This window comes from Lycorma delicatula, chromosome 3, assembly GCF_047948215.1.
Source record: "Lycorma delicatula isolate Av1 chromosome 3, ASM4794821v1, whole genome shotgun sequence".
NCBI lineage: Eukaryota > Metazoa > Arthropoda > Insecta > Hemiptera > Fulgoridae > Lycorma > Lycorma delicatula.
In genome coordinates, this window is record NC_134457.1 from 110,274,503 (window position 1) to 110,517,263 (window position 242,761).

Below are 242,761 nucleotides of genomic sequence, written 5' to 3' on the forward strand. Positions count from 1 at the left end.
GTTTTAATTTTTTCCATTTTTATAATTGATTAACGTATATAAAGAAGTTGAACCTTGGTTTCCTTTGAAACTGATCTATATACCACTGAAAATTGCCTTTTGTCACGTCAGTGTAATATACACGTGGCAGCTCTAAACTGTCTTGGGACTTGGTGGAACGGAACGCGGCCGCATTCCTGAGATAGTATGGTGTCTTTTCTTCGGAAAGTAGTTTGTATTTGTAAGCAGTTTCTGATAAACTATTGATGGACTTCGATATTATTTTTATGGAGATTTTATTTTTTATTAGTTTTTCCATATCCTAAAATTATACATTTCTAGTTTTTATCAGATTTTATATTGCATTCTCTGCATTCATCTTGTAAAAACATTCTTACCTAAACACTTCTTACTAAAAATTTAAAAAAGTTATTTTATTACGAAATATTGTTATTTTATTTTTACTAGTTTATCAGTTTAATGTGGTTGGTACAAGCTTTATAATTTGGTTTTTTATTTTGTAAATTTTAGCATTAAAAATATGATTAAAATATATAACACACATAAAACTAAATATGCACTATATTTTTATAATTATAGGTTTAGTAAAACTAATTAATTTATTCATGTATAGTACTGTAATAAAAAACGTTTGCTCATAAAACATATTTTGAATAGTTTGCTTCATTTCTGAAAAAAAAGATAAGTAATAAGGTTTACCAAAAAAAGATCCAGAAGAAATGAATAAACTGAGATATTTAAATAAGCTTTTTCATTATCTAGTGCTTAGTTCTATAGAGAGGTAGCGTCCAAACATTAACGAAACGATGAACGAAGCAAACAAAATACTGAGTAAAGTAAAAAAAGAAATACCTTTTATAAAGTTCTTTTCATTACGTAGAATTCTAACTTTTTTGTGTGTATTTTAGTAAACTCGTTTGTTATAAAATTCATCAAGATATGATGAAATTAAAAATGGTAAATTCTTATTTTCGTTAATACAGTACATAAACATTACTCAAATAAAAAATATACATGCAGATTAAGTTATTTAAGTTTTAAGTAAGACTGAACTTTTATTTTCAGCGTAAAAATGGATTTAAAGCAATAATAATTTATTTTATATCATATTTAAAAATGAGTAAATAAATAAAAATAAACGGGTCACAGTAATATTGTAGAAATATATTTATTATATATTATTTAATTTTGTTATGTTATTACATAAGTCCTGGTGTATTATCGAATTATGATCAGGAAAGTAACGATCATTAAACTTTAAACCTTGATATTATATAATTACCTAGTGCAACCTTGATTTTCATTAGAATCTAATAGTAAAAAAAAAAAAAAAAAAAAAAAAAAAAAACCTGGTTTAACATCACCAGTGAGATTTAAATACATAATGTATCCATTGGAAATGTGTAACTATGCCATTAAATATTATTTAAAAATATAATTAATCAGATTTATTTATATAATACTATCTCCTAAGTTTTTTTATAATATACGAGTTAATTGAATGAAACCAATCTAAAGAATAATTAAACATTTAACTGTCATCATATAATATGCAAAATCACTAAAATAAAATCTCTAAGAAATTATATTTTTAATTTTTTATCATAACCAAGGTTTGATTATTTATCTGGATTTTTTCAACTACAGGCTATTTTTACATAATTTTATTTTCCTTTAAGGTTTTATCAAAGATTTCCCACAATGAAACAGTATGGTATCGTATCAAAAACCCCATAAAGGTTGTTCCTTCTAAACAAAAAAAGCTTCCTCATGACAACTCACTTTGTTTTTTCTTCTTCATATTATTTGTTAATTAATTAATTTTTTATTTACAAATTTATATCACCGTATATCCTCCGTTTATTTAAAACTAGTATCAATTTATTTCAGCCAAAATATCTACTACCGGTATTTTAAATAAATCTAATTTTCTGCTATTTTTATAATCACCTTTATAATTCAGTAACTTTCTTTAAAATTTAAGGAAATTCATACTTAAGGAAAATTTGTTAAATGCAGATGTTAATAATATTCAGTTTAGTATTATATTTCTTGACAGAATTTATTTTATTTTATTTAAATTAAATTTTATATAAAAATATACCATGGAACAATCATTATTTTTCAACAATCAATATTAAAAGAATGTGAAAAAAACGATTTATATTCATGATAATAAAAAAAAGTATAGTTAAATATTTGAATGGAAAAAATTGCAGTATTTAATGAAGTTTCACAAAGGGAGCGATTTAAATAATTTTGTAACTCACCAAATAATTGTTTTCGGATCCATTCAATTAAAGAAAAAAGATCGCAATACGTAAAACAAATAATTGGCAGTTGGAAATGTTAGCAATGTATTTTAGTAGTTACTATAATTCCAATATTTGAGGACTAGTCTTCAGTTTCAGTCTTCTCTGAAATCAACTACTGGGATTAAATGGTTTAATTTACTTAACAACGTAAAGTTCTTAAACGATACTGTTAGGGTAGAAGTTGATATTGATTTGTTTGATATTCGGTAAGTAGATTGATGTATAGGTCAAATACATTTTCAATTAGTATGTAACAGTAGGGAATTAAACTCCCCTCCTCCACCTCATTCCTCTCCTTCTACATTCATATATACTAAGGTGTACTTTATTTAACTCCTTTATACTCGTAATAACGTGAACAAAATTATTAAACATCTGTTTTTTTTTTGTCTCACCAGACTAATATGATATATATTAGAGCTCAGAAAAATAGTAGTCATCCTATTTCAATACACAGAATTCTTAAAAGACATAACAATGAAAAAAATGCTGTCTTTTTTTTAATTCATATTAATTTATTCAAAGTAGACCTCTTCTGACATAACAAACTTATCCATTGTTGAAAGCATTTTTCGAAGTCAGTTTTAGTTTTTACAAAAAGTCTTCTTAAGATATTGTTTTTTTAATCTTTCCTTGAAGGAGAATTTTAAGCTTAGGAAAGCGCTAAACGTCACAGAGAGCCACATCTGGTGAATAAGGAACCTACTGAAGTTGTTCGATCTCGTGTTTTGACAAGAATCCCTGGATAAGTTGTGATGCGTAGGTTGGAGCGTTGTCATGATGAATTTTAATATCGCCATTTTTCCAAAGCTGTGATCTTTTGCAAGGAACAACATCTCATAGTCGACAAAGTACAGTTATGGTGTACTCTTTATTGTAACTTGTACTTGAGGACTCGTGCTGGACCGTAAATTGATAATCATAAAAGCGTATCATGATGACATATGAGCGTTATCCTGCTTTACCGAGCATCATACTTTGTGATTGCCGGGTTTCTTTTACCGCAAAGAGCTTGGAGTTTTCCGATTGAATGACTGTGCCTTTGTCTCAGGGGCACAGCCATAGATCCATGTTTCAGCTCCAGTTATTATTTTTTCATAAAATCAAGATCACATCCCAGCATGTTTTGCGTAATTTACAGCCGGTTTCCTTTTGTTCACGAGTGAAAAGTTTTGAAAAAATCTTGCTGCTACGCACCACATCCCAATATTTTCTGTTAAAATTGATTGCACTGAGCAAAATTGAACTCCTACTTTGTTTTCAAGCTCTCTAATAGTTTTTCGACGATCATTCATCACCATCTGTTTTACTACCTTGATTTTTCGGGATTTTTGGTGATGGAAGTCTGCTAGAGAGTTTATTACCTTCCACATAAGTTCGGTCATCTTGGAAACTGTGATACTTCTCTTTAATCTGGGTAGCATCAGTAGCTTGATCACAAACTCAGGTCGACTACTCCTGAGACGTGTGATTAATTGAAACCCAAGCACCAAACAACACCGGTAGCTATGATCTAGTATTCAAATCCGGATAAAAGTAACTTACCTTTATTAGGATTTTAACCTGAGCACTTCAACTTCGAAATCAGCTGATTTACGATTGACTAGTCATTAGACCAGCCAAGTGCGTTAATAATTATACAGTTTAATTTAATTAAAAACAACAAAAACGAAGTAACTAATAAATTGTTTTAAATGTTTATTACGTTATGAGATATATCATAAATAATTTATCTTAAAGTACGTGACTGACTTCAAAAAAATTAAATAAAATATTTTTAATTAAACATCAATTATTTCTATGATATAACCAAACGTTTTGGGCGCAAACAAATAAACAATAAATCATATGGTAAGGTGATTTTAATCGAGAGTAAACAATGGACAAAAATAATCAGGATTGATAAGGATTGGCGAAGTGAAAAATGTGAGGCAAACACCGATTATTTTCAAAAGTACCATAGTTGCCAAACCCTGAGTAGTTGATGATAATAATAATATATAATATTACTGTTATTGTTTGGCTGTTATTCCTTTTAAAGTTTATTTATTATTATTTTTATTAAAACAATTATAAAACGTACAATATAATGTGAATAAATAAATAATGTATATTTAATTGTTTTGCAATGCCAGTACAATTATTTTACAGTTTTAGCTAATGTGTGTTTTTTTTTTGTTTTTTTTTCCTAAATTTTTACGGGCATCGACTGCTAGGGTCATTAGCCCTCGTCACATTCTTTAAAAGAAATTAGTATCACCATCAGGATCGTCATATGTAAGGGTGTAAAGGGCCCTTACATTTTATTTAAAAGCAAAATCAACGTAAAAAAACATTAAGACACAACAACAAGACAAAACAACAATTACGGTGTTACGATCAATACCACTTCTTTCTTCTATCTGTCTCGTTTATAGTTTGTTTAAGCACCCTCGAGGCGACAAGAACCGCCGTGAAGCAATATATTAGTCGTGCCAGGATGCCGTGGCAGTTGGCTCCTTATAAACAGGCTATTGGCATCCATTGCGCTTACCCATAGCCTCGCGCCCTCAGTTTACCCTTGAGGGTCCCCCATGCCATCATTGGACACACCCCGACTCACTGCTCTTGAATGCAGACGAGCCAGGATGGCCTAGGCAAGAAGGCTACCTTCCGTCACTACACGTGGTACGCTTCGAGACTCCCATATACATAAAGAATTCCACTTAGAGACTCTTTAACACAGCTTTAAAAATTTTTCAATTTTTACAGATTTCTAAGAAGTCCACTGGCGTGTAAAAATGCAACTATCTTTTCTTCATTTCCATTATCCAGATCAGCAGTAATGTCACTTCTTAGACGCAACCTTTTTCTGAGGTCCTCATATATTGTACACTCTTCTATTAGATGCTTAATTGTAAGTGTTTTATTGCAAACACCGCACATTGGTCTCTGTTCGCTGGTTAACAAATATGAATTTGTCAATCGCGTGTGACCGATTCTAAGTCTGGTCACAGCTACTTGTTCACGGCGAGTCAACTTAAAGTCGCTTTTCCATTTATATGGAGAAGTTTTTATTGAGTTTAATTTTGTATTTAAACTCTTACAGGAAATGCATCCAAATCATCGCAGACTGTTGCCTTTCTGGCAGCTTCGTCTGCGCTTTCATTACCTGTAATACCAGCATGCCCTGGAGTTCATATAAAAATACACATCGCTGTCCTCGTTGCTTTAAAACGTATAAAATGGGCAGGATGTTTGAGTTTTATAAGTAAATTATTAAAATAATAGGAATATTAGAATTTTTCAAATTCTTATATATCCTATGAATCTTGTAAGTTTATCCTTTCCATATTTATTGATGATTAAACATTTAATTCAAATTACTTTACTTAAAATTTATATTTTTTATTTATAAATGGTAAATAATTATTCAATTTGAGATTACTGTAAAAATCTATTTTCTACAATTACCTACTTAAATTCTAACTTCTCTAATTAATACTCTGTTGTGCTATTACTTGGAGAAAGAATAACAATTTTTTTTAGATTTTTATAAAAACAATGTATTTGATATAATAATGCGACTGCGGATATAACCTAACATCTGCAAATTCTCCGAGATTTCAGATGAATCAGCTTACCCTAGGTTTCGTGTATTGTCTAAACTTTTAATTTCGTTTCACCGCTTACTTTTGTTGGTTCTTTGATTTGTTTCACTATTTCACTGTTTCTTTGCTTGATTAGTTATTTGTTGTGTGATTAATAAGACTGTTTTCTAATGTTTTATTTGCTTTTTACGTTCTTAACTTTGCATTGTTTCTTGGACGCATTTTGTATATACTTATTAATGTTTATTGTTATTTTTGTATACTGTATAAAATATGGAAACCCTTCTCTGCATGTCATTCTCTTGTATTCACATTTACTTATGGCTTTGATAAATTGAAACCGATTGTAAATTAAACATCGTGTCAAAAAAAGATTGATATGATATTGTATAATTAGATATGTTATGGTGTTAGGATGTTTAAATCTATTCTCGGCTCATAAAACAATTGAAAATTGGCATTAACTAAGTAATATGAATAATGCTAACTGAAAACTGGCTAAAGTGTAACTAAAACTTTAAATTTCATATTCAACCAAAAATTAAAAATATAAACGTCTTATCAAAAATAATACATCAAATAATAAATATATTTCTAAAATATAGAAGTTTATAGATTATTTTCAGTACGTGGAATAAATAGTACTCACATGAAATATTTTAAATAGTTATATTGTACCGAGTATTCAAAACTTGTTACACAAATTGATGTACAGGTAGATATGTCTAAATGAGACCCTGACCTTTAATTCAATTCTATACAATATGTAGTCTAGGAGTTGCAGCTAATCACAAACACAGATCAATTAATATTTTATCGTAACTTCTACCTGTTATTTACCCATGTATTATTTACTAACAATAAATAATCTGATTCATTGTCATTCATTAAAACTTAATGGTAAAAACACATCAGAAACGTAAGACTATAAATAATATTAAAAACCTAAGCTATTGCCTAGATTGGAATTTGTATCCAATAGTATTACAATGAAGCTGTTCTATTAAATAGTTAGAAAACACAAACAACTAATAATCAGATCGGTGGATTACCAACCAATTTAAAAAAGATTTTACTGCATTGTATATAAAAGAAAGAGATCGAAAAAACCACGACCTTTTAATTATTAAAACCGTTTTTTTACCATATTTTCTGGAATATTAAAAGAAAATGGAACTAGATAAAAGAAAATTTTTAAATAATAAAAGATAAAATGTACGAAGCAATAAATTAATATAATAATTGCTAATAATAGTAGTAATAAAGTAAAACGTAATAACTTATAAAAAAAAAGTTTTAAAAGGGTATCATTATTAGCTATGTACGTAATATTCAGGTACTAGTCTAATAAAATAGTACCTGGTTGCCTGCCAACTTCGCACTAAATTTGTGTTTAATTAGTTTAAAGTTATAATTCAGATACGCATATTTTTAAATTTATTAATTCTAAGTTAATGTCTACGTGATTCGAAAAAAAATATTAATATAATAAATTACAATCTTAAATTTCTATTATAAAATTTTAAGTTTGAATATTTTTTTTTATGGAAGTAATTTTTTTTTTAATAAAATAAACAGCTCATCGAGCTTTTTGTTTAGGGATAAACTAGGTTTACTAATAAACTCGGCGCAAATCACTTGTTTAACAGCTGATTTTTGAAGTCGATGGTTCTGATGTTTAACTCCTAATAAACGTTAGTTAGTTTTATACGGATTTAAATAATAGAATGTTTGGATATCGGTGTAATTTGATGGTTGGGGTTCAATTAACCACACCTTTCAGGAATGGTCGGTCTGAGTCTGTGCAAGATTACGCCTCATTTAGATGACAACATATCATCTTCATCTCATTGGATATGAGAGGGGGTTGCTTATTGTTCAATACTTGAACAAATTTTAATGTATACATTAGAAATAATAAAAAATACAAATAAAAGTTTAGGGTAATTAAAAATATATTTTAATTTAAAATACTGAAGGAGAATATATTTGTAGTGTAAAATAATTAACGATTAAAAATTTTCTTCTTATATTAAAAAAAACATCTTTCATATACATAACTCTTTTATGTATTTATGTTATTGTTTATATCCGTACAATACTGTAAAATATACAGTTAATAGAAAGAGTGGTATAATGTGAGCTCATTGTCTGGATAATATGTCAAGTTATATACTGAAAATACAATGCGAATGTATTACAAAATTTTAGTCACGTATAGACGTCTTTATGTAACACATTCATCCAATGTAAATGAACTATTCTCGCCGTAATTAGCTCAGTTTCAATGAAATTCTACGTGACAACTTTCGTCCATCTGTTCAACACAATCCAGATCCATTTACTCAACTTCTAATCATATACAGAATGAATATAATGCAGTTTGTGTTAAGACAGATGCCCTATTAATTATTATATAGGTTTTCTTAAGTCATACTCATATATTCGAATATATAATATTTACTTATCTTTAAAACATTAAACGCGTATTTTCTTTAAAATACGCATACATTCTCACTGTTTTTTTCTTCTACTTCAGATAACTGAAAAACCTTTGAAAGCATTTCATCAAAAATAATTTCGAAATATTAATGCGATTTACATTGAAAGTGAATAAGAATTTCATAAAATTTAACATTTATAATTTCCTTATTTATTTTTTCTGTTTTGAACATTTTTCCAGTGCATTACTCTTTCATCAGAGATAGCTTAAAACTTTAAAAGTCAAAGTATTAAAAATGTTACGAATTTAAAAAAAAAATTAGAATGTCCATCATCAACCTGCAATAAGAGTATGCTACGAGTGCTGTTCGCATTAAAAAATCGCGTCAACGCCGCGATCAGTATGCCACCAAGCAAACTGCTCATTGGGAGACAGCTAAAGAGCCCCGGAGACTGGCAGCACTTAAAAGCGCAGGAATCGCCTCAACCCGTTGAATTAGTATTTTACAGATTAAGAGAAGGACAGATCGCAGTAAAAAATTTTAGTACAGATGTAGCATTGTATTAAATTTAAACAGAGATAAAGTCTTGCCAGTTTGGTTAAAATTGTGAAATTATTTCAGTGCCTATTTGAAAGAAATAACTGGCAAGAAGGCAAGATATTATTTTACTTTTTGTTAAAAAATTCAATTTAAACTGATTTGATGTAAAAGCGATTTGACATAGAATTTTTTTTTATCTAGGCAACAAAGCTGAAAAATCTCCAATACATTGTAATACACCTACTGCCATTGAATTCATAATTTATTTAGCATTTTTCATAATTTATTCGGAATAATCGTAATATTTGTATGGTTCAAATGAAGAATAGAAATTTTTTAACGGAATTTGTTCATGATTTATTAAATTACAAAATGAAACCCTATATTTTTGATGAGATTTTAACGTTTGCAATGATTTTACTACCGATTAGGCTACTGAGTTTACCATAATACGAAACATAATAATAAATAACCGTTTACTCTTTTACTGTTTATTGTTCGAAAGCAATTAAAAACTAAAATCTCGTCTTACTTTTTTTTAATCGTTATAGGTTACGATTTTGAATCGTAACTGAAATGAAAAAAATTCAGTATAAACAACAACAAAATAAAAATAAACGAAATCTCCAGATTCTCGGAAGAATTGAGTACTTTAGTTTTTACTAGCAACCTGAAAGCTCTCAGTATTTGATATGATATTCAGACATTCATAATATTTTATTGGCTTACATGAATGGTTCAATAGTACTTGTCATTAAAAATAAATTATCTTATTTTTATCAATATCTTTGAAATTTTTAGAGAAAGAGAAAGCAGTCATCCAAATAATTTTTTCAAAACGTGAAAAACCATTTCTTCCTATATTTACAACATATTAACATTGCGATAACTTTTTATTTTAATATTTTATTATTTATATTATACAGGATCTTTATAATAAGAAATTTTCATAATTTTATTAATCCAGTTAGCTCGCATTAGTACGTTTTCAAAAATAAAAAAAAATTGCTTTAACCTAATTAATCTGCGACTCGTTTTTGAGACTCAAATAATTAAGCCGCTTAAAAATTAATTTTATTGAATAACTACCATGCACTTTCTGAATAAGTATTTTTAAATTTACTCAATATAAAGAAAATTTATTTATACATATATATAAATTTATATAACAACATATACAAAACGCAGTAAAGAATTTAAATATTACTTAAATTTTTGTAATTTTATGGTTATTTAATTAAATTTACATTTCACTTTTAATAAGTCATATTTTACATTTTGATTATATACCAACGAGTTGAAAATATAATGGAAAATTTTAACTATGCTATTACAGTTGTAGATTTGATCACGGTCGCCATGTTGTTTTCAGTTTATGGTGCAATAGAAGTCGATGTACTATGCCCGGTTCTAGTTTATAACTGTAGTTATTTGTTTACTAAAGCGAGTGAAGCTAATTGCGGTAAAAACATGGCCGTGTTTTATCTACGTGAATGGTATCACAAACGGCTCCAAGAAGAAACAGCAGGGAGCCAGGAGAGGAAATTGTTTAAAGTTAATAATCTGAACAGCTTATCACTGGTTACAGCCGTGTGAGCGATGAACTGGTCTGCCGTTACAATGCTCCAACTTTGACGTTCCCTCTCCTCGGTAATTCGCGCTTTTCATAGTTTCTCTCTCTGTCTCCACGAACTCTTTTTCTACACTTTTTCAACATTACAGCAAACTCATTAAAGTTTTCGCTTCCTTTATCATTTTAGCATACTTTTAATGCATCATGTAAATCTTGTTTTAATGTTATTATTACTATTATTATTGTTAGTTATAAAAAATACGAAGACACAGTTAATAATTTTTATTACAAACGATTTAAAAGTATATAATTATAAGCTTTTCCTTGAGGAAAATTAATGAAGAAGCAGTGATGTTGGTCCCCTTTTTCCTACTTCTATATGTTTTTAGCAAATTGGTTATTACTTTGAAGAAAATTAAAAAAAAATAAACATTTAAATTAAAATTTTTGAACAATAATTTTGAGCACAAATTTATTTTAAAGAATACAAGCTTTATTGTCTTCACATTTTTAAGATTGTGTGTTAGCGTATATACGTATATCGTACTCAAATTTATATCACTAAAAAAAATCTGTCACCAATGTTTTAAGAAATATATATTTTAAGACAGTTAGTATTAACGTTATGGTTTAATTATCTCTGTATTTATATATTGTTCATACCCTATTTGAAGAAAGGTTTCATATTTCCACTTCATAAAAGTACCAGATCTTCTTGGTTAGAATTTCCACTTCCACTTTTCCAGTTTTAATCATATTGCTTCAACTGCTTATAAGACCTTCCTCTTTCGGATTATACAATGTAGTCATTGGTCATGGTTATTCTAGTTGTCATTTACTTCCCACATTCTTTTTTTTTCTGACGCTTTCTTCATTTGATTACCACCACATACATGTGCGTCTTAGATTTGCTATCAATTACTTTTTTTTTAATTGTTATTAAATAAATGAAGTAAAAATACAGGTGACTTAAATAAATTTAACGATAAATGAAATGATATTTAAAGTTTAAAAAAATTCAGATGTTTGGTTCTACAATTAAATACATTCAGTTATTTTATTCAAAGAATCAAGTCTTTCAAATTTCAAGTTTTAGGTATTTCATTATATTCCTTTTTTTACAAGAAAAGGCAATTCGGAAGAGAAAGATAGAAAGGAATAATTAAGTATACAAAGGCTAAAGAATGTAAATGGTTTTTACGCTTATGTAAATTTTTCTAGCGGAAGAGCTCATACGTACTGTTACAGTACGCGATTGTGTGTGTATGTGTGTGTGTGTGTGTGTGTGTGTGTGTGTGTGTGTGTGTGTGTGTGTGTAGGTGATTTTTTTTATTTTATCGTGTTTGTATAAAGAAGAATTTAAAACAATTTGTTCTCCTACTACAGTCGTTACAATCATCACAGATAAAAATAAAAAAAGGGTTATTAAATGTAATTTTTAATAAATCTTGTTTCCGTAGAAAAAAGAAATTAAGAAAATATTGGGTCGATATTTTGTTTTACCCAGTTTTGTTATTTTATTAATTCTACGAAATTTCATATATAATAATTCAGAAATTTTTAAGATTCTTTAAATCCAAAAGATCTAATTTTAATTACGAATATTTTAATTTTAATTACGAATCTTTTTTATAATTATTATTCTTACCTTAGCTAAACTAACTCTCTGTAATAATGGTTTCTGTCCATAAATAAAATAAGAGTAAATAATTTATATGCAAAATCAATATAAACGGATTATAAGCGCGCATGTATGTGCATGGTCAAACACTGGTTACATGTTACTTTGAATCTTTATAACATCCTTTTGTATCCATAGATTATTTTTCTCGTAAAGATACTGTCAATCAAAATTACTGAACAAAAAAAGAAATATATTTTATTTTAATTTAACGTTTATTCTCTAGTAGAGAGAATAAACGTTCGAAAATAGAAACAATGATTTCCTGTACATGCCGTCATATACGATAGCAATCAACCCTTCTGTCATATGCAAACATATGTGAGATCCTAAATGAAGAATATTTGCTTTTTTTAGCAAGAGTTTCAAATTTGACATTGCATTTTGATGAACTTCAAAAAACAATTTTGAATTAAATAAGCTACTACTACTATAAATGCGGTAAAACATCAGTCCCTATTTTTTTAGTTATTACTTTCTATATGTAATGGAAATAGTTCAGGGGAAATACATGTAAGTATTACGCTTTTACGTGATATTTCATTACAGTATCTATTTTATCGAAAATGTCACCAAACTTTATCCAGGTATACTTGCTTATAGTATTAATTATTTTATTCTGTATTTACAACCACAAACAATACACTTTATAGTAGTAGATAATTAGAAAATAAATAATATGAAGGCAGTAAATGACAGTATTCTAACAGAAAAATCTTTTTATCCATACAATTGAATTAAGACTTGAATGAAGCACATATCAATACAAATAGAATGAAAATACTATTGTATGTGCATCCTTGAAGCGAATAAGAGTTTGGACGTAGTAAAGGTCTATAACAAGTACCTTTTTTCTTCTCTGTTTAAAAAAGTAGTGGTAAATAATTTTAATATAGCGGTAGTCTTTCTTTAGCCTTACTTGTTACATTATAGTAATATTTTCTGTAATCGAGGAGAGGAGTATAAATCACCATACGGATTTGAACAAAATTTAACACATAAATTTTGAACATTTCCATCTCTTTCCTACATTTAAAATTAAGTTTTTGTTTATCTCTGTAAAATCAATATCAAATTGGAGTAAAAATAAATTTGGTACAAAATTGTTTATTTTAAACTAAATTAATTTTTTTCATTTCGGAATGTATGTTTCTACTCGTTTTAAAATATTTTTGTTGAAATCATAATTAACAAATGAAAAATATTACTTTTATAATAGGAAATTTTATTAAAATATTTAAATCCTTTAGTAAAAAATGTATTTATTTTAATAAAAATTAATAAATCAATTAAAACAAAATTAGAAACAAACGGATGGTTGGAGTATTATACGTTACAGATTAATATTATCCGAACTTTATTATTATTGTTATAAGAAAAATATTCTATCTAAATAATGAAAACCTGTAGCAAAGACTTGATTTTTGTATCAAACCGAAGTTTGTTATATTGTACAATCATTTCCATGCAAAAATCGTTTTTCAGTATTTGGCATTTTTTGATTTCTAGTGCAGCGTTACTGCTCATTATTTTCATTTCTTGAAAAAATAAAAATAATGATTTTACCTTGGATATTTAAATTTTTTTTTTCATTTCTATTACTTTTTAAATGAAATTCCTTTTTTAACTATAATTTTTTGCTATTCATTCTTCTTCTGAAATATTTTTACTTTTAAACAAAAAAATTCATTATTATTATTTTCATATTTTTTATTCTAGTTTGCCATTTTCTTGTTGTTTCCTTTAAAAAATAAAACATAATAATAATGTCTGTACATACAAATGAATAATAATTTCACGTATGAAAAGCAATCAATATCTTCTACCCGTTTAAATTAAAATGTTGTGATAAAATCTTGCATCTCGCTTTTATCCTTAGAAGTGCGTGAATTTTTCTTATATATTCTTTAATTTTAAATACATGATAAATAATATTAATGAAAATTTTATCTTTATTTACTTTCATCTGTTTGTTTTTACTTCCTTCTGTTTGTCAAAGGAACATCTCAAAACATATTATAAAGCTTATAGTCAGTGTAAAAATAAGTGAAATACACTCATGAAAAAACTAAAAGTAAGATAAAAAATTTCATTACTTATGATCCTAATACATAAAGAAAAATTATACCCTGATGTTTTGCCTATTTGTAGGTACAGGGAAGGGTCCGTTAGTAAAAAATGAATGTGAGTTTATTAATGGAATAAATTTTTCTCGTATACATTATAATTATAATGTATACCCCTTGGTATTATTATTCAGTTAACTGATGTTTATTCTCTCTGATTCGTCTAACAATATAGACATTTCTTAGAAACTCAATCTAATAATAACGAGCTTCTTTTTTTAATTATTAAAGCCTTTTTTAACCACTCAGGGGCAACCGGTAATCGCCTAAAAGAAGTTGCCTTGGTTTACCTCAAGTGACGCGGTAGCGACTAGCCAACCACACTGTCTTGTTTGTCCTTTGGACTTCCCAACGGGGTGCCCCCTGGTTTACTGAGGCAACACGATTTCCGCTTCTGAATACCATGATGCCTCTCCCCAGGGCTACCCTCCCCAATAATAATGAACTAGTGGTCATTTTCTTTTAAAAATTAAAACACTGAAACAAACTTAAAATTTAATGTTATAGTGTAAATATATAAAGTTGTAGTATAATTTTTTAAGAGGGTAAATTTGGAGACAAATTTTTATTTATAATAACATACCAATTATTTCAATTATTTAGATCTTTGTATTTTAAAATAATCGCTATAAAAAAAAGTGGAAGAAGATATTTTCTAACACAAATATCCTAACAAAATTGTTTCTATAAAATGTAATGTGCTTAAAATTATTCCAAAAATTCCATATTATTCAACTAAAAGAATAGTTCAACAAGTGTTATTGAGGTAGGCATAAAGCGTTTGACACTACTCTAAGCACGACTTCCACAACCATAACATAAGAGAATCTGTGGTATTATAAAATCGTAGTAAAAGATTACCATCTTACGTGTTAGATAAATCAGTTGAATATAAAAAAAATATTCTATCAAATTTTTAATTATTAAACTGCGATATTTGAGACTTTAACTGATAAACTTCATTTTCAGTCAGATTCCTAGTTTTTATTTACTTTTCTTATGAATGTCTTTCTCAAACTTGAATTACTTTTCTAGAAATATCAATTTATTGTTTTCCTTATCCAAGTTTAGTAGTAGGTGATTTTAATAGACTTTTATCTCCGGAGATATGTTGTATTTTCCTCTAAATGAAATATTGTAGAAAACATAAGAGTACCTTCTCAATAATGATTCATCTTTGTTTCTTTCAATTACCGCTTCATATAGAAAACATTATTATCTCCTTTTGTTTTAAAATTGTTTGTCCGTTCCTTATTATTCCTTGATATTTTCCCTGCCATCATTCTGTTGTTTGATTCTAATTAATCCTGGCCTAGGCCAATTGGATATAAGAAGCTACTGGTATTGCTCGCTGTAAGGACAAGGGATGCAGCCGTGTAAGAAAGTTTGCTCTGATCTGTGTAAAATTGTTACAAACCTCATATATCATGATGTTCCTTTGAAACAACCAAAGCGAAAGATTACAGAGAATGTGAACGAGATAATTATTACAAAATATTTGACCACGTATATGTGAGAAAGAGTATGTAAGGATTAATGTAACTTAGTTTTCTGAACATCACTCGAGGTTGCCAATAACCCTATCCAGATATTTAAGAAAACTATGAGTATATCCTACTTTGGTGACTGATGTGTGAATTCCTGAGTATTTTGGAACTTGATTTAATCCCAGATTTAGGCATTTATCTAGGAGGAATTGTGTTGAATCATTCTATAAAAGTAAATTTCTTTTAATTGTTTGAAGGTAATTTATAGCGAGTAATCTGGGAATGTTAGACAACATTAGTACATACAAGACCCAGATAATAATATCAATTTAAGGTATTTTTTTTTCAATTTCATTCGGTCCTAAGTGCAGAATTTTAAAGGTATAGAATATGCAATAAATTAACATACTGTACGTTTCGGTTGTAGAATCGTTAAACGCATAGAATATTCTGTTTAATTTTAGAAATTTACCGTACGCGATAAAAATACCTGCATTTTTCAAAAATCAGTATTCTTCTACATTATTATTTTAAACAACGTTTTTGAATACATTTTCTTCATACATCGTTTGATGTTTTAGTGAATCGCGTATTAAGTCTGGATGAGTCAGGTAATGTAATCTATTTACACCAATGTAAATCTTACGATTTCTTTTGGAAGCTAATAAAGAGAACAATAAGCTGCATCTCGGGGTGATATCTTGAAAACATATTCCTTATCTCTTCGAAAAAAAAGCGATTTCCAACAACCAAGATGATTTACCGATAACATAATAACCCTAAAATTGCTGTAAAGAATGCTGATTCTAAAACCATTCCCTGTTGTTATCTCACTCGACTTGGGAAAGACATACACACGACTTAATTATGATCTATATTATCTAGGTATTTAAATATTCATATTTTTTACGGATTAATTTAAATTATTGTAATAATTTACTTATCCCTACATCAGGAAATCATGTACCTCAACGCAGAATGTTACATTACTGATAAAGTGATAAATAAAATTTTGATTTTAGATCTATTAGTACCCATAATATTTTATTAATTTTTTTTTTTTAGTTTATCTATCATAAACCTCCTATGTGATTGCCGAGCGATAAGTCTTATTTAAAATCTCAAATAAAATAGCCAAAACTGCTGTTTGTACATTCACAAAGATTCACATTTACTTTTGGAAAGAATAGTTGGATGATAATACTTATCCAGATCAAGTGATGTCTTTTAACTTGATAAATTGGTTATGTCTCCTATAGTTCTGGCATCTTCCAAATAACTCAAGAAATTTATAAAATTTTAAATTCCTTTCTCAATAATTAACTTTTCTTTTAAAATCCGTATGTGGTATTCTATAAATAACGTTTTTATAACGGGCTAAACAGTAACAGTTAAGCAATCTGACAAGAACCATTAGTTTCCCCCTACAACTACGCGGTTATTTTTATGAAGTAACCTTTTTAAAAGATAATGAGTAAGAACGTCGTTTTCCATTACCTTCTTCACAGACTAAAAGTATTGTTGAACGTTATACTACAAAGCCCCCCAACACAACGCTCGACATTTAGCCCTATAAGTGATGCCTTTACTTTTTCTTCCACAGAGATTAGCTACATAGTAAATATCATTATTCTCAGACCAATCGATAAAATCAGCTTTCACTAGTATCATTTATACTTCAAATCTTTTATATGCCCTAGGGCAGTAGGAAATATCTCCCAGTCCTAGGACTGGGAAATATCGTTTAAAACAGAAAATATTACTCTAATTCAGCTGCAAGAAAATGTACGAATATTACAACCATTATACCATAGGGGAATATTTGATTGCGTAATTTGAGGATTTATTACATCAGTTTCATTAAAATGTTACATCAAAAATAATATTTTACTTTTTAATTTTTAGTAGAAGCGATTGTAAGATAATAATTAATTATGGTGTTGAAAATTAGAGTGATTGATAATATTGAAATAATGAGATCTTAAGTTGGTAAAGAAAGAACAAAAATTTGAAACAAAATCTTCTAAAGATGAACGATAGGCTGTAATTAAGACATCCAGGTTAAGATAATTTTGTAATAAAGAATTTTCAGCAAACAACATGTAAAGGGAGGCAAAGATCGGATTATATAAAAGATATAACTAAGAATATAGGATGTATCAAATATGTTGAGGTTAAATATTAGCTCAAAAACAATTGAGGATAGCATCGATACAGTTAAAGAAATAATACAACAAACATTTTCAATATTAGATGTTTCAGTTTTATTGATGTACTTCGTTTAATTAGAAAAGAGAGATCTTTCATAATTTGTTTTCTATTTTATATACTAAATTCAATTTTATTTGTATTAAATAATAACTTACGACTGAAATATTTTGTAGTTGTTTTCTAAAGAATAGGTCTACTCTATCTAGATCTTTGAGTTAGAATTGTTTCCACTAAAAGTGACTTTACATTAAAGGGGATAGAAATCCGTGTCCAGGGTTCAAGTGCTTTTTAATCCCTTAGTAAATTGAATGGGACGGAGCGTAGCAAAGTTAGTACGTAGTAGTAGCAAGATACACTATAGTTACGCGCATGCCTGAACTTTTATCAAGGAGGAATTAATACGGAAGAAGCATCTCAGCATTTACTGAAGATATTTCCTTAAAACTTCTTGTAACAAAACAAAAAAAGATAAATAAAATTTGTGGGGTAACATTTTTTTCTCTTAAGTAATATTTTAAAACAATTATTTCCTAATTATTTTCCCTTTAGAGTTTTATCTTAATAGGGTATATAAAATAAACTGATTACTTTATACACCAACTAATTTCATTCCTTATAAATTAATTTTCTAAAGAATATTTCAGTTTATGACATAAAAAATCCTCATTAATATTTCACCATTAACTATGTTTTTCGAATAATATTAGTTTAAACTGGGAATGTAGCTGTCTTTTGAATATTTAATTAAAAATTTCACTTTTGCAATTATTTTAATTTTTCCTACACCTATGTGAGTGATCAGTACTTCGTTTGTATTTTTTTTTTAAATATTATAATTTTAATTAAGAAATTTTTGATAATTTCCGTTTTCTAGGATTCAACCTTTTTCACCTAGATACGATCTTTTCATCGGTTTAACGTAATGTAAATTCAGTGGTCAGTTTAAATATAAAATTAAGGGTGTAGAAAAATGTAAATATATAAGAAATTTTCATTCTACAGCAGAATATAATTAATAAATATTTTTGTTCAAAATTTAATTTAATTAATAAAATTAAATTCATTTATTCACGTACTGATTTGTCTTTTTCTCTATCTTTAGTACTTTTAGAGAGATGTACGATTCATCATAATTTGATATGGAATTAAATTAAAAACATAATTTAAATTTTAAAATTACAGAGAAATAGGTTTACAATTTCGAATCCGTTGAAAAAATGAATTAGTTGATCGGTAAAGATTTGGAAGCTACAAAGGGATAAGGAGGGGATTAGGACATTAATTGAGGAAACTGCGGTTGTGTAAGAGAACTATCACCACCAGATGATTATGATGAAGTATGAATAATGTTATTGATCAAGATAGATATTGTTTCCTAATTATGTTTCTAATGAGAATATATTAACGTTTAGCATGCTAAGATCATTTACAGTTAATAAAAAGGAACAGACATAAAATGTTTAAAATATTGAACTAGAGATAAGTTATAAGGTTATATGTCACTTCAGTTACTAGTTTATGCTTTCGTTCCGTTTTTGTGTTTAATTTTTCGTTTTAATACGCCACCATTAGTTTTAGTTTGGTTGGGTGGCTTTTAATTTTGTTGAGCGCGAGCGTGGTTGAATTACACTTTTTTGGTGTTTTGACATTGTCTTCTACAATTATTTGATGCTTTGTTACTTATTTTAATTTATTCTAAGTCAAAAACCGGTTAATTTTTATTGCGGCTAACGGTTGGTTGCCAAGCGTTGTTTATTTTGGTCGCCGTTGTTTGATTTTGAACGGAGGGAAATTTCGAATTATAAATTCCCTCCTGTAGGGTGAAACTTTTTGTTTGACAATTTATTTTTGGGAATTCGGCGTCAGCTGAATGAAAGTCTGGTGGTGGCTGGTGATTTTAATGCAAAATCGACTGAATTTTCTAAAGACCCCTAATATCAGGATATTAGGGGATATTCACCTCCGAAGTAGGATAGCAACCGTGGGCATGGTGTGCCTCAATGCACAGATGGCGACATTCTTGAGGGGATCTTCTTTGACCGCCATAGACCGCCTTTGTATCCAGCGAGCAAGTGGCTTGCTATGTGGATTGAGGGGTACTCGAGGAGGAGTCGCTCTCAAATCGTCTTTTTGTCGAATACGCTTCGAGGATTCCCACGGGCATCTTTTGCCCGGAACGGAAAATCATCTCCAAGCGAGGCTGTATCCGGTTTGAAGAAATGATCCTGGCTCGGCTGACTGGTGGGTTTTCACCAGTGGAACTGGTGGCTGTGATTCAAGATTACTATGCCACAGCGGGTGTTTTAATTTTTTTGTAACCCTTTCCGCAATGCTTACTTATGGACGGACCACATCACTCGCCTCAGGGCGGCAGCATGGGAAGCCAGAAGATCCCTCCAACAGACCATGAAACGAGATATTCTGGATGATCAATTGATGGCTCGTCGTCTTTTTGTGGCTTTCAGAGGAGCGTGCAAGGCGGCAATTAGAAAAATCAAGGACTGCTGGCGGCAACTTTGTGCTGCATTGATAAGTACCCATGGGGTACCCATACACCCCATACTGTACCCATAAGTACCCATGGGGGACTTTGGAATGGTTACCGGCAATTTTGGTAGACGGGATCCGGTTCTAACAGAGGAACAAGTCTTGGGGGCTGTTCGAAGCCTGTTTCTTAGACGGGATGATCCCCCAAAGGAGGATACTGTTATTGATAATCATCATTATTTAGGATGGAGTAACTGCTGCAGGCCGGAAAGCAGCTGAAACTTCATACGAGTCTGGGGCCAGATGGTAACCCCACGGAAGTTGTACGGATACTTGTGGAGAAGTCCCCAGTCGAGCTGCTAGATCTTTTGAGTGGTCTGGTGCTCTTGATTGTATTCCTCATACGTGGAAGAAATCCCGTTTGGTACTCCTGCCGAAGCCGGGCCAACGAGATGTTTATCGCCCGATTTGTGTGACTAGCTCGATTTGTAAACTTCTGGAGAAGGTGGTTGATGCTCGTTTGAAACGGGTCATTGAACTTCATAGAGGATTGTCTGAGCTTCAGTATGGTTTCCGAAGAGGCAGGTTGGCCTCCAATGCTGTGAGACATGTGAGTTGCTTGATCGAAGAGACAACAGTCGGGACCTGCCACATTCCGCTTGTTATCCTTCTTGATATTCAGAATTCCTTTAATTCTGTACGTTGAGGAGCGGTGTTGCAACTCTACCGGGCTAAGCGGATTAGTAGTGGCACGAAAAAGCTTATAATACGAGGTGATTGCAATTGCCAATGACGCCATTTGTTGTGCGCATGGCTGGTTGCAGGATAGAGGGCTGACAATCTCCCGACAGGATATCATTCCTATGTCCAGCAGGTAGACGGTCCTTACCTCCACTACCAATTAAGATTGGTGACATTCTTATATTTCAGGTGAGGACAGCGAAATATTTAGGCGTGTAATTGGATCACCGCCCCTCCTTCACCGTGTATGACCGTGAGGTATCAGAGAAGGCAGAAGCGATGTTGACTGCCGTGAGGAGGTTATTAGGATATTGCCGTGCTATATCTGATTAATTTACATGGGTCATTCAACAGAAGGATAGGGCTGCTGGGGCAACGAGGGGATGAGGGACAGCTCTCTGATGAGCTGCTATTCGTTTTTGCATGCACAGATGGGTAGCAGTGATGAGGCACGGGAACTCTCTCATCCTCTTGAAGAAAAGGCCATAGACAGGGTGAGAATGCTCTTTTGGGTGTTCTCGTTTAAGGCAAACAAGGCATAAAGACCGAGTCCCGGCTCCTAGGGTGGGGAACAGGAACGACATAGTCGGACTTGGTAACCCTACCTGGGAATTAGAGGCAGGCATTAATAGTTAAGATCCAGCCGGCTAGTTAGAGTAAAAGGACACTTCTCCGGATTGTGTCGTCTCCCTCCGATTCGAGGGAGAGGGGAGAAAAAAAAGGTTTTATCTAATCTCCAGTGATTGTATTATAATTGTTTTTTTCTCTTTCTTTTACTTCTAAAATCATAAAAAACAAACTACTCTTTTATAATGTTGTGACTTTCTATTCAACTACTATTTGCAGTAATTTCTGACCGACACATCTTTTAATCGACATTCTGTGGTTTATATCGATGTGTTATATAATATTACTTAATATTTATTAGTATATTTTATTAATTTGAATAAAACAATACATAAAGAAACAAAGCTAAGTTCCTTTAATTGACTTTAATTTTTTTCTGGGGGTTACGCATAATATATACACAGTACAGCATAATTAATTTTTATTTAATTTTATCACTAAAAATTATAAATGATACATTCTTGTGGTATTCCTTATTACTGTACTAAACTAGTGAACAATGATTATTATACCTTTACATAGAAGTGTATACATACACAGTACTGCATATATTTTATTGAGTTTCCAGATTCACATATACTTACTCTCGCAAAAAAGAGAAACATGTTAATCTCATTTGAAATATTCGCTTTTTAAAAAGTTTCTCTGGCTTCAGGGTAAAATTTTTATGAAAAACTGAAAGTGAATGCAGATTTCCAGTGAAACAAAGCATTCTGGTAGGCGATGGAATGTTAGAAAATATTACAAATACACAGAAAGTTTAATCCATCCCTCTCGGTTCTAATCTTTTTATTAGAATTATAGTAATTAACTTGCGCCTAAAAAGAATGATTGTCTTCATTGCAGGCAATTTATTCCTAATAATTTTATAAAAGTGCTTGGTCATTCAAAATAAATCTTATTTCGTTTCTTACGAAATTTGTGAAAAAAATTCAATAATTTAATACTTTAAATAAAAGCTAAATCACTGAAGTGTTTCATATTAAAATAAAATCGTAATCATTAAAATTATTTATAATCCCCTATGAAAATTATGTATACGTTTTGTGTGTGAGATAGACCATAAAACTGTGTTCATGTTGTTAATACAACCAAATAATTTCTTCATTAATCTAAGCCTATTACAAAAACATAATTAATGTCATATACTTCCATAAAAATGGCAGTAAACTGAACAAAAAACAAAAAAGATTTCTAAAATAAATCGCATTTGCTCTGTTTGTTCATTATTAAATTATGTACATTATACTTTGACAATCTGAAACCAAGTTAACAGATAAATTGTACAATTAATTTTATTAAACATACATTTATTATTAATTTATTATTGACGTACAATAAATTTTTACTTTTTTGCATCAAGCATGGTTGTCATGACATTCAGAGAAATTTTCTGTCAGCAACACCTTAGATCATAAAATATAAATTTTTTTGGGTCAAATATTTTTATTAATAACATTTTATTTAAGCTAATAAAGAATTATCTTCATAACGATTTATTCCTTGCACAATGTAGGACCTCATTAATCATCATTATATGATTCGATTGATACGTATTAAAAGGTAAAATTAACAAAGTTTGGTTCTTTTTTTATCATTAATTTGTAGGTATGCTTGTACTTCCTCTAAATCTTCTTCCCAGTAATTCTTGTAATTAATTGTAATTTTAATTCTTGTACCTGAATTTTTAGTAATTCATTTCTTAAATTATTTTTTGAATTGCTAGAAAAGCAAAGTGGTGTTTGGTAGATAAAAGTTGAAAAAAAAAACTTGTTGAGGAATAAGTAAATTTTATACTTAATTTTTAAATTTTAATGTAAATTTTAAACGTTTCCTCAAGGTTGGGAGAACTAAAACTTAAATATGTTTTCAAAAAAAAATCTCTCCTAGAAAAATTTTCCCAAAAAATACTATTTGCTAATAAAATAATATTCCTAAAATAGCAAAAATCTTTATAAATATTTTAATTGATATTCAAAATAAGTTCCATGGAATAAAATGGAAATAATCTTTATATTTTTTTTAATTTCTCGATTCATTCAGAGCGAAAAAAAGTCATTAGATTACATTTACCAGTAATATTATTGATGAAATTTTCGCCCAAAAGTTATAGTTTTTTCAAATATTATGGACTTTAATATATGCTAGTTTAAATTTTTGTTAAATAAATCCTTGTAGCAAAATATTGTACTTATTATTTTAGAAGAACCGGATTTCAGAATGAAAACTGTCGATTAAAATATTCTGAAGGATGTTTGCTACATCTAACAATATAAAAACGTTGTAAAGCCTACTGTGGTAGATGTATGAGAAGGATTTTTATTTTTTGTTTTATTAATACATATTTTTCAATCATTTTTTTTTTTTTTTTTTTTTTGTAGAATAAGATTAATTACTATGCTTGTTTTATTTTCACTGTTTAATGATGAAAAAATTGTTAATAAATTAATTTTTATTTTCTATAAACGGCCGACGTGGATGTTAAATTACAGGACTAGCTCGAATATTCATCAAGGTTTCAGCCCGACACACAAGCACAAGTTTAAATCGTGGATTAAGACAAGACAAGAGACTTTTACGAGTTCTCATCCTAGCCTAATACCCGTGATAGTTAAGTCAATAGAAGCCAAAGCCCAGACTAACTTCACGCCGTATTTAACTGGGGGTAGCTAATTCAAACACTGGCGTAATATTCGTTCCCGTTGATTATTTGTTTGCATCATTAAACGTGTTATATGGATGAATTTCCTCACAAATTTAGTAGGAGGGGATAATTGTGTGAAGCGACAAATATATGTGTATGGTTTAATCTGAATTCTGTTACTCTATTTTAATATTTTAATTATCTAATTAAATTAAAAGAAAAATACATCTAAATTTTTGGGAACTTAAATAGAAATTAATTTTAATTATTTATCGAAAAAATATGTTCGTAGACACAAGTACTTACTCAAGTAAATATTTTTAAGTTAATTGTATCCGAACCTATTCAACTGCTACAGTTGTTTAATATTTCATTTCACCGAAGTCTTAAGGTCAGCTCAAACCGATCCGATTGTTCTTACAGACAGTTAACAATAAATTTGAAAATTTCTGTTGATTATTTCAGTCCGAATTAACAGCAATCAATAAATTGCCTTGCAAAAATTTACTTTTGCTTTTTTTTGTTTTAGAAAACTGAAAAAATAAGAAAATATTACAGAAAGTAAATAATTTGCCTCAGTTTTGCATATATTTGATTAAATATCTGTGCTTTTAAATTCGATACAACAAAACAGCCCACATATGAACCAAAAATTGCCTAAGAAGAAGAGCGAATCAGTTTAACGATAATTATTAAATTGTTTCTGCTTTCAACTCCATCCATTAAATACTCGCTAATGTAAATAAAATATTTCTCAACTGTTGATAAAAGTGGAATTAATAATAAAAAATTTGTTTTCTTTTCCGATTAATGAAATCAGTTCCTGAATTGCAGACGGTTCAATTTTTTAATTTATTTTCTTAAGCAATGGTAAACCGATATCCGATTACAATCACTAAAAATTATTAGGAATGGTTTCGTACCGCAATGAAATATATCAGTACTGGATTTTAATTCAAATCCAGAACTTCCGGATAAAACGTTAAGACGCTACACCCAAACCACCACGGAGTTTGGAAAATGGTATTTAGAAGAAATTTACATTGATATTTGATTAAATACAATATAAAGTAAATTATATTGATGGAAATGAAGCCAGAAGTTGCTCAAATTTTGTCAACAAGATTGACATTTGAGGGGTTTTCCAGTAGCATACTAATTCATATATAACTTATCAATTAGCGTATACAACTATAACTGCAGTTATCCAAAGATTAAAAGAATGATTGTTCTTATGTACATAGTAAATTACATATGAAAAAGGTAAACTACATATGATAAACTTCATATGGTAAATTACATATGAAAAAGGTATCTAAATTCTATTTATTTTTATTTTATTTTTTCATTTGTACTTATTAAATATCCATTTATTTATGCAATAACTACCGGTATACGCCCACTTCCAATTATTTTTTATTATGAAATAATATGTATAGCGTATAAAAAATGAAAATGAGTGTAAACACCATTGAAAAACAGTATTAAACAATATAACGTATTCATTATATGCGGGAATGTTATATACATTTATGTTTTAAATATTTTTTTCATTATTATTTTGTTTCCCAATATTTATTTTATTTCAAATGTATAGCACATTTTCGTTATCATTTATTGTAAAAAATGATTTCTCTATTCTTCACTATACATAGAAAAAGCAAATTCGTTAAGTAGCTTACCCTCTTTGAAAGCATAAGCCTCAAAAGGGAGGCGCCTAAAGGGGTTTTACAATAGCACATTTTGAACTGAACCATTCGTATCGGATTTGTGCAGAATCTCACGAACATGGCTTACGTGATGCCACGTTTTGAATATTAATTTAAAACAAAAAGACATCAACGGTCTGGGTCATAATAAAAAAATCTAATCCCTGACTAAAAACACTCAGAATGACAGTTGATAACGATTATTCATTTCAAATTAAAATTTGCATCGGAATAATATTTTATATTATATTTCCATGTGTATTTATGAAAGTATCAATGAATGCGTGCGCATGTATATGAACACTATGCTATTAGATTAAAAATATATTCGTATAATACACAACTAGTGTATATTTTTATAAATGAATAATATTATAAACATTTTTTAATTTTATTTTATTTTACTGACCTTTGCTTTAAATAAGATTTGGTTTTGACCTTTCTATCAGAGTACACAGCAGTACTTTGGCTTTTTTTTCCCAATATTAAAAGAAGTAATGCATTCGTTATTCTCCTTCATTTACTTTTATCATTATAATGTTTACAATATACTGGTATGTGGTTTATAGTCTTTTAAATATCCTTAATATTTTTTTCCAAGGGATGAATATAACAACACATCATGAGTACGATATGTGATGTATGATATATAATAACACATTTATTTAAGTTTTTTCAAATGAAGATACTAGCATTATAAATGTAAAGCAAGCGTATTCTAAATGATGATTCACCTCTATCTTATTTATAAACACCTACAGGCTAATTTAAACTGTCGTAACAACTTTTTAAAATTGAACTAGTGTATCGTTTGGTGACTTACAAACGTAATTATTTGAAAATTATTTTAAATATAGAGGCATAAAAACAAATGTCTGATGAACGCTTAGATTATCATTTATAGAAGATAATTTAAAACCAACTGAAAGTATCTTAGAACGGAAATATCTGAATTTGATCATTGTGTTTATTAACTCGTTTCTCTCTACAACGTCGGGTTAGCTTAACCTTACTTACTGTAACTTCTTTTTTTTTGCCAGATAACAAGTTTTACGGTAAAGTGAAACAATGAATTATAGCTATTCTCAAAATGTTTTATGTTTTTAAAAAACAGCAACGGTAAAATAAATTATTAAATTTTTATGTTATATATTTTTTAGATAAATATACTATAAGTGTATAATAATTATATGTACTTTAATATAGAATAATGTTATCTATATTACTACAGTCAACGCTCGATTATCCGCGTTGCAGCTTAACCGCGATGCCGGTAGGAAAAAAATAAAGTTTTCAAAATTTATAAAGAAGCCAAAAATGTTAAGTTCTTTCATCGTTCTGTGATAGGTTTAACTCCTTTATTCATTTGTTACTTGAATGTATGCTATTTTGAATATGATAATGCTGTACTATAGTTCATTGTGGATATGATAGATTGATAGTTCATTTTGCGATATTATTATGCTACTCAAACTACGAAGTTCAATTAAAAGAAAGTCTTTGCAGTTACTAAAACAGCAATCAATCGCGACTCATTAAAAAAATAATAATCTGGAAGAGTAAGATGCACATTTTATTTTTATTTTTTAAGGTACTTAAAAATAAAAGGTTTAGGTATTTTTTTCTTGTTAGTTACTTTTTACTCCGTTACTTCAGAGGATGAATGAGGATGATATGTGAGAATGGAATGAAGTGTAGTTTTGTACGGTCTCGTCGACCACTCCCGAGAAGTGTTGTTAATTGTAACCCAATTACTAAAGAACACCGGTATCCACAGGTTCTTTAGTATCTACTAAAGAACACCGGTAAACAACACTACTACTAACTCTGGTATCCCTCTAGTATTCAAATCCGTATAAAAGTAACTGCCTTTATTAGGATTTGAACATTAAAACTCGCCACTTCGAAATCAACTGATTTGCGATGACGAGTTAACCACTAGACCAGCCCTGTGGGCTCTCGTTAGCTAATGTACTTTTAATAAGTGTTTATTTGTAGTACATACACTACAGTATGTACAATTTATTTACGTACAGTATTATTGATATGTTAGTATTTTGAATGAACTTCTGGATATTACTTTTACCTGGTACACAATAGTAAAACATAGTGTACTATTATATTTTATTATTTACCGTCACACATTAACATAATAGAGCATCTAAATACTGTACTGCAATACAGTATTAGGTCATTTTAACACGTATTACGTTACTAAATATTAGTTTTGGATCAACCGCGATTGTGCTATGATTTAGGACTACCCGCGATCCTCTTTCCGGTTATTATCGCGGATAATCGGGAGTCGTCTCTATTACTGTCTATATATAATTAGGCCGGCGGAGAGTGGTTTATCTTCTCTCGTTTATCTTTCTAATGTTTAAGTACCTTTTCATTTATTATCTTTTAAATATTCGAAATTTTTCTTTGTTATCATTTATTGATAATTTTCGATTTTTGATTTTTCTCTATCATTCTTTTTGAATACGTATTTAATGGAACAGCGTGTTTTGGGGTATTTGCGGAATCGTAGTTTTATAAAAATGTGAACGAATGTAGTTTTCCAGATGTAGAAAATTTAATTTTTTTTAATGTTTCACAAAAAATACTTACTAAATTTCACTAAATATTAATAGTTATAGCAACAGTTATAATGAATTACTTATTTAAATGAGTTAAAAAGTTTTATCATTCTCCGCAAAATTTGTATTGCAATTTTGATAACGAAGAATCATTGTCTCGTTGTAAAATATTATAACAATAATCTTTATAATAATAAAAACTAGAAATAATAGAAACAGAATTGATATTTATCATCTACATGGATGAGAAACTTTCAATAAACCTAAAGAAATAACATTAGGGGAAGTCAATGGCTTGAATATTAATGTACGTTTAGATAATAGGTCCTATAACTTATTGACTACGTACAGAATTTATGATTCCAATGTTGATAATTTCGTTAATGCTGTAGAAATATATTACGAAAGTATTGATAGAAGTAAAGCTTAAATTTTTCTTGGATATCTGAACATTAATATATTTTGAAACGTGACTACTGAGATGGACACGAAATCAGAAAGATATCTAAGAGTACTTGCGATGGCAGGTTTTGTTAGTTGTACAAATATTTCTACTAGTGTGCAAGGAGATAGTGCCACATGTTTGTACCACATTTTTGTTAGACATCCAAACATAAAGGAAATAAAATCTGGTATTGTTAAAACGAGATTTATGGATCACTATAGTGTAGCTCTACCTACACTATACACTATAAACTGTTTGGAAACGTTTTTCCAACAAATTTTAGTACAACCGCAAAGCAAAGTAAATTCCATACGGGCAATAATTTATTATTTAAACACTTCCAGATGCAGAATTGGGGCAGTAGTTCATGAGCCGGACATAACGTAAGTATGGATGAGTATTATGGACTTATTAGCGATTGCGAAAATAAATTTAAAAAACAAATTAGGACTGAAAGAGTAGGATATACGAACTTAAAATCCTGGATAACAAAGGATTATTAATTAAATCACCTAGGAAGGGTGATAAACTGAGTAAACTTGTTTTAAAACAAGTTTAACCTTTAACCTTGAATTATGTAATTATTTTAAAAAATACACGAATATTGTAGTTTAATTAGAATCACTAAGAGGATTTATTTTAGGAAAAAATTAAACAAAGCAGGTTCAAATTCAATAATTACCTGGAAATTTACTCACCACGTAATCAGAATATTCATAACGTAATTTATCACGTAATCGGGATGACTAACCGTAGTTAGTAAAAATGATAGAGATATAACCTACAAATTTAGGGAAACATTTGTTTTGCTGACGATATCTGTGAATGATCTTATTTTTCTGTGTGAAAAAATTACGCCGTGGGTCGGTCCCTGGATACGATCAAATACTGTATTCCTTTGTAAAAGAACATATAAATGTTTTTCTCAAACCCTTTCTACATATTTGTGATCTAAGTTTGTTATACGGTATTTTCCCTAAAGCCTTTAAATTAGCAAAAGTTTTACCACTGTAGAAAGATAACGAATACACTAGCAGGTCCAACTATCGTTCCATCTCCTTACTAAATGTATTCACTGAAACTTTGAAGAATGTAGTAAAAGATCAATTTTCCAGACACTTAAAAAGATACAATATACTAAAAAACATTCAATATGGGTTTAGAGAAAGTAAAAATATTAATGATGTGCTATTTGAATTAATACAATTATTAATACAATAAATACAATTATCATATTTGCAATATACACAAATATAAGGCAATTAATAACTGAAAAAAATGATTAATTATGTTTTTTAACATCGCTGTGGTATTTGACACTGTATACAGGGAAACATTAATGAATAAACCACACGTAATTGGCGTTAGAAATAGGGAACTATCTGGATTCAAACCTATTTTGAGAACAGGAAATAAATAGTAACATTTTTTGGCGCCTGTAGTCATATTAAGCATTTTACAAATAAGTAGCCTGGGGCCTTTACTATTTCTTATATACATATAAAATATATCTCAAAAACTGATATCAGTGGTAAAATGTTTCAATTTACCGATGACACTGCTATATTTTCTGAATGCGATAACTGGATTCGGTTTATCTTCCACTCAACGGAATCTTCAAAGTTGAAACAGTGGTTTGATCATAATTTGCTTTCTTTAATATATAATATTCTAATGAAAATAAAATTCGTACCTCTTTCCGTAAGAAACAAAAACGATTCAAGACATTACAGAGTAAAAGTGCAAGTTTGTAGTTACGTTGTGAATCAGAATTGTAGTTGGGAAGAGATCGAAAAAGTAAACACGTATGAATATATGAGTTTAAGATGGGCTAACATGAGTTCCTCATATACAGCGTATTACAGTAAAATTGCGTAAATAAATGTTCGTGTTCCGACAAATAAATTAATATTAAATACATATGGATTTGAGATTATTGTATTGCACTCATGTCCAATCACTAATTTTTGGGGGTATTACTGTGTATAGAGGAGCCTAAAAATCTATAATAGAACCGTTGAATGGCAAAGGTTTGTAATGAAAGCCGCCCTTAATAAGAACCATTTATATCCCAGTCTTTTCAACAAATTTAATGTTTTAATAACAAACAGCTATTTATTAAGATGTTGCTCATCTTTGCTTATAGGAATCAACAACTAATTTTCGAGACTACTGTTGGCGAACACAGTACACGCAGTATTGCAAGGAATGCAATCCACGGGAAAAATGTTTTAAAGATTGTACATTAAAACAAATTGATAGTATAAATTTTCATAGTTGCCAAAATTTTGCTTAGAAATATCCCAAATAATCTAAAAGTATCTGATGCAGTTGTCATTTTATTAACCTATAAAAAGTAGATTAATGAGTGGCTTTTAGAAATTATACTGCAAGAATCAGATAGCATCATCCATTCCGCGTTTAGGCAATTGAAAATAAAATTGTAATCTTTAATATTGAAACTTATAAAAACAAAATTAATTAGTTTATATTAATGAAAATTATGATGTCAAGCTCTGCTTAATTTAATGGAATAAATTTAATTTGATTTAATCGAGGGGAATGAAATATTTTTCAATAAGCGTCTTTTTAAGAATACATTTTTCCTTAACAAAATGTTTTTTTTCTAAACTCTCAAGTCATTCTAAATGATAGAATGATTTTATTTATACTGTGTAGACAATTGTATAACGGTAGTTATTTGTACAGGTGAACATCTTATTTAAATAAAAATTTCGTGAAATAAGTTTAGAATTGATGAAGAAATAACTGCTCATGGGAATAGTACCTCAGTTTCTAACCTTCGAAACTGTTATTAATAACGCATACGACTTACCGAGTCGAGTATTTTGCTTATTTTACAATATGTAAAATACTATTTTACAATATGTTTTCAATACGTAAAATACAAGTGTAAGTGATGTTATAGCAACAGAGCAACAGAAGAAATTGTTCCCAGGTTACGAATTTTTGGTATCTGATAAATTTGAATTCATATGGTGCTGGTCAACCTATCTATAATTTACGATCCTTTTTCTGGCCGAAAAGATAAATAGCCATTATGAGGTCGTCCTTCTTTTTTTGGAGCTTTCCCAATAATCCCAACAAGAACCATTTGTAGTTGTTCAGATCAAACGCTGTACAATACCATTTCAAAGAAAAGGAATCAGAATCTACTCGTATAACAACAAATTGCCGGCGTTACGTGGGAAAAATTAAACACTACTATAAGAATAATTTACAAGTACACCGCTGTATTTTTAAAAAAAAACTTTCTTTTGATATGTTTATCTTTTTGTTTAGATGAAGGAAATTAACTGTACAATTTTTCCTCAGCAAGATAAATAAATCATTAAGTCAAACTCTGAATAATTTGGGTCTGTAACTGCTGTATCCAGGTACGGACAGTTAATTACACACCTGGAGCACTTTATTTTAAATATATAAAATAAAGAGCCGTTAGGGAATCTCTCATTAAAAATTCTATTTAAAGAAGTTTTAGAGGAAGTGCAGTAAACCCAACTTCTTTTTATAACTACAAGCTCTTTTTTAAAATATTCATCGTACAAATTTATCCGCTGAAGTCTCCTAGTTATAGTTTTACAATTTATTCATTTACACTAAAGTAAATTAAAAATAATTTTAAAACAACTATTTGATCATGACAGCTTACTAAAACTGCTCAGCTTAAAACAGTTAAAAACTTCAGATATTACGCTAATCGAAAGGTTCAAAATTACTGTGGCTTACGTTTCACCGGTAAAACTGTTCTCTCTTGCTTTGCATAAAATTTCTTTAAAAAAAGACTGTGTTTTAATTAAGGATTGGATAGGAGAAAGTAGAATGAAGGTAATTGTTTTTTTTACAATGGATGTCAGTAACTAAATGAAGATAAAAAATACTTAAATATTCTTTTCTTTTTAATAAAAATTTAAGCATTAATATTACGCTCTTTATTAAAATTAGGATATCATTTCTTTCTTTTATTTTTCAGTGCGTAATTAAATAAGTAATTATTTTAATTATTATCATGAAAATCGTACTGTGGATTTTTTTTAGTTTTTTTCCTATTAATTGTTTAATTAATTTTTATATTATTAGTATTAATATGAAATCCCAGCGTTTAAGTCAAAATTTTGAAACGTACAAAAGAAGCTAATTTACATATACTTTATTTAATACGCTTTATTTAATACGTTATAATTTTTTTAGGTTTCCTTAATAGAATAAAAATTATGTTGCAAATATATCAGCAAATCTGTTTAAAATAATATCTGTTTAAAAATAAGTTCGATAAATAAAACGAAAGACTTAACATCTTCATATAATTCTTATTATTATTTGGTAATCTAGACCACCTCCTGACATGGAGGTTACACGTAAGAGAGAAACGGAAGCAAGTGAACATTAATATCAAGAAGATGTTCTGGCTTTTAGGCAGAGATTAGCTCTCTCTGTCCAACAAGTTCAGAGTAGGGTACTAAATACAGTAGCACAGTCGCCAGGTTTGTAAAGAATAGTGAGATAAACGAGCATCCGGGTATCCCGTTTGTCAGCGAGAAGACTGGGCGCCTGGATTCGTATTACATATCACGACTGAATTCGCATACTAATCATCTTGCTTTGAGTTTAATGGACAACGGAGGAGATAGACCGTTGAAAAGGCTCCACCTACTCGATCTATGCGACGGATATCGAAAATTGGAATGATGTGCTTTCTTGGATTAATATTATGACTGTTGTTATTGTTCTATTTTATAGTCTACTGTTTATCTGTAGTGACCATATAGTGCATATAGTGTAAGAATGAGCATAGACGTTGCCTGTGAGGCGACTGTCGCGAGTTGTTATTCTAGTAGCGAGGAGGATATATTGCATCTCGAGTCATAATTCCCCTTTTCCGTTATTTACTATTCGTGTTACTACAGGAATACACTGGACTCTCTATTAGCATTAGTTGTACATTCAATTTATTTGTCATCAGTAATTTTTTATTATCTATTTTCATTTTTACTTGTTCAATCTTAAGGGATATCTTTGGATGATCCTCTTTCATTACATAGTGTTTTATATGATAGTGTTTCATATATATATGAAACACTATCCTGACATGGATAAAAACAATTTGTTTTACATATTCCACGTTTGGAATATGTAAAACAAATTGTTAGGGATGTAGGATGTAGAGGGTATACTGAAATGGAACGACTAGCACTAGATAGGGAATCTTGGAGAGCTGCATCATACCAGTCAAATGACTGAAGACAAAAAAAAAAGTTTGAAACGTATGGTTGTCGTTGTTTCAAACGTAAGTTTGAAACAAAAAAAAACGTATCTGTGTACCTTTACACAGCATAGTAATAATTCTGGGATTTCGCATCCATATTACCAAATTTATAATAACGTAAAATACGAGTAAATAGAGCTTTTCAGTTTGCTTTCACGTACCCAGCTGGAAATCTTATGTAATTCGTGTCAGATTGCATTCAATGATCCCATAGTACATTTTTTGAATTCTTTGTTAATTTTTCAATACAATTTGCCAGTGTTGTATATTTAATATTTAAATAGTTTGTATTTATTTATAAGAATTTGTAATATATTTTGGTAGACAAGACCAACAAATTTCACAAGCGATTGGTTTTCATGTCAACATCAAAATAGTTCTATTTTTAAAAAATAAAATAACAATATTTTGTGCATATATATATATATATATATATATATATATATATGCGCGCGCGCGTGTGCATATAATAACATTACTTTATTGGGATATAAGTGGGTAGCTATGTTTATTGTTTAACATCTACATTGTACTCTGTCGAGTGACAGAGTACAATGTAGATGTTTTACACTCTAGATTTACCTGTTCAGGAAGTTAAGTGATATTGATTAGAAGCTAAAAGCAAATGATATCTATAAAATAAAACCTGTGAATCAATAAAAGCAATAAAATAATCTTTAAAAATTAAAAAAATTTAAATTTTTGAAATCGGTATCAAACTGTAAAGGACTTCCAACAGGTTACTAACTGAAATGTGAAAATATTTATTATTAAATATTATAAAATATTATTTATTAAATAAAAATAATTTTTCTAAAATAACTCTGAAAAAACCATATATTACAATCGATCTTTATTAAATTATCAGATCATCTTTCAAAAGAATAAATAAATTATTATATCTATTATAAAATAAATGAGTCAAATATACGGTAATAAATCACGGTATGATTTCAGACAGCTGGTTTTTCTAACTCAAGCAAATACATAAATTCAAAATGATATTTTTAAAATTAAAATTTTGTTTAATAAGTTTACATAGTCACTCTTAACATATAGACGAAGGATTATTTTATATCTTGTTAAATAAATTTCAAACCACATTTATGAATTAAATTAAATTGGTTTTATTCCTCTTTCTTTTTTCGGAACCACTTTCGGTTTAATTAGTTTTCAATCATTTAATCTATATTTATTTAAATTATATTCATTTTATATTTTATATTTATATAGATTTTCCAAGTGTTACTCAGTTTTATTTCAATTATTATTTGTATTAATTTGTTGACAATTTACTATTTATACTTTCCTTATCTTTTATAATTAATTTCAAAAAAATCATTGATTTGTGTGTCTGTATATATATATATATACACGCGAGCGCACGCTCACACACACATACAGTATATATAAAATAAAACTTCAAAAATACGTAATGATTTTTACTTCACTGAAGGGTAAAAAATAAATAAAATATCACTGGTGTGATCAAATGTTAAAAAATATAGTAAAATAAATATAGTAGTATAAATAAACGATATTAGTACCTGCTTGTAAGTGTACCTTTGGCTAACTAACTATTAGATATCTATTCACCAAACTGGTACAATTATTCTTTAGTTTTAAGAAGGCACAACAATTGACTTACTACTCAAGTTCGTGTATGACATTTCTCCTATTGTAGTCATCTAAAGTAATATAAATTTAATTACATATTCAGGGTACCTTGCGGAGCATTAATAATCGAAAACCCTTCAGACTGAAGTTAGCCGTACAACTAAAGTAAAAAATAAATTCAAATTAATACAATTTTAAAATTAAATTTTCATTTTTTTTAAAAGAAATAAAAACGATTATTTCTTTTTTTTCAGAGAACTAACTAATGATATTGCATATTAACTAAAGGAGATTAATAATATCATGTATACTTTTAAACATACCTAAGATCGAATTCAAAATTCTGATCTAAATATGATTGATCGGCTTACATAATAATCAAAAGCTGGATGTATAGCGCGAGTAGATCTGATGATTTACGTATTGTTCAAACACAATAGATTTCCTTGAATAAGGATAGAGAAACTCTGACAAAGTCTTGCATAGATGGTGATGCTCTTTACACATATTCTTGAAGAAGACAATTTATTCGTTTGCTTACATTAATACCATATGTTCATAGTCGCTTCATTACTTTAATTTTTCTTTTGTTATTAGTGATTTATGAATTCAATTATAATTTTTGATTCACAAAATTTTATTTATTTTTTAAGCTTTATCACTTATATTTTCATCTACATATTTTCACTCATATTGTACAGTTTTCACTTATTCACTTATATTTTATTTTAAGAGTATTAAACTATTATTTTGAGCATTCAAGATTTTCATATTTAAAAATAGAAATACGAAACCGGTTTTTCTTTATCTTATATTAAATTTAAAGTAGTCTTTAAGGATACAAAATTATGTTTTCAATCAAAATTGTAATATAATCACTTAATAAAATTTTAATATATTTCCTTATATATAGAAAAGTCGTAATATCTCAGTTTTGGACTAGTTTTTCATTCCAAGATAGCCACACAAAAAAATCTAATTCACACCAGCTAAAATAGGGACCACATGTGACGTACTAGTTCTAATACCGTTGTTGTTTACTTTTTGGAAAGTTATGAGTAATAACAAATTGCAAAACTTTTTTAACGCCTATACATCCGATTCCTAATAGTTTATCGGCAGAACCAATAATTTTCCACTTTATACAATTAATATCTTACCTCCTAACATCGTTAGGTTTTGGTCTTATATTTCCCTGGATAAGTTTATTATTTTATATGAGTAATAATTTATTTTATGTAAATAATACTTTTTATAATGTATGTAGATTCCGTTACCAAAATTTATATGTTTCTAATGATTTTTCTTCATCATACTTGAGAATTTTTTTCGCAATTTCCTTGTAAGTAATTTTTAGCGGTCTGAGTTCTCAGAAGAGCGTACGATCTCAAAAAATCTAAACCATTGCTGGGAAGCGAATACTTGATGTACGAGTATTTCAGTTATAACTCAGAAATCTTCTACCTGCACTACCAGCGTAGTAGAATAGCATAAATTTTACTTAGTACCGCTTAAATTTAAACTTTTAAGCCGCTTTAAATTCCTCCGATTCCATTATTTGTTTATTTATTCTTCAATATATGACTTAGGTCAATATATTGGTCAACAGTTATACATATTTGGTCACCTTTATTTGGAAGAACATCTGCTTCCTAATATACAAATGCAGTTAACGGGTCTCTGTTACGAAGTAAAATGAGTTTTTGAAAAAAAAAAATACAAATATTTTCGTCATAAAATTATGTTTTTTTTTGTAAAGTATTCCTTTAGAAATTTACTCGTCAAAAAAATATACAGATTCATGACAAGTAGAGAAATATATTGAAAGAAATATTAATGATGATAGTGATAGTGAAGAACTCACCTTACTATGAAAGTCTTTGTTACTTAAGGATAAACAAAATTGATTTTTTTTATAACGAGTTAAATCAGATCGATGATAGACTACATTGATGCACTTTTTCATAAATAAGCTGAAGTATCTACCGATCGTATACGCCGGTCTCCATGATAATGATATAATTCAATTTAACATAATTAAACAATTTTTAAATCTTCATCAAATTTTTATTTTCTAGAAATAAAATTTTATTTGTTTTAATGTTACCAACACGCTAATAAAATTACAACTTATTTTTTACTTTCAAAACTTCTTACTAAATTTATTTTTTTAATAATATTCTAGCAATTCTAAGACGTGTTATAAACTCACTAAAGTACTAAGTATTGTACAATTTGACCTTGTTCATTTTTCTGCTTTATATGTTGGTATCCTTGAAAAAACCGCCTTTATTGACCAAATGACGCCAGTTCGATTAACTGAACCTTTTTGAAGGACAAACAAGTGATCACTTTACGTTGACATAACACACATTCCCTAAATAATTTTCTTGAAACTTATAGTCTATACTTTATTTCCTCTTATAAGATACCACTTAGAAATAAGGGTTCTTAAAAATAAAGAACTATCATGTATATTTAAAATATATTAAAAATAATAAATAGTAATTGGGTATTAAAATAGATACAGTATAATTATTATTTTGATAAAATAAATATTAGCCATTAATTAGAAGAAGATTTTCTTCAATTTAACATGAAGGTATTTAATTTTTTATCTAAGTTAAATTAAAATAAATTTTACTTATTGTTTAATTACTAAGGAAAAGGCAAAGTTTAATTCTTTGCTTTAGTAATCTATTATTAAGTTATCTATTTTTACCAGGCGATAGTCGTTTTCTTTTTTGTAAATGTATCTTGAGGATGTGAACCGGTATGTTTTTCTCGTAGTCAAAATTTAAAAAATTAGATTAGAATGAAACTTACGGTTATATCACAGTTATGAATCTAAATTAAAATGCTAAAAATCTAAAATAAAATGGTTAGTGCGCTGACCCTGAACATGAACTGTCTAGAGGTAGGTTCGATTCTCGATTAGGTTTTGGGACTATCTCCCTAATATCATTCCGTTCTACCACACTTTTCATTTTCCTCGTTAAAATATATAAACTTTTGAAGTAGTAGTCATAAAAAGTTAAAAAATATCTAATTTTACGTAATTACTGACGAAAATGCATAAAGACAATGTTCAAGAACAGTTTATTTCTTATCTGTTTATCTCTCACAGTAGAATAAATATACTCGTAGTTGTGGAAGATGTGAACTGAATCACTAGTACATTCGTATGAATGTTGCATAACTTTACCAAGAAACAACCCATACCTCACATACTATAGAAGGGGGAGTAGTTTCTTTTTTCATTGGCCCTATTAATTAATTGTAGTTTACATTAGCAAGCTCACCATAATTCAGATGGAAATGAGTCCAACTAGTGACATCTTCATACTTTTTACTGTAATTTCAGAAATACCTAATTTTATAAAACATAAGTGGTTAACATTTCATAAAAATATTTTGATGTTTTTTTGTTCTAGTATAAGTAGACCAATAAATGGAAATGGTAGATAAAAATAGCTTGCGTGTTGAAAACAGATAGAATCACTGAATCATATAAAATGTATATTTTATTGATTATAACATTGTTACTTGAAGAGTAAAATTTCCTTTTTTTCTTTTAAATTTCCGGTAATAAATAATTTTTCTTTTGATTTAATATTACTAAACTGTCTTTTTGATTTGATCAGAAATGAAAGACTTCCTGGAAGAAAAATTTACTGTATTAAAATAGAGAATGGTACTGCACGTGGTAATAAAAACACAACAATATTATTGACATGAAACTAGAATATTAAAGAAAGTCTAAATATAAATAGTAAGACTGATTAAATATAAACTGTTTTGTTCTTTTTTGTTGGTGTAGGATAACCAAATTTCATAAAATAAATGAGTAATTTCTTATTGTAAGTAGAAAGGCCATAAATTGAATGGTACATATAAAATATAGACAGATTTGAACTTATAGATTCTTTTGTTTTACTGGGAATATCTTTTTATGGTTAAAATTACAAACTTTTTTTTTGATGTGAATGAAAGTTTGATAAATTTTCTAAAATTATTTCGCATCATAACGTTTTATATGTGACACCGTAGTCTTAACTGCGTTAAAAACAGAATAAAATGTGGTAAAGGAAATTTTTTATGAACCATTAAAATTTAGTAAGTGTTAAAAAACGATAAAATGTAGAAATTTTGTAAAAATCTACAAAGCGAAAAAACATAAGAGCAATAATTCTAAATATTAACAATTGATTTTTATTCAAAAATTAAATATTTAAATCATTACGAAGAAAATAAGTACATAAAATAATAATTAGAACTGAAAAGAAAAGTAACATGCCAAAATAATGACTACAGAAACGTAACCTACAGAAAGCTTAATAAAAAAAAATGAGAAGAAAAGTAATTTTTGTATTTTAATTGAAGTATCTGTTTCTACTTTAGTACAAAAATGTTTCTGAATTTACAAAAAATTTTGAACAATAATATTATCCTTACTAATATTATACATGTGAATTTGTTTGTTTGTTACGCTTTCACGCAGAAATTGCTCAACCGACCATTATGAAACTTCTTATACATATTCTCAAAGGTATTGCAAAGGACAAAGGACACTGTTTAGTAAAAAAATCAATATTTTTTCGGGAGGGTAAAAATATTTATATTGGTAGGTATGATCGTCCGACAAAAAATTTGACCAAATTCAACGCCATCTGGCGTTCCAGTAATTGAAATAAAGTGCCAATCCAACACTGTATTACCGACGGTCAAGTCACTATTCAATTGAGTATAATGCTTCAGCTGTTTCGAATCCTTCTATATTTATTGTTATTCTTCTGTCACTTCTAAGCAATACTAAAACTTTTCCAGTTTTTGAGGTTAGGTGCTAGTTTATTGTTTTACTTCTAACGCTATTTTCAGTTTTTACTCTGTTTTTGTTTTCTAAAATGCCTCGAAAGCGCAAATCTAACCTGTGCAGGGATTCATCACGGACCCAGGCGGCAAAAGTTGCTCGAACTCAAGAATTTTCCGCTCACGCAGAACTAAGACGACAACAACAAGCGAAGCGACAATGTGCTTTGAGGGATGGTGAAACAACTGCTCAGAAACAAGAAAGGTTAGATGAGCAAGCTGAACGCCAAGCTACCTTAAGAGCAGCTGAAGCGCCAATTCAAACACAAATTCGTTTAGAAAGACAAGCTGAACAGCAGGCAGCTATAAGAGCGAGAGAAACTCCAGAACAATCGCAGGCGAGAAGAATCGTTCATGCAGAAATGCAAATGGCGCGCTGTCGAAATTTCATGCGTAACAATTGATCTGTATTTAATAATTCTGGATTTCAATATGATCCTTCACTTGAATACCATAAGCATTCTTTTATTGGTGTTGGCTCAATGAATAGAAAATGTTAGCATTGCGATGCTTTGAAATGGAAAGATAAAACTGCTGGAATATGCTGTTCCAGTGGTAAAGTTTCGCTTCCTTTACTTGGTGAGCCTTTGAAAACTCTATATTTAAGTGTTACAGATGAGTCGAAGCAATTTTTAAGTAAAATCAGAAAATATAACTCTTGCTTCCAAATGACATCCTTTGGAGCAGATAAAGTGATAAGAATGCCAGGATTTTCACCAACTTTTACTGTACAAGGACAGATATATCATCTAATTTGATCACTTTTTCCAGCAGATAATGAACAGCATAAATTTTTTCAGGTGTATTTTATGGGTGATAAAGAAAATGAAGTAAACCGTCGTTGTCAGTATATTGAAGGAGGGGAAAGAGATACAGTATTGAAAATTCATCGAATGTTACACAGCCACAATTTGTTGGTAAATACCTTTAAAAGTGCAATAGAAAACTGGCCTCCAGATAATTTCATAGTGGTCATTCATGCTGATCGGACTCCACCTGGCGAATATGAGACGCGTTATAATGCGCCAATGATCAATGAAGTTGCTGTTTTGGTTACTGGTGACCCATGCTCTCCATGAGACATAGTGTTACGGGCACATGATAATACGCTGAAACGCGTAGCCAATACTCATAAATTTTATGATGCAGTACCCTTTAATTTTCAGTAAATCTGAGCCAGGATATCATTTCAATATTCCAGAAATTAATCCAACAACAAGACAGCCAGTTCCCAATAAAAGAGTTTCCTGCATGGATTTTTATGCGTATCACATGATGCTTCGAGAGCACGACTTCAATCTCCTTTCGCGGTCAAGGCAACTCTTTCATCAATTCTTGGTAGATATGTGTATTAAAGTAGAGAGCGAACGCCTTCGTTACATTTCTATTCACCAGACAAAATTACGAGCTGAAAATTACATTCATCTACAAGATGCGATTAGCGCAGATGGTAATATTAGACCTAACGACATAGGCAAGATGGTTATTCTGCCTTCTACTTTTGTGAACAGTCCCCGTTATCTGCATGAATACACTCAAGACGCTTTCGCTTATGTACGAACTTACAGCAAGCCTGACCTCTTTGTAACTTTTACCTGTAATCCTTCGTGGCAGGATGTAACTAAAGAGCTAATGTCCAGGCAAAAAGCCACTGATCGACATGACATAGTTGCTCGCGTACTTCGTTTAAAGGTTCACCGCGAGCGAAGCCGCGGGTAAAAGCTAGTATATATATATATATATATATATATATATATACATAATATTTTACATTTTCTACCAATAAACGTTTTCTGCTAGTATAATCAAACGTCTTAAAAAATATTTATTTATACAATTTATTAATGTAATAAAATATCTATGTAAATAAATAATAACTTATTAAAACTATCTAATTAATAAATAACTAATTAAAATATTCAATTAATAACTATTTAAAACTGATTAATTATTTATTATAATATAATAATTTAATAATGTTTAACTAAGAATTTATAATCAATAATTATCTCCACCTCTTCAATCATTATGTTCAGTTTTATTCGTTTCTGTGTAAACAACATATAAAATAGCAGGTAGCATTTATGATTTTAATATGGAATACTTCTTGTAGTCTTATATTTTCGTATTTTTTCATAGTAAAACGCTAGATTATGATGAGAATAGGGTACAGTAACTCTTTTGATTTTCCAAAACCAACATTACAAATTTATACAAAATGGCTATTCGTGGCTTGTATACTTACAAAATTAGAATACTACACACTGCACAATATCATATATTGCCAAGTTAAATCACGAATGAGAAAATACTGTGTGCGTACGTTAAAAAGAATTATCTAACGTGAGGTGGATTTCCTAAGTTGAGATAAAGAGAGTGTTTGTGTATATGTATGTTAATTATATACCGCGAAAATTATAATAACAATCAATCATATTTTATCTTATATTAGTTATAAAATAGTAAATTCCGTACTAAAGTTTTACTAAAAAAAAATATTTTGTTACCGTATTACATTACAGAGTATCTATTTAAAATACTACTTTTCCAGATTTTATATAACAATAGATTAAATAGTTATCATTACTTTCTTTTTTTTCTTGTATTTTTTTTCACATTTCCTGTTTTCTTTTACTACAAAGAGTTTCATAACAACAAACATATTAAAACTTTGACGTAACGTGAGATAGATACCTAATAACATGTTATTATAACCAGGAGTAGAAAAATCATCTTTTGAAGTTATATCACGATTGAGACTGTTGTAAGAGGGAGAAAAAATCCAGTGTAAAGATATCTCGGCTGATATCTTTTACCGATTTTTTGATTCCCGTGAAGCTACAATAACATTACTTTTATTTCAGTGATTTGTTGAAAAATCCAAAATTGTATATTTTTCCTGCTCAGACGAACACACCAGTAATAGCCTGATACAAATGTCTATAAATACGCATTAACGATATTAACGATATTGATATTTAGTTCTTTATAATCTTATTTTCAATTTTTAACCCGTAGAATGCTCGTACCTTAAGTTAATATCGTGAAATAATTTTATTTGATAATTTAATCTTTTAACACACACACACACGATTTATATAAATATATACAGCTACACGGTGTAGCTACTATATTAACGACTTTAAAACTGTATTACTTACTGTAATAGAAGACATGAAATTTATATTAAAGTTGGCTCTTACACTGCTAGCAATAAGGAAACGATTATAGGAAATCTACATTATTTTATTTAGAGATTAATATATAGAATTTTTATTTTTAATTTTACCTACCGTTATTTTACTAAATATTATTATTTATTTATAATAGTATGTATTCATAAAAGCTGTAAAACTAAAATATAACGAAATAGGTTATATTCTCAGATTGCATACGAAAACGATTGTCACATAATTCGCATTTTATTGCAAGTTGAGGAAAGGAAATTGATTTCCGTCAAAATGAGAGCCTGGTTGGTGGCTTAAGGTAGCTGCTATCAAATCCTACTTATTCGTACCCCGACGTTCAGTTGATATGACTTAGTGTCTGAGTCGGTGCCGCGTGGATAGGCTTCATCATTTTCAAAGCTCTGCTACTCTTCTTTCTGTCGGATGCGACCAGCAAAAACATTTTTCTTAAAGAAAAATCCGTTCACTCTGCTCCCTTGATCTGTTTTCAACCAAGCCAACCGTCTAACCCTCAACATAAATTCTCTTCACATATTTCAAAACAAGCCAAATTACTTACTCCTTCAGTTTTCTCAGATCAAACGAAGAATTGACATTATGTTACTAATATATAACTTCTTACGTAGCTTACCAACTTTCCTTTGTAAGAATAAATTTATTTTATTAGTGTGTAATACATATTTATTAAATCGTATTTAAAAATTATACGTATAAAAAGGACATACTGATCACAGAATAACGAGTTTAGAATGTATTTAAAAATTCTTCATAAATCATTAATTTTCACAAGAATTACATATTCCCAACAATGCATATCGATTCTAATAATACAAGATTATAATTTTTATTAATATACGAGTATATTCAAATGCATAATATTAATTACTTTTTTCTTTACCCCGGACCACCGTTATATATTGCTTCAGAGGATGAGATGAATAACAAATGTAGCATGTGAAAATGCCATATCATTCGCACCACGGAGGCCGGCTAACATTAATTACTAGCAAAATTCTGTTGTATGATTGTTTTAGTGACTAGCATGCATGGTTCTAAATCAGCTACTAATATTTTCTGTAAACAAGAATCTTTCTTCTTCTTTCTTTTTCCTGTTTAGTCTTCGGTAATTACCGTCTGGTATTACTTCAGAGGATGAATGAGGATGATATGTATGAGTGTAAGTGAATTGTAGTCTGAACTGAGACTGTAAAAAGTTTCAGTTCGACCACTCCGGAGATGTGTGGTTAATTGAAACCTAACCACCAAATAACACCGGTATCCATGATCTAGTATTCAAATCCGTGTAAAAATAACTGACTTTACTAGGACTTGAACGCTGGAACTCTCGACCTCCAGATCAGTTATATTTCCAAATATTTTCCTTGTCTTTTTCCCCAAAAATACTTAATATAAATATCCTCAAATCGTCAATATTTAGAATATATGCATACATATATTATTTTCTCATATTATTTAGAAAAAGCTTGAAATAAGATCATCAAAGAAACTATCTTATTTTACTTGTTAAAATATGTGCAAAAACATTTCCCCCAGGTGGTAATAGAAAAAAAGAAATACGTATATATGTAAGATTCTTTCTTTTATTAAAACTAATTAAAAAATAATAACTATTTAAACGGTCATCAAACGATTTCATTAACAGTCAAGCAAAGAACATCTAAAAATATTATTATACTAATATATAAAAATGAAAATTTGTTTGTTTTTTTGTCATCCAATCGCAAAAACTGCAGCACCGATTTCACGAATCTTTTTTTTTGTTTTATAAAGAATATATATAAGCTAGAAAACGCTGAATATCATTTGTCTTTTATTTTAAAATTAAGAAATATTAAAAATTTGAAAAAATTTTCAATTAGTGAAACATGTTAATTTCTTCATTCCGCAAGTACTAATGCACCAATTTCGATTATTTTTTTTTTTTATATTTTCTTTCTGTTTTTATAAAAAAACTTCTTTTTTTTGTAGATTACATTGTTACAAGTACGCGTGTGAAACTGCGGGTAGACGCTAGTAAAAAAATTAATTATTATTTTCGTAAATTATGCACATTATGCCTCCTCATTTTAGTAGCTGAGCCAGTGTAATAGACTTCTTTATTATTATGTTGCATTAAATCGTATAGACGATTTTATTTCATTTTATGGAGACGCAGGTGGAAACTGTAAAAGGTTTAAGTCAAGCTAGCACAAATATCCAATCCTGGAAAGAATTCGGCACGTTTTTTAGTGTCACTACAACGATTGGGACACTTGACACTTGAGTGAATACATGTCTCCTTCGCTCTTATAGCATCTTCTCTCTCCCTCCGTTGACCTGATCACAACCTCTAACCCGAGCAGCCCTTTGATAGACACTCACTGATGGTGTAAACGAGTGATAATAATTGCCTCCAGATCTTTTCAACACTACAACATTTTTCCGAATAAAATGTATTACCTACGAAATAATTTCAACTTTTTTTACAAGATAGAATATTCATTTTAGATTTAATTTCATTTTCATTTTTTTTTTAATTATAATAAAATATAATTGTTATAGAGACTTCAACAAAATTGTTATACTTTTCATTTAATTTTCAAAATTCCAAATATTTAAATATTATTTTCGGGTATTTTTAATAGATTATTCTGACATTCATATGATGTTTAGATAATAAAATATTAAAGAAATTGTGCCAATTATATTTAAAAAACAACTTGTCCAAAATATTTAGAAATTGTATACGTTACAAAGAGTGTGTGTGTGTGTGTGTAAGCGCGCGTTTTTTAATAATATTTGAAATATAAATTTATATTTATGGATAAAACACCATAATAAAACAAAAATACATATCAATTTAAATAATTTATTTTTAAATACAACTACTGAAAATTTATTAAGCATATTAAGGATAGGCCTTTTATTGCCTCCAAACATAATAATGGCCTCGTTAATCACAGAATTATTTAATACGTTGAGAGTAATAACATCTCGTAATAAATTAAGATACGAATCATTTGTTAAACTTCAGTCTAAAGAATAAGATCTCATCACCAATTCTTTGTGACTTCAAATCAAATATGAGACCAATTTATAATAAGTTTCTTCTTCTTTACTATGCGAGAATTTTTATCAGAACAATAATCACAATTATGTTGGTTGTTTAGATCATTCAATTTGCAAAATGCTTCATTAAAGAGTATTACTGCACAAGAGAAGTAAGTACCTGCTTCACAATGAATGATAAATTCTTCACACAATTCCACTCTTCAATTAAAATCATCTCCACTAAGCGTTTGAAGTCTATCAAGTCTATGAACTCTATCTGAATGTCAGTTCCTTTAAAATGTTTTGTAAATTTATTCTAAGCATTTCCAGCCAAATGGAATCTTTTCTGGTTGTCTTCTAAGAACTCTTTGCTAATATCCAACAACTTGCTTGTTTTCAAAAGTGTAAATATTATAGGCTTACTCGAGCTTCGATTTCCCACTGTTATCATGTTCAGCTTAAGCAAACATTGATCGAAAAAGTTTGGAAATTTTGCATTGAATTCTTCATGGATAGCAGTAGGATGTTTATTATTCTACAAGCACTGAAGCGTGTACACGCGTTCTTGTTTTTATTCTTAAACATTATGACTCTTCGTACAGGCACTGAAAAATGAACTGAACATGAATTTTTTAGTAAACAATTACATCAGCTGATTTCTACCAACTGCAAAACCAGAATTTCCTCATCTGATACAGAGTGATATAGAATCTAAGTCTTACCGGAGAGGAAACTGACTTTCAGTTCACCGTGCAGATTTTACATTCCACACGTCCCTCATGTAGAAGGTAATCATTAAAAACACCAAATTAATCAAAATCAAAACACCAAAACACCTTTTGGCTTTGATAATCTATTACTCATTAAAAATACGTTCTAACAGAAAATTATTTTCTCACTTACTGTAAATTAATTCAAAAATGTTTTTATAAGTCTGTCTTTATGCTGCTGATTACCTTCTTGACAGACCTGTGGTTGGTAGATTACAGTCGAATTTGTAACGTTTAATTTTTAAGATATAAAATAAAAGAAAAAATAAATAAAATTATAATATATCAGTTCATAATAATAATAATAATAATTTTTTTTTTTTTTTTTTTTTTTTTTTTTATTGTGCAACAGAACAGTTACAAAACCTTTGTATGCCACACAATATCACATAAAGTATCAATATCATCACAATATCACATAATAATAATAATAATAATAATAATAATAATAATAATAATAATAATAATATATATATATATTTTAGATACTGTAATAGATACTTTTTTTAATTTTTACTACAAACTTTTTGAAAGATACATTAATTGTAAATTATCAAAAACGATAGTTAAAGCAAGTTTTAATACCTTTTTTTAAGTAAATATTTTTCGAAACTTTATTTCTGATCAATTAATATCATAAATATAAACAAAATTTAATTTACTCATCTGATGTGGAATGATGTACTAAATGGCGTTTTCTCCACTTAAAACTTAAAAGACGCTGTCGTTACTTTTTAACATTTAACCAAACCTTAATAGTTTAACTTACATTCATAACGTGAAACGTTATGAATGTATACTTGCATACGAAGTATGAAAAATGTTTACTTCTTAAATAGGACTGAACACAGTCGTTTTCTCTTCACTAAAATAAAAATACCGAATAAATATTTATTAAAATGTCCAAGATTTATGAAAAAATCGCACATCACTGTTCAGTTAACGTGAGAAACCTTATCTGAAGAAAAAGATTCGAAAGTGAGTATTTATCGACAGTTCGCTAAGTTGCCGGAAAGGTCTCCTGAACGTAATGCCCATCCCAGAGTCATATCATTTTTAGGAATCAGTCTTGCTATGGACCACACATTTTACAATTCGATATGGGCGCATTGTTATCAATTAATGAGTGCCATACTCAAGGAATCGCACGTGTATTAAATTTTCATCGTGGTTAAAATTTTACATTCAATTAGAGAATAATATTAAATGTAACTAAATTATTCCCCAGTGGCAGGCAAGATATTAATAAAACTGTGGAAGTTTTCCAAAACGACAGGCCTTCATTACTTTTATTTAATTACTTATTAGGAATTTTATGGCCCAATTATTCAGTTTAACTGTGTCGTTTCTTCATTCGGGAGTTGCATTTTCAACACAAATCTATACGCTTTACCATCCTATCTCGCGAAGGTATGACAAATTTGCTTCTTTATATGAATAATGCTAGTTATTTTCGTTATAAATTCCAACAGTAAGGAAAGAAATTTTTAAAATTTAATAGGCGTCTCGTTTATGTTTTGCATCGAAGGAGGGGAAAGCTCTACCACCACCTATGCTCGTACATACGGTAGTGTCAGGGTCTCACATTCTAAAGCCCCACCCCATCGCTATCATGCCGGACCAAACATATCTGGTATTACACAGCATCGTGAGTGTTGGGCCCCATTGTGATGTGTCGTCGAGAGCTGCCGCAGGAGACCTGCGGCCATCATCATAGGTAGTTACCCCCGCAGGCAGAGGCACCTACCTACTAGCACCGTAGGCTGTCATACACCAGTGCCTCTTCTTCTGACTTCATCTTCACCATTTTCGTACTGATCTGTGATCAGTTAAAAACTGTGCAATTTAAAATTTCAACTTTCCCCACACACTATTAACCCAGCGGATCACATGCCGTATCAGCCTGTGGAATTGATCATCTGCCTGTTGTTGCGCTATTCCAACGTTCTTGCCATCTGAGCATCAGCCGTTCATCCGGATGGGTGATCTTCCCAGCACTCACACAACCTTATAGCTAGCTACCAATTCAATTGGGAGGATGCCAGCCACCACAAATGCAGTCTCTGCGGAGACGTTCCTATAGCAGGAGGCGATCCTCAGCGTTTTCTGGGGCTGCAGCCCTCCTATCATAAAACCTGATAGGTTTTCTTGGACTTTAATGGCCTCTCCCAGGCTGGGACTCTGTATAGCAGTGTGTGATCCACGCCGCACTTGCTAGCACTCCTCCTCTTGAATGCACATGGATTACCTACGTTCACCATTACTTGGCTTAAGGCTACAACCGTCCTACCTGCGCGTTCAATCCCTTTCCTACCCTGGAATGAAACTGGAGACTACAGTGACTGTCCAGCGAGGAAAAAATGGATACCTAGATATTTGACCTTCCGAGATGTGTGGACACGCAGATTACCCAAATGTATTCCGATTAGGGACAATCGCCTTCACCTAGAGAACACAATATTCTGAGACTTTTTGGGCACTGGTTGAAGCACATTTCTCACATGCCATGATATCCTCCGTTTTATTGCAGTGGTGCCCCTGGTCATAATCTCCTCCTCACTTCTCCCGACTATGGTCAAGGCTAGGTCGTCCGCGTAGGGAATCGGCCGTACCCATCGGGAAAGTCAGAATTTAGTAACTATTTGTAGGCAAACTTCTAGAGGGTAGGCTCCGTGATGGTGCCTTGTAGCACTCCGCAGCTCATGGGGACTGTGAATTCACCATCAGCTGTGACCCCAACGACCCATCTACCGTTAAGGTAAGTCTGTATGGTTCGTCGGAGATAGTGGTTGACAACCCAGGATTTCATCTCACGGAAGATTCGCTACCCTCCCATGGCAGGCTTGTGAAGGCATTCCTGTTCCCCAGGAGTACTACCATGGATCCTTGTTCTTGCCTTTGAACTAGCACAGCTTTGTCAGCAATACGTATGAAGCAATACTGGTACTCTTAAAATCTTCCTTGGTTGACTATCTCTTCCTTTAGCCGTGCTACCAGCCTATTTATCAGACAGAGAGGACTACATGATGTCCGGAACCCTCTGATGCCCGGCTTTTTTAACCATGATTAACTGTGCTCCCTTACAGCCCCTGGGGATATGCTCGTGTTGCACAATGAAGCTGAAAACGTCCAACACTCCACAGGGCTCGGCTCTACCATCACCTCAGCCGGTATCCCGTCAGGAATACCAGGGCTTTTGTCACATTTCAGGCCTTCACACGCTCTCGCGCAACTCTTCCAGTTGGAAAAGAGGTTATTATCGGCTACAATCTACTCCCTCCTGCACTGTCCTCCGTCGGAGAACAGCAACTGAGCGAAAAGGGTAAGCTGCTCAACCAGTAGTACGGGAAGCCTTTGTTTGAACTTTCCTATGACAATGCGGTAAGCACTGACCCAGATATCATTCTCCAGCAACCCGCACAGTTCCTTCCACCTCTGTTAACCTCCGGAATCGCCCTCCTGTAATTCTTCATGGCCTGCTTTACTCGGTCTTTCAGCCTCTGCTGGGCCTCTTTTTACCCCTCGTCGTTTGACCTCTGTAGCCGTACACTAGTCTGATATCACCTTGATGTCTCCGGGTTCTGCACCTCCAGCTGCAGTTGTAATGTTGCCATGCGCTACTCTCCTGTCTGCCTGCCCCGCAACATCTATCGCAGGACCTTTCATAATCGTAGCTAGCTTGCCCTAGTATTTACTTAGCTCGTGCATTAGCTTGGCTAAATCAGCTTCCTCTTAATTTCTCTCCAGTTTCGTGTTCTTGTCAATGCAGCGGCATAGACAATCGCTACTTCCTCCACCCTGGAGACCAGAGTCCACAGGTCGCTACTACATGACTCATCTTCCTCGGTCGGGACACGTCTCCGCTTAGGTCGCTGCTCTATGACCTTAGCCTTTGCCAGTGATCCTACAGGAGATGCAGCCGAGTGGGTAGCTCTACAACTGCTACTTTGGTCACGTAAGATGATCCTTTCTCTTTGCTTTCTTTTGCCTGAGTCTCATTAACCCTTACAGGCGACCGGATAAGGGTATTTCCCGGTTTAAATGGATCTTTATCCATCTCTTAAAAACGACAAAAAGAAAACGAAAAACGATGGTGGTCTCAGCCCCGTCAAGGAGATCTGTATACCTTCAAAAGTCCCTAAAGAAAATACCAATAAAAGGATATTACTTCTAAACGCCCAATTTAACACTACTTGTGAAACAGCAACAAGAAGCACTTAATTTTTCTTGCTACTTATTATTTTAATATTATAATTTTGCTTAGATATTAAAGGATAATTAAAGTCTTGTTATTAACAGGATAATTAAAGTCTTGAAATTTAACACTACTTGTGAAACAGCAACAAGAAGCACTTAATTTTTCTTGCTACTTATTATTTTAATATTATAATTTTGCTTAGATATTAAAGGATAATTAAAGTCGATATATTTGTTAAGGATGTATAAATAGCGTTCCTACATCTTATTGATTTTACTTTTTTCAATTACTTAAAACTATATTATATATTTTAATAATTATTAGGATTATGCTCTTAGTTTTAGATTTAAAAATAACTTAAAATTGGATAATATTTTTAAATAATTTATCCAGTTTTATTTTGCCGTTGTCTTTTTAAAAATCTAAAAAAAAAACTTTTTCATTTTAGGATTGAAACTTTATATTCTGACATGTACTAATATTTTTTTGTTTTTCCGTTGTGTTATTTAGTGGGTATTCTCCTGTTACGAACGAATGGTCAGTCGAATAGAATGACAAGAATAATAGGGTTTCAGGTCAATACTATAATACAGAATAAAGGATTCACTGTTGTAACATACAAAGTAGTAGAGGCACTTTTATTAGAAAAAGAAACGATGAAATTTGAATTAAATACATTTTTTGAAAATCAAATTTTTGTACAAAATAATACGGTGTTTATAAAAGAAAAATGCATACGAAAAACAACAGATATTTTAAAAAACAAAATTAATAATTTTGTTTCATATTTAATAATTTAAAAAATTTATTTCGTAATTTATAAATGTATAATGTCATAATTTCATAAATGTACCGTAATTACTACTTTAATTCAATTAAATAATAGAATATTGGTTTAATTTATTTGAAAAGAATATACATTTAATAATTTAGAACATTTCAATTTTTTCTAGTCGGTTAAGTGAAATTTACCTGATTGAAGAGATAATGTAATATGTTGTGACATCTTCAATGTACAATATTTTTTATACATATATTTATGGCAATATAACTCCAGAAAACCTACCTCATTTTTCATGAATTATAAATCCAACCATTAGCCTAAATTGCGTAGCTGATGTTAGACGGACAATGTAAGCTGAAGTAACCAAAATGGTAGGCAGTAGTTGTCATTTTTTCCACACTGAACATCCGAAAATTTTTCAAACACTTTATTCAATAAGGTAACCAGTAGAAATTATTAAAAGCAACATATCAAATATACGTTTAAGATGAGTAATTGTTAAGTTAATTAGGCAATAATAACATTATAATCAATAAATCTTAAGATTTAAATAACAATTAATATGAAATTAATTTGATAGAATCATAATTTTTTTATAAAATCAGATCAAAAATGGTAATAAAATTAAAAAAATTAAAATGTTATTTAAGAAAACAATATTGCGCCTGCAAAATTTACGAAGTTTAAATTTCCATGAATCAAACACTTTTTCCCAATTAATTTTCGTTGATAATGGTTAAACTTGCAGTTTAAAAATACTTACTTTAAAAATTGTATTTATTCTTTGTTACACCGCTACAATTACTAGGCTACAGAATCCTGCTATCAGAAATAATATAATCTCTATTACTTTAAGTTTTCCCCACATCTTATAGTTTTACTTTCTCTTATTTCATGAAAACAACTTAATTTAATATATGAACGTAATTACACTGGTAGCAATTATTTTAGTCCTACATGTAGCTTCCTGTCGTAATCAAAACTTAAGTATCAAAGTAAAAATAACGGGAAAAAATGTTAATGTATCAAAAATATTTTTGACATAAGTTTCTAATCTTCGTAAAATTTTTGATTTTCATTTTACATTTTTCACTTACAATTAAATTCATGCGAAAAAATTTGTAATCAAGGAGGAAATATTTTTTTATCATCTACAAAATGTTTTTTTTAAATTCTGTAAAGTCGAGAAATACTAATAGACTAAAAGCAAATCTACCAAAATGGTAATTAAAAATGATAAACTGTTATTATGAGATATCTGAACAGTAGTTAATTTGAGATACGTAACCATAAAATTAATATATTTATTAAAAAGCAATATACTCGTATTACTTGCATTTTAAAGGTTATTTATTTCACATAACATGGTTTACGCTTCAAAATCAATGTCAGAAGCACATCATATGTGTATTTTTGTTGGGAATTTATACGTTCCCCGCCACCCTTAATGTTAAATAGTGCAAAAAAAAATTAATGCATCACTTTCTGTTATAAAATAATGTTTTATATAAGTTGCCTTATTTCATTTTTAGATGTTTTTATATGTAATTTTAATCAAAAATAATTGTAACCAAGGAAAGATAAGAAGAGTTAAATGTATATTACATAAGCAGTCTATGATACAGTTATTGTAGAAAAGAAAAAGATAAAATTTACATTATTTGAAAATTTTAAATTACTGAGGCAACAAACACTACTATTGCAGTTGTCAGAAACATAAACTTACCGATTTATTCGAATTATATTGCTATTGTCAATGAATTATCTCGTTTTCTCTTCATTAAATCGTTGTGCTCGCTAAACATTCTCCCAGTTGTACACATTTATTTTCAAATCTTAAATATCGTAATTAAAAACTTGTGAAGTAAGAAAGATAAATTGCTTAACAGTCTATCAAAATTTTAAGATACTGCCTAGTAAATATTATCAAATAAAATTTCCAGCAGATAGTTATTAGCCCCTTGTATTATAATCAGTTAACAAGAAATCATTCAAATAAAATTTGTTAATAAAACAACTAATTCATCACAAGAAAGAAGATATTAATAAATACATTCCACAAACAGTGGTCGTGTTATTTTTTGTGTTATTGTTCAAATTCTTACGAGTAAAACAACAACAAAAATTGTTAAGAAAACATCTATTACACTTTCCCGGTTAGATTACAATCAAAAGTTAACGGAAAGCCCCTTAAATGCGTTTTCTCTTCGTTGCTTCTCTTTCTTGCTGTTCTTTCTCTATCTCTTACCATCTCGCTTTTTCCTCAAAGTACGTTGAATTAAATGGAACCAACAGACTGTTTCGACAGCACCCAACAAATCGCTTTCCCACTTTCCGTTTATCCTGGCTGAGAAACTTCTAATGTTTCTTCTTCAGAATTCTTACATTAAATGATTAGAGTTAACGAAGTTATTTAATACTAATAAGTTATTTAATTTGTTTACTATTAACTCAAGAACAATTTTTAAATTATTATTTGATGGTACAATTTTTATTTTTTATTTTTCTGTGGATCAAAATTACGCTTTCTTAAAACGATGATAGCCTACAAATAAAAAAAAAATGTTACTTCTGTACAATATAATATTTAATAGAAAAAAATCAGAAATAAAATGTTTTTTTCTTTTACTATTGTTTAGAGTAGTAAATGTATTTTTTTTAATTTTTAAATAGTAATAATAAGAAACACAAATTTTTAAGTAAACAAATATATTAAAATTCATAACAGAGATAATGCAGAAAATACTACAAAAAAAAAGAAATAAGGAGTTAATGAAATAAATTCCTATAATTTAGTAGTTAGCAAATGTAACTGATATAAATATATATGTATGTTTTTGTGCTATTATTTTATCGTTACATGAAGGGTATTATATATTGAAATACAATTTTCTTGACATGTTCATCCAAAATGCAGCTAAATCAATATCGATATCGTAAGTTATCATTTAACTTATTCTCATTTAAAAAATGTAAATCCATAAGTGTAGAATTTTTTTTTTATTGTTGAAAGTGTAGAATTAAAATATTAAATTTTTAAATATTTGAAATTAAACCTAATGTGGTGTAAATAGAATGTAATTAGTAATGCAATTAATTGGTAACGGATCGGTTCATTAGACACAGTCTCATTACTTTAATGATGACGAACACTCTGTATATATGTACCCATATAAAAAGTATTTAAAAATATTAAAATTTATTTTTATACAATTATATATTTTTGTTAATTAACAACATAAAACCTCAATTTGTTATAGTTAAAAAAATGTTTGAATTATTTTTTAGATAAAAAAACGTGAGAGTTTAATAAGAGTCAATAAATCATATATCAAATAAATTGTTTATGTAATCAGTTACAAAGCAAGGTTTTTTGTTTACTGCTGGAATCCACAGGAAAACCACGTATGGTTTACTTTAGAAATTCAGTAATTTAGTTGATTATATCACTTCACTTAAGTTCTGGTTTTAGTTTTTCGGAGTTTAGCCAAGATGTTAAATTTATTTTAAAAACTACTAAAATCTGTTTTTTCACTAAACTACTTCTAGGTGTTCCTCAGCCTTTTATTATTCTTTTTTTTTCGAAAAAAAAAATTAATACTTTTTGATATCCAAAAACTATTTAAATAAAATGTTTGTACAATAGGTCGTTAAAAAAATTTATCGGTATTACTTTTTCAAAGATTTATTTGAAATTTACTCAATTGTTTATCTTGTGTAAGGTTATATATACAGTAATACATTTTGTTAAATTAAATTTATAGGTAATTTATTTACTACGATATCTCTAAATCGACATTAGTCTTATTTTTAACTTGAAAGTTACCTGAAAAATCGTGATTAAGTAGCTGAAATATAGTTTAGTTTGAGATAAAATTATATTACCCAGAAAAAAAATGTAAAAGGGAATTTCATAAAAAATTATTTATCTATTATTTTTCATTTGATTCTGAGAAAATATTGCGAACATTTAAAGATCCTGAATAAATTTAAACTGTATTTGTAATGTATTAAGTTCTTTAGACTAGCGGAAAATTGCATACTCTATCTTTATTTGTAAATTTTACACATGAGTTGTTCTGTTACAAACAGAAAACAATAAATTCTTATAAGAAGTAATGTACTGGTGGTGGGAAAGTAAGTATTATACTTAATTCAAAAAATTAAGGTTAAATAAAAAGTTAAAATAGAATTAATTTATAGTAGTAAATTTGTGGAATTAATAACTGTAAGTCTGTGTAAATTATACTTGTGATAGGAAACTACTGCAAAATTCTATTGAATAGAACAAATAAAATTATTCTTATAATGCAGTAAAACGTTTATTTATTAATAATATCATAAATTAATTAAATAATTTCTTAGAGTGATTAGTTTAAAGAAATCAGTTACTTATAAACCAGTCTGAATTTTTTATTATAAATTCACCGTTAGAGAACAGTGAACAAGAAATATATGAGATGCCACATTCATCTTGTGGTTTTTATAACGTTTTAAGTAATATTAGTTTTTTCAGATTGTTAAATATAATAATTCACGTAACATTACGACATGTGTTTAGTAGTTGTTCCTGATAATAAAGAATTTTTAATTCATTAATATTTAATTTGTTCCTAATTAATATTAAATTTATCTGTTAAATAACCACTGTTCAGTCCACTTACCCAGTCAGTAGTAGATAATTTAATAACATCTTACGTCCAACCATGGAAGTCATAATTGAAAGTTTTAGTATCTCTTAATCTGTTCTGGCATAATAAGAATCAATAATTATTATTGAATAAGAAAATCACAGCTGTGATTTCAGTGTACTCTGCTAAAGAATTTGTAAAAACTAAACAATAAATTTCAGCCTGATTAAACTGTGTGAAGTAGAGTGATGTTTTGCTGTCTAATCTTAATCAGTCAATATTACTCCGTGGCGTCTCGGCTTTTCATCCGGAGGTCCCGGGTTCGAATCCCGGTCAGGCATGGCATTTTCACACGCTACAAAAAACGTCATTCATCTCATGCTTTTAAGTTATACCTAACGCGGTGGTCCCGGAGGTTAAAAAAAAAATAAATAAATAAAATAATAAAAGATGTAATCCAATAACAAATTATAGTCTATGAACAGTGAAAAGACAAGGCAGAGTGAAGGATCAAATTGTTAAGGATTATTTAATAACCATCCATCTAGTACCCACTAAAACTCTACACTGTTTACATTAGAATCAAATGATAAACAAAAAAAATATCTAAAGGTCCAAAATTTGGTTATTTAAATATATGCTAATACATACATTCCGCAAATATTTTACAACTTTAATGAAATCTAACGTTATTTAAAATGAGAAAATCAACTTAGTAATTTAAATTTCACGAAAAGAGTTTACATCACAGAAAATTTTACGATTGAATTTCACTAATGAGAATTAGTAAAATGAGAATTAAGGACTTTACTTTAATGAAAATTAAAGTACTAGAAAAGAGGTTTGTATGCCAAAAGTCTGGACATAGGGAAAGTTTTAGTTGGAGTTTAAATCAAAGTTTTGTGAGTTTTAAAGAGTAAAGTCGAAATTAAAAACCATCTTTTGAACTATCAACGTGATAAAGACTATTTAAATAAAAGCGTTTCAGAACACTGTTTCACGCAAATATTACCTGAGAAATGCAGAATAATTGTTACTTCATTTTCACTGTTTTTTTTTTATCATAACAGTTTACATACGTATTAATCTGAAACCCAAAGAAAATAATTCAGCATTTGACTAGAAACGGTGGTACAAATGATTCTTTCATTAGATGATAATAAGACACAGTTATAAAAACAGAGCAATGTTGTACTCAGTTAAATTGAAAACAGGTGGTGAGAGATACAAAAGGCATACTACGATAAATCGTAAATATTAAGCTTAGCTTGGAATATATATATATATATATATATATATATATATATATTTATGTATAGATTTATTTACAGTCAATATCCTGAACAGTGAAACTATAAGTAAATTTTACAGTGTAATGGCGTGAAAGGTAGGCAACCAGTGATACCTTACAAGAAAATATAAAGGTTTAAACGAAGTATAATACAATAAAAAGTATATCGAATATGAATATAACTAAGTGTAGCAAATTAGAAAAAATTCAACAATTGAACCAAAAAAAATTACATAGTAACAAACTTAACATAGGTATAGAGAACATTAAAATTAAACAGTTAACTAAATTATTTAGTATAAAAAAGTATTAAAAAAATATTAGAGTTTAGAGAATAAAAATAATTGTCACAAGTCATATATGAGAAAAAAGACATATAACAAATTAACACTGGGCACATATAAGAAACAAAGTCGAAACCATGAAACTTAAATATTGATAAACAAAACAAAAGAATTCATATTACTAAATTAAAATACGTCTTAAAAATAGTTTCAGTAACAAAAGGATGATACTCAACGCGCAACTGCCTCTAGACCCAATACACACGTCTCTTCAGTCATCTCACATCTTCTTCACTATTATCCAAAATGTTAACAGCCAGATGATTTTCGTGCGCGTTAAGCTTAAGTACACACTTTGAAGTTAGCTGGTAAATTTCTTCACGAATAGATTGCACCCCTAGGTAATCGTGGATCTCCTTGTTTTTCGCAAACCATGACGCCTCCGAAATGTCCCTCAGCACTTTGTTCTGGAACCTTTAAATAATGTTGATATTGCTATTGCTTGCCGTATTCCATAGTCGTATCCGATAAGCCTATATTGGCTTTAAAGATGCCTTGTACAACAACAGTTTGTTATTTATCGATAACACAGATCTTCTTCCTAATAACCAGTTCAGCCGTTTAAGCTTGATATTTAATTCTTTTCTCTTTTCTCTCACATGATTTTCCCATGTTAGGTTGCGGTCCAAATGAAGTCTTAGGTATCATACGTTGTCCAAATGAGAGATGAGGGATAACGTACATTTTTAACATAACAAAAAGAGTATAGCTGTAACGTACATTGAAAATTTTTAATTATTTTCTTAATACAATGTTTTCTAAATATTCTCAAAGAAAATTTTAAATAATTAACTCTTAACTAAGTCTTTACTTAGTTAATTAATTAAGACAATTAATTATAATTCTTTACTTTTTTTCTAAAAAACATGACTACCATAAATTAAACAAACAACGAACCGTATAGTTTATTTACCAAATTTCTACGAAATTTTCAGTTCGTAGACATTCGTTTTCTTTTACTCTTAATCTTTCAGTAAAACCTAATATTGTCGTAAAAGTGATTTTTTTTTATCTTTTACGAATCGGAATTTTACGAGTATACTTTGTAGTATTACGTAAATAAGAACAAGTAATTTGACCTTTAGTTCATAAAATTTGGTCAGTGTAGTAATCAGAAGTTTCAAATAATGAAAAGGTTAGCCCTTTAAACTGAGGCACTGTCAAGTAAAAATGTAAATCATAATTTTTTTATCAATTTTGGTCATCTGTGAACCTTACGAAATAACTTATGCTTGGTATTTTTTTTCTTTATATTCTCTTGTTTTCTATTTTTCCAGTAGTTACTCATTCTTTCCCTTCATTTTACTCTTCTTTTTTCGGTCCAAATCAGGTTATATATTTCTATATTTTTATTTTTACTAGAAACCTTTAATGATGTAGATTATTTATGTAATATTTCTCTGGTATTGCTTCTTTTGTTTTTTTAATTTTATTTTATCCTTGTCTTTCCTAATGCTCTTGATACATTATTTGCTGTTGTGGCTCTTGTTGACGTGATCACATCTTTTTTTTTTTGTTAGTATGTTGATATCCATTCTTATTATGTATCCGTAGACTATCTTTTTATGATATTTCTGAATTTTTTTTCATTCGACTTTATAAGATTTATATTTTTTTGCGTCCGTATTCGTAATTTTTTGTTTTCAGCGGGTCCAGTATTATCCGTAGGAAGTTTTTTCATTACTATCTATTTCTCCTATTTTCATGCATTATGTTGCGTATAAACTTTCCAGTTTGATGTTATAGTGCCTTAGTTTTTCCGTGATTGAAAGGCGGCGGTTTTTTTTGTATGTATCTTTTATTAGTTGTATGGAAATTCCATTTTTCTCATTATTTTTTTTTTTTATTTGAGCATTTAGTCCGTTGGTTTGTATTATTTCTCCTAGTTATTTAAATATTTCTGCCCTGTTGATTTTTCGTATTTGATAGTTATGAGTTTTAGTAGGTGTATTCATAAATGTTAATATTGTCATTTGGAAGATATTTTGAACTCCATTTACACTACGGTTTTCTTTATGAAATTTATTTCTGTTTTCAGAAACGTTTGCTATGTCTTCAGCAAAGGCTAGGCAGTTTATTCCGATTCCTTTGTCTGTATATAAAATTTTTTACTTCATAATAAAAGCTTTTTAACATGAATTAAAAATGTTTAAATCTCTTGAAGATAAAGGCTATTTAGTAAAAGAATGTTCGAAAGAAAAGTAGATTTTGCTCATTTCTAATATAAAAATATCTTTATAACTGACTTTATTGGCTTTTCATAATTTAAACTCGACTTTGAAAACATTTTTAATAAAAATATAAGCAAAATGCGTATATTTTTAATATATAAGTACATTAAAAAATTTAAATTATTTTTTTAATACAATATTTTCTATATATTCTCTAAGAGAATTTTAAATAAATTAACTAGAGAAGTCTTTAAAAAAAACTGACTACCATATATTAAACAAACAACGAACCTTACAGTTTATTTATCACAGCACATCATTCAATCAGCGAGTCAGATAAAAATATAATATGGTGTAAGGTATAGTTTGGTAAAAATTTAACTTATAGTTTGGTTTTTTCGAATTCATGATTTATTTTCACTAGTTATTATTTGTATTATATTAATCTCATCTATTAAATTTACTTTGAAAATTTTAAAATTTGATGACTGTATGTGAATTTTATAGTATCCGTTTAGGAAAAGGAAAACCTTCAGAAAAGAATTGTTCCAGTCAAAACATAGAAATAATTTCGTATAAAAATTGACCCAAAAAGATTTATTTCCCATTAAAGGTTGGTGAAAAATTTCCTTCATATTTTCACTGTAAATGTAAATTAATACCATATTGTCATTATATAGAATAGTTTTGACCAGTTTTATGGTTGTAAGTGAAATCTATCTTGAAGATTTTAAAAGGTTGTGTGCCATAATGCATTTAATTACTCAATCAATATTTAAAGAAAACAATTAATAAGCAGCAGTAGAAAAAAAAACATCTTTAACACTCTTAAAACGGTCTTCTTTTTAAATAAATAAATTTTCATAAATTTAAAAAACTTTACAACGAAAATCTGTAAAAAAGAATTTAATTTTGCGCCATAATTAAACTTAACATCATTATTGACACAGTTAAAACAATTATTTTATTCAGTTACCTTAAAAATTTAACACTATTTAAATTGTGTAAAAAATAGTGCGACTAAGATGTCAAACAAGATCGACTTTTGCAGATGTTTTTAAGTAGCTCAAACCGGATTCAAAATTCTGTTGATTAACTCGTCTGTTAAATAATTTGTAAATTATTTCTTTCATACGCCCTTACAAATAATAACCTAGGTTAATACCATCTTAGGATCTTAGAGATCAATTAAATGGGTCCTTGTTTAGTAGTAACAAACCAGGTTAAAATCTCGTCTTCATGAGCTTTATGGAAAAATTTCAGTGCACCAACAACATGTTGAAAAACATTTGAATTCTTAATTGTTTTTAGTAAAAATGGATTTACCTGTAAATAAAACTGTATTTCAGATATTATGTGTACAATCTTGTAAATATCCATTAATAAAATTATGCAGTTGGCGGTACCGCGTAAGTTAATAAAATTGATAACATCTACAAATTGATTTATTTGTAGCGCCGTTAAATTCGAAACGCCTTCAAATCCTCCTGAAGTAAACTAATAAAAACTTTCTAAAGAAATAGTTACGATTTAGCCAGCTTAATTAGCAACAGAGAATAAAAATAAATTAAATTAATCCTAACGTTTTACATCGTTACCTTGGATTTTACATTTCGTAAAACCTCACTTTTGTCTTCTATCGGCTCATTAATGTTGTTTCTTAGATTTTTTATATTATCAAATATATTTTTGCTTTGGTTTACAATTAAAACGTTTTTCTGTGAACGGGGTTTTCTATTATCTTTCTTAAATATAAAACAGAATTTCTTACTTTTATCTTCAGATGACATTTTTCATAATAAAATAAATTTTCTCATAATTAATTTCTCTATAAATGTTGGTTTCGATGTTTAAAACGTTTTTTTTAGAAATTTAACAAAACATTTTTGCGTCTAATCTAAAAACAGTGTATTTTGGGACTCCAATTTTTCAAGTTTTGTCGTAATTCTCTTAGGAGATTGTTAGAGATATATTTCAAGTACCTGTTTTTTTCTTGATCAAAAAACATATAAAACTACAAGTTTTCCATTTAATTTGTGTTGCAAAACTTTTCCATAAATACTCATTTTACTGTTGAAAAAATACTATACTGAGCAGAAATCAGATTGAAATATTTCCCATGACGTAATTAGAAGTGAAATCATTTCTGAACTATGTATGTGTGATCCTATTTCTTTATTTTTAACAGTGGATTATGTGAAACCGTTTTCATTCCTTCTAGTCACGCTATATATTACTCATATACTAAAAATTTTTCTTGTTTTTCTAATTCAAATTTTGTCTCATCTTTTTCTTATTTCACTGAATTACTTTACGTTATTGTTTATGCTGAAACTCTAGACCATTAATTTTTAAATTAATTTTCACATTAAGATAGTAATTTAACTTTTTCATGAATTAAATATTATTGCATTAAATTCTGAATTAAATATAAGAAAACAATAGGATAAATTAAACAATAGTGATAAAACTGATTTTAGAACTACAATTATCACGGCAGACAAGAGTTAATGAAGCAAATAATTATCCGGTTTTACGTTCGTAGACGGTTTCTCTTTTCTGAAGTCTTTGGCCGTTCATACCAATGGAAATACAGAGATATTCCTCTCCCATACACCGTATCTCCCACAACAAACCGCTGGCTGCGCCGCAACATCGGAAACCTGCTGCCGCAACTCGGTTCAGTGTGTTAGATGAGTAACTCCCTTCTATTCCATTCAATTCAAGTCTCGCAACAGGATATCACGGCCAGCGGAGCGAGAAATACAAAATACTCCCTACCCATCCTATTTCAAACGTAGGGTAGGCTACTTCTAGCGATAAGCTGCCTCAACTCTGCTTGCCCCATCACCTTCTTCGAATCCTGGAAAATGTTTATCTCTTTTTTGTAAAATAAAGTTCCCTTTTTTATATTTTAGTAAAATTGTATCAGTTGTATTGATTTTTTCTACAACACGTGTAATATTTGTAATCTGTAAATACAACGATTTAAGAAAATCATTTTACCCGGGTTTTTTTTCCGTACAAATGTAATAAATGATATAACTTGCAATTGCGGAAAACATATGCACTTTCTTAAGAATAGAAATATATTATTTATCTAAGGCACACACTATTGAAAAATTCAAAAGTAAGAAGATCAAGAGATAAACATTTTTAGTATTTCAAAAATCAGCTCGTTTATTATAATAACTAATAAAATAAAACACAATCGATATAATAAATATAATCATTTAACCAGGGAGCTTCACCCTTTACCCACCGATGTGATGTTATCCTCATGGTTGTGAAAATATTAAATATTTTACAGATAACATTAAAAACAAATTAGCCATTTTAATTCATTATATTTTTAAAATACTCCCTACCCATCCTATTTCAAACGTAGGGTAGGCTACTTCTAGCGATAAGCTGCCTCAACTCTGCTTGCCCCATCACCTTCTTCGAATCCTGGAAAATGTTTATCTCTTTTTTGTAAAATAAAGTTCCCTTTTTTATATTTTAGTAAAATTGTATCAGTTGTATTGATTTTTTCTACAACACGTGTAATATTTGTAATCTGTAAATACAACGATTTAAGAAAATCATTTTACCCGGGTTTTTTTTCCGTACAAATGTAATAAATGATATAACTTGCAATTGCGGAAAACATATGCACTTTCTTAAGAATAGAAATATATTATTTATCTAAGGCACACACTATTGAAAAATTCAAAAGTAAGAAGATCAAGAGATAAACATTTTTAGTATTTCAAAAATCAGCTCGTTTATTATAATAACTAATAAAATAAAACACAATCGATATAATAAATATAATCATTTAACCAGGGAGCTTCACCCTTTACCCACCGATGTGATGTTATCCTCATGGTTGTGAAAATATTAAATATTTTACAGATAACATTAAAAACAAATTAGCCATTTTAATTCATTATATTTTTGTTGCATGATAACAAAAATAATTTTCAGTTACAAGGTATACTGACTAGGGCCTCGATCTATGGCTTAAAATCTTACCTGGGATAACAAAAATGAATTCTGAAAATTTGAAAACAATCGGTCGGTTGGTTCTCGCATAATGCTGTTGCAAACTGACAAACAAACTAAACCCGCCACAGCTTTCGCATTATATATATATATATATATATATATATATATATATAATGTGCATGTGTATGTGTGTGTGTAACCTTTTTAAAAGATTACATTCTATACATTTTTTATCTTTTGTAATATTTTATCGCATAAGTTTTTTTAAATATTATGCTGCTTGCTGGATATTCATATTTAATATAAATCAGAATATGTGTGTGTTAAACCAGAAACCAAGAAAACCAGAAAGCATTTAAAAAAACCAGAAGCATGTAAGAAAACCAGAAGCATTTAAAATCTCAGAAAACATCGGCCTAATCAAAATTATTTTTTTAGAATTGTGTTTAATGGACTTTTAGGAAGATTTAAAGCCTAAAATTATGACTACATTATTCGGTGAACAGTAAAATTAAACCGACAGCGTGTCATATTTTACAGTAACATTTTTCGTATAGAAATACTTTGATTCGTTAAAAATAATTTCTCTAAGGTAAGCCGATCGTATTTACACAATAAAGTTATGAAATAATCTGAAATTTGATATTTTATATATTTTATGCCAAGAACGGTTTATCTTAGGTTATCTGTTCTTGCGATATCAGAGATATGATATAAAATTTGATTGTTTAATATTCTTTGTAGGAGGTAGTCGAGAAACAAAATTTCACGTTGCTATTTCTGTCTGTAGTCAAAATTTTGATTTTTTCCATGTTCTCTTTAATCTTTTTAGAAAACTGAGGCAAATGCTTATTATTTGGATGTGAACTTTACTATAACGAGTTCAGTTTATTATTTAGTCCCTTTCCTGATGTTCCAATACTGACTGTTAAGAGTCCTAAAAACTGTTAACGATAAATTTTTCTCCTGACGTTTGACTGTTACATTTATTTTGGTAGGTGATAGAAGATCTTTTATAGTCTGATCTTTACTATTTTATAATCAGCATTTTACTGTCTTACTCGCAATGGTAGACCCATATTTCATCATCAGTGACTGATTTAAGAAAAACTTCAGGCTCTCGTTCAACTGTCTTTTAGAACCATCACACGTACACGCTCAATGTTATTAGTTGTAATTGTAGACGGCTTCATCACCACCATGTGTAACATTTGAACGACCATGTTTTAATACATAAAATCATGCAGTAAAATACTGTTCACGTATTTTTTAAAAACTCTTTGGTAGATTTCGATCCTGTGGTATATTTTTAGACCATTAAAAATGCTATTATTCTTTGGTGCAAGTAGACAGCGGTTGTCATTATAGTGGCAACAACTGAACTGACTTTGAGAATTTTAGATTTACTTATATAAATATTTGAAGTCAGAAAAACACATGCCATCTGCAAACAAAATCGGCAGTGTTTCCCACAAAAACACAAATGCAAATACATTAAAGATTTACTCACGATGAGTCAGTTGCCATGCTCATGCTCACGATGAGTCTTAGAAAAAAATTTCAGAATATTAAATCACAATTTTTTAAAGTTTCTTGAAAGTTTTTTTTTTATTTCGATCATAACGAGTTTCATAATTTGTTTGGAAAAAAATTGGAGTATTAATATAAGTTGATATTTGATTTCTTTTCGCATTTTTCAGAGTTACTTTAAATTTTCAAATAAGCATTTCTTCTTCCATCTCACAAAAACAGAATCTATTTATTTACTTTTTAGGGATGTATTTTAATAAAATGTTCCTAGGTTTAATAATTGAAATTAATATTAGTTAAAAATAAAATAAACTTTTCTAATTTTGACTTTCCGATAGAAATAAGAAATGGCACCTGAAGGGAAAAGAACAGTTCAATTTGTAAAAAACATAACAGATTGTACTCAAATTTCCTTATAAAGATTAAACAGATTTAAAATAGTATCAAAAAACCATCTTTATATATCTGAAATTGATATATTTTAAGGTCAGTAAATCTATATATTTCTTTCTAGTTCTTATCTTCAGGGTTTTAATAATGAACTTATTTATTAATTAAAGAATAAAATTATGTCTTACAGTTTTCAATAACTTTGCTCGTAAATTTGTTAAAACTCTTTCAACATAAAATTTTCAATTTCATATCTCTGAAATTCATCTATTTTATGTTTTAAACATTCTGAATAAAATATTGTAAAAACTTCAGTTAGCTTTCGTGTTTCATTCACAACTCAGACTAATCTTTTAAATGTGTGATTTTTATAATATGAAATCTCTTTAGATAAATCTTATATCAATTCATGAAAACTGAACGTAAATCAATTTGTTTTACATTTTACCAAAATCGAAACAATGACGTATAAACAAAAGAAAAATGATAAGATTTATGAGTTTTAATACGAATTGATTTATTATTATTTTTTAATACTTATTAACATCGTTTAGTATAATAAATAATTTCCATCTACTAAAGAAATAGTAAGTTGTAGTGTAATGAAATATTTAACTGGAATTTCAATAACGATTAGCAATCGGAGTGAACAGAAGCCTTATTAAATTTCCTTTCTTAATCTGTCATACATAAATAAGTTTAAAATTAATTAAAATCTTTTTTTTGATGATTAAAAATGTTTGGAGTTAAACGATGACAAAGATGTGAATTTTATTAAAGTTGGGATATCACATTTACTAAGCATCGTTTACTATTTGGCCGACATTACTCCATTTCACATTCCTTCCTTATAAATAAACACTTTCTTTCTCAATTTCTTCTTTTATTATAAGCTAGTAAAAGTTTTAAACGTAGGTTAAATAATAGTGTTTTTAACAAAAAAGAGTTTTAAGAAATGAAAATCAATAAATTTATATTTTCCAGTAATAATTGCGAATTTAATAAGAAGTTATTTAATTGTAATACTTCTTATCTTTATGTTTAGCTGAATCTGCAAAATTAAACTCGTAATCAGCTTTTAATAAAAAATTAATACCGACACAGCTATATAAAGTTTCAATAGAAACCATCAGTTAGGGTAAAAAAATTCCATGTATATTTTAGGTTTTTGAATACCAAAAATGTTGGAAGTGTAATTAAAACCTATCTTATTATTAATAATAATATATTAGTCATAAATATGTTTTCCTTCTTGGAATCATATAATCTTGTCGATGGAAGAAGAGTTTGTCCTGCCCTGAGAAAGCGATTGGAGTACTACACTTATTTAAATCTAGTGTTTTTTTTTGTTTTTTTTTTTAAGTGGGAAGAATAACAAATGATTAAGGAAAAAAGACAATAACCCTTTTTATTTTCGTTTGAAATTAAATTTTAATTAAAGTGTATGTGATAAATGATCTAACCTGATAACAGACATTTTAGCATATATATGATCTTGTGAACTACATGGTTGAAAGGAATGAGAACCTACATTCTAAGAAGTACTACTTTCTTCTTTTGTGTTTTTTTTATTTTAAATTATGATGTTACTTCATTGAGTTGATTGACATTTATTTTTTTGGCAAACAAAATAGGTGTTTCTTTTGTGTTCTAAACCTAAAATTCATACAACTAAAGAAGAGTATATCATAAGATAAAATCAATATATTTTTACATGTCATCACAATGTAGGCATATTTAATTTATAACTATAAATAAAAGCAGTAAACTTGAAAATTTAAAAGGACAAATGGATAGATTGAAGAATGAATGGACAGGATTGATTCACTGGCGAGCATCTCATTCCAATGAAGATTTAGTGTAAATAATACATAAATATCAGAAATCTATTCCGATTGGGATCGGTGACTTGCTAAAATATTTTCTGATAACGGTGCTAACTTTCATGCTGCTTGAAATATTTTGTACAAATTTTACCAACTTTTAATGTCAGAAAAATTTAAAAACAAATATTCAAACTTTTTCAATATCACAAGGGATTACTTGGTCATTTATTCCTCCTTCATCTCCCCATTTTGGTAGTTTATGGGAAGGTACAATCAAAAGTGTCAAATAGCATATACGTTGTGTAATAGGAAAAACAATTCTCAACTTTGAGGAATTGTGTAAAATGTTTACCCAAATTGAGGCTTGTCAACTCTGGCCCTATTTTTGCTATTTCCACAGACTTAACAGACCCACTTTCACCGGGACATTTTTTTATTGGATTTTCTCTCACATCTTTAACTAAACCCAATTATCAGAGAGTTGAAATTACGCGATTAGGTCCACTGCAACTACTCCAAAAATTTATACAATCTATTTGAAGACGATGGTCAAAAGACTATCTGCACGATCTTCAACAACGCAATGGATAGATTAAATTAAAATATAACAGGAGTTACTGAAGAAAAATGAGTAAAAGAGCAGCAATTACTAAAAGGATATTATAGAATAACTAGCATAAAATAGATTAAAGGAAACATAATAATGGATAAGGTATGAAAAGGCGTAAGGTATTACTAATCTATCTCCATATAATTTTAAATAGGTTACTTGGTTTGAAGAGTCACCAACATTGCCTATTAATATAAATTAGTTAAAATTCATGGTTTACTCCGGTTTAAATGGGAAAACTTTAGAGTAATATATGTGTATAACACATGGCATTCTTATTTAATAATTAGATAAACAAAACAGCATTTTCCCACCTCAATAGTGTACTTTTAAATCCATCCTCAATAATTTATACTTTTAATTAAAAAGTTTAAATTAGTAATTGTTTAGATTTTATACTTGTTAATTACTAGAAAATTTGAACAAAATAGCTATTATAAATTTCACTTCGTTATTTTTGTATACTCTCCATAGAAAATTGACCTTAAACTTATCTTTCGAAACAAGAATAAAATAGTTCACTTCAAAGTTAAAACATTTTTGGAAAATTAAATTATTTTACTATTTACGGAAAATTAAACAATTTTTTTTTTTAAAGTAAACAGTACCATTCTGAGCATTACTGAAGAAATATCGAATTGAAAAACTGTTGAACTGCTACACATCCTACGCCAGAGCTGTTTTACTACCCCAGGCGACTCAAATCAAGTTTAAAAAAATTTTAATAAAGTTATTCTTTCATTATGTTACAAAGATCATTTTCCTGCAACACAAATAAAATAGTACTCCTAGACAAGAATGGTAGAGCTTCGAAAAGGATCAAAAAAAAAGAAGAATAAATGAGGGGCCGTGTACGTGATAGTTGAAAGCATTGTAGATACTGACCAACAGATAAATTTAAAGATCAATTTTAACGAAAACGAAATAATTTTTCATGAAATAGCAATGCTGAAAAAGTTTATCTGAAGACCTTGACTTTGACGCAAAATTTATTTGAATAAATTTTTAAAACATTATTCACGAATTCGGTTTGGAGATCAACAACAATCGAAATGTTAATGCAACTTATCAGAATCGCATTAACATTACAGACATGTTTACAGGATAGGATGATGATGGTCAAATAATCGGTTTGGGGAGAAAAACTAAAATTAGCTTGGGGTGTCTTTTACATAAAAAAAATGAGAATATAATACAAAGCCTAATCTTTCAATAATAATTATGATATATACGACTAGAATTATCAGTTACATTATTATTACACTTTTATCAGTACAGTTTTAGGTACATTATCAGTTCAGTTTTAATTGATGGTTGACATAGAAGTTATATGCTTGAGGCGGCAGACTGTTTGAACCATATATTAAAATTTGAAATAGGTAGCCAGCTAATTATGAGATGGTATAACCAAAAATTAAAAAATTGACTAATCGTTCATAAACATTAAATTATGAATTACTACCTCCTGATTCCGATAGTAAAGTGCGATATTTAAAGAGAAAGTAAATGTTAGGCTAGATAAGTTTCAGACGGAAACAATAGTGGAATGAACATGACACTTATCTTAATCACTATCAATGATTGTTTGGTTGTTGCTATACTGCAAGCTTAGCAACCACCGCAAGTCCTGATATGATTCAATAATTTTCTCGCTAAAAGAATGCTTTATTTCTGCCATTGTAATTCATAATTTTGAATTAATTGAGTAAGAATGTAGATATACTTTATAAAATTATATAATTTTACTAAAAAATTATATGAACTTATGATAATGATAAAAAAAAATTAAATGAGAATTAATCCGTAAACAGATATGGATGATTACAAAATAATAACTGGTAGAGAAAAATACAAAATTTTATAAACAAATGTTACATTCTGTTCTATTTTCTTGTATTTATCGATTTTTATGGCTACTAATGCAGTTTGAGGATGATTATTAATTCATCACATAAACATTAAACCTTGTACTTGAAAATATGGAATGGATGTTTGGTAGCGTATGAAAACTGTTATGTCCAATTGGCATTCGAAACCGTAACCTTCGGAATGAATGGCGGGGAGCTATCACTCGGCTAAAAGTGGCCTGAATGTACAGTTCAGTTAGATTCAAAACGATTCATCTCTATAGCCTCTGTGAAAATATATAATTAAGAATATGAAATTTTTTTCACTCCATTATGAGAGGTGCGTAAATGTTAGTTACGCGTGTAAATATAGTATTAAATTTATTTAAATATTTTTAGACTTTTTTAAAATTTGTAATATTTTTATGAATAAAAAAGTATTTAAATTATGAAATTATACACGTATGTATATATGTGTACATACATAATATATATATATATATATATATATAGATTGATAGATAGATAGACAGTAAGAGAGCGTTTTAAAATACTCTAAAATAACTCTATATAAAATAGGTTAAGTTATTGTTAAACTTACGAGTCTTCTTTTAATGAATATAAAAGAATATAAGGCAAATTAAATAAAATTATTGTAATTAAAACGGCATTTACATACATATATATCTGATGCGTACTATAGACTACCTATAAACGTGGAAAAGTTTTCTTCCCGTTTATTTGCACGTGAATAGCCCTTACAGTTTATGAAGAAAATAATGAAATAACTTTCTTCATATCTTTAAATTTATTGATTGGAAAGTTTTCACACTCGATAAAAAGTCATTATAATTCATTATTTTTGTGAAAAAGCAGTTAATTAAAGATAGAATAAATTTGTATCACTAATCGCTTAAAAATGTAATCTCATATTAATTTAAAACTGATCATAGGATTTTTTCGCTTTTAAAATAAACTGGAAAAAAAGTTTTTTTCTATAACAATATAAAAAAATGGACGCAAAACGAAACATTTACAGTATCGTCTCTTATATTTTAGATCATTTAAAATAATCAGATTTGACAACCAGATTTTTTAAATATTACAGTAACTAGTTCTAGAAAAAATTTGATAACTAAGTTAGTATACTTTCCCGGTACTGGTTATTTATTTTTATGTTTATTTATTTCTTATTTATTCTTATAACTACTTTTCCCTTGTAATAATAAATTTAAAAAATGTTTAAAAAATTAAATAATTCAATATTTTTAAACATTGATCGACTACCTAATCCCCAATATATTTTTTTAACCGTAAAGGATTTTTTTGGGATCATTTTCACTACTATTATATCTGACAAGACAAAAAATATTTCGGTTAAAATATATGCAATAAATAAAAAATGGTTTTTTCGATCTTTGGGAAAGGGAAAACTTTTATTTTTTAACGATAAGATAAGGATGTACGCATCTACCGAGCTTAATATAAAGTAGGGTTATGTTTGCAAAATTCTGAAAAGAATTAACCCCAAAAAACTTTCTACCCCAGCCCCTGAAGACATTAATCCCAAACCTTTACCAACAAATTTCGCCATATACTTGAGTATATTAAGTATTAAACACGCCAATATACGTACGTTCGAACATTAACATCAAATTTTTCTGGTTTTTGTAATTCCTGGGTCGTGAAATGCAAAAACTTCATACTCCTTTTTTTGAGTGATTACCACATTTTCCTTCTTTCAAGTTATGCTCTTAGTTCAAAATATGGTAGTTCAACAATCCATTTGCCTCACTAATTTGATTTTTTTTTATTCCGATCAGATTGAATCTGTATAAAATTCAGAGCGTGGTGTAGTGACAATCTACTAAGATTACACTACACCACCCTGGAAGATTACAGTTACAGCTACATTGCTTTGACCGTAATTCTCCTATAATTTGTAGAAAGTAGACTTTTTATAAGTCAGCATATTTGATTTCACTAGTGCATTCACTGATATGAACATATCTGATGAATACACAGATTTCTTTTCGTTTCCATTCGAGAATTATTATTATTATTAATATATATATATATTCACACACTTATACACTTAATAAAGATATATATACTTAAAGTAAATTACAATAAACAAAAGAAATTTTGTAACGGATGTAATTTGCAGTATCAAAACAAGATATTTTAATATCTTCGAAAAATATTCCACTGATATAAAGCAAACCTGCAACATGGTTAATTCAGTATTGAATAATACTGTCTGATTCATATTTTTCTAATATACAAGAATCCTTTTCTTTAAAGAGTCCTACTGATTACGTGAATCTAGCAAATAAATTGAATGATTACTTTGGTTCTATGATAACAGATTTAAATAAAAATTTAGTTGGGTCTGATTTTGATTTATCTGGCGAACAGAAAAAAACTATTTACAATGATGGTAATAAATTATCAATGTATTTCAAAAAAGTTAATGAAAATTCTCTTTTACAAATAATAAATAAACTTAAAATAAATGTTTCTCCTGGTCTAGATAATATATATGCTAGGCATATTAAAGTAAATTTTCATTATTTAAAATCTGCTTTGGTCCAATTTTTTAATAGAATTTTTGAAACAGGGACAATACCGGATAAAATGAAATTAACTCACACAAACCCCTTGCATAAATCAGGTGAAAAGCACAAACTATAAAATTGTAGGCCTATTGGCAATCCATCTGTCTTTTCAAAAATTATGGAGTCCTTTGTAAATGTATAGCTTCTTGATTTTTGTACTACTAATTGCATATCTTCTGAATCTCAACACGGTTTTATCCCTTGTAGATTGACAACTCAAATTTTGGAAAAAATTGCATACAAGTAAAATGCGTTACTTGATAATGATAATTGTGTAATGGCATTCCTAATAAATCTTTCTAAAGTCATTGACACTGTTCAGTATGGTTTATGTTAAAAAAAAAATTAGCTGCTATTGGTGTTAGTGGAAAGTTATTAGAGTGGTTTCAGAATTATTTTTCCAATAGACTAGTAGCTGTTAAAATACGAGATACGGTTGGTAATTCAATGAAGCATGGTTGTGGCGTTGTCCAAGGTTCAATTGTTGACCCGATTCTCTTGACTTGTACGTTAATGATACTTGTGGGCTGAATTTGAGAGGTTCACTGTTTATGTTTGCTGATGTTTGTATTATTTTCTAATAAATCTTTATCTTTTGCATCAAATACCTTGCAAATTGATTTAGATATTTTAATTAACTTTTATTTTAATAACAGAATCCATGTTAATAAAAAAAACCAAAATCAATAGTTTTTAGAAAGCCGAAATCTAATTATGATTGTTTGGCTAACTGTAATCGCATCGCTTGTCATTTTCATACATATTTTCGGTTGATTATAACTGTTCTTGTGAGAAGATTCAACACTTTCATACAGTCAGGTATTTTGGTCTGATGTTTGTTTATAACATGAAATGGTCCTCTCATGTTGATTTTTTGTGTAAAAGACTAAGAATTAGTCTTGTAGTCTTTCACAGTAAAAAGGGTTCTATATTTTGCTGAATCAACTATGAGATATGGTCTTACATCTTATGGTTTTGCACCACAGTATATTTTAAATCCGGTCGAAAACCTTTTAATTAGAATTTTGAAGTTTTATTTGGAGGTACTGATATGCCTAGTGCGGGAATTATGAAGTTACATAATTTGTTGATGTATATTGTACTTTTGAAGAACTACTAAGGGTCAACTATGTTGACCTTTATAAAAAATTTAAAACGACGAATTATGAATTAAGAGGAATAGATATATTGTTTAAAGTGCCGCGATATTTCACGAGTTATGGAAAGTCAACATCCAATTTTTTTGTTACTTCTTATCTTAATGAACTGCCGATTCATTTGAGATCTATAAATGGCATTTCTAGATTGAAGACTGAACTGAGATCAATTTTTGGCATTAGTCAAATTTTCACTAAAATCTTTTTTCAATCTGTCAGAATACAGAGTTTTGATTTGTATGCAAAGTAGTTCATATTCATGTTCATTTTAAACACTAAAATTGAAATAATTTTCTTTGAAAAGACAAAATGTTTATTACATAAGAGAAATTTTATTCTAATAAAAAAAATATGTAAAAACTATTTAATATATTATTGTATATTATAAAATACTGTATTTTAATTAATATTATAGATTAAATAGAAAAAATAGTTTTCTATGTAATTCCTCAAAAAAGCTTATTGTAGTTTAGAGAAAATTTTATCACGATTGTGATAAAACTCGATAAAAAAAAAATTATTATCATTATTATTTAGTCCATATTCTAGTTTCGTTCATCGCACTATGTCCACTCCAGGTAATGTCCACTGTATTGTCCACTAGAAGACTTTAATAAATAAAGTCCATCGCATATTTTTCTAGTCCATTTACAGAAATAAATAAAATAAGAGTAATATATTTTATTTATTTATTTATTGTGTATGTATCCCAGAAATAATTATGACATATAACTATTAATTAGTTGTTACAGATTTCATCCATCAATCAATTCTGCTCGGTTCACCTTTAGTCTATACGCGACGGCCTCCCAACCTCATGGTCTGTGCTGGGGTTTCATGTGGATTTCTTTCTGCGCGGCACTTTAAGTTTCCCCTTACGTTCCTTACTTCCTTTTGTACACCTGCTCTATGCCGATGATCTCTCATACCATCCTTCTGTACTTGTATGTCTTCAAGGTCACTTCCAGTAGTACATCTAGCTTTGCAGGAGCTCCGTTGCTCACATCTCCAGTACCGTCCTAAACCGTCTTTGCTAAATAAATGGAAATGGTATGTAGTTATTGAAATGTAGCATTGGTTTATTTTTTTTAGAATAAATCACTTCTGCCATAATTTTATAAAATTTTCCAAAATTATATCGCCTAGTAACGTGGGCATGTCCTTTATCCTGTTTAGCCTCCGGTAATTACCGTCTGGTATTACTTCAGAGATTGAATGAGGATGATATGTATGAGTGTAAGTGAAGTGTTGTCTTGTACAGTCTCAGGTCGACCATTTCTGAGATGTGTGGTTAATTAAAACCCAACCACCAAAGAACACCGGTAACCACGATCTACTATTCAAATCTGAATAAATATAACTGCCTTTACTAGGTCTTGAACACTGAAAACTCTCGACTTCCAAATCAGCTGATTTTTAGGAAAGTGGGCAAGCAATGTTTTAATTTCCAATAATGGTAACAATGTATGCCTTATTATAACTCACAGTGGACTGAAAACAGATCTAAATCTTAGTGTAATAAATCTGTATGGACTAAAGGAAAGTAGACCAAAACTAATGGTAGACAAAAATACCAGTGGACGTTAAATAAAATGGACAAACAAAACAGTAGACTTTTTGTAGACCTCAGCGTAAGTGGACTTTACCGTGTGAACTATACGTCTGCTAATGTTTATTTTGTTACAAATGAACATTTGTAACAAAATAACTCTAGCTCTCTACAGCTTTAACTGAACTCCTAGCTCTTTACAGCCCATTCCTATCCTAATTTACGATTAGATTTTGGGTGTGGCATTGTTAAGAAAGCGTAATATAGCTTCTATATAGTAACTATTTAATAATGCTGCTCATAATAATATACTACTTGACTGTCATATTTCATTTGATAATAGAATACTTAAGAGCTCAAAATTCTTACTTTTAACAAAGTTATTCCAATCCGCAAATAACTTTAATAAATGTAAGTGAATTTTTACCAAATTCTTAAGTAAATAATTTGTACAAAATATATATATATATACAAAATATATGTATGTAAATATATATATGTAAATCGCTACATTGTTTATTTCATCGCTAACCCAGTAAATTTCAAAGAATAATCGCTTACGTAATATAAGAAAACAAAAAAAAATACTTCTTATTAACGGTAACCGTCAATTCGTAGAATGGATTGTAATTTCTAGTCATGCATAGATTTCATGAAAATGCCAACATATAAATCTAGACATTAGAAAAAGGTTTTATGTATATTACGAAAAAATACCTTTTTTTGTACGTATACATAAAAAAAAAAAAATAAACAGATTAGAACTGATTTTTTATGTGGGTCCAACTTTTATCTGTGTTTTAAATGTTTTGCGTTTTAATCCCTTTGTGTACTGTTTTATATAACACTAATAAGATCGTATCATTAATTAAAAACAGTTTATTCATTTAATCATAATGAAACAAGTTGATGACACGGATTTTCTGTGACTGCCGATTACGTTTAAGAACATTGTGAAGTTAGTGAAGATTTAATTAAAAAGATACATAAGTTAAAATAAAAATTATTTTCAATAATTATTTATTTAAATTATTTATCAATAAATAAATAATTTATTTATTGATAAATACAAAGACATCTGATGTTTAAGCATCAGATTTTATTTCTAGAAAAACATTTCCATACGAAGTTTCAAAAAAGTTGGATATTTTGAATAAAGTAAAAATCATTTTTTATCTATTTTTTTACACTTTTACGCCACTTATAAACATTTATAAGGCTTATCAAACAAAATATAAAACATTTACCTCTGAAAAATTATATCTAATGAACCAATAGACGAAAACAATTGAAGGAGTCGGTAAAAACAATAATTGTCACAAATATAAATTTTACATGAGTACTATTTGAAAGTTTTCTTCTATTCATGCACTTTATTCACGTAATTTTCGATTTCTGTCGTTAATCTTCTTACAGTCGTTTTACGATTCAAACGTTTCATTTTACATTTTGTAGTACCATTCATATATAATTATTAAAATTAAAATTTATTAAAAAAAATAAATAATTAAAAATACAATTTATTGCAGATTTTAGAATTCATTATGATTAAAACTAAAATTTCACGATTGGAAAGGTAAATGAATTTTGTTTTCTCAATATTTATTAACACAAATTTAATAAAGAATAAACTAATCTTAACTAAATTAAAGATGAATATTGAAAACTAATATTAACAACTTAAAATGTTTGTAGAATTTTGTAATTTTGAATATCATTATACTTTTCTGTTGACATTGGTAGTTGATTAGAATACAAGAAGTGTGGTGATAAATTTAGTGCTAAGATATAGCTCTCTGCATTTCTCAAGCTTTTTCCCTTTTACTTATTTGATTGTCTTGTACAAAAAGTAGCAGTTATATTCCTCTGTTAGGTCCACGAAATAACTTTTACCTTTAAGTATCTTCAGCTCCAATTTCGTCGTTTTTTTTATCGAATTGGTTTTAGTATTCTCCCCAGTTTTGATAAATACTTTGTTACAAACAAAAATATGAATGATGATTTTTTTCAATCATCTATGTCTGTATATCAGCAATCGTCTTATATGTCAGGATGGATTTTTTGTCAGTGATGAGACCTATTTGTTTGGGTCGAATCTGAATACTCGAGTTAGCAATATTTTCTTATTACAGAATCACACTGACCTCTTCAAAACTTTATTTTTTAACCACAAATGCAGTGGATATACCTATAGATTGTGAAATTCATAGTTTTCATCAAAAGAGTCTCAAATATGTACGAGGGAAGGCTGAAATGTAATGCACAGTCGCTCGTAACTCACAAATGAAACCAATAAAATAATTTGTGTAAAAATACATTTTATTTGCTACAAAAACTAACATTTTTCACCATTTATAGTATTGCACTATTTACACATTTCTTAAACGGTGAACCAGTTGTCTCATTCCATCAATGAAGAATGCTGGCAGTTTTCCTTGATCAACTACTTCACTGTGACCTTTAGTTTATCAATTTTAATTAAGTGTATACCCTTAATATCCTTCTTTAATTGAGAAAAGAAATAAAAATCGCAGGATACCAAATTGATCATTATGAAGGGTGTGGAAGTTCAAATTTCAATTTCAAACAATTTCAACGTGCGTCCACCGTGGATAGATAGATTTACGATAGCCCTGTTGTGCACTAATATGTCCCAATTCTTCTTTTGATATGCCTAACTAGGTGGCGATACGTTTTTTGATGCGATGGTCATTTTGAATCAAATCATCTACTCATCAATTTTGGTGCGTTTATGAGTCACAGAGATCGGTTGATCACTGCAAGGTTGATCGATATTCTGTTAACTAGCTTCTGATGCACAAAATTTTCTCCCCCATCAACTCATAAAACTTTGATTAACAGTTTCATCACCATAAACGGCTTTTAGCTGGCCGGATTAATGACACAAGCGTTTACTTTTTCCACTGTTAAAAACTCATTCACTGCACATTGTGTTAGGCTTGATGACGAAGCCAGGCGTACTCGACTCCATAATAATGGCAAAAATGAGAGGGTGTGAACGAGTTTTGGAATGTTGGTAGTAAGAGAATGAAACTGCAAGTTTCATTTCCTCTCCTTTTATGTAAAATTTTGTTCCCCGTTTCATTCCACGAGGATTACATTTCAGTCGTCACTAGTATAATTTATGCACAGCGAGATCCAAGAAATTATAAATTAAATGGTCAAGCTAGATCATTTGACCTTTAAATCAGACCTTTAGATCAGATGACTTTTAAATGGTCATCTGGCATTTTTTTGACAGCTATTTGTTCGTAAGCCTAAAAATACGATTTGTTATTTTATAAAAAATGTATGGTAAATATGTGAAATAAAATTGGCTTTTGTAATATACATCATTGCTTTCGTTGATATTTGGTATTTGTAACTATTTTTTAAATCCATGAATTTGATTAAACGTTTCGACTTCAATGTAACATTTTTTACAGTACTCGATGAGAAATCACTCATTCGCGCAAAATATATTTTCTCGCAGACACTAGAAGACAAAACCAAATCTTGTAACTAAAGTAAAGTAACTAGACAACAGCCTTTTATCTCCAGATGAATAAGGACTTTCTTTTAGTGTGCTAATTGTTCGATAAATCACCCTGGTTTTGTCTCTCTATTTCGCTAGCATCTGAAATGGATTAAGAAAGTTGAAAATTATATACGAAACTGAAGGAAATTTTGCTCAAAATAATTATTAATAACTTTAGTTTTTACTTAAATTTCAAATTTACAGTGTGGTAACATCTCGTTTCTAATACCAAAAGAAATTAAAGGTTTTAAAAACGGCGCAATGATACGGTAAATCCTAAAGCTTCTTGCACCCATTCAACCTTACTCATACGTATTACGATTAGCTTTTAGTTAAAATAGCAGTTTAAATCGTTCTGTGACCTAATTTGAAAAAAATAACATACAAAAAATTTAATATAATTATCCTTTCAACCGATTTGTCTGGCATATTATCCTTGTTGATTACTAGATTGCTTTTTAATTATAAACCTGCAAAGAGAAAAGTGCAACCATAAATAAAATATGGTAATTTTTATTCTAGATTTAGTTTTTAGGTGTCAGTTGCAGCTTGCAGTACACTAGTTAATTACTGGTAATTCAAAATCCTTCCGTGCGCAAGATGTACCTTGAAATACATAAATTAAAAGGCTTTATACAGATTTCTTCAAGGCGACAGATACTGTTTGAGTACATACGAATGTTTTATTCCTCCTTTTAGGTATCAGAAGCAACTTGTAATATATTAATATCTTAAGATATTTTGAAATTCAGAAAGTTCTGTAATATTTTTTTTTATGAAAATGCTCATATTTACAATAAAAAAAACTAACTATAAAATAAAACATAATTCCATAAATCTTGTCCTATTTTTCTTCTTTCATTCAACAACATTTATACAATTATAATGCACAGTAGAAAATAATTAAAACCATTTGTTGGTCGTAATAAATTATACTCGTATTTTAAATAAGTGAACCTTAATTACCATTCCCTATATTCATGCATTATGATCACTCCTTCGTTAACGTACTTTTAATAAGAATTATCAATAATTCATTAGCTTTTAATATTGTAGTCAACTTATAAAACTTCTACCATAATTATTATCCTTGTCAAATTATTTTTCACAAGATAGGGTGACATTATTGATATCTAATTATGATTTTTTTTTATGACCTTACTTCCTCTATACCTTTCAAATAAATTTCATACCATATTAAACAAAAAATTTATTTTTTCTGTGATTTTTGTTATTTTCAATCTGCTGAAGGAATCTTTGGGAATTATAAAAAATGATCCATAAAAATCTATCCTGAAATTTTCCATTTATTTTCTTGTTAGTGCAATTTCAGCCTTCTATAAATGTGTCAGAGATTTAAAAACTATTATTTGAATACCTTTAAGAACATAGTTTTGGCTGCTATTATAGTATTTCAAAAATCTTGATGGTCGGCTTTAATAATAGATTGGTCACATTATAGTGCTATTTTAGTACATTCATTTTTATTTTCCCAAATCACGTGTTTTAACAGCACTATTACAAGTTTCATAATTTTAACAAACAAAGAGTTGATAAAAGAGCTGCAAATGAAAGAAGATTTTTATCAAACAACTGGAAATCTTAGTCGATTGTTAGAAAATAGAATACAGACCTTGAACTCCTTTGTAAAACTTTGCGTTTTTTAGCGTTTTATCTAGACAGATGCACTAATATATATTTTTGTACATATAACGCAGTTTCTTTAATGTCAGATTTAATATCTTTATTTCAGCCTGCAAAATTATTGTCTTTAAATCTGTAAATTATTATTAAATCACTATTGTTTTAATGACTAGATCAGTAATGAACACTTTTCAACGAATAACTAAAACATTATTTAACTAAACATTATTATAACATTATATTCAGGAATAACTAAACATTATTCCTGAATATATAACATGTTTTTTGTGATACATTAAAAATAGGTAAAAGAATATACGTCAGACATCGAACTTGGTACCTACTGTTTATTATATTTCCTGTCTAAAGACCAATCATTTTACCACTATGAAATCCCACGTTACTGGTAAATAATTATAAATTCGAGTTCAACTAAAATAACTACTCGCTACCGATCAGATTTTAACCAAGTCTGCTCACTATAAAATAACAGCTGAATATACATGCACTTACTTAATTTCATTAATTAAATTTTTTCCTTCTTTTCAGGACAAGCTCCACCTCAGGACCTGGAGCCTGAATTTTTGGCTCCCCTGGAAAATTTAACTGTGACCCAGGGTAGGGACGTTTATTTTACTTGTGTTGTCAACCACCTTGGATCTTATAAGGTATTTACAAATAGATGTATTTTTTAATAAGTTTATATTAATATAAAAATATTATAATTTAAGTAAATACATTATTATAATAAAAATAAAATACATTTCGAAATTATAAATAAATCAAATGAGTTATTATGACAAGAATAAAGACTACTCAATGACGATCCTAGTTGGATACAAATATTATAATACATAACAAATTTCAAAAACAGTACTTCATATAACAACAGAAACGTCGATAGCAGTAACAAAAATAAAAATAAAGGTAACAAAAGATAGATAGCTAAGGTTAGGATATTAAGAGAACAAAAAAAAAAAATAAATGAGTCAATGAAATATAATAATGTCAATACTAATTCCTGACAACCAGTATCAGAATGTTAAAATGCCAGAAAAGTAATAACGTCAATAGATAATAACGTTTTTCGAATCTACAACAGTAATAATAACAATAGATACACAGAACCGTAACAACGCTAATACATTTATTGAACAACACTGCATGTATTGTAGCACAACACTGTACAATGCATCAAATAATTAAAAAATAGCTTTGTATACAATACCAAGTACAAGATATATAATTTCTGCTATCAATGACAATAAATGTAACGAATCACAGAGGTCCAGCACATGAAGTTTTTTCAGCTGTTTAACGCCCCAAATGTTATCCAATAGGTTTATGTGTATTAGTATTGTAATATAAATCCTGATTTTATTTTGAAATCGTTGTCTCACCTTAATGTTACTGACACAACTCGTTTCCCATAATTCTGTACCTTAAGTCCAAATTCGTTCTACGAATACTTTGTATATCAATAACTTATTTGGGAGAAACAAAATATAATTCCTACCCAGTAGCTAGTGTAACCGCATAAACCTTATTTTTAATAATTTCTTCTTTTCTCTTATTTGGTCCCTTTAGATCAGTCGACGATCAAGGTGAACTCCTAGGTACCGAAGTGTGCTTACATCAGAGATAAAAGTATTACCTAGATGTACCCGAGGGCAGTCACCTCTTCTCATGGTGAATGTTACGTGACTTGCCTTCGACTTATCTGGATTCACCCTATTTTCCAACTGCGTAACCATTCGTTGATGCGTTCCAAAGCAGACTGCAGCTTTCTGGAGGCCAAAGCCGCATCGCTGTCAACGACTAGGATTGTCTTGTCGCCTGCAAAGGACGCAACTGTGGCATAGTCTGGGCTGGGAAGATTTGCAATGAAGATTACATACAAAATTTAGCCGAGGGTGGAACCTTAAAGAACCCCGACTGAAATCGAAAAAGGAGGAAAGTTCCTGGTTACACATAACTTACGTAAATCGATCACCTAGGAAATTTCATATTGCTAAATAAAATGTTTGGGCAGTCTCAACTTTAATTTGTAAAAAGGCCAGGCAGCCAGACTTTGTCAAAGGATTGCTGTACGTCTAAGAAAGCCGTTGATCAGTGTTTCTTCCTTTCCAAGCAATTATACATGATATTGAAAATTCTATGAGTTTTTTCAACGGTTAAGTAGCCGCGTCTAAAGCCGAATTGGTGATCCGAAGTAATCGTTTTCTCCAGCAAGATTGGCTGTAGCCTCTGAAGGAAAATTTTCTCTAAAACTTCAGAAAAAATTGGAAACAAAGTTATGGGTCGATATGAAGCCACTTCATTGGTACTCTTACCTGATTAAGATCGTAGTTAACTTGATACCTTCCACCCCATTGGGTACCAAGTTGTCCTAAGGATTGCATTGAAAAGGAAAATTATCTAGGGCTGAACTAGTAGCCGTTCCTTTTTAACTAGGGCTGAAGGTAGTAGCATGAATAGAATCTTGCCAGTAACAGTGTCAAATCCCAGAGCCTTCTTTTATCCTCTATTCTTTTAAATTCTTTTGATACTTCAACACTTGACATCGGTTTCACTGGGAAACATAGTAGAGGGAAAGGACGTTCAACATAGCTCTGAACGTACTGTTTTTGAATGATCGTAGTAATCTTCTAAGCCTCTTCTATGCCAGTTTCATCCTCTGGGTTTCTGTAGTATTGGTATTTTCTCCGGATTCTCCTCTTACAATAAGTTCCAAGACTTCCCTCGGATAATTTTTGCCTTTTCTCCTTATATATGTGTCGGGGGTGTAGAATGTGATGCTTTCTCCCGCATTATCGAGGTTAAACACGTTTTTGCTTCATCAATATCCTGTTCATATTTTAGTGGCATACCTGAGGGAAGCCTGTCTGTCCTTGAATCAACTTGATAGGATTTCCAGTCAGTCTTATTGTTCTGAATAATCGGGAAGTACCTCTTCTTTACCACCGTTGTGCTCACTGTCAGCATCAGGAAAGGGTGATCGGATGAGGATTCTAGGCTTTTCTTTACATCACTTTATAAAGACTCAACTCCTGATGTAATAAAAAAATATAATAGGTCAAGAGCCTTAGTTGCGTTCTTATGCCAATAAGTTGAATCTAAACCACTGATGGCATTAGCTCCCAGCCTCCTAATACAATTCTTTAATGCTCTTCCACGAATTATTACCATCTAGAGCCCCAGGGTGAATGCTTCGCATTCCAGTTACCTCCAGCTATAAAGCGACAACACAGTGTCGTGAAGCATTCAGAATACAGAAAAACATGTTATCTGATATTACTACCATATTATATAATATTGTTATCTGATATTCATTAATTTAAACTACATCTTACAAAATGATACACATATTTTATCATTTTGTTTACTCCTCTTTCGCAACTTTTTTAATACAATGTAAATAGTATGACTGAAGCAGAAAAAAAAATCCAATTTCTAATGAAAAGATAAATATTACCAAACCCATCTTAATCGAAATTTATAACATTAAAACATAAAACAAACAGAATATTATAAAAGAAATTATTAAGGCTCAGCATCATTAAACAGTTAATTCTATTTTTCACTCCTTTAGCCGCTGTTTTGGTCCCTAATGTCCATAAAGTTGAGATTTACTTTAATCTATTGGAGCGTAATTACAAATTTTATTTGTTAATATTTTTTTTTAATAAATTTAAAAAAATTTAGAAACATTGCAGTTTAGTAAACTGAGAAAATCTTCGTTTCAATCAAGAACTAGGCACTACATTTTATAATTATTAACAAATTCTATTGCATTTTAAGTTATAAATAAACTTTAAAAATATTTAATTTATGAATTTTAACATTCATTTCTTTCATAAATTAAATAAAATTATTTCACGTTGAAAAATATAATTATACTATAAATGATGTGTAAAAAACAAATCACGCAAGCATCTCCTTTTGCCGAAATAAATATATTCGAAAATTACGCAATACCATATACAAGGTGAACTTTAAAAGCTTGTACGAGGCTCATAAAGTATTCACTGGAGAGTGCAATGGTGCTTATCGCTTAGAACTCTACAGCTGAATCGGGCCTACAGTCAGATATTCCGCCTGGACTGAAGCAAACCCTGAATCGGAAATCATCGTTTCTCTGGTTACTACACTTTTTTTTTTATTTTCTCCTTTTATATACATATGTTTTATCGTTAAATTTTTAATTTCTTCTTTAAAAAAAAAAAAATGGCTTTCACAATTCTTTAAAACTTTTTTTCATAATTCTTTCTTTGTAAATTAGTAGATAATGGTACCACCTGTTCTCAATAAAATTTTATATTTAAAATAATAAATTAGAAGTTTAAAACATCCGTATATTATTTAATAAAATTATATTACTTATTTTAAATAAATTATTTAATTTTTTCTCAGAAACGTTTTTGATTAGCAAATTATGCATTTTAAGGTGTATAGAATCTGATCATACTATAATCTTGTAGCAAAATATAATAATAAAATTGAAACGCGTTTTAATGTTTCTTTATAAGTCATTGTGATACTTAAAATGATGCTTTTAATGTAATTATTATAACTATTTTGAAAACTTAAGTTATTTTTTTAAGGTTTTACTAAACTTTATATGTATCGAAACATCCAATATATACACTTACTTGACGACTAGTGCAATATCTATGGCAGAACATTGCATTGAGATGTAAAGTTACAATGTAACGGGAGCAAAATAAACTAAAAACATTAATGGCTATCATTAATTTACCAGTAGTATTAATTAACTAATTTCCCTCCTGAGCTGAATTATATACATATACATGTATAATTTTCAATAGAAAGCAGGTAAATGGAAAGCGGTTTTAAAAGAAATAAGAACTTGATTTACGCAATTGATCCCAGACTTTCTTATTCTAAAACGTGTAAAGAATCTCACTTAGAAGAGCCAAAGCCAGAGTTGTTTTCAGTAAGAATAATTACGTAATTACACATTTACTTACCGTGTTGAACAGAAATTGGCGTTACTCTTAGGATTGAATATTATTAGAGTTTTGTGAGATTTGCATGTTTACATATAACTGTATATTCAACTCGGTGAAGAAGGCAATGAAAGATCACTTTTTTCCTCCCTTTGCTTAATAATCTTGGAATATACAAGGTGTCCGGCCAAGAAACGGAGAAACTTTTGGACACCTTCTACAAGAGAAAATTATGAAAATAATTTTATATATAAATAGGTCTTGAAACTCTTTGTTTTTGAGTTCTAGCGAAAGATTTCAACTTTACTAAAAAAAAACCCTAAAGAACTTGTTTTCAACACCAAATTTTGTTTTTACGTTGGTTATCTTAATAACTACTGAAACTAAAGTTCTGGTATCTGTTTTAATATACTTCCTAGCTAAAATTACATAAGAAACCATTAACTTTACTGCTTAATTTGGATCCCAAAAGTTACAGTACGGCTTCTTTTTATTAGAAGAGCTGAAAACCAGGAGAAATCTTTCGCTAGCCGTAACTTGAAAACAAAACGTTTCCAGACCTATGTTTACTTGAAAATTTTTCATTATTTTTACCAGTAGAACACGTCCTGAAAATTTCTTCGTGAGACATTCTGTATATTTGTTTCTTTGAAAGAAGCATTGCCTTTCAGGATATACTTCTGAATCATGTGGTGTTTTGTAAAATCATTAGGTTATGATACCTAACCTAAAAAGTGAAATGAATTCGTTTATCTCACAAACAATGAATATATTTTCGAAGTTTGGTATCCAGTACGTACCGTATTTACAAAGTACAGAATATTTTTTAAATTGACAATATACGCTTCAGCATAAGGTTGAGTTTTTCTCGTTATATTTTTCCCTTAATGTTTAACTCTAGCTTTCACTTTAAATCTGGATTTAATCTCATAACAAATTTTATGAAAATGTTGGATTTAAAGCACAATCAAGGTCGAACTAAGGTCATCTTGAATTAAAATGTATATTTAATCGATTTAAAATTATTTTGTACAATAATATACTATAGTGTAAAAATAAAAATAAAATAAAAATTCTACTACATAAATGTGGAATGTTTAGTAGTATCGTACAGTAAAACTGTAAAATACTTTTAAAGGCACTATTCGACTGTAAAATAATTTTTTGTAGCTCTCAGGATTATTGATTTGACTTTAGTGGTTTATTTTACAGAGTTGGTTTATTTTACAGAGTATCATGTATAATATTATACCTGCTAATTAATTCTGTAGTAAGAAAATCCTATTTTAAGCATTTTAGATTATTACTACAGATAAATATGTTTCAGTAAATAATTTTGTTAAATAATCCACATTGCCATCTAGAGCTTATCGTCACAATAACTGATAAACTGATAATAAAAAATAATGAAATACAGCATGTACCCTCTTTTATGATTGGATCAGACTAAGTAGCTTATCGTATTAACCAGAGAGTGAAATATCATTTGGCTTCTAATTTAAATATAAAATGGATGTTAAAATTCAATGATATCGGAAGTGTAAACCATATAGCTTATGTTTTACGACAGAAGTATACATATATATTGACTGAATGCCTACATTTTAGAAAAAAATATTTAAGATAATAGACGACTGATAGACCTAACGTACTAAGGTCCTTAAAAAAACAGGTAATGAATAAAGTAAAAAAATAATTAAGTAGAGATAAGTTATTTAAAAATATTTTACGATTCTTTATTAAGAGCTTCATATTAACTATGATAAACAATGAGTTTTGTTTACAAGAGTTAAAAGAATCGAAATTTGGGGATAAAATGAAACATAAAGTGAACTGACATAACATGAAATGAAACATAAAATAAAACATCTCAAAGTACTTGATTATCTATTTAATTACGTGTACATAAATTAAATATTTAACGTCTAGTTTCACTTTCGAGTTGAAATAGAGTATATAACGTATTATTTACAAGAAAAGAAAATACATTAATTTGTTACTTTACAGTTTATACTACATATCCCAGTCTTTCATTTGGCTGTGATACAAGTAAAGCACTTGAGTTAGCCACTAGGCTGAGTTGTTTTCTATGATCATGGTTTAGTCTACATCATTCATTCTACGATTCTCGGTAAACAATCAGTCCCTGTGTTACACGTACTAAAGGTGTCATTTGTACTGTGTTAAGTCTCACCTGCATTTCAGTTAACTTAGCACACTGATATGTAAAAATATATATGGATCAGTGAAGATGGTAATGGGAAAACATTTAGGTTTTCATTTTTCTTTAACATGTAACTGTTGTTTTTCTCGAAGATGGCCTTATGATTTTATGAGCGACTTGTGATTCGTGTCAGGTCATTTTCAACCATTTCGGTTACAGTATTTTAACACACAATGTCAAATATCTTAGGTTACGTTAAATGTAATAAATTTTGAATTATTTTCTGTTCGCACCATACTAAAAGCCGTAAATATAATTGCTATAAATTTTGCTATAAGTTGAATTTTTTTTAAATATTATAAGCAAACATTTAGTTTACATTCAGACAACTTGCAACTCACATATCTTAATGGAAATATTATACTGAATAAGGTAGAAGTTTCTCTGACTCATATATATAACAAAACAGGTAGTTTTAAAATGCCTCAAAATTCGAAAAATAAAATAACAGAAAGAAATAGAGATTTAGAAATGTGAATTCAGCTGTAAAAAAGGTTACCTCAACACAATCGAGAAAATAAATCTCCGTTAGGAGATTCCTTCAAAAAAAATGTTTCCAAATTCTTAATTTTTTATAAGTACTTGTTTTTCTATAGGTTTATTTTTCAGAATTGTTTTATAAAATACAGGAAATATTTGTAAGGAGTCTCAAATTCAGCGCAAATATTAACAGATTGTGGTGGTGACGTTGATTTTTTTTTAATTTTTTAAAGCATCATTTGTTTTCAGTAGTTTATGACCAAATCATCGTGGAACGCTACACGTCGTAACAATGTTTAAAAATCAAAAAAATTATTGCCGAATTATGGAATCGGTTAGAGCCACGATTTGTAACTGTAACCGATATTCGATTCGATTTCTCGGTTTATGGTGTGCATAATAATCGGCCAAACAAAAGTAAAATTCTTCATTTGGTTAAAAAATTCGAAGAGAATTTTCTCTACTTGAATTTGTAATACTGCTTTAAAAAAATTGAAAAAATAAAATGCAAGAAGTAAAGAGAATATTACTGCTGTATGTGCAAGTATTTGTGAAAATCGAAATTTATAGGTTTCACATCGTTCACAAGAATTGGGACTTATTTCAACAACAACATAGCGAATTTTGCGTCAAGGTCTTCGCTCACCCATAGAATATTCAATTAACTTAAGAATTAAAGCAACTGGACCATTCTTTGCTGATTAGACTTGGAGCAATTCGAAGTGGATCCAAATTTTCATTAAAAAAAAAATCATCTTCTCAGATGAATCTCATTTTTGGCCTTACAGGTTTGTAAACAACTGAAATTTCCGTATATTGGATGATTCCAATTTACAAATGATTCACTAGCAACCATTACTTCCGTAAAAAGTCACTGTTTGGTGTGTACTATGGTGGCATCATTTGGCCATTTTTTTTCCAAAAAGAGAAAGGAGATACTGTTACAGTAAATGGTGAACGCTATTTAGCTATGATTGGTAATTTTTTTTTTTCAAATTTGGAAATTTCTGATTTGAATAGGATGTAGTTTCAACAGTTTAAATGATGTAACATGCCAAACAGCTGCTGAAAAAAAATTCAGTCATTGCGTCAAAACTTTGATTCGATAATTTCACGAAATGATAATGTCAATTGGCCACCAAGATCGTATGATTTGACTCTCTTATACTTTTTATCTGGGGTTATAACTCACAAGTCTATAGCAACAATAACGATTGATGACTTGAAACCAAACATTCGTTGAGTTATTAGTGAAATTAAAGCTGATCTGTTAGAAATAGTCAAGCGAAAATTTTTTGACAGGCTTGGGGCTATGTCAAGCAAAGCCGTGGAGGTAAGATGAATCTTGTTTTTAGAAGATAATTTAATGTTATAAAACTTCAAAACAAAAAGAAATTTGTTGAAACAAAAAGTAAGCTACCCTTACTTTTTATATTGCAATTTTACTTTTTGTGAAAAAATAAAAGACCTTTATAAGGAAAACTTTTTAAATATTGTATGATCTGGTATGTTTTTTATGTTGTAAATTTTTAAATAATTTACGTCTAGTATGATGATATTGAATAAGGGTGTTTGCATCAGGTGTATGTTTCTTATTATAATTGCAACCAGCTCACACTATAGTGATCCCTATCCTCAAAAGTTGAGTAGTATCTCTATAGAGACTACCAAATTAATTATTATCGTTCATAGTTTCTTTAAGAAAATAAAAATAAAAATAAAGAAATGATATCAAGAATAAATAAGTAAAATATTTATTTTTATTAGTTTGTGTATAAAGAAAAAAACATAAAAATTGTTTAGTAGCCTGGAGAGTGATGATATTGGAAATAAGAGTAAAAGGCTGAGTTTTACCTTTTTTAATTGACTGATGATTCCAATGGGTATAAGCTAATTATCGTAATACAGATATAATTTTTTTAAATAGTTATGGGAAGTTACTAATAAATGGAAAAAATTGCACAAAGACTAAAAATAATCCAAAAATATTTCATTCTGTTTAATTTTCAGCTATTAAACTTTCTTTATTATTAATTTTTTTTTTATAAAAGTGATTGTTATTGATATTGAAGATAATCTCTTTGTTTTAACAAAGTTCTACAACAATGTATAAAACTGTTAATAGTTTAGATAGTGTACATTATTTTATCCAATATATTCTATTCTACAATGTAAATGCAAAGTATGAATCGATCAGTTAATAAATATATGTAAATTTTACTAGTTACGCATTTGCCCATGAAAAGAAGGAAGTTAGATGCACTTGAAAGCAAATGAATATGGATTTATCGGGATGAGTATATAGAGAGGCATAACCAGTCTATGTAGGTCCAAGAAGTCATTTAATTGGAGATACCCTCTTAATTAAAGACAAAACCAAGTACTGAAGCGTAAACAAACCTACCGTCTGCTAGTAATTGGAATCAACTAGAAGATAATGTAATATTCACCTATAGTAAATATTATTATTTTATGCCGAGAATAAGTGAATCACACACATTTGACCAATGACATCCTACATTAATATTAATAAAGGTAATAATAATTATTGCTTCATTAAATACAAAGATATGATAACTGTAATTAATGAACTGACAGTTAGGTGTGTTGTATTGTAACAATGTAATAATCTAGCGGAATGTTATATATGATAGCACACTATTCAGTTGCAGTTATATTAATCATTTAATTACTTCAATATAATTGTTAGAAATTTTAATCTAACTGTCATTATTGATAATAGTCACTCAGTTGACAGACTCATACATTAATTTTAACATCTTTGTTACTACTATTATTATCGGTTTTATCATTATTCAATAAATTTATTGAAAAAATATGAAAATTAAGCTGTAAGCAAATAGTTATAAAAGGGAATCTTGATTTGCTCTTAATTACTTCTAAGCTTGAAATCTTCACTATCAACATCATCTGATGTTCTGAAGATAGTAGTCCCCTTTTGTGAAAGCTGTCTCCAAATATTTCTGTCTCAGGTTCTTCATTCCCTTATACCTTCCAGTTTCTATTATTATTAAATTTATCCTTCTTCCTTGCTTCCTTGCTCCACCTACTGACCCTTCCAATGAAGTTGTTAAAATTCCACTTCACATGTCTCCTTTTCTTTTTTATCCACAGTTTCCTTTTCTTTTGTATAATTCTCATGTAAATACTCCTTCTCCTTTAATCTTGTTCATTAATTTTAATTCCTCACTTTATCCATCTATCTTACTTTCTCCAGACTTTTCCACATCCACATCTCAAAATCTTCAATTCCTTACCATCCATGCACTTCCTTACCTACCTTATTTCTCATTCAGTGAATGATTAGCATCCACTCATTTTTTCCTTACCATTCATGCTTTACTTCCACGCAAGACTCCATACATAACGTTTGGCTAACGTCTTCATTAACTTTAAGTCCAGACTTTTACTACATTGAAATTTCCTCTTTTTACTTAACATTAAAGTTTCCTTTACAATTGATATCCTTCCTTTCATTTCCTTTGCAGTCTTCCAGTTCTGTATCACCATAGACCCTAAAAAGTGTAATTTTACTTTTTCTATTCTTTCACTTCTTTCACTTGTCCTTACCAATAAACCCTTTTTGTTTACTTTTATAACTTTAGTTTTCCCTAAATCTATTTTCATTGGATACTCTTTCATTTATTCCTCCAGGGCTATTAAAAATCTTTGAAGAGCATCTGTATCATCAGCTAGAATTACCATATCATCACTAAGCCCTTATCCATCTTATTTTTTGCCCTCCAATACTTATTCCTTCTTTTAATAAACTTCTTGTCATATCTTCAGTGTAAATGTTGAATAGTGTTGGTGATAGGCAGCAGCCTTGCTTAATACCTCAACCTAAACTCAGCTAATCTGTCATATTCTTATATACTTTCATTGCTGCTGTTTGCCTCATGTTTAATTCTTTAATTAAACTTCTGTTTTTCCATTCTACTTTTTTTCTTTAAATATTCCCATCATTTTCTCCTATTTGACTCTGTCAAATGGCCTCTTAAAATCCATAAAACAAAGGCTTACTTCCCTTCCTCTCTTTAAAATTCTCTCTTCAACCAACTTTAATAGTCTGATACTATCTCTTTCCCTTTCCTGAATCCAAACTGTTCCTTACTTGTATTATCTTCTGTTATTCTTACCACTCTCCAGCTTAGGATTCTTAACAGTATTTTAGCGGGATGGGCACTAAACATATTGTTCTTCATCCTGCAAATTTTCTTGTTCCAGTTTTCTCCAGATTTGGTATCATTAACATTTTCTTGAAGTCTTCAGACTTTATGAAAATATTCTCCCAAACTGTATATTCTGTTACACAGTTCAATTACTTATTTCATTACTTTCACATTTAAACATTGTAAAATTGTATGGGAAGTTCATTTAACCCAGTTGATTCATCTTCATTTCTTTAATTCTTTCTGTAATTCACATTTTTCTACCACTGGTCCTTTATACTCTTCAGCTACCTTCCATTCCTTTTATATGTTTAGTTCCTCATGTTTCTCTCTTGTCATATACTGGTCCTTTATATATTCCTTCCATTTTTCTCTTACTTCTTTCTCCTCATGTTGCATTTTACCATCCATATCCTCAATTTCTCTTATTTTACCATTATCTAATTTTACCTTTCTATTTTTCTCATATCCTTTCATCTACTAAGATATGGTCTATCTGATAGCTTACTTTGTTTCCTCCAGGGAATAAACATGTATGAGTATATCTCCTTTTATAGTTTTTGAAACACGAGTTGATTTTAAATAATATTTGCTTTTGTCAAAATTCTGTAATCTATTACTCTTTCCATTTCTTACTCAAAAGCCAAATTTTCCTACCACTCTTCTCTCTTCACCTTCTCTGACCACAGCATTCCAGTTTCTCATTATCTTACAGCACACTTTTCCAATTTTTACTGCATCTTCAAAATTCTCTTACATCTCTTCATCTTCTTCTTCACAGTTTGATATTGGCATACATAGCTAAATTTTTTGATAACATCCCAATCCTTAATGACATTTATCTGTCATTTATATCACATAAATGCTGCACCTGTTTTGCTACTTCATTCCTCATAATTATTGTCATTCTTTTTTTCCTTTCTTTCTTTCTTTTAGATAAGATTATGGTTTATTCTCTACTCTTCATTCTACCCAATCTTTCCCACTTTACTTTATTCAGTCCTAATTATCCATTTTATTTATCTTCATTACCCTCTTGAGATTCTCCAACATTCCATCTTTAACAAAGTCTAGAAATTCCAAATTTCTACATGCAGTAGGTTCTTTAATGGCTTTTGTAGCTTCACCCAAAGATCTGAATGAGAAGCTATTTAAATTCAGAAGCCAGCATCATTGCATATCATAAGGAATTATCACTAGGATCATTAATACAGTAGTTTTTTGTTCCTTCTGTATTCTAATACTATTGAGTCACTGAAGAAGTTCTTTCACTATTGGGGATAGTTCCCACTCCCAGGGCAATAGAGTACTCTGTAACCAGTGTTCACCCACCCGCTGAGGAGGCTGTTGGCACTTGTGATAAGGGAACAGGGAGTAATCTGGAATGAATCCTCAACTTAGATTTATCTGTTATTTATCCGTACCCAATACATCTCCTTTCAATTATCACCTTCTTTCATTTCCCTTGCTCTTCTGCCTTCTCATCTTAAAATATAATTTATTTATATAATCTTACCTAATCTAAAATTATATAATTTTTATGACATTAAATTTATTATACCATAGTACTTTATAAATTTATGTTATATTATTATTTTAAATCTTTACTTGTTACTCTTGTGTAAGAGTGGTAGTAATAAGCAAACCATTGTGGAGTCAGAAATAAAGCACTTGTGATAGAAAAACAAGGTCTGGAAGTGTGTTAAGACTGACTGGTTAATTCTAAAGGAGGCTTGTATTATCTTTTTTGACTTGACATTTACTGGCATTAATAAACTTTTGACTCAGTTCTCTTTTCACTTTTATTTCTTTGTCCTAAATATCTACCATAGGATATGTCAATCACTTAATTTTATACAGTAGATGAGTTTCCGATTTTCCGATTCATACTGATTGATATGTCATAATGACAAATGATTTATGATAGAATTCACATAACTGTCAAAACCTAAATAGTTAGTAAATATGTCATCATTCTAAATAAGTAAAGAAAATAATAAATTTCGTTAGGTTAACGATGGTCTTAAGGGAGTTTTCTTAAGTAAAATTATATTTAAGATTTCCTCATATTCAAAAGGGAAAATATACAAATATTTTAATTATTAGCATTTAAGTTAGTCAATGATCAATGCAATTTGAATTTTCAATCGATTAAACTCATAAGTGAATCCTGATATTTACTTTGTAACAACTTAGACATAAAATGCAGAGTTAATAAATTTTCCTTGATTTTTATTATTTAATTTTATGTAAAACTGACAAAAATCTAAATTATTGGTATACGCCTACGTGAAAGTAATTTTAATAATACATGCATAATAATCTTATGTATTTGATTAACATTGAGAAAGTATTAACATGGAAATAAGACTGAAAACTTATTTTTCTCGAGTTACCTTGCACGAGTTATTCGTTATTTCATGATCTTTTTTTTCTCTGTATTTTACATAATGTAAATCAGGTAGTATGTCGTCTCAATTTACGGGGAAAAAATCAGTTGTACTGCAAAACGAAAATTGCTACTCCTACGCAAGAATTTAGATAGAAACCAACTCAGTTTTACTCGTCATTAACTGAATAGCCGTTATAAATAAGATTCAAGTTTAGAAAGTTAAAAAAAAAATTTGTTTTATACAATTTTATAAAATTATTTCAAATATAGTGTGTTTATTAACGGTAAATGTCTAAAATTATATATCTACTACACTTAACTGAAACATTATAATAATTTCTTACAAACTGACGCCGGTATGTGTAAACATTTGAACAGATGAATGAAAGACAAATGAACAATTGTAGAATGGCGTTGTAATATTTGAAAAAAAAAATGTCCACTTTTGTTAAAATTTGGTTATCATAGCATGTGTCCAGAAACATTGCATTTATTTAAATAATCCGAAATTGATTTAATAGCGTAAAATTGTTTTATTGTAATTGCTATTATTCCGAAAAGTATTATAAGATTATTCATCAACTGTGATATTTTTCGATTAACGTAATAGTTGGACTTCAATTCTTATCTAACAATTTAAATATTTCATTGCATCGTAAAATTAAAATAACTTAAAATTTCTAACGAAAACAGGACTTAAGTTAATTAGCTAAGTCTCAAGTTTTCATTAATATAAAGAATTTTTGGTAGAAATATTATTTTAAATGTTTAACCTAAAAATATTAATTAATTACTCATAAATGTTATAAAAAATGTATGTTTCATTTAATGATTAACATAGTTATGATTTTTTTTTTAAATGTTATATTATAACACTGCAATGTCTATTTTTAAAAGTAAACTCTCTCTATAATGAAAATAAAATACACAGTTATTATATTATTGAACCAAAAAATTATTAAATAAAATTATACTTATGATTGAATGTAGATGCGAAATAATAAAATCAGTGCAATAAAATCACAAATAGAAAGATTGTAACAACAACAATAATAATGATAATTCAATATCATTTTTAGAGCAAAATACAAAAAAGAAGTAATTGTACCTTTTCCTATCTTTTTAAAATTCAATAACAGAACGTACGAGTATATTAATTTTATCAACCTACCGGGATTACGGATATACGTGTCTACTTTTTTTTTAAATTAAAGGTTAACTGATAGATATTAAAAACTAAATTTATCGGATGAATTTCTGAAATAAATCACTCTTGGTTATTAAAAATGCAATATCGACAAACGTAACCTATATTTTCAACGTGAGAAGATCATTACGTGTAATTTCTCAATCAGAATATTATGTATGATATTGATAGAGACAAATTTTATTTTTTCTATTCAAATTAGTTTTTAAAATTAATCTGATGCCGCAACCAAATGATTACGTATTAGTTTCAATATATTCATAATTAAATAATAAAAAAATAATAATTTATTTATAAAAGATACTTATGTATGATTCAAAGAAAAAAATTAAGTCTTAATTTTCTGTTGTCTAATAACTGTTATAAACTAATAATAACCAAACATTTCATTAGATTAAAGCAGTTTACATAGTTTTAATGATCGTTGATTATGGGATAAAAAGAATAACTGTTTACTTGAGCATAATGCCTTAGATTTGTTCAGTCTAAAGCAATTTAACTCTCTTACTGATTACTGAGGAGGATTGAACTTCCAATTAACTAAGGTTAATATTAGGTCTGCACTACAGCGCAACTACATCTGTGGATTTGTAACTTGTCATTTACTTTTACATTGATTAATTTTCATAAATATTGTAGATATATATACAAAATAAAATCAAGGCTTTCAGTTCTTGGTATTACCTTTAATTTTATTTAGGTTATCAGCAAATTTACGAGTAAAACTCAGTACGAAAATACACAAACACAAAAAAATTGAAATTTTACAAACAGATAAGTCAAACTAAAGAGAAAACGAAAATTGAGAAACTTTTTCTAAAATTCTAGAAAAAAAATAACATACTCATTGTTAATCAAATTGGACTGACCCCATATTTCAAAAATATGGGGAAATTGATTATACTTTGAGACCGAGTTCCATACCAATAAAAGTAAACCACGACTTGTTTTTAGAATGATACTCTGTTTGATACCATGGTATGTTGAGTCCAATTTTCAAGGAACAGTTCGTTTTACTTCCTTGAAAGAAGTAAAGGAAGTATTGTGTCGGGAAAAATTTTGGTTTCCAGATTTCAACGGAAATACCCATTTTGAAAATCTCTGAATCCATTTTGACTAGTTTCGATGTGACGTCTGTACGTACGTACGTATATATATGTACGTATGTATCTCGCATAACTCAAAAACGATTAGCCGTAGGATGTTGAAATTTTGGATTTAGGACTGTTATAACATCTAGTTGTGCACCTCCCCTTTTGATTAAAATCGGCTAAACCAAGTGTTCAAAAAGCCCAGAATCCCAAAAGATTTGGATTTTGGACTTTTTCTTAATTATAGTAATTAGCTGTCATTTGAGAGCTTTTCAACGATATGTCATAAGTTGTACTTATCTTCATTGATTTCGGAGTTATAGCCAAATAAACCTTTATTAATGAAAGATTTGGTTTAACTTTTTTTTAATTTAAATATATCGATTTATTAATAATTATTAACTTCTCGTCGTATAGAAACTTTTACGATGAACAGTAATTCACTAATAACAAAAAAAAAATTAAAAAAATATCAGAAGTTATTAATAAAATAAAATTTTATATAATTTTCATTTTAAAAAGACGCGCAAATTGAATTCAATAGGCGCACAAGGAAATCATGTGTTGTCCGCATCAGACTTTTTTATTAATTAGTAACCAAAATGATTCTGTTTTTTTTGTATAGATCATCACATAATGTTGTATTGTGACTTTTTTTATTATAGATTATCGGAAAGGAAAAGAAACTAAATTGCTTCCCTTTAAAATTATTTTCGGTAAAACGGGAGCTTCATTTTAGCGTTAAATCTTTAGGAGCATATCTTCAATTAAACTGGTATAATAATTTGCTTATTTATCATAGGTATTATCATAGTTAAATTTTAAGTATCTATCTAAAACCGCAATTATAACGCCTACTGTCTGGCAAAGTAATTACTAAACCTTTTACTTGTAACTTGAAAACCTTTTTTGGGAAACTTATTAATATATAGTTCTTTTCCAAGATATAATGTTCAATTGGTATTAATTTATTAAATTTTGGGGATGCATCTGAATTTAGTTTTTGGTCGTAACTTGAGAGTTTACGTGATGACAGTACAAATGTACAATAAACAGATTTATAAAAAATAGTCATTAGGTTTTCGTTATTGATTGTGTAACTTTTCAGATCAAACTGCAAATGCATATTATCTCTACTGGTAAGAAATCACAAAAAATCAAGTCAAACAAAAAAAAATTTATTGTTCGTGATATAAAGGTTTTTCACTCATACACATAAAATATAGTGTTCTTAAAGAACTGCATTTGTATTCGGCAAGAGATTAATATTGTTTTGTTTTTTTTTTGCGCGCGCGTGTCTGTTTTGCATAGCATTTTTAATAATTATTCAGGTTTTAGTCAGCTATTAGTAAACTAATAAATACCAAAAAAATATCTGAATAAATTTCTCCTACAATAAAATGATGATCGGCTTTGTTTTGCGACAGTCGCAAACATCTTACAAACATGACGTTACTGTCTTATTGACGTACGAATTAATTTTATTTTTGACGACTGACTATTATGAACATAACAGTTAAATTTAAAAACGATTATTGATTTGACTTTAAATTAAGATCTTTTAGAAAATCCCTGAAGATGGAGTAACAGCTCCGAAAGTACTAGGATTTACACTTTTTAAATTTTTGGTAAGTGGAAATTTAAATTATACTATAATATTTTATTTAAGATAACACTTCAAGTAAATCACTTTAGAGCAAAAATAACTTTTTAAATTATTATTTACTTAATACCTCTTTTAATTTAAATACAATATTTTAGTGATTATTATGACACAATTAATTCGCCTTCTGCTCTTCATATTTATTTTCCTTTAATATTTTCTAAAACAAAATATTTTATTTTTATGTTTAGTAATTCGTTATTATGACAGAAGGGCTTATCTGTATTTTATTATTAAACAATATATTTTTTTTTAAATATTATACTTTATTTTTTCGTATAAATTTAATAATGATCGACGTCATATTTCTGTTGTTTCTTTTAAAATTATTTCCATTTCTATCAAATGATTTATCGAAAAGAAGTCGATTACATAACTTCATCTTAGATATGATTAAACTTTGTGACAGGAAGAAAGATAAATTGCATTTAAAGTACGGAAACTTGGAAAAAATGAAGAAACTTATAGATGAAAAAAATAAAAAAGAAGGATTGGCTATAAGTAGAATAAGAAGAAAAAAGACAAAAAAGAAAAAAATATACATGGTGGCTTAATCCTCTTATTTAGGCCCGATGTGGGCTTTTGGGAACTTTGAAGCGTATGCGATGAGTTTTTCATGTCTTCACACAGCACTCTCTCAACGCCACGGTTAGCCTTCTTCTTCTTTACAATCGTCTCATGCATGTTGTATGTAAAAGATACCTGAAAACACGCAGGTGAATATTTGAATAATCTTAAATTCCTTTATCCACCTTTTCACTTGTTGAATGTTCATATTTTCTTTATACTTACACGAACCGCAACATAAAAAAATAACTAAACAGCCCCATTGTTAAAAGTCTATCGTCATTAAACTGTTACTTAACGATAATTCTTTTTATAATATTTTTCTTAACAATTACTGCATGTTTCAATGTTTTAAAAATTTCGTAGAAAAATATTATTAATTGCATCAAAAATTATTCATTCATGTACTCAAATATCTGAAAACTCTTCCAAAATTAATAGCACTTCCGTTTATTAATTGAAGAGAGTATCAATATAGACTTGATTTATATTAATTTTTGTTATATATATATACAGAAAACAGCAGTATACAGTTGTTATATTAATTAATTATACTTTATTACACGTTGACAGTGTTATACATATTCTATACAAATGAATTATAAAATATTGTGTTATTAAATTATAAAGATAAAAACACATGAAATCTAATCATTTATATATTCATATAAAATACTGTACAAGGACCAGTATAACTGACCAGAGTAACCGATTTCTTTCAATTTTTTTTTTTTTTTTTTTTTTGTCTTCAGTCATTTGACTGGTTTGATGCAGCTCTCCAAGATTCCCTATCTAGTGCTAGTCGTTTCATTTCAGTATACCCTCTACATCCTACATCCCTAACAATTTGTTTTACATACTCCAAGCGTGGCCGGCCTACACAATTTTTCCCTTCTACCTGTCCTTCCAATATTAAAGCGACTATTCCAGGATGCCTTAGTATGTGGCCTATAAGTCTGTCTCTTCTTTTAACTATATTTTTCCAAATGCTTCTTTCTTCATCTATTTGCCGCAATACCTCTTCATTTGTCACTTTATCCACCCATCTGATTTTTAACATTCTCCTATAGCACCACATTTCAAAAGCTTCTAATCTTTTCTTCTCAGATACTCCGATTGTCCAAGTTTCACTTCCATATAAAGCGACACTCCAAACATACACTTTCAAAAATCTTTTCCTGAGATTTAAATTAATTTTAGATGTAAACAAATTATATTTCTTACTGAAGGCTCGTTTAGCTTGTGCTATTCGGCATTTTATATCGCTCCTGCTTCGTCCATCTTTAGTAATTTTACTTCCCAAATAACAAAATTCTTCTACCTCCATAATCTTTTCTCCTCCTATTTTCACATTCAGTGGTCCATCTTTGTTATTTCTACTACATTTCATTACTTTTGTTTTGTTCTTGTTTATTTTCATGCAATAGTTCTTGCGTAGGACTTCATCTATGCCGTTCATTGTTTCTTCTAAATCCTTTTTACTCTCGGCTAGAATTACTATATCATCAGCAAATCGTAGCATCTTTATCTTTTCACCTTGTACTGTTACTCCGAATCTAAATTGTTCTTTAACATCATTAACTGCTAGTTCCATGTAAAGATTAAAAAGTAACGGAGATAGGGAACATCCTTGTCGGACTCCCTTTCTTATTAGGGCTTCTTTCTTATGTTCTTCAATTGTTATTGTTGCTGTTTGGTTCCTGTACATGTTAGCAATTGTTCTTCTATCTCTGTATTTGAACCCTAATTTTTTTAAAATGCTGAACATTTTATTCCAATCTATGTTATCGAAAGCCTTTTCTAGGTCTATAAACGCCAAGTATGTTGGTTTGTTTTTCTTTAATCTTTCTTCTACTATTAATCTGAGGCCTAAAATTGCTTCCCTTGTCCCTATACTTTTCCTGAAACCAAATTGGTCTTCTCCTAACACTTCTTCCACTCTCCTCTCAATTCTTCTGTATAAAATTCTAGTTAAGATTTTTGATGCATGACTAGTTAAACTAATTGTTCTATATTCTTCACATTTTTCTGCCCCTGCTTTCTTTGGTATCATAACTATCAAACCTTTTTTAAGTCTGACGGAAATTCCCCTTTTTCATAAATATTACACACCAGTTTGTATAATCTATCAATCGCTTCCTCACCTGCACTGCGCAGTAATTCTACAGGTATTCCGTCTATTCCAGGAGCCTTTCTGCCATTTAAATCTTTTAATGCTCTCTTAAATTCAGATCTCAGTATTGTTTTTCCCATTTCATCCTCCTCAACTTCCTCTTCTTCCTCTATAACACCATTTTCTAATTCATTTCCTCCGTATTTTTTGTTCCTCCGTACAATATATTCCACCCATCTATCGACTTTACCTTTCGTATTATATATTGGTGTACCATCTTTGTTTAACACATTATTAGATTTTAATTTATGTACCCCAAAATTTTCCTTAACTTTCCTGTATGCTCCGTCTATTTTACCAATGTTCATTTCTCTTTCCACTTCTGAACACTTTTCTTTAATCCACTCTTCTTTCGCCAGTTTGCACTTCCTATTTATAGCATTTCTTAATTGCCGATAGTTCCTTTTACTTTCTTCATCATTAGCATTCTTATATTTTCTACGTTCATCCATCAGCTGCAATATATCGTCTGAAACCCAAGGTTTTCTACCAGTTCTCTTTATTCCGCCTAAGTTTGCTTCTGCTGATTTAAGAATTTCCTTTTTAACATTCTCCCATTCTTCTTCTACATTTTCTACCTTATCTTTTTTACTCAGACCTCTTGCGATGTCCTCCTCGAAAATCTTCTTTACCTCCTCTTCCTCAAGCTTCTCTAAATTCCACCAATTCATCTGACAACTTTTCTTCAGGTTTTTAAACCCCAATCTACATTTCATTATCACCAAATTATGGTCGCTATCAATGTCTGCTCCAGGGTAAGTTTTGCAGTCAACGAGTTGATTTCTAAATCTTTGCTTAACCATGATATAATCTATCTGATACCTTGCAGTATCGCCTGGCTTTTTCCAAGTGTATATTCTTCTATTATGATTTGTAAATTGGGTGTTGGCAATTACTAAATTATACTTCGTGCAAAACTCTATAAGTCGGTCCCCTCTTTCATTCCTTTTGCCCAGCCCGTATTCACCCACTATATTTCCTTCCTTGCCTTTTCCAATGCTTGCATTCCAATCTCCAACTATTATTAAATTTTCATCTCCTTTTACGTGTTTAATTGCTTCATCAATCTCTTCGTATACACACTCTACCTCATCATCATCATGGGCGCTTGTAGGCATATAAACGTTAACAATCGTTGTCGGTTTAGGTTTTGATTTTATCCTTATTACAATGATTCTATCGCTATGCGTTTTGAAATACTCCACTCTCCTCCCTATCTTCTTGTTCATCACGAAACCTACTCCTGCCTGCCCATTATTTGACGCTGAGTTAATTACTCTAAAATCACCTGACCAAAAGTCGCCTTCCTCTTCCCACCGAACCTCACTAATTCCTACTATATCCACATTCACCCTATCCATTTCCCTTTTTAAATTTTCTAGCCTACCAACCTTTTTTAAGCTTCTAACATTCCACGCTCCGACTCGTAGAATGTTATTTTTTAATTTTCTGGTGACCCCTTCCTTAGTAGTCCCCACCCGGAGATCCGAACGGGGGACTATTTTACCTCCGGAATATTTTACCAAGGAAGGCGCCTCCATTATTGATATGTGAAAATGCAGAGAGCCACATTTTCTTGGAAAAAAGCAGCTGTAGTTTTCCATTGCTTTCAGCTGCGCAGTACTCAGAGGACTGAGTGATGTTGATACGGCCGTTTAAGTCATTGTGACTCACGCCCCTAACAACTACTGAAAGAGCTGCTGCCCTCTTTCAGGAATCATTCCTTAGTCTGGCTCTCAACAGATACCTCTCCGATATGGTTGCACCTTCGGTCCAGCTATTCTGTATCCCTGAGCACTCAAGCCCCCTCACCAACGGCAAGGTCTCATGATTCATAGAGGAGGTTCTTTCAATTAAGAAGAAAGAAAAAGAAAATAATAATGAAAAGAAAAATCTAGAAACAACTAAAAGGGAATCTTTTATTTAGAGTAACGGGTTCGTTTAACAATTTGTTCTTTGTAATACAGACAATGGCACCTTCAAAAGCTCCTGTTCGAGCAGAAGAAATACCGGACTGGAAAAAGGTTTTATAAAAAAAAAGAAACGTGAGGGCGCGGACAGTGAAAATTATTACGCTTCAACAATTAAAGAGACGAGTCGGATACTGGCACTGCAGGTCAGAGGATATAAATACTGCTAGCGACCAGCGGAGAGAGTGAGTAGTTCGGTGAGACCGTGTTCGATGCAGTCGTGATAACAAGCGATAACGGTCAGTAGTTCTGCGAGAAGTGTTCGGTGAGTAATTGGCAAGCAGTAATGAAAGTGACAGTATTTTATTCATTCATAAAGTATAGGGTAGTTTTTTTATTAACAATAAAATTATATAATACTAACAAAAATTTAATTCTATGAACTTTATACTTTTATAATGTTATCTTGTTAATGTGACATTACTTTTTAGCTGTCGTTATGAAATTTTTATTAAATTGGACTGCATTTCGGTATTTATTAATTTAGCTGCCATTAAATAAATCTTGTCTTTTTATCTGAAAATTTTTCCGTATGTTATATCTACTTATTGTCATTATTATTATTATTATTATTATTATTATTATTATTATTATTATTATTATTATTATTATTATTATTATTATTATTATTATTATTATTATTATTATTATTATTATTATTCCACACTTTCACAGGTTTTTCTTTTGCCGGTGACATTCCCTAAACTCGGAGTAATTTGTACCAACGAGATTAGGCTTGCTATGTTAACTAAGTGCCTTACGGGCAACATGGCAGGTGTCAATTATCACGCTTCTTTGCATTAGTGCGTGGGTCTTCCTCTGGATCTTCAACTTTTCAAGACTATTGTGCAAAGTAGATAGTATTATTCCCTCCCCAGATATAATTATTGGAATTATATAAACTTCTTTTTGATTCCGCATTTCTTTAATTTCAAAAGCAAGATCTGTATATTTCTGCAGCTTTTCATTGTGTTTAATGTTGATGTTGTTACTTGATAGGATGACTACTATTAGGTAAGTTACTTTTTCCATTTTGTCAACTACTACTATATCTGGCTTATTACAGTTGATGAGTTTTGCTGCTGAAAATTTTTGCGTTGTTGTTCTCCAAAAACGAGGCTGTCTCATAAGTATAGAAGGGATTATTTTGAAACTAACTTGTATTGTTGCAGAGTTCTGTGTATAATTTTTGTCACGTTGTTGTGCCTCCTGGTGTACTCCGTCGGAGCTAGAATCGGACAGCCAGCGATTATATGGTCTATTGCTTCATAGTGTTGAATACTTAGCCTACATTTGTTGTTGATATTATCTTTAAGAACAAATTTCTTAAAATTCCATGTTGCTAATACTTGATCCTGTATGCTGCATATAAACCCCTCCGTCTCGGAATGTAACTTTCCTTGCACAAGTCAATTATTTGAAGCTGCTTTATCGACTCCTTCCTGGTCTAGAAAATGCCTATATCTCCAATGCAGCTCTTTTCCTCCCCAATCTAGAATTTTATCTGCATTCCTCTCTTTCTTGTGTTCTAAGTCGTTAGTCCTGTTGGCTAGGTTTAATGGCGTATAATTTTGGTCTGCCGCTACGATGGTTTGATAGAAGGGGTATTGCTTGCTATGGAAGTAATCCCTTAAGTTTTCGTTCTGGCCGTAGCACAGATTTTTAATATCGAGTACTCCTCTTCCACCTTCCTTTCACGGGAGCGTGAATTATTCTTTTGACGAGTGGATGTGGTGGACTTTTCTTGGTAGAATATTTTTCTACTGAGTCTGTTCAACTTGTCTAACTCTGTTTCACTATACTTTATTATACCTAATTCATATGTGAATACTAGTACTGCATATGCGTTCACTGCCTTCACTTTATTATCCCCATTAAGTTCCGATTTTAAAATTAATTTTAACCTCTTTTCATACGTTTTCTTAAATTTTCCTTAATGGCTTTTGCTCCAATTCTATTATTTGATCGCATCCTACGTACTTGTACATGTCCTCTTTTTTCATTGCTTCTATGCTACCTTGGGTCTGCAGGTCGTAATTTTACGCCTGTTGGAACTTTCCCTTCACAATGGCGTTTGTCTTGCATTTACTTAATCCTAGCTCCATTTTAATGTCTTCGCTGAACATTTCCACAAGTTTGAGCAGTTGTTGCAGCTATTATTATTCTGTTATACGTCTTTAAAGTAATAAATTGTATTTATGAGAAATTTTTAGTTTGTTAGTTTCTCAATATCCAGGTCGAATCAGAATACACGACAATATTGTGGAGCACGTACTGTAAATAACTGGATTTATATTAGGCAAGGGATGACTAATGTTTATATTTTTAGCATATTTTATAATTACTCAGGTTTTAGTAAATTAGTAGTAAACTATCAAATAATCTTTTGAATAAATTTCTCCTAAAATAGAGAAGAATAAAAAAACGACGCGACCTACTTTGTTTAATTTTTTTTACATATTTCATTGATAAAAAGATTGAGTAAATGAAAAAACAAATTAAAATAACGTAAAACAAATATTAAAAATTAAAAAAATTCTTTCATTTTGACTTCCCTAGCTAATATAGTTAGTATAGTATTCTTGTAGTATAGCAAGCTATAATAAAGGAAAACTGTAGTAATCGGTTTAAACAAGTTATCAAAAATTCACTCTTCTTTTTATAAATAAATGAGTGTTTTCGATAAAAATACATTTACACGGAAAAACTGTCCGAAAATTGTAAGTATTATAAATTTATAATTGAATTTAAAAAAATTCAATCATGATTTAATAAATCTTGAAAATACGCAAGTCTTTTTCCATTAGCTTACCAGGCCAATCGTATTATTTTGGAGAGTATGTTAGAGCAAATTTTTTCAATACGTAAAAATTTCCAAGTAAATTTAACTCAAATATAACGTAAAAATTCATTTTGTTGCCGAGAAAAAACATATGGATTTTTTTTGGTCCAAAAACACTACACAGTAGATACATTTAAACCAAAGTAGGTTGAAAAAATTAGCTTACTTTTTCCATTGAAATCCTATCAACTTACATTCCTTGAAAATATAAATTAAATTTTATTTTAATAAACGCAGCATTTCCGTTAATTTTTGGAATTTTTTGCAGTTTTTTATATTTTTTTTTAAACTACGGTAACCGCGAAGTAAAATGTATTTTTATAAGGCATCAGGAAGCCATTTCTTTAAAACGACAAAATATTAAAATACTTTTCCTCCCTTTTTTTAAGAAAATTTAGAATTTTTTATAATTTTATTAAAATCTTATGTACAAAATTAAGTAAATAAAATTCAGTATGTAGAAGACAAAGTTCTTTCTTTTTCTGTTTAGCTCCGGAACCATCGTAAGGAGGATGAATGTGGTTGATATGTATAAATGTTAATGAATTGTAGTCTTGTACAGTCTCAGGTCGACCATTCCTATGATGTTTGGTTAATTGAAACCCAACCACCAAAGAACACCAGTACCCACGATCTATTATTGAAATCCGTATAAAAGTAGCTGCCTTTACTAGGATATGAACCTTAGAATTCTCGACTTCGAAATCAGGTGATTTGCGATGACGTGTTCACCACTAGACCAATCCGGTGGATTATGCAAGAGACAAACTGAAATTAGAAAACTGTTCAAATTACAACATTTTCCATTAATAAATCTAAGTTTTTATTATTTGTTTAAATAAACTCATATATTTGAAAATTATAAAGCTTTCTTCCACGTTTATACTTTCTCTAATTTCATACAATTCCTTTTTCGTGAAGCAATGAATTACAAAACTAATTGTCTACTCAGTATTATACGGAAATTTTATTTTCAGACTTACATTAATATCTTTAATTGCTCTTCAGCTTTTTTATTTTTATTTTGAGAATTCTGCAATTAAAATATGAACAAACAGACAACTTATAGTTTTAGTGTGATTTTATTACTAGCTTTGGTAGTTTTTAACTGAACAGAAATAAAACGAAGCTACATTTTGGATAGTAGAGTTTTCATCTATTAAATCTGTACACGTGGCTCTCTCTCACACACACACACACACACACACTGTTTTTTTTCTATTACACGTCTATTTACTTATATGTCTATTTAAACTGTTTTAAATATAATAATAATAAAATAGGCTTACTTAGATTATTATGACTCTTTTAGACCTGCGAATAAGTTATCATCTCTTTATTTTGCAAAGGTTTTTCTTATCTTTAAATAGAATGAAGCAGAAGTCTATCGGATAATTGGGTGTTTACCTCAACCTACTTATTGCGTTCGTTGAATGATAAATAAGGTAAATGCAGTAACATATCTTAACCCTTTACTATTTTACAAAGTGAACCATTTTCGTCTCGGGGTTAATGTTTGTTTCATTAGTTTGTTTATAAAAGTGTTTTATCAAAATTAATAATTAGAATTTTAATGAAAATTGAAATACTATACAAAGTTACGTAAAAAAGTTGACAAAAATATTACATTTTATTCACTTTATTCCTATTTTTCATGTACAATCGTTTTAATTTCCGGTTTGTGTATTTCATTTCTATTTTTGTATAAGAACAACATAATTTGATCCCACCAATTGATTAATAAATATTAATAAAATGTTTAATTTCTATAAAAAGGTATGTTTTTTAATTCCTTGTACGAAGTATTGTAATCGCGAAAAATGTCGGTCTTCATATTTCAACGGAAATATCCATTTTGCCCCATCCCTGAATCCATTTTGAGTAGTTTCGGCGTGACGTCTGTACGTACGTATCTCGCATAACTTAAAAACGATTAGCCGTAGGATGTTGAAATTTTGGATTTAGGACTGTTGTAACATCTAGTTGTGCATCTCCTCTTTTGATTGTAATCGACTTGATCAAAAATGTCTAAAAAAAAGCTCAAAATCCAAAGAAATTGGATTTTAGACTTTTTCTTAATTGCAATAATAAGTCCTCATTGAGAGATTTTCGACGATATATCATAAATGGTAGTAATATTCATTGTTCTAAATTTATAGCCAAATAAAATTTTAATTAATGAAAATTTTGATCTTACTAGGGGATCGCACATCAGACTTCAACTCTTTTCTTTTTTAACTTTTTTTAAAACTAAATATATAGATTTATTAACAATTATCAACCTCTGATTGTAAAAAAATGTTTACGATGATTAATAATTCAATAATAACAAAAAAAAAACATATGAAACAATAAAAAAAGTTATTAATGAAATAAGGTTTAGTGTACTTTTCATTTAAAAAAAAAAAAATCGTATATATATAATTTAATAAGCGTACATGTGGTGTCCACATCAGATTTTTTTTATTTCATCATTATAAATTATGAAATAAAATTATTAATTATTTTTTTAATGGGTATAGGACAGTTTAAACTTAGAATTAAGAAACGTACAGTTAGAAAAGACGAATGTTCAACAATTCCTCATATTCGTTCAACGATCCATTCATTGAGAAATTTTACAATTCTTTTTTAAAAAAGAAATTAATTAAACTATTTAAAAATTACATTATTTGCTCTTTTTTACATTACTGCAACACGAAAGAACATAAAAAATACATAAAATTTCTGTTTATTGATTCAAAAACTCTTCTCCGTTTTGAATCAGTAAGTCATCTGCCTTTTTTTTTTAATGTATGTAGTTCCAAGGAGTACTGATGAAGTTAAATTGCTTCATTTAGTTTGAAATTGTACTTCTTTCGGAGTGAATCAATGAACGATCAGTAAGTAAAAAAATTTTAATTAAATTTAAATTCGAGATTTTTCTTAAATCCTATTTATTTAATAACACCATCCAAACTATTAGATTTCTTTACTTTACTAGAAACTCTTCACTATCGATTACGCAAAATAAAAAAAAAGCTTTTTCACAATGCTTACTTAAGTAAGTAAAAGTTATTTCAGAATACAAATAGACAATGTATTCTCCAAATAACACACCAATCAATCTTAATCATTACAGAAAGTGAACAAACCCCAGCGAAAGCAATCAAAATGTTAAATAAATAAAAATTTTATAATAAATATTTAAAATAAAGGAGAAAAGTGAAATTTTAATTAATGTTAAGTGTTATAAAATATGATCTTAGGAAATTTTATACTTATGTCAATAAATCGAAATAACCCTCTGCAAAAGCTTACGTGCCTTAGAGAAGCAGTTACCCACCGTAGAGTGCTACTCCAAAAATTGGTTATATATAAAGAGCAAACAAAGAATTGATTTCAAAAAGTTGGTAGAAAATTTGGTTTCTACCCTTTCTACCAGAAAGGGTAGAAACCCGTTCAGTACTTGTTACGGGCACCAAAAAATTGTTAAAAACGAATAAATAAAGTTAAAAACAAAAATACGAGTAGTTAAGGCATGAGAGACGACGTTGAGTAGAAAAGCAATGGTAGTAAAAAACTATAAAAAACGAAAAACTTATTAGAATTGATGAATAAAGCAGCAAGTATAAAAATACAAACAATAATGAAAGCAAAGATTGAATTCGCATATAGGATATTAAATTTTGATTATAAATAAATTATATAGAAAAAAGTTATGGGAAAATTCCAAAATTTGCTAGCTTCCGAATGTGAATCATAAAAGGAATTTTATGTTATCATAAAAGGAATTAAACAGCTCATAGATCATAGGAATACATAGAAGACCTACATCAGGAAGTAAATCAGGAAGTAGAAGTAGTCTTCTTCGGTAATTTAAAATGAAATGTGGAGTTCATGCTTCCACGGAAACAGTTAAACGGTTGTGAGAACTAACAAGTATGACAAAGAATGAAGATATCCGCAGAAACCTAAAGTGAAGGCAAAATTACATTAAAATCAGTAATTGAAATGTTTACAAAAGGATTGCATCAGGGTATCCTGACAGAAGACCAGCTAATGACTTCAAAATTGAATCAGTGTCTGAAAGTCAGTAAGACGACCAAAGGGGGGAAGTTGTCTTCCTCCTAGGAGGTCAGGTACGAAAGAAGTATTATTTAAACCTGCACAAGACTCAGTTCGCAAATATAAGACTGAAAAAAAAGGCTAGGACTAATTCAGAAAGGAATGAAATAAAGATGTATTCTATTCCCGATCTTTTGAAATTTTACATAAAAGTCACTGTATAGAAACGGAAAGTAAAATTTTAGATTGGAGAAACTACCGAAGGACGGGAAACAGTTATGATACTGTTGAAGACGTTATTTTGGCAGAAACCAAAATTTAATTAAAAAACGGAATGGCAAGAATTTTTAGTTGGAATAAAATTTTAATTTGAAAATTAATAAGACCAAAATAAAGGTAATGAAATGTGACAGAAATTATTATTATTTAGTGGGTAAAATTAAAAAAAATAGATGAAATAAGGCAGACTTAACAACCAGAATGGCACAAGCAAGAAAGATTTTCGTAAACAATCCTGTTTACTAAATTATAGACCTAAAAATTAGAAATTTATTTTTGTAAATATTTGTATAAAGTTTATGATAAAAAAAGAAGACAATATAAAACACTGAAAAGAAAAAAAAACAGAACAGAAGCTTTTGAAATGTTTTATTAGAGAAGGATGTTGAATACTAGGTGGGCTTATAAAATTCGAAATTAAGAATTTTTTAATAAATAGGAAAGGAGAGAAATTTGGGATAAATTCTTGTGAAAATACTACTAACTAGGTTGTTAGATCATATGTGAAGACATCCCCGCTTAGTTAAGTGTGGTAACTACGGGGTATGTAGAAGATAAAAACTGTTCAGAAAGAAGGATATTTGAAAAAATATAAGTGACTGATGATAAGAGTAGTACAATTATTACTAAGTTAATTATTTACTTCCATTTGGAAAGACATTTGGAAATAATCAGTTCTGAAATTACAATGTCTCCGAGAACTAGCTGAGTGTACATTTTTGCAATACTAATAACATGATGATTTCTTACGTTACATGATTATAAAGAAATAAAACTATAAAAATATTTTGAATAATTTATTAAAAGAATTGTTTTAAATTCCATTTTTTTTAACAAATCTGCACTAAGAAACGGATGTCATAGTTCTAAGACAAAATATGATTACTCTACAAAACGAAACAACTATTAGAAGGCAGCATTGGATATAATGTGATTCCTGAAAAATTTTGTCAAAATAAGAAAAAAATTATAAATCTTGAATTCAATAACTAACTGGAGTATTAAAATCCCCAAAACGGAAAACATTATTCAAATATTTATATTTATTTCTATTTACCTAAAGATATTTTTACAGTATTAAGCTATATAAACATTAATCTCTTTTCTTTCCTTTTACTTCTATCACTTCTAATTATTATAGTACGTAATTTATAACCATTAGTATCCATCATTATAATCCTTGCATGCGTTTGATTTCTTTCTAATTATTACTCACCTCGCTACTGCTGGTTTATAAACTGTATATGCAAGTATATCTATTCCACTAATGCGATTAATTTTAAGCATTAATGTAAAAATGTTAACCTAATCCGAGAGAAGCAGCAAAGTCTCTTCAATTATGTATTTAGTATAATAACTTCACAGACTACGTAGGTTATATTTTGAAGTACCAGTTTAGTATTGCATTATTATTATTATATGTAATAAATTTAAATAATAAAACAGTAATGATTGCTTGTGTTTTATAATTGATTTTAAGTGGCTTTAAAATAAATCGCCTCCAAGTACTCTACTAAGCCGCTGATCTAATCAATGAAACCCCTAACATCAAGTTGTTACGCTAAACAAATCCTAGTGGAGTTATTTTATTAATTTTTTTTTTAATAAAATTCTTTTTTGATTAAATAAAAATATTAACATCAATAATAATAAAGACAACCTCTTATAAAATAAATCTTTAAAAATACTTGAGCGTTTTCAGTTTTTACGCTATCACAAATGTAAAATTATTATATTTTTATTAAAAATAAAGAAGTTATTTACAGGATTAATTATTGCTTTTTGTTTTAAATGTAACTGATTTCCGAAGATATGAGTTAGCATTTCTGACACCAGAAGGTTATGGGTTCGAATCGCTATCTGGTATAGCATTTACAAAATTTGTATATTATTTTTCCACATATATTTAAAATAACAGATGAAAAGCTTAGGTGTGCTTATGTTTAATCTAGTAAGAAAATTAATTTTGTATACATATACACTGATTTTTTTTAACGGACACAAAATTTTTTTATGTTGGTATTAATTTTAATCCTGATGTGGACGTGAAAACTGAAGCTCTCAAATGTTTTTATGTTGGTAAATTTTTATTATTATTAATATTTTGTAAAGTACCTACTTTACAAGCTTATTAAGTCTATATTTGATAAAATTGAAATTAATAAGCGTATATATATATTTTTTTTTAATATTTTAAAACCGGGATGCAGTCTGTGAATAAATGCAGTAAGGAGCGTAAAATAAAATACTCGTAGTATATTATCATAAACGATTACATACGTAAATAAAATACTGAGTGTTTAAATATTAATATTCACGTAATGTTTTATAATACTATCACTGGTCCAGATTTTCAGAAGATTTGACAATTTCAGAGTTACTATGTTGATGAATTTGAGTAGTTAATTTAATTATAGAGTGAGATCACTAATATCGTTCGCTCGGTGTGCCTTTATCCGCTTAGCACTGAGCGCGTTGTGCTGTCAAGAGGTTTTAGCGGAGTTCTATATTAGTCTAGAATTGTTCTTTTTTCTTACCCCTAGTATAATATTAACGTTTATTTACATATAGTTGAGTGCATATTCTTATAAAATATGATTTTTTTTATTCGGTTGTGCTAAAGTATTATCTTAGGTGATGATTTAAACCATTTTTAAATAATTAATTAAATTTTACCAATTTAAAAGTATTCTAAAGTTTAAGCTTTGACATTTAAAAAATATAATTTAAAAGTTAAGTATTACAAAATTCGAATATTTTCCCCTTACATTCAAAGAATATTGAAGATTTCTACTTTTTAAATTGAATTTTACTAACGTTATTTGCAGGGTTCTCAGTTTTTCTATTATCTGTCTTTAATTCTTATTTACATATGATTATTAAATATATAGTTACATTCAGTAATCCATTGCTTTAAATATATAGATTATAGATAAGCATTATTTCAAAAATTATTGGGCGTAATTAGTAAATTCTCTTTTTTGGGGGACCTAATAGAAACTCCTGTTTATTTTTCTAATAATTAATGAATTTTCGATTTATATGTATACTAGTATGAATAAAGAGTTACATTTCTCCCGAAATTCAACTGCATGAATTTTCCTTTCTGGAATAAACTATGTACAAAGTTTATGAATAGTTACTCCTAATGAATTTTAGATAATTATTATATATTACGTACAAATTAATTATTAATCAAATTAAATTAATTAACGAACTACATACAGGGTGAATCACGAACAGTGTAATTACTGGTGACTACCAGTAACAGTAATAATAGTTACAGTTTAACTACAGGCAAAATAAATAGAAAATCTGGCACTTTTTTTTACCAGATTTGATATAAAACCAAAAATCTATCCCTTCATTTGGATCGCAGGAATTATAGTTTGGCTTAATTTTACCAAAGGCACAAAATCAGGGCGAAATTTTTCGGTAGCCGTTACTCGCGTTTTCGAACCTATGTTAATGTGAACTTTCTTTATTTTCACCAGCATAACATGTCCTGACAGTTGTTATATTCTTAATGAATCACTTTATACATATAAGTATAGCGGTGAATATAAACTTTTGTCACTGATAAACTATTTACTCAGTAAGATAAAAATGGTATAGAGAATTTGTTTATAGACTTATCTTATTTTTTGTGTTCATACTAGATTCGTAAAAGTAGTTGATGTAACAGTTGTAGTTAGTATTAATACCATAATACTTATGTAACATACTTAGCTCTCAGGTAGCATACTCTCATGTATCATGATACTAACCTTTTTTGGATGAAAGAAGGTGGGGTATTACATTGCACTCAAGCAAAGTAGCATCTGTTAAGTGTCAGCTTTATTTCATTATTAATTGAATTTTTTTCTCAAAGACTGCTTCTGTCCTAACATGTCTTAAACATGTAGATGAAATCCAATCAAGCTTTATGTCATTTTGCCTGAATTATCGGTATTATTTCTGGAAGTTCAATGAATGTTTGATAGAATCTTCTTTCATTATGATCTACTAAAAATCTGATATAGCTATACATGGGATGACGTTTATAGAAGTATTCTTATGATTCTTCATGTCACAGTTACAACAGGGATAATATTTATGATCGAAATTTATTAAACGTAAATAATAAAATCTCCTTTAGAACATGATAAGTCTTGAACGGTAATTTTGAGAACTTTAAGGTTTAATCGCCAATTTGAGTAGAAAATTTAATTTTCAAGGTAAAATTTAAATTAGTAAAAATTAAATTAAAATAAAAAATTTTAATTAAATTAAAATTAATTTAACTTAGGTAAATTTAAATTAGTGTATTTCTAGAAATACACTACACTCTAATTTTTGAAAACTGTATTTTTAAAACAAAATTTTAGTTTAACTCAAAACTCAAAAGGTTTTCCCTCCTCTTTCATTTTTCTGAATTGTTTACTTGCTTGATGACGATCACTTTAACACACGTTTATATTTTTCAAATAGAAAAAATTTTCTTAAAAATAATTTCTTTTACAATTACTCACCGCTAATCGGTTTTTCTTATATTATTGTTTTTTATATGAAATTCATGATCTTGAATTTTTATCTGGGTGATAATGAATGAAGTATTTTGTAGAGAATTAATTTATTTTTCATTCCATTAGATATTTATTCATATTTTAAGAAGAAAGCCAAAAGGATAATTAGGAAAACATAAAATTGATGAACTAATACGATTCTCTTACTAATATAATGTGATTGCATACCTTGATGATTTTTCTTTTAGGGGTAAAGTGCTTAATTTTTTTTGAAATTGTATACAAATAGACGCAAAATGCCAAAAATGAGAAAATAAGTGAAAATTAGCCAAATTATTTTCCTTATGTAGGTTTTATCTGTACTTATAAAACAAAGTGATTAACTCATAAACAACGTCCAGCAAAAACTACTGAAGATAAATTTATGAAAAATTTGTATATATATTCTTCTTACGATGTAAAAGAGATTTGTTTTTGAAATTGCGAGTTTTAGGGGCTAAAATGGAGTGATGATGAAATTTATTAATTTTTTTTAATTTCCCGGTAACAAATTAAGATATAAACTTGACTTTTGGAATGTGTAATGGAATATTCAAACAACAAATTGTAGAATTTTTTTTAAAATCCAACCTTGAAAGGGGTGAAGAAAAATAAAAATTGTTGAAGAATGATGCAAATTTTCATCATTTCCGATTATATTAAACAAAATATTCACTTGACTTGGGCTTGCAAATAGTCATAAGTATCTAAAAACCATTTTCGTTTTTTTGAATTTCGATTTTTAAGGGGTGCAACGGTGGCTTAACCAACACAGCCACTGCCACTGTTACTGTATGTGCGACGTATGTACCTGCCTCCGGTTGCTTAGCTAAAAAACGTAAAATAAAAGAAAAAATTAAAAAAAACATAAGGAATGGAGTACCGTCACCTGCTAATGATATTTGGTAACGCTAATTACCTGATAAAATAGATTTTTACCCGTCCGAACGACGGGTAACCAGCTATAACTACTATTTTTAAGATGGAAGCCGACTATTTTAAAACCCGAATTCATCATGACAATACACTGTCAATTTTTATAAATTGAACAGGTTTTAATTTTTATTTATCGTTTTTATTCACACAAGAATGAGTTTAATGAACATGGACTGGTGCAATGAGCAGATGCCTTACGGTTAATATTTTTATTTTTTTTTATGGCTTGTTTGACCTCACTGGATCACTTTAGCCAATTTTCTGCTTCGTTTTCTTTGGACTTCATTGGCATATTGTTTAGCCAGTATTTTATCAAGTTTCCAGATTTTAATTTTCGTATTTTATCCGTTAATTGTACAATTTTAGATACTTTGTCAATTTTAAAATATTTTGTGTTAAAAATTCTATTATCTTTGATTTTTCTTTCACGTTCTCAATTCTCAGTCTTCTCATCTAGTTCTTCTTTAATTCCCGTTATATATCTTTCGCCGGACTTCATACTGAACCCTTTGGTTATAAGTTGTTTTAACCTATTCTCTGGCATTCTCAAGGTGTGGAAAAAATGGGAAATTCTGCGCTTTTTCTTAAGACTGATCATCGGTTTCGCGAAATTTTTACAAACATTTTCAATTGTGGAATTCTCCTCACACCGTCCTTTTCGTAATTTTTATAGATTAGTATATTATATATAATTATAAAGTGCTTTAAACAGGATTTCTTTTCGTAAAAATAATTACGTAGTTTATCTTAACAAAAACATAAATTAAAAAAAATAATAAACTTTTTTAACAAACGTTTTATTAAAAATGTTGCGAGATGTTTTACTACTAATTCTAATTTTAGTAATATGATGTTATATATCTTTGTTTTGTGTGTTTTTTTTATATGTATATATATTGAGTTATCTTAGATAATAAAAATGTTGCTCGTACAGTAGAAGATGTATATCTTTTACTACAACAAAGTAATGTATTGAAATGTAACAATAAAAACTGTATTCAAAAAATCAACTTAAAATTTTAACCAATACGGGGTTTTTCTTGTTTTTAGTTACTTTTTTGAACTTTTATTTTAGAGCTTGTTGCATTTTTTTTGTACCCTTTACTTGATACAAGATTCTTTTATGTTTTATTCAGTTTTTACAATGTATCTATGCAAATAAGAATATCATTTAAAGAAAAAGAAGTTTTATAACTGAAAAAAGTACATTAATGTATCAGTTAAACTTAAAAGATAAAATTTGTGTATTTTATTTATAACGATGATATTTCTATAGGTGTCCTTGATCTCTTGCTAATGTTATTTTATTCAAGATTAAAATTACTGAAATTGAATTTCATTGACAAGATTGTTTGTCTGGTATACGTAAGCTGATGCGGTATGGTCTCGGTTGCTTATGAGGTGGGCTAGGAAGCACTTTCAGTCCAAACAAGCACACAAAGAGAGCCAATCAAACCGCGCCGAACCGAGCTAGGTTCTTTATTGAGTTTATAACGTGACACACGTACATTGTGATTTAGTTACAACATTGAATAGAAGCGTTGAGTCGAGCAGCATCGGCATCTATAACACAAGCATATATTTTCCTCCTTTCACACCGTCACAACCTAGCCGACCTCACCGCCTTAAAACTAACCTACCCTCTACGTCAATATTACTAAAACCTTTAAAGTCATCCCTATTTCTTCATGTAATATAATATAGCGCGTGAAATATATTATAGAACCCTTGAATTCAACAATCGAATTTAAATAAAAACAGAACTGTAGTAGACTGTTTGTTAACATTATAGAAATATTAGATGTTTACTAGGAAACTATAAAAGACGTTTTCTATGAAAAATTGAACGTTAAAAACATTATTTAACATTAATTTGAAATTTGTTTGAAAAATACTTTAATAATTACAAACGTAGCTTGTGCAGTGGAAGATCGATATCTATCTTCCACTCAAAATAACTCAATCCACTGAAGTAAATCGATGAAAATTATATTTTAAAAAATTAGTTTAAAAATAAGATTTTACCCAATATGGCGTTTTGGTTGCTTGTATTAAAAATTGAGGCTTTCAAACGCTGTATTTTTTTTTATTTTAAATATTACTTTATCGTATACTAATCAGCGACAAAGTGCACATTATTTCGTCTATTCCTTTTCCCTTTTTTATTTTTTAAAAGAAAGTTACTACAGTAGTTCTAGAATAAGCTTCTTTCAGATAACTCCAATAGAAAGCTTTTTTAAAAGAATTTTAAAATAGCCTTATAGGTGATTTAAAAAAAACAAAAGAAAATAAGCAAAACTTCAAGAAAATTTATTAAAAAACTGAATTTTAAAAATATTTACATATTCCCATATGTTAAATAGCCTTATCTAATGATGAGTAATAACCTTATTTCTCTAGATTTTGTAATTTTTATCAGGAGTTTTATTCTACATTTTGCGTTTCTTGTGAAGAGCTTTTCTGAAATTAGCTCTGTTTTTTGTTGGACAACAATATTTGTAAAAAATAGAACAAACATTAAATTATATTAACCCTTAAAAAATAATACAACCGACTTCATTAACACACGTTTATCAACACATTAAACTCATTAACACACAAAATTCTTAAATTTTGAAGTTTTAATGTTGGCGCCAAATCAAAAACAAAAACAAACAACCTCATAACCATTAATTTGGCATTAACTTAAAAATAAATATAAATTTAAATGAAAAAAAAATTAAAAATAGTATTGCCTTTTACCTCTGAATGAAATTTTTAAATCGATTTTATTTATTATAAATAAATAAATTTTATAGAAAGCCATAAAATAATACCATAATATATTTTTTATCTTTATACTGCCGATCTCCGTAGCGGATTGGTGGCTTTTCTCCCTTTAACCCGCCGGTTCCGGGGTGGAATTCTGGTTAGGAGAGGCATTTTTCACACGCTACGAAAATCATTAGCATGAGTATAACTGGATATGGGTGTTAGGTGTCATTAATCAAACGTACTAGAAGAGCTGACAACTGTCTCAAATCACTAATGCAAATAGAATAACCATTCTAAAAAATAAAAGTCTCTCCAATCCAGGTTTATTAGAAAATTAAGATGGAAGTATATTGTTTCCACTGAGCTGAATATTATTAATATGTTGATGCAAATCGGCATGCCAAACCTACTGAAACCCAAATAATATTCAGGTACACAAGGGACGATTACAGTCTGTTCACTATAAACACAAGCTATCCAATAAATAATTCTAATCATAAAAAAAAAACATTTTCTCTCGCAACGAAAAATAAAATATTTCTCGGTAATGTTAAAACCGTTGGGAAATATATTTTCAGTGTATATTTATGAACCCACCGAGTTGATGTAGTAATGAACGCGTCTTATAAATCAGCTGATTTCGAAGTAGGGAATTCCAACGTTCAAATCCTATAAAAGGCAGTTACTTTAATACGGATTTGAATACTAGATCGTGGATACCGGTGTTCTTTGGTGGTTTGGTTTTAATTAACCACACATCTCAGAAATGGTTGACCTGAAACTGTACAAGACCATACTTCACTTATACACGTCATCCTCATTCATCCTCTGAATTAATACCTGACGGTGATGCCCGGAGACTAGATAATAAAAAAAAATGTATATTTTCAATTTATTATCAAATTTCCGGAAGGATTTCAGTAAGCAGATATGTTTATTTTTATAAAAATTAAAATAATAATTAATATTAATTTTCGTTCAGTAAATATTTGATAACGGAAGTAATAACGTATTAACTACTTACAATTTTTTTGAAATTTTCCAATTTTATCTTTCCTAGCATTATAGCTCTAGAGCTATGCTGCAAGAAGAAAAGTATGGTAATCAGTCAAAAAAATGGGGAAGGGGTATTTTTTGCATTTTTCAACGTTTCATGACCCGGACACCCAAAAATGACAAAAAATGGGGTAACGTACACAAGTACGTATGTACGTACGTTGGCGTGTTTGAAACTTAGTAATTTTTGACTGGATAAACCGATTTTGATGAAAGTTTGTACAAAGAATCGTGTATATGGGACTAGTTTTTGGTAAAATATTTAGGTTAATATCTTCAGAGATGGGAGGTTTTGCGGGTCAATTTTCTCAAAATTGTTCGAACATAACCTCATTTTATATTAAGCTCAGTTCGTACATATCTCAGCATTTAAAAAAAAACTTTGCCCCCAAATTCCCCCTTCCCCTAAAATCGAATCGATTTTTTTAACTTTACGAATTTTTTTTTAGTTTATTTAAATTTTTAATATTATTAAAAGGTATATTTTAATGTGATTAAAAGTTAATATTGTTAATAGTTTATTGTTAATAAACCTTTAGTAATAATATTATAATAAAATGTCATCATAATTATTGTTTCAACATAACACCATCTACCCCCAAAACAGAAATCTTAGGTAATTTTTTATTGTTTTTATATTTGTTAGTGGAATATTTTTAGTTTCTTCCACTTAACATAGTAAATGTAGAAAAATCAAAAAAAAAATTATGGAAGGCGTTTTCGGAGGTGGAGCAGAAAAAAAGCAAAAAAATATTATTTTTTTTAATTTAAGAAATTTTTTTTTGTTTTTGTAAACTTATAATGATAATTTTACAATAAAGCTTCATCATAAATTATCCCCATCAAAAAAAAATTTAGTTAAGTTTTTTCATGTATAATAAATTATTTTTCCACTATATAAGAAAAAATAACCAACACCAGGAAATTTTTACAACTTTTTGTCAGTTTTTTATTAATTTAATATTTTTAGATGGCTTTTTTTCTAGTTGAGATTTTTTAAAGGCAACCACTAATAAAACAAAGGATGAAAGATTACTTCATTCATAGGTTTATAAGGAACACGTCTTATAAGTTATTCAATGCGAATCATATTTTCTTCCCAGTTGCAAAGAATAGTCGTATATAATTTATTTTTTCGATAATATATAGGTTCTTTGGTTTCTATATTCCCTGCCCCAGTTTTCTTGAAGACATAAGTCATGTAAAAATAATTTAAGAAACTATCAATTATAGTAGTTTCTCTTAATTATAGTAGTATAGGTAATAATGTTCACTATACGCCCAAAACCAGTGGTAAACTTAATGAAGGTTTAATTTGCAGTAGTGAGTTAAAATTGAATTTTAGAGACTTGGCTCGTAGAAAAAGAAGTGAAAATCTCCTCACTTTCTGACAGTCTTAATAATAAGCCTGGCAAACGAGACGTTTTTCTTGAAAATGGTTTTGTCATTTTTGGAGTGGCTTAAGTTCCACGTCAAATCGCTTAAAGGTGTTTAATTATTACACCTAATAAATGCAGAATTGAATTTAACTTAGTAAAGTACATCATAGTTCATTATTAATGTTACATCAGTATTAATATTACATTATACATCAAGTACATTATTAATGTCTAGATGGAATTTTTAATTATTTTTTATTATTTTATTACTATTTATAATTATTAATTACAATTAAAAGCTTTCATTAGTTATAATTTTAAAACTATTCCAAATATCATTAGTTTCAACAAAAAAAGGGAATAAAAAAACTCTCATTATAAAGATTTGTAAATTTACTTTTAAATTTATAAAACAAAACATCTCGATTAGAGAATATAAATACCGAAATAGATTTAAAAAATATATAAATATGTTTTCTTTTTTTTTAGTGGATAAAAAAACTACGAAGTAAATTGCTTAAAATTGGAGTTATATTAGTTTCTAGGAATACCCGTATATTTATTTGAGGCATTCAATACAGTTAAATAAAGAAGAAAGGGCGGCATTAATGACCTCGTTTTGTGTGATTTAAATTGCTCCCGGCAGAAGTGTCCCGCATTAATATGTGTCCTGTCTCCAGAATAAAAAATTGTCAATAAAACCTTTCGACCGGGCTTAAAATTGACCGGACCAATTCCCTTACTGTTTGGATTCTGCCTTGTTTGCATGTCCAAAAGAAAACTTTTACCTTTTATGTTTTCTTCTTTTAATTTAAATGTAAATAATGTTCGTTCCTTTGTTCAATTATTATTCTTCTGCGTATTTTATACGATAGTACAAAACAATTTTAATTTCTGGAATATTTATTAAATAAATATAAGATGTACATCGAACATACCTGACTTTTGTATAATTTAAAATACACAGACCTTTTTCGATGAACGTGTTAGAAATACAATGGAAAACAGGCAATTTGTTTTTTCACTCCAGAAACTTTTTGTGTGAATAACTCTCTTTCAAACTGTTCTGTGTGCGGAAAGTTAAATAGTATGAGAATATCTTCAACTGTTGTTTATAAAATAAAGTACTTTAATATCAAACAAATTAAGTCAGTTTAATTCAAAATATTTTAAATTGTGATTCAAAATATTTTTCTTATGTTTTTTATGTATCGATTTTGAATATTGATTTCTGTTTAGAAGTACAGTTCTAAAATTAATACATCGTCTAAATTAATATTGTTTCACATTGTTCATCGAAAAGCCATATCTGCTCCTTTAAGGTTTGTTTCTCCGTTATTATTTCAAAAAAAAATTCAGCATTTTTTTTCATTGCACCTGTTATAGATGTCTAGACATTTCATCATCTGATAGCTAAAGTACGCTAGTTTTCCTTTCCTGATGAAGAAATTTAGATGTTATAGGTATCTTTTAAATTGTAATGTTATGAGTATAAACGTAATAACAATCATTAAGACTGATCGTTCAACTTCTAACATACAACAAAAAGGATGAATCATTCAATTAATACTTAACAATTTTCATAAATCTGTTACGCGTTTTGATAAAATAATAATTTTATTAGACTCATTAATATTAATCTAACCTTTCCAATCAGCTCATTTAAGTTCTGCTAATCTTTGGCTGTTCTGGACAATTAAAAAAAAAAACAGAATACTTAAAACTAACGTGAGTTACTTAGCACTAACTTCAGCGTTTTGTTAAAACATTTAAGCGCTAACTTAAGTGTTTAAAACAAGCGTGTTACTTTATTCTTTCTTTTTCTGTTTATCCTCCGGAACCACCGTAAGGTATTATTTCAGAGGATGAATGAGGGTGATATTTATGAGTTAAATGAAGTTTAGTCTTGCACAGTCTTAGGTCGACAATTCGTGAGATGTGTGGGTAAAGGGTGTTACTTAGCGATTTTAACTTAAAAGCTAAAAACTAGAGGTCAATTTTAAGCTTTGGGATCAAATAGGACCCTAAAATTTTAAATCCAGCGGTTAATAATTGTCAAATTAAAAATAACTACTTCTTTGCTGTTACTCGATATGAGTAGTATTGTCGCGTGTTCACGCTTCGATCAAGTTACTGAGAGGCTAACAAACTAAACATTTCTTGTAAATACAATTTATTACTGTTAAAAGAACATAGAAAATAAACTAAATAATAATAATAACATTAATTAGATATAACATACAGAAAAATAATTCAGATTAAAGGACAAGATTTATTTAATGGCAGTTAAATTAATAAATACCAAAATTTAGTCTAATTTGCGAAAAATGTTATAATAACTGAAAAATTATTATTGCATTAACAACAAAATAACTATAGAAAAGTCTATAAAGTTCATAAAATTCATTTTTTTCAATTACTATTATTTTCACTGTTTATAAAAGACCTACACTACATTCTGTGAATGAATAAAATACTCTCACTTCCACTACTGTTTACCAATAAGTCACCGAACAATTCTTGTATTCATCTGCCCACATTTGTATCCTCGTTACGTGCTCTACACTTGCAGTTACCATAAGCTTATTGATATCGCTGTTATCACGATTGCGCCGAACACGGCCTCGCCGAACTACTCCCTGATCGCTGGTCGCCGCCGTATTTATACTTCCTGACCTACAGAACGTATACCCGACTCGTCCTTTTAATTGTTGAAGCGTAATAATTCATTGTTTGAGCCTTTATGTTTTTCTACAAGTTCTAATTCTGGTAGGATAATCCTTATGGTTGAACAAAGGTTTTAGAGATGCCGTTATCCATATTAAAAATTAAGAAGAAAACAAATTGTTAAAAAGACCAGTTATTTTAAGAAAAGAATCCTTTTTAGTTCCTTCTGAAAATGTAGATTCTTCTTTATTTTTCTTTCTTTCTTCGTAATTGGAAGAAACCCATTAACCAGAACCTGTTACAATATAAAGTGCAGAAGAAAAGTTGATCCGTAACATGTAATCAATTCGAAATAAGGATATTTCTAATGATCTTTCTAAGTTATGTTTTCAAAAACAAAAATTTTGCTTTAAAGCAAAAATTTGTTTTGTTTAATCCGTAGTTAAAATCTGCTATATTAGGTAGTTTTCATAAGAAAGCTACCTATTGTAATACCTATATTGTAATGGTTACCATATACATATATTTCACTTTCTTGTGGACACGATAACTGCCGTAATATTGCGCCAATCATCTTCAAACTGTTCCTTAAAGATAAATCGTCCCAAAATCTCGGTCCAATTCGTTAACGGTCAAAATCGGACTATGAGAACAAAAATGAGGGGGCTTTATCCAAAAAAACAAAATATCGCTATAACTTTCTTATTAAGTAAAATATTTAATTCGTTTAAAGTTCCTACTATTCTTTAGATAAGGGCCTAAAACGTATGTAAATAAAGCTTTTTGATATCACTAACCATTGGCCCAGGGGATGGAAAAAATGGGGTTTTGAAGCCAAAAATATCATACCTCCCTTAATAAGCACAGTATCGAATCAGTTTAAAGTGATCGTTAGTTCTCTAAACATTACCTAGAACCTTTATCAGAAACAATTTTTGATATGAACAACCCTTACGGTAAGGGATGACCAAAATGTTGCTGGACCTATAAGAAGATAAGAGTTTGTATGCTAAACATGTGAAACTTTTTTCACATGCAACCGTTGTGTTGAGTAAATTTGAAGTTTTTCTTAACTTTAAGGTGGAAATCTTTTTTAACCCCTACTTAGCATCGGTGAAATCTAACTCCGCCTTCCGACATGCCGAAATGGATTTTTTTAATATGTTTTTTAATCAGAATCAAATTCTTTACAAGTGTTATTTAAAATTTTTATCTGTTATTACCCATTTTACAAATCTATTTTACGCCAAACATAAAACAGTGTATTTTTGAACCCCCAATTTTATTTTGTATTTTACCCCAAATTTCTCTCAACACTAAAAATATCGTACTGGGATCTATTTTTTTTTTTTCAATTTTTCATTTAATATTTATTTAAAACCACTAAATTTACCCCTTAATTTAGTTTGCAAGAATTACAGTCTGGCTTAGTTTTACTGAAGACGCAGAAATTAGGGTGAAATCTTTCGCCAGCTGACACTCGCCAACAAAGCATTTCGAAACCGTTTGTATGAACTTTCTATTTTATTTTCACCAGAAGAACATACCCTGAAATTATTTACATTCTTTATTAATCATCTTGAATATTTTAGAGAATGAACAGCTTGCTAATTACTAAATATGTAATCATAGCAGTAATAAAATTTTTATACTAACAAATTATAGAAATAATTACATTATTCTAGCATTTTCAGTTGTTACGTCATTCTCAAGAACATAACTTGAAATAAATATTTTTAACACATTTATGTTGATGTCTCTGTTAAATCTTTTAGTTTATTTTCATCAAAATATTCTGTCAAATAAATCATGTATTTTTTATTTTATTTTATTTTCCCAATGTGTATGTTTTCCCCACGGCCCAATGAGATGAGTATGATATATATGAGATTAAATGAGGTATAGCCTCATCCACTGTGGTCTTCAAATCGGTATAAAAGCAGCTAACTTCTAGTAGGATTTGAACCTCAGAATCTTGAACTGCAAAAATTATGAATTTAAATAAAAATAATTTATATTGAATATTTTTAGAAAAGATGACAAAAATTTTTGAAATCGATCTCAGCTGATTTTTTAACTACTATTGAAATGATTCTTCTAAAGATGATGTAAAAACCGAAAGTACTAGTTATTTTAGAGGTTTATTTCATTACCGAATTAATTTTATCAAGAGGTTATGTTTACAAAACAATAAAATTGATTTACAAAAACACTGTATTTGATTTTTATTAAACTGTACATGTAGGTGTCTGGGAGTTATTGAACAAATTTAAGGTATTGATTTAGGACATCAAAATAAACAAAAAAAGGTTAATGTGGATAAATGTTCTAACGTGTTTCGGTTTCCCTCTTTTCACCATTTTCTGTTTTTTTCAATAAAGATTTATATATAAAAAACGTATTAAGCTATTTAAGTAAAATTTGGTTAACATTTAGCCAACAGTAACTTCTATAAAATAAATACATTTGAAAATTTGAAAATTTCGGTCATTAACCTTTTTAATCATTAATAACTCCGGAAATATTAGATATTGAATTATGTTTTATTAAATAACATGTTTAACTTTTTATTTTGGATATAAATTGTAGTATAATTGCTTAAATCGTTGATAAACAGCTAAGATGTAGCTAAAATTTCAAAGTGAATTTTAAAAAATTATGCCATCTAACAATTTTGTACCAGTTCTATAATTACAAATAATAGAAATTATTATTAATTTTTTTTAAAATTAAATTAGTGAAAGAGTAGGCTTTTTATTCCTATGATCTTTTTTATTTATTTGATATCCTTATCAGTTCGACAACAGTCACGGTTTATAAATACATATTTTTAATTATTTTTTTTTTATTATCTTTTTCTAATTTACTGTCATCACTACCGTATAAATACTATTCACTTAATCATAAATTCTCTGAATTCTTGGTATACATAATCTAATTTACTTATATTAATTAAGTTATGATTCGAACTATAATATTAAGTTGTAGTATTAATTAAACTTATAAATAGTTTTTGTATTATGATGGTATTCTCATAATGCCAATCAAAATAATAATCATAAAATTAAATCATAAATATTAATATGTACTGTAGTATGCAATGAAGAAAACTTCAGAACATTCTTTTATAAATATTTTTTAACAATTTTGAAAAATATCCTGAAAAATCTGAATTTTTAAAAATATAGTTATATTTTTACATCTTAGTTTCTGACTTTTGAAAACAAAATTATCAATATTTTTCAATCAGTTTCTTTGTGAAAAAAATTTGTTCGCTGCTTTTTCTTCAAATTTAAACTCAGGATTTAGATTTAATTACAATTTATATTTAATACTGACATTTTTTCTATACTTGAAAATATTTGTTTTTCTCCCTGACGGGATTAAAGAAATTACATCAATTTTATATCTATTAGACATAAAACAATACGATAAATTCTCTACATTACAAAAGAAAAATTATAATTTTTATATCCTTTCGAATTATTACTACCAACTATTACGAAATGTATAAGATATATTTATCGATTTTCATCCCTTTCATTAAAAATCAGATAACAAAAAAGAGGAATGAGAACGTATTATTAATGAAGAAGTAAAATTTGAACACGATGATTAACTTAGAGAAACAATAAATTAAATTTAAATTATACAAAGTTTAATAATTTACATCTTAAGATGTTGAAATATCATAATAAAACAATAGTTTCATTATTATATATTTATACAATACAGTAATAACAGTAGGCTTACAAGAGTGGGTTAACTATTTATGCAGTACAGTACAGTACAGTGGGCTTACTCCCACTTACAGTTATCGATGGATGATAATGAATTTTTTAACGCGTAAAGTTCCGTGCCTTACCAGGATTCAAACCCGGGAACTCCGGATGAAAAGCTGTAACGCTACCACTTCGCCACGGAGATCAATCTATCTTCCAATGAACTGTAATAACAGCGGAGTAGTTCATTTTATTTCAATGATTTAGATAGTAACTGTGTAATTCTGTAGTTTTTAATTTTTTTTATAGTAATCCTTTATGAAGAATCACAAATATTTGAGAAAGTACTTACAAAAACTAAGTAAAGCCTTAGTGAAAGCAACTGATTTAACAAAGTAAAATTAGTCTTATTTGTAGATGTCGTAAATCATTATCTGTAAAGAAACAAGAACTTTTCTAGTATTGTCTTCCATAGTAATTTCTATTAAGATACAATAAAAAGTATATTTTGTTTTAAGTAGTATTTAAAACATTTAAGAAAGATTCGGATTTTAATTTTTTTACGAAAATTATATTGGCTATTTAATCGTAAATCTAAATTGTCATTTTCAAACAAAATGAATGAATGTAAGAGTGTATTAATAGATTCTTAAAAAGTTACGACGAATGGTACCGACTGTCGAAGACCTCTGCTCATTCCAATCTCGAGGTACTTGAGTGCTTCAATGAAAAACCATTTAGGAAAACTTTTAACATAAGAAATAAGTGAATTAACCAAGATTTTAAAATAAATACTTTGAAAGAAAATAAATTTAGTTTTAATTATCTTCAAAAGCTTAAGGATCTTCATTTTTTGTGCAAAATTTTTGGCAACAGTTTTCTTCATTTTCAAAGGTTAAAAGGAGATAATTTCTTTTTTTTAATTTACGTTTCAATCTTATTGATCAAAATTAGATTAATTATTGTATACAATTCGAAATTTGTAAATAGCAAAGTTAAGTAATTAATTTAGTTATTGTATTCCAAACAGTTAGTTATTATTAGTATTCCAAACATTTTACAGCATCCAATTCTTCTAAATGAATCGAAATATTCAAATACCTTAATCTACATATACAGAAATATATATTTAAATACGTCAGTTCATTTAGAAGCGTTGTATGCCACAAATTATTTTATAATGATCAGATTTAGAAATTTAAAAGGAAGAAAAGAAATTTTTATTGAAAATATTTCTTCCTGTAATGCATAACAAAATTTATATAAACTCCACCCTCAAAATATGTTATAAAAGAAATTAAAAAAATAATGCACTAAAGAAGATTGACGATAAAATTAAGGAAGAGTCATAATATAATTCCCAAGAAAATTCTTCTCTTTCACCTAGAAAGGAAAATAACAGTATATTTTGATAAAGTTAAGATAAGACTTCAATGAATCGTGAACAGAAATTCCAGACATAAAAAATCGGGGATTCATAAAAAAAAGGTTTAAAGAAATTTCGAAAAGGAGTCTTCTATAGAAGCTCCAAGATAAAAAAAGAGTACTAGTAGGAATTCAAGAACCACAATGAAGACTTAAAAATTAAGCAGGAAAGGAACGAAACAGATACTTAGAAAAGAATTACGTGTGGTTCATAATTGACTAAAACGAAAAAATGAATTTTTTTTCTTTTTGTCCTTTATTATACACAACCTTATGAAACGGAACGGAACGATAGTGAGAGGAAGGATGTATCTTCTTACTAATAGCAGTACCTGAACAAAAGTCCTTGCTGCTGTGTCATTTATCGGGCGGGTCATTCTTTAATTGGCAGTTATATCATTAATTTGTGTATTTATTTATTTATGGACGTAGTTGTGTATTGTGTTCCGATCCTTAAGACCAGATTGAAAAGATTTACTGGGGCTGATCTTAGAATACTAGACGCATATGTGCTTCGGTCTTCCGGTGTGATTCCTCTTCAGTCCGCCACTGAAGTCCTTTCGGTGGTGACGCCTTCCGGCCTAGTAGGAATGCGCCTCTTGGGGGTCCTAGTTGTTGGAGGACGCAATGCACTCTCCTCGCTGGAAGAAGTCGCAAGTGCTGAGAGTGACCTAAATTTAAGAGTTAGGAAAGGAGGATGGCCGGTTGGTGAAAGAAAGTTAGAAAGCTTTTCTTCACTCGCACTGTCTTCATAATCATGCCTCGGCGGATTTCAATCCGAAGAAATGGGTCCTTCTTCGTTCTTCTTTTAGTCTGCCATTCCGTAAAAATACATTCTTAGTGAATGTTTTTATATATTAAAGTATTTCTTCCTTTTAATTTTAGATACATTGATATGGTTCTCATTTCTATCACACTTATAATTTGTTGTTTATTCTATTCATTTGCTAATATGCGCGCCATTCATACCCAATTTTTTTTTTCATTAAAAAATATCTCTTACATATGTTCGCATATATTTAAATATTTTATTCATACAGTATAACTATATTTAATTTCAAAATATATCATCATTTGATAAAACAATGAGAAAATATTTTCATTAAGTCATAGTCAAAAAAGGGTTATTTACAATTATATAATTGTAATAGAATTCTAAATAAGTTTTTAATTTTAATAAAATCTGTACAAGAAACTATTTTATTACTTACACAGATTAATTTTAAAATACTTAGTCGTCTAAGGTAAAAGGGCTGACAAATTTACTACGAACAATTGCAACAATGAATGTTTGTTATACAGTCGTTATCTAATGAAAATTACTAGCTGTTTATCTGGTCGATAACAAAGCAACAATTTAATTAATAGCCGACCTAGTTTAAACACCTATGTTGCGTTTATATTACATAAACTAGTGTAGTACATATATACAAACATAAATATATATATATATATATATGCGTGTGTGTGTGTGTGTGTGTGTGTGTGTGTGTATGTGTTTTACTTTGCAAATATAATGTGTAAATTTATATACGTTTCGTTTGTGTTGTAGCTTATATAAAAATTTATATATGAACATACGGATATTTAATGTGCCATAAACACGCAAAGTTGTATATATAAATATTCACATTATCTCATATTTGTACAAATTTGTATTACACCTTTATTTCTACTCTCCAAACAATAATCTTGTAAACCGTAAATATTTCCTAAGATAAATCCTCACAGCTATTATGATTATTATTTATTTATTTTATTTTATTATTTTTTTTTTTTTTGGCTTATATGGGCGTCGACTCCCAATCATTATTCCTCGTAACATTGTTTAAAAAAGAATAAAATTACCAACAGGATCGTCAGTTGTAAGAGTGTACAAGGTCCTTACATTTTAATAAAACACAAAAATAAACGTAACATGAAACATTTAAACAAAACGCACACATATAGCGCTTGCAGGATGTAAAGACCCTAAGTTTATACAAATGTAAAAATTAAAACGTTAAACTCACAGTAAAATAAAATACCAAAAAAACAAAGTTGGACAATACCATGCAAATTTGAGAACCCAGAATGTTTGGTGTAAACTGCCTTCACATAGAGAATTTTCAACCAAACATAACAAGTCTGATTCCCTCAAAGCTTTATTATATTTTTTTCAATAATCAATTCTGAAAAAGTGATCAAGGACTCTATTCATAAGAATAAATCATCAAGATATCCAGCATCGTTTTCTTCTCGACTCATATATACGATTAAGAAGAAAAACTCTGTTCATCTTAAATTTAAAAAACTTAACTCCATTCGGATTGTAAGGTCGTCTCTAATATTCTCGGGGAAGTTAAAAGTTTAATGCGTCGAGATAAACTGAACGACGCTAGGAAGTGTGAGGAGGATTTCGTCAATAGACCGTCAAACCCTTGGAAGTATGTCTCCGTAAGGAGTTCGAATAAGATTGTGACCACTGAACGATGGAGAAAGTGCCGCGGATCCCAAGTTACTCTGCACAATTTTTGGAAACCACTTCTAATCGGTTTATTAACATTAATACATCCAAATTATAAACAAAGATCATTGTACTGTTGTTGTTATTGTTATTCAGCGTTAGAAAAATAATTTGTCAAAGTACTACGTTTTCATATAAGAGGATCTTACTAGCCTTTGCTGAAATATTTTTCCGATTACCAACGCAACAGCTTGCAGAGAAAAACATTCCAGTAGGAAAGTCTCCAGTACTTTTACTCGTACCAAATTTCATTATGGGACTACCCCAGAAATCTTTTGGAATGATTCTTACTAAGAAAGATTTAGCCGCCTAATTTATAAAAGACCTTTGTGGAAATCATAAAAGATAATCAAAGACAACCAAAAAAGCAAGAAAAATTAATTCCGAAAAAAAACCTTTTTTACATAAATGAATGATGCAGCAATTAAACATTATAATTGTTATAATGATAACAACAATAATAATAATAATTATTATTATTTTTTTTTTAACTGAATTTTTACGGGCATCGACTGCTAAGGTCGTCACATTCTTTAAAAGAAATTATTATCTCCATCAGGATCGTCATATGTAAGGGTGTAAAGGGCCCTTACATTTTATTTAAAAACAAATAATAATAATAATAATAATAATAATAATAATAATAATAATAATAATAATAATAATAATAATAATAATAATAATAATAATAATAATAATAATAATAATAATAATAATAATAATAATAATAATAATAATAATAATAATAATAATAATAATAATAATAATAATAATAATAATAATAATAATAATAATAATAATAATAATAATAATAATAATAATAATAATAATAATAATAATAATAATAATAATAATAATAATAATAATAATAATAATAATAATAATAATAATAATAATAATAATAATAATAATAATAATAATAATAATAATAATAATAATAATAATAATAATAATAATAATAATAATAATAATAATAATAATAATAATAATAATAATAATAATAATAATAATAATAATAATAATAATAATAATAATAATAATAATAATAATAATAATAATAATAATAATAATAATAATAATAATAATAATAATAATAATAATAATAATAATAATAATAATAATAATAATAATAATAATAATAATAATAATAATAATAATAATAATAATAATAATAATAATAATAATAATAATAATAATAATAATAATAATAATAATAATAATAATAATAATAATAATAATAATAATAATAATAATAATAATAATAATAATAATAATAATAATAATAATAATAATAATAATAATAATAATAATAATAATAATAATAATAATAATAATAATAATAATAATAATAATAATAATAATAATAATAATAATAATAATAATAATAATAATAATAATAATAATAATAATAATAATAATAATAATAATAATAATAATAATAATAATAATAATAATAATAATAATAATAATAATAATAATAATAATAATAATAATAATAATAATAATAATAATAATAATAATAATAATAATAATAATAATAATAATAATAATAATAATAATAATAATAATAATAATAATAATAATAACAACAACAATAATAATAATAATAATAACAATGCCCTGAGGTAGATATTCCCCACGTCCGGAACACAACATCTACGTTCCACGTCCAGGGCGGTAACAGCTGTACTCAAGTACATTACATATAGCTGGCTAACGGGGTTCCGAGTGTTGTTTCTCGGATATACTTTCTTCGGTCGATTTACATCCTTAGGCCGAATTACAGGACTGGACTTTACGGCCACCTGCAGATACGACATTTTTAACGATTACGGAAATGGATTTATACCGCCTTTAGAGCTGGCGATGTGGCGGCCACGGTCAAAGTTATTTGCAGGTGTAACGGAGACCTTACGTCGTCCACATGCCCCCTGCGATGGCAAGCATGTAGTTAAGGTGCCCATGTTCGGAGCATGGGAGCCCTGAAAGCTTCGGTGTGTAGGGGCCTGGAGTCAGTGCAGAGACTGCGCATCCGCTCTCTGCCAGGACATATGCCGGTTCCACCGGAGTACCGGAACGGACCTCCAGGGTTGGTAGCCCTGGAGTGGGGGTGTACCCCGGCGGCTAGCCTTACTACAGAAGGGATTATTTGTTCATGAATTTTCCTGAACAAACCAACGTGGCAGAGGGTGCACGTAAACACCCTCGTTTAGAACCAGCCGTTTCGCCTGAGGCAAAACGGAGGAAGAGTACGGAGAGTAAGAAGATAGAGATTGAGGCTAGAAAAAGCTTACAGAAGGCTTTTTTTAAAAGTAGTAATGTACCGAAACCCAAATATTTGGTCATTACAAAGGAGGATGGAAATTTCTCGAGGGTGAGTCCTTTTCTCATCGCTCGAGAAATAAACAAATGTGCTGGAGGCCCTGTAAAGGAAATACGGAAAACTTTTACGGGACTTCATGTAGAGACTGTTAATGATATACAGTCTCAGAAGATTTTAGGGCTGAAGAAAATTGGAGAGCTAGCGGTACGCGTTGATCCCCACGGCACGCTCAACACCTCAAGGGGTGTTGTGGTCTGTCGGGATCTTTTAAATTGTTCGGAGCAAGAGATTGTAGAGGAGCTGGCAGCACAAGGAGTAATAGAGTGCCGTCGGTTGAACATGAGAAGGAACGGTGAGGTCTTACCCTCAGCTTCTCATGTCCTTACTTTCAACCGGCCTACTTTGCCAGAAAAGATAAGAGCGGGGATTCACCGTTTGGATGTGCGGGCATTTGTCCCACAGCCGATGAGGTGCTTCAAGTGCCAACGCTTTGGCCACACCGCTGTTAGATGCGAAAGACCGCAAATATGCGTGTGCGGTGAAGAGGTGCATGAGGGAGAGCCATGTAAAGAGCCTCCTACATGTATAAACTGCAAAGGAGCGCATTCTTGTAGATCAAGGAATTGTCCTGTCTACAAAGATGAGGTAGCTGTGCAGGAAGTAAAAACCCTGCAAAAAGTCAGCTACTTCGATGCAAAAAAAATAGTTAACGCCCGTAAGCCTAGAGCAGCAACATCTTATGCTCAGGCTGCGGCTACTGTTCCTGCTCCTGCTCCGATTGCTGTCGATGAGGCACAAATTATAAATAAACTTGCTCCCACTTTGGCTAACATGATTGAGAGGATCATCGAAAACAAGATGAAACCTTTTGGCAATAAAGAACTTGTTAAGCCAAAGATAGTGATACAGCCTGCTGAAGATAAGTCGATAAAAGTGAAAGTTGCTCCTCCAGAAAAGAAAACGGACAACAAACCTGAATGTCAAGTCCGTCTCAGCGAGATCCTCGATGAAAAGAAAAAGGCGATACCTACAGAGTCTGTTATGGAGGCTCCCAAGCCTCCTGTAACTGAAGTGGCCTCTAAGCCTCAGAGGCCACAAAAAATCACACAGGGGGGGCGAGTGTCCCCCCTCCCACAGGCGGTGACCGGTGCGACCCCCGTGTTGGGGAGCGGGCAGGTTGTCGCCTCTCAATCGGCGCCTGAAACCGGCGCCGATCCATGCCCGTCGTCGTCGGCGGCTTCGGTGGTCTCCGATACGGAGACCGGAAGCCTTACAGGCGACGACCTTCTCCGCGAACACGATGCTGTTCGCAGGATGGAGAAGAAAAGGAAAAAGGGATGGCCGAAAGGAAAACCCAGGCAATAATTTAATTAAAAATTAAAAATTAGCGAGTCGATTGTACAATGGAACATCAATGGATGTTTTTCAAACATCCATGAGCTCCAACGCTTGGTACATGACGTAGACCCGATTTGTATATGTCTGCAAGAAACGCATTTCCGCCGAAATGAAAATTTTAAATTAAAAGGATTCGATATATTTCGGCGAGATCAACCGCCAAATGTAAGAGTTAGAGGTGGAGTAGCTATATTAACATCGACTAGAGCTACCACCGAAGCGGTTGTTCTAAACACCAACCTACAAGCGGTCGCCGTTAGAATGAAGCGACCGCTTAAGATCACTGTGTGCAGCATATACTTACCGAATTACGATTGGAATAAGGATGACATAGAAAGATTAATTTCCGAGCTTCCCCCACCTGTTTTACTGGTGGGTGATTTTAACGCTCATAATTCTCTCTGGGGATCGGATCGAGTAGATCCCCGTGGAAGAGAACTGGAAGGGTTCCTGATGAATTCTGAACTTATTATTTTAAATGACGGATCAGGAACCTTTTTCAATGCCAGAGATGGATCGACGTCCTGTATAGATCTTGCACTTATAAGCGGATCGATAGCACCGAGGTACAGCTTCCATGTTATAGACGATCTGCATGGAAGCGATCATTTCCCGGTGCAAATTGTAACTGATGTTACTAGAACAATATATCCCATCCCTAAAAGATGGTTATTTGAAAAGGCAGACTGGACGAGCTTCACAGCTAGAACGATGCTCCCAGAAACAACCGGAGTTATCGGAGACGATGTCGACGCCATAACAAATGCAATAATCGAGTCGGCATCGAGATATATTCCCAAAACATCTGGGAAACTTACAAAGAAACCCGTTCCATGGTGGAACGATGAAATAAGTGAAGCTATAAAAAGAAAGAAAAGGGCGTATAATGCCTTTAAGAAGCGTCCTAGTATAGAAAATCTTGTTGCCTTTAAGAAATACAGGGCGTATGCAAAACGTGTTATGATAGATTCGAAAAAACGATCCTGGCAGCAATACGTGTCATCCATTGACAAAACTACTACTGCATCAGATGTTTGGAGGAAAGTGAAGGCGATTTGTGGGCGTAATGATTTTACTCCCATAACTAGCCTTCAAGATGAAGATGAAGTAAAAGATACTCCATATGAAATTGCAGAGCTGTTGTCCAATCATTTCGAAAAGGCCAGCAAAACGGCCAACTACGAGGAAGGTTTTCGAACCAAAAAAGAAGAACACGAAGGTCTACTAAATTTTGGAACTGAGTATAATTACTCATATAATGTACCATTTAAAATGGAAGAATTCACGAAAGCGTTGGAAAAATCAGGTAACACAGCTGCTGGTCCGGATGAAATCCACTACAATATGATCAGGCAGCTGAATACCACTGCAAAGTGTAGATTATTAGAACTTTATAATAAAATATGGCGGGATGGAACGTACCCGCAGCAGTGGAAAAAAGCTCATGTTGTTCCAGTACCAAAGAAAAATAAAAATTTAACAGACCCCAATAGCTACCGTCCTATTTCTTTGACGTGTGCTATGGGGAAAATATTGGAAAAAATGATTAATAATCGACTCGTCTGGGTTTTGGAAAAAGAAAACCTGATATCACCGTATCAAGCAGGTTTTCGACAATACCATTCTACCACTGATCAAATGATCAGCTTAGAGGACATTATATATAACAGCTTTATTACAAGGAAACATTGTGTCGGAGTCTTCTTTGATCTTCAGAAGGCTTTCGATATGACCTGGCGTCATGGTATAATGCTCCAGTTACATGAATGGGGCATTCGTGGCAATCTGCCTATACTGCTCAGCAACTACATGAATGACCGTACCTTCCAAGTACGCGTCAAAAATGAATATTCATGTGAAAGAATATTGGAAAATGGCATACCGCAAGGTTCGCCGTTGAGCGGTACCTTGTTTACCATTGCCATTAATAAATTGATATTAGCCATTCCAGTAGAAATCAGCAAAAGCGTCTATGTTGATGATCTGGCAATCGTATATGCCAGCAACAAGACTGCTATGGTGAGGTACAAACTGCAACGAGCGATCAATGCTCTAAATGAAGTTGCAAGGAATACAGGATTCCAATTCTCACCAGAAAAAACGTGCTGTGTACACTTTTGTAGGAAGAGAAATCCTCATCAAAGTCCTGCTCTGACAATTGATGATAATCCAATACAATATAAAGATAGCGTAAGATATTTAGGACTAGTATTGGATAAATCCCTTACATGGGGATTACATATACAGGACTTGAGTGATAGATGCAAAAGAGCCCTAAACATTATAAAATGTTTATCGAACTTAAATTGGGGCTCAGAAAAAGAGACATTATTGAGATTGTATAAAGCATTGGTTCAATCTAAACTAGACTACGGATGTATCGTGTATTCATCCGCTAGAAAGTCGCACTTAAGAAAGTTAGACGTAGTTCATGATAGCGGAATAAGATACGCAACAGGTGCTTTCCGCACAAGTCCGGCGGCTAGTCTGATGTCTGAAGCCGGAATAATGCCACTACATTATAGAAGAGAGATCCTCTTGTTAAGATATGCAGCAAATATATGGGCATTCCCTGCCCATATAAATAATAAATTGTTTATGAATCATCCCATGGCTGCATTATACGAACGTCGTGCTACCTATTCCAGACCAGCCGGAATTAGGTACCACGAATTAAGAAGGAAATATGAAATTGCTATACCAGAGACACTAGCAATTTCTACTAGAGAAATACCGCCATGGCTCTTGCCAGCGGTAAATACAAGTTTGGATCTCTCTCAAGGAGAAATAAAAAAGAAACCAGCAGTGATCATCCAGCAAGATTTTTTAGCAACCGTCAGTAGTTACGAAGAACATATTAGAATTTATACTGACGGTTCTAAAACTGAACATGGTGTTGGATGCTCGATATATGTAAATGAAGAAGCCCACTCTTGGAGACTGCCAGATGTGGCCAGTGTCTACACGGCAGAGCTCACTGCAATTCAGCAAGCTCTTCGCTACACTGAACACTATTGCGAAGAGAGAGTGCTAATATGTTCCGACTCATTAAGTGCACTTGTCGCAATTCGGAACAAGAACATTAAGGATGTCCTAATTGCAAACATCCTGTCCATTTTATACGTTCTAAAACAACGAGGACAGCGATGCGTATTTGTATGGACTCCAGGGCATGCTGGTATTACAGGTAATGAAATCGCAGACGAAGCTGCCAGAAAGGCAACAGTCTGCGATGATTTGGATGCATTTCCTGTAAGAGTGGCAGATATTAAAAACCGTCTAACAAATATAGTAAGAAACAAGTGGAACGCTGAATGGAGGAGTTTAAATACAAAATTAAACTCAGTTAAAACTTCTCCTTATAAATGGAAAAGCGACTTTAAATTGACTCGCCGTGAACAAGTAGCGGTGACCAGACTTAGAATCGGTCACACGCGATTAACAAATTTATATTTGTTAACCGGCGAAGTGAGACCAATGTGCGGTGTTTGCAATAAAACACTGACAATCAAGCATCTAATAGAAGAGTGTACCATATATGAGGACCTCAGAAAGAGGTTCTGTTTTACAAATAATATTAGTGCTGATCTGGATAATGGAAACGAAGAAAATATAGTTGCATTTTTACACGCCAGTGGACTTCTTAAAAGTCTGTAAAATGGAAGTTTAAAGCTGTGGAAAAAGATACTCTAAGCGGTAGTTATATATATATATACATATAGAAGAAAGAGGAAAGATATGGTATTGAGAAGATTAATTATAATTTTAAGTTCATGGTCTTTTGAGAACCTATCTCAAATTTTAATATTGGGGCCCTTTACACCCCGTAAGTGTTTGTGATTGTCCTTGTCTTTCATGTTTTAATGTTTATTGTGAAGTTTGTGTTTTTAAATAAAATGTAAGGGCCCTTTACACCCTTACATATGACGATCCTGATGGAGATAATAATTTCTTTTAAAGAATGTGACGAGGGCTAATGACCTTAGCAGTCGATGCCCGTAAAAATTCAGATAAAAAAAAAAAAAAAAAAAAAATAATAATAATAATAATAATAATAATAATAATAATAATAATAATAATAATTATAATAATAAGTGCCGCAGATGGATGCTCCTGCACTCATGAATGCAATGCAGCGTGGTGAGACATATAAGTACCTTGGTTTCCTGCAGGATATTGGAATTAGCCATAGTCGAGCGAAAGAGGACCTTACATCTGGCTTCAAGAGTAGAGTAAGAGCCGTCATGAGTTCCCAGTTGAGTGGTTCTAATAAGGTAAAGGCCATTAACATATTTGCCGTTCCGTTGATTTCCTATAGCTTTGGCGTGATAAATTGGACGCGGACAGACCTTGAAGGGCTTAATAGAATGATTCGTGTATCGTTCACGCGACACCGCTCCCATCACCCGCTCAGCTCTGTCGAGCGGTTTCGCCTGTCCAGGAATAGAGGAGGAAGAGGCGTTGTGGATTTGCGGGAGGTTCATGCAAAACAACTGCTGAATCTCCGGAAATACTTCCTAGAGAAGAGCCAATCCAGCTTGCTCCACGGGGTTATAGTAAAAAGTGACAGTAATCTAACCCCATTGCGCCTCGGGGATGAGAAATTTCAGCCCCTTGAGGATACCTTCTCCGAGATCAGTGTGATGGATAGGTGGCGTTCGAAGGAGTTGCATGGGAGGTACTATGCGGCGCTTATGGATGAAGCGGTTGATCGAGATGCGTCTGTGGCCTGGCTGAAGTATGCCGAGTTGTTTGCTGAGACGGAGGGCCTTGTATTTGCTATACAGGACAGGGTCATCAGCACACTCAGCTACAGAAAGCGTGTCGTCAAGGATCCTGCTGTAACCATTGACCTGTGCCGTCTCTGTGGATCGACCAACGAGTCCATCGAACATGTCGTTAGCGGGTGTCAGTTTTTAGCTCCAAGGGAATATACAGTCCGACACAACAACGTGGCGAAGATACTTCATCAGAGACTGGCTTTGGACCTGGGTCTTCTCTCCGTTTCAGTCCCGTATTTTAAGTATGCCCCTCAGTCTGTATTAGAGGACGATCAGTATAAACTGTACTACGATCGTACTGTTCTGACGGACAGGACAGTGGAGCATAATAGGCCAGACATCGTTCTGACCAAGAAGCAGGAAAAAATCACCTTCCTGATTGATGTCACAATCCCATTGTCCACCAACATAGTGAAGAAGTACACGGAAAAACTAGTGAAGTATAGGGATCTTGCAGAACAAGTCAGGGAGATTTGGGACCAGGAGAGCGTAACAGTGGTCCCGGTGGTTTTGGGCGCGATGGGAGAGATTCCACGTTCTCTGCATGGTTCATTAAGATCCGTTGGAGCACCAGCAAATCTGTTCCGACCAATGCAGAAGGCTGTGTTGCTGGATACATGCCGCTTGGTCCGTCGGTACATCACAAGCTCGAGCGATAAGATAACGCCTGTTCTTGAGGGGCCACCTGATCGTCATCAGATGGAACTGCAGACGGGGGACAATGGCCGTTAACATCTGGCAGTTCATAAGTTGTTATGTCTGGTATTTTATCTTTCATTCTTACATTTTACCCATAGTTTTTTTTTTTTTTTTTTTTTTTTTTTCAATAGTTCATGCTACCATATACAATGCACGTCAGAACAATAGTTATAGCTCCTGCGCCTTGCCTATGGGCCGGCCAGGATGCTTTTTACTGGGCTTGCCCAAGAGAATGATAATAATAATAATAATAATAATAATAATAACAATAATAATAATAATAATAATAATAATAATAATAATATCCCAGGGGGGGTCCTGTCCCCCTACTGGGCGCGTCCTCAAGGTGGCGGATAGAGGAAGGCCTTGTAGATATACAGGGTAGGTGGTGTTCTTCAAAGGCCCACCCGCGGACCATAACAGGTACTTTAAATCCAACGCGTCTGTTCCAGATTGGGCGGCGTTTGGTCGGCGTCTGTTTCCCATGTTAGGGACGGCCGTTTGTAGAGGTGTCGGAGCCTTGCCCGCAGGAGCTTATCCTGTTACCCATTTGTTTTGAAAATTAATGGAGTACAACGATGTGAATAAATGCCGGGGCGGTAGGGTGTTGCGGGCTGACACCCTTCGGAGCCGTCGTGATGTTCAGTCTGGGGTGAGGAGTGCTGGAGCGAGTGGCGGCGCCTCACCTAATGGTACCACAAGGCCTGGAACGTCTTCTGTGGCTTCTGTTGTGGCTGAAGTTCAGTCACCCAGTGCTGTAGAACCCCGGGGTAGGAAGCGGTTTAAATGGACAGATGAACATAATGCCTTCATAAACATAATAATAATATTATTATTATTATTATTATTATTATTATTATTGTTGTTGTTGTTGTTGTTGTTGTTGTTGTTGTTGTTGTTGTTGTTGTTGTTGTTGTTGTTGTCGTTTTTGTTAGTTTTCATTGGTATTGCTCGTTTCTGTTTTTTTTTTTTTTTTTTGTTATTTGTGGCGAAAAAAGTTAAAACCCAAGTAAAGTTCAAGTAAAAGGTAAAATTCAAGTTAAGTTAGACTGTCGTCTCGGAGCATCCGGAAACATTTATGCAGTTTATTTTCACTGATCATCGATAACATCCAAAAAAAAGTGTACAATTATGCATAATATTACAAGATGAACATCTCTAGCATTTTTTTAGTTTATATAATATAAAATTTTTATTTTATTTTAAAATAAGCTGGAGCTATGTGATTTTTAGCTTATCCTGAATAAATTGACATATCAATTTTCCATTTATTTTTAATTCGTTTTCCTAATATCGTTTTCTCCGATTTCCTTTTTTTTAATAAGAAATGTGTAACTACTACTAAAAATTTGAATAATAATAATAGTAGCTTAACTTTACAGAATAAGTATCTTTTTTTTGTGCGAAAAGTAATTTTTTTCTGTATCCAAAGTTTTCTTCTTTCAGTTCATTATTTGAAAACATAAGCTCATGCAAAATCTTGAATGAGCACACATTTTGAGCTCATATTAAACTTAATGTTTAAAATAATATTTTTTTAAATTAATTTGAAGATTTAAAATTTATTATTTGAGACTCACTTTTTGTTAGTTTCTAAATTTTTTTGGCTTGGAAATATATGATTTAAAGTATTAAATTCCTAAATTGTGAAAAAATGTGATTCTAGAAATTATTTTTTTTTTTTAATAATACAAATTATCAAACCACAAATATTTGTTTACTTATGAAGAAATAAACGTTGGCTTTCGCTGTATATAATCAAGTCTAATTTTTATTCAAAATAAAATGATTATAATTAATTTCTCTCTCTGTAGTATTAGATTATCTTTTAGTATCAATTAATTAGTTTAAAATTGTTATTTTTATTTACGTGTGTTCATTTTAAATTTAATTTGTTGTTCCGGGAAATTCAGCTCCTATGAATTGTATTTCATAAATTATTTTAAATAGGATTTTAATGTTCAATATTCTTGTTTGAAATTGTTACTTACTATTTTTTATACCACTTATGATCTTTGAAGTGCTTAGTATAAATTAGTTTTGCAAAATAGCCTCATGATAATAATTTGACTTTCTATGTCGTTTAGGATTAACTCAATGGAAATAATTTTTTTTAAATCAATTTATTTGTGATAAATGTTACATTCTATGGTCTTATTAATTCTTCTATCACCTATTTATGAGGTAAATAGGAGATCTATTTACCTCATAATTCATGTATGCTGTACAGAAAAGAAAAAAAAAACTGATGCAGACTGAAAATATATGAAGTTATTAAAACTGAAAAACGATTATGTATCCATAAAGTACCGTATTTGTGAAAAATTGGTAAAAGTATTTCCTTTAAAAACAGCAATTACCTAGGATGGGCAGTTTTCCTGATAGTTCAAACATAAATTATCTGAGTTTTTGATACGAAGTTAGGAATTCCTCAGGCTCTGTTTTGGGGCTTATTCTGTATTCGATTTTCACATCAGACCTTCCTGCTGCGGATTACCTCACTTTCACACCATTTGCAGACGACACAGCAATTCTAGTTTACGATAAAGTTCCGTATCAAACCTCGGCTAAACTACAATTAGAGTTAGACGACATTGGTGCGTAGCTAAAAATGAAAATTGAGGATGAATTCAAAACAAATAAAGCACTGTGACATTTAGGATGAGAAAGGGTGATTGTTCCCGGGTTAACTTGAAAGGCGTTTTACATCCCTCATACACATCGGATACGGTATCGTGGTCTACGCTTGGACTTTTGTCACGTGACATGGAGGGGCCACGTGGTAGAAAAGAGGAAACAGATTAACGGCAAGTATAGAAAACTAAACTGGTTGCTGGATAGAAACTCACATTTATCTTTATCTAATAAACTGTTGATCTACAGAGTTATCTTTAAATCTATCTGGGCATTTAGGATCCTGCTATGGAGAACAAGTAGCAGCAATATTGAGGAAATTCAAAAATTCCAAAACAAATTGGTGAGAACCATAACAGAGGTACCGTGGTTTGTTAGGGGTAAGAAATTCATGATTATCAAGGATTACATTAAATTTACAAAGAGATGCAAAAAATTCGCTTGCGGTATGAACAGAGGGAGGTTAAACAAACCTGTAAATTATCTGGTGTAAAATTTATTGGACAACAGCGATGACACCAGGCGACTGAAACGTCTCTATGTGCTGGACCTGGGAGATTTAACCAGAGGAGTGACCTGGAAAAGGAATCTAGTAGTGAGAACACAAGATGACTCTGTCATTGTGTAGGGAACATCACTTTAACAGACTACAAATTACAGCTATTTCTATTTGCCGACGAATATATGTTTTATCTATTGTGTTGTTTGCATATATTGTAACGGATGACTATTTTTTTTTCTCTTCCTATGATTTGTAATTTATTTCTAGCGCTTTGTTAAGTATTGAACTTTACTTGAACCACCTGTACAAGTGTTTTTCTTAAATATGAAGTTTTGACCATTTGCATGCATTAATGAGGGGTTTCGTCGGGGACCTTTCTCGACGCAACGTGATTCTCATGACTCAAATTTACTAACGATCTACTATGAGATATTAATTGTAAATTCTATCAAGTAGATAAAAAAATGTATCATTATTTTTCCGCTGTTAAAGAAAAAATAAATATGCCAGCAAAGTATTAAAACATCGTTGTCAAATTTTTAAGTTAATTTGACTTTTGATTAGTACGTAATTTTGATATAATTTAATTTTAACATTTCATATTTGATATAAATAAACAAATAACAACGTAACAATATGAAAATATGGAATTCGCAAATCCAGTTTTATTTAGCATTTAGATTTATATTACATTGTTTAAAAAAAAGACTTGTCTTTTTGCTTGAGATTATTTTACTTCTTGTGTTTCAGTAAAATCCATTTCAAAAAAATAGTTTTCGAAGTCATATATGAAAAGTAGAAAGTTAATAAAAAGTTTATGGATTGAGTCAATTTTTTAACTTTTTAGTAATAAATTAAATTATTACATTTAATTAAACGTCCTTGCTACGAAATTTATCATATCTCATCCGGTAACTATAATAGGGTATAAGCCTTAGTAAGCTTACAATTTATACATAAATAAATAATATAAATCCCTTAACGATAAATGATTGTTGGATGCATGTAATGACTGTATGGAATTTAACACAAAGGAAATATGTTATTCTAAATATTTTAATTGAAACATTTGGATTATTTAATTAAAGTATTTTTTAATTAATTTCTAAAATAATATTTCTTAAAATATTGTAAGCTAATTATTATTTATTGACCTACGTTTAAATCTGTCATCAGGTGGCTTGGATTAAGTCAGACTCTAAAGCAATTCTGGCGATTCATACACACCTGGTCGCTCACAACAGCAGACTGTCAGTTACACATAATGGTCACAACACGTGGAAACTTCACGTGTCCAATGTGCAGAAGAATGATTCTGGAACTTATATGTGTCAGATCAACACTGATCCAATGCGAAGCCAGGTAAATATGTCAGTCTACTTTCATAATTAACTTTATTATTAATTAAATTGCCTGAATTTTGAATTATTTATAATTTAACCTTTTAAGCACTCACCGAATTCAATTTGGATTTGTTTATGTACGTTTGAAAAATTGATCTTTGTAATTTTTTTTGTTTTTAAGTAACGTTCTATAAATAAGAAAAGTAATAATTTTCTGTTCAGAATTGTGATTAAAATAGATTATTTATTTAATTAAACATTTTAAGTTGAGTGTAACATGAAATATAGTTAGTTTAAAATATTAATAGGTTTTAAATTTAATAAATTAGATTTAATAAATATTTCACTTTTAAACTTTTTCTCATTTATTGTAAATCCTTTTTTATTGTAAAAATATTAAAACCCATTCATCTGATTTTTTAAAATAATATTGAAATATTTCAAAAATTAACATGCAAATAACATACAACTAAAAATTTTGTGCGCAACATATTCTCATACAAATAAGCGTTCAAGCTGTGCCGACTACGAATATTGTTCAAACTAGGTCATATTTTCTCATTCACTAATTGATTTAAAATTGGTCAAAGCTGTATTTTATACAACATGAAAAACATGATACAACTTCGAAACGATTTTGTACCAAAGAGACACAAACAAATTAAAAAGTTATATTTTTAAAAGAATTCAAATACTACTGATAAAAGTAATTTTAATGAATCAATTTCTTTTTTTTAAATTTATATATCAATCTCTTAATAACAATTGATAAATATTTTATTAAACTGTATCGTAACAGCAGAATAAGTCAAATATATATATATATTTTAAATCTTATAACGATTACTAGTTTTACTTTCTAGTTGAAAATAAAATCTATTTTTGAAGTGTATGGTATTTCATGGCCATTAAAAATACATGATTAAAAATTATTTACGATATTAACATTTTATATGATTAAATACATTGAAAAATAAGTACTCTTCCAGTTAATTTCATCTTAAATTTAGTTTTAATTATTAAATTTAGATGTTCCTGACTGCAAAACGTTACGAAAGGGTTTCAAGAAGTAACATGGAACAGTAATCACCGTTATAAGCTAGTATATTTTAGTTTATGTTGCACTGTAATCAAGCCGATGCTTTCAGAAATTAAAGGTAAATTGCACAGCTAAAGCCAATGAAACAAAATAGATATAAAATACATTTTTAAAATGACTGGTATATTTTCTTTTTTCAAGAATATTCATTTTTGATGTCGTAAGTACTCCTAATTGAATAGAGTAGTACAATAGAAATCGCTTAATTTTTTCAACCAACTTCACTTTCTGTTTAGCTATAAGAACTAAGAAAGAAATCTTTGTATTTTTAAAATCTTTATGTAATAAAAGCCAAAATCATTTAACAGAGAATATCACCATTCTTAAAGATATCACCACTTTTTAATAGCTTTCATAATGCGATTGTTGGTCTTCTTCTGGCTCACTAAGAAGTCGCATTACTTTAGTAAATCTATGATGATCAGTTCACAAGAAACTTCTCGAAATTTTAATAAAAGATTCTTCGGAAGCCTAACGACACATTATCTGCTCAACAAAAAAACTGAATGATAGCTTCTTTATTGTTTTAATTGTAATAGACTTTTTAATCAATTGTAACAATTATTATATCAGTTCCTTAAACTTTATTTTCTGTGATAAAATAATTATTACAAGATTAACAACATTTATTCTGTAGAATTTGACCATGGGATTCAAACCCATGGCTTGGTACTAGATCATGACTGTGAATTTGAATGGGACTGAAGTTTATTCTTTTTTAGCTCCGACAAAATCATTTTATATACAAAACATTTTAAATTTTAAGCTTAAATTTGGTTTTATTTTATTTTACCGGAAAAAAAAATGTAAAATAACGTTTTAACATAAAATATAAATTGGCCAGTCGTTAAAAGTGACCTACAATGCGTTTTATTATAACAAAAAAAATTTATGATATCAATTAATTAATTTTTTTATTTTTATTGATAACCGTTCAGTAAAAAATTTTTAAAAACGCCTTTACGGCTAGAAGCACTTTGACAGGAATTTGTATAACAAATACATCTACAAAAATTATAATTACATTAAAAAGCGACAATGACCCGAATAACTTTCCTGGTTGCCGGAAAGTTCAAAAGTCAACGTTAAAAAAATATCATGGAATACGTAAAGCCATTCTGAAAATATCAAATATCAATATATATTGATATATGTGATGAAAATATATAATACCAATATAAAACGACAACTGACAAAAATAAAAACAAAAAATGTATTATCCTCTCCCTTAATTAAATCGCCCAAATATATAACCAATGTGACATTCTAATGTAGTGAAATCATTTAATTACTACAATAATGTGACTTTTAGCCCAGAGATAACAAAAAGAAAAAAATAACGTTTTTCCCCAACCCACTTCTTTACGGGGACTTTAATAAAACTAAACTCAATCAAAAATGATCTCAGAGGCATTAAATTACATGAAAAAAATTTACCAACTCTGAGCAAAATTTTGAGATGCGTGAACCATAAGTTCAGTATTTTCTTGCCCTTCGACTAATTGCGACCTAAATTAATTATACTATTTTACCATACAGAGAAATCATCATGCAAAATCTCATCCAAATCAACCAATCCTGTCTAGAGTATCATGTTAAAAAAACAGGCCAGCATACATACTTACGTACATACATCCTTTCGGAATTTATCAGTATTAAAATTTTTTTTTTAGAGGGGTCATGAAAGATCATGTTCTATAAAACTTCCGATATTCATAATTTGACCCAATTAGTATACTTTCGGTTATATAGTATATATGTACAGCTACACAGAATAAGTAAACTCGTATACACAGAAAAGTAAATATTAGGGTTTAACTTGAGTACTAAAGTAAAAATATAAATCCTTTCTTTTATTAGTTATTTACTCACAGTTCTTACTTTTATATTTGATGAAAATCGACATTCATTCGAATAAGCAAATCTAAATTAAATTTAAATTAAACAAATGAAAATAAAATAGATTATAAATTGAAGCAATGATGCTTGATATCAATCTTCATCTTCTTTGTTACTATGAAATTAAATATGTTCGATGACAATTTAAAAAATACTTAGAAACTAAATATTTTCTGAACGGTACCCGAACTGTTTTTTAGATTAATTTTTAAAAAATGGAATATTTATTTCACGATCAGCATTTTTTATATTTAAATAAATTGAAGAAAAGTAATTATTAATAATTACTGTAAAAATTAACAATCCCCTTGAAGAAACGAGCCTGTAATTGTATATAAACTATAAACAGTTATCTAATTTTCAATGTAATTAAACAGTTTTAAGATCTGCTTTTGAATAACAGGAATTTTTTCAAATAATATTCCTGTGTATATTACCAAGCAGTAATTTCACTTTTTTAAATGTGATTTAATTAAAGTTTAATAAATGGTTAATGAAAAATAAAGAGGAAAATTCATTTCCAACTAATACACTTTACATTCCAATAAAAGAAGAGGATTAGTGATTATTTCTATACAATTAAATACGGAAAATACTTACTAGAAAAAGAACTAAAAATAATCTAATAATGAAGTGAAGACTGCATGTACAATCCATTGATCTCTGTCTCATTCTTTCTTATGCAATTAAGTACCTGAAGTACATGTTCCACCAACCGTAGTTGCTTTCCCCAAATATAATATTCATTATACGACCAGTCCAACATGATGAATAGATCGGAAAATGTTACTATTACAGTTGAGTATCACCCGAATTTTGGTAAGATTTGTATGTTGTTATGTTCAGGTCGGTAAAATATTCAACAAGAAACTAGTTTACTTCTGACTTTTCTAAATAAAAACGGCATGGGATGTTTTATTATTTTTGAGAATGACCATGTCATTTTCGGGAGTGATTATTATCTTATATTAGGTTGTGGCACTATGACACTAAGAAGAATTCTTAAAGTTTATTGGTTATTCTCATTTTAATCTGTATTTATGTCTTTTTAATATGTATTCTTAATGTTGTGAATATTGGCTAAATTTTGTATATTTACATTCTTCCTAATTACTGATATTCACTCTAAATCTTAAAACAGTCTTCCAAGGTGATTTTAAAACAAGGTAATGATATAATTGTAGATAAAAATTTTTAATAATAATATGCTTTAATAATGTATACATAAAATTTAATTGAAAATATCATTAATAATCTGTAGATGATCAGTAATTTCGAATAACTACCTTCTATATAACATAATTCAATTTTTTATTTTGTTTAATAAACCTAGATTAATTCTGTGATAATTTTCAATTTTAGATGGGAAATTTGGAAGTGCTGATTCCACCGGATATTCTTAATGATGAATCTTCAGACGGATATGTTGCTCTTGAAGGGGGTTCAGTGAAATTAAAGTGTCGTGCGACGGGTATTCCAACACCTCGTGTTACGTGGCGTCGTGAAGATAGCTCAAGTATTATAATAAGACAAGAAGGTGCACGAGAAAAACAAGGTAAATTTTATGTATATTTTTGTTTAAATCTAAAAAAAATATATATTAAGAATTTCATCCTTAACTTAAGTCCATCGATAAATTTTTAGTTTAATTAAAGGCTTCCTTCATCCTCGTTCCTGTTGGCGTAGGATGTATTTTGTAACCGACTGTGAAAGTAGGAAACTTTTGTACGTATAAAATTTAATTTAAGGAAAAATTGTATTTTTACTTGTAAAGCCGATAACTGTCAAAAACATTTTTGTCATGCGTTTTCCTAAACCCATTTTTAACATCAATTCTTTAAAAATTCCTAGTAATAGTTAAAAAAAACTCTTGCGCAGTTCTACGCAAGAAGACCGAATATTTCTCACTATTTCTCAGTCAGAAACGACTGATTTTCAGATCACAACGCTCTGCATAAATTCGATTAACAGCAGATCTACACACAAGCATCAAGTTTCAACTCGCTCACCACTATGACTCACTGCATAAACGCGTATGAAAAATACTCCACTTCCACTGCCAACATGTCAAATTTTTTTTTGAGCGTAACTCAAGAACGACTCAACCAATCTTAATAAATTGTTGACAATTTCAAATTTATTTATTACAGCATATCTAAATTTCATTGAAATTGATTAATAGTTTTGGAGATTTTTTGAGTTTCTAAATTTTATACATAGACTTATAAATATATAAGAAAACCCCATTGTAAGTGAATGGTATTCTCGTACCCCTCATAACTCAGAACTTAATTAAAATTCATTCTCACCCCCCTCCCCTCCCGCTTTATAATGAACTGAAAGTAATATCGTACTTTTCTTCGAAAAGTCAGTAAAAATACATCGACAATAGGTTCGAAAATTGCTGTAGATGACAAGCAAAAGAAAAAACATCCTGTAATTTAATGTTTAAAGTCCTGGGTTCGATCCTAGTTAAGTCAGGCTAAACCAGACTTGCATTTTTCACACGTTACAAAAATTTATCTCAATAGCGGTGGTGTCGGGTGGTTGCGTGTACGGCAGTTGCTTGATAAAGGAAATAAAATAAATATTTTAACATTTGTGCTGTCGTAATAATATCATTATTGTCATAATAATAATAATATGTCATGTATGTCATATGTTATAATAATATTATTATCATATTAGCCGGTGTTGTAGACTTATTTGTAGGCTCTGAACTGACCAGATAGTGTTCAGGTGGTGCAGAATGTATCGTAAGCTAATTAACCCTTTACCTATTTTACTGGACTACTCCTAGCTAGATTGTTTTGTGTTTTTTTTTTTTTTTTTTCAGTTCCGCTGAAGTTTATAAATACAAGTAATTCTTTTGTTTTGTTTCTTAAGCGTTTTTTAATACAATTTATTTATGTTCTGGGGTTCTTATTTGTTACACACTCTTTCTTCTTGCATTATTTATGGATTTTTGTTGTTTTTTCCATATATTCGCTGAGTTTGGAGTATACAGCCAATAGAACATAACATCAGCACTTTTTCTCACGGACGCTACTAGTTTACAGTAAAGCAGTACTTTTAACTCAAGTAGTCGTGTCGCCAACGACAAGGCTTTTTAATAACGGCTTTACAGCGTACTATTACACGGCAACTAACGAAACATCACTTTAAAGAAAAAGTAAAATAGTAGAACATTAAAAAAATTTCAAAAAAAATCATTTACTATTTTGTAATTAGGTCAACCGAAAGCAGACATCGTAAGGAGAAGAGTAACCTATAAAATACTTTTATAAACTACGTGTATGCTACGTGTATCACTTCTCTCATACATTTAACGTATTCTACACATTTAGCTAACTAAAAGTAGCCTAAATAATATTTCGAATAACGGGATATTATTAAGCAGGTAGATTAATTTTTGTACACAGACAACAATTTACTATCATTAAGTACCAACAGGCAATACCAGATCTCTAGCTTGTTTGTAATCTGTGTAGGACAACACAGATTACAGTTTAACAAACATTATATCTACGGTATTATTTAATAGTTTAATGATGATTTAAACGAAATTGCAACATAAGTTTATATAAATTCCCGAAAAATAACAATAAATAGGATGCTGAGTACATAATAGAAAAGACCCATGTTCTGTTTTTACTTTCCTAGCATCATAGTTCTGGAGCTACTTTATGCTGCAAAAAAGAAAGTATGAGTAACAGTAAAGAAAGAAAGTAAGTCAAAAAATGGGGTATGGTTTTTTGCTCTTTTCGACGTTTCATAACCACGTACACCAAAAAAAAAAAATATGGAGCTAATGTTTGTACGTACATTTGCATGTGTGTTTGAAGTTTAATAACTTTTGACTTGACAAACCAATTTTGATGGAATTTGTAGAGGCTCGTGTATATGTGGTAATTTGTTGGTAAAATTTTATATTTTAATTCTATGTAAGAATAAATAACTAGCGCCAGCACAGTATTTCAATTTTGTTGTCAACTTTTTCTCTTTATTTTTAATGATTCTTTTAGAATTAATGATGATTTTTTTAACAATTCTGATGTACTTGTAGTTTTTATTTTTTGACTCTTGAGCATCTTTTTTATTTTATTATAAAAAAGCTTTACCCTAGAAGATTTTTTGATTTTTTGAACTTATAAAATGTAAATTTTTTTTTAATAAGTCAATTTTCAATATCACGTTATTGTAAGATTCTCGCAAATGACAGCCATTCCCTCCTGTAAAATACATACAAATAACAATAAACCCCCACAGTTATGTCTTGGATTTTAGCTCTTTCTCATAAGTTTAGAATTTATTAAAATTAATTGTTTTTTTTCTCATTTATATTTTCAATTTGTAATATGATAATAAAACAATTTTTTTTTAAATTTAAAAGAAACACTATGTGTAATTTATATGCAATAAAAATACTTTTTTTATCCGGGTCAAATTATTCAGAAATACAGAATAGTATTTTATTCTAATATACAATACATAATATTATAGACAGTAGTTTTATTACTTCACTTGGTATTACATCAAATTCCGTAACATAATATTTTATTTTGTTGGGAGATTTTATTACTTACGATACTCGTTGCAATATATTTAAATCGTATTATATTCTATTCAAATACTCTTTTATAGCAGTAAAAATTACATTTATTTTTATATACGTCATTCGACAGTAAAAATCGGTTTTGTTTTTATTAAAATATAATAAAACTTTTTATTTCAATATTTTTATGAAATACAATTATTCTTCATAACGCATATAGTTCCCACTTATTTTATTTAATAATGATGTTCATAAAAATAAAATGCGAAATAAAGTACATCAGCTAATATGCCAATAGAAGGAAAAAAATTTAAAAAAATTAATTCAAGTAATTAAAAGTAGAAGCATAACAACCGTTTTTCATGATGATAAAAATAAATAAAAAATTTACATATTCTTGTCTACCTAAACTTGATGAATAAATTACAGAGGATAAAGATAGCATTAGTTAAGTTATTATTTTATTTATTAAACCTCTTTTATAAAAGTACTTTGCTAATGAATGCCTGAAATTGACATACAAAAAATATAAAAGCTGACAACTAAGTTATTAATTCCTAGCATAGTGAAAAAAGGTTATAAATTCTTTTTTTTAAAAATCGATATTTTTTTATTTTTCTGGTTCACCACCCCCAAAATCACTTCTCAAAAACGTTTTCTGATTTGTCTACGTTTACTATGTTGAATAGAAGAAATTTTTAAAAATTTCATCGAAAAATTAATAACCAATAAAAAGTTGCCTAAGAGATTTTTTGGGTGGAAGGGTGAATGAGAATGAAACTTTATTGTTATGTTTTTAAAAGTTTAAATAAACAAAAGTTTTTAAAATTTTTGTTTTAAAAATTGATATTTTTTAACTATTATCGGCTCCCTCCCCAAATATTATCCCCAAAGTTTTTTTTACGCCACTTGAACTGCTACTATGCTTAGGAAGACATAAACAAAGTCCGGTTAAAAAATAACCAATAAATAAAAACGTAGCTTTTTTCGATGTTTGGGTAGGGGAAAATTTGGAAGATTTTTTTTTTTTAAATGGTAAGATAAGCATATACACATGTAATGATCTTAATTCAACGTGGGGATATATTTGCAAAATTTTGAAAAATTTGACCCCCATAACACTATTCCACCCCCTGGAAATATCGACCCCCAAATTTTATTAACAAATTTCTTCAAATACTTCTCTGTGCGCAAATTCATCAAAATCGGATTATCCAGTCAAAAGTTATCACACATACATAATTGCTACGTACGAACATTAATCCCTCCCATTTTCATTTGTTTTTTGGGGTTCCTGGGTTGAGAAATGCAAAAAACCCATAACCATTTTTACATTGATTAACATACTTTTCATCATAGACCTATGATGCCAGCCAGGAAAGTAAATTGATACTTGAATTATTTATCTCTCTTGTATGTAGTATTGTACTATATATATATATATATATATATATAAATATATAACTTTATATATATAAAACTTTCTTAGTGTAAAATTGCCCATATCTTTTCTTCTTTATTTTATTATGTTCACAAAAAAGTCCCCTGATTTTCATCATTTATAAACTTTCAAAAATTTTTTCTTAAGAATACCAAACCACGCTTTTCCAAAAATATACGTTACGCAGTTTGTATAAAATTATATATATAGTGCCTCCCGAACAGTAGTAAAAGCATACAATAGCTTGTTTATAGTTCGTTCTTATAGTACTTTCACATGGTAGGAGTTCCGTTTGTCAGTCTTAGTTAACACCCACCGTACTCGTCAACAACGTCCATCCTACCAACATGCTGTCAGTTAAGTTTTTTCAATGACCCCGCCGCTTCCTACAATCCAAACACCTACACTTACCTCTGCCACCTTGTTATTACATTTGTGTATTATCAATTTTACGTTTGCATTCCTTTTCTTAACATAATAAAAACTCTCATGAACTAAATCTATTTTTTTTCTTTTTTGTATCTGCTTTTCAAAATTCTTATGTTTATAAGCATATTATTACAATCTAATCCTTAAATATAAAAATTCAATATCATTTAGTAGATTACATAATTATTAGTGAATCTAGCAGAGAATTTCCTGTAAATAAAACGCTGAAAATATTTCTATCCTCGTATTAATAAAAAATTATTTTTTCATTACAAAGCTTAGCTGGTACGTTATTACTACTCTAGAAATTAAATTAAATACTTCCTATTTACTCAATAACTTCACAGAATATTAATTTTTTTATAAAAAGTAACAATAAATATTGTTGGCATTGCATATTTAGCGGAAATATTTCTGTCTTTAAAATGCAGGGTTTAGTGGTAGTACAGGTATTAGAATTAATCCTAAATATTTATACCTATTCAGGAATAATGGCCAACTTCCACTGATTTGGCATCAATATCCCGTGTTTATTTATTCCCAGCTTATATCCTGTTTCTAAAGCAATTACCTTGCATTTATCCAAATAAACTACTAGATTCTATTTACAGCATCATGCTGCCAATTTGTCTATCATTATTTGAAGCGTGCCAAAACATTTTTTTGGAAAAATAATAATTATCGTATTTACTTAATTTATTTTAACATTATCGTCCTTATTTCTTTCTTTCTTAAGTAAGAAGTAAAATAACAGACATTTCGTGTTATTCAACGTTTTTAATGTTATTCAACGTTAGTATGTTACTCATTAATTCTTATAAATTTTATTTCTCTTAACTCGATTAAAAATAACAAACATTATTTAAAACTCGTGAAATTCTGTCGACTTTATGATTTGTCAACATCGTATAAATTTTAAAATCATATTATCAATAATAAATATCATTTTCCAAAATCTTCCCTTAATTTTAAATTTTTTATCGTAAAAAGTAAATCAATTTTATTTATTCTTAGATGTATAATACGAGTACAACTGCGAATAATTTTATCGTTTTTTTATTGTTCTTTTTTTTTTTTAATTTCATCTTATAATTTTCAAATAAAATAAGTAAATATCATTTTATTACTAAAGTCAAGTAAGAATTCACTTATAAAATATAAGCGCTATTCAATACTACGAGTAGATACTACCATACTGATTTTTTAACATTTTTATAGATATCTTTTTCCTACGTATCTGTTTTTTTCCTAGTAATTTGTCTTAATTTCAGTTTTTTGTGATTTAAATATTTACGTTTTCTTCCTTAATTGACTTATACTCCTTTAATCAAATGAGTTTTTCAATTTAATTTGTTTTCTTTTTGGACTTACACATAACATTATCAAGACAATACTGGAGGTGTTTACTGGTTAATCGTGACCTAGTGGGTACAAATTCTTACTAAAGATAATTTTTTTTTTTTGTAAAGATTTATTGTGTTATTAACCAATATTATGTTACAGTAAAAGGGAAAGGATGGCGGTGCCTTTTTGGAGTGCAACTATCAAATGCTGAGCTATTATTTAACAGTAGATTATTTTCAAAATTTATGGTAGTATTAGTGAGATTCAAAATTAGATTTAGTAGAAGAGTATTATAAATAACTCGTAGACATATTTGTGACATCGAAAAACAATTTTTAACTCTTTCAAAGAGAATACAAAATATTTGTCCCGTTATTCACATAGATTAGTGAAAATCATTTCGCATAAGCGATGTTAAAAAATTACATATTTATTTTATTCATTCCTTAAAAAAAAAAATCATTTCAGTTTATAATATAGTAACACATTTTTTTAATTAATAAAACTCGATAAACTTTTTGTTCTGCGTGATGATATTTTCTTTTACGTGTGTGTGTTTTTTTAATTGAGACTTTAACTTCATAAATTACACAGACGAAGTAGTAAAATATGTAGAATAAAAAAAGAATTGATTATACAGCATAAAAATTAAATAATAAAAAGTAAAAATTACGAATAAATTTCGTGTCGTAGAGGAAAGCCTTTAAACTTATCATGACCATTTAATCAACCTGTCTAGCTCTTTAGTCCTTTTTACCTGTAAAAAAAAATCATTGTGAGGATTTATTCGTTGCGGACCAGTGCTGCCAACCGTTTTAAATACAAGATTAAACAGTTAAAATTATTTTATAAAATCAGCGTTCTAAACTTTAAAAAATGTTTAACAGTTTAGTTATTACTACACTCTTTAATTAATTAATACGATATTTACAAAATTGGAAAAAAAACAGGTTCTTATTACGGAAAAATTAAAACTAATAAAAACATTTAAAATAGCTAATTGGCTTATATAAAAATCTGATGTGAGCATCACATGACTTCTTGTACGACTATTAAATTACCTACACACATTTTAAAAAATGAAATGTTCATAAAATGGTATTGCACTGATAACTTATTGAATTCTAATTTATCGTAAAACGTTTTTAAATCAGAGATTAACAATTATAAAAAAAATCAAACGAACTTTATTTACACAATTAACATTATTAAAATTGGTATACATTAACTGTAAATAATTAAACTTTTAACATCATTTTGCTTATATATTAATGATGAATTAAATAGGACGATAAAGTGCATCGAACGAGTACTGCAATAGAACTTTACTCGACGAGAGAAGACTAAGGAAAGAATAAAAAGATTAAGAGAAGATGATGAATACAAAGAGATAAAATTTGAAAACTAGAGAACGTACACAAATTAAGATCAGAAAAATCATTTCAAATCAAAGAACGATTAAATGATTGGCAACAAAAAACAAATAAACGAAATTATTATCAACTCCGACTTAGGGAGAATATTGTTCAACAATATCAGAGAAGTAATGAACTAAAAAATAAGAATTTTTTGCAATATACTAATAGTCGGGCATGTATGCCTCAGTGTATATGTTGTTCTTGTGAGGGTCTATTTTTCAGTTGCTCTATAGTTAACTTTTAATATTGATAAAATAAAACAGAAATTCCAAAATAATTAAATAAAATTAAACAGAAATTAGACTAAAAGTCCAAAAATAATACGATACTAAATTATAATTTTCAATTAATATTAAATAATCAGATGTTTCACCAAATCTATTACATATATACATATGTACATATATACATATGTAATAATTCCTTTTAAATTACATATATACATTTTTAAAAGTCCATAAAACTTTATTTCACTAATAAATACTGATTTTTTCATATGTTTTTTGTTTTTTTGTATTATTGGATAACTATTTATTGTAAAACGTGTTTTACAATTACTGGTTAATAATTATTAATAAATCAATATATTTAATTTATAAAAAAATATAAAAAAAACAAATTAAAAGAAAAAAGTTAAAGGAAAGAATGTAACAAACTTTCAGGACATGTTGTGTAGGTGAAAATAAAGAAGAAGGTTCGTGCAAATATAGATTCGGAAACGCTTTGTTCGCGAGTATTCATATATGTATAAGTAAATATTACGTATATGTATTTGTGAGTTCTTGTAAACCTATTATTTTTTTTTTTGTGTGTTTTACGGGCTTCGACTGCTAAGGTCATTCATTATTCCTCATCACAATCATAAAAAAGAGGTTAGTATCACCATCAGGGTCGTTACATGTAAGGGTGTAAAGGGCCCTTACATTTTTATTTAAAAGCACAAAATATACCAAACATTAATCCACAACAATAAATAACACTTATGGGGTGTAAATGGCCCCGATAATAATATAATATTATTATTACTATTTTTTTTTTGTGGTTTTTAGGGGCATCGACTACTTTGGTCATTAGCCCCATCACAATTCAAAAAAAAATGTTTAAAAAAGGTTCAATGATTAACATTCTCATGAATGAAAACTGTTCAAAAATTTACATTCTTCTATAACTTCGAATCCAGAATATTACTTCCTAGGCTTTCCTTTCGGCCATCCTTTCTTGCGTTTTTCCATTCTGCGAACGGCCTAAACTTCCGATGACAGTGTGTCTGAGGCCTCGGACATGGCATCGTCTTCTTCTCTTTCCGATGCCAATGACGTTCGCCGGCTTACATCAGGAGACAAAAACATCGTTGGTGCAGTTAGCATCGTTGCTATTGAATGTAAACTAGCAAGCGATGCACTTTTCGCGGCTGATGAACTGGATTTTATCTCTACTGCATTGCTGGGTCCAGCTGAAATAGATGCTCTTGCTGAAGCTGTTCTTTGAGCTTTTGGAGATTCCATTGTTGCAGTTTTTATATCATCTTTATCTGGTGCTTTTTCAATAATAACTTGCACCTCCATTTCGGTAGACTCGGATTTCCTTGTCACAATTTCTTTAGGCTTGTGACTAGTCGACGGAGTGATCTGTTTCTCTTTGTCAGATAAGTCAAGATTTTTAATTTTTACGCTAGTTGGTGGCTTTACGATCGCAGATTTGGCTGTTTTTTTTAACGGCGCTGGTGCGTCTCTCATGTCAACGGCGTCAGTCCGGGGATGAGCCTTCTCATCTTTACTTTGTTTTCTCTGATGAATCGACTCAATCTTTGAATCAATGATTCTTTCAATCATTGTCGCAAGACTTGGTGCCATCGTGTTAAGCAACTGCTCCACATTAATTTTAGATGTTGAAGGGGCAGCCGCTGCTTCTGCATAAGAAGTTGATGTTCGTCGTGTACGCTGATTAACAATTTTCTTCGCTTCAGGATAACTGACCTTCTGAAGCGTTTTAACTTCCATAATGGCTGTTTCTAATTTATATGTAGGGCAGTTCCTTGAACGACAGTTGTGATGCCCTTTACAGTTAACGCAGATTGGAGGGTCTTTACATGGGTCACCCTCAAGTGTTTTCTCTCCACATATACATATTTCCTGCGCTTCACATCTAGTTGCTGTATGTCCGAATCGTTGACACTTAAAACATCTCATCGGCTGTGGAATGAAAGCCCGTACATCAAGCCGATGGATGCCAGCTCGCACCTTTTCAGGAAGATTTGGCCTATTAAATGTTAAAACATGCGAGGCCGAAGGAACAACTTCACCATTTCTTCGCATGGTTAGTCTGCGACACTGAGTCACTCCCTGACTCGACATTTCTTGTACAATTTCTTCTTCTGTACAATTAAGAAGATCGCGACAAACAACAACTCCTCTGGATGAGTTAAGCGTGCTATGCGGTTGGACAGAAACCACAAATTCACCGATCTTCTTCAACGCCTGAACTTTCTGCCTTTGCATGTCGTTGATGGTTTCGACATGCAATCCATTATAAATTAATGGATTTATTATTATTATTATTATTATTATTATTATTATTATTATTATTATTATTATTAAGTTAAAAAGAAGCTTTCAATTAATCATTATTATCTTCAAAATATTTTTTGAAATAAAAATTTAAACATTAAATAAATTCAAAATATTCCTGAGTAAGTAAAGTATTTTTTCTGTAAATGTATATTATCTTCATACATTTTAAAAGAATTTTAAATTTAATACAAACTTAAAATAAGGATTTGTTCAAATCCTTATATAACCAAAAAGAAATAATAATTATTTAAAAATTACAACAAAATTTATTATTTAAAAATTCTCCAAAAAATTTGACTATCAACCTTTAAAAAAAACATAAATTTATTTATTCCACAAAAGCTTAGATCATTTTATTCGTAAATGTATATGTACATGTTATTCACCTGGGAATAATGAGTCCATCATTTGCTTGTGGAACAGCAAATTTTCTGTCACCTGTAATTAATTAATCTATACCTCTGATTAGTGGGGTACATACGATATGCTTTCTGGTAGAGGTATTTATTGGAAATGGCGTCCTTGGCGTAAAATACTTCTCGTAGAAGCATATAAAATATTTTTAGCGTAGTTATTATCATCAATATTGCTCAAAATTTAAATTTTATCATCCCAAAATAGAATAAAGTACAATAAATGTATCATAATATTAATAAATAAATTTAACTGAAGTTGTTATTTAAAATATAACATGTCCCACGCTTTTTCGCAACAAATTTTGATATTTTAATGTATCGTAGTATTCCCTATCCCGAATATATTAATAAAAAGGCCCAAAGGAATAATTTTACATGTTATTAATTTCACTCATTATAATATTTAATTATTAGGCTGTAACAAACATTATTATTCGTTCCATACTATTCAATATTCCATATTCAACAAAAAATATTTATCCATTTTATTTCTAGGACCAAAACGACATTATTTTCTTTTTCTTTTAAGTAATAAAAATTTAAAAAGAAAACCTATGGTAAATTTTCCTTTGTAAAGTTATTACAACATTATTTATCTTCTTTATATAATCAAAAGATATATTTCTTTAAGGATCAAGAAAAAAATTAATTTTTGGACATGAACTCATTCATTACATATTCCATATTTTTTTTTTTTTTTTTTTTGATAGAGTGATAGAAAGCAGACAACATATTTTTATGATTAATTTCAATAATGAATTAATGATTAATAATTAATGATTTCAATAATTATTAATTTGATGAATTTAACAATTTATAGTATAATTTGTAAAATTTATATAACAAAAACTATTTTTCACTTTACACTTTATACTATTTTTTTAACTTAATACGACCCAAATGTTTATGCTGATGAAAATTAGTTTTTCAAATCTAATTTTAACATTTACTACATTTACAGTCTATTCTCCTGCTTCTTTATGTTGGATTTTTAATTTTTGCCCTCCATCTTGGATCCTCCATATTGAATCAAACTTATTTTTTTTAAATAGGAAGGTGGACGTATGACGTATGATTTCGATTTAAAATGTTACATGAAAAATAATGGTGAAACTCGTTTTTCTCTTAATGCCTTCGTTATCGAGTTATAAGCATTCAAATTTGCAATGACGGAAAAATCCTGTTAACAATAAAACGAGCTAAAACACGTTATATGAACAATTTTATGGCATTTTAGATTAATACATACAATAACGAATTTTAAACAGTGAAATAATATTGATAATAATAAACAATAACTAATAATTAACAATATAAAAAATTAAACGACTATATTAACTAATATTATTTTCTAAATAAAAATTATCTTCCAGTGTTAACATCAGCTGATATATTTTACTTATCGTAAATAGGACAAATCAGCTGGGAATATTTAAATAATGAATTACAAATTTAGTTGAGTACATCAGCTGTTAATTTAAAACTATGCAGTTTGTATTACTTTTTTCTTCTTCTTCTTCTTCTTCTTCTCCACCAGGCCGGATCCTGCAGTTAAGACACAGCCCAGGGGAGTGTCTTTTACTCTAACGGACCTCCACGTCTCGGCCCACCGGTCAGATCTAACTTTGCGCCCGCCTCAAACTCCCAGAACAGGATTCACCAGGCCCGGCTATGCCGTCCCTGGGTCCCCACTCTGAGAGCCGGGACTCGGTCTTTAACCCTTGCAGACGAACGGATAAATTACTCAATCTCTTGAGTATGTATTACATTGAAAAAATGCAACTTAATAATTCCTCATTTCACCTTTTTACTTCAACATACTTGTAATGGTAAAATATGATAGTGCTAGTAAAGATTAACTTGTAGGCCTAGTGGCTCAAATGTGATTTTTAGTGAAAGTTTTATTATTAGTTTTATTAAATGTTAAATCTTCAAATAAAAATGCCTTCTTTAAGTGAAACCGAAGGAATAACTCTGTTGATGATGTACGGGTATGATGACAGAGTTCGGTTTCTACAAGAGGTATGTGATTTATCAAATAATAAATTCCCAAACAGAGAACCGATAAAACTGTACAGCGATTTATAAAGTCTTCGCACCGGTAGACTAAGAACTGTCACAACTGACCAACAGTCATTAGATGTATTGCAGATCTTCGTTGAAGACCCTCATTTATGGATTCAAAAAGCTGTTGTTCACCATGACATCTGTTATCTTTCAGTTCAAAAATTCTTAAAACAAATAAATTTCACCCTTAAAGCTCGAACCAAATTTAAGTTTACAGCTTTTTTGGAGAGCGAAAAATAAAAATTAAAAACCTTAATTAATATTGTTAAATATTGTATGAACATGATTTATTAATTTAAATGTTATCATTTTTTATTTTTTAAATCATAATATAAGTTCAGTTTTATATTGTACTTTTGTAGCAATATATTTTCTCGTTTATGAGATTTATTATCTTCAAATTCAACTCGTTACTAGCTGAACGTGTAACGGCAATGAACCGTATAGTTTAAATATGTTCATATTTAAGGGCAGTTTTAGAAAGTTTGAAAGAGTATATGACTGTTTTATTTTATGTGCAACTAATATGAAAAGGGGTAACGTACTTCTTATTGATGTAAAAGTTTTCCCGCTGCGAGATTTCATTTCATTATATGAGTAGCACTTAGCTAAACGTTTTAAGTTAAACAATTTGAGAAATGTCTGGAGTGTGAGTAGAGACGACGGGAGAGTTTATAGCCCTGTGCAGCGCAGAACCCGCTGGATTCTGTTATGCCGCTTCTTAGGAAACTCTTGAATATTAATGGACGCACAACAGATTTTCATTCGAGAAAATAGTAGAAAAGGAAATTGAAAAGGTGCCCTCCGTTTCTTTTCATCTCCTTCTTGTCTATAAAATTGCGGAAAACGTCAACTAAGAAGCTTAACTCTAACAAGGCGAAGCGAAGACCATGTCCCTTGGAATACTGCTAATTAAAGAGTTCAGCGGTCCTACTGTTTACTAGGTAAAGAATTCATACATCTCTTTTAAGTGAACTTTTAATTGACTCCGGCTGTAAAATATTATGTAACAACTAATAAAATCTAAAACTCTTTCATTAACGATATGGATAAAGCTTCAAAAATACTCTTATTAACGTGTGTATTTATTTTAACTTTCCAATTAAAAATATATCTGATAGCATGCGAAAAGGATTTCATCCTTCAAATTATTTTTATAAAATTTTCTTCAAAAAAGAATAAGCGGTTTCTTTAGTTCATTAATTTATTTTCATCTTATATTATTTTTTAATTTACCTTTATTATTTTTTTACGAAATTAATAAATATCGTATTTAGTCTGCGTTTTAATAATATATTTTTAAAACTTGTTGGCTAAACGTAAATTTGGAAAAGTGGTTTTTCGCTCGTAAAACAATTTTTTGTTTCGTTTCATAGTCTTAAAATAAAACAATATCTGTATTTTAAAAATATATTATAGATTTATATTAAGAGTTTTACCAGCCGAATGTTATTAGTAATCTGACTTCTAATAAAACTCAAATTTTGATCGACCTAAGTAAGATATTTTTACGTATCTTTTGATTAAATGAATAAATATCATATATATTATAAATAAAAAAGAAGAAAATCAAACGGTTTCTATTATCCAAATACTCTAGATTGAAATGACAGACGACAGATCAAGAATAAGATATTTTTACTAACTTGTACGAAGTAAAGGTAGTAATGTGATCGCAAAAAAATTTCGGTTTTCAGATTTCAACGGAAATATCCATTTTTACCAACCCTGTATCCATTTTGACTAGTTTCGGCGTGACGTCTGTACGTACGTAAGTACGTATATATCTCGCATAACTCAAAAACGGTTAGCCGTAGTATGTTAAAATTTTGAATTTAGGACTGTTGTTACATCTAGTTATGCACCTCTCCTTTTAATTACAATCAACCAAATCAAAAGTGTCCAAAAAAGCCTAAAATCCCAAAACATTTGGATTTTAGACTTTTTCTTAACTGCAGTAATAAGCCCTCATTGACAGCTTTTTAACGATATACCATAAAGGTACTTATTTTCATTGGTTCCAGAGTTACAGCCAAATAAAAATTTAATTAATGAAATATTTGGATCTTAGAAGGGGAAGGCACATCAGTCTGAATCTGACTTCATTTCCTTTTTTTTAACTTTTTTTTAATTTAAATATACTTATTTATTAATAATTATTAACCTCCGATTGAAAAAATATATAAAAAAAAATCAGAAGATATTAATGAAATATCATTTTATGTACTTTTCATTTTAATTAAAAAATGTTTACAGAAATTAATAATTACTACTAAGTCGGATTCAAACCTATGTGTGCATAGTTACGGACACATGTGGTGTCTCACTTACACCACATAGTTACTTGAGCGACCCGAAACAAAATTACTATATAAACTAATATAAATTTTGATACAGACACCATAAAAGAATGTGATGCAATGTGGTGTCCACCACAATGCAACTGTGTAACTGTTAATTTTATGAAAGAATTGGAGGATTGTATCTCACTTTCAAATGAAATAAATTTAAATTTAGTGCAGCAAAAAAGGTGTAATGTAATTTAATATGTGTACAAGGAAGTTATGTGGTGTCCACATCAGATTTTTTCTAAATCCTGTTGTACCTAGTATCACTAAATTATTTTTTGCAAAAATTTATTATGTTTTTTTTTAATTTTCATACATCACTATGTCTCAAAATGCATTGAACTTACTTATTGACTGTTATTTATCCCGCCTACGATATGGTTGTTTCTATTAAATTAAAAATTCAAAACGATGTCTATTTTATCTGTAATTTTAGAAAAGACCTTTGCACCTATCTCGGCTTTCTAATATTATTAGACTTGAAGTGAAAACTCGTGTTATTACACTAAAACTTTATGAACTTTTTTTAAATTTAAAAATGTAAAAGTTGATAAAAGTCTTATCATCAACCGGTAAGTATTGTTTGTAATGTACTGGAACTTAGACCAATTTTTATATTTATTTATTTAGACTAGCATCCCCAACGTGACTTCGCCAACGCTATATGGTTACTTAAATTTCTTGTTGCGGTCAGAGGATGTTTAGCTGATGACTCGCTTCGTTCCTGATTTCATTAAACTCATGCTTATGAGAATAATAATGATAAATAAAAATTAAGGCTTATTCAATTTATAATAACTATCAGTTTATTGTAATTTCTTCACAGCAACAATTTAGTCAGTACTCACTAACTGGTTTGTAGATCTCCCGGCGCCGCATCGCTCGCGAAATCTATAATCAAAATTAAAAACATAAATTACCATCACAATGTTACCAAATCTTATAATGATTGATTCAATAGCGATCGCATAAAATGCCCAAATGTAGAAAAAATAATTTATTTTTTTTTACCCCTTAAAATATTAAAATTCAAAAACCCAAAATCCTTTTTTAGATATTTATCTGAAGAGTAATTGCAAGCTCAAATCGAGTGAACTTCTTGCTTAGTATAGTCGGAAATAGGGAAAAATTGCAGTCACTGTTGGAGATTTTTTTAATTCTCTTCACCCCTTTCAAAGTATAATTTCAAAAAATCTAGAAATCGGTTTTTATATATTCACTTGAAGATTACACACACCAAATTTTAAACTATATCTTCATTTGTTAGCGAATAATTAAGAAAATAATAAATTTCATTGTTATTAATTTTTAACCCTTTAAACCCTTTCAAAAAGTCATTTTTTAATATACACTTACACCAGAAGAAAAACGTGTATAAAAATTTTCAACAATTTATCTTCAATAGTTTTTTCTGGGTGTTGATTATGAAATTGTTATTTTTTTAAATTAATTTTTTCATTCTATAATATTTAATTACAAAAAATTAAAAACAGAAATTGTAGTGAAATCAGGCAGTTTAATGCTACTACCTACTGAGTAAAAATATAAACTGAATGTTATTAAAATAGAGGACATTTGAAAATATGAGAACCGTATTTAGGATATTTTTTATATATTTACGTAAGAAAGCGCTAAACATACTCTTAAAAAAAAAACTTATCACACAAAATATAATAACAGATATACTCATAGTTATTATTCTGATTACTTATAGTAAGTAATTCATAGTTTTTGATTAATGTAAGTTAACCAGATGAAGCTGTACAGAATACAAAATACATATCGGCTTTATGATTTTTCTCAATGTCGAAGCTTACGCTCAACTAAAGTAGAGAAGATATGTTTCATTATATTAAATAAAATGAAGATGGAGATTTTTTTATCAAACTGTCGTATTTGTTCTCTGACAAGAGATAAGAACTTGGTTTTATTAAATTAACAAAGTACAATCGTAAAGGTCTTTACTCTAATCAGTAAGTTAAGTGCTGCTGAAGCACGAATAAAAGTAGACCGAACGTTACTCTAATAGGAGCTATCATTTTTTGAATCATTGCTATTTTTTTATTATTTAGAGGGAGAATTTCGTCTTCAAATTTATTTTCCCATTAAAAGAAAATACGTAGATACGTATATGCTAATAGTAAAATTTTAGCTAGTTTCGTTTGTAAAAAAAACTACTACAATCTCAACTGAATTCATTAACATTTAATAATGTAGGTTTTTAATAACTCGCGTTTCTTCTATTTTTTTTTTATTTTTATTTTGCAGAGATTTATTTAAGTTGTTCAAATAATTATTCATATAAATATTAATTTTTAATCATTTTTGAAATGTTCTTCAGATTTATATTAATTAATTCTGTTATATGTCCATGATTACTGAATTTTGACTAAACGGTGTATTTATATATAAAACTACTAGACGATAATAATAATCATTATTTATTGTTAAACTAACAAAACCCATGAATTTATTACAATGTATTACCCAGTGTACTGCTCACGTACACATTAAATTATAATAAGGTGCAGTATAATCTGTAACAATGTAATATAGTTAAAATACGGTTGGTTGCCTCAATAATAAATGAGGATAATATTAATAATAGTATTACTGATGTGTTTTTCTTTTTTAAGTATTATTTTCTAACTAGTAGAAGTTTTATCCTCTTAACTTGTTTATTCATGATGTGTTGGCATAAATATATATATATATGAATTTTGTAATGTAAACCAACACATATTTTTATAACACAAGGAAATATATAAAATATTTAGAACTCATTCTTTGTTTAAAAATAATTTTTGGAGTGGAAAATTATCCCGTCGAAAAGTTTAATTCATAGAGGCTTAATCTAATCAAAGAAAAATCTACTTTTTCCTAAGTATAAAATAAAAAAAAAACTATAATCATCATTGGGAAAAGATTAATTAAAATAAAATTAGTATAATAAAAATTAATTTTTAATAGATATAATGAACAATTAAAACATAAACAATTAATATTCATTTGAAAGTGCTGTTCAAAATGATAGAAAACCGTTATAATATAGTGGAAATTTTTTAAACAATTGAAACTACATAAAGTCAATCCCGTGAATTTTTCATAATAATTTTCTGATTATTCCGTTCAATATAGAGATTAGAAAATTAGAAATTAGAAAATAAATGAAAGAGTATTAAATATATGGATAAAATAAATTACAGTTTTTATATCAAATTATTTCCAGCTTTAGTATGCTTCCGATGCAATTTTTAATAAATTGCTGAATCATTTGCAAATTTTTCCTACCAATTTATTTAAATTATAGTTAAAAGATTTTCTTACAGGAAAACAATAATTACTCTGTCAATTAATTTTCAAATAATAGTAATTTACAAAAAAAATATCCTGATTTATCTGCTTTCTCATCAACGTGTGCAAAATATGTGCTCAAAATTATTTTCAATTGTAGCTTGCGAATTATTAAATATTTCTTAATAAATTTTCTTCCACGCACGAAGTAAAGGAAGTATTGTGATCGCGAAAAATTTCAACGGATTTCAGATTTCCACCGAAATATCAATTTTGACTTTCCCTAATCCATTTTGACTAGCTTCGGCATGACATCTTTACGTAAGTGCGTACGTATATATCTCGCATAACTGAAAAATGATTAGCCGTAGAATATTGAATTTTGTATTTAGGACTGTTGTAACATCTAGTTGTGCACCTCACTCTTGATTAGAGTCAACTGGACTAACAGTGTCCAAAAAATCTCAAAATCCAAAGATTTTGGGATTTTTTCTTAACTGCAGTAATAAGCCCTCATTGAGAGCTTGTCAACGATATATCATAAGTGATACTTATTTTCATCGGTTTCAGAGTTATAGCCAAATAAAATTTTAATCAATGAAATATTTGGATATTACAAGGTGGAAGGCACATCGGTTCGAATCCGACTTCATCTTAATTTTTTTTTTTTTAAATATATTGATTTATTAATAATGATTAACCTTTTTAAAAAAATATTACAATAAATAATAATTCAATAATAACATTAAAAAAAACAGATATGAAAAAATATCAGACTTTATTAATGAAATCAAAATTTTTGTACTTTTTATTTTAAAAAAATGTGTATATGTAATTTAATAGGCGTGTAAAGAGTCATATGGTGTCCACAACTGATTTTTTAAATTTAATATATTTTTATCTTAACATTTCATGTGTTTGTAATTGTATAAGTAATGTGAAATTAAATACACCTAAACTGTATATATATATATATATATATATTTTATATTTTAATTCATAATGACAAGGATCTATAATATATTATTATGTATCGATGAAAATAAAATATTTATTTTATTAATTTACAAAACTCCGTTATTTTATTTGAATAGCAGAGAATTATATTTATTCACGTCATCTTTTGACCTATCATTTTATAATGTTGCTGAATACAAATTAAGTGATATTTACAACTATTAGATTTTAGAACCTTGTTATTGGTGTACTTTGATTATTATAAGTGTTATTAACGAACTGACAAGACACGTTTGTCTGAGAATAGATACTTCCGAATCATTTTATTGTCTATATTTTTTCAGCCTTATTTTAATTCAGAATTAGAATCAAAGAACCAGTAAAGATTAAAATTAGTCTGTTTTAAATTTCTCCCGTCTTAGATTATTCTGTTTTATACACAATTTTGTTGTTTGCTTATTCAATTTTATTTTATAATCTAATATCTAAATAATTTTTTAAACAGACTAGTTGAAAAATAAATTCTTTCCACTACTATATAGCTGTCTTCACGTAAAACAATGCACTCTATGAGTATTAAAGTTTTCAAATAAACCCTTATGAACAAAAAATGTTATGTGTAGTGTCTTAATTACAATTGAATAAAACATAATACCCAAAAATTTATCTACTGAATGCCCACGCAATATTCGACTGTAATGAAAATCTAAAATTATCAACAGAATAATCATCAATTAAGTAACTTTATTACAGCGGGCCATCTTTACACATATGAAACTGAAGGAGCAGAATTCTGTATCTTAGTGAAAATGACAAAGTTTAAAACAAAAATTGTCAATGTGGAACAAAAGTAAAGTTAGCACGTATTATTGTTATAATGTAAGTTATTTAGCAAATTTTAAGATGCATTCAAAATAATGTAGCTGAATCAAAGATGGTGTAACATTTTTTCTCTCTGAACCACCTTAATATTTTGCAATGACGGTAAAAATAGTAGAGAGCGTCGTATTTTATTCATCAATATTTTTCCTGTTAAAATGAGCAATTTCACTTCATTACACAAATTTTTCTTAAAAACGTACCGTTTCCCGACTACTTTTAAACGTAATTTAAATTTTATCCCTGTGAAAACCACCAAAATAACCTATTAAAATGCGCTATTACTACTATTTAATACAAACTATTATTTCTACTTAATAACCAACTTTTCCTAGTTTTCTCTGCCAAATCTGAGCGTTTTTCGAAAGTAGATATTCCAATTATCAACAATTTTTCCACCATTATTAAAATTATAGTTATTAGAAATATAGTGCGTTATTACGGGCTGGGCAAAAGAAATGAAAGATAGGACCGACTTATAGAGTTTTGCACACAGTATAATTTAGTAATTGCCAACACCCAGTTTAAAAATCACAATGGAAGAATATACACATGGAAAAAGCTAGGCGATACTGCAAGGTATCAGATAGATTATATCATGGTTAAGCAAAGATTTAGAAATCAACTCGTCGACTGCAAAACTTACCCTGAAGCAGATATTGATAGCAACCATAATTTTGTGATAATAAAATGTAGATTGGGGTTTAAAAACCTGGAAAAAGGTGTCAGATGAATCGATGGAATTTAGAAAAGCTTGATGAAGAGGAGGTAAAGAAGATTTTTGAGGAGGACATCGCAAGAGGTCTGAGTAAAAAAGATAAGGTAGAAAATGTAGAAGAAGTATGGGAGAATGTTAAAATTATTAAATTTAAAATTAAATGGGAAATTATTAAATCAGCAGAAGCAAACTTAGACGGAACAAGGAGAACTGGTAGAAAACCTTGGATTTCAGACGAAATATTGCAGCTGATGGCTGAACGTAGAAAATATAAGAATGCTAGTGATGAAGAAAGTAAAAGGAACTATATAGACAATTAAGAAATACTATAAACAGGAAGTCCAAACTAGCAAAAGAAGAGTAGATTAAAGAAAAGTGTTCAGAAGTGGAAAGAGAAATGAACATTGGTAAAATAGACCGAGCATACAGGAAAGTTAAGGAAAATTTTGGGGTACATAAATTAAAATCTAATAATGTGTTAAACAAAGATGGTACATCGATTTATAATATGAAAGGCAAAGTCGATAGGTGAGTGGAGTATATTGAAGAGTTATACGAAGGAAATGAATCAGAAAATGTTGTTATAGAGGAAGTCGAAGAGGATGAAAGGGGAGAAACAATACTGAGACATTAATACTAAGAGTGCAGGTGAGGAAGCGACTGATAGATTATACAAACTGGTGTGTAATATTTATAAAAAAGGGGAAGTTCCGTCAGACTTCAAAAAGAGAATATAATCATGATACCAAAGAAAGCAGGAAAAAATGTGCAGGATAAATGTGAAGAATACAGGACAATTAGCTTAACTAGCCAGGCATCAAAAATCTCAACTAGAATTCTGTACAGAAAAATTGAGAGGAGAGTGGAAGAAGTTTTAGCAGTAGACCAATTTGGTTTCAGAAAAAGTATAGGTACAAGGGAAGGAATTTTAGGTCTCAGATTAATAGTAGAAGGAAGATTAAAGAAAAACAAACCAACATACTTGGCATTTATAGAACTAGAAAAGGCATTCGATAACGTAGACTGGAATAAAATGTTCAGCATTTTAAAAAAAATAGGGTTAAAATACAGAGATTGAAGAACGATTGCTAACATTTACAGGAACCAAACAGCAACAATAAAAATTGAAGAACATAAGAAAGAAGCCGTAATAAGAAAGGGAGTCCGACAAGGATGTTCCTATCCCCGTTACTTTTTATCTTTACATAGAACTAGCAATTAATGATGTTAAAGAACAATTTAGATCCGGAGTAACGGTACAAGGTAAAAGATAAAGATACTACGATTAGTAATTGATATAGTAATTATAGGTGAGAGTAAAAAGGATTTAGAAGATACAATGAAAGGCATGGATAAAGTCCTACGCAAGAACTACCGCATGAAAATAAACAAGAACAAAACGAAGGTAATTAAATGTAGTAGAAATAATGATGATGGACCACTGAATGTGAAAATAGGAAGAGAAAATATTATGGAGAGTAGAAGAATTTTGTTATTTGGGAAGTAGAATTACTAAAGATGGAGGAAGCAGGAGCGATATAAAATGCCGAATAGCACAGGCGAAACGAGCTTTCAGTCAGAAATATAATTTGTTTACATCAAAAATTAATTTAAACGTCAGAAAAGATTTTTGAAAGTATATGTTTGGAGCGTCGCTTTATATGGAAGTGAAACTTGACGATTGGAGTACCTGAGAAGAAAAGATTAGAAGCTTTTGAAATGTGGTGCTGTAGGAGAATGTTAAAAATCAGATGGGGGGATAAAGTTACAAATGAAGAGGTGTTGCGGCAAATCGATGAAGAAAAAATCATTTGAAAAAATGTAGTTAAAAGAAGAGACAGACTTATAGGCCACATTTTAAGACATCCTGGAATAGTTGTTTTAATATTAGAGGGACAGGTACAAGGAAAAAATTGTGCAGGCAGGCAACGTTTGGAATATGTAAAACAAATTGTTAGGCATGTAGGATGTAGGGGGTATACCAAAATGAAACGACTAGCACTAGATAGGGAATCTTGGAGAGCTGTATCAAACTAGTCAAATGACTGAAGACAAAAAAAACACAAAAATTAAAATTATTATTAAAAATTAAATAAACTCCTGATTTCAAAATGATAATCAGAAGATAGAAAGTAATAGTTACTACAACGAGTATAAAGAGCTCATTAGAAAAAAATTCTACATTTTTTCTACTCACAATTCAAATAGCCTATACGACCACGATCAAGTAATAACACTGATTATTATACATAGATTCTATTATGAACTGTTAATATACAATGAGCATATTAGTTATTTTCTAGCAAGAGTTATTACTCGTAGTCCGAATTTATGAGAAATATTTAATCTTTTTTTAGGTTTTTCTTACCAGTTTCATATATCAACTCATCCTTGACATAAACAAGTCGTTTTTTTCAGAATTTATTCATTATCTTATTTAGACTATTAATTTAATTTAACAACTGAAGTAACTATTACTTAAAAACATAGCTGATTAGTACGAAAAATTTCATTGGAAAACATCCAAATTCATTGGAAAAAAAATGAGTAACAGTTGGTTATAAGTAGTAGTTAATGCGGCTCATTTTTCGAAGTTATTTTTTGTTTCACGTTAGTTTATAGCAAAATTAACTAAAAAACGATATTTTTTCACTTTTTAGAATAAAAAATTACAGTAATAAAATGAAATTGCTGAAAAGTAATGATAAGTATAACATGTTCGTCCTCAATTTTTATCGTCATTATAAAGCAATTTTTTATTTTTCCAACTCATCTGCAAAGATGAAATTTTTTTATATTAAAATATGAAAAAAATCTGATATAGACACTACATGACTTCCTTGTACGCCTATTAAATTACATATACACATTTTTAAAAGTACATAAAATTTTATTTCATTAATAACTTCTGATTTTTTTCATTTTTATTATTATCATTATTATTGAATTATTTATTGTAATTTTTTTTACAATCAGAGGTTAATAATTATTAATAAAGCAATATATTTCAATTAAAAAAAAGTTTAAAAAAATGAAATTAAATCCAATTCGAACCGACATGCCTTTCCCTTGTATGGTCAAAATATTTCAATAATTAAAATTTTATTTGGCTATAACTCTGGAACCAATGAAAACAAGTTACGATACATCGTTGAAAATCTCTCAATGAGAGCTTATTACTGCATTTAAGAAAACTTCCAAAATCAAATTTCTTTGGATTTTGGGCTTTTTTGGACATTTTTGATTCAGTCGATTGTAATCAAAAGGGCAGATGTACAACTAGATGTTACAACAGTCCTAAATCCAAAATTTTAACATCCTACAACTAATCGTTTTTGAGTTATGCGAGATACGTACAGATTTCCCGCCGAAACTTGTCAAAATGGAATCAGAGACAGTCAAAATGGATATTTCCGTTGAAATCTGAAAACCGAAATTTTTTACGATCACAATACTTTCTTTACTTTTAACAAGGAAATAAAAATCTGTTTCTATCTATACTCTTTAATTCCTTTTAAAATAATATAATACAATTTGGTTAGTGTACATAATAAAATACAATAAAAAAATAACAATAAATTTATCAGTTTTTATACTAAATACGTAAAGCTGAAAACGATAGAACTGCAGTGCAGTTACTAAGCTAATCAATAAAAGAGACGTTCTGATTTGGATTCAATAATAAAATAATATAAATGTTTTGGTAAACTATTTAAAATTCAAAACCACGTTTCATTACTATTGTTTTCGTAATTACTTTTAAATTATAAATATTTTTTTTAAGTTACTTAATTTAAGCTCTTATTTTTTTAATCATTCTTATTTATTTTTTATCGCTTATTTTAAATTATTTTCTGTATAACTTTAATCGATAATCAGAAATATAACAATATTTATTGTCAGATATTTTACATTAATAAAAAAAAATTATATTAATAAAAGTGTTGTATTTATGCATAAAAGTTGCAATGATTACATAGAGTAACCGTAATATAAGAAGTAACAATACGGTTTATTTTAATCCCACTTCTTTATTCATTACGTTAGCAATCTGTTTAAAAACCAGCACGCTCCAAGTGATTTGCTGTATTTACATACAGCTCTGCTGTTTAATCCCTGGCTATCTCATATAAATATACCAGGTTGAAAGATAAAAAAAGGTACCAACGAGCACATATTCACATTAATATAGGAAGAATGTATAACTATAAGTAAAAACTTACACGTATGAAACAAAAATCCAAGAAATATTTTCATATTTTTGTTCAAAATGTAAACGTGTGTGGGAGCGTGTAACTTACCTTTATTTTCTGTTTAAAAATTGTATAAATACCATCGAGTAGTTTTATAAATTATACATTCTTTTATTTACGTACCCTATTTAAAAGTTTATATTATTTCAATTTTAAATGAAATTAGGGATAAGAATTACATTTTGTTATACGAAACTTTATAAATACGTGTTTATTATATTCAAAGAATATACATTCAAATAGTTTTATGAATGATCAGCAGCACCTGATTTTGCCTATTTTACAATTTTCAATCTAGAGAAAATTTCCACTATTGTCAATGATAGTGAATTTTTTTCCACTTATAGAAAGTGTATATATTTTGTTAATCTATATCAAGATTTAGGATACTCTTTTTATTTATCTTTTGTTCTTTAAATAACGTATGAATCAAAGAATGAATATATTTTTTTGTCAGAATATATTAAAAGTAGAGAAATTGGTCTTAGTAGTTATTTTATTTGTGCCCCTATAATTCCAGTACGGAAAAAAGTACCGGATAAAAAGTTTTTGTGGCAATTCCTAAGTTTCATTTTTATATATTTATTATTATTTAAATAAAATAAAATGGTGCACTAGGTCGGTTATCTTCGATTCTGGTAATCGAGATTGTTTAAAGTCAAGTGAAACATCAATTAAAAGTGTGTGAAAAATATATCGTGTAAATATATGTATATACATATATTTAATAAGAATGACGCTACCTTTGAAATCGAGTTATTTTTTTAAATATTTTTAAAAGTGACTTTTTTGTTTATTTGATAAGAAACGTTTTTTTACAAAATAATCTATATTTCAGTAATATTATATTCATACAGTGTTAAAATTAAATTTGCATCATTATATAATAGCTCTGTACATTCAATAAAACAAAAGCGTGGAAACGTTTAGTTCATACAAAATTATAACAATCATAAAACATCTCAGCGATTAAAATGTGTATAGAATTCAGGAATTAGAAAAAATTCGATAATAAATACTTAATTAAGGTAATATAAATAGCTAGATTAATTTTTATTCAGGGTAATTCTACAGTAAAACAAACTGAATTCATTGAATTAAAGTTTCATCGTTATGAAATACAATTTTTGCTTGAAAATTAGCTTTTGGAAGAAAAAACGCCGTAAATACGCGTCTGAATAGATTGATTCTTAAAAAGAAAAACAAATTAATGGGAAGCCTCTACCTCATTCAATTTTTATTATACTGAGACAATGCTAGAATAAAATTAAAAATTACTTTTTTAAAGTTAAAAGGAGAATTTTTACGGAATAACAGCTTTTGTACTCGCTTAGCAGGAAAGTATTAGGAATAACTCTTAGGTTTCTGGACGGTAAGTAAACAATACTCTTCTGAATAGATCTAACCAACATCTCATTTTTTTCCTTATTATGACAATATTTTAATTACTTTTATTGCAATATTGTGTGAGTTAACAGTAAAAAGGAATAATTGAAAATGTGATTTTAATACTGAACATTTTTCCAAGATCGTTTACAATTAATAGTTTCTGACACTACGTATAAAGTATAACGATAAAGATTGTTTTTAAATTGATTTTTAAGTGATTTCTTTATTCTGAAATTGATGTGAAAATTTTCATGAATACTTCGAATTTCAATAAAATTTTACCTTTGACCAACGTGAAAGCCAGTATTAACGAACATATGAATTTATAAAAACGTAACCATTTTTTTTTCTTCTATGTGGCTGCATAGAAGAATGTTCTGGATCCCATAGACCGAACGGAGGTCTAATATAGAAGTTTTAAAAAGAGCGGGATTGGTCGAGATCTCCTGACAATTACTAAGTGCAGGAAGCTGACTTATTTGGGTCACGTTTAAAGGGGAAGCCGGGATCAACTTTTGAAATTGGTTCTTCGGGGAAAGATTCATGGACGCAGAGGAGTTGGAAGAAGGCGAACCTCCTGGTTGAACAACTTTAAATATTGGACCGTTATCCAAGGCACAGAACGCTTTTACATAGTGCTCAGAACAGAGAGGAATACGCCAGGTTGATAATCAACGTCAGAGGAATCTGATATGACACTTTAAGAAGAAGAACCATTTTTTACGAAAATGAACAGAACTTTTTTTAATTCTAATTATCTTTAATCAAAACGGTTTTACAGAGAAAAAAAACTATTACATTTTTGCAAGCTCTGTAAATTAATTACATTAATTTAAAAATAAAATAAATGTGTTACATGAAAAATTATTTATCCTCATGTATTACTAATACTCTATAAATTCTTATAAGTTATTGCATTACATTATTAAATTCTGATCGATATTTTTTTTTATTGTTTAAGTCTCATGTTTATGCCGAACAATCAAGGCAAGTAGGAATTAGAATGTGTAAAAATTTGCATTCCAATTTCAAACACAGATCGACTGAGTGATCCCTAACTTCGTTAAATTTATTAGCTACCGAAAGGATTAAGATACACAATTTACGTTAACGATCTAACGGTTTATTGTTTCTTTAGAGTTTACTGGTTGAACATGTAAAAATAATTTCTACTTTTTTCTTTTTAACGCTAAAGAATATCTTTAAATTAATTTTAGAAAAAGGAAAGTGTTCATTTTTCTCGTTTAGCTACATGCATCATAAAAAGCAATGTTCATATCTATGTCCGATATAGACTAAAAAACTAGTGAACCGATTTACACGCATTTTTTTGCAAAATGATCCGTGTTGTCTGGAGAAGATTTAAAGCTACTGAAATCCTCGATCTGACCAGTAGAAAGAAAGTTAGGGGTAAGTTGAACCGACTACTGTGTTTAGAAAGTAGTTTGAATTAAATCCGACAGGTAGTGCTATTGTTTTGATAACTGGATTTATTTACATTCTGACTTTTATAAAGTGAAAGGTTAAATTTTCTGAAGTTCCGTTATGTTCAGTTCTTAATGTTTTATCAAACTTTCAATTATGCTCATTTAATCTATATACTCAAATCTAGCAACAGCGAAGCATGGCCGGGTCAGCTAGTAGTTTGTAATATGAACGTTTGATTTTTTTCGTTTCATGAATTTCAAACGTTTATGATCACTGGACACTCAATTTTTCTAGCTACCTGAAACGGAAATTTATCGCTACAGGAGTCAAAGATAAAAAACGTTTTTAACGAGTGAATCATTAATTGCTGTGTTTGATCGCGGGAAAATGTTTCCACCACAGATATATATGTAATTTATACAAAATATATAAATGCAAAAGATTTTCTATTTGTTCGTTTTAAATCGCCTCATAATACACCAATTCAAAACTTAGTTACATTTATCTAGTACGACTCTAATTTACGATATGAAAGAAATAACTATGGATTTGGTACTTTTTTTAATTACAAACAAGGAGATACGAATACAGTATTCCAAGTAGGATCAACAGCAACACGCGAGAACAAACCAATCGATTACTTTCAAATTTTCAGGATATATTCATGTTATCCCGGGACGGTTATAAGCCATCGATCGAGAACCTAGCTCCCTCTTAGAAGTTAAGATATTAAAGCTATTCAATAAAGAAACTAAAATGATTTCTTTTAGTTCATTATATTTTTGTCGCCATGGCAATAGAAATATAATGAACTAAAAGGATTAATTTTTTTTTCTTAAGTTAACATCTGTAAAATATTTAATATTCTTACAACCATGAGAAGAAAGAACGCGTCGGAAGTCCACACACTTGACGGTCTAGCAAGCAAACCCTGACAGCTCAACTTTTAATTCATACTCGTATATTTCGAGTGGAGTATGGAACTAATGCAAGATTGATGATACAATCACCATAAACCCACGTGATATTTGTTAAATGTCTGTTAACAGTACCTCAACCAAACCTTTTAGGTAGATTTAATAAGAAAACTATCTATTGTAATGAGTACCATGATTTGACTTCCGGAAAATTTTAACATATCTTTGCGTTTCACATCCCCCAGACCCCAAAACCACCGTCAGTTCAAAAGTTTATACATACATATTTCACTTTCTTGCGACACGATAACTGCCTAATCACTTTCAAATTGATACATAAAATATAACGACCTAAAATCTCAGTCGACTTAGTTAATGGACAAGATCGGGCCATGGGGATGAAAATGGGGGGACTTCCTCGAAAAAACAAAATAACGCTATAACTTTCTTGTAAAGTAAAATACCAAATTCGTTTAAAGTTCCTAATATTTTTTTTTTTTTATAAGGACCTAAAACTTATCTAAGTAAAGTTTTTTTAATATTAGCAACCATTAGTCCAGAGGGTGAAAAATGGGGTTTCGAAGACAAAAAAATCATGCCTCCCTTAGTAGACACAGTATAGAATCGGTTTAAAGTGGTCGTTTGTCCTCCAAACATACCTAAAACCTTTGTCTGAAACAATTTTTGATATGACCAAACCTTACGGTAAGGGATGACCAAAATGTTGCTGGACTTATGATAGATGAAGCTTGTATGCTAAATTGTGAAACTTTTTTCACATGCAACCGTTGTCGTGTTGAGTAAATTTGAAGTTTTTCTTAACTTAAAGGCGGAAATCTTTTTTATCCCTACTTAGAATCGGTGAAATCTATCTCCGCCTTCCGGCGTGCCGAAAGGCATTTTTTTATTTGTTGTCGATAACAAAATATACAGTTCAGACTATAAATAAATATAATTAATTAGTTGATTACGAGAAACAAAATAATTAATTTCGTTGAAAAGAATAATAAAAATATAATTTACCTATTTTTATTTTTTTAAATATATTAAAAACGTGTTGACTCCCACGCGTACACACACACACACACACAAACACATACACCTTCAGTAGCACAAAAACTAACATAATTATAAAAATCCGAATTGTTGAGGAAGTTTACACTTGGTACGGTTTAAATTAAAATTTCAGTAGCTCAAAATCCAATAAATTCCAATTTATCGAGTCAATGATTAATTAATTCTGTGAAAATGGTTTATAATTAAATATCGATAAAATCTATTGCTTAAATATACGCTTTTAAGTAAAGAGGATGATATTAAAATAATTTGTATATAATATGTCTGTAAAGGAATTTCAATATATTGTAAAATATCTTAATTTCTGGACCAAATATTAAAAAATATAACTTTATAGATTATATATTCGTATAATGCCGTTAATAGATTACAATAATTACAATTCCGTTAATAGATTAAAAAATAAAGATAATAATAGAATTTAATTTCTGCTAGATGAATCATTATATTGAATTCATACTTATATATCTCAGTAGTTTATTTCTTGTTTTTTTTTTTTCAGAAACATAATTTCGTTTTGTTGTTATAATTTTTCCTCACAACATTTTTATTGTCGCAATTATAATAAGGCAGTTTTTTATGTTTAACCTCAGAAGAAATTGCATTTGTTTATTAACTAAACTCAAGGAACAGAAATAAATTTGTCATTTTGGTATTCCAAATTAAAGAAACGTATTAATATAGCTCTACTTGGAATCAAACTCGATTCCTGCAAGGAAAAAATAGCTGTCGTAAAAAAATGACTAGCAGTTATGATTTTCATTAATACACTGTTTTATATGGTGTATAAGTATAAACAGAGTGATTCAGAAAGAAAGGGAAATAACTTGGAAACTGATCGCGCGCTAAAATTTCATAGAAACATATATCCGAAAACGCTTTGTTATCGAGTTACGTTTAGCAAAAAATTTCGCCCAGATTTCAGTTTCCTCGGTGAAATAAAGTCATACTGAAACTTTTAAGACGTTATATAAGGGGTAAAACTTTATATAAGGTTTTTTGACTTGAAAAATTGAATAAAACAGGTTTTAAAATTATATTTACCGTAACTTTCATGATATCCAATGTAAACAGGAAGATTCGGGGACGAAAAACACGATTTTTTTTAATATTGAAGTACAATTACTTTGTTAAATGTGAAAATTTTATTATCAAGAATTGTAGTGAATTTTGTTTTGAGAAAATTAATGTAATAAAGTCTACAAAAAATCAACTTTTATTATTAAAGGCAAAACAGAACAAATCAACAAAAAAGTTATGAATTTAAAAAAATTAAAAACAGCTATTTTTATTAAAATAAATTTAGACATTCATACATATATATATATATATATATATATATATATATATATATATATACTAGCAGACCCGGCAATGCTTCGCCATTGCTAGAGTTCAATATATACAGGATGTCCCATATAAAACGCAACCCATCAATCACTCATCCATGAAATTTCAAAAGTCAAGCTTACTCCCCTACTCGTTACTGAAATGGACTTGTCCAACATCTGAACATCGCGGCGACGCAGTAGAACACTACCGATAGTAACAACAATGCAATCATAACGTTCAGTGTACTGCTAGAGATAAGATGGTGTTTTCGCTAGATGAACGTGTTTTCATTGTTGAGTCGTACTTCAGTACGAAATCAGTGGTTGCAGTGCAAGATTTGTTTCACCATAAGTTCCCAGATAAACCAGCTCCTAACAAAACATCAGTATTAAGGTTAGTTGCGAAATTTAGAGAGACTGGTTCTGTTAATAATAAGGAACACAAAAGATCTGCGTCAGTGTTGAATACAGATACCGTCACTGAAATCAAAGACCGATTACTCGCCTCGCCAAATAAATCGATCAGACGTTTGTCTGCTGAAATTAATTTGTCTAAATCAACTGTTCATCGGGCGACCAAACAATTACAATTACGACCTTATCGCATTCAAACGGTTCATCGACTTCTTGAGCCCGACAAAGAAAAACGGCTACAATATTGTCAATGGTTCCGTCGATTTCTGCGTGAGGGAATTAATGTTATGGATTCGTTATTTTTCACAGATGAAGCACGGTTTCATTTGGATGGCTACGTAAACAGCCAAAACAGTAGAATTTGGAGTGCTGAAAATCCCCACGTTTACCACGAAAAACAATTACACCCGCAGAAGTTGGGCGTGTGGTGCGCGATATCGCGGAAGAAAATAATCGGTCCTATTTTTTTCGAGTACACCGTTAATGTATCAGTTGATATCAGGATATTTTATTTCAGTTCATTGCACTCTTGGATGAGAGAGACAGACACTGCTGGCTACAACATGACGGTGCGACATCGCACTACGCAGGTTTAACTTCTGATTTCGTTGAGGAATTCTTAGGTAATCGTGTTATCGGTCAAGGCTTGTGGCCACCAAGATCTCCAGATTTGACTGCGGCGGATTTTTTCTATGGGGTTACCTCAAAGAAGCCTACAGCAACAAACCACGAATAATTGAAAGTCAATATTGAACAACTGTAATAAATATTCAGCCACAAACTCTGAAAAAAGTTGCAAGAAACGCTCTAAAAAGAATTGAAACTTGTATTCAAGAAGATGGAGGCCACTTCCAACATTTACTCTAAATGTAAGGTAATGGATGGTAATAATAAAAATTACATTTACATTTACACATGCCTTTTTATTATTTCAATACCTAACAAGGTAAGGTTGGGTTGCGTTTTATATGGGACACCCTGTAATATATATATGTAATATATATATATATATATATATATATAGATTAAATGAATATAATTTAAAGTTTGATAAAACATTAAAAAATGAGCATTACGGAACTTCACAAAATTTAACCTTTCCCTTTTACCCTTTCTCCATTTACCCTTTTCCCCTTTCTCCTTTATCCCCTTTTACCCTTTCTCCCCTTTCCCTTTTCTTTCCCTTTCCTTTTTCCCATTTTCCTTTTTACCATAGTTCCTTCACCTCTCCACCATTCCCCCTTTTCCGCCTTTTCTCTTTCTTTTCTCATTTAACTTTCCTTTATTTCCCTTTCCTCTTTCCATTTCCTTTTCCCGTTTTTCCTTTTTTTCTTTTTACACTTTCCCCTTCTTCCCTGTTACCTTTTCCGATTTTTCCCTTTCTCCCTTTTCCCCGTGCGTAAATCGGTCCACTAGTTTTTTAGCTTATAGCGAACACACATATCGGAAACACTGAAATGGAATCGTAAAATATTTAATATAGCGTATTTTGCTTTTACGTCCAATAGATAGCGCTGTTTTTCAAGACCTGTCACAAGTGTGACATCTTAGGTATATAAATAGTAGGTATATAAAAACAAGCACGTATTCGAATGCAAATTTTGTGTAAAATTTTCAAAACATTCGCTGAAGAACTTTTGGAGATCAAGATTTTGAACAAACGAACATTTATGTTTTTATTTACGTAGATATGTTCGTAAGTGGTTAGGTGGGCAAGTCACAGGTAAAAAATAAACTCTTCAAGCACTAGATTGAATGATTTTAGGAAAAATATGGAAACATTTGATTAGAGCATCAGAAAATCGAACTTATTTACGAAAAATAAAAGCGGCTAACTACAGCAAATAATAAATATATGAAACAATACTCTTAATGAAGAAAATTTTTGAAAATATATCAATACAAAATAAACAACAATTTAGAAGGATTTAATTGAAATTTATTCGAGTTCATGTTACTTGTACTCTTTAATGGAGGATACAGAATCGTAATGCTTTTTTTTAATTAGTATAATTCATAAACTCATCAAAAAGGTGATATCGGTTTTGTAAAACAGTATTTTTTTATTTAGTGGTAAATAAATTGGTTAGAAATTTCTTAAATGGGTCGGCTGTTTATTAAAAGTTCCAAAAGAAGGCTATTTCTCGTGTGTCAAAATTTTTTGTGTACGCAAACATACTGTAGTTCTATTGTTTAGTTTGGTAGAGGGAGTATTACCCTTTAAAAAATAAGCGATTATCTTTTTTTCAAATATATTTTCTATATTTAAACCTATGGAAATCGTTTATTCGTTAATGAGAGTTGCATTAAGAATGTACAGTATTAATGTATTACCATAAATGTTGTATTTAGGACTGCATCTGCAGTTATTGAAATTTCTTATTAAAGAAATTGTTAACCACCAATATACGAGTATTTTTTTATGAGACTAAGCAATAATTCTTCAGAATATTACATGCCTCTGAACAAAAAAATAACGTTCTGAGAGTAACTCTTCTTTACAAACGTAGAATCCTAGAATATTATTTAAAATATTTTATAGTAAAATCTGATTTTCATAGAAAATCTCAATAAATAACTATAACACGAATTCTTTTGTCAAGTTGTAAATTTTTTTTTACAATAAGTATCTTTCTATAAGGCATAATTAACTCGAAAACTCATAACAACAAACTAGTTTTACAAGAATAGATTAGTTTTTTTTCAGAAATATCACTTACTTTATTTTAAAGGGGAATTTTTAATAACAGTTTCCTGAACTTTAATAAAATTCATTATCTAGAAATATCCATTCTTGGAGATGTTTAGTTTTAGTTATAAATATAAATTCTGAACTAGGATTCTAAAACGGTTACAGAATACAAAGTTTGTTTCTTTATGATAATAAGAAAAATATGACGTAGTCAACTCAAACTTTTAATGTCCCTGATCAGCCAAAGTGTAAGAAATGAAACCTACAAACAAATTTAAAATCTTTAACATATGTTGAGTTCATGAAAGCAACAAATAAGTTAAGATTAGTTGAAATCTGTAAGAGGATTTTTTCACAACTGCATTAACTTATATTACATCAAATAAGGCAGAAAACTCTTAAGCAGCATTGAATAGAGTTTCTTGGTCCTCAGTTACTTTTTATTGCCACTTCTTGAGAAATATTTTCAGTTTATGAAAAGGAATAGAAATTTAGATGTAGGAATACAAATCTCGTTTTGGCGTATTTACGTATTCCTTTATTTAATCTAGAATTTTAAATCTTTTTATAAGAACTAAAGTATACTAATTAGATACTTTCAATAAGTTAAAAAAAAATGTTTGTAAAGTTTGTGGCTTGGGGTAGATAATAATATTAATTATTATTTTTTTTATGATTTATTTATACATTATGTTAATAATTGGCTTGAATTTATTCACTTAACCATTAGGGCAAACATTTACATTGTAAAAATTCATAATATTAAATATTCCGTATTTATGATTATTATTAACCGAATCCAGACCCACAATGGAAACCGTATGTAAAAAACCTCATAATTATTCATTTATTCCCGAAATTCGTTACCGCGTGTTGAAAATTAAATTTCCGATTTACCCTCTTGTTTATGGTAAACTACCGAATATCCTCGTAATCGACATTTTTCCTGAAAGTAAAGATTAATATTCACAGGAATTTTAGTGTAGACTCACTTTATATTGTAAATTATTTTAAATGTAATGATTTTTTTTGTTGTTTAATTCTTTTACTGAATCTAATGTAATAAAAATAAAATAGTTTTTATGTTTTTACTTAAAATAGTAACTTTAATCTTAAATATACAGTCTTTGCTTACTTATTTCCTCACTGTTTGTACAAATATAAAATTATTTCTTCTTTATTTTGAAAATAATTTAACAAAATTACGAGTGAATAAAACGAGTAAACATTATTTCCACTTTGAAAAAAAAATAAGAAAAATTACTCTTTGTAAATCAATATCTCTTTTACGAATAACATCATGTCTTTTTTTTTTTTGTAGAGATAAAACACTCAACAAATAGCCTATTAGTGAACTTCTGCCTGACAGTAACTATTAGAATTTATTGAATTATTGAGCCGAGAAAAAGCAATTTTTCATTGTAGCTGATCGACACCTCGTCATACTATGATATATAATGTAACACGAGTTCTCTCGCCGGCAGTTTTTCGATTATCAAAAGGGGATGCAATTTTTTTCTTGCAAATGGCAGACTTAACATTCGTCTTTATTCCTTCCGTGCGGTTGGACTCTCTATTACGCCCTTCATTGCATGCTCGCTGAAGTGATCAGGTTCCTAACAACTTACACTGTCAGGCGCAGTTCTAAACATCGTGAAATAGGATTTTCATTGAATATCCATGTTGTCTTTCGTTAATCCTTCATATTTAAAATTTAATTGTCGTAACTATTTATTCTTTAAAATTTCTTATCCTATGTAATCCGAATATTAAAAAGATCTGTTATATATTTGTCGTTATAATCTTTTTATATTAAAAAAAACAATAAATATGTATGTAGAATTGCAGAAGTTAACTTCCAAAAAATTAGTAAATTTAAAACAGGTAGATCAAAAAAAATTATCTGTCTAAAATAGTATTGATTTAAAATACTATCTTACCGCTATATAATTGTGCCGCACGAAAATATGACGATTTTTGATTTGACCTAGAGTAGTGGAAGTTATTGAAATGAAAGAAATTAGAAATTAGATGCAACATTTTTTTATAATGCATTCAATTTACTTGTTAATTGCTATGAAGAATTAATTTGTAACACATCACTTTGAAACGAAGAAATTCTTCTTGAAATATTATGTTAGGTTCTATAAAAAAATTTCAAATGACCGCAACTATATTAGAACTTTTACTGGCCTGTCGCTGACTGTTCGAGCATATAAAAGTCCTAAACGGCTGAGATAAGTGGTTGTACAACCATTAACACTCATTAACCTACATTTCATGACGAGCATTCGTTTAACAAAAAAAAAATCGAATTGTTTTGAATAATCTCCCACATAATCAACCACATTTCTCTGAAAAAAATTGTTTGTTATCTGGAAACCCTCGAACTTTACGTAATTTAAGTATGAATTGGGCTCATTTTTATTTAATTGGACATGTTAACAAACAAATCATTAGAAAGTATTCTTCCAAATAAAATTAGTTTGAACTACCGCAGAATTTTGAAAACCTAACTGTTTAGTCTAAATGAAAAAGTTTGAACTCACTCGACCCCTTCGAAGAAAATGTCGAAAGAATAACAGTTATAGCTGAATGGTCAAAACATTAGAATTACGACATTGGATGAAAAAAAAAATATGACATGATTCAATAATAACGATGCTACATCACATACAACAATATTTATGTAAATTTTTTGAACGATGTTTCCTAGTCGGTTTACTTCTTGGAATAAAAATTACAATATATTATCAAGATCTGCAGAGTTCAGTAGAATTTGAAGAATTCTTCAAAATCTGTGGGTTTTTTATAGAATTATTTAATAGCAAATGTTTATGGAAATAAATTTAAAAATCAACTGTAGAACTGGAAAATAACATCACTGAGGAAATTAAAAGTATGAATTAATATATGTTGATATGGATGTTACAAAATCTGAAGAATATATTTTTAAAAACGAAGCGCAATTGTGTTATTTTTAAGATAAAGGCAAATAAAATATACATTTTTAGTAGTTTTTTCACTACTTAATTTGATTCTATAATTTAAAGTGATGGTTTAAAGTCGTCACATTCTCTCATATTACATTCTGTACATAAATTGTGTAATCCTTATGTGATTAGTTTGTAGGAAGTTTAAGGGTGATTATGAATTCATTATCTAACTAAAGCTGTATACCCTTCCCGATCCCTCTGATTATTACAATTTTATTTTGTTATTTCTCTTTCATCCAAATTTGGAATAAATATTAACAAACTAATGTAAATTAATATAAAAACGTATTAAAATAATAATCTTCTTTTTTCAGTAAATTTTTATCAATACCAGAATGATTTTTTTTTTTTAATTCTTTACGTATTATTATGATTATTTAATGAATTTTTTTTTTTAATCAGGTATTTTTTTGAATGGGGTATTAGTATTAAAATTTATCCACACGTTTTTTTTTGTTTTTTTTTTTTTGGAAAGGCTAGGCAAATTTGGTTGACAAAGTATGTTTTTTACTTGAGCCTAGGATTTTAATCGATTTTTTTTAAATTTTTTTGTGGTTTTCTGTTTTATTTATTTTTTATACATGCCTTGTAACAATAAAGAATTCTCTGAAAATATGTATGCCTAGAATTTTATTATATTAATATGTATAACTAACTATTCCTTTCTTTTTTTTGTATTTTTTTTTTCGTTTTTGACCGACATTAATAAAACGAGAATGTTTTAAATTCAAGTTGTATATTTTTATTTTTTCTTACGTATGTTTAGTCTTATTCTTTACCAACTGGATTGATTTCAATGAGTTTTTTTTACCGACTTTTCGAAGAAAAATACGATATTACTTTTGGTCGCATGGTGGGATTGGAAGGGGGGGGGGGGTTGAAATTGAATTTTTTTTACGTTTGTGGTATGAGGACTACGAAAATCATCAATCCAACAAGCATTTGGTCGTTATCGTACGCGTCTAACATCTAGTGTGTCCATTCAAGTGCTAATTTAATCCGTCTGCCATCAGTTCTTCTTGCTACATGGTCTGCCTACTGTCAAAATAGTTATTTAATTTACTTCTTTAACTTTCATGATGATATCATATATTTTCATCTGTCCTTTGTTCCGTTTACAGGTCTTCCTATCCCGTCTGGTAACTCCGAGCATACACCATTCCATATTTCTTTGTGCTACCCGTGTAGCTTCTGTAATTATTGAACTGCTAATGACCAAGTTTTGATAGGTAAGGACTGACAGGATGCATTGATCGGAAACTGGGAGTTCGTTCTTGAAAACATTGTTAAATCTCCAGAATACCTGCCAGCCAAGCTTAACTTGTTGTTCAACTTCTTTGATTGTATCACCCTCAGTTGACATCCGCTGGACAAGATATTCATAATGATACACCTATTTCAGTTCTTCTTCAGACAAATAATTCTTATGACCTGGCTCTTTTTAAGGTTCATCCTTAGAGCATAGGGTTCACCAGCCACCTGCAATTCCTGCATGTTTGTTGTTTTTCTTGTTCTTGTGTGAAGAGACTATATCATCTGCAAATCTTAGGTGGTTTAGATATGCACCATTTTTTCATATGCCCTCTTCTTTCCATTCCAGTTTTGTAAATACCTCCTCAAGGTAGGCTGAAAAGAGCATCTCTCAGTGATGTAATCTCACCTTGTCATACACCTTTTTGTGCATAAAATATTTTATGTTTAAATAAATGTTTAAAATTACATTTAAATATTTTATGTGTCTATTTTATGTTTATTGAGATAAACTGTAGCTTTTGCTTCTTCATACATCAATAGTAGCAAGTTTATATAGACTATGCTTACATTGTTATGTAACTCATTTATTATGGTTTGCATTGTTACCAAGTGAAATGCTTTATTGGAGTCAATTTTTTTTTTTTTTTTTTTTTTTTTTTTTTTTTTTTTTTTTTTTTCATAGAGTCATAGATAGGAGTATGGTTTATTCGTTATGTCTCTCTATGACTTGCTGAACAACCTGGTTGTGATCCATTGTGTTAAAACTGCTTCTAAAGCCTGCCTGCTTCTTCGATTGTGATTCATTCAGTATTGTTAGCATTCTTTTTTCTACCATCTTGATGAAAACTTTGTAAATAAGTGAGAGCAAGTTTACTGGGCAATAATTCTTCAGGTCTTCCTGAGTTCCTTTCTTGTATAAAAGGATCACTTTAGCAGTTTTATATGCACTTGGAATTTTTCAGTTTTTTTATTTTGTTATCGAAATCTACCTGGTTCTCAAATTGTAACATTCTTCCAAATAAATTGAGTTTTTTTTTAAAATTAAAAATGTTATTTCTTTATGATGGCTTGACAGGACTTTTCCCCATACTGAATCGTAGTATAAATGGCATAGCCTAAAATTACTCTGACATTCAAAATACTTACATGATGATCCAGACAAACTCATGAATCTATCCTGTTTTTCTGTACACAACTGCCTTAATTTTACCAAATGGCAAGCCACTATGTTTTATTTTTTATTTTAACTTGAATTACATTCCTACTTAACTCTACCATCATTGAATGGTACTGGTATTAAAATTATTTTAATAATATATTACATAAAATTGATTAGTGGTATATAATGGTTCAGAACTTTTCATGCCCTACGCTCTTACATCTTTACTTAAATATCACAAAATCTGCTTGCAGTTACTGTAACTGAACAATAAATGTAATTATGTTTGCTTAAATTTTTAAAGCTTTCTGAACAATATAATACATTCTGTAGTTATTTCTCACTTGCTGTTTAAAATCTGAAAAGCTTTTCAGATTATAATATCTTTATTACTACATTAACAATAAGACGATTTAGCAGTCATACCATTTACATATACTGAATGATAAATTTAGTGAATTCTTTTACACCTTCCTTCTTCCTTTATAAATTTTAAATTCTTAATGTCTAAATTACTAATTTTAATGTTACTCTCTTCTATTTATATTTTTTTCAAAACAAATATATTTATAAAAGTAATTGTAGACAGATTCAAAAAGTAGTCTTATGTTATTAAAATTCTACCGTAAATAAATAATATTTTTATATACTGAATTAATTTCTAAAAATTTTTAATTCCTATAAATATTAAATTTAAAAATAAATTGTTGTACTTATTAGCTGCTACTTAGCCTGATGTATTACATTAGAAACAAAATCTCTAAACAAAAACATAGTTTAAAGCACATATATCAAAAAATAAAGAATTTTCCTTTATTTAGACCAGTATCTATTTCAAAAGAATCATGCAACTGCACTTTCTGTATAAAGCAGATAATAATAAAGGCAGTATGAGTCCAAATATGAATTTGAGAAGGCAACAGTAAAAAGCCGCAGTAGAGAGAAAGAATGAAATAGATAAAGTAAACATCGATAGATAGATCTAAATTCAAACTGCTACAAAAAATAAAAAGAACTTATTTTATAATTTGAAATTTATCTTGTTTGTTTACTTCAAAATAATCTAGCTCAACCAATTTGATCCCTTTCTACTGTGTCAAATGTTGCACTTAATTAAATTTTATAGCAATCTACCACTTACAGAACCTTGACTTTTATTCTGCCATAAATTTTTACATCCATAATCTACAAATGAATGAAAGACTTATATAATTTATCCAAGTTAATAATAATTTTATTTCATTAATTATTCATGTTTATTTTTTTTCAGCTGTAAGATCGTATGATGGTGAGACATTATTACTTACAAATGTTCAGAGATCAGATATGGGCCCTTACCTTTGTATAGCAACAAATGGCGTACCGCCTTCTGTTAGTAAAAGATTCAGTGTCCAGGTTCATTGTAAGTATTCAGATTCATATATTTTATCCACAAGAATTCTATTTTCACATGTATTTAATTCTTAAAACTTAAACAAAATTATTTAAGAAAGAATGTTGCAACAAAATTAAAAATTATAAATTACGAATAAATTGACAAGGGATAAATCCAATAAAATGATAAGTTAAATGAATATGTACAAAATTTAAAGCTTATACCTTATTGTATAAGCTTTAAATTTATACCTAAAGTGCAATGTAATTTACACCTTATTTTCCATAAGGACTCGAGTGAAAAAATAGCCACGAGAGGTACTTTTGTAGTGATGATCAGAATTTTATAAAGTACGCTTAGTATGACTTGGAAAACAATTTTTTAAATGTATTGAAAACATATTGTACCCAAATGAAGCAGTTCATAAGAAAGTTAATTTTTTTGTCTAATTAGCAGTTAGAAGAGTTACACGTCAATTAGCTAATAAAATTAACTCCAACAAATTAAAATGAAATTTAACAGTACCTTGACCTGCTACAGATAATATTTCAATCTGTTTTGTGTACCATCAGTATAAATATCATTCTTTTTTTTTTTATTGAAGTTTTCTTCAATTCTAGTTTAAATGACTACTAAGCCACATTTATCCTGTTTGAAAAATGGCACAAAATTATGTTTACGTACAAATACAAAAATTACACAGATTGTTTATTTAACCCTTACAGTTATTTTTGTATTCATTAGAAAAAAATTAAAAAAATTTTAGGTAAATTTTAGATCAAAATAAAATAATAAAATTTACTGATATAGGTACATTCATTTAGAAGAAATTATTTAAAAATTTAAACTGCCGCATTACTATTCACTTGAATATGCTCATTCAATTAAAAAAGTATGTCTCAAAGTATCACTGAATAAGATTCCATCAACAAGACCCACAATTGGCAACAATAATACAAATTCAAAGACTAATTTGTTTCTCAGATTGACTGAATAAATTGAGATTGTGACAAAATTGTTTAAAATTTTGCCACACATTTTAGACAAAAGAAGCACAATCTTTTTTCACAAGAAAAAGATTGCTGTATTTTTAATTTAATTTACACATTTTAATGTTAGATCATCACTTATTAGCAGATTGTGAATCAAATTAATAAAATTCATCCATCATTTCGTTGGATGGACCTTTTTGAATTTACATCTTCATCCACTAGGTATCGCATCAAAACTCTTTTTCATAAAAATGAATAGTTAAAAAATTAAATTATGAAAAATGTAGTAAATTTTGAGAAATTATTTGATTAATAGTAAAAATAATTAAAAAATAAAGTTATTTCAAAAGGTTTACTTAACTGCCAACTGCATTGTGGTAGTAAACATCATTCTTTTGAACAGTTTTGTTGCAGTTAATGTTTATGCAGTATGAACATAATTCTCTCTCAAAAAAAGATCAGCAAATCTCACAATTATACAAAAATCATTTTTAAAATGTACGTTATATTTTAAAATGTATGTTATATTTACTTGACATTTTAATTTTATGGAAATCTACATGTTTTAATTTTATTTTTGAAGCTTTTTATTAATATTAAAAAACCATTTTTATATGAGCTACATACAGAAGGCATTTTATGAAGACATATTAATTTCTTATTACCACTGAAATTAAGAGCTAAATGAACTAACATTTTATATAAGAGATGCTAAAATTTCATATTTTAATTTATGTTATATGTATATTATATTATGGGTTTATTAAGGTTATAGCAGTTAAAATTGCTTACATCAGAAAAACATTAAAATCTTTTATTTTAGTACAAAATTAAATTTCAGTTAAATTTGTTTTTAGTAAAATAATGTTGAAAAGAAGAGATTTAATTTGATAAATAAAAATATAATTAATAGAAAGATTTAATTTGATAAAAAAAGTGCATTTTCAGAATGGTTTATTACAGAATTATTATAGTTGAACTGAGATGTTCTCTTTCATTGGTCAAATTGTATTCGAATTAAATTGGAAATTTTTCATCATAGATCTAATATACGAATACCAACTGACAGGTCATTTTAGGTAAATAGATGACATTAGGTGTTCAAATAAATTCTTAAGTACTGCAAAACATGACAATACAGGAAGTGGTAGAAGTGATGCTAGGTTGATAAATACATAGATGATTTCCATGTTATATAGGAGTAGCAACTAGATGTGGGCAATAGTATGGTGGAGAATCTTAATGCTGAAGATAGTGGAAGTGAAGGCTACATCCATAGGAACACCACCAGAAGTACATAAAAAAGAGAAACATCTCAATCAAATCTGATAGAAAAGTTTTAATTAAAGCAGTTCTACAATATATTCAAATATAAGATCATACCATTACTACATATTCTTATGCATGCAAGTATAACCTGGCAATAGAAGAAAACTGAAAACAAACAAAAAAATCTTAAGTAATTTTATTTTACAAAGAAACTATTTTAATCTACACTGGTTAATAAGAAATGAACCCACCGGGTTGGTCTAGTGGTTAACGCGTCTTCCCAAATCAGCTGATTTGGAAGTCGAGAGTTACAGCGTTCAAGTCCTAGTAAAGCCTGTTATTTTTACAAGGATTTGAATACTAGATCATGGATACCGGTGTTCTTTGGCGGTTGGATTTCAATTAACCACACATCTCAGGAACGGTCGAACTGAGAATGTACAAGACTACACTTCATTTACACTCATACATATCATCCTCATTCATCCTCTGAAGAATTATCTAAACGGTAGTTACCGGAGGCTAAACAGGAAAAAAAATAGAGGTTAATAAGAAATGAGACTTCTAACTTTTAAATGTACACAACATTCAAGAGAGAAAAAATTAAATTATCATTGTTTTTCAAATAATGATAATTTACAGCAACCTAAAAAAAGTGAAAAAGAATGAATGAATGAATGAATTTGTATTCTGGTTGAATTTGGTTGTATTTTTTTTCTATTATCCAAAAATTCAGTTGTCAGTGTGATGAATCATACTGTAGTCACAACCTGTTGAAGTGTTTTGTATGTGACACATCTATATTTTTTTAATGTCTAGTAATTACGGAGGTTCAAAAACAACTTAAAAAGATGTTCTAAATAATGATTAGTAAACAGGAAATATGAATGAATATTGCAAATCATATAATTATATAATAATAAAAAAATTCCAAACTCAGAAAACAATTTAAAAATCTAATTAATAAAAAAAATATATGCAGCTGATCTTAAACTTTTTAATGATGAACTGAAATAAGTCATGTTTACAGTCATGTAAATTCTTCACATGAAGCAGCAGAAATGTTTTCTAGCAAAAAATGTTGTGTACAGTGGTTTAATTGAATGCTATAAGAGCAAACATAGAAAATTACAAAATGAAAATCGAATTCTAACAAATAAATTAATTGAAGTAGAAAGTTGTGTAATCAAACTAGAACAGTACAGCAACGTAACAACTGCTAATTCAAGGCAATCCTAAGATTAAAAATTTAAAAGTGTATGAGATAAATAAAATCACCAGAATTATTAATGTAAAAATAAATAACTCTGATTTCAAAATTGTACATGGAATTCCTGCAAATGACAAAAACAAAATTAAACCTCTTTCTTAGTATTTCACTAATACAATTCTTAAAAGTAGATGGCTTACTAGTTTCAATAAAATGCAAAAGGAACTTTTATAAAAAATTATTAAACAATTTAGAATAAAACAAGTCAATACAAATTTTGCTGACAATTCAAACTGCATGAACAAGAATTTATCCAGAGATTACTGTCATTTACTATATGCTATTAAGAATTTTGCCAACAATAATTTTAAATATGTTATGGTACAAAATGGGACTCTTCATATGAAAATTGATAGCAAAAGGCCTTTTGCTAGAATTATTAATCTTATGGACTTGGAAAAATGGCACTGTCAGTAATGTTAAATTTGCTAAAATAGGTTATTTTTCACATTTTGAATGTTCTCATTTTTTTACTGTATATAGTTTATTTTTACTATACATTAATTCTTATTAGAATAATCAATTCCCAGCTAATAATAACTAATTCTATTAATTCTATTTTTAATTTTTTAGATACAAACACTCATATTGCAAAAGAAATCTATAATTATTTTAATTACTCCCTCCCTTTTAAAAAATTTTGAGATAATACATCAAAATATTTTAACATCTACCATAAATATCTATTCCTCTTTTGTGATGTACCAGGGTGTAATTTCCCTTTTGTGTCAATCTTTTAATTCATGGTAAAATGCTAAAAATTTTGTTTATTTATCCACTATCTAACCATGATGTAAATATTTCCCTAGAAGATCTAGAAGAATACGAGGTATGTTCAAAAAGTAACGAGAATTTTTGTTTCTGGATTGTTGTATTTGGATAAAAATTGACGAACAAGCAATGAAGTGTGAGCAGGCGCATTATCATGGTGCAAAAGCCATGAATTGTTTTGCCACAAATCCGGGCATTTTTTCGGATTGCTTCACGAAATCGGCGTTGAACGTGTAGGTAATACTCCGTATTGATCGTTTGAACTTGTGGCAAAAGAACTCATGATGCACTATGCCATTAAAATTGAAGAACACGGTGAGCATAACCTTCACATTTGACCGTACTTGTCGAGCTTTTTTCGGTACTGGTGATCCATAATGCATCCGCTGGGACGTTGAGCCTTAGTTTCGACATTATATCCATAAACTCACGTTTCATCACCGGTTATGATACATTTCAGTAGTTCTGCATCGTTGTTGACTTAATTTAGAGACTCCTAAGATTTAGTTCGAAATTCAACAGTTTTGGAACAAATTTTGCTGTCACATGTTTCATACCCAAAATATCTGAAAAAATTTCATGGCATGAGCCAATTGATATCCCAGCATTATCAGCGACTTCTCTGATTATGATTCGGTGATCATTCATAATCATTTCTTTCAGTTTTCCACATTTTTATCAGTTGTTGATATGCTGGGGCGTCCGGGCGCTCGTCATCTTCAACGTCTTCACGACCTTCCTGGAAATGCTTATACCACTCTTAAACCCTTGCTTTACTCATAGCAGATCACCAAAAGCAATATTTAACATTTTTAAAACATTGCTATGTTTATTACATTCTTATAGCAAAATTTATTACAAATTCTCTGATCCATTAGTTATACAAATAAAAAATCTCCGATATTACAAAAACACGTCTTTTCCTTTTGACAGCTGACAATAGACTAAACATCCAATATGGTAAAAATGTATTGATACTTTTCAGACATGGTTACCAATACAACAACGAAAAATCCCAAGAATCGGACTAATAAAACCCGCGAAATTTCAAAATTCTCGTTACTTTTTGAACACATTTCGTATATTAGTGATTATCAAAGACTGTAAATTATGGATTGTTGATCAAGGCATTAACTTAGTAATGAGATGTAATTAATAAAATTTTGTATGATTATATCAATTTAATGAACAGTAATGGTTTTAAATCTAAACATACCCTAGAATTACAGTGCAAAACCATCTGTCGATAATGTATTATAAGAATTTAGAGAAAAGATTTAAAAAATGTTTAGTAATATATTTAAAACAATAATAATTGACCATTTTCCACTTACAGTATATATAAGTTTAGATGATGGTGGTTGTAACATTAAACATTATTAGAACTGGATTATTGAAACCTCTGACTTTATACTTCTAAATAATTACCCTGCTTCTGAAACATGAATTTTTCTATTAATTGATATAATTAATAACACCAACTTGAAGATAACCTAATGAATTTGTTTACTATTAAATTGATGAATCACTTAAGTCTTTGTACTAAAAAAAAAGTTACCACAAAAAAATGGCTCTTAACTTTTTTGCCCATTCTTATTATGTTTAATAATTTGCAGGGTAAAATATTAAACCCACCGGGTTGGTCTAGTGGTTAACGTGTCTTCCCAAATCAGCTGATTTGGAAGTCAAGAGTTCCAGCGTTCAAGTCCTAGTAAAGCCAGTTATTTTTACATGGATTTGAATACTAGATCGTGGATACCGGTGTTCTTTGGTGGTTGGGTTTCAATTAACCACACATCTCAGGAATGGTCGAACTGAGAATGTACAAGACTACACTTCATTTACACTCATACATATCATCCTCATTCATCCTCTGAAGAATTATCTAAACGGTAGTTACCGGAGGCTGAACAGGAAAAAGAAAGGAAAGGGTAAAATATTAGCAACTTTCAAAAATACCACTTAATTCTATTTACAAATTAAATATGATTAATAAACTTATTTTCAACACTAAGAAAAACCAGTATAGAATAAACTTGATAAATTTTTAAAAAATAATTGCAGTATGTGGAAATGAATTAAAGAATAATTGATCATAATTTTATCAATAGAATGAAAGTTCTAAATTAGATCTTCCTTAATTAATATTTTAGAAATGAGATATAATGAAAATTTTATCATAAACAATTATTTTTTTCAATATCCAGTTAGTCCTTCTGAAAAAAAACTCTAGTTCAAGCATAAAAAATAACTTTCACAATATTATACTAAAAAAATAATCTCACCTTAATTTCACATCCCCTCTCTTTTACAATAAATAAATGTTTCAAAACAGGTAAAATTTCTAAACATTTTAAAATTGCTGATAATACCACTATTCAGATTAGATGTTCGCTTTAAATCAGATAATTATTGGCCTGTTAGTTTGCTGTTTAGCTAAAATAATTTTTTTTAAATTTGTAAAAACTCAAATTCCTAAACAAAAATAATATTTTAGAAAAAGGTCAGAACAGTTTTCAAGATAACAAAAGTACAGATTATGCCCTAATTGAATTTACACATGCCATCACAAGAAATTTCAGGGTAAAAAAAAAACATATTGCCATCTCTCTGAACTTAGAAAAAGCATTTAATATGGTTTCCCATTAGAGATTACTAGTTAAACCTGAGCAATATGGAATATGGAGAATATCTTCTCTACGTTTCAACAGCTACCTAAAAATCTGCTTTCAAAACTGGAATTAGCACCATAAGGTCAGCCACTTTGACTTGTCTGTAGGAATAATTCTCTCACCTATCTTATTCCTAATAGATGTCAGTGATTAAAACAAAAATTGGATAATTTTAAAATAGTTCCTTACACTGGTGACACTGTTCTAATTTTCTTGATTTCTTAATTTTCTAGTTTTAGACTAATATATGGAATGAGGTACTTTTCTGAACAGAGAAGAACATTTTTATAGTGAAAAAGAGATTAGATGTCAAAACATTAACTTTAATTTAAATAAAACTAAACTTATACCATTTAGTCAATCCCGAATTAATAATATTTTGAATTTACACCCTAACTACAAATCGACAATATGTGACTGATGTATCTGTACCATTATCAAAGAATATTTATTATCTCAGTGTCATTTTAGATGAAAATTTTTTATGGGGACATGATGTATTTGTTTTGTTCTGTATATGTTTTATAAAGTCATAACATTCTTCAGTTTAATGAATGAAAGACGCTCTGTTTGTTTGCTAAATAGGTAATTGCAATGATAAAAAGTTATGGAGACTAAGAACCAATAATCTGAAGATGTAAATAAGCACAGAAAAAATTTAATAAATAAATAATAATCAATGTTGACACCACACTTGTTTAAAAATCTTACTTACAAATAAATGAAGTAGAAATTTTGTGTTCATGTTGTATTGTGTTAAAAATATTATATGTTACAAATATTTTTATATGTTATTATTTTTATTTTTATATGTTACAAATATTTTTAAACTAACTACAGAACACTTTACTATAGGTGAATATTCTAAAACTGTTCACATGAGTCTGAACTCAGAAGAAAATTGTTTTAGAGTGAAGGGTAATTCAAACTTAAGTGAAGTTTTTATAACTTTCAGCTTAAATTATGTTCTCTAGTGTGTCTAAAAACTATTTTATAATAAACATCTAACACAATTCTTTTGTTAAAGATTTCCAAAAATAAAATCATTAGTACTACATCTAAATTTTATGAAGTTCAAAATGAGTAATCTATAATTTAGAGTTTAGTTTGTTTTTTATATTTGTCATTCTTTACTCTATTGATTCATTATTTTATAATAATTAAATACAAACTGTATGTAAAAGTACAAATTACGTACAAATTAAATACTGTAATTAAGTACAAACTGTATGTATCTATTTATTTGGAAATGAAGACAACAAAAAGGTTTGGTAATATTAAGAATTTACATAATCTAAATAAAATTTTTCAAAGAGATTCTTTTTTAATAATACTCAATGCTTATTGAATAAAGTTTAATCTTATGAAAATTACTTAAAATTAGATTACTTTAAGTTTTCCATTCAATCATAATTTAGACTACTGTTTATTTTATTTTAAAATGAAAGGCACTGAATGTAGTTTTGGATTTTATTTTCAGTTCATCCAGTGATGAAAGTCTCAAATCAGTTGGTAGCAGCCCCAGTAGGTAGTGATGTGGTAATACAGTGTTATGTGGAAACTTCACCTAAAGCAATGCATTCATGGCTGAAAGATACAGGTAATATTTGTTTATTTTCTCACAGGAAATGAAAATTTATTTACTTTTTAGATTGAATGATACACATGGTATTCATTCCATGTTACCAATTTTCATAAATCTCTCTTTATATATATCAGCACCCTGGAGGTACAGAACACTATTTCTATTTTTACATTTTTTTAGGAGAGCCTGATAGTTTTTTCCTCGATATTTTCAGTTTTTCATATTTCAAAACGTTGCTTAACTAAAATCTGTTTAATAAAATACGTTTATTAGATGTATTTTAATTGATGTTTAAATATAATTTATTAATTTTGTAATAAAAGTAAAAAATTGATGTGGACACTACATGACTTTCTTGAATGCCTATTAAATTACATATACACATTTTTTGATGCACTTCATTTATTAAACTTATTTCATTTCAAAAAGGAATACGATCCTCCAATTCAATGGACAGTTAAGTGGACAGTTAAACAATTGCTGAAGAATTAGTTTTTATTAACATCAAATATTTATACAATTATTAATTCAACAATCTTACATGAAATATTAGGATACAGTAAAAGTTCCTTTATTACTTGTATTACTAGATCAGTATTATTCATCTTTGTGAGTTGCTAATTAACTAAAATTTTAGACTTCTGGTATGATGTATAAATTGAAGATAAAAATAATAATTAAACTACTCCGTTTATTGAACTCCTGTTTACTGATTACAAATGTTAATTTTGATCTTACAGTGTAAAATATTCAGCTTTTATTATTGGATTATTTGGTGAATAATCAAAAATGAAAAAGAAACAATCATACATGAAAAGAAAGATAACAAGAAGAAATATATCTCACAAAAACAACAAGAAGATGGATATGAAGGAGAAAAAAATGTTAAGAACAAGGGAAGAATAAAAAAATTAAGATAAGATGATAAATATAAAGAGGAAGAAAAAATAAAAAGGAAGAAAATGTTGCAACGAAAGAATAAAAACAGCAAGAGAAGATGATAAATAAAAAGAGAAAGAAAATGTTAAGACCAAGGAAAGGAAAAAATAAAAAGGAGAGGTCACCATCCTCTCTTAATTATTATTAAGAAAGGATGGTGAATAAAGAGAGAAAATTTGAAAATTACAGAACGTGTACACAAATTAAGATCACAAGAATTATACCAAACCAAAGAGCGACTAAATGATTGGCAACAAAAACCAAACAAATAAACTGATGATTAACTCTGACTTAGGGAGAATATTGTCCAACAATATCAGAGGAGTAATGAACTAAAAGATAAGAATTTTTTGCAATTTATTAAAGATCAGGCATGTATGCCTCAGTGTATATGTTGGTTTATTTTTCACTCGCTCTGTAGTTAACTTAAATGCAGATAAAATCAAACAGAAATTATCTATAAAATCCAAAATAATACGATTCTAAATTATAATTTTCAATTAAAATTATATAATCAGATGTTTCACCAAATCTATTAAATATACTTGTGTGTAGTAATGCCTATTAAATTACATACATACATTTTTAAAATTTCATAAAATTTTATTTCACTAATAAATATTTTTTTTTTTTTATTGTTATTGAATTATTTTTTTTACAATCACGGGTTAATAATCATTAATAAATAAATATATTTAACCAAAAAAAAAGTTAAAAAAATTAATTTAAAAAATAAATAAAGGAGATGAAGTCTGATTCGAACCAATGTGCCTTCCATTGTAAGATCCAAATATTTCATTAATTAAAACTTTATTTGGCTATAATTGAAACCAATGAAAACAAGTACCACTTATGATATGTCATTAAAAAGCTCTCAATGAGGGCTTATTACTGGAGTTCAGAGAGTCTAAAATCCAAATGGTTTGGAATTTTGGACTTTTTTGGACACTTTTGGTTCAGTTGATTGCAATCAAAAGGGGAGGTGCACAATTAGATGTTACAACAATCCTAATCGTTTTTGAGTCATGCAAGATATATATGTACTGACTCATCATGCCGATACTAGTCAAAATGGATTCAGGGATGGTCAAAATGGGTATTTCTATATATCCAAACTTATTCTATATATATATATATATATCTGAACTGTCATATATTACTCTGTTAAAGGTTCATAGCTTTCTTTTGAAAAAACAGATAAAATTTGTTACAAAAGGATTTTCAGACATTCCTGCAAATCTACTGTCAGTATTTTGTGATTTTTATTTAGTTTGGCTGCTGCTGTTTTTCTTGATTTCATATTATACCTCAGTTTTACTTCTTTAAAATGTAATTTTTTTTCACTTTGGAATCACTTCTTCTCTGAGGACATAACACCCTTAACTTTTGCAACATATGAGCCACATGTGTCACATGTAACTACCAAGGGAGTTTTATAAGATAGATGAAATTCTGTGTTAAATATATCTTTGTGTAGCCATTTGTTGGCTATATGTTTTCTTCTGTTTTGTTATTTGAATAGTATTCCAAATATAGTGAGATTTAAAATGAAACATCTTTTTGACGCAATTGCCCATTTGAGTTTTTTAATATATTGTAAATTTTCATTTATATCCTTCTCAAGATGATACTTATTTGTAACATATGACAGCTCAGCTTTCAGTTCTTTGCAGAAATCTATCTTTTTCTTTTTTAATTGATGTTTAGAATTATTGTTTTGTAGCTTTACATATTTTTCTTCAGAATCGCTAGCTGTTTTAAAACCAGAAGTTGACTTTTTACTGAGTGCATCCATTTTTGGCTCTTCTGTTTTTAAATTCTCATCCTTACATAAGTAGCAGAAAGATCTGTTTGACATTCTAACAATTCTTAATTGTCAAATATTTCAAGCAAAGAAAAATGTAAAAGTATTATTGAATATTATACAATTCTTCATATTAGTGACTACAAATAAAACATTTAATAATATGAATCAATATAATTCAAATTTATAATATTTGCATTGCTCAGTATCCAAATTGTGAATTAATAAAAAAGAAAGTAACTAAAACATATAAAATTAAAAAACTACCATTCATTGTTAAATTCTAGTTTTGCATACATTTCATTAAGTATATGTTATTATATATGTATATATTTAAATAAGTTTAAAATATTTGAAAAAATTATACTCTATAACATATATTAAAAACAAAATTATCACTTGTAAGCTCTTTAATTATCCTATATTAAAGAGCAATTTTTCTCAGCAATGTTTTTTTTTGGAAGTCGTGTTTTTTCATTTTTAATACTTATCTCTTGTTCCCTGTTCTGTTATCATTTCTGTGTCAGAGGATGATTATGTACTTGCAACTAAGAGTGGATTATAATCATAAACATCATTTGTGTAATCTAATTCACTTGAGCTTAACAATAAATTCCCCTCTAATATCCTATTTGTATTTAAGTCTTCAGTTTGGGAAAGATCTGCAGAAATATAGAGTCTTCTATTTGGGATCAACATGGTTGAACAAGTCAGTTTTTCATAATTTTCTGGTTCACTAATTTCAACAGCATTATTTTCAGACACAGTATCATTTTTACTTTGCTGCTTTTCAAATGTAGCATTTTCTGCAAATAAAAATGAATGCTTAATAGCAACCAAAACTGAAGATTCAGAAAATAATTTACTACTACTACATTAATAATACTGCTAATTTTCATCGATGTAGTTTGTGATTTACTGTTTTTCTTATCAATGTTATTCAGTAACGACAACAATATAAAGCCTATAGATTTAGTGACACCTGCCTAAATTGGATGGGAAGGCTGTAACTCCAGCAGTCAAAACAACAGTGACCAGAATTACAAAAAATGCAGTAAGAATTGTCTTAGTATAATATAACTTCCAACTTGGCAGACCACAGAAGATGCTGCTAAAAAGCCAAGTTCTAAAAAGTAGCTTACTGATAATTCCTTTTTTAATTCAATAATTGAATTTAATAAGTAATACACACTGATTAATTGTTGAAAACAATTTGATGACACTAAAGTAATTCTTACCATGGTTTTGAATTGTTGATGCTTTGAAATTATTTTTTAACACTAATGACACTATGAATTCTCGTGAACCCGCTCAAACTTCAAAGTAAACCTACTTTCTTTAGTTATTTAAAATTTAATATTATAAAAACTCGAGACTACAAATTAATAAAAATCACTTCACTTACAAAAGTTTCGCCTTTAACAAGCCAGTGTTTATTGCATGCAAAATAAGAGCTTACTGATTTGAAAGATCAGTGTAGCTATGATAATATTTACTTGCAAACTGACTGGTTGTGTTGTGCTATGATTCAATGATGTAATGAATTTTTTTTTTGTCTTCAGTCATTTGACTGGTTTGATGCAGCTCTCCAAGATTCCCTATCTAGTGCTAGTCATTTCATTTCAGTATACCCTCTACATCCTACATCCCTAACAATTTGTTTTACATATTCCAAACGTGGCCTGCCTACACAATTTTTCTTCTACCTGTCCTTCCAATATTAAAGCGACTATTCCAGGATGCCTTAGTATGTGGCCTATAAGTCTGTCTCTTCTTTTAACTATATTTTTCCAAATGCTTCTTTCTTCATCTATTTGCCGCAATATCTCTTCATTTGTCACGTTATCCACCCATCTGATTTTTAATATTCTCCTATAGCACCACATTTCAAAAGCTTCTAATCTTTTCTTCTCAGATACTCCGATTGTCCAAGTTTCACTTCCATATAAAGCGACACTCCAAACATACACTTTCAAAAATCTTTTCCTGACATTTAAATTAATTTTTGATGTAAACAAATTATATTTCTTACTGAAGGCTCGTTTAGATTGTGCTATTCGGCATTTTATATCGCTCCTGCTTCGTCCATCTTTAGTAATTCTACTTCCCAAATAACAAAATTCTTCTACCTCCATAATCTTTTCTCCTCCTATTTTCGCATTCAGTGGTCCATCTTTGTTATTTCTACTACATTTCATTACTTGCGTTTTGTTCTTGTTTATTTTCATGTGATAGTTCTTGCGTAGGACTTCATCTATGCCGTTCATTGTTTCTTCTAAATCCTTTTTACTCTCGGCTAGAATTACTTTATCATCAGTAATGAATTAGTCATAATAATTTCATCAGTCAGAAATACAGAACACCATGTGCACATGGTGCCTTTAAATCTTTCATACTCTGAGAGGGGGGCAAGACATAATGTGCACATGGTTTATGGAAGCCACTTTTTTCAGAGAGTTACACAACTACATCTCCAGATAACATGTTTACCTCTAGTGAAGAGTCACTGGGTATCATTTAAACAGTCTTGATCTTGGTTGCCATTTGTCAGTGGACATAGTGCAGCATACCTCCACAAACAGTGCAAAAGGTAGATGTGACATGTGACATTCTAATTCAAATTTCAATAAAAATGGACATAGTGTCTTGTACTTCTAGGGTCCTGATATATATATGTATTGATTTTGTATGTGTGTTTGTGAATGCGTGCATATGCATATGTTTGAGAAGCAGCGAACATTGTGTAAACTAGTAATTGAAAAATAATGTGAACTTTTTCATCAGTTGTTAGTATTTTTTTGAGCAAATTTATAGTTAAAAATCAACTATACCAATGGATTTTAAACATTTTTTTTTTGTATCAATGTACGACAGAATGTTTCTAAAATTTTACAGAAATCAACTAAAACTAAAAAAAAATAATAAGCAAAAAACAGTTCACAGATTTTCACTATAATTTAAGATCAGATTTTTATAAATACAGTTCTGAATCATTTTATTTATTTTTTTATGAAATAAATATTCATATTACCTTATTGGTGGAAACAAGGTATATAATGTTTTTCTCCACAGAAATAGATGCATTAATTTATCGCTTTATACGCTGTGTCTCAACCATCTTCTTATAGCTGTAAATTCATACTAACATATGTGTTTTCAATAATAGCAACATGTTTAAAGGCAGTCCTTGAGATGAACAGAGTAAAGTATGATTAAGTATCATCTTCCTCGTTATGTTGTATTTAGCATGAGATGTTACTTTTGCAAATGACTGCATCATTTTCAGGAATGACTTAAATCTCATGTTAGCTTCCTTTCAACATAAAATAATGTACTTAACATACCATATAAATAGATGTATTATCTTTTAAACAGTAACCTCCTTATACTGCTTGACAGAAGATTTATTGCTAAACTTTATTATAGTTATTATTCCATTAATAATATTCTGTTTATTATTATTATTTACTTTCTTGAAATAAATAATAAACTACTTAATTTGTAAAGCATTTATATAAATATACTAGTAACATTATTACAAATTCAGATTGCCAACAAGTGATAAGTAATATACTGAACTGATTTTAATTAAAATAAATGTTAATCAATAATTCAAATTACACATGGTTTGTCATGATAATGAGAGTAATCTTATTTTTTTTGCCACTATATCTGTTTTATGATTTTCCATTTTATTAAGAGAATAACTAAAGACAAACATCTCTTTAACTAAACAATAGGCATAAGTACTAGAAAAAGATGATTAAATCATATTTATAATATTCAAACATCATCAAAAATTTATAATTTTCAAAAAATTAATGTTTTGTCAAATAGATCATTAATTTTAGGTGTGTTTGTACACCCCAGACACCCAATCTGACTATATGGCTAACAGATAAACCAACAAAATACATATATCATGTGCACATATACCACTTGACATCTGAGTGGATTTCCAAACAACATTAAGACATACATTAAAAATTGTATTTTTTTATTCAATACTACTATGAAAGAAACTCAATCAAAATCTCAAAAATTCATATGAAAGCATATTTCCAAGTATTTACAGTTTATCGCAATTTTTTTATTTTTAAAAGATAAGAAAATAATGTTTTACCCAGTATTTTAAGAAAATAGCATACAAATGTTAAAAATATGTAAAAGCAATGAGGTATACTATAAAGTTAAAGCAATAAATGTTTTGAAATTTTTCAAATTGATTTTGAGGGATCTGCTTTGAAATTTTCCAAAATAAATCTAAGCCAATCATATAAAAGTAGTATCTACTGTTTAAGCTGATTTTGATGTGTTGAAAATAGCAATAACAAATTACATAGTAATAGTTAATGAATAAACTACCAGTAAAATTATATTATTAAATTAGTTATTTAACGATTATTTTTCAAGGTATTATTTTTCTTTCATATTCTACTTACTTATACTCCATCCCTTCTGTGCAGCCATAAACCTAAAGGCTGTTTGTATCTTCCTGCTGCAATCACAATACATAATTTTCTGCTAAAATTCATAAATATACTAAATCTAGGCAATATATACTAGACCAAGAATTTCAGTATCAGTTGTCAATTCTTAAAAAGATTTTTTCTTCAAAATTAAGATACAGAATAATAATTGAATTAACATGATAGATTACAATTATTATCCAAAGTAGAAGGCTTCTTTCTTATATTGCTTTAATATCTTTTAATATCTCTTTTAGTATCTAAATAAACAAATTACTTTTTCCACCTTGAAATCCATATATCTCTTCAGAATTGGTCTACAAAATGGCTGCTGTATTACTTACCTCATCTGTTTACATCAATCTTTCTTCAACCTATTCTTTACTAATAATGAGCAGTATGATTATATATATATATATATATATATAAAGGTAAATATACTTCATAAATATGTTATATATTATACATATTATATGTATATAATATTATAGAATATTGAATATATTATTTATGCTCAAAGTAGTTTTATTTCAATAAATTGATTTTTGTAAATAACTAAGAATTTATTTTATTTTGTAAAAATAAAATTCAAAAATGGAAAGTATTGATTTTTTAAATAATAAATTATTAATTTAATTTTCAAAATTTTAATTTTAATAATGTGATTTCTGCTTTTTAAATTCCAAATACTAATAAGTTACAGAGAATTATAGTTATATAAACTAAGATTTATAATTAAAAGAAGTTTGTCAAAGTTAACTGTACAAAGTGACCTATATAGAAAAAACTGCAATTAAGAGGAGTTGTTGCTTAATGGGAATCTAGTTTTAATGGGCTACCAAATAACTTTGCAGAATCCAGTATACTTTAGAAAAAAGTAAGAAAATAAATTCATTTGGTATACTATAAAATGTAATTATTAATTAATTGAACAAGTAAATGGTCCAAAATAATTTGTTTTTATATATATATAATTGTGTTATCCAAACAAAAGAAACATACTAAACCAAAGAATAAATTATTATTTAGAAAATAATTTTTTTTTGTCTTCAGTCATTTGACTGGTTTGATGCAACTCTCCAAGATTCCCTATCTAGTGCCAGTCATTTCATTTCAAAAGAAAATAAATAAAAACAGGGTAATATCTGAAACAATAAAAAACTAATCAGTTTTATCCAAAAAATTTGTAATCAACACATTTTTGGATAAAAAATATGAAGTTTTTTACTTCACATTTACTATCAGAAGTTTTTTACTATCAGAAATATCCAGAAATTTCAAAAAAATACAGAAATGAAAAAGATAAAAATAATTTAATAAATTTGCTCTCATTGTAATCGAATTACCATATGGCTATTCCAATGTTGAAAACATTTAGCAATGAGTGAGTGTAAATCCATATAAATTTAATTAAGTTATTAATTACATTTTTTTGGGGAATTAATAACTAAATTTGTACAAGAATTTTCTTAAGCTGCTAATAAAAATTAACATGCAATACAGAAAGTTAAATTCAGTTTGATTTTTAGACCAGATGAGCTAAAATTATTTTGTCTGTTTTATAATTGGTTAGAATATTTTGCATGCTATATTGCTTAATAAGTATCATTTTATACAGAAATCTGAAAATTTTAAATAAAAACATATTTAAAGAGTCAATGAGAAGGTGAGTAGGTGCTAACTTAAAGAGGTTTGGCTATATTTTGCTAATATATTATAAAGTATTTGTTGTAATTGAGTATCAAATAAAATATTATAAGCAATAGACATTTTAATTTGATGACATTAGTTAACCAGAATACCTGAAGATATTAGTTTTAAAGAAGAAGTTTGAAAAATCATGCATAGAGAAAAGAATGTTAAAATTAAACAATTAAAGTTAAATTTTGCTGGATCCCCTTAAGATGTTAACAGCCTCTATTGTTTATAAGCAAATAAAGTGTATCTGTGAGATATTTAGGAAGTCTAATATCTGGATAGCTTGATTCCATTTGTTAGCCAGAAGCAACTTTATCACTTATTCTTTTGTTGGTACAATGTATACATAATTATTATATTCTTGAGTCACTTTTCTAGGAAATCTTCTTTATTAATTATTTTGTAACAAATTGAGCCATGATTCATTATTGAGGTTCTACTATAATTAAAACAATAAAAAATGCTCAATAAGCATCAAATATATGATATATCACATATAAAGGAAAGTCTACCGTGAAACCCAGTTCACAAAGTCAATATTAGATTTAGTTTATTAGTAAGTTTTATATATATATATATATAGAGTGATTTACTGGGTTATGCAAATACTTTGGCAACTCATTCTACATTGCATACATACATAGGTTTTATTTAACTGTTATTCACTTTCTATTTACTTTATATATACTATTCTCTTTAGAATTAAATTTCCTACAGGTTTATTTAAGAGTTTTTACTGTTTATTGGCAATTTAAAAAAAATATTACAAGCCAAACGTAAACAAGTGCGTTTTTCGACTCCCGTTTTTTGCGTTTTACGCCGATTTAAAAAAAAAAACAGAAGTTACATTTCTCGGAATCATTTTTTTTCAGTTTGGCAGATTGGATTTCATATGAAACCATCAAATTAACTTTTTCGTCTCGAGAATTTCTGTATGGCTTCATTTCACTGGAGATGAATCTAGGTGAAATTTCGCCAGCCATAACTCGTTAAAGAAGCGTTTCCGGATGTATGTTCATGCCTACCTTTTTTTTGTTTTTACGTTTAGAATAAGCTGCCAAAGTATATGCATAACCTGGTAAATCACTCTGTATATATATATATATATATATGGTGGCCCATTTAAATTAAGACATCTATATCTCAAAAACTACATATTTTAGGAAAAAATATTTCCTACTAAAGTTTTCCATTTCAACGGGGAAATACGTTCACAACCTATGTTGCCCTTGACAAGGTCAAATAAACGGTCATTTCAAGGTCAACTTAATTTTTTTGAATAGGAACTTCTATATTTTTTATTGCCGAATCGAAATATTTGCAAAAAAAATTCCATTTCAGACTTTTATAAAAATTTATAGTTTTTTAATCATTCACCTTCAAAAATGCTGTAGGAGTATAAATTGGTGTTTTTAGTTTAATTGGGTCTGGCCCAGCTGACGAGTTACATCCAGCTGATGTTAAATTTTAAATAAAAGAAATTAAATTTTAAATAAAAAACAATCAATTAAAGAATTAACCTAAATAAAATCCAAATCAAAATGTGTAGTTTTTGAGATGTAGATCTGTCTCAATTTAAATGGACCACCCGGTTCTGTGTATATATACTAGCTGCAGAGACGTGCCGTTGACATGCCCTCCGCAGCTAGATTCTCCGAGCTGGTTGCCCTGGCGGGCGATGTCTCGGAATGGGATTACTAGGTGTCCAAAATTGATTACCTACTGTGTAAAAATAATTTTTTTTTTTAAATGATGAAAATTGATATAACGAAAGATAAATTTAACTCAAGAAACTGATACTAACGAATCGGTATTTTCCGCTAGTGATCAGTACATACCGGTGCCTACTTTTTGGTTATAGTTCATTATTATTTTTTTTTTTTTTTTAACCTCCAGGACCACCATTAGGTATTGTTTCAGAGGATGAGGTGAATGATAATTTTTGTAGCGTGTAAAAATGCCATATCTGACCGAGTTTCGAACCCAGGACCCCTGGATGAAAGCCCGAGACGCTACCATGAAGAAAAACAATCACATATATAAAAAACTATATTATTTATATATATTTCGCATGCATATTGATACGAGGGTTATTTTTTTCATGATCCGATCGGTCACGAAATTAAAACCATAGTGAAAATAAAAAAGTTTTTATTTGTAACAAGTACTTACATAGTTACGCTATTTCTCTACATAGTCGCCATTCCGATTTAGACATTTGTCGTAGCGTGGTACCAAATTTCCAATACCCTCGTCGTAGAACGGAGCCGCCTGAGTTTTCGGCCATGTTTCTACGCTGGTCTGCAGCTCGATCTCTGTGCCAAAATGTTGTCCTCCTAGCCAGCGTTTCATCCTCCGCTTATTCTTAATCAAATAAGAATAAGTGGAGAGGAATGTTGTCATCTGGCTTTCTCCATGACAATCCTCGGCCATACACTGCAGCTGTAACAAAGAAGCTCCTGCAGCGTTTTCGTTGGGAAGTGTTTGATCACCCATCATACAGCACGGACTTGGCTCCATCCCATTTTCACCTCTTTGATCACATGAAACGCTGGCTAGGAGGACAACATTTTGGCACAGACATCGAGTTGCAGACCAGCGTAGAAGCATGGCTGAAAACAGGCGGCTCCATTCTATGACGAGGGTATTGGAAATTTGGTACCACGCTACGACAAATGTCTAAATCGGAATGGCGACTATGTGGCGACTATTCGAGGTCCGTCATAGTCATCTTGTTTCCCTCTTCAGGGAACAAGAGAACAGCCGGACTTGCCCTAGGAGGCCTCTTCTGAACAGCAGAAAGGACACTCCTGTTCGCTCTAATAGCCGGTGGCGCCTTCTTCGCGACCTCCACGAAAGAAGGCATTGCTGCCTCCTTCCGCATCGTCACCATCTCCTTCTGCACCGCCCCTTGCACGGACGATGCACTGGCTGAAGTAACTTCAGCCACAACTGCCGCCTTGAGCTCTGAAAACAGAGCTCGGTCGCCACCCACTGCTTCCTTCGAGGCCTGCTGGATGCCAGTCACCTGGCGCTCCAGCCTAGCGTGTTCGAGGCGCACGTCCTCGAACAACAATCGAATGGCGCGCAAGGAGCCATCGATCTTACCCATCGTCTCCTTGCTCACCTTCCTCGCCTTGTCTGCGTCCAGGGCGACAAAGACCTCCGCGCAGAGGCGCTCCAGCCTGTCCCGCTCAGCGAGCAGGGGAGGCTCTCCACACTGAGACGAGGTGCCGGCTACCGGTCCACCTGTCACAGCAACATCTTGCCCCGCCAGGGGGGCCACACTCGCACTTTCGTCGTTCGCTGACATCGTGTAGTTTAAAGCAGAGAAAAATTAGGAAAAATATATATACTGTTGTATATATAAGAAATAAGTTCGAAAGCAAAAGCTGTCAAACCAGAAATCTATAAAGGCGTACTTATCATTGTTTCCCTTGAACAGTCGTGAGATTAGAAAGCGTGCGCAGAGAGTAAGTGAGGTCGTTCTAGGGCGGATAAGCCCCTCACAGATCCCCCCGGAGGCCGCATACTCGCCAGCCTACCACACTCGGGCTCCGGTCTTCGAATTTCTTCTAGGACTGTCACCCGAGAGGGGTCACTAAACTGTAGGAAAGCCTAACGACTGCATGCGAGAGAAGTCAGACCTAGCTCTATGTTATCCTGAAAAGGGTGCACCGTACACGCGCCCAAAATCTCGGGGCCCCCTACCGGAATAGGACGGGTGAGTCCGACGTACGCAGAGCTCGCCATCTGAATGCGCATGCCCAGCCGCTACCGCTCATTACCGCAAGACATGGTAGCAACTGCTCCCTCCCGGGTTGCAGCGCGACCCATAAATGGGGAGAGAAGGACGCCTGGACACCGCCGGCCTAGCGACCGCCAGCTCCTCTGACCGAACGAAGTCTTTACGAGGGCTGTACCCGTACCGACACTCCTTGCAGTGGCCGGCTCTCTTCCCGCCCCGCTGCCCACACAGCCCAGACCGCCAGGAGGACACCCGAGCATGGAACCCGTCGTAGTGCGGGAACTCCATCCAAGCATTCACCTTTGGGACCCACTTCTACGCCGAGGGGCAGTCTGTACACACAGAGGGCCCCCCGGGTTCGTCCGCCTACACTCGGACTCAGATATCTCCTGCCCATCACCGGACAGGCGACCAAGATTGCGTGTTTTTAAAATCCCGCCGGCAAGTAACTTTTCAGGAGGTGTAAACCAAGACTATTGCAATGGCAGAAGGTTTCCCAGCCACCAAAGTTTCACCGCGTATATTTAACAGGGCTGCAGTCAAACGATTTTCTGCAGCCCCCAGCGTTGACCGCTCTCCCACTGTCTTACTTAAGGCGGTATTAGCGAGTTGTGCCCCTGCTGCGACACACTACACACAAGTGTGCAGGCCGACTTACTGACACAACCCGGGCCCCCAAGCCTACAACCAAGGTCCGCCAGGACGTATGCAGCCAAGACAATATCTCCGCTAGTGCTCAGTCAATTTTGAGCACTACCTCCCCACCAGTTAAGACTGCATCCGCCCCCTAGGGGGCGCCTCTAGGGTCAGTGAATGGTGAACCCCAGGCGGAAGACTTGGCGTTAGCGTCCAGAGCAACCAGCACTCTGATGCCCGGGAGACCGTCCAGAATCCGCCCCAACAAGTCATCGATACTCCATCCAAGCTGGAAGTATCCCGACACCAGTACGACATCGAGCGTCCCCTCGTGACTCGCACAACGCTGAACCGCTCATCAGAAAACTGGGCTATCAAGAAGACACCCAACGAGACCGAGCCGACCACGATCGCAGAGTGCGGCCGTCCCCCGCGATATTGAATAACATCAACCCCGTGGAAGCCGATCACTCTATCCCCGACCGTGTACAGCTCCTGGACCAAGATGGCCTCGAGGTTGTACTCCTCAAGGATCCTCATGGCTTCATTGAAGCTGCCCGGGAATGATGCAGGTTTAACTGCCCCTGGCGCAAGCGTTCAACAAGGTGAAGACCGTCCTCGAAAGCTTCCCCCAATTTAGACATCGCCATACGCCGTATTGTTTACGATCTTCGCCTGGGCTGGGTCATGCGATCTGCATTGTTTGCCCCCGACCCGGAAGGGGGATGTGTTAATGTTTGGATGACCCTCAAAGATAGGTATGAGATCTCTACATCGCTATAAAAAACTATTCTAGTCTGATATAAATGCAACAAAAAATTTAGGCAGTGCTTGTATAATTAACAAGGCTATTCTCAATTAAAACTATACTCAATTTTATACTTTAACAGATATTTTACTCAATTTTGTACTTTATAATGAATGATAAAAATATATTTAATAGATACTTACACAAATATATTCAACCAGGTTTGTATCCAAAGGAATAACTGTTATAAAAAAAACTGAAAACAACAAAATATCAAAATAATAAATTTCACAGTGTAATCAACTGATTTGAATTAGTATTTTTACACTTCCTCAGTAGATATGTGAATGACTGAATAAGGTAGAAATTTTTGTATCGTTAAATTTTTTCTTTACTTGAATTGGACCATTGAGGTCGTACAAACCCAAGCAAATAGCTTATGAACACCAGTTTTAAGTATTTTAGTTAATTATTTTTAGTTTTACAATGGTATTATAAAACTGTATAACAATGAGGGATGTGTTATTTATTTTTATTTTGTCAATACAATCTTGTGCGTACTGTACATAATTATCCATCCAGCAATTAAAATACCTAATACTTACTGTTGGATCACTTTACAATGATGAAATACATTTAAATATGAGTACGAGGTGTTTAGAATAAATAATTCAATAAAGTATCATTCTAACGAGAAAATATCTCTAACAAGTAATTTATTTTTAAAAAATATTCTTTAAAAACAAATAAAGATTTTTTGAGGGTTAATCTACAACTTAATGATTATTTGTAGCAATATTTTAAGGAATACATCTCCAGTAACATTAAATTTAGTAATTTTACTTATTACTCTGAAAGACTCATCTAATGCAAGAATACAACAAAAAGTTTTAAATTTTATAGTCATAGCTGGAAAGAGAGGAAAGATAGATATGGTTAATCAATAAAAATGTAGCAAGCAGAACAATTTAAAAGTTGATGGCTGTGACATTATTTTTGTCATAATACTCGTATGTGTTGAGCCGCATCTGATGTTTCATTACCGTAATAATTGTCAAACCTCAGCTTAGTTCTACTATTATTACTACTCCAGCTACTATTTTCGTGATATCTTCTCCTTATAACACACAAACTGATGCTGCTGTGTAAAACAAAGGTGTAAAAATGTAATGAGATTTTTCTCTGAAATATGTACTTATTCATTTAATAGCTTAACCTTTATTGTTAATAAAAATTATATTACCTGTTTCAAAGAAGTGTTAATTACTATGATAAAAAATAATAATGATTATAATAAATTTGTTAATTAAATAAACATAATTAATAAAATATAGAAAAATAAAAAGCAAGATATAAATACGTTATTGTTGAAAACGAGATGAATAATTACAAGTAATTAACAAAACAAGAAGCAGCAAACATTTAATTTTTAATAATAAAGCATTTATTAATTGACAATATTTAACAGAAGGTAGTTATAAATAATTCAGTTTTTTCATTAAAATGTGCTTTATGTAAATGAGAAAAAACTAGATCAGAACCGGGATCCAGGAATTTCTAAGATCTCATCATAAGACCATCAAACCCAGATAATTTATTTTATTTCTGCCAGAGAGATTACTGGTTTCATCTGTAATGATCATTTATTATTATCATCAATCCAAAAAAAAGCAGTGAATCTATAAAAATCAAATACAATTGAATGAATGCAATTTCAGCACAGCAAAAAAATTTGGCCAGATTTTTTTTTAAATTATTTTAAATTTTACTTTCGTATTTTTTTTCTCACAAAACATTATTGTAAAATGAATTCTGAGTGAGTAAATGTTTAAAAAATGATTCACTTAGCAGGATTGGAAAGTTCCATTTAAAATTTCACAAAATGTTTCTACTAGTAGTACTGAAAATGTTACGCCTTTAGTTTTACAATTATATTAAAAATCAAAGGAGTATTACAAGCTTTGCTTTTATTGTGGAGAATTTTTTATTTACTTAAAATGAATCTTTAATGATTTAATAACTTTTTCTTTTTTATTACTATTTTTTTTTTTTAAGTTTTAAGGGTATCGATTACTGCGGTCATTAGCTCTTTTCGACGTAAAAATAAATAGTTTTCCCTATAAAAACACTAGCAACAGTCAAGAGACAAGTTTTGTAAAAAAGATAATCCAAAAATAGACTGGTCAAAGGTTATTGAAACCCCGAAAATACAACGTAACAAGGGTGTAAAGTCCTTGCCATTAAAAAAAAATTCGAATCATTTCTTACAAAATTTTTCCAACTAACAATATAAATAATTTTTTTAAAAAATGTTTAAAACAATGGTTTCTTTTAAAACGAAATTGCTCTAAAAAGTAGAAAATAATTTTTCAGCGATTATAAGATAATCAAAATAATTTTCAACATTTGTAAAAAGAAAACCATTGTGCGCTAATAAAATATTACTTTGTCTAATCATTTTAATTTATGTTCACATTTTTTCCTTTAATAATTCCCATGAACACAGAGATTCGAATTCTTCAGTATTCTATTACTTTGTCTAATCATTTTAATTATGTTCATATTTTTTTCCTTTATGGATACTCGCAGAACACCTGTTCGAATTCTTCAGTAATATTTATTAGCGCACAATGGATTTCTTTTTACAAATATTGAAAATTATTTTGATTATCTGGACAAATGCGGTAGAATTTAGAGCTAGTGTGGACTGTATTTTTTGATAAGATGGTAGATGATGAAATTAACTAAAACATATTCTTCTTGAATCGTTATATTTAATTTCTTGTCACCCTTGACATTTTGATTGAATTACAATAGTTACATTAAACTTAAGAATGTATGACACTCTAGTCATAATTGAACTTGAACATTATCAAGAAACTATGAGTCCCCTTGAACTGAAATGAAAACACGACCGCACTGTGCGGGATTCTGACGTAGAATATAACTAACACTAATTGTCCATCCGGACGAAATGAAAAATGCGACCGCACTGGGCGGGATTCTAACGTAGAATGGTCATATTAGATTAACTCACCGGCCAGCGCTAGTAGATGCTAGAGTGCAGCACCAACCGGCTCAACATGGAACGGAACACACCACCCACCAATTATAATTTCATTAAATTATAATTTTAGGATGCATTATCATAGATGAAACTTATACAAAAATGAAAAGTAATACATATAAAAATAGTTACATAAACCTTGAAAGAACGTAAAATTGAAGTTAACTTTATACAATGTTGCCAAAGGCCAAAAAAAGGACTACAAATCAAATAACTTAAAATTAAACATCATCTTATAATCATTGAAACATTTTCTATTTCTTAGGGCAATTTCGTTTTAAAAGAAAATCACATTGTTTTAAACATTTTTTTATTTTTTATTTATTTCTTACTTTTTAGTCTCCCGCACTTGTTCATTCAAATGCCATCAATTCATTCACATTTTTTTATATTTTTTTCTCATTTTAACATTACTTATTTCTTTCTTTTTCCTGTTTAGCCTCCGGTAACTACCTTTCAGATAATACTTCAGAGGATGAATGAGGATGATATGTCTGAGTGTAAATGAAGTGTAGTCTGGTACAGTCTCAGTTCGACCATTCCTGTGATATGTGGTTAATTCTAACATTACTAGTGTTGCGTTATTGCACGGTTTTTTCCAATAAACTTCGTGTTTTCAAGTTCTTCAGTCCTTAAACGATCAAGCGAGCGAACTCGACTTACGGCAACGCATATGTTTAAACCTGTTTTTTGGTCGATGTTCCTTACGGATATTACAACTGCTAATGTGCCGGTCTTGCTCAATTTTTTGCATGATTACATCGACATGCAAAAATCAGGTTGGTTAATAACTGATTAACCAACCAGAGCGAGGTACATCATCATTAATGTTAAAATTTCTAGTTTGAAAACACTTGAACCAGTTGGGACACTGTTTTATCTATAAGCATAATTTTGTTAGCACCCTTGGTCGCATCTTCATTTAACTTTCAAAATTTATTGAATTTCTTCTTTACGAAAAATGATTTCATTAAAATAACTAAAGACGGGATGACAAATGATTTTGTTGTAGTTGCAAAATTCATTTAATTACTATAACAAATCGGTTTCTCGTCGTAACAAAATCAGATAACTTCAGTAAATTCAGATAAAATCAGTAACGATAGGTTATAGTAACAAATCCATTTTGTTATCGTAACAAAATCGTATCGCTATCACAACAAACCCTTAGTTACCAAAACATGATTTGTTATCCGCATACAAACAAAGAAATATGTTTTCGCCACGTCCGCCGTATTTGATTTAGAACGATGTTAAATACATTTATTATATTGTTATCAGAACCAAAGCTGTGTGCAAAATTCAGCTTGATTGGATATGGGAAGTGTGTCAATTTCTATTACTAAATTTGACCTATACAGGATTTCGAACGTAAGAAAATTATTGAAAAATACTTTACTGTCATATAAAAACTAAGACACACATTGAAAAACTCTTAAACACAAGATGACAAGGGTGTAGGGTCTCTACCACTTAATAACACAAATCACTCCTAATGAAAGATGTTCAAAAACTATCAAAAACACTTCGTCATACAAAAACTAAAAGATACACCTTTTATTTAAATTCTTCAAAAAAAAAAACAATCTCTTAAATTTTATCGCGTAGGTTTACCCTTTGGCCATCCATTTTTGCTTCTCTTTTCTATCTACCTAAAAGCCTCGATGTCAAATTCCAAGTTATCTGAGGCCTCGGAAATGGAATCTTCCGATCCTCCGCAATAAACTACGGAGGATGCTTTGCTACCGGCATCGGACGATATCGGCTCATATGCTGCAGTCAGTGGTGAATCAGAGTCAAGATCGATGTAGGCCCTGCTAATGCTTGTGGGTAGGCTGAAATTCTCGCCCTCTCATTTAAAGCCCTCCATGCTTTTGGAGCTCCACTTTTTTTCTAAATCTTCTTTTTCTAATATTTTTATTTCTATTTTCTCAGTTTCCTTCAAGGGGATTTTTGCAATTTCTGCCTTGACTTCAGACTTATTTAATAATACTTAGCAAGAAAACAGATGCAACTTCATATTTCCAATACATAGTCATAAATTACATACACAGGAATGAAAAAAAAACACAATCAGCTGAAATTACTAAACTTTAAAAATAAATTAAACATATTTTTACTTGAAAAGTACTACTAAACGGAGAGAGTTGATTATGCAATAGTCAAGAAATAATCTACTTAATATAAATAAACTTCTATAGCATTATTAGTTTGTAAGTTCAGTTATTGCAGGTAATAAGATTAACTAGTTTTGTAGTTATTGTTAACTACAGTTTGTTTGATAAGTATGAAATAAAAAATTCTCTTAAGTTTTATTAGTAATGAAAGACTGTTACTGTATTTTCATGAAAGTTCTATATTAATTTAAGTATAAGACAATTCTCACTATTGTAACAAAACAGATCTGTTCCACAGTTTCCACATCTGTTTCACAGTTATTAAATTTTGATTCAAAATAAGTGATTACAAGTTATTTGCATCTGGTAAAAAAATGCCACTGTAACTTAAGTCAAAATAAAAAGTAATGAAGAAAAGAAAGAAATTTTTTTGCACATGTTCATGTTTTTGTGATATATTTTTGTTCATTCATGATTTGTCCATGTCAATCAGCATGAAGATTATTTAAAGCCATCAAACTTCTTAAGTGATAAACCAAACCAAATTTATTAAATTTTGTTTGGCATTTGTTTAGGCATTATTTAAATTATTAGTTACATTAGCATTAGACATTTATTTGAAATGTGGTGTGATCAAAAAGTGAGTTGGATTTAAACTGCATCTGTTCATTTATATTCTGGCCAATCTGGAATCTTGATCTGTTGTAGAGGACTAAATTCAAGTTGTTTGTGCTTTAGCAGTATGATCACCTTTTGACCCCTGTGATTACTGGAACAGTGATTCTTTGCTACCACCAACATAGTATAGTGTCAAAATGTTCTCTATTTAGCCAATAAAGAATGGACTCATAGGGGTAATTGTAGCTCTTACTACTTCAGAGGTGCAGGAAGGTTGTATTTTTTAATTTGATGCAGATCATATCATGTTTTAACCTAACTTTGTCAAATTTCCACCGATTCAGGCTAGATCTGATTACTGTACTACTTAGAGGATAACTCTAGCAGAGTCAGACATTATTTGGTTGGTCATTAGTGAACGGGCTCTGCCTTTCACAATAATTCAGCTAAAGTTGAGTGACAGGGATATGGTATGGCCATGCTTGCACCCACCGGTGAGTCAAGAACCAGGACTGTCCCCTGTCAAAAGTATTTCACTTTCAAAGTCGAGCCCCAAGCCTCACTTAAGGGGCACACATCCCTCTATCAGGAGCATTGAGTATATATTGGACCTTGATTGATAAATGAACAGCACAAACATTGCTTGAGGTCCACTTGTGACATGTAGATAGCAGGAAAAGAGATTGACCAACCATAATAACAATTGTCAATTTATTATACTACTAGCTCCCCATCGCAGCTTTGCCCATGCTATATGGTTACTTGTGTTTTCCGTAGTGGCCAATCTTTTTATTTAATAATTTTAGTCAAGTAACAGGAGCTAGGTGCAGCCAGTCACATATACAGTAACGGTGGCAGTAGCTATGTTGGTTGAGCCACAACACCATATACTTCGCACACTTAAAAAAATCGGAATTCAAAAAACCCAAAAATTGTTTTTAAATATTTATCTGAAGTGTATTTACAAGCTGAAATATACTGAATATCTCGTTTAGTAGAGTTGGAATTGGAAAAATTTACAATCATTGTTCAACATTTTTTTACCTTTCTTCACCTCCTTTAAAGGCCAAATTTAAAAATTCTAGAAATTGGTTTATTCACAGGAAAATTACACTCACCAAAAATCAGTTGATCTCTACATTTATTACTGAAAAATTAAAAAAAGCAGCGTTTAAAAAAAAAAATTAAAAATCTTTTTTAACTCTTGAAACTTGGTATTTCAAAAAAGCTAGAAATTAGTTTTTAGATGTTCACATGAAGATTACACACAAGCTGATATCTTCATTTGTTACCAGAAAATTAAAAAAATAGTAAATTTCATTATTACTCGATATTATCCCTTTAAACTCAGAATTTCAAAAAATCCTTCTTAGTGTGCAGTGTGCATATTTTTTAAATTTACTATAGCATACTTCTTTAAAAGTAAAAGTTATAAAATCTTTACCTGCATTTGAGCTAGCTTTCATTACCTGTGTTAAACTTCATCAGAGTGGGAGAAGTTTTGAAGGTTAAGACAGAGCAAAAGCAGATGTGGGGAAATTTTTTTATAACTTTAATCTTTAAAAGAATGAGCTATAAAAATTATTTTTAAAACTCCTTAGTTGATTATTACTTAAAAAGTTTTTAAATATGATTAAAATAAAACTATTTATGTAAAAATAAATGAAAAGTACAATAACGCAGAAATTAATCCAAATATAGGGAATTTTTTGTTTATTTCTATGTTGTGGTTACAATAATTGACATCACCCATTCTATAAGTTGTCTGTGTAATGTGAAATTATTGTTCTTTGGTTATTAAGCAATTTTCATGTTATAAATAGTGTTTTGTGAAAGTTTATTTCATTTCTTTATTACAGAATCATATTCTTGAATATTTTGTTCGCTGTTTCTTGAATATGAAACAATTTACATAGCTCTAAGAAAGCGATCAAAAATTGTTTCTCTTTCTAAGCATAACAGTATGACACGACAAATAACTTCTTAGTGTGGTGTTCATTAGGGACAGTGAATGCTATTTTAAAACACTATAAAGAAACTGGTTCCTTTTCACCTCAAAGAAAAGGCAAATGTGACAGTAAAAGAAAAAACTACTCCAATACAGGTTATGAGAAAAAGTAATTTGTTTCAAAATTATCTGCTGTGGACTTAAATCGAGAATTGCAGCTAACAGATATATACATGACAACTGTTACTTGCCGACTTCTTGAAATTGTACAGAAAGCTCGTTGACCAGCTAAAAAGCAGCTTGGAAAAATGTTATGTTTTCCAATGAGTCACATTTTTATGTTCAGGGACAAAGGATTCCATACATTAGAAAAGCATCAGGTGAAAATATCACCAGCTCATATCCAGAAATCGGTTAAACACCCCCAGAAAAAATGTTTTGGGGATATATCAAGATTCTGAAGGAAATATGTATAACATAACCTCAAAACAAATTTCCACAAGACAACAGAGTGTTGAAACAAGATTTGGTGCCATGCCATACTGTCAAATAAAGGAAAAAGTTTTGAATAACCAAACATTAAAGTGATCCTGTGGCCAGGCAACTCCCCAGACTTAAACCCAATTGAAAATCTTTGGGCAATAATCAAAAAACAACGCTCAAAAATGAATTGTACCATATTAAACCAGTAATATCAATATAATTTCATGATGAAGAAATAAAAAAAATGTGTTGAAGCGATGCCAAATCGTGTATGTGAATTGTTTAAGAAAAAAGGAGGACATATCAATTACTAGATATTCACAAATTGTACACATATATTTTTTTTTCTATATAAATTTACTTTTTATTAAATTACATCTGTGTTTGGATTAATTTGCTCACTACTGTAAGTAATTTTAAATAAATAAAATGGTGAGAGCTCATACAATAAAATATAAATTTTATTTTCCAAGTATACAGGTAAAGGAGTCGTTAATCTTGGAATCATAAAAATTGAAACTTATGTTATAATCTTAAATAACTAAATGTAAATGCAAATGCAAATATAAAATATATTTTTTTTTGTAGGAGAAAAACTAATGCCCAGTACAAAATATGCTATGGAAGAAGTAGCAGTTAATGACTATTCTTTGGTGCTCAATCTAACAATACGTACATTAGAGAAAAGAGATTTCGGTGGTTATATCTGCTCATCTGTTAATGCACTTGGAAAAGCAGAAGGAGTAATTAGACTTCAAGGTAAGTTTTCATTTCACTAAGTGAGTTATTATTCAATAACTTATGAGTTTATAAGTACCTCCTAAGTCTCCTTATGAGACAATTTAAGCAATGTAGTACCACATTAACATTTTGTAAGACATTCTATAACATAAAAATTGCTTCTTAATACATCATTAATTTGACATTGATTAAACAGTTTTTTTATTTTGATTACAAATCACATATTTTATATTATCATAAGTAATTATCATACTATACAGCAGATATATTTTACTAAGCTTTATTTTCATAAAAAAAAGACATAATACAACAGCACACATAAAATCAGTAAACTACATTTGCACTTGTAATTTTTTTTTTTTAATTTTTAAAAATTGTTTATATGTACATTTTTTCATCTTTTATGACTACACAGAATTATTTTAGTCAGTCCATTATCCAAATCTCTTCAAAGGGACTATTCAAAGTTGAAAGTGTCGTGTTGAGAGTTTCTTTCTTATGAGTATGAAGCAATTGTTTTTGTCCTTGATTTTTTCGTTTAATTTTATCTTCTGTGGTATCTTCTGGTGTAAGACCAATTTCCTTCAAATACTCTCTTATTTCTCTGATCCATTTGCATCCTGTCTTGGTGTTTTATGAGTTGAAATTGTACTGTACTAGCTGTTTCAGAAGTTTTAAATCTTGCATCTCCATTTTATGTCCGAAGAATCCGAGTCTCCTCTTAGGCATGGTATCTGTGGTGGGTTCTAACTTTTTGTACTCGACTTAATTGGGCACAATCCACCACTGCCACTGCCATCTTCTGTTTTCTGTTTCTTTCTGGTACTTTTTATTGATGCAGGTTCTTCCAATACTTCTTTTGATTTTCTGGAGTCTGTCTGTCATTAATTGTTCGTTCAGGCAGAAGAATGTTTCTGCTGCATAAGTGGCTTCTGGTTTTATAACTGTGTTGTAGTGTCTTATTTTTGCGTTGATTGATAGGTATTTTTTTTTTTTTTGTAAGTGTACCAGGTTAATTTTTGAGCTCTGGCTAGTTTGTTTCTTCTTATCTGGATCGAAATTTTTCGTTCAGATTGTTGAAATTATGTTTGAAGATAGTTGAAGTTTGTTTAGATTCAGTTCACTAGAAAAATATCTCATATTTGTTTCCAAAATATCCAAGCACACCTTGTGAAGGCTGGATCTGACATATTTAAAGTTGTTATTTTGGAGAAAAGTTAAAAAGTCCACTCCTAAACATTAATGCGTGTGCTATAAGTACATTATTTTAAGGTAAAAATTAAAAAAAACTTTACCTGTACCTGAGTTAGCTTCTACTCTGTGTTAAATGTATATAAGTATGTTTTAATGTTAAGTAAATACATACTGAAATATCAGAGTAATATGTATCATCATTACTATCAAAATCCAAAATGTTTATTTTTCTGCTCTTAGTGTGTTTTTTCATCTCAAATTTTTAAAAGTGTGTGTGTGTGTGTGTGTGTGTGTTCATTAAAATTGCATTTCTTATCAATACATCAGTTCTTTGTGAAATTGTTCTATAGAACCAAAAGTTTCAATCTATGAAGAAAGAGGCAGTAAGAGTGTACTTTACATGGGTGACCAGTTTTTTAATTATTGATAGCTCTTCCATAATAAGTTATATAAATAATTTTATTTAAAAGATTGAATATCTAGAAGATATGAATTATTTGGGCATTGTGCTTACCTGAACCCCAATAACCAAAGTAAACAAATAGCTGAAGTATTTAAATCTAAATAAAAAAATCTATATATCTTACTTGGACCTGAACCTAGGTCCAAAAATATCAGAGAAAAGTTGTTGTTTATGTTAATCAATAGTAATGCTAACTACTTATCCATCTATGGGTCTGTGAGTCATAATAAGCCACCACTCCTGGTTACATTGCCATGAAGGAGAATATCTATAAAGTTTCTGTTCTGTTTCTGTTGCATGTGAAAATTTATAAAAAGAATAAGTTTTTAGGTTATCTGCATGTAATAGGCAATGTAATTAGAAATAAATTGTTCCAATGTATAGTACAATCACTGCCAAATCTTTACACTTAACATAATGAACATAAACAAGCTTAACAGGTTTATTGCCATGACACGTCTATAAACCACAATTGACTCTTAAATATGGCTCTATGAGTTGGGTGAACCGATAATGAACGGTTGGTTAACATTAATTTCCAAACCTTGTCATACATTTTCATTACATTTCAGTATAATATAACATAAACAAAACATGTATTGTTTGAAAACTATGACCTCAGTAAATAAGAGAGTTTTTTATGCTGATTTAAGCTCACCCTTTTATAATCAATGTTATTTTTTTGCCAGATAATAAAAACTTGCAATTTCCCATAAATTCTTACACATTACCATTATTATTTTGAATTTTATATTTTTTTACTTGATTATACTTTAATACTTTTACATTAAATTAGTTCTTATTAAAATTATGACAAAAACAAATTTAATTGTAATGTGAAAATATTTTATTATTAATTTTATAAAACGAATTACTGTCATTAATTTATTCATAAATCATTAAATTATATCAGTAGATTTATTTTAATATTTTAATCTCAAATTATTATTTTGCATCAGAGAAAATGTTTTTATCTGCATACCATTTAATTCATACTCAATCTACAATCATAATCTTATAGCTTGCCATAAAAGAATTAATTTTGAGGCTCTCTGGCCCAGAGATTGGGTTATCCTTTTAGAGAAATAAATTTACCCTTATCAAATAACTAGTTAAAATCATTTGTTTTACTCAAATTTATCTTATTCAGAATAATAACTTTATATTAGGCATTATATTTTTTTTTAATTTGTGTTGCAGAACTAAGTATACCAATAAAATCAACTGTGGTACCAAGTCCAACATATAATGACTACAACAAGGTACGAAAGAAACCAGGAGCATCTGGTCACAATAAAGACAAACAAAATCGCCGAAAAAAGAAACAACGCATTGATTCAGAAGAGGGTTTGGATGATCTTGAAATAGCCGGTTCAGGATTGGGTGAAGCTACAACTGTAGAAGCAAGAACTACTCTTGGTGCAAGTAGACCTCCACCACCTTCCATATTACATCGTAATGATAAAGCAGCTGCATCACTTCACAGCTCATTCCTATTATTGGTTATACTCCCATTAGGATGGGTATTTTAATAAATCATGTAGTATAGTAAGCAGCCCATGTTAATCAAATAATTATATTTAATTACAATATATATTTATTAACCATTAAAAGGATATACCACAATTTTGCCATTACCATAATGGTGGGTGACTTGACATAGAATGGTGGCTTGCTCATGAAATTGACAGGATTATTGATTTTTTCAGAACTGTAATTTCTATAAAAATGTTCTCTATTATGCTCCCAGTGACCTTGTAACATGGATGTATTACCACAGAAATACACTAATTATTACATTATATCTATAATTAATAAATAAATATCCGCTCAAAAATATGTAATAGTACATAATTTATGTTGAAATTATATGGTAATGAATTTAAAGGTTGCAGACAAATTAATGAAATACCATGAAAAATCATATAATGAATCAGAAAATTTATACTAATATATTGTTTTATAAACTTTTATAAAACTTGTCTTATGTGTTGTAATAGATAACTATTAAAAACAAATTTGTGAACATAAGAAAATAGCAAGCAAGATTAACATAATGTTCCCAATTTATATAAAATGGTTTTTGAATCCATGGATTTATCACCAATTATAATAAATCTTACATTGCACGAGGTAATCTGTTAAAATCGTTAAAATTGATACTTGATCAGTTTTCACATGTAACAAAGGTAATGGCTTATCTGAGTATTTTATAACTGATATCAAATCCTTGGATTTGAAAAGTGTTTTATATAAATATTTTATATACTAGTTAAGCTTTCTATTTCAGTAGGTTCGTAAGTTATTATTATTTATATTAATAACTATACATTATTCTTTGTAATTGATAGCTTAATTATGTTAAACATATTAATTCATTGATTAAAACAGTATGAAAAGTTGTATTATAATTTTTTAACTACCAATTTAAAAGATTCGTCTTGATAGCACTTATAGTACTTACAAAATCAAATGGACAACTGTAATTGAATATATATTGGAAAACAAATAGAACATTTAAAATTAGATTTAATAGATGTTTCTTTAAAATAAGAATCTTTAAAAATAAAGGTGTAGTCATCAAATGTTGGAGAATATTTATCAATAGACCATTGCAAATTCAAAAAGAAACATGCATATTTTGTAAATAAATATATATATTTTTTAAATAATACAAACAAAAATATTACATTTATAAATTAAAATACACACTTATAAACCATTAAATACAATATATAAGGGACATTTTATTCAGTGCAATTAACAATACTGTCTGTTAATATAATACTGTGTGAATATAATACATTATTTTTCAACAGAAGGAATATATTAATTTTTTGCTTTACACAATCTATTTTTGCCTTTCTTATGTCTTTGATGTATGTAAAGCTCCTGAGGTAGAAGAGGTTCTAGTCAGAGTTACTTTCTTTGAGATTAATTCACTACATATCTGATCCCAAAGTAAGCAGAGTAAAATGTGCTACTTTAGTTGAAACGGGCTGCATTCCAGTAGACTTGGCATACAGATATGTAATTAGAAGTATATTTATCTCATTAAAGAAGATAACAGGAAACCACTGCTCTCCTCACTTTTCTCAGTAAGCTTGACATGTAATGCTTGCTTCTTGAGTATCACTTTCAGAAGAGGCTTGTACCCTGTAACATTTCTGAAATATAACTTACTGTTATTAAAATGATATATTTTAATCATTTTAATAACAGTAAGTTTAAAATTTAGTTACAATATTTTTATCATTATTCTTGTCTGCTATTTTTTTATTCCAGTATAATCCAAGAAGTATTATTATGATAATTTAATTTAGAAACAGCATCTGTGCAATGCCCTGGCTGAATTCAATCGTCTTGCTAATTTCGAATTGTTCATGCAAGGATCATCTCTTTCCAATAATTTCCTCTTGTGTAAAATATAGATTTGCAGAACTAAAACTTGTCTGTACAATAACTTCTCAAAACATCAGCAAAACTTAAATTTTCTTTCCATAGATAAGTAAAGTTCTTTTCCTTAACATATCCATTATTTCTAGTTCTTTCTCAGAAGTAAGAAGGATCCCCATGCTTGACACCTGAAATGCAATTAAGTTTATGATATTGAATATTATGTTAAGATGTGAAATTCTGTTAATTAAATATGAATTACCTAAGTGAGTTTTCATTATTAAACTCTGTAAAATTGAACTGAGAAGATGAAACAAGTTTCATTATTGCATTCTTGTTCAGTGTTTAAATTGCATTCAGACCTTGAAATAAAAAAGATTTTTTTTATCTGACAAAACCAATAAAATCTGTAATGTTTATAATAAATTTATGATAAAACCTCATCTGAGATAGTTCCTGAATATGAATATTTTGTCACCCTTTTTTTATTTGTAATAACATATGCAAAATACCTAAAAAATTTCTAGTAGAAGTAACTCTTTACTCCGTAATGATCATGAGCTTATATGGTTGCTTATTGTAGCTACACATTTTACCCATGTTTTATATAACTGTAATAATTACATCTGGCAATAATTGAAATGATTCTGATTTTATGTTTAAACATGGGCTGCAAATCTAAATAAATTAAGTATTTGTACAGAGATAAAATTTTGTTAAATATTTTAAAATTATTTTATTATAATAGAATAATACTGTAATTTTTGACATAATTATTTATTAATACTTAACTGAATAAAAAAGTAATTTTTAAAATATCAACATAAAATTTAATAATTCTTAAATTGATAAGATAGCCTTTATAAAAATATGTTATACTGGCTGCTTATTTTTTACTGAAAAAAAAATTTTAATTGCATTAGATAAGAAAATAAAATAGTCTGTTTAATACATGATATGCTTTTATTTTCCAATATGGAGTGATGAAATATTATAATAATTCTGTATATAATTCTTGGTCTAAACGTTTTTTGAAGAGTAAATTGTAATTTATTTAGCTTTTAACATATTCTCAAATGCACATAAAATTATTTAATTTCATCGTACTCTGTTTTTGTGTACACTGTAAACTAAAAAAAAGATTAGCAATAGATCTCCATTTTTAACTGTTATCAGTATTCGAAGCAGTGAATATTCTAATTAATGAATAATCTCAAAGAATTATAAACGTTTCCTTTTCTATCAGATATGTAGCATAATGAAATATCTTCACAGTAAGACACTGTATAATTAAGAAACACCAAAATTCTAACTATTAGTCTCAAGAAATATTAAAATGAGATGAAACAAAAGAATATGATGAAAAAATCAATAAAGAATGTAATGAAATCTTCGGACAGTTGTATGTATACCCATAAAAACTTTTAATCATAACTATTTGTTAAAAATGTTTAAAGAAAAATCATAAAAAAATAATTAGTTTATCACTGAGATAAAAATAAGTTAATACAAACAAAACAATTTAAGGACATAAAATTTTATTTTTATCCCTCATAAAGACTTGATCTTTTTCATTCATGAAAAAGATTATTACCTATGAGTAATTACAGCATTTAGGTAAGTTTGATATTAGGGAGGTCCGAGATTATAAATGTAGGATCTAAATCGCGACTATGTAATTTTAAAAGATTACATATTCCTTCTAGATAACTATATACATTGGGTCATTGTATTTATGTTTATATTATGTCCTGAAATGAAAAAGAAACTCACTGTTTATGTTTTATGACGCTAACAGCATGCTTATTCTTTATTCATTTTAATTACTGATACATTCAGCTGCAGGCTAACACCAAATTACTGCTGTAGTGTTTTTTCTTTTCAATAAATGATGGAAAAATATAAGTATATAAAAATTTCTGATCAGCATTCAATTCCAGAACCTTCTGGAAGAGAGGTAGACACTATTAATCTGAACAAATGACAATCACCACCACGATCCTTCACAGTCTTGTCATTACTTTAAACATTTAAATTTAATAACCCAGACAGTGTATCTTAAATATGTAGTATACAAAGAATGTCCATCTAGCGCTCATTTAAAATTCAGGAAATAGATATCCAATCTGGTTTTTTTCTGGATTGGATATCCAATCTGGATTGGTTTTTTTACCATTTTTTCTTAAAATGAAGAAAAATTTAATAAGTAAATTTACTCAAATTATTATATATATATATATATATGTATAAGTACGTATGTATACATTTATGTATATATGATGTGACATATAAATTGTAATTTTTATGCATACATTATAAGAAATATATTATCATGGCACAGTATAACCCTGTTTATCTAGAGGAAACTAGAGAAAATTCTAATTCTTTATTAATTCTTTTAAAAAAATAAAATAATAATTAAAATAAATAAAATAAGTTAATAAATAGAATAAATTAATTAATTCTTAAATTCTAGAAATACCAACTGAGATTAATAAGTATGAAGTATAAGTGCAGAAATTTATCTGAGATTTTTTTTTAATAGTACATATTAATAAATTCAAACTTTATTTAAGTAAGACAAATTTTAAAGAAAATACATCTATAATACAGTTTCTACAACATTCGTATTTCATCAAACAAGAAACAGCAAGAACAGCAGTGCTAACAGCTTGTATTTAAAACATGCACTTATTAATTGTCTACAATCAATAATATATTTGTAAAACTAAAAAAGATTGCTGTTGAGTAAATATAAATAAAATAAGCAAATTTTCTCATTTTAAAAATTAATAAATTTAATTCATTCTGTGTATTTTAATACTCTGTGCCAACTTAAATTTAAAAAAATCATTCTAAAGTTACAAAAGAAATAGGGTTTTGAAGATTTATAAAAAAATTAACAATGTATTAATTTAGAATATCCACAACAAATCACCCTAGATAATCTGGCTGTCTGGATGAATAGGATCCCAATAAATAGTGTTATACCTAATAAAAATATAATCTGATACAATCTATTATATAGCTCTGATGCAGTTATATTTGTGTGGGTACAATATGTGAATGACTAAACCAGTTTTTAAGAAAACTTGCTGTTTGAACTTAGCTTAACCCTGATTGAAATCATATATCTCTTTATTAATTTAAATTATTTATGGGTCCTCATGAAAAAATATCATAGTTTATGATTTTATGATAGTTTCATTAAGAAACTGCTAAAAAAATATAATATTCATAAAAAGTTAACTCAGGGACCTTCAATGGACATTAATATACATTGATGTTATAAAAAAACATAAAGAGGGTTATTAATTATTTAACCTTTGAATATTATTCATATATCACCTAACTCAATTCTAACTTAATAGGCAGAATTGAGATACTGAGTTATTTTGCCATAAAGTATTTGTCATATACACTAGTAACTGTAATAATAAATACTGTTAAGTAAAAATTTACCTACATTACCTACTGCAAAGCAGTATAACTGTCGAATTCAAACTACAGTGTTAATGAATATAAACAGAGGAACATTTGGTTCTATTGGAAAGGTTTCTCAGTTGTTGCATTCAACCTCCATGGAAGTCACAATGGGTGAACTGCATGTCACAGAAGTCTTAATTTGCAATAATCACCTATGTTAAATTAAATTCATTACCTGAACTTTTACACAGTTTTCCATCAGATCAAAGGCAGCAAATACAATTTATAATAAAACTATTAAAGAAAAACATAACAGTAGATTGGTTTTTTAAACAAGAATTAATTTCTACTTTAACCATCATTTAAATGTACCCATACTCTTATACACCAAAATTAAAACAAATATTTTATATCAGCTAAAATACCAAAAATTCATGTACAAATTATTACATCATAAACCCCAAATTTATAATTTATAATCATAGTTGTAAATTATAATATGTTTTTTCTGGGACATAGTGAGGTAGCAGTAATGAAAAATTTTATTATTTTTTTTATACATATGTTTATAATATTTACTTATCTAATGATGTCCAGTTAGCAGAACATTATATTTTGTAAAGTAAAAGTTTTATTACATATAATTATTAACAATAATATATTTCATGGAGTAAAAAAATTATATTTATATAAATAAATTTTAAGTAACAAATTGCTATTTATATCATATGAATGATGTACGCAGCAATGTAAAGTAGATATTCCTTTTTGCTTTCATAATCAGCATGTAAGTTGTTTTAATTATTTAAAAAGATATTTTTATTATTTAAAATTAAAAAATTAAATCTGATATGGTGTATTTAAAAAAGTATAATTCCTTAAAGTATAAATTAAAAAAATCCAGAATAAATCAAATTTGTATGACTAACTTCTATGACTAAAAAATCTTTTCGAATGAATTATTAGATCATTTTGATCTTAAATTTTTTTGTGGTAAGCCTGTCAGCATGACTGTTAAAGAAAATAGATTACAATTACAAAAAGGATTTTATCATCAAAAAATATAGAAAGTAAAAAGTATCATTTTTTTATTTTTTTATTTACATATTTGTATTTACAAAAATAAAAAATATTTTTGTTAATTTTCTTTTGTACCATGCATTATAATAAATTAGAAATTAGTCACAAATACTAAACAAAAATGTTGTCTTAATATTATTACTCCAACTTAAATTCCATTTTGGCCTGTTGTACATAAAATAATACCAAAAACGACTCTAGTTTAAATTCACAGCATTCTTTTTTTATATGTTTATATATTTCTTTTTTCAAGTATTATACACCACTATATCAAATAATTTTTAAAATAAATAAGTACACCAGATACAGTTCAATAAAAGGTAAGAATACTCACTTATCTGTTTGTAGCACTTTTTAGCACAAGCTTTAACTCCATCATCAGCAGATCAACTATTATAAAATACCCATAACTATAAATAAAATATACAGTTAAAAATATTGTTTTTTTTTTGTTTTTTTTAATTAAAACTATGGTTAAGATAAAGGTTTATGACAAAGGTAACTCTATCTTAACATGGTAGATGTAGGAAGTTTTAAATATGACAATAGTATAACAATTTTAAAAATTTAACTATATGTTTAAAAAAAATAACTATATTTTAACTATATGTTTTATTTATATTATGAGTATTTTTTAAAAATTGGTCTGCTAATGATGGAGTTAAAGCTCTGAAAGCACTACAGACAGACAGTAAGTGTTCTTAACTTTTATTGAATTGAATCTGGTGGATTTAAATATATATAAATACACACACATATAATACATATTTGAAATGCATAAAAAATATACCTGGAAATTTTTAATAAATGTAGAGTGTTTTTTTCAAACGTAGTTGTTTTATAAAACAATTATGTTTTGTATAAAACATGTACTGAAGATAAAATGACAAAATGCAGAAGTTCAAAATGCACACAGGAGAAAATTTTTTTTTGATAGAAAAGAAATATTATGAATTCACATATGCTAGTTTGAATATAAATTTGAGATTCGAATAAAGAAAATGTTCAGGGATGAATATGAAGAAAATTATTGTAGAATATCATATATTTTTCTGTAATTAGACTAACTAATCAAATTATTACCATGTTTTTTTTTTTAATTTTTGTTAATGCTGCAAAAAATTCTATAATCAAGACTATCTTTGATTTGAAGACTTGATGTTTCCTTATTAGTTCAAGAAACCCCAGCAATACAACATTTTTTCATTAAAGTAAATTTTTTTCACAAAACATTTCCCTGTTATATACAGACAAATTTGGAATTAAAAAATCTATACTAAAATTGATGAACAACAAATGTAAATGATAAGCAAATTTCCATAGTTTACTACAGAAAAAATTTGTTATAAATGGTAACACAAAGTAAAATACCATTTAAATCATAGAGTAAGCACTAAATTTTTATAATTATCATCAATATTTAAAAGAGTGATTGTTAATAATAAATTAGATAATTTACATTAAAGAGAATTTACAAATTACATACAACCTTTGGTATAGTATATTATGTAAATAGAGTATGCAACTGCTTTTTTATTTTGTTTTATATTTTTTATATTACGTATATTAGTGTTGTAAAGAACTGGAATGCTAAAAAAAATATTTTATATTATTATATTTCCAAAAGGAAAATTTATAGACAATAAAATATCATTGCAATGTATATATAATTATAATTATTATGCTGTTAATGCTTAGAAATATTTTAAAGTAGTTTTCATTCATCCTAAAATTCATGTTAATTAATTTGATTACTAAAAATATTAATTTTTATATTTAGTAACTGCATTATTTTAACATCAAAATTTTCCTAAGTTTTAATAAAGGAAGTATGCGCTAAATCAATGAATTATCTATTTTTTTTTAAGTGTTCATAAAAAGCAATAATAAATCAGTTATGTGCAAATATAAAAGGTTACATTTCAGATTATAATAAAATGTAGTATTAGTAGAATAACCATAAAAATGATTTGTACATGTACAAGAGATTTTGAATCTTTTCATTAAAGAGCATGTAGATTTTAGATCTGAATTAGTCTCTTTGTTGAGACTTTATCCTATCATTAATAAAATCATCTAACATTTTCCCACTCTGTTTTCTAGGTTTTTGAAGCCAGAATTGATTTTGAAGCAACTGCTTTTTCATTTGACTGAATTTTTTTGTTAGATAAACACTCTCAACATGACAAAACTGACAAAACTACTATCCTCATTAAAAAAAAAGAAAAACAATACATCACAAAAAATTAAAAGATTAATTTAAAAAATATAAAAAAGTTAAAATGCATATTTTTACTGAATATTGTACAAATTTTTCTAGCCTAAGTGACTGATTATTTTTAAAATTATACAGTTAGATTATATGGCATAATTAAATTTTGACTTTCTACAACCAAAAACTTTTCAAAATTCTAGAATGTTGGCACAAACTAAATCTTTCTTAAAGCTCATTAAATGGAATCTAAATTTTCCTTTGACTTGATTTCGCAGTCTTTATTCAGTCATTCAAAATAAGACTAGTGTTTTATTATAACTGTAGTTTATTATGTGATAATCTATATTTATGTTGTGTTTATTAACAAATATTTGTAGTAATAATTTATTGTAGCTTATAACATCTTCACCAATAAATTACGGATGTTTTAAATCTTATTTTTTAAACTGTTTATTACAAAACCATTCAGGAAATAAACTCCTCATGATGAGCAATAAATAAGTAGAAGTATTTTGTAGTCAGGAACTTAATATTTGCTCATGTAAAACAAATATCATAACTACCTTCCACCTGGTTCCACCTCTGAGATGTCATAAGCAAGGTGAAGTATGTGGTGTAGAGACTACAAATGAGCAGTATCATCATTACTTTGAATAGTCAAATCTAAATAAAAATAACTTTATTGTGTTATTAACTTAGAAGAAAAACGTCTGTGTTCTACTATGAAGTAAACCATAACTTTATTAGGATAAGGCCTAAGTAAATAAGGCCTAAGTAAAAGATGTGATGGGCATTTTATAAAAAAAAATTCTTTGAGTTGTAATGTAATCACATCTATGATTATTACTAATGAAAAACTCATATCATCAGTGCTTTTAATCAGATAAACTTATTTACCTTGGGTTTAAAAAGTTTATTCTTTTTATGGCTGGAGAAAGGAGGATTTCCCCATGAAATGCATATAAACACACACCCACTGTAAAACTACTTCATTATCAATTAAGTTTGATTAAATCTTTATTTGCAGGTAATTTAATAGTTGTACAAGAGATAATGTGCAATATTAATTTTGATAAAGAAGCTAACTTTATTTTTATTACTCTGTCCTGAAGGTTATAAAATAATAAACTATTTTATATTCAGATAATGAATATGTTAGCAGATTGTGTTTGGAGCTACATTTGTTAATGATAATTATAATTTCTTTATAATACCAAATGGTTTTTTCAGTGTTTTATTCAACATTTACTCACAATGAATTATATTAAAATTGAAAGACTGAAAATGTACTATTTACATTATCTGGTCAATAAACTTACCATTAATTGATAATGTATGCTCCTGAAGAGGAAAGTAACTGTCTGTTATATGACAACTCTTGTGAAATAACTGACAGACTCTTATTATGGAATTTATGGCACTGCATTCTAATAGCACAAATGAAAAGATTGTATGAGTGTACACATAGATCATTTAATCCCTTCTTGTTCAACCAACCCTTGTATTGATTGCTAATAGAAAAGAGGAAACAAATAATTAAACACAGAACATAGAGAAAACATAGTGCAACCTAAGTGCTACTACATTCATGAAACCCTGTCATATGTGAATTTTAATTTATATTTTGATATTTTTATGACTAATATTGAACTGAAGCAGACATTATTGTATGTGATTCATAAATAAATTCTTTTACTTACCAACAGGTTTCACCATACAGTTTATAAAAGCACAATTAGTAGTGTGCTTAAAAATTCAGTTAATTGAATTTTTTTTTTTTTTTATACTTAAACAAACAACTGCAGATTTGCTAGAAGTAGTAATCACATTTTACGATCACTGTTAAACAGTGAAAAAACTTATACAATAGATGTGTCTTAATTTTAAAATTAATTTTTTAAATTAAATTAAGAAAATAAAAATCTTTTCTTGCAATTGTTTATTGAAATATAAATCAAATAATTCCTTCTCATTAAGCATTTTTTGAAGAAAATTGCAATGCTTTCTTAAATTAAATGGTAAAACATATTGGATAAGTAAAACAATTTTTTTTAATGATTCACCTACCAAATATGTTTAATGTGTGTAATAATTAAACATTAGGTGAAAACAATTAAACACCAACAAAGTTTAAAGTAGAATTCACTCAACTGATCTTCACGAATTTGTCATTGAGGTTGCTGTATGGCTCTACAGCTAATTATCTGCTACATTTTTTCTCTTAACAATAAATGTCATAATTGAATAGACAAGAATGTATTAAATAAACTATCAATCACTCACTTTTCTCATTATTATGGTTAAAAAATACATACTCTATGATTATAAAAAATCTTTAGATTGATGTTTTACCTACAGCCAACTTTCATCTCACTATTCACAATTCTTGACAACATTATAACACATCATTGTAATATCATTGATTTACATTACACGATGAGAGAGAAGTATTTAAAAAAAACTAATCCAAAATGTGACTTACTTTCTAAGTTCATGAAATTATAATTCAAAAGACATCATAAATGGTAGTAATCTTATTTAATTACAAAACTTGTTTATAATGAAGTTAACATAATATTGAATTTAAAGGCAGAGTTAACCTAAATTGTGTCTTTGATCACAATAAATAAATTTTGTTGGAATTTTATTGCCATGATTTCTCTTTACTCTTATTGTTTAGTAATTCTTGGAAAATCTTTAACCTGTATACCTGAAAAGTAAACAGAAATTGCTTAAGTAAAACTATCTGCTTTTTAAAATGTTAGTTTTGGAATTTATTTTTATGAAATATTCATGTTTGTAACTCTTTGTCAAAATGAACAATCCCATCTTTTAATGTTTACATGGTCATATACGTTTAACATATAAATAATGAAATAATCAGCAAGATATTTATCATCTAAATTTTTCTTCAGATAATCTAACAATAACTATATTTATAAAAGCATATACTTTTTACTTTACTGCATCATTTTCCATTATTATATACAAAAAGAAGTACAGTTAAAATAACAAGAACTTAATTAATTTGTTTATTAAATCTCAGAATTATACTACATTTTATTTTTTTAATATTATGAGTTAAATATGCCATCTTTATTTCTCTTATATATATATTATGACTAGTATTTTAGTGTTCTGGAAACACTAACTGACTTAATGAAACCCCTGAAATGATAGTATTACTTTGGTATAAAAATAAATTATTAAATTATTTACCATTATTACTACTGAAATACTATTTTATTAAAAACAAATTGAACTGAAGCAAATATATGTTTAATAAATTACTAACTGTAGTTTGTTTCTCTTTAGTAAATTTCTTTGTATAAACTGTGAATGATATTTTCATTTTTATTTTCAAAGTATAAATTTCAATAAGTTGTGGTGTATGTTTATTGATTATGTGTACACACATGCATTGTGACATTTTTAATTTGGTTTCTCTATTTAATTTTGTTTACTGTTATTTTAATGTATCTCTTAATTTACATAAATATAATATTTATTTTATTAAATAAAACATAAATAAGATGATGCTGCTTTATAAAAAAAAAAAAATATTATTTTTACCAATCACTGGATAATGCAGTTTAATCTAATCATACATAACTAAAATAAATGTGATAACTTCATATGTAATATGGCAATAAATATTGCACATGTAGTGGACTATGAGTGAAATTGAAAATTATGCCTAAACATTATTTTTTAGTTGCTAACTGCTTCCAATTGGTCCCCTTCATAATATGTGGTATTTGACTATTTATCACTGATAAAGTTACTGAATAATAAATAATTTTAAGAATATATTCTTCTAAACCTCCTTAATATTATTTCTGTGTAGTTAAACATTAAGTTGTACTTAACATTTTTGCTTTAATTATTATAATTTTAAAAGTATCAAAATTTCAGATTTATAAATAATTTTATATTCATCAGAATGTTTTCTGTATTCATTAATAATGAGGAGATACATTGAATGGGCTATTAAAATTATATGAATATAGTTATAAAATGAAGTATAATTTTAAAAAAATCTGTAAAATTAATAGAAGAATATTTTTAAGGTTCATAGTTTACTGACAAAAAATCAATTAAAGTAAATGTAAAACAGTTGTTCTTGGAGTTTATTTTACAGTTTGATGATTGAAAGAAAAGAAAATTATGCTTTTTATAAATATTTTAAAGCAGTACTTATTTTGTTAATCAGTTTTATTTTCAATGTAAGAAAACTATATCTTGAAAATTTAATGTAATAAAATACATAATAAATAATAATTAAAAGCCATATTTTTTACTTCCTTGTATGAAGTAAAGGAGGTAATGTGATCGCAAAATATTTCGGTTTTCAGATTTCAACGGAAATATCCATTTTGACCATTCCTGAATCCATTTGACTAGTTTTGGCATGACGTCTGTACAAATGTATCTCGCAAAACTCAAAAATGATTAGCCATAGAATGTTGGAATTTTGGATTTAGGACTGTTGTAACATTTATCTAGTTGTGCACCTCCCCTTTTGATTGCAATCGACTGAACCAAAAGTGTCCAAAAAAGCCCAAAATCAAAAAAACTGGATTTTGTACTCTTTTTTAACTGCAGTAATAAGCCCTCATTGAGAAATTTTCAATGATATATCATAAGTGGTACTTATTTTCATTGGTTCCAGAGTTGTAGCCGAATAAAATTTTAATTAATGAAATATTTGGATCTTACAAGGCACATCAGTTCAAATCAGACTTCATCTCCTTTTTTTTTTAATTTAAATATATTGATTTATTAATAATTATTAACCTGTGATTGTAAAAAAAAATTTGCAGTAAATATTAATTCAATAATAACAATAAAGAAAAAAAAGTATGAAAAAATATCAGAAGTTGTTAATGAAATAAAATTTTATGTACTTTTCATTTTAAAAAAATGTGAATATGTAATTTAATAGGCGTAGAAGGAAGTCATGTGGTGTCCACATCAGATTTTTATTTCTCAGATTGCTGAAAATACTAAAATTGCTAAAATGTAAAACATTTTGTGTAGTATACAGTATTATAAACTTTTTATCAAAGTACATTGAACAGAATATAATTTATGTGATAAAAAATAATTCTTATGGATAAAATGTTAAAATAATCTTGAGAAAATTATTTCCCATAATCAGAGATCAAGAAGGCCTGTTGTACATATTTATTATTTTAATGAACAAATTACCAAGTTAATAAATCATTCTGCTATTAAAAATACACATTCTTATTAATAATTATGTAAAAAGACCTTGCCACTTGGAAAATGTTCAAGGTGAAAGAAATATACTGTTTATATCAATTAATGATTAACTTTAATTACATTTTGGAAAATCTGAATTTATACTTACATAAGCATTAATCTGAACAGCATTTTTTTAAACATGCATCTTCTTACAAATTTTAATCAGAAGTAATTCATGGTTAATTCGCTATTTATTGAACTGCATGAGAATGAAACAACCTTTGATAACAAAAATTTAAATAAGAAATAATGAAACTAATTGTATAATATAAACACAAATAATTTATATTAGTTAAACTATAATTTTATTGACATTTTTATACTATTATTAATATTATAATACTTTCAGCAATCTGATGTTCAGAAATGAAAATTTATATTGTGTTTTTATGTGATGCAAAATAGAACAATATTTATGTCATTTTAACACTGAATTTATAAATACATATATAATAAAATATTTTAATGTTACCAAAGAGGCCATTGGTAGTAAATATTTATTATCCTAGCTGTATAAATATTATACATACACAAGTTGGATATATTATACTGTATATAATATTTTTTAAATAAATAATAAAATATATATTGTACATTGTATATATTAGATTTAATAACAATACATGTCACGATGTTATTTGCACCATTTTTGTGACCTTTTAACTGGTCGTAACAATAATTATATTGTTATTATAATAATTTATTATTATCTTATATTATTTGTAGCAGTTCCTACCGAAAAGTCGACAATACTATTTATTTGTAATTATTAATTTTCATCATAATTTTTTTAACACACCTTTTTTTTTAAATAAGTGATGGTAAATGGGTGAACTAAAAAAAAAGAATAAAATATATATATATATACATATACATTATAAAATATTTCATTACAATTTTTTTCAATACCCTGTATAAAAAGAAATAATGAAGGATGTATTTTTTATTTAAAAATGTTGACAATAAATGTTTTTCAACAAAAAATATCTTGATAAATACGTAAAACTGTAATATTCCATTACCATATTTTCCTTGTTTTATTGAAATAATTTTTTTTTTTAATTGCCTCTTGGCCTATCAAAGGTAGACATTTTCACTGAATAAATAGTTACATTTTTTCAAAAATTTTATTTATTTATTTAACATATAGATGCATTCTAGATACATCTTCCAAAACAAATGAATTCAGTAGAAATACAAAATATCAGAAGATACAATTAGAAATAGCAGTTAATCTATTAAAAGAAGTAAAAAACAATTATAATTAGACCTGAAAATTGCATTCATATCATTTGTAAATAACATATTTTAGATCAGCAAAATAATTTAATTAAATTGAAATATTAAAATGTTAAAAAATGTACTGTACAAAGATTTTTACTTATACAAACTTGTTGTAGGAATCACATTTGGATTCCTCTCAAAAGTCCTAAGAATGCATTCCTAAATTACATGTTCAGATATGCAAATTGGTATGCCAATTCAAATTTAATAACAATGTAAAACTTCACTATTTTGGAATTTACTGAAAATTATATAATTTTTGTTATTTATAA

General features: G+C 29.1%; 1 protein-coding gene across 1 annotated transcript; it reads left to right on the forward strand.

Annotated features, from left to right (window-relative positions):
• Nucleotides 1-20,547: 20,547 nt before the first annotated feature.
• On the forward strand, nt 20,548-227,707 carry LOC142321194 (lachesin-like). Its single transcript, XM_075359189.1, has 8 exons — nt 20,548-20,704; nt 82,652-82,770; nt 146,703-146,888; nt 151,230-151,422; nt 192,484-192,615; nt 201,043-201,162; nt 224,011-224,181; nt 227,021-227,707. Exons 1-8 carry the CDS (start codon nt 20,548-20,550, stop codon nt 227,350-227,352), a joined length of 1,410 nt encoding a protein of 469 aa, XP_075215304.1. The 3' UTR covers nt 227,353-227,707.
• The last annotated feature ends 15,054 nt before the right edge of the window (nt 227,708-242,761 follow it).

Excerpts from the sequence above, each read along its gene's own strand:
- LOC142321194 (XM_075359189.1), top strand. The coding sequence starts at position 20,548 with ATGGGGGACTTTGGAATGGTTACCGGCAATTTTGGTAGACGGGATCCG. Across the intron at positions 151,423-192,483 it reads AGGTGCACGAGAAAAACAAG|CTGTAAGATCGTATGATGGT; the intron begins GTAAATTTTATG and ends ATTTTTTTTCAG. Across the intron at positions 201,163-224,010 it reads TTCATGGCTGAAAGATACAG|GAGAAAAACTAATGCCCAGT; the intron begins GTAATATTTGTT and ends TTTTTTTTGTAG.